The sequence below is a fragment of the Ursus americanus genome, chromosome 18 (genome assembly GCF_024610735.1).
Source record: "Ursus americanus isolate L20-20 chromosome 18, mUrsAme1.1.p, whole genome shotgun sequence".
Taxonomy (NCBI): domain Eukaryota; kingdom Metazoa; phylum Chordata; class Mammalia; order Carnivora; family Ursidae; genus Ursus; species Ursus americanus.
The window spans coordinates 4,482,225-4,770,582 of record NC_142144.1 but is presented as its reverse complement, the minus strand read 5'-3'; the positions used below and the strand labels follow the sequence as shown (position 1 = coordinate 4,770,582).

The 288,358-nt window shown below is 48.1% G+C and overlaps 1 protein-coding gene across 4 annotated transcripts; it reads right to left on the bottom strand.

Moving 5' to 3' along the window:
* Nucleotides 1–49,179: 49,179 nt before the first annotated feature.
* Nucleotides 49,180–277,444, bottom strand: MED27 (mediator complex subunit 27). 4 transcript variants are annotated; one of them, XM_045771168.2, is made up of 8 exons: nucleotides 277,214–277,444; nucleotides 275,044–275,188; nucleotides 212,320–212,450; nucleotides 144,866–144,959; nucleotides 110,571–110,678; nucleotides 100,449–100,490; nucleotides 83,261–83,338; nucleotides 49,180–49,363 (listed from the first exon to the last, which is right to left on the bottom strand). In XM_045771168.2, the coding sequence occupies exons 1-8, from the start codon at nucleotides 277,414–277,416 to the stop codon at nucleotides 49,316–49,318; spliced, it is 849 nt and encodes a 282-aa protein (XP_045627124.1). In that variant the 5' UTR covers nucleotides 277,417–277,444; the 3' UTR covers nucleotides 49,180–49,315. The 4 variants fall into 4 exon arrangements, with proteins under 4 accessions (XP_045627124.1, XP_045627125.1, XP_045627123.1 ...); XM_045771169.2 differs by lacking the exon at nucleotides 49,180–49,363 and adding an exon at nucleotides 68,619–73,969; XM_045771167.2 differs by lacking the exon at nucleotides 49,180–49,363 and adding an exon at nucleotides 80,494–81,071.
* Between the last annotated feature and the right edge of the window lie 10,914 nt (nucleotides 277,445–288,358).

Genomic DNA, 288,358 nt, shown 5'->3' with positions numbered 1-288,358 from the left:
TAGTTTTGATATGACATTTCCTTTCATCTTTACCGGAGAAGCTTTCTTGAAATCCTTTCTATCCTCAGTTTTGCTTCTCTGAAAAATAAACTATGTAATCTCTCATTTCCTAGAGGGGAAAGAGTTAATTTCCTCACTGTCTACCACACCCGGAACAGCATGCTGAACAAGGGAACCCCTACAGTTAGCACTAGAGGGAGCCTCAGCTCGGAGGCAGAGAACTCTGTTTTGGCCACTGACTCCCTATGTTGTCACGTGCAGGTTGGATGGTCTGGGTCAAGTTATTTAAATGCTCTTGAATGTAAAACCAGTATAATAATAGTGACTGCTCGCATAAGACAGAGAGAAAATATTTATACTCCAGTTCAATGCCTTCGCAGAAAGGCCAGACAAAGGGAAACCGAAGCCAGGGAGGTGATTCGCAGAGTACCGCCTGGTCAAGGGAAAGGCCAGGACCGGAAGACAGAGCTCCCGGATTCCCACCTGTGGCTGTCTAAGCCACTGTCCCGAAGCCGCTCTGAGCCTTCTAACTTGGTATAAAGCCGAGGGAGGGGAAGTCACTTGGCTGAGTAAGCCCCCGAGGCATGACATAGCAGGTGAGTCATGAAGTCCTGCGCTATGGTTTTGCATTTGTATCAATGAAAAGGGCGCTGCCTTTTAGACAGACGACAGACAAAGCAGGCAGGGGCCCCTCTGGACGAAAGGCTCCAAGTCTCCACCGTTTCCCCCACGACTGTAATGCTCTCCGAGTCTGGCTTTGCTACCAAATGTGCCTTTCTGCAAAATCCACAGACTAGGATCTGCACTCACAGCTTTTTTCCTTTAATTAAAATAGCTTTTATGGCTCTTTTTCATATTACAAAATCTATAACACTTTCATTGTAGAAAGAAATGTAAAAGTACAGATAAGCAAAAAAAAGGGGGGAGGCAGGCAAAGAAGCCACGATCCTATCCTACAGCTCTGAACTAGGAAACCAGCTCAGCACATGTTGAGAAAAGAAGACATCTCACTCAGAATTTTCTTGGGGTTTTGAAAACAACAAATAAAAGCCAGCATGCTTGGGACCTTCTCTGCGCCTGCGCAGCACGCAAATCATCTCAGGGACGTCCCCCGGTGATGCCCGGGTCCCCCCCTCCTGGGCGTCCCGGTCCCTGCCACTCTACGCTGCTGCTCCAGGGACCAGCAAGGCTGCGGCTCCTCTTGTCCCTCAGTCTATCTTGGCTTTATTTTATTTTTAGATTGTTTTAAAGGTTTAACAGACATACAATAAAGCACGATAATCTTAAGTATAACAGCTTGATGAAATTTTCCACGTGTGCACGCCTACATGGCCACCGTCCAAAACAAAATCTAGAACATTTTCAGCGAACACCGCCCATGAGTCCCCCCATGTCTCTTCTAATCAGAACCTCCTCCCCGCCCCTCGCCCCGAGGTAACCACTATTTTGACCACCATCAAAGAATTGCTTAGCCTGGCTTTGAACTTGATAGAAATGGAAAGTTTGGGTCTTTCCATTGCTCCACGTGATGTCTGCGAGATTCGCTTACGCTCTGCACGTAGCTCTTCCCTGCTGGGTAGGACCCCACCGTATGAAAGGTGTATGACCACAACTCGCTCATCTATTCTGCTGTTGACAGATACGTGGGGTGCTTCCAGGTTTGGGCTGTTACCACGAAAGCAGTCGTGAACATCCTTGTGCCCGTCTTTCAGGGGACAGAAGAGTGTGTGTGTCTCCAGCCTCCCAGGTGCATACGGAGGAGAGGAGCAGCTGGGGCTTAGGGTAGGTGCATGGCAGCGACAGTAGCTACTTTCAACATTTCCCCCAAATAGTTGTATCAATCAACACTGCTGCCTATCTCTTGGCTTTTGGAATATGTGATGGCGATGCAGGCAGCTGCAAAACATACACCTGGAAGGAGTTCCAGTATTTCCCTAAACTCCACTGCAGGGCTGCTTCGGATTTGCAGGTGACGAGGGACACGGTATGTGCTGGATTTCTGTCTTTCTGTTTTCCTTCCCACCTGTTTATGCTGCCACTACATGCCCCGCCCCGCCACATGCACACACATGTCTGCAACCGCTGAGCTCAGGCACCAAAACAAGGATTCTGTGCTGCTCCTTGACCCAGCCGGGTTCTAGTCACACCCTCTCCCCAGCATCTAGTGAGCTCTTGTAGGCTGCGCTGGCAGTGGCTGACATCGGTCCCGAGCGGGGGTCTTTGTGTGGTCCTTCCCCCACAGCACTGGGTGACAAGCCCACGCTCCAGGATGAGAAGGGCAGGGACGAGCACCCCTCTGGACCGCCTGTCTGGGGCCAGTCATACACGCGGAGCCACTAGAGGGCAGCACAGTCCCGCAGAAGGACAGCGCCACCGCCCCCGCCGTGCACAGGGACAGGAGCGGACAGGAGCCGGCCCATCTCCATTCTCACTGTCCGGAGCCCACTCTTCCTCCCCACCTCAGACCCTGGTGCGGCGGGCTGAGCCCTGGGGAGGAAGTCCAAGGACCACTTGGCTTCTTTTACTCACTACCTTTGAGACTTGGGGAAAATCACTCAACCCGCTGTGCCTCAGTTTCCACACCTGTAAAATGGCAATAGCGCCTCACCCAGTTTGTGGGTCACCAGGGAGGCTTAACTGTAGTAATGATATTAGTGGTGTTAACACTAATGATACTAATGTGATACACTGTGCTGGACACAGGGCAGGTGCTTCCAAAGCATTCTCTCCCACAGCATCCTCATGGCTGGCCCTGGGAAGCCGAAGAGGGAAAGGATGGACAACCTCATGGCTGGCCCTGGGAAGCCGAAGAGGGAAAGGATGGGCAAAGTGACAACCGCGGCAAGGTGGACCGGCCCTCGAGCACGTGCTGGGTGTTCTGCTCTTTGCTGCACATGTGCTGAGCCCTTCCTTCATACCTTCATCCACCGCGATAGGTACTGTCATTATTCCCACTGGACAGACGAGGAAGCCGAGGGGCAAGCCAAGCCACCCAAGGTGCAGGAGCCAGGTTGGGGTTCCCCTACCCCAGCCTAGGCAGTCTGGCCACAGAGCTCCTGCTCAGAGTCGCAGGGCAATGCTCAGCAGCCACTTGGAAGGCCTGAGGCACTTCCTACACACGTAGCTGTCACCCCCCAGGGGCCATCTGTACCTGCCATCACCATGCTGGAGTGCACTGTCCACTGCATCACGGGGGGCTCCCTTCACTCCCCTCAACCTCTGCTTCTTCCCCTGTTGTGTGAGAGAGTAGACGAACATCAGCGCTTTTCTGTCTTGGGGGTCAGGGTCAGCGGGTGTGGGGTCCCGTGGCATCAAGCCCTCCTCCCCACACCTGCCAAAGCAGTTCTAAGAGGCTTTGTGTATTTTATTCTGAAAAAAGAGGTTTGATTCTAAAATTAACCAAACAAATGTTTAAAACCATTAGACTACATAATTCCTGAGGTCCCTTTTAGTTTTGAATATTTTATGAAAACCTTTCTTGGGCCTATTTATATTTTTAGCTGCTAAGTTCAATTTACCTCTTCCCTATTGGGTGCAAATTTCTCGTTGTTGTTGGTGGTGGTGTTTTTAATCTTAAGGCTTCCTTTCTCCACTCTCAGGCATTCCCCGCCCCCACATTCAGTTCTGGGGTTCCCAGGTTCTCTACGAAGTCTCTGCTCGCTCTGGAGTGGCAGCTTACCTTTCCCTCTGGGGTTGCCGACACGATCACCCTGTGACATTACCGATCCCTTCCCTAGCCCAGGGCTGTGGTATTTCTCAAAGAACACAGCAACGAGGCGACCATGTAGTGTTTCGGGGACGGGGCACCGGGGTCTGCAGGGAGATAATGTGTTATTAACAAGCGAGACAGGAAGGAGCCACTCCCAGCATCATAGAGATGTGAGTTGTTTTCATTATCCTTTTCTGGTTTGTGCATCCAACCCTGTCCTTCGAATGCAGAGATAAACTCACGTTATTGGAATAAATTCCACTTTTAAGCCGTTCACAAGGTCTGTGAGACAGAGGGTGAATTTGGACGCTAGCACACCGGGAACATTTGGAATAGTCCCTATTCCACTGGGAAGAGTGTGGGGTGGCAAGAAACACCACTTGGCCTGTGAGTAAACTCTGCTAGCCAAGCTCCGAAGAGAGTCTCATTCTCTCTGTAGGAACTTCTTCGGACACCACTGTCTCTGAAGGACTCAGTGCCCTTCCTGAAGAAGCCTCCCTTTCCCCTGCATGAGAATGAGATGATCAATCCGCATCAGTAACCCATCAATCCAGAAGTGTCCATTATCTGCCTCCCGGGGACCGTGTCGTGGTCGGTGCACTGGGGGCGCAGGACGTGTAAGGAAATCAAGGGTCCCTTGATTGTCTCTGTCCTGGCTGGAGAGAGACACTGGGCATCACCTCTGGGCACGGCTGAGAAACACAGCATACACCAGGAGAGAAGCCGGATTAGAACAAAATCCCCATCTTTACCCTGGCCCTCCCTGGTGGCCCCTCGCTGTGCTCACTGTTCCCAGCCCACACAGACCCTCCTGCAGCCACGGCAGTGGGCCACCCTCTTGTCCCCTCTACCCCCACCCTGCACATGAGCCTAGACCTCTCCCCCAGCTCTGTCCCAACAGCGCCTGGTCTCTCCTCAACCCTTAGGTCACCCCTAAGACAGCCCCCAAAGGAAACTAAGTTCCTCCACCCTTATCTGCTCCCCCCAGCACCCCTGCCCTTCACGGCGCAGGATAGCAGATCTAAGTGGTGGACCGAGATAGTATCTGTTTAATTTTGGCTTCCCCACCTGACTGTGAGTTCTGTGTCTGCCTGCCCCCCAGCCCCCAGCGCAGTGCCCACAACAGGTGCCCAGTGAATGTTGTTGAATAAATAAGAACATCGGCGCGTGGGCTGACAGAGCCGCCGGACCACAGGGCTAGAGCATGAGCGAAGGGGAAATCCCCCCGGGGCAGGAACTGCCAGGAAAGCTTCCCAGAGGGGTAAATCCTGCGTCTGACCCAGGAATAGGTCCTCCCAGGGTGGGGGGATGACGGTGGGCAGGGGGGATGTGAGACAAGGAGCCTGCCATCTGGCGAATGAGGTGACGGAAGACAGAACAGTGGCTCAAGCCCAGCATACCGATGAACGCTGTGTTCCGGGGAGAGGGGTCCGCCTGGCTGCAGGGGGTCCCAGGCCACGTCCCCTCCATGGCAATGAGCCTTTAAATCATTAATACAATCACTATTTATTGAGGGCCCACTCTGCACCAGGCGTGGGTTCCTGGATGCCGTGGGCATAGCCATAAACAAAGTTCCTGCTCTCACGGAGTGTCCACTCCAAGTGGGAGAAAGAAATTAATCAGAAGGAAATGTCCATTCATGTGCTGGTGGACATCTGGACTTTTCCCCAGGTTTTGGCTATCGCGAATTTAAAAGCTATGGCCTGTTAATCCACTGGATCAGCTCTTGGCAAAGAAAGGGAATGAGCTACTGACACACACAACATAATGGCATCGAGGGAAAGAAGTCCAGGACAGAAAGCAGGGCAGTGGTTCTCTGGGGATGTTGGGGGCTGGGAGGGACCACAAGGGGGCACGAGGGGTTTTGGGGGCGAGGGGTATTGTATTTGTTTGTTGGGCCGTTGTAATTCAGCACCACAGACTGGGTGGCTTGAACAACGGAAGTGGTTCCTCCCGAGGCCCCTCTCCTGGGCTTGCAGGTGGCGTCTTCTCCCTGCGTCTTCCCACGGTCTTCCCTCGGTGCCTGTCTACGTCCTGAGCTCCTCTCCTTACGAAGACGCCTGTCATGTTGGGTTAGGACCCACCCTAGTGACCTCATTTTAGCATCATCACCTCTGTAAAGACCCTATCTCCAAACATGGTCACATTCTCAGGTCCTGGGGGTTCGGACTCCAACATAGGAATTTTTGGAAGAACACAGTTCAGCCCATAACAGGTGTGTTCACTAACTTGATGGTGGCGACGGTTTCACAGGCACAGAAAGTATCAAATGGAACACTTTAAATATGTGTATGTCAATTATTCCTCAACAAAGCTGTTAGAGAAACAAGTAAACAAACATATCACACTTAGATATCTGTGCCGTGAATGGGGAGGGGACCCACTGCGTGGAGCTGGAATGAAGCCAAAATGTGTCATGTTTTGAACGGGGAGACGCACTTTAAAAGAGGGACAGGGGTCAGCTGCGGGGCAGCCTGGGCAGGGGAGTGAACTTTTCCCAAAACTCCAGGGGACCTGGGTAGTTTGTTCAGATGGAGTAAGAGTCCTTACACTCATTCCCATTTTGGCTAGAAAATAAGAATAAGAACTGGGTTTAAAAAAAATTCAGACTTCATTTTTTTTGGTAGAGTGGTTTTAGGTTCACAGCCAAACTGAGCAGAAAGTACAGAGATTTCCCATACACCCCGCCTCCCTCCCCCCCCCCCCCACACGCACGCACACGCCTCCCCCGCTGTGGACATCCCCCTCCGGAGTGGTAGGTACATTTGTTACCATTGACGAACCTACAGTGACACGTCATTATCACCCAGAGTCCATCCTGTCCATCAGGGGTCACTCTCCCTGTTGTGCAGTCTAGGACCCTGGACAAATGTGTCCTGACATGAATCCACCCTGATAACATCATCGAGAGTAGTCTCACTGCCCTAATTCATGCCTCCCGCCTCCCTCACCCCTGGCAACCACGAGTCTTTTCACTGTCTGGACTGCTATCTTTCCAGAATGTCGTACGGTTGGAGTCAGATCATACGTATCTTCCCAGATCGACCTCTTTCCCTTAGCAACGTGCACACAACTTTCATGGGCCCTGTAGCTCAGAGTCACGCTTGCCTGGCTGGACGGACCACAGCCTGTTTAGCCCTGCGTCCACGCGTCCACGCATCCACGCAAGGACGTCTTGGCTGCTTTGAGTTGTTGGTTTTTTTAAACCTCAATTTTCATAAACACGTTTGAAGGTACATGTAGGAAAACCCCAAAGAGATGAAATACTGCATGTATTAGAGCTAATGATGACTTCATTTTTTTCAGATTTAGTTATTTTAGAGAGAAAGCAAGAGATCGAGAGAAGGGGCAGAGGGAGAGAAGCAGACTCTGTGCTCAGCACAGAGCCCCCGATGTGGGGTTCAATCCCATGACCCTGAGATCACGACCTGAGCTGAAACCAAGATTCGGACGCTCAACCCTCTGAGCCAGTCGGGCGCCCCAGAAGTGATGACGACTTTAAAACAAAACTCGCTGTTTTCGGCAGGCTTGGCAAAAGGCTTCACCTTGCAAGTCAACTTTGATTCGTTCATTTATTCAACACACATTCGTTGAGCATGACCACGGGCCAGGCACCGTTCTAGGCCACGTTCTGGGGATATGCTTTGAACAACACGGGCAGAACTGCAGACCGCGTGGACCATCCCGTCTGGTGGGTCTGGAAGATGAATCGAGACAGGTTGCCTGGGGTGAGACAGGGTTCTGAGGCCGGTGGGGCTGGACTCTTCAGTGATGACAGCCATCAGGAGGGGGACCAGAGCTCCCCATTTGCCCACGACCGTCCTGGCTCATGGCTGTCATCCCAGAGTAATTGCTAATTGCACGTTTCCTTGCCAAGCACTGCGGCCACGGGCGGGGGGAGGGGCAGCTTTCCTGTCCTCCTTGGCCCAGGAGATTCATATAAAATGCAGTGCCTCATGCAGAAACTAGAAGGTCTAAAAATCTTGCTGTCAATTCAAATCCCCGAGATCAGCCACCAAAGTTGGAGTTTTCTGGATTTAAATATTAATTTTGTTGATTGTATTCTTTAGATCAAAACTTGAAGATGTCTGTCTCGGGGAAAAAGACTCCCAATAAATTATAAATCGAACACATTATTTTGAAGATAATGTCATGGGGAAGGAATTATGAACTGCATATTGGGGGTCAGCTAAAAATCGTCGAAGGAGAAGATGTACAACATGGTTTCGATTTACAGGGTCTTTTAAAAATTAACATTTGTTGCTTTTAAAAAATTGATCACCTGGGGCGCCTGGGTGGCACAGCAGTTAAGCGTCTGCCTTCGGCTCAGGGCGTGATCCCCGCGTTATGGGATCGAGCCCCACATCAGGCTCTTCTGCTATGAGCCTGCTTCTTCCTCTCCCACTCCCCCTGCTTGTGTTCCCTCTCTCGCTGGCTGTCTCTATCTCTGTCAAATAAATAAATAAAATCTTTAAAAAATTGATCCCCTGCTCCACGCCAGACGCCGTGCTAGGTACTGGAGGGTCAGAGTAATTCCCCAGAAGTCCTCCGTGGCAAGTACTATTTATCAAAGGGGAGCCCATCCGCCTGGAGGGAGGAGGTGGGGGAGGTGGGGCTTGACTCCCGATTTGCTGGGCTCAGAGCTCTCACCTTCTCCGGGGGCAATGCAGCCTCTTGAACCTCACGGGAAGCCCCCTCTCCCAGGAAATATCTTAGCATCCCCTGAAAACTCCAAGCAAATAAGCTGTCATTGCCAACCCCTCCCCGAGGCACCAGGGACTTTCGTCAGCCCCTACTCGGTCATAATCAGCCCTGACACCTGGGATGGAGTTCCACACTTAGCCAAGCGTATCCATTTGTGATCCGCAATGTCATTCATTTGGGCACCTGGTGCCAGAGATACAGGGGCGCGCAAGACAGATGCTCCCACCCGTGGGGAGCTCACAGCCCTGTGGGAGAGACAGACGATCAACCACAACCGATCAAGCCGCCGTGAGCAGTGCTGGGACGCAGGAGTCACAGGCGCCGCGGGGCACATGGCGGGGCAGAAAGCAAGAGCGCCTAACCCAGGAGAGCTTCCTGGAGCAGGTGACATTGAGACCTAGAGGCTGGGTAAGAGGAGCCGGAAGAGTATGCCTCAGCGTGGGCATGAGCCTGGAAGAGTGAGAGGGCATGGAAGCTTCCAGGAGCAGAGGGAAGTTCAGGGCCAGAGTGTGGCGTGTGCGGGAAGGAGCAGCAGAGTTGGAGATGTTGTTATTGTCGCGGTAACAACTGACAGTGGATCTCACAGTGAGCCGAGTACCTTATCATTTGATTCCTTCCTCCTGCAGCTGATGAGGAAGAACTGTTATTAGCCCCATTCTACAGACATGGTGACTGAGACCAGGGGTGGAGTCACAGCTTGCTCCAGAATGTCACACTGGCCTGCCTGACTCCAGAGCTCATCGCCTCCACTGGGCCCCATAAGCTGCTTGGCGTAGCAGGGGCCTGGCTTCAGCCCGAGGACACTGGGCAGCGAGTACAGAGCCCTTCGAGGCCAGCACGCGCAGCCTCCAGACCCCGGCTTGTGATGGTTGTGGCCCTCCCACCTGGGCAGCCCTGAAGCTTCCAGGGCGCTCTGCCCGAGCTCACCACACTGGCTCTGCAGCTCTTTCCCCCTTGGCCTGCAGAGCCCCAGCTGCACAGTCGTGTTGGAGACCCTCCGCACTGCTGCCTGGGAGCCAGGGCTGCTGCTGGGCTGCCGCTGGGCCGGAAGAAAGACCCCTATCGATTGGGGTCTCCCCAGGGTCCTGCCTTTCTTCCCTGCCTTTCTCTGTGGCCAGGAGACCCTCTGGCGGGGCCGGCGGGATGTGAAGGTGACCCAGGCTGCCTCAGGGAGGGCTCGTCCGAACAAAAGCCCGAGTAACAAATAGGAAAGCCAGCAGGGAATACAGTCAATATTCCAAAGTGAAGTCACAAAAATGGGGTTCAGAAACCAGCAGCTGCTGGAGGCCAATGTGGTGGGGGAAGGCTCTGCTCACCCGTTTTCTGTTGCCCATGCGGGGGTGGGGGGGTCACAGACTGGGCCTGTGTTGCCTCTGGTCGACAAAATTGTGAGGTTGGAGCAGCTGACATGGGGCTCTGGCCCCGGAAACCTGCTCTCTGGCACCGCGGACACAAATGAGCTTGTCGTCTTGGGCCTGTCTCTGTGCCTCAAAAGAAGAGGAGAAGGAGGGGGTAGAAGCAAACGCTCTTTCCAGCTTTATGAGGCTGTGATTCTTGACCCATCCAACCTGGCCGAAGGGAAAGCCTTTGCCTCCCCTCCCCCAGCCCCAATGCGGCCTCAACCCTGCCCTGCAACAGGTGCGCCGTGAGCACCGAGCGCCCAGCAGCCCCCAGCACCGGCACCAGCCGGCAGTGAAAGGACACTGTGGTCGGCTGAAACAATGGCTGGGCCTGGGCAAAGACACACGGGTTTCTTCTGCTCTTGGAAAGTAGGGTGCTCCTCCGAAACCCTTTGTAGGCCTCAATGGTGTAAGGTAAAGAAACAACTGCCATCAATTTATATGGAACATTTTGTAAGCATTCCCAGATCCCAAAAACAATCTCTTAGGCTCTTCTGATACCTTAAGATCTATTTTGCTAATGGATGCGTGTGATAAATGGAGATACAGCCCAGATGCTCACAGACACAGTTCAAAGCATGGCCGCTTGCTGCTGGGCCGCTAAGTGTCGGTCCCGGGGAAGGAGCTTGGTGGGGACCCTCTCCTGCTGGCTGTGCGCTGCCTCTAAATGGCTCACTGTAAAACCTACACTGAGCGCTATTTTGCTTTTTGCCTTTTTTTTTTTTATAAAAACAAAAATCCTTTTTGGATTTCTTTCAGTTAATGAAACCAGGTATGAATATAGGCTTTTTTTTTTTTTTTTTTTTTTTTGTAGAAGCGAAGGGGCGTAATGTGAACTTTTGAAAAGTGAGAGATAACCTGTATCCACTTCATGATCCCAGGACCTGTGAATATTACCTTATATGGCAAATGACTGAATGACATCTTATTTGGAAAGAGGGTCTTCAGAGAGGTGATTGAGTTAAGGGTCTTACAATGAGGAGCTCATCCTGGGTCATCCGGGTGGGTGCTAGGTGTCCTTGTGAGTGTCTTTATAAGAGATGCAGGGGGAGATGGGGCACTCTCAGAGAGGAGGACGGGAAGCCAGAGGCAAAGACTGGACTGATGCTGGCCAGGAGCTGGCCACCAGAAACTTAAAAAACAGGGAGCAGACTCTTCCCCAGAGGGAGGAGGGAGTACAGCTGACACCTTGATTTTGGCCCAGTGAGACTGACCTTGAACTTCTGGGCTTCAGAACCGTGAAAGCATTTGTTTTCTGTTGGGTTTAGGTGCCCAGTCTGGAGAAACTTGTTACATCCGCCACAGGAAACTAATACAAAGGCAGGAACTCTCAGTCTAGTTGGCTCTTGGGGAAAGCAGGCAGTTCTAATCCAGTGTGGTCAGTGCCCTGTCGCAGGTGGGGACAGGGTGTGCTGGGTACCTGTGAGGTGGACACTTCCCCAGGTGAGTGGTAGGGGGGAGGAGAAGACATCCTGATGGGGAGAACATCTGAGCTAGAGTGGGCGTTAGCCAGGGAAGGAGCCCGGGAGAGCAGAGCAGGGAAGAACGTCCTGGGCAAAGGGAATAGCAGGTACAAAGGTCTGGGGGCAAAAGCCAGTGTAGGGCATGAAGAAGCCATGGAAGGTCCAGGGTGGAGGGCGGGGTGAGCAGGCAGATCATAAAGACCTTTAAAATAATCCTATTATTAGCCCCCTTTTACTGAGCACAGCCTCTGTGCCAAGTCCTGTGCCAAGAGTCTTGCAAGTACCATCTCATTTCACCCACAGCACACCCCCAGAAGATGGTGCTCTCAGTTGTCCTGTTTTGCAGGTGGGGAAACTGAGGTCTAAAGAGATTCGGTAATTCATGTCAGGTGCCTGAGCTATGAAGCTTAGTCTCAGGACCGGGTCTGACTCCTGAGCCCATGCTGTCACTGGTGGGTTACACAAAGCATGTCCGACAGCTGCCCTCGCCAGCTTCCGACCCCCACTGGCCTGGGTACTGCCAGACCAGGCCACTCTGGTGGGGGAGACCGAGGCCAGGGCTGTGCAGAGCTGAATGAGAGCCCGTGAGGCACGTGGAGTGGGCTTTGGGGATGGACACTGGGCTGACTTAGCCCATGCCAGCATCCTCCCTCAGGGCACCTCAGTCCTTCCTCAGCGGGGCAGGCAGATGGGACCCTCTGAGGGGTCAGTTGCTGCCCAGGAGCTTGGGCCCTGCGGCTTCTCTGCCCAGACTTCCATCCTTCTGTATTAACCATGCCTTTTAATTTTCTGTATTGTCGATGCTGTCATCTCGGGGTCTTGCTGACCCTGCAGGGGGCTGCCCCTCCCAGGGTTAGCCAAGTCTTAGAACAGTAAAGGATGTGATCGTGCCCTTCCTGTGCAAACCTGGTCCCGAGCCCCACCCTCAGCCTCCCGTATCTGGCTCTCGTGCTCTGGGCCACTCTCCACCTGTCCCCATCACCCCAGGGCCAGGTTCCAGATAACTAGGGGCAGCCGCACAGCCCCCTGTGCCCTGTAGCATGCTGAAATGATTCCAACTAGTCAGTCCTAAGCCTGCTTACCCTGCCTTGCCTTGCCTTTCCCACAGAAACCACCATGAAGGCTCCTACCCATGCTTTGCCCTCGCTCTTTCTGCCTCCTGCTCCATCCTGGCGCTTCCCAGGGCCGTGCGGCCCTGCGTGGCGTGGCGCGCTCCCTCCTCTTGGGATCTGGGAGTATAACAAACTAGCATTTCCTCGCAGTGGTCTCCTGACCTGTTGGCCTCACCATGCCTGAGTACAGAGAACCTGCGTGTTAGAGCACCTTCATGTGTGGATGCCTGCTTCCATCCCTGCCTGGGGTAGACAGCTGATAGCCTGCTCTTGGCAAGGAGTCCAAGGATGTGAGTCCCACTTCTGGCCATTTGGTGTCCCCTCGCTGGGAGGAAGGCAAGGCAGCAGGGCAGATGGTATTATGAGGCCCTTTTGCCAAATCAGAAACCGGGTGTCTTGTCCAAGGTGCTGAACTGGGCTAGACCCCCCCCCCCCCAACCGCCCAGTTCTTCCAGACTCTGACCACAGACCACAGGCAGAGGCCACTTGTCAGAGACTCCTTGGGAATGACTTCCTGCTCGAGGAAAGCCTCTGGGAACCCCACTCCCCTCATCTCAAGGGCACGTTCCCAGCCAAGAGTTCATCCTGTGTCCTGGGCTGATTGGACAAGGCAGGCATAAGAAGAGGAGTTGGTTCACCCTACCAGGAGATTGGAAGCAGGACCAGAAAGGGCACTGGGTCCATTTGGGGTTAGCGAGCTGCCATTTTTCTCAGGGAAGGAAGGAGCCAGGGACCTGTGGCCTGGTTTCCAGATCTTAGATTCTGCCCTGTCCGGAGTCTGGATTTCCCAGAAACACCCTCATCTTCCAATGGCCCCCTGTGTCTGAGGGTTGCCGCTTTTAACCTGCAGAGTTTGCCCTGGTACCCCCGGTACCCCCGCTGCCTCTCCCTATGACTTCACGAAAGCCCCCATTTTACAGATGACTTCATCTCCTGAGACACAGAGAGGTCAAATGGGTTTGGGGGTCCCCAGGGCAGCCCGGGTGGCATTGATGGAAGGATTGTTGAGGGAGGAGTGAGGCAGGGGGCTGGGAGTAGCGGCCTCGCACCACAACACAATAACTCTGGGGTGCAGTGGTGTGTGGGAGCCCAGCCCTGCTGGGCCAACACTCCCACCATGCTGAGGTCCGCTGGGCCATCTGTGATGTCTCAGGAGACTCCCAGCAGCAGGCAGAGCTCACCGTCCCGGGCTCCTCGCCCAGGGCCCAGACTGTCCACTCTGTCACTGTGGCCACCCCAGCTTTTCCTGGGGAGAGACGACAGACAGAATGACAGCCAGGAGAAGGCAGGCTGGCCAGCTGGGCCCCGGGGACTGACCAGGGAGGCTTCCAGTCCTCTCTGAATTCAGTCATCTTTCCAGGAGGCAAACCCCTCCCAAGTGGCAGGGCTTGGTCACCAGACAGCAGACCTAGGCAGCTGGACCTCTTGCCCAAGCACGTCCTTTTATGGCCCTTTTGTGAGTCCCCTTCCTCCCTCTCAGCCTGAATATCTATTGGAGCAAACATCTTTCAAAGCAGGATCAATGCAGGCAGAGGGATTTTATTTTTCAAAAGTAACAGTGAGGTTCTTTAATTAAACCCTTCATAAGCTCTTAAATCCAGGGAGCTTTTTGGGCTTATCTGAACGTTGGGCCCAGACGTTCAGAGGAATGACCCCTGGCCTGGGGGCAAGAATGACCTCTGTTCTGGGGCCTCCCCTCATCGTGGTGGCACCGGCCGCCTCTCCTGTCCCAGCCAAGCCTTGCTCACCTCCCCACCTGCAGTTCCACCTGCTTCTGCCTGCCCGTCCGTACAGGGGCGGACTGTTGGCTGGGCAGCGGGGGCAGGGCGGTCCTGCCTTCCAGAAGGCCACAATCTAGAGCCCAAAAGAGAAGGGACAGGAGAGTATCCGCTGGCACAGGCCATAGAATGTGAGCTTCAGAGGAACTCAAGGGACCCTTGGGACCACCGCCCCTCCCACTTCTTAAGGGGGAGGGCCTTCCCCAAGGCCTCCAGTGACTTCCTAGCACTGACCTTGAAACCAGGGGACTGGTCAATTTAATCATTCCATTAGGCACCATTTATTTACTGAGCACTTACAACACGCCAAACACACTAGGGGACGTGATGATCTCATCTAGCCCCACAGTGACCCTCGGTGGTGGGCGCCCCCTTCATGCAGATCAGAAAACGGAGTCTACAGCTTATGCCACTTGCCCAAGGTCTCTGGCTAGCAAGCCAGAAAGTAGGACTTGAACCCAGAGCTGTTAGGTTCCCCAGTGAACGCCTTGAAGGCTGCCCCACTCAGCTTGTTCTCCAGGGGGATGAGAACCCCATAGGAGCTCAGCGAGCACACCCTGGGAGGCCCCCCGCCGGCCTCAGCTCTTGCTCAGCCCGGACAAGGACAGAGTGTCCGCGCTCCCCCCACGGAGTGGCAGGATGGCACATCCCCGCGGGGTGCCTGCAGCCTTGGGCCACGGCCACGGGGCCGGTGCCAGCCCTACCGTGAGCATCATTTGAGAACGTCAGTGAGGCCTGCGCTCCCTGCAGCAGCGCGCAGGCTGTTCATGCCAGTGTTCCTGTGGGGCATCCGCTCTGCGCCCAGAGTGCCAGCAATCTGGTCCAGGAAGACAGCGTGAGAACCACAAGACTCCTTTTAGAAATCAAGGAAAGGCCCTACAAGGCAAAGCGGCGAGGGGCCTCAGACACGGTCTGATCCATTCTGCCCCTTTCCAGGTGGAGAGCCCGGGGCTCCGACATGGGGTGGGACTTGCCCAGGGCCACTGTCTTCCATTAGGTATGGGACATGGGTCTTAGATTTCAAGGCGTGCAGCCCGGGATAGTTTCCAGGACCCTGGGCTCCCCCGCTCTCCCCTAGCCTGGAAAGACTCGCAATGGGGTCCCCACCCCGCCTCCCGGGCACCAGCCCCAGATGTAGAGCAGAGCAGGGGGGTGGGTGCCGCTCCAAGAGCCAGGCCCCTTCCCTGGGGGGAAGAGGTACCCATGATCAGGTGCAGGGGAAAGTGATGTGGAACCCAAAAACCGAAGAGAACCTGAAAGAGAGAAGGGATTCAGCACCAGCCAAGAGGCATCAGAGGTCAAAGGTCAGACCACACTGTGGACAGGTGCACTTAGGGGGGAAAGAAAGTGGTGCAGTTCAGAGAGACGTCGTTTCTCCTTCTCCCCTTCCTCCTCCACTACCTTAGAGTATCCCTTCAAGGAGGAACCTGCAGTTTTCCAGAAAATGCACCCTACGAGGCCTCTCATTTCTCAAATAGTCCATGTCCTCAAAGCACTTTTTCATATCTGCAATTAAATGATTATGTGCTTAATCCCCATCTCTCCTGCCAAACCACCAGTAGTCCCTGGGCGTGGGCCCCATCTGCCAGGCTTACAGTCGTGTCCCCGGGCCTGGCCTAGAGCGGGGCTTGATCAATATGCCTTGAAGGAAGCAGGGAATGGTGCCCCATGGATTGACGCAAGGGCTGACAGCTGTTGCATACCCCCTGCTCCCCCCCCCCCGGAGTCCTTGGTGCTGTCTGGGGCCATGGAGCCAGACTCGGATGAGGCCTCCAGCCCGGGAGGGGTGTAGGAACAGGGAGTGCTGGGTTCCAGGTCCCAGTCCCTCTCCCAGGAAGTGACCCCTCAGGGTTGGCAGGGGGTAAGCAGTCAATAAAGGCCTGGCCCTGACACTGGGGGACTCTCATTCCAGCCTCGGGGGTGGGGTCAGCAGGACTGGGGGTGCCAGCTCCCCAACCAGCTTTTCCTGAGCTGCTCCTCGAGGTCTTCAGACATTGGCTTCCTTCACAGGCTTCTCTAGCTTCTCAGTGGGACCTGCCTGCCCTCAACCTGGGGTTAGTGCTTTCTACAGAACCCTCCACTGCGGGTCTCCTCGCCAACCCCTTCACTCACTGACGACAAGCAGCCTTTGCAGGGCAGATCGCTGTGGGGGATAGAACAGTGCTCCCCAAAGACGCCCATGTCCAGATCCCTGCGACCTAGGAGTACGTTCCTTGATATGGCAAAGGGACACTGCAGATGCGACGAATTTACGGATTGCCCTGGGTTCCTTGGGTGGGCCCAGTGTCATCACAAAGGTCCTTATAAGAGGGAGGCAGAGGGTCAGAGGAGGAGAGGTCAGAGCCCCAGCAGAGGTCAGAGACAGGAGAAATGGCTCTGAACACAGAGGGAGGGGCCGGGAGCCAAGGCGTGCAGATGGCCTCCGGGAGCTGGAGGAGGCCGGGGACAGATTCTCTCCCGGAGCCTCTGGAAGGAGCCAGCCCTGCTGACACCGGATTTTAGGACTTCTGGTCTCCAGAACTGTGAGAATGTGGCTGTTCTAAGCCACCAGGCTTGTGGTAAAGTGTTAGGGCAGCCTCAGGAAACGGGCATGATAACTCTCCCGCTTTGTACTTGCCCCCCACCCTTAAGTTCCCTTTTATGGTCCAGTCCTAGGATGGATCTCCCTACCCTCCCATCGGGGCCCTGGGTCCACTCGGCCGCTCATGGGCCTGTGTGACCCTTTGCAGCTGCTTGACCTCTCTGAGCCCGTATGTCATCTCATCACGGATAAAAGCCGATAATCACAGGGCTCTCCTGGAGGTCTCACACAGAGCGTGTGCAGCACTTAGCACAAGCAGGAGGGTACTATGACCACCTGCCCCAGACCCAGCTCCTCTTCCTGGAGTTAGAAAAGGCACCAAGGTGATTCAAGGCCACTAAGCAGGGCAGTGGCCACGCGGTCAGCGAACCTCTGAGGGCCTGCCTTTCCTCAGCAGGGGGCAGAGGCTCTGCACGGTGGCTCTCAGGCTGGGCTCTGCCCACGGACAGGCTTTGTCTGGCCTGCATACTGTTTTAGAAAACAAGAATTAGTTGTCGGTGTTTGAAAATTGGGACAGCTCATCTTAAAATTCTATTTCTGCCTTCCCTTGAGAAGTGGGCCCACTTCCTCCACTGCGAGGGGCCAGAGCACAGGGAGAGCGTCCTTTGCAGACTCAGCCTGTGGTCTCCAGTTTGCCACCGTCACCGCTCCTGATGACCCCACCCCTCCTGCGTCTCTCATTTATGTGGCCCGGCTGCTCCCATGAAGACGTTCAAGTGTATGACCTCTGGCTGCTGCGTTCTCGAATTCTCGATCTTTGCCCACTGTGATCGTCCATGACCACAGCAAGGAGCATGTGATCTCGCATTTGTCAGAAATGCCATTTCCTTGAAGCTTTTTATAACTCCTTTCAATTTTGCAAGTTAGACTCATGTCTAACGCTTTGCCGAACCGGAAGCCCCACGAGGGCACCTGCCCCCACACTGACTGGCCCCAGATGGCTCTGCTTCTTCACTTCTTGTTCTCCTCGTTCCACCCCATCCACCCTCCGTCCTGTCTGGGTGCCTGCTGTCCAGTGGTGCTGTTGGCAAAGCCTTGGCTCCCCTTCACCCTCTCCAAGTACCACCATTTCACATCTGCCGGAGGAAGAGAAGAGAACAGCCCGTGCTGGTGAGAACCCTTCTCGAACAAGAGTGATGGGACCCAAGGACTCCCCTGGGGGTCAAGTGCATGAACTTCGAGGCTTGGGTTTTGCAAGCTTGAAATGGCTCCTTCGGAAAATTTTTTAGTTTCCATTTTTTTTCTTCTCGTCAATATTCTGGATGACTCAAGTTGTTCATCAAGTGATTTCTAGATGACTGAGGTATTTCCAGTATTAAAAATTTAAAATCACCCGCTTTGAACTCACTCTGTTTTGCAGAATGGATCTTAGGGTCCAGGCGTGGTGAGATGTTGGTTCACTGTGGACGGCCCTCTGCCTCAGGCATGCCTCTCCTCCACTGCCCGAGGCAAGAGTCGGAGCTCTCTGGCTTCCTATCATCCTCCCCGCCCTGCCCTGCTGTCCCCAGGCCATGCCACTAATTGCTGGCCTGGAAAGTGCACACAAAGGGAAACTGAGGCACCACCCGGGGGAAGTTGGTGAGAGGCCCCAGCCCCTCCCATCCTCTAGCTCTCCAGGTCTCTATCCTCCTTTCCCTGCACAGCTAGGATAGGGGGGCAGATGGAGGGGCTGCGGTTTGCAGGTGTTTCTCTGGCTGCAGCCCCGGGGAGGGGGAAACCAGAATCTATCCCTTTAAACACAGATTAGCAGCTCTCTCCCCGGCTCGCCTTCCTTAAAAAGAGAACTTGTCAAGGTTCACATCAATAATAGATAACGGTGCATCGCGGTGGCAGGTTCCAGCCGGAGGCTGTTTTGATATTTTCTGGAGAATTTGTCAGCAATCGCGAAGTCAAGGAAGAGTGGGGGCTAGGGGGACAGGAGCAGAGGGAGCCCCTTCATTAATTTTTCCTCATCTGCATTCTTGCTGTTAAATAATGTATTGATCCCACTCCGAGTCTGCCGCTCTCCCTCCTCCCTGAGCTGCCGGGGTCCTCCCCTCCACGAGAGATGAGCTCGTCATGGGCCTTTGATAGCCAGGGGTGGGGGGCAGGGCTGGGGTGTCTTGGCAAGGCCCCACAGCCCCGCTGAGCTTGCCCTCCGGAATCCTCACCGACAGGGACTCCCCGCCATGGACAGCGTCAGCATCTAGCATTTACCTAGTCCTTACCGGGCACTGGCCCCGAATGAAGTGGTTTATACGGACAGCCCCTGGAAATCCTCGAGGGGGCCTGCAGTCAGTACTGGTACTAAACTCATTTCACAGAAAAGGAAAGTGAAGCTCAGACAGGTCAGGGACCTTCCCCGGGTCCCATGGCCAGGAAGTGGTGGAGTGGGGATCTGAACCCAGGTCTGTCTGGCTCTAAAGCCAGGGCTCTTGACCTCTAAACCTGCAGACCTCACACCTACTTGGGGGGGCTTCCCAAGGCAAGTGGGGAAGGTGGCCTTTCCTCAAACGGGTGAGGGTGCAGTAGGCTGGGAAAATGCTGGTGGGCTTTGGGGTGGACAAAATGGATAACCCCGAGTAGAGAACCGGCACCACGGGGAGAGGTTCTTGGGAGACAGATCTGGGCTCCCCCTCAGGAAGGACCCCCTACCCTGGAGCCAGATGGAGATGGAAGGAGATGCCTCGGGAGTAGCAAGCACCTGTTGCCCGGGGTGTTTCCAGGAAGGGTGTCACCTGCCACCTGTGTTTCTTTCTGGAAAAACACCGATCGATCTCTACCCCGCCTACTGGGACTGACTGATGGACTCGGGAGCTGTCCGCACGACGGAGTATCACACAGCTGGGAAAAACGATGGTGGGGATGAGTTTTTGTTTTTTTTTTTTTTAAAGATTTTATTTATTTATTTGACAGAGATAGAGACAGCCAGCGAGAGAGGGAACACAAGCAGGGGGAGTGGGAGAAGAAGAAGCAGGCTCATAGCAGAAGAGCCTGATGTGGGGCTCGATCCCATAACGCCGGGATCACGCCCTGAGCCGAAGGCAGACGCTTAACCGCTGTGCCACCCAGGCGCCCCTGGGGATGAGTTTTTATTGATGGATAAAGGTGTGCACAATTTTTGTTGGGTGAACAGCGCTGGGTCTGAAGCTAGCGTGGTACGCGATCCCATTCGTGCAAAATCGTACCCACAAGGGCACATGTGAACGCGTGCACAGAAGCACCCCGAGAGGGACACTGTCGTCTCAGCCCATGTTGGTGCGGGGTGTTGGGATTTGGGGTGATTTTTCTCCCTCCTTTGTATTTTCCTAATTTCTTTTGAACATGTATTTCTTGTGCGATTATTATTTTTATTATTTCTTGTGCAAGTAAACCGACTTGCATGTGAAGAAGCTTTGAAGGGTCCACAGGAGAGCGAGGACAAATGCCCACAGGGGCCCTGCCTGGAGCATGTGGGGTGAAATCTGGCATTGTGTCTCCGTGCCCCTCTTATGACCGGAGTCACGTCGGCAACTCCATGCCTCAGTTTCCCCACTCTGTCAGCATAGAACACTGTCCAGCTGGGACTGTCCTTTGTTCTATATCAAGTCTGCATCAAGCATCGCTTTTGTGCTGGGCCCTCGAGAGGGTCCTGGGATCTAAACAAACACTTCAGAGATGTTTAGTGACTTACTCAAGGTCACACGGCTTTGAGGAAAGGGCGGAGCCTGGCCAACAGCCCAGGTCCCAGGCTTTGCGGGCCCATCACACCCATCTTGCCCCTGTCCCTCCTCGGTCTGAGGTGACTGACTGGGGGTGCCCGGGGCCAGGCCATGGGGAGAGGGCCTGGTAAAGAAATGGTGGCCTTCAGGCTGTGGTCCCCACCGGGAAAGAGAGAAGAGCTTCCCCACGTTCCTGTCGGGCTGCCGGCCTCTGTCCACGGTGATCTTCGCTCTCGGCATCTGGCCATCTGCTTTTGCAAAGTTCTCATTTCTGCCTTTTTCCTGCAGTCAGGGCGGTTTCTGCAATCCCTAATCTGTTTTCTTTTTTTTTGAAATGTAAATTGCTTTTTAAAAATTTAAATAATTGCCTTTCATTAAAAATCATGTCCTTCTAATTCTTTGTACTAAAATGTTTTTTTTTTCCCCTCAGCTTTATTGAGACATAATTAACATGTAACGTTGGGTAAGTTTAGGGTCTACAACCTGTTGGCCTCAGAAACTTCTGTGTTGCAAAATGCTCGCCACCACAGAGTTCCCAACACCTCAATCACATCACAGCTACCGTTCCTTTTCCTTGGTGAGGAGGTTTAAGGCTTACTCTCTCAGCAACTTGCAGGTACGTAACACAGACATCACCAGCTATAGTCACCACGATGTACGTTGGATTCCCCGGAATATATTCATCTCCTAACCGGAAATGTGTGCCCTTGACTACGACCTCCCCACGCACCCCTCTCCTCTGTGGCTGATACCTGCCCTGCCCCGCCGCCCCTCCCTGGTATTTGGGATTCCACCAGGAGTCTCATTTTCAAATAAGCCTAGGGCTCTTTGGTCTGAGCTGAAAATGCCATTTAAAAAATTATGTATATATGTATGTATGTATTTATTGTAAGTCATCTCCACACCTAACGTGGGGCTCAAACTCACAACCCTGAGATCAAGAGTCGCACGCTCTTCTGACTGAGCCAGCCAGGCACCTCTGAACTGAAAATGCCCTCTGAGCTGAGGAGGCCACTGGAGGCTGCCTGGGTGCAGGGGTGGTGGGACTGGAATCACTCGGTCTTTGGCTGGGAGATCCACTCAACTCACAGAATCCTGGGGGATGCCAGGGGCTGCCTGGCTGCCCAGTTCCCCTCAGCTAAGTGCTTTACACACAAAACCTCACCGGGTCCCCCTGACATTCCTATGAAACAGGCGCTAATATTATCCCATTTCACAGACGAGTAAACCAAGGCTGGAGAGAAGTAGTGACTGGCTCTAGGTCGCAGAGCGGTGCCAGAAACCGAACCCAGCTCTGCCCAGATCAGGGCCTGACCTTGGAATCCCCGAGCTCTCTGTAGTCTCAGAACAGGAGCAGAGCACACAATGGGAGGGGAAAGCTAGACCAGGAAGAGGTGGCGGCAGAGGGTCTCTGGGAGTGGGCAGCTTGCCGGGAGGCACTGGCAGCGGCTGCCGATCTGTCAGCCTGCGGGGACCCGTGCCTCCACCTTCCCAGGAGCTCGGGAGGTTCAGAGAGAGTCAGTGATACAGACGCACTAGAAACTGAGTTTATGGATCTATATGGGTTTAGTGGAGATCGATGTCAGGAGGAGGTAGAAGTGGGGTTTGCGGATATACACCCGGGTCTCAACTGTAGCTACAACCATAAACGAAGACCCAGGGATAGTTTCCTCATTTGTTCAGCACACATCTGTAGGTCCCCCAGAGGCATCAGGAGCGATGCTCCTGGGGCTCAGGGGGACACACAGGTGTAAAGGGTCCACAGGGGCGCCCTGAGGGTCTGGGGTGCCAAGCAGCTGGACAGGTGGTTGCCCGGCAGCACATGCGGGACAGAGATGCTGCCTGGAGCAGGAGGAAGTGCTCCTGGCTCCGCTGGGCCGAGTGTGGGCAGACCCGGGGAAGGGGTTCTGGTGGGGAAAGGCCGGAGGGGGTGTCTCTACACATATTGAGGTATATATGCTATTGAGGTATATTCAAGGTACAATTAAGTGCCCAGATCTTATATATTCACTTCAATATGTTTTACACACCCATGGAACTGCCACCCAGAACCCAACACCCCTTCTAGCCAATTGCCCTGCTCCGCTGTTCTGAGTTTTAAACACATAGATCATTTTTGCCTCTTCTAGGATTTCATTTAAACGCATCACGGATACACACTAAGCCCATCTCTAGAGTCCCCCAAGTTGCAACGCACCGTGGATACACACTGAGCCCATCTCTAGAGTCTCCCAAGTTGCAACCCACCATGGATACACACTGAGCCCATCTCTAGAGTCTCCCAAGTTGCAACGCACCGTGGATACACACTGAGTCCATCTCTAGAGTCCCCCAAGTTGCAACGCACCACGGATACACACTGAGTCCATCTCTAGAGTCCCCCAAGTTGCAACGCACCACGGATACACACTGAGCCCATCTCTAGAGTCCCCCAAGTTGCAACGCACCACGGATACACACTGAGCCCATCTCTAGAGTCCTCCAAGCTGCTGTGTGAGGCAGCGGGTCATTCCATGGCTGGGCAGCAGCCCACCGCAAGGAAGGACCGCAATTTGCTTAAAATATTCAGCTACACTCTTGGGGTTGCTTCCTGTTTCTGTCCACTGTCACTAAGGCTGCTGTGGACATTCCTCAGCAAGTCTTTCTGTGAACATGTGTTTTCATTTCTCTTGGGTAAAGACCCAGGAGCAGAATTACGGGCTGCAGGGCGGGTGGATGCCAACCTGACAGAAAAAGGCCAGTCAGTCCTGCAGGTGCTTTTCCGTCTTACACCCCCTCGAGAACATACGCCAAGGTCCTGTTGCTCCACCTCCTGCCAACATTTGGTGTTGTCAGCCTTTGGGATTTGAGCCACCCTGGTGGGTGCTGAACAGTCATAAAGCACGACTTGGAGTTATCCAGGAGATAGACAGGGGCTGGGAAGAGGGCTTTCCAGGCATGGGGGCGAGAAACGCGGGATGGGTGCAGGATGCGGGGAGTGGTGGCTGGTCGGGAGGTGGGGTCAGCACCCAGGAGGGCCTTGTGTCCAGCCAGGCCATGGGCTGTGATCTGGGTGGGTGGGGTCCTTGGGGAGCACCTTACATATCTCCCTCCCACATGGAGGACCCCAATGCAGCCCGGTGGTTTGGGCTCATTTGGCTTTGCCAGGAGAGGCAGGCAGGGCAGAGATGGGAGCCCCATCTACAGAAGAGGCGGTGACGGGGGGCTCTGCAGCCCGCTCTCCGGGGTCTCCTGCTCTGTGCTGCTCTCCTGCTAATGTGCTCGGGCTCTTTGGACCCTGTGTGGTCCTGGGCTCCCTGGGAGACCGCAGAGGTCAGAATCAGGGCCCTGCTCTCAAGGCACTCACAATCCAGGCAGTCCCATGAAATCACTGTAGGGAATAGTGGATGTTTCTGAGGGCCCAGAATGTTTAAGAATGCAATAAGGGGACTCGGGGAAGAACAATTCACATCCCTGCCCTCATGGTGCCCAGAAGCTAAAATACGTATAGATAAAACGGAGAACCAGAGCTGATAATAGCTTTCCCGCACCGCCGGCCTCCTGTGCACCAGGACCGGGAGGGGGGCAGGGTGGCACTGGCAGGAATCTGCCCCAGTGGGTTCATTCCATACAGCTGTGTGACCCGCAGTGTGGTGTTGCCGCTCGATGCCTTGGCTACCTTTTCTGCAGAATGGGGGTAACCCTTATCCCTAACTTGGGGCGAGTGAGAGGATTTGGTGAAATAATGCACACAGTGGGCTGGGGCTCTCTTGGCCCCTTCCTCGCAGCGCTGCCGGGGGCCACCAAGCCCAGGTGACAGTGGTGGCTGTTTCTTCCACCTTGCTGAAACGTGCCCTGGGACCCTCCTGGAACCAAGGCTGCACCTGACTGAGGGGTCCCACAGGGTACGGGGTTAGGGGGAGGGAGGTCAGGGTCCCCTGAATTCTATAGGTCCAGGAACAGGGCTACTGTATAAATGGGGGCACCCACGCCCTGCCTCTCCCTGATTGAGTCCACGTGGGCAGCGTCGCACAGGGCCTGGCCCAGAGAGAGGGTGCTGGGGGACAGGGACTTCCTTATCCTCATCATTATCCTCATCATTGCCTTATGGCCGGAAGGGTGATCTGCTTGCCCAAGGCCAGTCTCAGGCTGAAGCCACGTGCAAGAAACCAAAGTGCTGTGGGTTAACTGTCACCCTTCCGCCCCAAATGTATGTTCAGGTTGTAACTCCCGAGAATCTGTGGATGTGATCTTATTTGGAAATAGGGTGTTTGCAGATGTAATCAGCTCAAGAGAGGTCACACTGGATCCGGGTGGGCCCTAAATCCAGTGACCGGCGTCCTTAAACGAAGAAGCAAAGACACAGAAACACACAGAAGGCCATGTGGCATGGAGGCAGCATTTGGAGTGATGTGTCCATAGACCACAGCATCTGGAGCTGCCAGAAACCAGGAAGGAGGCCCGGATCAGATTGTTTTCCAGGTCCTCCTGGACGAACCGACCCTGCCCACACCTTGAATTTGGGCTCTGGCCCCCTGGACTGAGAATCATTTTCTGTTGTATCAAACTACCACATTTGTGGGTCCCAGCAACCCACTCCCTTGCTTCCTTCGAGACTTTGCTGGAACCTCAACACCACAACACCCCACACTCCTGACGCCTCTCCAGCCCTGTTTCTAGTCTTCTCCCTGGGGGGAATCACCTTCTGTGGTTCTCTGACTTATGGATGCCTTCCTTCCCAGTTAGAAGTGAGTCCCGTGAGGCGGGGCTGTGTCCCCCACGCCTGGCACAGAAGAGTCCCCGTCTGTATTTGTGGGCTGGCCGGCTGGATGCTTGCTTGCACCCTGCAGTGGTACTGTGACCCCCGTGAGGCTCAGCTACTTGTGTTTCTGCACAGCAAACCTATGCTAGAAGGCACGAGCATGTGAGCTGGATTTGGGGTGACAGCTCCCCTCTCCACAATGGAGTATAGCGGTATTTTTGCTTCAATCGACCCTGGTTCTGTTCTCCCCTGTGTAGGTGATTAGCACGTGGTTTAATTGGCCTCACAGAGCCCTGAGCTAAGTGAGGGGAGGGCACGCTTGCTCGTTACTTCCTGATCCATGGGGACACAACCAAAATACAGGAAGAACAACCATCTCTGCAGGGAGAGGCAAGGAGGCCGCAGGGATGCCGGAGGGGGCCCCACTCCGGGGAAACGGGCGTCGGGGAACCTGTGAATCCCGGCTGAGTCCTGGCTCAGTCCCCGTCCCGGCCCTCCTACCTCCTTCCTGCATACAGCCTCAGCTCTCCGTGAGTCAGGGGCTGGTCTGCTCTGCGCCTAGCCAGCACAGCCCAGGCAGGGATGCTGTTACACAACCCCAGGGGGCGCCCTTGCCCTTGGCTTGTTTGCCCCTTGGAAGCTCTGGTCTCCGGACCCAGCAGGAACTGGACAAATGCACAACAGAGGAGGGAACAGTCAGGCCGCCACGCTCAGACCTGCCAACCCTCTCCCAACTGATCTGTGAGCCTGGGCCATAAATGCTTCTCACCTGATGGAAGCTTCCAGGTCCTCAGAAGCTCAGCTCAAATGGCAGTCAGAAAGCTACCCCTCCTTCATGTCCACACAACTACCTCTACTTCCCACGTATACCATTGTGATGGCGGGTACTAATAGCACCCACCCACTGCACTGTTGTAAGAATGGAATGAAAGGACTCATTCAAGACCCCCATTTGACAGATGACAAAACTGAGGTCCCAAGTGTGGAGTGATTTGCCTGAGGTCACAAGTCTGTAAGCGGCAGAAACAGGCTGCAAACCCGGACCTGTTTGACCCAGAGCCACTGTTCCATCACGCTAAACTTCACAGTGATGTCACGCGCAGGTGGCCTTTGGTGCAGGCTGCACTCCAGCCACGCTGCTGTGGGGTCAGGGGACACGAAGAGCATCTGTACCCTGAGGGACGGGGGATCTGGAAGCCCCCAGGAGCGCCCCCCCCCCCGGCAGGAGCCCTGCCGTTCTTCCAGGGGAGGCTGCAAGACTGAGGGGTTTCCAGGCAGGTGCGTGGGCAGGGGAAGCAGACGAGCATGGGCAGGAGCGGAGGGGGAGCGGCGCAAGACGCCCTGTGGTGGCCACAGCTGACAGACGGGTGTAGAGCACACGTGATGCCCACTTCAGCAACTCCCAGGGACGCGGGGTGCCAGGTGGGCTGGGCTGGCATCCTGACACTGTGCAGAGGAAGGGGTGGAGAGACACGAGGCACCTCTGGCTAATGAGTGGAGAGGCAGAGAATCACAGGTGAAGGGGCAGAGGGGGAAGAAAGGCAGAGATGGAACATATTAGAAGCACCAAGTTAATGGAACTACTAAGTGGTTCATATTTCCCAGCTAATGAGGACCCCACTGCAGGAGGGAGGGGCTCAGGACGAGAAAGCACCATGGCTCGAATGACTCAAGGCGCTGGGGCTAATGAAGTCACCGGAGACTCGGAATTCCTTGGGCACATCTGACATGGCTCCGTGGCAATGCTATTTTAATTCAGTCTGAGGATGACCAAAGGAGCGAAAGTGCCCTGTTAACATGATGAGCGTGCTGGACAGGAATTTGGGGGGGAGGTGACAGGAACTTGGGGGGTTGTCGAACACGGACAAAGGACCCAGGAGGCAGGCAGGGATGGGGAGGGGGCTTCCAGACAATGTGTCTGGAAGGGTGAAATGAAGCGGCAGCCTGCAGGGAGAAGCAAGGGCTTGGGAGTAGGTGCGACACGCTGTCCTGGGAGGCGGCATGCACATTACAGACACCCTCATGGCCAACTGTACTCCCCAAACACACCCCAAGAACCCATGAGCTAATATAACAGCAGCTCCTGTGTTGCAGGGCAGAAACCAGCATGGCTCGGGTCCCACAGGGCTGAGGTCTGTCGGGCTCCCAGCTTGAAGCAGCATCCTCCTCTCTCAGCAAGAAGTCCACACTCCACTGGGGATTCCTCTGCCCACTTCTCCAGACACATCTGGCATCACCTCCTCTGCCCTCTCGGTCCTTTCTCAGGTCCTCCTTCCTGGCTCAGGGCTTTGTAAATGCTGGTCCTTCTGCCTGGAACGCACGCTGCCACCAACTCCTATACACCTTTCAGGTCTCTGTTCAAATGTTGCTTGCTCAAGGGACTGTCCTTGACTCCCTAGATCAGGACAGAGTCTTGGACATTGTCTTCATTTCCTTAGGCTGCCATGACACACTGCCGTGAACTGGGTGGTTTAAAACAACAGGAATTTATTCTCTCCCGGTTCTGGAGGCCAGCAGTCTGAAATCAAGGTGTTGGCAGGGTTGGTTCTGCGGCTGACTCAGAGCTAAGCCATCCTGTGCCCCTCTCCCAGCTTCTGATGGCTGCTGGCAGTGCCTTCCCTCCAGCCTCTGCCTCCGTCCTCCATCACCTTCTCCTCTGTGTGTTGGTCTCTCTCCTTCTCAGTCCCTTCTAGACACATCATTGGAAACAGGGCCCAACCTGGTTCGGGACGCTCACATCTCAAGATGCTTACCCTAATTATATATGCAAAGATCCTGATGCCAAATAAGTTTGCATTCTGACGTTCCAGGTAGACATGAACTTTGGGGGATCCTATTCAACCCACAGCCTGTCTGCAAAGAATCCATCATAATTGGAAATGAACAGTTATTTGTTGTCATTATCTGTCAGATGTCTGTGTTTTTGGTGAGACTTTCAGGTCTGTGAGAGCAAGGACTGGATCAGGCTATTCCTGCTGCCTCCATGGTGTTCAGCCAGGGCAGGCATTCCCACGTCCTTAGCCATCAGAGGCTTCCTCTCAGTGTCTTCAAAGACCTTCAGTTTTCCTTTAAATCTTTTCACTTTGCTTAATTATCCTCCAGCCTCACAGCAAGTGAGAGGACACGAAAGATTAAGGAGGGCCAAGAGAACCTTGCATCAAGGCTGTGAGCTTGGAGAGGTGAGGATGGGGGGATGTGGAAGCCGAGGGAATTGGAGTCTAGGCAAAGCATTGAAAAGTTTTGTTCCCTTAGAGAAACAGAAGTGGCTAAGAGAGTGAGCTCTGAACACAGACGGGCCTGGATTTGAAACCCAGATCACCACCTGCTGACTCAGGGACCTTGGGTGAGATCCCCTCTGAGCCTCATTCCCCTAGCTGTAATATCAGAAGAATAGTGTCCACTTCCACAATGTACCATCAGGATTTATTGAGAGCATAGCACTGTGCCTGGCGTGTGGCAAAGGCTCGATAAGTATTAATGATCTTACACGGTAGAGGTCAGGGGAGATGGGGGGAACTCAGGAAGCTGGGAATAGGTCCGGAACCCCTAATTCTGAATGTGTCTGCAAGTCCGTCAAGGCAGCGCCACACCTGTCCTGTCACTATTGTACCAGTCCCAGCCCACAGCACAGGTGCCAGCACATGGAGGACCTCCGTGAATACAGACTGATTGAACAGAAGGTTGAATGACTGACTGACTGAATGAATGCCACCTTCTTTTCTCTGGCTGCAAAGGCCGATAGGTGATTTCTCATTCATGCATTTCTCTCTTGGCCTGGCCTTTCCTGCTTTCTGGTGTCCTCACCCAGCCTCCAGACTGTATTTGCACCATTGATATTCACAGAACTCTTTCCAGCGTTGATTGCTGACATGGAATATCCTACCTACCCCCAAACTCTACCACCTTCCTCACCCCTTCCCACCTCTGGCGGTGCCACTGAGCTTCATGATTAATTCCCCTCCAGAAACGTCCTGATGAAGCTGCATGCTCACGCCAGGCAGCCTCCCAGATCAAGGATTATTTCACAAAGCTGCTTTTTCTCTTTGTGACCTGTGTTCATTAGCTGCTGCAAGGGTCATGCAGTCTGGCTGGTTCAGCAGGGCCACCCCTGAGCAGACCGTTGCCCTGGAGGAAAAGCTCTACTCAGCCTGCCTACAGAGCGGACGTTTGCTGCTGGCCAAACCTAGTGGCCTGGAATCTTTGGGAAGGAGCAGACACCTGGCAGGGGGAGCGATGTTCTCAATGGGAAAAAATTAAGGTGGCATTTCTGATATTCAGCCATTTGTTGACCTATAAGAATGGCATTTTAACCCAATAGGACCATCTGAAGTTGCTCCTATAGAGAGGGAAGAGAGGAAAGAGGAGAACATTGGAGCCGGAAACTGGTGTCCCATCCTGCTCTGTTACTTGTTAGCTGTGTGGCATGGGGAGAGTGGCCCAACTTTCTGGGTACACTTGTCAAGTGCAGGTAATCAGGGTGCCACCTTGCAGGGAGGGCATACAGTTTCTATGCAGCTGTGCCTACCTTAGTGGCCAGTGCAGTAACACTGCACTCTCAACAGCAGTTGTTTCCACATTGACTAATAACTTGCGGGGCACTGGGAGGGTGCAACTGTTCTCTCACTGGTGCCCAGCATTCATTTCTTTGGAGTTGTGCCTCTGGCGAAGGTACCCAGGGGCCTCAGGAGATCTTAGGGAAGTGCACATTAGTTGATACCAGAAAGGCCCTCACTGGGCCCCACTCCCATTGGCAGATAAGCCTAGACGTTATGTCAGTACAGAGCCTGGCACAGACGGGACACCAGGAAATGCTTACGGGATGAATGAGGCACATGTATCAGCCGACCTCTTGGAAGAGAGAACTAGGCTTTAAGAAGTATGGGGTACAAAAAAAAAATAGGCAGGAGTGGAGATCTGAGAATGGGCACAGCAGAAGAGCAGTACCCAGTACCCAGAGGAGAGGACGGTTTTTATGGGAACATGGAAATCATTGGCCTTTTGAGTCCAAAGTTGTGGCACGGCAGCCCAAGGCGCTCTCCGTGGTGCTGAACCAACCATTGCTGGCTGCTGCCCTAGCTGTCTCCCCTCTGTGGACGCTCAGTGAATCCTGGCTACCTTCTTTTAGGAATTCTGAGCCAGGGGAGGAAAGAAGCAGTGGAGATGGGGCACAGAGTGTGAAGTGACACCAAACAAAGGCTTCTGGTCAGACACAACCATTGCCAGTGGAAGGAGAGACTTTTGTTTTCACATTATTGTAGTCACCAGGCAATAACTCCCCCAGTGGGAAGCATGGGCACCTCTCCCACACCCACTGTGCTTCTGATGCCACCTTTATGGTGAAAGCCAAACCCACCACATGTCTCCAGACCTATGATCTGTGCTCACACCCCTTCCTCTTGTCCAGCAGCTCTTTGCAGGCGTTGCACACGTTCCCTTCCTTTTAGCCCCAGGCCTTTTGCCCCCCTCCCCATCACCTCATCATCTGACCCACCCCTCACATGCTTCAGGGCCCATCCCCATATCTTCTTCTCCAGGAAGTCTCTCTTGACCACTTCAGCCCACTCTTCCCTCTCACTCCTCTGACCTCCCACCAAATTTAGAGCCAAGTTTAGCAAGCAATGCTTCTCTAGTTCTCCACGAGCTTTGTCTGTCTTCCCACCCAACTGTGGGCTCACAGGGGACCTGGCTCTTGCTTTTTCTCATCTCTGTTCAGCAGAGCCAAGTCTGGACTATGCATGAACATCGACATCAGCAGCAGCACCAGCACCAGCACCATGAAGAAGCACTAATGCTGTGCCAGGGCTGTGTTGATCCTTTTCATGCTTTATCTCACCAAGTACACAATAAATCTTTGAAGCAGGTCCTATTATTATTATTACCATTTATAATAGGAGGCTCAGCGGGACTGAGTAACCTGCCTGAAGCCATACATACGCCAGAGCCAGGGTTCAAGCAAAGGTCTGTCTGGCCTCAGAGTCCAGCTCTTAACTGCCAGTCTAACTGATTCATAGCAATGACCCATAACTGAAACACACACTGAAACTAGCCCAGCGCTGCTGCTTGCTATGGTGAAACTGTACCTCCAATCAGAAATGGCAAGGTTTTTTTTTACTGGAATGGAGCAGAGAGCACTGCAATCTTCTCCCTGCTTCTAAGAACATTCTCATCACTTAGAAATTACATTCATTTCTACAAACATTAATTGAGCACCCACTGCATCCCATGCATCATGCATTAAAATGAGGACTGGGATAGACAGTCATAAATATAATGCAAGCTGACACAGTCAGCCTGTGATTAAAACTTTTAGGGAAAGAATTAGAAAAGGACTCAGTGGCCCAGCCCTGTCTCTCTCCTGGGGGCCTAATCAATAGGTGACACCAGTCTATGCTTTCAGAAAGACCCTGGCATATTCTGAAAATTGCATGGGTTCCAAGGGAGAAAAGAAGGACATTTGAGGCTTGATCTCTAGAGTTTTTAAGAGACAGTGAACCATAGACATGCCTTATCTGGTGGCTGCTTTGCTTTGTCAGGCTATTGGATAACATCAGACTATCCAGACAGCCACGCTGGTCCACGAGGATGGATTTCTGTGGGTGCATGTATGTGTCTGTGTGCTGATGGGTGCACATTCATGCCTATGCACTCCTGCATTTTTATTTTCAATTAGAGACATATCAATGCTGACAAGGAACAGGAGCAGGAACATGATGAACTCATAAGGTTATTGGAGCGTGGGTGAGCGATGGGGGAAATAAGATAAGTGAAAATCGATTTTCCTCTGTGTGTCTGTGTGTGTGTGTGTGTGTGTTAAACCCCAGCCAATGAGAAAATGCTTCTTCCTCTGCTCTCAGAGCTGATGGTGAGCAGAGTAGGGGCTCTCTGGGGAGCTCCTGGAGTTGCAAGGTTGGTGTGAACAGTGTCGAGTAGGATGCTTGTGAGGGGGCCTGATCAAGACTCTCTTCACCACGATCCCCCAAGATGTTCCTCTGGGCACTGCCTTGGCCCAGCTTGTTGCATCCTGGCTTGTACCAAGCAGCAATCTCCTTGCCCCGAGCCTACCCCTTGAGCTACACCCTGCACCCTCTTCCCTACATCTCTCCCAAAGATCACCATGTCAAAAGCCCAGTGCCTTTTAAAGAACCTTTCTCTCCTTACCCTTTGATTCTGTCCTTGTTCCCCTGGGCCTTCTAGAGAACAAAGTGCATGATTGAGTGGTAATGTATCCCTAGTGTTGGCCTTGATTTCAGGCTCCCGTTGATGGCGGGATTTTGATTGCTGATTCAGCGGCTTCCTCCTCTCCCTGCTATAGAAGAGTCAATGCCCTCATGTGTTTCCTGAGAACAAGGGACTCTCAGTTGCTACCACTCAAAAGAAGAATTTGTTCATTCACTGGACAAATCTTGGCACCTACTATGTGCCAGAAACCATTATAGTTGAGAGGATCAAGCAGCTGTTAAATCTTTAGACAAAAGCCTTGGCTTTCATGGAGCTTGTGCTCTAGCAGCAAGGGCAATGATTAGATAGACACAGGGGCACATCCAGGCTCTACCACCTACCAACTGTCAAACCTTGAGAAAAGTACCTAACATCTCCTAGCCTCAGTTTTCCATCTTCAAAATGGAGAGAACGAGAGTGTATCAGTTATCTACAGCTGCAGTGATGCTGCATAACAAATCTCAGGGGCATGCAACAATAAGCACTTATTTCTCACACGCCTGGAGTCAGCTGGTGGGCCACAGGGCTTGCCGCTTTGCAGGCTTCAGCTGGGCTCACTCTCCTGTCTGGGGCTCAGGGGGCTGTCAGCTGGGGTGGCTTGGGAGACTTGGCTCTGCCTTATGTGGTTTTCATTCTCCATCAGGCTAGCCCATGCATGTTCAGAGTGCAACGGCAGTGTGCCAGAGTGAGTGCAGACCCCATTACATGAGAGATTTTGGAGCTCTGCTTGCATCAGTTGCAAAAATCCCTTTGGGCAAAAGGCAGCCTCTTGGAGATTCCAAGGTGAGAGCGGAGAACTGCAAAGTCATATGGCAAAAGATGTGGATGCAGGGAGAGGGTGAAGCCTTAGCTCTGTTTTTATGATCTATCACAGACTTCCTCCCAGGAGATGATCTAAGAAGGATGTGAAGCCCTTAGCCCAGCTCCTAGTTCACGTGAGGGGCAATAAAGGAGCTTAAAAAACAAACAAAAAAACCACAGGTTTTGGGTGAATGAGGGCAGGGTTCAAGCAGGTCTTGCTTATGGTAACACCCCCAATACCCCAAAATAACTGATGAATGAATGAACTGACCATGATGTAAGCTTCGAAACACAAGGGTAGCAGATCGCAGTAATCATTTTATTCTACCTGACAGAGGCTGATGGCTTCCACTGGGGTTGGGGGGGAGCTCAGATGGACCCCTCTCTCCAGCCCTCCACGGTCAAACTAGAAGGACAGTCTCAGGGGCATGCTGGAAAAGCGTTCTTGTAATTAAAGCCTCCAAGGACTGATGAGGAAGGCCTCCTGTCTGGGGGCGATTGTAGCATGGACCAGAGGCGGGTGTGGGGAACGGGTGACCACTGAAAGCTTCTAGAAGAAGCTTATGTTTCTCCTGGACACACAGGAGACCTACATTTTCTAGTCCCACCTTGCAGTGAGATGGGGCTATGCCACTGAGTTCTGGCCAATAGTGGGAGCAGTGCCTGCCACTTCCTGGCCTCATCTAAAGCCTCCTGCATGATCCCCCATAGCTTTCTTTTTCCTGGTCTGTTCATCAGACGCAGAGGGTCGAGTGAGGGTCTCCAAGGCTTTAGGACAAGGGTGGGAAGGCTAGGGCCCAGGGGCCAAATCTAGCCCCCATCTGTTTTTATAAATAAAGTTTTATTGGAATACGATCATGCCCATTCCTTTCTATGTTGTCCATGTTTGCATTCACACCACAACAGCAGAATGGAGTAGGCACTAGTTGGAGGGAGCCTGGGTCCCTGGATGACTCCATGGAGCATAGTCTCCCCCTTTGCAATAAGCTCCATTGGACTGTGACATGAGCGAGAAAGACACCTTTGTTGTGTTGAGTCACTCAGATTTGGGGACTATTCGCAATCGCAGTCTATCTGACCTCAGTATACACTGCCCAAGGAGCTAAGATTCTGGGACCAGAAGAAACACGGCTGCCAGTCCGTTTTCTTGCTCTGTGCCCTGAACACCCCAGGAAGCAGGCCTGTCTCCCGGCCAGGGTCCATGCAGGACCACAGTCACTCAGACCCAGTGACCTCCAGCAGTGATCTGGAGTTACTTTCACAGAGTGGTAGGAGCCCTTCTCTCCTGAGGGGGTGATGAAGGGATAGTGGGAGCTGGAAGTAGGAAGAGGGAAGCCCGTGGATGGCCCGCATGGGTGCCAGCCTGCTGGTCTTGGAGAGACAGCCTTGCTCTCAGGATAATCATCTTAGGAAACCCGACCCTGAGGGTTTGTCAATCACTGGCTGCACAATCCTAGATAAGTTACTTGACTCCCCTTCTCCAAGCTTCAGTACTCTTATCTATAAAATGTGATCACAGTACCTCCAGCCCAGGGTTGCTGGCGACAGGAAGTCTCTAGCAGAGAGGCACATCCCCACCCTGGAGTGGCATTTACATGGTGTCACTTCTCTCTGCCTCTCACTGTCCATCCTCTGGCCCCTGGAAACATGTCCCCTCCGAGGAAACCCCCTGCCCACAGCCCCGATGCCCTGGGCACAGGGACCTACCCGCACAAGGGACCCAGGGCTCACCTGCAGACTGGGCTGAGCCACCTGCGGCTGCTCTCCCGGGATTCTGACCTACGAGGACGGACATGCTGCTGGCGGCTGTGCTGGGTCGTGCACCGGAGGCGCAAACGGGAGGATCCAACCCATGGAAAGGAAAACCAATGTCTCCAGAAGACACGCGTCCAGCAGAACCTTCTGAGGTTCTGTGTCTGTACCTGACTGCTGGGCGGACGGCAGGTCTCTGGGCCGCAGCCTCGGTTTCTAACACGTGGCTACTGAGCCCTTTGAGTGCGACAGAGGAACTGGATTTTACACTTCAGTTACTTGAAGTGAGTTTAAATTTGACTCACATCTATTTCATCACTTTTAATTCAAATATGGCGAGTGGCCGCCGTCTGGGCAGTTCTAGTGCTTTGCCTCCAACCACTCCAGACCTGGGGGTTTGCTGGCCTCAGCTGCCAGGGGCTCTCTCACCTTTCCTAGCCCACGCCCTCTGATGGAAGCCACCCTGAGTGGGGTTTCTCCAGGGCCCAGGTCCCGCCCAGCTCGGTGCCCGGGGCTGCACCTGCAGTGGGCCGAAGTGCCAAGCCGGAACGCAGGTGTGCCTGAGAAGCAGGCGAGGCTCGTGTTTTCTCCTCCGTGGGTGTGGCCTTGAACCTGTTTCCACCCACAGTTCGCACAGCACAGAGCTCTTAACAGCAGAACTTCCGAAACGAGCTGTTCTGGGAATATGCTTCCCAGGCCATGAATTCCTTAACCAGCAACATTTACCCTGTTCCTCCTCAGACCAGCTTTCACTCTGCTTCTCCATCGGGCATCTCTGGAGGTGGCAAAGGGAGCCAGGGGAACGGTGGGGGCTGTAGGGTTTGCAGGGCACGGGGCATGCTGGGGCAGAGCCAGGTGCTCAAGTGACCAACCATATTTGCTGGGTGACCTGGGCAAGTGAGTTAACCCCTCTGGGCCTCAGTTGACTCATTTGTCGAGAAGGGCACGTGAGCCACAGGAAAGGCCTTACAGGGGGCGAGGGGATAGTAGCTGGGTCATGCCACACGTAGCCTGCCGAGCCCAGAGCCAGCCGACAATTTCCTTAGGATTACACAGGCAGTAAGGAACAAACGGGCTAAACCCCAACTGCCATAACCTGGCGCCTTCACACTCTGAGAACAGGGTCTGAAGCCAAAGCTGACCTGGAACTGGGAAAAAGCTGCAGCAGGTGATGGGGGCTGGGGCGTTGCAGAGATAGGGCAGCATCAGGACACCCCAGAGCGGGAGCAGGGTGGGAGGGGTGAGGAGAGGGTGGGGCTGGTCCTAACGAGAACCTGGAATCAGGAACCACCGTGTAGCTTCCCAGAAGACAGTCTGGAGGCCAAGAGGCTGTGTCTCCCTGCTCCCAACTTCGCTGAAACACTGGCAGATTCCATGACCCTGACCGAGCCTTAGTTTTCTCGTCTATAAAATGGGCATAAGCACAGCAAGTAGGGTGTTGCGGGAACTCCATGTGCTACTGTGTCCAAAGCTGGCACGTAGGAGGTGCGCTGTCAGGTAAAGAACGGTGGTTCCAGTGGGGGCCCAGGAGGGCTGTTCAGATAAAGGACCAGGAAACAGGCCGTGGGCATCCCTTACAAGAACAGCTCCCCCCTAAACCAAGGCTGAGAGGGAGCCCACTCAGGAGCTCTAGTGGGCGCCAGGGCTGGTGACAAAGCCTCTGCCCAGGCTGTGACCTTGGCCGGCCCTTCCATCTCTAAAGGGTGGCAGGACTGGAGACCTAAGGTCCTCTGGGGGGGAAGGTGTAAAAGCCCTCCCTCCCAGCTTGCCCTCGCCTCTGTGGAGGGGGAGCTGCGCGGCGGGAGCGCAGGGGAGGAAGGAAGTCTTTTGGCTTCTCTCCACCCGGATTTGCCCTGAGGTTCCCGAGAACCTTGAATTCATCAGTGGCTGTAGCTCTGAGCCTTGATTAAAAAGGTGCTTTTTCCCCCCTTTTTTCTTTCCCTCTTGGTTCTTTCCTGAGCAGCGATTTCAATTTGCAGCTAGCTCTCTCCAGGGTGGGGAGGAGGGCAGGGCCCGAGCTCAGGGCCCCCCCCTGGTGGGGTCAGGGGTGGGGGCCTGGGCGCTGGCCCTCCCTCCCATTCCCTCCCCTCTTCTCCTTTCCCTCCACTGGCACTCCACCCCCACCCCCTACCCCTCAGTTGCAGGCCAGGATCGGACACACCTGCAGAGCACATTGATTGCCTGATTAAGGGGGAGATTGATTGGTCCCTGCTGTCATTAGCATATAGTTAGCAGTGACCCCTCTGCTTGGCCTCTGCTCCCACCTGAATGGATCAGTGAGCAAGATGGGAAATGGGAACCCAGTGAGAGGAGGGGCTAGGCGAGGGGCAGGGCCATGGAGGCTTCCCAATGTTAGGTGGGGGAGGGATGCGGGGAGGGCGACAGGGGCCCAGAGGCCCCTTCGCCTCACTTGGCCCAGAACCTTCCACCGAGACCAGTGGACCTCAGTTTTTCCCCTCTTCTAAGCGGGGAGACTGAATGCAATGTTTTCTAAGAAAGCTTTGCTGGAGTCAGAAGAGGGGGGGCCCTTGCCTCCCCAAAGCCTTCGTCATCTCCCTGCCCTCCCAGCCCCTCTGCCTGCCTGGACTGGAAGCCCCCTTGAGCTGAGCTCACTCCTTCCTGAGGACTCTTACTTTCAAAGTACTTATATCCTTGTTGTCCTGTAGAGGCAAGCAGCCAGCTGCTCACCGCAGGACCTGGGACTGACGGCTGTGTCCTAGCTACATCTGTGGCTCGGCAGGAATGTGGAGTAGAGGCGTCGCAGCAGGGAAAGGGCTACATATCCACCCCCCAACCCTCAGAGGAACGCGAATTGGAAACTGTCAAGAGTACCTAAAACTAGCCCCATACACGTAAAATGAAGCCACAGTTCTGTACAGTCGGGGGCTAAAAGTCGCAACTTTTTCATAAATCAAAACCCAGAAGAAATGTGTGCTCTGGGAGAGGTTGGGGGGGCACCCCCAGAGCTTCAGGCCCCCCCCGGGGGGGCGGGGAATGACCCAGCCTGGGCAGGTTCCCTCCTGGCCCTCAGAACCACCCTGTGTGGGGCGTGTGGGCTGGGCCTGGAGACAGCGCGTGCGTGGTGGTCTCAGCACCCTGCTTGGTCACTTAGCAGCTCTGTCACCCTCTGCAAGCTCATACCCCCTCATCCCCGAAACGGGATGATACGATCTACCCTAAAAGGATCCTTCAAAGGCTCCCCTGAGATCATGGGCCCATGTGGCCTGGAGCGGGCACTTGACAGAGGGAGCGCGGACCACTGGCACGCAGTTACACATGCCTCGTCCTGTGGTTTCTTTACTGATTGGAAAGCACACCCTTTGAAAACAAATATAAAGGGTTATTGAAAGCTCTGTAACCACAGGGAGCACATCACATGTATCCTGGGATCACCGATGGTGCGCACGGAGCCCAGGACATAGCAGGTGTGCAGATGCTGGGCGAGGGGACACATGCACACTTGAGGTGCTCCTGGGCTCAGTCCAGGACGCTGACACCCCGTGGCCAGGGCTCTCAGGAGATAACGATTCTGAACAAAATCAAGCCTCAACCACCCCTCCAGCCCCTCGGAAGGGAGATGCGTGGAGCAGTGGGTGGCCATGGGGGCCAGGGAGGGGGCCAGGGAGGACAGCAGGCCTGGTGAGCATCGGGCTGGGCTGGGTAGATGTCCGCGCCCACCCGGGCGGTGGAACCCATGGCATCGGCAGCCTCCGGGGTGAGGTAGCGTAGAGTTTACTGGGGCTGCTGGGGCAAAGTGTGACGAAACCAGTGGCCTAACCGATAGACATTTGTTTCTCAGTTCTGGATGCCGAGAGCTTGAGATCCAGGTGCTGGCAGGGCTGGCTCCTTCGGAGGGCGGTGAGGACCCGCTGCAGCCTCTCTCCCGAGCTTGTAGACCGGCCCCTTCTCCTTTGTCTCTTCACTTTGTCTTCTCGTTGTGCGTATCTCTGTGTGAGAGTCTCCTCTTTTTGGAAGGACATCACGTTGAGTTAGGGCCCACCCCAATGACCCCACTGTAATTCAGTTACCTCCGTCGAGACCCTGTCTCCAAATATGGTGACATTCTGAGGTGCTTGGGGTTAGGATGACAACATGGGAATTGGGGGGGGGGGCACACTTCAACCCAGGGCAGGTCACTCTGAGCTCAGAGTGGGGATGCGGCCGGTGCCCCTTGGACAAGCAGCAGCAGCTCTGGGGACGAGAACGGGCTGGCTTGGGGGGGGGGGTGTGCCTTCAGCGGGGCCAGGCAAAGCCGACGTGCCAGCCAGGGAGGCCGCTGCAGCTGGCTGGGCCGGAGAAGCTTCCTGTGAAGCCACAGCCCTTTGAAACATTGACTAATAAGGTTTTCTTCTCTTTCGAAGTTGAATGAGTCAGTAGCTTCATATAGGATCCCATCTGTCCGCTCCATCCCTGCCAGTCGGATTCTAGGCCCCTGGCCAATTGAAAACACCAAAGTAGCTTAGTATGGATCTGCTCAATGCCGAGTTTTGGTGAATGTTCTGTTTTCCCTCGGTGGAAGAGAGGCCTCTTGACTGCCCTTCTGGGCTGGGTCCTGCCTCCAGGATGAATCTAGAATCCTGCAGCCAAGGAGCTTGGATGGCATCTGAATTAGTCATAGGAGGCGGCAAGTGACAAGGAGATAGAGGAGATGAGCTCGACGTACGGGAGGCGAGTCTCACCAAGGTGCTCAGGACGGGAGGGGGGCCCGCAGCAGTCTGAGTCCTTGGCGCGTTGTGGGGTGAGCCTTTCTTTGCCTGGACGTCTCCCTCTGGGGACTCCACCCCTCAAGAACAGTGCCAGACCCATGTCATTAATAACTGGAATGACCCACAAGTGCCCAGTGGGCCGGGGGTGTGTGGGGAAGCCAGGGCATTGGCAGAACTGGTCCCCCATGGGGTTTCAGCCTCTCGGCGGGGCTCTGGGAGGGCACCCGCACCTCAGCTGCTGGGTGGCACTGGGCAGCGCCCCAGGGTTCATGCAGGCTGGATGGCAGCCTGAGGGGGTGTGGAGGGGCCTTCCTGCTGCTGGGCTGGAACCTCCTTCTCCCTGGGACGGGGTGTGTGTGAAGATGCGAAGTTCATGGGGGCAGGCACCCAGAGGCCAGACGTCAGCAAAGAGCAAGCAAAACCCCTCAGGGGGTCAGCAGAACAGCCCCAAAGTCTGGGCGCTTTGCTCGGATGGAGCTTCTACAGTGATCAGGAGACGGGGAGGGGTCTGCGTCCTGCCCACAGTGGAGCCGAGCAACTACTGAGAAGGCACCAGTTCCTATAAGATGCGGCCCCCTGGGCACAAGGAGACAACAGGTGTCCACAAAGGAAGTGGGCAGAGGACCCTTTTTGCAGGGGAACCCCCTAGCAGACCGTTCAGTTGTCAACCAATGCCCTCATCACGTTGTGCACCCCCGCCCCCAACTTGCTCTGACAAACACCCACCACTGTTCCCAGGACCCTCACCATTCTTGCTGGATCAGGGACGACTCTGCCCATCTCCATCACTCCCGGCCCCTGGCCACCCCGGCCTGTGGCTTCCCGATTCCTCTGTGCCCTGCCCCCATCACTACCAGAGGTTCCTTCTGCCCCAGGGCTTTCCCCTCCCTCCCCCAGCTGCTGAGGCCCCACGTCCTGGGTTATCATTGACTCCCAGCTTGAAATGCCACATGAGTTCCTGGGACTGCCTGCCCCGCCTGACTGCAGGAGGCCGCAAAGCAGAGCCGGCATCTCGCTTGGTCACGGTTTCATCCCCGGAGGCGGGGTGAGGCTTGGCTCACAGAGGCGCTCATGAACCCTTGCTCAAAAGAAAGAATGAGTCCAGATAGTTCAGGATGCTTATCAGAGCAAGAACCAAGGCTATGTGGAGTGGCCAGGATTCCTGATAAGGGGATTCAAACATCTAGAGTGTTTCTAGACCCAGCCCTGGGTTCAAGTTTCCATTCCATCATCGACGGACTTAGTGGTGGCCTGGAGGAAGTGGACACACCCTCTCTGGCAGGTGTTGTCACCTGTTCCTTGTATAGGGCAGTGGGAGAAGTCAATACACGGGACAGGGAGCCCCAGGCATACAGACAGGCATACAGACGGGCTCGGTAGGCAGGGAACCAGCCGTACTGCCAGTCTCTTGTTCTGCTGCTCATTTTTGCGCCAGGACAGCGGAAGGGGGGAATCTTCTCTGGCTGCCCCTGAGCCATTCAAAGCAGCAGCTGCCCTGAGCTGGCAGGGCAGACGGGGCCCTGCCCAGATCTGGAAGCATTGGGCTGCAGACCCAGCTGGCCGCAGCGGCTCCACTCTGGCCCCATGACTCCGTGAGGAGCTGCCATAACCCCACCGGCCACTCCGCATCCATGGCCAGCAAAGCCTTCAGGAGAAACCAAGGGGACTGGGCTTCTTGTGGGACACCAAGCTCTCCCCATGTGCTGGCCGCCTACCTTGCCGGGAGCTCTTCCCGGGGACAGCAGGGCTTCCCCAAAGTTGCTCTTCTCCCCTCATCCGACCCCAGGAGACGCCCGGCTGGCTCATCCACCAGTGGCACAAACTTAAGAGGCTCACTTACTTGCTGGAGACTCAGTTCCCTCAACTGTAAATTGGGGGTCATAATCCCTACGGTGCACAAGGGGATGTTCGTGAAACTGCCCGGCATGAAATAGACCCCCACAGCCTCCGCTCCCTTCTCTCCGCCCACAGCTTCCCCACACTGCGCTACTTTCCCCCTGGGGGGTTCCGACCCCATCACCTACATCCTAGAAGCAGAAGCCTTCTCTCCAGGCTTAGGAAAGGATTCCAACCCCCTCGCAAGGGCAGAGCTAAGGCACAGAGGGGGCTCTCCCCAGCAGGAGGCAGTATTGGTAAGAGAGAAGCCATCCGCCCAGGGAACTAGGGGAGAACGGTGACATTTCAGGACTGGTATTTGTGGCAGGAGATTTTCAGGCTGAGTCTGCTCTGCCCGTGAGTCAATGGCTTTGGTGAAGAACGAGTTGGTGGGAGGCAGGAGACGAAGAGCCACTGTCCCCTCAAGATGAGGTGCGAAATCCCAGCCTCTCCATGTCCGGCTGTGTGACCTTGGACCAGTCTCTTGACCTCTCTGAGTTTGGTCTTCTGTAGAATGTGGGGGAGAACTGGAGCTGATTCCCACCCCACAGGGGGGCTCCTCTTAGTCACCACTGCTGCTGTTCTTATTTTCATTACCAGGAGCCGGCAGTGTGTTCGACAAACTCATCAGCCTCAGCCTCAAGCCCTTGTCTCCCGAACGGCGAGGCTGAGGGAATACAGCTTGTGGCTTGGGGAGGGGAGGGCATTTCCAACTCCTACCAACCTGATTCCATTGAAAACATACATAATTTTTTGCCCTTGGACTGGCTAACCGTGTTCACAGACGGACTGGCTTCCAGATGGAGTGGAGGCCCGCGAGGCCGAGGGACTTGGGCAAGGTCACTGTGTCCCACAACCTCTGGTTCCCCCATAAGCCAAGCTGTCTCCTCTCAGGGCCGCCCTGGCGTTCCTGAGGGCCTGGCCAGTGAGGACAACGTGAGCTGAGACCGCATCAGGGAACAGGCCAGCCGGGGTGGAGAGTGGGGTGGGGGACCTCTCAGGATAGCCAGCACTTGAGGCCATGGGAGGGCTGGAATTTTCCAGGACTTTCCTGCAGGAGCGGCGACCCTGGCCAACCTGCCAGTCTGTCAGGAAGCTTCTGGCACTGACCCAGAGGCAGCTTCCAAACGCTTATCGGCAGAGGGCACTGGGAAGCTGGCCCAGGCTCCTCTGGCTCCTAGTCTGGGGGCAGCAGGGTAGAGGGCACTGGGCTGATACCCAGTGGGAGGGAGCCAGCCACTGCCCACAGGTGGAGGGGGGACCATGGGGACAAAGCGGGGCGAGAAAGCATCTCTGCACCCTGTCTCCCATGCCCACAGGCAAGCAGAACAAGACGAGGAGGGAATGCCGTAGGGATGGAGAGGGGAAAGAAGGAAGGAGAGACAAGTGAGGGGGAATTCTACTGTAGCCATTAAGTATGAGTGAGGGTGGGGGCCTGGCTGTGTCCCCATGGATGGCATCATATGCTACCACGGCCAGGGAGCAATCTTCTCCCATGAAATGGCCAGCGTCTCCTCTCCCCTCCCTCGACACCATTTCCTTCTGGGGTTCACCATCATCCTGGTGGGAGAAGTAATGAGGTGAGCAACTGGCCACCATCATACTCCTCTGACCATGTTCCCCCATCCCCTGGCCATGCCCCTCCCTCCTCCGGCAGGAAGCCTTCCTGGATTTCTCTCCGCCTCACCTAGTGTGGGGGTGGGTCATTTTACACCTACAGCCCTGCACAGTGAGCCAGGTCTGAGGGGCTGACTGTATCAGAGCGGTTTCCCAAGCTCCCGGTCAGCATGTGCTGACGGACCAGCCTTTCCTCTGCACACATCTGACATACAGGGGGCAGGGAGGGGGCGGGAATGGAAGGCAGGGCCTAGGGTCTTTGTTGTAGACTGAGTGGCATGAATGACGCAAGATTGCTCTTCAGTAGACTGAGTAAGAAAACAGCGATACTGTGCAACGAGCTACAGTGCAGACCAGCACCCACTGGGTGAGAGGGCAGAGCACCTGAAGCCAGGTGAGTGACCTGTGCTCTCCTGCTTTTCTCTCCACCTCACAGGCCAGAGAATGGAGCCCAGTGAACTCAATGACCACCTCAAGGTATCATGGTGACTGGGCAGAACTGGGGCTAGAGCCGGGGTTCCTTCCCACCAACTGGGGATGGCAGACATTCCACTGGCTGGCTCCCATGAGTCTGTCTGGCTGCGGGAAGCCCTGCACGAAGAATTCAGAAGCCATGCTTGGGCTCAGTGGGAAAGAGCACTGGGATCGATTAGGAATGTCTGCCATGGGTGTCGGTTGGGGAGCAGCAGCCTGCCTGCCACCTGTTGCCTCACTGAACTATGCCCTGCTGGCCCTGAGCTGGTAGGTGCCTTCCTGCCCTAGAAGTTGAGAAGTCCATTTGATTTCCCTGAGGCCTTACAGGCCCATTGGTCCTAGAGCTGCAGTCTGGGGGCTTCACAGAGGGGCCCAGACCACCCTGTGAACCTAGCTGGTGTGTCCACTGGGCATTTGCAGTGATGCCCCAGTGCTCAAGGCTTTATGCACTTTGGATTTTGGGTGGAGCCCACAACAGGGAGAAAGCTGCAGTTTTTAATAAACCTTTCCAGAGAACACCTTTTGGAGCTGGTCTATATTATCATAGAGCTCCCCAGGGATGTGGATAGGAGGCGGGCTGTCGGAATCTAGCACACCACTTTCATTAAAGCCAAATGAAACGCAAGCTCCCGCGGCCTTTGGCTCCCACGACCTCGGGCTGCTTCTGCAACTCAAAGCTGCAGAAATAAATTTTTCTCCGCGGAGCCTGCAGAGGTGCTTCTCACTGACCTGCTGTGGGTGCTGGGAACAGCCCAGGCCCTGGTAATAGTGAGTGTGGACTGGGTGTGTGCTGGAGAAAGGAAGCAGTGGGTGAGGAAACAGCGTGTTGTACCCGGTTAGCTGTGTGCACCAGGTTGGTTAAAAATTAGTTCATCTGAGAAATTGGTTTTCTACCCTTGTTTGGTGAAACTTAATAAAGGAAAAGCTCAGGAAAATTAAGCTCAGGAAAATGAAGTTAGGAGGCCAGAAAGGAGAGTTCTCAGGCCGTATCACTAGATGTCAATTCCAGGAAGAACCATCACTTACAGACCCCAGCAGAGGCAGCTGCCACAGGAGGGAATCATGACTACAGAACCAACAGGGAAGGCCGGACGCTGCTTCTCCTACGAGAAATCCACTACCCAGCAACTCAGCTGGTGAGAAACCGCCCTCGCCCCGAACTCCTGCTTTTCTCCAGTGGACTTCGGTTCAGGACAGCCCTTCCCAACGTCCTCTTCCTTCTCCATAGAGTCACGCTCCTCTCCTTTCTTTGTTGGACTTGCCTGTGGTTTTGCCGTAGTTTGCATGTCCCACATTGCAATTCTCTGCTATTCATGAATAAACCCATTTTATCGGTAAAGTAACGTGGTTTTATTTTGTAGGTTAACAGTTTGTATTACCTTCTGGGTCCGAGGGAGGGAAGGCGAGTCCACAGTCCTCATACAGAATGGTGAAATCTAAAGTGGAAATGAACAAAAGAGTAAGAATGACAACAGTGATGGTCATGACAGTAACAATGCCAGGTGCCACCTGCCAGGGGCTGGCCTTGTGCCAGGCTCTGTGCTAAGTGATTCCAGTTAATTTCTGCAACAATCCCATCAAAGAGTGCTATTGGTCCCGCACTGCAGATAAGGCAATGGAGGTCCGGAGAAGCTCATGCAGTCAGTAAGAGTCAGAGCTGGGATTAGTGCCGCTCTGCTTCTGACCCACCTCTGATGGGATCGGGCTGCCCTGACTTTGGTGTGTGGAGGCTACAGTGCCAGCCCCTGGTCAGGAGGGGAGCTGGGGCATCTACCCCAGGGGAGGCATGGGCATGGGCTTCCCAGTCCCTTCCCTTGGTATCTCTTGGACTCCTGGTCTTGGACCTGGACCCTGAGCGAGGGCTGCGTCTCACCCAGGAGATTTTAGACTTTCTGAATTGCTAGAACCTTTATAATTTAGCAAATCACAACGGCACTTGGATCCACTGACAACATGGTATTGACTGGCTTATTGGCATGATTCTGGGTTGCTGTGGAGAACAAATACACGCTATTGGAGGCCTCATGAGGCAGGGTGGAGGCACCTTAGAGGTCACCCAGGTTAGAGGTCACAGTGCCAAATGAGGAAGAAGTCCCCCAGTGAGGTATATGGCAAACCAGGGCCATGCCCCATCTTTTCTTTCCCCCAATTTTTGTGTACTCTTAAGTAGATCACACATAAAAAAGGGCGCACGAGCATACATGAGTATATGAGTTAGTGCCCATGAGCGTATGACTTTTTCACAAACTGAACGCCCATGTAACCAGCACCTTACGTCAATGCAAACTGAACACACGTTTTAGAACCTTTAGCATCTTCAAAAGAAAGAGAGAGTTTCATTCGAGCCCAAGTTGGGACAGCTGCCTGGGATATACAATCTTCACACAGGATGCTCTAGAGAAGGGACATTTGGTGCAAGGTTATATACATTTTTTACATAAAAAAGTTACAAATCATTAGGACATTTCAGAAAGTTGCAGACCTTAAGTTTCTAGTACATGTAGGGCTGTGTGACTTTAACCTTATGGGGACCAGGGAGGTTTCTTTCCTTTTTCTTATCTTTATGTTTGGAATGCTCCTTTTTGGTTATTTTTTAAATGAAGCAGATGTACAATGTGTGCTCAGGGCAGAAATAGAGCCCATGCATTGAGGTTTTGCCAAGTTATTTTGACCTTGGTAAATGTTCAAGTATAGCTTCCCTGGGAGTCCAGGAGCTGTGCCCACAGACATTAAAAGTTGAACATTTCCTTGACTGTGTCACTCAGAAGGCCCCTCACATCTCTGGCTGCACTTTGTGTAAGTGGAATTACACAGTGCGTGCTCATTGCTCCTGGTTTCCAACCGGCGCTCACCCACGTTGCTGCCCATGGTGGCACATGGGTACTCCGCATTGCTGTATAATATTCCTTCGGCTGGGAATCCCACACTTCACCCCTTCTCCTGTGGTTGGGTTTCTGGGTAGGTATACCCGGTGATGGGACGGACATGCCGGTGCGTATCTTTTCCTGAGCGTGCTTGTGCATTTCTGGTTGGAGCAGAGTTGCTGGGCCATTGGGTATGAATATGTTTAGTGTTATTAGAGATTGGCACACGGTCTTCCAAAGTGGTGTTGGGATCCCCATCCCACCGCAGTGAATGAGGGCTCGAGTTGCTCCACATCCTTGTCAACTCTCAGTATTCTCCATCTTTTTCATTTGGCTGTTCTGGTGGGGGCGTAGTGGCATCAACTGTGGCTTGCCCTTGCATTTCCCCAATGGCCAATGTTGAGCCTCTTGTTATATGCTTCTTGGCCATTTGGGAAGCTGTTAGCCTCTCTGCGAGAGGCTAGTTTTTCCCGCGGCATGTCGGTCCGTCTTACTGGTTTGTAGGAGTGTTTTGAACACAAGCCCTTACAGTGCTACTACTACTCTGTGGATTACCTTTTCCTTCTCTCAGTAGGCACCTCTGCTGAGTGGGCATCCTTATAATAGTCCAATCTATTAATGTTTTTCCATGTATGGATAGTACATTTTGCACCCTGTTTAAGACATCTTTGTCTCTTTGGAGGTCACAAAGATGTCTCCTCTAAATGTTTTATGGCTTTGCCTTTCACATGTAGATATGCAGCCCATCTGGAATGTGGTGGGTTTTGTTTTTGTTTTTTTATAATTTGTGAGGCATGTGTTTGAGAGGACCCTTCTATCCTTACTGTCCAGGGCTGGCCTTCTTGACTGTGTTATGGGGAGGGGCTTCTGCTTCTGGAAACTCTCTGCTCTATGGGTCAGTTTGTCTATCTTTGTGCCGGTCCTGTGGTGTCCTAATCACTGTGGCTTTATCATGGGTCTGATATCTGGTAGCACAAGTCTGCCAAACTTGCTCTTTGTTTTCATGATCTTCTTGGCTATTCCTTGTCCCTTTGCCTTTTCATATAAATTTTGTATCAGCTTGTCAATTTCCGCCAACAATAAACCTACTGTGATTTTGACTGAGATTGCATTGAGTTCAGATATTAGTCAGGGGGAAAGAACATGTTTACAGTATTGTAGTTTCCCAATCCATGAACATGGTCTGTTCCTCTATTTGTTTAGACCCTTGTTAATTGCTCTAACGTTTTGTAGTTTTCGGTGTGGAGGTCTTGCATGTTTTCATCATCATGAGACTTCTTCCTACTCTGAAACCTATGCTATTTTACAAGATTAAGACGATGACCAACCGCAGCCCCTACCTACCTGCCTTAAAGACGCAGCTCTTCTGCCCCAGCTGAGCAGGCCTGTGAAGGAGAGGCTCATGGTGGCCAGATGTTCTGCATTTTTGTTTTAAATCTTGGACTTTTACAATCCTGGACTTTGGGGCGCCGGGGTGGCTCAGTCAGTTAAGCATCTGCCTTCAGTTCAGGTCATGATCCTGGGGTCCTGGGATCGAGCCCTGCATTGGGCTCCCTGCTCAGTGGGGAACCTGCTTCTCCCTCTGCCTTTGCCGCTCCCCCTGCTTGTGCTCTCTTGCTGTCAAATAAATAAATAAAATCTTTAAAAAAAATCCTGGACTTTGGTGGTGAAAAAAGTTAACACAGGAGGTTTGAGACAGCTTTCCTTTGAAAGGCCTGCCCGCAAGGTGGGCTTTGGACTGGCATCTGGGAACCTGGATTTCGGGAGAGCTCCCACCGATCCCTAACTGATAAGAACGGCTCACTGTTGCTGGTGCAAACCATGTGGTTTACATTGATCTCCTGCCTTCCTTCGAGGAGTGTGGATGTTGGGCATGTGTCAGACAGAGGGTGCCTACGTGACCAGCCTGTGATGAGGAGCGTCCCTGGCAGACAGCACTTCACACGTGTTGTCACAATTCGCTGCAGAGAAGGCTGAGCATGTCCTGGGTGACTCCACTGGGAAGCTTGTGCCTGGCTTCCTTGGGTTCGTCGCATCTCCTCTTCCCTTTGCTGCCTTTGCTTCATATCCTTCTGCAGAGGTACAACTATCTGTTGAGTCCTGTCGGCCTTTCTAGCGAATCAGCGATCCTGGGGGCGGTACTGGCGACCCCTCCCCGCCCCCCACAGGGGCCCCGGGCTTCCTGCTCCCAACCCAAGACTGCTTCCTGGAGGGTGTAACTGGAGGGAGAAGTGGTGGAAGAAGCTATGTATCAGTTTCTGATGGGAGAATGTTTTCACTCCAATGTATGAAAAAGAAGTGGGTGCAGAGCAGTCCGTACCACGCGGTGTAATTTTAGTTCATACGCAGGATCTCTCTCTCAGTCTGGAAAAGGAAGGAGATGCTGACACCTGCGACACCACGGATGAACCTGGAGGGCATTATGCTACGTGAGGACGGATTCCGTCTGATCCCCCACAAGGGAGGTACCTGGAGTAATCAGAGTCGTAGAGACAGAGTGGCATGGTGGTTGTCAGGGACCGGGGGTGGGGGCGGGGAGAGAAATGGGGATCAGTGCTTAATGGGGACAGAGTTTCAGTTTGGGGAACATGAGGAAGTTCTGGAGACGGATGGTGGTGATGGAATGTACTTCATGCCACTGCACTGGGCACTTAAAAATGGTTAGAATGGTAAACTTCCTGTTATGTATGTTTTACCACAATAAAAAAAACTTACAATAAAATAGGATGTCTGTATTCACACCGGCACGGTCCTGGGAAGGCGCGGACCAGCACGCTCGTTCGTGACCCTCATCTCCGAGGGGGGGGGGTCGTGGGAGATTTTGATCTCTTTCTGCTTCTCTATTTTCCACGTCTTTTGGCATGAGATATATATTGCCCTTTTTCACGCTAAAAAATGTCAAATACAGAAAAGCATGAAAAAAAGAGAACAAACATTTATATAAGTATTACTTTTGCAATTTGACAAAAAAATCTTACCAACAATAAATACTATGAGGGGGAAAAAAATCAATGTCCTCAACCAAACAGAAATATTGGGAAAACAAGGACAACCTAATTGTTCTGTAAAAGCACCGCAAGCCATGCTCTAACTGGAAAATAGTCTGTAGCGGTCCCGGCCTCTTCTGGGTCAGGATCCGGAGGACTACTGGACTCCTGGCCACCTGCACCCCTGAGCTGGAGTCCCCGGGGAGGCCCAGGCGCTGCCCTGTTAAAGCCCTATGTGGTTCTGACGGTTTGCTGGCCTTGGGAGCCCATATCCCCAGGTTTTGAGAAATTGCGTTTGAAAAGCCTTTCTCCACCTGCTGCTGGCTTTCTTCCTGCTTTGTTGGGATCCTGGTCTCTATTTCCAGTCCAAGTGTGAACCAGGTCCTGCGGCCCTGCCTGAGGCCACACTCCGGGAAGTGGGGCCATCACCCCCAGGGAGGCCAGTGAAAGACTGGCATGATGGGCTAGAAGGTTCGCCTCTAACAGTGACTGATGCGGGGGGGACAGCGCCTTTTGCCTACAGCATGTCATCACCGTGCCTCCACCGGGACAGGGCTTGGCTCTGGCAGGCTGAGTGACCCGCCCAAGGTCACCCGGCTAGTCGTGTCTGCAGGACTGCAGCCTGAGGGCCCCTCAGGGGCTGCAGCCCCTACCCTGTAGGCCACTGGAAGGGCGTGCTCAGACCAACATGGAGGGGAGGAGGGGGCACCCGCCCGGCAGCCCTGGCTCCTGAGACGGCAGACCACGGGCAGGTGGCTGTCACGTCTGAGGGGACTGCTTTCCCAGCCCCAGAGCGTCCCTTTAGCTCTTCACCTCCTGATGAAGCCCTTCCTGTGATGACAGCCATGGGGGGACCGGCCGAAGAACAGATGACGGGGCAGGCCCCACCGTCCGCGCCCCACTCCCAAAGCCCGCTCTCTGGCCCAGCTCCGTCTGCGCCGTGGAAAAGGCCTGCTCAGAATTCGCAGCTGCTCAGGGGCTCATGAATTATGTACGGGCACCAGATCAATCCGTCAGCGCCCTGTCAGGGAGGAATCAAAGGCCCCGGCGGCCGGCAGACAGCTCTTTCTGCAAGGAGACACGAGCTTTCAAGGCCCGCCGTGGGGCCGCCGCTGAGAGCCCTTTGCTGGCGAGCTGGCGGGGCCCCGTGGGCGCTGTGCTCCCCGCCCCTCCCCAATGCCCCGTCTCTCTGTTTCTCTGCCAGGCGCGGATTTGACAAATGTCTTTAAAGGCAGAGGAGTGGGTAACAACAAAAAGCCGGGGCCCATGTGTTTTGAGCACATTCCAAGATGCTCCACGTGAATAATTGATGCCAGCGCCGGGTTTGTCATGAGAAGGTCACCTTGGGTGGGGGCGGTTTCAGCCACAGCATCACAGGCTTCCCGTGGCGCGGATGAGCTGGTCCCCCCTTGCCTGGGGCCACCATCCCAGTGCCAGGCAAGCTGGCCATGAGGGGCTGGTGGTTAGGCTCCTTGACCAGGACGCTCTGCTTTGCTCGGTCCAGGCCCCAACACTGATGGGGGGCGGGTGACAGCAGGGGTGGAGGAGGGGAGAGGGACCAGGGAGGGTGGTGTAGTGTGGGAGTGCCCCAGGGCTGCCGTAACAATGACCACACACTGCACGGCTGAGGACAACAGAAACGTCTTCTCTCACCGTCCAAAGGGAGGAGGGGCTCCTTCTGCAGGCTCTGAGGGAGAATCCATCCCGTGCCTCGCTCCTAGCTTCTGGAGGCCGCTGGCAATCTCAGGCATCGCTTGGTTTGTAGACACGTTACTCTGGTCTCTGCCTCTGTCCTCGCACGGCCTTCTGTCCTTTGTGTTTCTGTATCTGTGGCTCTTCTCTTTTTATAAGGACATCTGTCCTCAGATTTAGGGCCCACCCTCATCAAGGTGACCTCGAGAGCCTTATCTTAATGACATCTGCAAAGACCCTTCTTCCAAATAAGGTTGGTTCTGAGGTTCTGGGTGGTCACATCTTTTGGGGGCCACCATTCAACTTATTTCAGCGGGAGACACAGCAGCATGAGGGACAATAGGGACAGGGCTGCCCAGCCTAATGGCTGCTGTGACCTCCTCCTTTTAGGGCACAGCTGGGCCCCAAGCCCCACTGGGGACAGAGTCCCAGAACCCTGAAAGGGAACCTCCAGGAACCACTGCCTGCGTGGCTCCCTGATGCAGCCCACCGTCCCCAGGTTCCGGGGTTGGATGGGATGTTGTGGTCTCCAATTCGCAGACCAGGAATGTGAAATTCAGACAGAGGAAGTCACCTTCCCTGGGTCCCAAGCCAGGGAGTGGCCGGCTGGGTGAAGATCAGCAAGTGTCGTTGTGACTGCGAGACCACCTTCTCTCATGCCAGGCTCCCGAGCTGCACTCTGGCCCCTTAGGGATCCATCCGTGGTAGAGCATGGTCTGCGATGCTTTTAGCTGTCCCCACCGCCAGCCTCCTCCATCCCTCCCTCCTGCACACCCTGCAGGCCAGCCATCCCTGCCCCTTGGCCCACGGTTCTCAAGCCTGCTGCACATTTGGAGTCCCAATCCTGGAAGTTCAGGTTTAATTGGAATGCGGGCTGTGTTGTAAATGTTAAAAGCTCCCTAAGTGACTCCGATGCACACCTGGGGACTTCCCATGCTCCCTCTGCACAGGCTGCTCCCTTTGCATAAGATCTACTGGTTTTCATCTGGACCTCTGTTCAGTGGTCATTTCCTTGGGAGGCTATCTTGACCTCTCTGACTGGGTCTTCACTCCCTATTAAATGCACCAAGTACAGCTCCTTCACTGGATGCAGCTCAGCTGGAATTTTCCATTTGTATATGTGACTTGTTGTTTTAGTCAGCCTCTTTGTATCAGATAGAATGCCCTGGGCCACAAGTAATAGAATATTCAGTGAAAAGTGGCTTTACTGATAGGGACTTATTATTCTCACATAATTAGAGACTTGACTCAGGAGCTCAGTGATAGCAGCAAGGACCTAGCATCTTCCTATTTTTCCACTTCCCCAGCATGATTACAGGACTTCACCTCATGGTGACAAGAGAGCTGCCATAGCTCCAAACATCACATCTTCCCACAATAAGGTCCATAGGGAAGGAGAGAAAAATGCTACTCCCTACTATTCCTGTTAGGGATTCAAAACCTTCCCAGAGGCCCCCAACAGACCCCAGGTCCCAATGACAGAACTGCACCACCTGCCCATGCCTACATGTAAGGAAGTCTGGGCAGGCAGATGTTTCGGCATTTTTAGCCTCTAATTTGGGAGATGGGCTCTGATAACAAGGAAGTGCATGGGTGCTAGGGTGGCTCAGTCGGTTAAGCATCTGCCTTCAGCTCAGGTCATGATCCCGGGGTCCTGGGATGAAGCCCTGTGTTGGGCTCCCTGCTCGGTGGGGAGCCTGCTTCTCCCTCTCCCTCTGCCCCTCCCCCTGCTTGTGCTGTCTCTCTCTTAAATAAATAAAATCTTAAACAACAACAACAACAACAAGGAGGTACAGGCAGGACCGTGTCTCATGGGTGGGTGACCCGAAGCGTCTCACCTCCTGTACCACAGACCAGTTCTAAATTACCACCCTTATAACCCAGCGCCCCGCAAGAACCTGGTGTTCACCAAATACGGGCTGAGTTATTTTCCTGGCGCACAGCTAATCCTCCAAACAGTCCTGTGTTACTTTGCAGTGGGGGCATCCTCTGTGCAAGCACATCGCCCTTCCCCCACCCCCCCGCCCTGGGCCCTGCACACAGCCGGGGCAACCCATGCCAGGACAGTGCTCGCTCCCGCGGACTCCCCACGGCCCTGCGGCTCTGACACACGTGCAGTCTCCCCTCCTGGATCGGTCAGGTTACAGAATGCAACCCTGGTTCATATCGGGAAGAATACAGAAGGGTTTGTGAAGGGAAATCGTGCTCACAGAATCAAAGGCAACAGTAGGCACCTGACACCCACTAGGAGGGTTATTATCCCAAAACCAGACAGTAACCAGTGTCGGTGAGGATGTGGAGACGTTGGAGCCCTTGTGCTTTGCTGCTGAGCACGGGAGACGGTGCAGCCGCTGCGGAACACAGCACGACAGCTCCGCAAAAACGAGACACAGAATTGCCACTGGATCCAGCAAGTCTCCTTCTGGGTATTCACCGAACAGCGTCGAAAGCAGGGATTTGGACAGCTGGGCATCTGTGCACCATGCTCACAGTGGCACTGTTCACAGCAGCCAAGAGCGGAAACAACCCGAGCGTCCACCAGTGAGTGGACAATGGATGAATAAAATGTGGCGTATCCATACAACAGATTCAGTCTTAAAAAGGAAGGCGATTCTGAGAGTCTGACATGGGCTGCAACAGGCATGAGGCTGGAAGACGTTATGGTGAGCAAGCTGAGCCAAACACCAAAGGGCGGGTGCTGTATGATTCCTCTGATCCAATTATTAGATAGTTGCTTTGGGCAAAGGATCCTTCCCATTCCTAGACCATCCCCTTCCCCCTCCGCTCCTTCCCAACATGGCGGCTTGTGTGCAGGTGATGCGGTGGCGGCCGAGGGGAGGGGTGTCTGCAGGCACAGGGTGGCCTCAGCCTGGCTGCTCTCTGCCGGCTGCGGCTGCCCAGGAGCCTCCAGGATTGAGCATTCTACTGTTGGTACAGCTGCAGGTTACGTCCCAGTGGTCACCCTTGCCTGGGCCCCGGGATGCTCTTTGGCTGGCTCAGCCCTCCTTCCCCTCTGTGCCCCCCCGCCATGTCCTCCATGCGACCCCTGGTCTCCACCAACCAGCACAGCCTCTGCTGCTGGGTCCTCATCCCCTTTGCCGGAGTGTCCCACAGACTCTCCACCACCTCCAAGCACGTGGGGGCCTCTGCAGCCCATCTAGGTCTTGGGGGAGCTGTAGGTGTCTGGGAAAGCTCACTGGACCCTTTGCTATGCTGCTGAGTTCCCCCGACTGGGTTTCTGGGTTGGCGGCGTTCTGCCTGGGAGGTGATCTCCTTCCAGAGTCCCAAATGTGAACCTTCCTGCTTCCAACCTTCCTTTCAACCTATCCAAAGCAGCGTCCCTCTGGGCCAAAGTCTGGAGAGGAGGCATGGGGACACACGTGCTCACCTCCTACCTCTCCTCTGTCTCATTCCACCTTCTGCCTCTCCCTGTCCAGTTTGGAACTAGAACTTTGTCTACTTCGCACGGGCAGGGAAGGCTGGGCTTTGGGCTTCCTACTTCCGAGCAACAAGAGAACATGCAGGGATAGATTAGCAATGTCTGCCATGGGCCCAGCGGTGCAGAGAGAGGTCTGTGTGTTATTCATTTGTCACCTGGGGCGTATCCATGTCTGGCTCTGAGACATATCTGGCCACCTCCAGCAAACTTGATGGGTGGGATTGAGGATCCCCTGAGTGAGAAGTTGTCCTCTGGGAGGGGACTAGCCTGACTCAGCAACAAGTCTTGGTGGCCCAGGGCAAAGATACCATTCTGAGTGGACAGTTGAATTTACCCTAGGCCTAACTCCTCAAAGATTTACACCATGTCCAGAGGACAGGGAGGCTATGAATGAAAACGGTCAGAGCAGGTCCATCAGCTCAGAAAGATCCCAAGCGTTCGCATGAGATTTGGTTGGGATCTGTCTAACAGAATATAACAAAAGGAGGGAGATCCTGCTGAGAGCCGGGGGGGGGCGGGGGGGGGAACAGAAAACGCGGAGGGTCCCACCAAGAGGCGAGCCCTGATCCTGATTCTCCACCAGGTCCCCAGACTGTCTCCTGTTCGTCGGGAAGACAATGATCATTAATTTCTGCTTGCTTCTTCCGACGGCCGCTCTGGGGATGTGAGTTTCGGCATTCCGGCTCCTCTGAGAGAGGCCTGAGCAGTGCTGGTTTGCAGACATGGCCTACACTGCCGGCAGCAGAACTATCCATCATCCTGTGCAAACGGCCTGCCTCCTAAAGGCCATATTATGAGGAGATGCCAATAAGTGTATTTCCATTTGTTGTGCTCCATCAGGACGGCCGAGCGGAAGCATCTGCTGAATCTGGACTTTCCTGCCACATCCCCATCTGCTCCTCAATCCCTCTTCATCGATTGTAGATTGAGTCCATCTTGGATAACCAATCGCCGGAGGGTTGGTGGGCACTTTTTTTTTCCTTTTAATTTTCTGTATCAGGTTTAATTAAACCAAGGTGTGCCTGACCCTGTCAAATCACATCAAAATGGGTCTCCCTGCTGCATGAGGAAAAACATCAGCATAAATTATTGATTAATCTTCATTCAAACTAATCTATCAATGACTTTCTCTGGCTGGGTGGACCTGGGGAACCCTTAGACATTTCAACGCATACAGCATCTGGAAGCTTCATTTCAAAGAGGTCTGAGATACTGGGTAGCAGTTGGTCACTTTGGTCGCTTCGGGATCTCAGGGGGCAGACGCTCACTGTGGCCCCGGCTCAGCAGTGCCTGTGATGTGTCTCTCTAGACAGTGAGCTCCATCTGGTGACCCCTCGGGGACGGCAGGTGGGGGGGTGCACACAACATGCAGATATAAGTCGTTGAGTGCTGTGACGGAGGTGTTATGGAGTAATACGGTAATCACAGAGAAACATACCATAATAGTACAGAGGTTTAACATTTACACTGCCTTGGAGAAGATATTAGGAACAGCTTTACACTGATATATTTGAAAATTAAATGTAGTAGAAATAATACTTTAAAAACAAAGCTTATCAAAGCTGCTGCAAGAAAAAAAATCATATCTATTAAAGAAATTGAATCCAAAATTAAAACTATCTGACAAAGAAATTCTCAGATGGCTTCACTGGTGAATTCTACTAAGCATTTAAAAAAGAAATAACCCCCAATCTTACACAAGATATCCTGGAGAATACAGAAAGAAGAGTTACTTCCCAAGTCCTTTTACTAGGCTATCATAACCTTCATGGTAAATCCCGATAAGGACATCACAGCAAAGGAACATTATGGATCAACTGTCCTCATGAAAACAGACATAAAAATACTTGACAAAATGTTAGCAAGTCAAATAAAACAATGTTACAACCAAGTGGGATTTATTTCAGGAATGCAAGGTTGGCTTAACATTCAAAAATCAATCTTAATAAAAACCAGAAGAAAAATGATAGGGTCCTCTTCATTGGTGCAGAAAAATTATTTGATGGATCTCAGTACCATCCATTAGAAAGGAAGCTCTGAGAAACTGGAGCAGGGGGAACATGCTTCACTTGATGAAATATAGATACTGGAAATCTACAGCAGACATTGCACTGGAGAGCCTCCCCTCCCCCAGCTGAGACTGGAAGTGAATGCGGTTTCCCACCACCATCGTTTTCATTCCACGTCACCCTGGTGTTCCTCACCAATGCGATAAGCAAGGGAGGAAGTATGAGGATCGAAGGGAAAGCGACTGCCATTAGTTACAGATGATATCATTCCATATGTTAAGATTCCAGTAGAATCTACAACGAACTACCAGGATTAGTAAGCGAATTTAGCAAGATGGCAGGAACAAGACCGATCATTTAGCTTCCTTCTTCCAGGAACAAACGAAAAGGAAACAAAACAGAAAATAACATTTGCAATAGCACGCAGAAATGAAAGACTGAGGCATCAATCTATGGAAAGGTGTACAGGACCCACCACGAGACTGAATGGTGCTTGTAGACCATGCAACAGCTTCGCACCAACGCCAGTTCCCTGGTTTGGACCCTGTACTCTGGTTTTGTAGGATGTCCCCACAGGCTCTGTACTCTCTGTGACTTCCCGTGAGTCTATCGTGATTTCAAAATACAAAGTCTTTAAAATGTGTATACCCTTTGATTTAGCAATCCCCATTCTGTGATTCTAGCCTCAGGAAAAATTTTCCATGTACTCAAAGGTGGAGTTAAAAGGACAGTCTATTGGTTTCCTAGGGTTGCCATCACGAAGCACCACCATCTGTGTGGCTTTCATGACAGACATTTATTTTCTCATAGTCTCTGAGATCAAGGTGGAGGCAGGGTTGGTATCTTCTGAGGCCTCTCTCCTTGGCTCACAGATGGCCACTTTCTTGCCATGGCCTTTCATGGTCCCCCATCACTCTTGTGTCATGTGTGTCCTCATCTCCTCCTTATAAGGACACCAGTCATATTGGATGAGTGCCCACCCATGTGACTTCATTTTACCTTAATTACCTCTTTAAAGGCCCATCTCCAAATCGGCACATTCTGAGGTCCAGGGGGTTAGGACGTCACCATCTGAGTTGGGGGGAGGGGCGCACAGCAGTCCACGTCATTCTCCTATCCAAGCATTAACTCTAGCAATGAAACCCGGAAACAGCCCTCATGCCCACTAGTGGGGGACTGGTGGACATATCAGGTACACGAATCTGTTGGCACATTAGGCAGTTATTTATAAAGGGATGGAAACACATCCTTATTAGCGATTCACGACGCTTCCAAGATGCCGGCGAGTGAAAAGGAAAATCTGGATCTCTACCTGCAAGGGTTTGCATCAAAGACTAACTGCACATCTTTCCACGTGTTGCGATTATGAGGAATTTTTATTTCTCTTCTGTGGCATTTTTTTATTTCTTGCCTTCTAAAATAATGAACATGCAATGTTTTTGTGATACCTTCTAAAAAAACTCGTTAGAAAAGAACTTTACAGCACATTTTGCCATCCTGGGACTTCACCAGAGAAAACCATGATGAGAAATTCCCACAACCACTGGGGTTCCTATTCGTCAGCAAAGGGAGTAGCCGCTAACTGATTTAAGTCGACCTGGATTCATCACAAGGGCGCTGGGGCTCACACCCTCGCCAAACAGGGCCTGTGGATCTGACTGGGAGCCGCAGAAAGCTGAAGCCAGCAGGACCAATTCAGTGACAATTCAGGACCAATTCAGTGCTGCTGGGGTGAGATGCTATGGGTGACCCTCGACGCCACTGCCATGGGCACCATCATGCCTGCTTGGAATATCACTGCCCATCACTGGGATCCATCCTGCAAGGTCTCTGCTTCTCACCACTCACCTCTGTGTGTTCAGCTCTGACAGGTGAAGGTGGGCTCTGCCTCATCAGGGGAAGCTGTCTGCTGATCCAGAAAGGGGGTTCTGTCTGGTGACCAAACAAAATAGCTCCCTCTGCTCTTATGAACTAAGAATTTGGCCCATGGGCTAAATTTCGCCCAATGCCTGTTTTTGTACAGCCCATGAGCTAAGAACACGTTTACATTTTTAAATACAGTAGTAAAAAAAAAAAAAGAATCAGAAGATAAAGACTATTTCTGGACATGTGAACATTTTATGAAATGAAAATTTGTGTCCATAAAGTTTTATTGGTACACGGCCATGTTCATTTTTTACATATTGTCTATGGTTGCTTTTGCACGATGATGGCAGAGTTGAGCAATTTCGACAGAGACGTGCAGAGCTGTAAATACCGACAATCCAGCTCTTCACAGAAAGTTCACTGACCCCTGACCAAGACCTCTTGTGGGGCTCATGCCCAGGGCAGGATGTAAGACAGCTTCTCAGAGACAGAGCCATGACTTCACCTTTTCTGAGCTGCCACGAGAATGCCTCAGCTGTCTTTCGGTCTCTGCTTCTCATTCCCCATCTTGTCAGAACTACTGCTACCAACCCACCTCTTTACTTTCTTCTCTAGAGTGCTCCTCTGTAGTACTTAGTCTTTGCTTCCTCACAGTTTCTGGTTCCACATCGCTCCAGCCGCTCCTGGCCCTGCCCACCCCACAGTCCACCTCATGACCTTCTCTCTGCGTCTTTTCGGCTCATCTCTGCCTGGTTGGTCCAGGCTATCTAGGCAAAGCTGCTTATACCAGGGCCCTCTGTGGGCCAGTGACCAGCGAGGGCCTGGCCACTCTCGGTCCCCTCAGCTGTGGTCAAGGCGGGAGCCATGAGGTACACAGGATGGACACCCGTGGCTGTCCACGCACAGGGAGATGCTTCCCCTTGAAGATGCTGGGGGAGTTGGCAGGTCCACCACGTCCAAGCAAACCATGAAGTGATGCAGATGTGTGGTACCTGCCTGAATGCATCCAGATGCATTCGGAGGAGTGGAGGAGGGCTGCGCAGGCTGATGATGGCATGCTGGCCACCCTTTCCATGCACCTTGACAGAGAAACGGGTGGATTGGCTGAACCCGTCTCCCTTTCCTCCCGGCTCTTGGCCAGACACATTTCCCAGCCTGCCTTGCAGTCTGGTGAGACCGTGTGCTGAATTCCGGCCACGGAACGTGTGTGGAAGTGATACATGCCACGTCCAGGGCTGGCTCACAGACCACCCTGTGGGAACGCTTGCTTCCTCTCTCCCAGCATCTGCCAGCTGGACGCCGACACCAGGACAAGCTTGGAAGCGACACGCAGAAAATGGCAGAGTGCCTTTTAGCCTGGGTCTCTGAGTCACCGTGTGGAGCAGAGCCCCTCTGGGAGGCTGACTGCACTTTTCCTGCATGTGGCAGATTAAAGATGGGTCACAAATTCTGTGAACTTCTCCCTCTGAAAGGAGGGGTCTAAATTCCCTCCCCTTTAATGGCCTTGTTACTGCTTTGACCAATAGAACACGGTGGAAATGCCACTCATTTCTGGGCCCACGAAGCTTTCCATCTCTTGGGACTCTGAGCTGTCTGGGGCAGAGCGTCCACCCTGCTGGACAGACCACAGAGACAGGCCATATGACTACAGGGAGAGACCCTGAGAGCACATGGAGAGGCCCAGAGACCTCTGAGAGGGAGAGGGTGAGCAGAGGCAAGCCCTCCAGGTAGCTGTGCCAAGGCAGCAGGCTGGTGAGTAAGGCCGTCTTGAATCCCCCAGACAAGTTCGGCCACCAGCCGAATACCATGAATGGTCTCAGTCAAAGCCACATGGAACACAAGATCATCCAGCCAAGCTCTGCCTGAATCCCTCACCCACAAAACTGTGAGATTTAATAGAATGGTTGCTGTTTTAAGTTGGTTTTCAAAGTAGTTAAAAAAAAAAAACAGATCAGTAGATAACCAGAATGTGAATGAGGAATACATTTCTATTGTGTTATGGCATGGATATTTTGGGGTTTGGTTATCTTAAGTAATTTGGGAGATGCTGATTAGGCCCGTATTACAGGTGAGTGTCCCAGTAGCCCCCCCAGGCTGATGGACAGGTGGCAAGTGGCAGAGTAAGGAATCTATTCTGGGAGGTCTGACGGGGCTGGCTCAGCGGCCGACTCTGCTCCTGGTCCATGCGGCTGGGCCTGACTGCTGGGTAGATCTGGGTCTGGTCTACCTGCGTTCGTTCTGGGGGCAGCTCTTTCCAAGGTGGATCACGTGAGTGCAAAAGGCAAGCCCCGTGGTGCAAACACGCTTCCAGCCAGTGCTCAGGGTCTGCTAACAAGCCCCGGCCCGAGCCAGTCCCGCGGCCGTGCCCAAGTCAAAGCATGGAGGGAGTAGACTGTGCCCACTGTGAGGCCAGGAGAGGGTGAGGACACAGCACCGCCGAGGGGAGGGGAGGAACCAGGACCTGTTTTGTTTTTTTTTTTTTAAAGATGTATTAATTTATTGGAGAGAGAGAGAGTGAGGGGAAGGGTAGAGGGAGAGAACCTTTCAAGCACACTTCTTGCTGAGTGTGGAGCCAGATGTGGGAATCAATCCCATGACCGAGGAGATCATGACCTGAGCCGAAACCAAGAGTCAGACGTTTAACCTACTGAACCATCCAGGCGCCCCAGGACCTGCTCTTAACACCCTAGTCCTTGTGTCACGGGCACATCCCATCTTGGGTATTTTGTCTGTTGTCCATTCTTCAACGTCGTGAGTTCTCATCCCACTGGGGAGGTGGCTGTGGGTCCTCTGCCTGGGCCCCGAGCGCAGCTCCCAGCTCCCCAGACCCCTGGCCAGGCAGCCCACCTCTCTCCCTGGGCTCCTGCTGGCCGCCACCTCAGCGTCCCCCTCACAGGCCTGAGCAGCCTTTGGCCGCCTAAAGATGTGCAGGGGGCCTGGGGGCAGACGGAAGGTGTCACCGCCCTCCCAGCACAGAGCAGGGTCAACAGAAAGGTCGGCGCAGCTGCGGGCCTGTTGGAGGAAGCTCTGGAGAGCAACTCCGGCTCTAGGGGGAGAGGCAGTGCATAAAACCGAAGGTATTTTTAGCTGCAAACTTTATCAGAAGAAAGGCTGTGTCAGGCCTGAGAGGCCCATCATCGATCACGGCCGAGGCTCCTCTGGAAAGAGGGGAAGGAACCCCAGAAAGGCTGGAAGAGCCACCGTCTGGCTAGGGGCAGCTCCCCTCCCAGAGCTTCTGAAGAATCGAGACAGTGCGGTGGTGACTCAGGGATTCGAGATGCCTGACCTTCAGCTGCTTGAAGTATGGAAGTGAACCTTTCCCCCTTAGTCACAGCCCATCCAGTGTCCGGACCCTTCTCTCACCCCAGGGCTGTGGAAACTTCTGGGCCCTGGACCCCTTCCATGCAGGCTGCAGACCCTCCCCCACATCTCACAGATTTGCCAACGATACCAGGTTGCCTGCCACGGAGACCTGGAGCTGGGAGAGACCCTGGGGGCCCAGGGACCCAGTTTGGATGGCCTCCCTCCTCTGAGGGCCGCCAGACACAGGGCTTCCTTGCTACCCTGCCTCCTCTCCATCCTGGACACCCTGGCCTCTGCTGGGAGGTGGGGCGTGTGCTAGGCACATGGGGCAGGGCACTCAGCCATGGCCGCTCTTTTCACAGTTTCCTGGACCAGCCTGCGGGTTTCCTATGGATGCTCATGCCCCCCAGCTCTCTCGCTCAAACTCTGTCTGTCCTTCTAGGCTCATTTCAAATGCCATCACCTCCAGGAAGCCCTCCTTGATACCCTTGATACCCAGGGCCCTCTTCTGAATTCCCTGGAGCCTGCTGTCTGTTCCTCTCTGAGGGCCTTGTGATCCCACTGGGCCAGGCATCCTGAGGGAAGGCCCCCACGCCAGAAGCAGCACAGCTTTGGGGCACACAGCCCTGTGGCGGAACCCTACTTTCTCTACTTTGTAGCTTGTGACCTGAGGCAAGTTCCTTATCTGTTGGTGGGCAGTGAGACTGTGGGCAAGGGGAAGGTTCCCCTAGAGACACAGAGGGGAAGCTGGCCAACCCTACCGGGCTGCAGGCCACAAGGACCTGGATTCAGGGAGAGCTGTGGGCACCTGGGTGGGGTGGAGGACATGCCAGGACTGGGTGGGAGGGAGGAAGGAGTCCGAGGCTCTGGCCTGAAGCTTGCAGGCCCGAGGGGCCAGGCAGGCCTTAAGCTGGTCGGCTGAGCCCCATGTCCTGCGCCGACCCAGGCCAGAGCTTGGGGAGGAAGGCCTGGCACAGCTTTGGGGCGCCTGCCGCCTGCTTCTGGTTCCCCGTGAATGCTGCTTCCCAGTGATGAAAGCTCCCTGGGAGCGGTCAGGCCCTCTTTCACAGCCCTTGACCTGCGGCCTCAGGGAGCCCCCAACCCCGCACAGCTGACACCCAGGAGGCACTTTTGTTACGAACACCGGCCTCAAAGGGGGAAAAACATTCACAATAGCTTCACGAAAAATTCTGGCTCTGATGACAACTGATTATCTGGTGGACAAAACGGATCTGATATTTCATTTCCTATTTTTCCCCACTTTCTCTTCTTAAAAAAACCAAAACATCCACACATTTTGAGAGCTGGGCTCCTCTGGAGGAGGTTCGGGACAGAGCCAGCCCCGTGAGCGCCACCCCACGTCCCTGGGTGAACTGATGCTGATCTTGCCAGGGACAAACATGCCCTTTTCCTTCCCCGTGAAGGACATTCCATCCCAGCCTGGAAACCAAACATGGGGCTGGGCTCATAAGGCGAGCGCTTTGTTGTAAACTGACACCAAAGTATTGTCACAAGCTACGGCCAGTAGTGATAACAACACAAGGACAGTTGGCAATCCGCTAACTTTTAGCTAACGTGTTTGTTGAATCTGCACAAAATCTAGGTATCGCTCTTCCAGCCTGTGCTTGTTTGCCTCCCCAGACAGGGAACTTACTACCTCGAGCAGCTGATGAGTATAAGACACTGCAGGTATCTGCGTCCAGTGTCTTCTCGGGGGTGCTGGCCACGGTCACACCTCTCTAGCTTTCAGATAGCTAGCGCTCCCGGTGGCAACAGCCTAAACAGACTCCTGCATCTTCTACAGGAAAGGGGGGAGCTGGAGGGACACCCGAAGCTCCCAGAATCGACGGGAGAAGCAGAGGAGCCAAGCACCTCAGGCTTCACTGCAGAATGAAGATGTGACATGGGAAGGAAGGTGGTATCACCGGCTGGCCTGACCTGCTTTGCAGAACGGGAAACTCAGAATTACAAAACTCTCTCAGGAGGGAGCCAGGAAGTCAGCAGAGCAGGGTGTCTGCTCCTTGGGATGAGGGAGGACCATTCACCTCAACTTCATCTTTGAAATCCCACTCTCCAGCCTGAGAGGCAGCGCGGCGGTAGCTGTGAACTTGCACTTGCAGCAGGAAGATGTGCGACGGCACCTGAGCAGTGTGACCTTGGGCGAGTGACTTAACCTCTCTGACCTACTCTTCTATTTGCAAAAGCACCTCAGGGCACTGTTGTGAGGGCCAAGCCGGATCACGAAGACGAAAGCCTTGCCGTGGACATGGAGAGGCTCTGTCCCCATCATCTTCAGGAAGGACCCGCCACCCGGCCGCAGCAGTGCGGTCAGCAGAAGGGCCCCAGCTCTCAGCTCCTCCAGGGTGGGCCTGCGCTGGGGACACCCACTTCAGCCGGTCCGTGTCCTTCGAGGATAGTTGGCATCCAGAGGCTGAGAGAGGTGGGCGATAAAGGTGCGACCATTTTGGAGCAATGTGGGACACTTGGACAGATCGTACTCATCCCAGGCTCCCATGTGGGGCTGGCCTGCGTTGCCCTCCCCTGTTCACGGGTGTCGATGGATAAAAAACATCTCGCATCCCATCTCAGCACCTGCTTCCAGAGAACCCAACCAGCAGGGGGCTTCTCACGAAGCCAGGTGCTCGGCGGGCCCTCTGGGAGTGTCCTATTCCTTGTTGTTATTACTATTACGAAGCCTATCCGAACTCAAATGTCAGGTTGGAAGACAAGCAGATGAATTCGAAATTGGGTGGAAATGAAAAACCAGAGCCCCAAACAAGGTGAGATGTCCAAAGACCAGGTGAAAAGCCCTGTCTGGGCCGGGGGTGCTTAGGGGCATCGGCCCTCAAAGAAGGCGCAGGAGACTCAGCCTGGGAGCCAGCCGGGCACTTAGAAACGTACATACATTGAGGTAAGGAAAAGATCAGAGAAAGAAATGGTTTAAATGGGAGGTGACGTCACTGGTCACATGCGTGGCTTCTGAGGGTTTTAAGTCAGGGCACTGGCGATGTTTGCAGAGCCAAGTTGTTCTGAGCTCAAATGCCAGCTTCTTTCCTGGTGCTCCTGTCGGTGTCACCCGCCCATCCGAGTTCACGGGTGGCAGGGTGACAAGTCTCATACTCCCCAGCACATGCAACTGCGTGAATCAGGGCTTGGAGGAGTGGGAACTCGGACCAGAATATCTCTTGGTATTTAGTAATGGTGGGAAAGGACACGGGGTTGGGGGGGGGGCGGGAAATCAAAGAACTTTGCTGCAAAATGCCTGGTGAAAGCATTTGGTGGAGTCAGTGTTGTAAGTACATTCCACTCCGTCCTCCCACTAACCCCTTGAAATTAGCCATGAAAGATCTTGCTTGCTCAGGTTCCCCAGGGGGCTGGAGGGCAGGGCTGGCTCAGGGCTGCACTTGGGGGACAGTGAGCTCCAGACAGAAATGCAATGGGGAGCCATCAAGGTGGGTTTGGGGGAACCGCCTCGGGGGAGGAGGGCATGAGAACCTGGGAAATAGCTACGGATTATGGGCGAATGGATGGCTAGGCTCTTCTGTTTCTGTGTTCCCCTTTAGGACAATGTCGGTGATCCAGAATATGCTGGGCTGCCCAGTGAGGCACAGAAAGCGAGCCTAAGTGCAGTCCCAGCCCTCTCTGCGCCTCTGCTTCCAGAAAAGGAGCTGCCTTCCTTAGTACAGACTTGCAGAAGGGGCTCAGAGAGGGAAGCGGGGCGCTGTGCTGGGCCGTCCACCTTCCAGGGTGCGGAGCCACAGGAACCCACCAAGACCAACCCCGCCGGCAGCAGAGGTTCCTCCCTGTTCCATCCTGAATCCAGGCAGACACTGTGTCCCCTTCGGGCCCCTCTAGGGAGTTAGGGAGCCCACTGAGGAACACGCTCCTTGTCCTGGTGTCCAAATCCCTGCACACCCAGCCCCAGGTTCCCTCTCCTGCTCCTCTCCCTAGGAGCACAGGAACACACAGGTGGATTTTACAGGGTGGCAGAGGAGGTGCTGGGGACGCCCGGGTGACGGTCCCTGCCTTTCAGTCTCCGGGGAACACCGGACTGTGCTACCACACACTGTAGCGGGCTGGGGAAGGGAGAGGGCAGGATTCACCTGCAGCTCGAGGCGGGGAGGGAGCAGCCAGGCCAGGAGAGGAGGGGCCCAGAAGGGTCAGGCAGGGACCATAGGTGACATCAGGTCACTGAGGGGTCCTGCTTGTTCTCTCGGAGCCCTCGCCCTGTGGGGAGGCCCGCTGCCATGCCAGCAGAGCATTCCAGAAGCCCAGAGGAGGTGCCCGCTGGGGAGGAACTGGGGCCTCCTGCTGACAGCCTCATGGGTGAGCGTGGAGACCTATCTCCCAGCCCCAGTCAAGCCTTCTGGTGACTGCCTCTGCCATTTTGACAGAAACTTCCAGGGAGTCGGACGCAGAACCACTTAGCAAAGATGCTCCTGAATTGCTGACCCACAGAAAATGTGATGTATTCAAGGTTTGCTCACTAAGCCACTACATTTTGGGGCAATTTGTTACACAGCAGTAGACAAGTAATCCTGAATTCCGTTTTACAGAGGCCTTCGTAAGGGGGGGCTTCAGAGGCTTGGCCTAAAACAAAACCTCGAAGTGTTCTGTTAGATGACGGATGCAGAGGAGCTGGTTCTGGTAAGTTCATCTGCGGATTATCCCAACACCACAAAACAAGGGCGGGGGATGCAGCAGTCGGTGGTGGCCGGGCTGCAGAAGCATCTGCCTGCTGTAACGTGCGAGACAGGCACACAGGGCAGGGGAGTAAGGAGTGGGGCCCTGTGTTTGCTGTGACTTGATGGCTTAATCAGCCGATCAATACTGTTCGCAGGGCAGAGGGAGTGGGGAGCCGAGATGAAAAATGCATGAGGGGCCGGGGTGGGGGGTGCTTGGGAGGAGCACAGGAAAAAGCCAGCTTGCTCTATTTGCCCAACGCCAGCCGAGAAATTAAATCGGCGAGGAGGAGATGGGCAGCCACGGGGCTGACTGCAGCTTAGCGCACACACGTGCAGCCACTTTCTCTTCATGAGGCAGAAACATGCTCATTAAATCGCTTTTCTTGACTAAAGATGGATTCAATAACCTTTAGCAGTGTTAAACACCAGCAGACACCGAAACCGTGCGGGTCTCAAAAGAGGCTGACGGAATCGGTGCGTTAATGATCTTGGGGACGGCAGCCAACAACACACAGGAGGAGGAGAGCCCTCAGCACGGGCTGGGCCGTCCATGTGCCTGCGACAAACCTGACATACAAGAACAAAAAAACGGCAATTAACTGGAACTCTCAATTAGCTCCACGGGAAGGTGAGAAAGAGACACAGGAAAACAAGCTCATATACGGGACTGTTGAAAAAAGCCAACTTCCATCGGATAACCTTATATCAATTAGGATCAAATTCAGCTGCGACACAAGAGCCAGGACAATGGTGGCTTCAACAAGGTAGCCTAGCTGTCTCCCACATAAAAGATGACCAGGGATGGCTGTCAGAGTCGCCGACAGCCAGGCTCCTTCTGTCTTGCTGCTCCGCCTTCCTCAGCATGTGGCTGCTACCTCATGGTCTGTGATGGCTGCGTGAGTGCCAGCCATCATGCCCACACTTCAGCCGGCAGGAAGGAGGAAGGGGTAGAAATGACATCCCTCCTCTCACCACCTCCACAGAATACCTCTCAGCAATTATCTGTAACTAGAGTCACATCTCAATGGCCACTCCTAGTTGTAAAGGAGCTAGGACAGGAAGTCTTTATCCCAGGTTCCAATGGGGAGCTCTGTTAGAAGGAAAAATGGAAATACGGCTGTTGGGAAGGCAGACAGGGGACTCTGGCACGTCCTGAAGTCAGAATACAGTCAGCTCGAATCAAAACGAGGTCTCAGGTCAGAACATGACACTGCCCTGACTGCCGCGCTGGGGGGGTGGGGGGAGGCTGACAATGAGGGAGCGCGAACCACCCTGGAAGGGGCAAAACGTAACATGACAGAGTGTTAAAAGTACATGGAATGAGTCATGTAAATTGTGACATTTCAGTCATGGTGCTATTCACGCTGCACAGTGTAAAAACGCTAACCTTTATCTAGACAGAAAACCGAAACTTACCCTAACTGACCCAAGTAACCCGCAGTCCCGTGCGCCCTCAGCACCCTAGTGTTGCAGTCTTACTGCCCGCAAGGCTCCGAGAGGCCCTTAGTCTGCACCCTGGGCTCCACAGCGTGGGAAAGATTTTCTATTACTCCTCTTAACCCCCAGTTAACCATGAAACAAGTCATAAAAAAGCTTAGGTTCGTAACATATACCTACTATGTGCTTAAAAACTCCTGGGGTAGGTAAGAGAGTCAGACTCTGATCAAATACTCACAGGACTAAATACAACATGTCCAGTGTGGTTAAGGGCCAAGAAAGCCAGGAAGACGGGCATGTTAGTTAGGACGGGGTTGGGCCGGGAGGGACAGAGACAAGGAATAGCAGCTTACACAACACACTCTCCTCCTCTTGTCCGTCTGAGCCTGGAGGTGGCAGACAGGGCTGCCATGGAGCTCCGTGGGGCCATCAGACACCGAGCCTGTTCTATCTTGTTCTGCACGTGTGGCCTGCATTCCCAAGGCCACTTCATGGTTCAAGATGGCAGTTCATATCCCATAGCATGAGGAGGAAAAGAGAAGGGTGGGCCCCTGTCATGGTTTTCAAACAAGGTCAAACATTCTTGACACCCCTCTTAATCAGACTGGGGGTCTGGGTCCCCTCCCTTGACTCTGGGCCATTAGTGACTGGCTGGCTAACAGTGATGCTGTATCATTTCCGAGGCTGGGGTGTAGAAGATGATACGTGTCTACCTGGTTTTCTTGGAATGCCAAAGCTCGGGACCCAGCTCCACATGGCAGAGGGGCCCACGCAGAAAAGCTAAGGCCCAAAGCCCCCAGCCAATAGCTGGCATCTCTCTGTAGCCACGCAGGTGAGGCTGCCGTGGAGGGGCAGGCCTCGCGGGTCGCTGTGGCGTAGAGGTGAGCCGAGTCCTCCCAGCCAAGCCCTGCCCGCACTGGAAATCAGTGAGCGAAATATGTGGAGTTTGTGATTTTGAGCCACTATATTCACATACACACACACATACATTTTTATTGATTTATTTTTAAAAATCTTTATTTATCTGCGAGAGCGAGCAAGTGAGCACGAGTGGGGGAGGGGCAGAGGGCGAGGGAGAGGGACAACCTGAAGCTGACTTTGTGCTAAGCGTGGAGCCACCACCATGAAATCATGACCTGAGTTGACACCAACAGCTGGACGCCTGACCGACTGAGCCACCCAGGTGCCCCCCACACCTTCTTATTTAGAAATAGTTTTAGATTTACAGAAGAGTTGCAAAGACCGTAGACAGAGTTCCCATGTACCCTCCACCCGGCTCCCCGATACACATCTTGCAATGACCGCGTTTATCAAAAGTAAGAAATTAACATTGATGTGTTGTTACTAACCCTCAGACGTTATTAGGATTTCTCCTCTTTTCCTGCCAAAGTTGGTTTTCTGCTCCAGGACCCCAACCAGGATACAGCCTTGTGTCCTTGGTCACCTTCCATCTGTGATGCCTTCTCCGTCCTTCCTTGTCTTTCATGACCTTGACACTTTCTGAAGAGTAGCGGTCAAGTAGTTTGTAGAATGCCCTTCAATTTGGGTCTGTTGAGTGTTTTCCCAAGATCAGACGGGGGTATAGATTTTGGGGAAGAACCCCACAGAGGCGAAGTGTCCTTTCCATCCCGTCAGAGGCCAGGTACACCACGGCTGGCTCTGGTGACCCTGCTGACAGGTTAAGGTGGTGCCGGCCAGGTGTCTCCACCTTTCCGTGTCTTCCTTAACAGCAGGTCACTAAGTTCAGCCCACACTCAAAACGGGCGGATGAACCACTAAATTGGGGGGTGGTGGTGGCTGTTGAGTGGCAGTAGGGGACAACTGAGATCGTGGCGCCCAAGAGCGGTCTGCTCTGGGAGACAGTGGGCTGGGGGCCGGTGGCAGAAGTCAGAAGGGGCTCGAGGGGGCCCCTGGAGAGGGCTTAGAGGGGAGCAAGGGGAAGGCTACTGGGAGGAGGAGGAAGGGGAGCCCTGTTACATATGTGGCTCTGGGAAGCTCGAGCGCTGGGCCTGGGACAACGCGCAAATCAGCAAATCGGCCCCGGGGACTCAGATGTCCTCCTAAGGAGACTCGTAGGCACAGGGCTGAAGAAGTGGCTTTGTTTCTTCTGCTGCTGACAGTAAAATGCACGAGGGAAGGATGGGTTAAAAAGGAAACTTTTCAGTTTTTAAGTAAATTGAAAGGAAAATGTAAAAGAGCCATAACTTGCCGGGTTTGAAAATAAAACTGTTTCTCATTCCCAGCCTCTCCAGATGGCAAAAAAGTCTCAAATTAAAAAATGGCCTCTGGGCAAAGATCGAATCCAGGAAGGGAATATAAGATCCTTCGTAATAGCTCAGAGGTATCCAACACAGTGCCTCTTTTTGCCAATTACCAACTGACGGCCTTTCGGTTCCAAATTCCTCCATCACTTCCTGATCTAGAAGATGGATCGGGGCCCTTTAAATGTTTTTTTTCTTTGCTCACTGCTGTAATGTGAAGCTCTGACGACAGACATTGCAAGAAAAGGCATGCTCCCCTTCTCCACCCTGGCTGGAGCCGTGCAGGGGTGAGCTAGGTTCCCGCAGAGGGAGGCTGCTTCAGCTCCGGCACCTAGGTCCATCTCAACTCCCTCCGCTCGAGTTCAGTGGAAATTAGTGGCCACTTTCCTCTTAGCTTCCTAGTAAGATATAACTGTGTGTCTTTGGCTAGGTTAGATAGCAAGCTATCCTTGAACCAGTCACAGCAAGTGTGTGTGTGTGTGTGTGTGTGTGTGTGTGTGTAAGGGGGGGTCTGGGCGGAGACCAGCCAGGATTTCCTTACTCTGGAGTGGGGGGTGGAATGGGGATGACTGATGGAGCCAATCTAATGGAAGCATGTGGATTGATGAGGGGGCAGGGGGGAGTTCCCCAAAGGCAAGGTGAGGTTTTATTTTATTCCAAGAAGGGGTGACACCACATGGGGTCCGGATTATTGTAATGTGCTCCCACGGGGCAGGCGCCAGTCACAACCATGGCTTGTGGTAGGACGGCATCGCTGCTGTGTGCCTGGTGGCCTCGGGGCATGGAGTCATCTCGGGCTGAGGTTCCTGAGGACCCACAACCTTTATGCAGTGAAGTGCGGTTCACTTCGGACAAGTGCAAACTACGTTAACCTTACCCCACTTGCTTCAGATCATTGGTATTTATATTCTGAGAAAGGAGGCAGCTGGTAGGACTGCCTTCAGCCCGTTCCCCTGTAGACTGAGCCAGGCAGACAGTCCGGGCTGTGATCCCTCGCCGGGGACAAGTGACACGGTGTCACACGCTCACCCACGTGAAGGCTGTCCAGGCCTCTGTGTGTCAGACCCACGGCTAGGACCTAGCCACGCGGTAGAACTGGCTTTCTCCTGCTAGTACAGTCTCACAGCCCTCCCTTGGCTATGGCCCCTAAGTTGTTGAAAAAGTTTAGAACTACCTGCTGCTTCCTAATTAGATCCCCACTCTTTTATGCTCAGAAGTTTTCTTGAACTTTGCTGGTTTGCAAACTAATGGAAAGAAACAGGAAGGACAGCAAATTAACTATGGCCTTTTGACGATCATTAATTTGACCAACTACCCTTTGGAAATGAAAGGCCAGCGCCTATTAGCTTTAGGGGCATCGAGTGCAAAGTCAAATATCAAAAGGCCACGGCAAAAAAGGGACCCCGTTCTAATCAAGGCAGGGAGAGGCGGCACAGTCACAGAAATGCAGATAGGCTTGGGAAGCAGGACGGTGGCCTGGGATTCTGACATTCTCTTCCGAATACCTGTACTTTCTAAATGGTGTCTTAAATCTCTTGTGCTTAAGAGACAGTCTCCGTGCTGAGGCTGCTCTGTCCTGCCTGCAGGGGGCACGCCATCCCCTGGCACTGCTGTCAAACTTCTGGATTCTTCTTTGAGGCTTTTCTTTAGTGGTAAGGAGAGACGGGCGGGAGTCACAAAGGCATGGCAGGAGACAGGACAGGCCCCACAAGAACAACTTCCCCAGAGCATCTGCGGTCATGCCTGCAACGGAGTCACTAACCAGGCCGCCTGTGCCATCTGGCCCTCTCCCATTTGACATGTAAACCGTATCCCTGGAACCCAATAGGTACGCCCAGTAGGTGCACAATACCTATCTGGTGTGGTCACTTGCAAGACTTCTGCACCTGCACGGCCAAACTCACTGGCCCAATTCCCAGATGAAGAATCCAGGCTCAGAGGGATCAAGTGACTGGCCTGGGGTGACCTGTTTAGGAGCAGAGAGGACTCCTGAGCCTGGCTTTCTTCCTCTGGTCAGTGTCTGGCAGAGATTACTGAGCGCCTACGCTGTGCCAGGGGACAGAGCCGTGCCCGAGACAGACCCAGTCCTTGCCTCCCGACACTCTCGTGGGGGGTGCGAATGACAAGATACACAGCTCACATCCAAGGCTGGGGGTGCTCTGAGGAACCAAGGGAGCACACAGAAAGGGACAGGGACGCGCACACTTTCACAGCGAGAGGTCAGGGAAGGCCTGTCTGATAGGGTGGCTCTTCCCAGAGGAGCGAGACAGCAAGGCTGAGGTGACATTTTACGCGGTCCTCTTCTATGAGAAGTGACGATGACTTGGACTCAAGCTAATAAATACAGTAGCAGCAGAAACAGTAACCTCTGCCATTGATCCAATATTTACTATCTGTGGCCTGTTTCCAGCGTATTTAGATGATGTTTGGGGTAAATAAAACTAGCAGGTATTAAAACAACAACGGCTACTACCTTAAATCTCAGTGATTTAACCCATGAGAGGTTTGAAAGTGTCCTTCGCTCACAGAAAATCCACTGCAGAAGTTCCTGGCTGGGAGGCTCACCTGGCCAGCCCTTCTCCAGGTAGGGACTCGGGGATTCAGGATCTTTCCATCCTGTCCCGATGCGGGGTGCCGCTCCCAATACCACCTCAGAAAAGGAAGAGAGCACAGGCAAGGCGGGCCTTCCTGCGGCTCTGAAAGTGACACAGAGCAGCTGCTCATACTCTGCAGCCCCACTTAGACGCAAGGGAGCTGGGAAATGCAGTTCTGTTGGGTGCTTTGGAGCGGGAGATGGTTTGGATGGGCATATGCACGCTTAGTGACCGGGAAAGGAGAGGGAGTGCGCGTGCGCAGTGCCACGTGGCTTTCTGGAGGAGGAACGGGCTGAGAACCACCCAGAGGCCGGTGGGGGAGGGTGGGGTGGGAACACGCTGGCGCTCCCTGAAGGGAAAGGATTCTATACTGGCGGCTCTTTCCACTCCTGGCCCAAGGCCCCCCTGTCCCTTCCATGGTTTAGGATGGTGTCCTCACAAAGGGAGGTGACAGTAAGCTTGAGGCCCAGGTGACAGGTGAGAATGGTCCTTGTCTTGAGTGTGGGCTCCCAGCAGCCTGTGGGCTGGCACTCCACCCTTCCCTGGAGTCCTTGAGCAGGCCGAGTGTTGCCTGGACGGCCAGGCACTAGGGGCAGAGGGGTGGAGGGTGGTCTGCCGGTGCAAACGGCTCCCGCATCCAGCATACACCCATGCCCCCTTTACGCTTCCCAAGGCACAGCCGTCAGCGTGGGGTTTCTGGGTGGCTTGACAGTCCATGAGGCCGGGACCTGCATGTGTGTGAGGTGGGGGGATGGGGGCGTCTCCCCAAGGAGAGATTCCCCTGCCGTATTCCCTCCAGCAACCTCACACATGCTTGCGGAAGTGTCAGGACTTGGCAGGCAGCTGCCCATCCGACCACAGGCAGATGCCAGCCTTCCAGGACAGGGAAGGCATGAGCCCCCCTGGTGTCAGGCCATGCCCAGGAGAGGCGCCTCACCAGAGCTACCTGGGCCCCGGCTGAGCTACAGACACACGCCCGCCACCGCCAATGATGTCCCGTGTAATCTGTGCCCTAGTGTGATCTATTTCATCTTGACACGGTAAGTCAAGTGCCATCCCACGAGGTTTTGGGGAAGGGGAAAACATGTAGACAGAGGGGAGCCTGGCTCTGGTCCTCATGCGGTCGTTCACCTGCTGAGTGAGCGAGGGCAGGTCTCCAGGCCTTGGACAATCCGACCGTCCATCCAGTGCACAGGCTGAAACAGAGGGCAGCTAGGGTCCCTGCCAAGAGATGGAGATGGAGGCTCAGAGTGAGCTACCGATTAAGCTGGGGTGGGGGGAGAGAGAGAAGAAGGAAGGGGTGGGAGGGGGAGGCGGCGGCAACACTCCTAACATTCTCTGGTCACCTGAAACCCAACAGGTTGGACTTGACCCGGGAGGCAACTGGACCTCATAAAAGCTGCACACATTCTGTGAGAGACCCCCGCAAGAGGACGAAACGGCAGCGACAGACCAGGAGACCACAGGGCCCATCACATGACTGACAAGGGATCTGTGCCTAGACTACGAACTCTCAACACGCAACATGGCAAGAACATCCAAATGGACAATGGGCGAAGGACACGCACAGGCCTTTTACCCAAGCACAAGAGATGTTCAACAGCATCGGCTGTTAGGGAAAAACAGACACAGGCCACCTGAGATAGCGCCTCACACCTTACAAATGGCTCAAATCAGAAGCAGTGACACCACCAAGTGCTGGTGAAGACGTGGAGAGACTGGGTGCCGTGCAGACTGCTGGCAGGAAAGTAAAGGGACATGGCCACTCTGGAAAACAGCTTGGCAGCTCCTTTAAAACTAAAAACAGACTTCCTGTACAGCCCAGCACTGTCCTCCTGGGCACCCACGACAACGGAAACCGACTTTTATGCAGGAATGTGCACGTAGGTGCTCACGGCAGCTTCATTCCGGAGACCCGCGAGCTGGAAACGACCAAACGTCCTCCTGCGGATAAACGGCTCAAGGGTGGCGATACACAGCATGGAATACTACTCAGCAGCTAAGAGGATGGTTTGCTGACACACACGACAACTTGGAAACTGTGCAGTGAGAAAAGCCAACCTCCCGAGGATACGCAGTACGTGATTCCAGGGAGATAATGTTAGTGAGAAAGACAGTCACAGAGACGGGGAGCAGATGGGGGGAGGAGGTATATGTGGGTGATAGGGGGTAGAATGACGGGGTCTCGTGGGGAGGGTACAGTTAGCTATCTTGACTGGGGGGGGTGGCTGGCAAAGGGCAGGACCTCCCTATACAGGTCTTTTTTTTTTTTTTTTTTAAGATTTTATTTATTTATTCGACAGAAATAGAGACAGCCAGCGAGAGAGGGAACACAAGCAGGGGGAGTGGGAGAGGAAGAAGCAGGCTCATAGCGGAGGAGCCTGATGTGGGGCTCGATCCCATAACGCCGGGATCACGCCCTGAGCCGAAGGCAGACGCTTAACCGCTGTGCCACCCAGGCGCCCCCTCCCTATACAGGTCTTTGCAATCTCCTGGGAATGTACAATTACTGCAACATGAAACGCTTAAGAAAAGAAGCCCAGTAGGACATTCGCTGTCTACACTATGGTCGCCAAACTGGAAGGAGACGGTAACACGAACCGAAGGACAAAGCAAAGACACCAAGCCCCTAGGACGGGTCACCGCTGCCCACTCCTGAGGCGGGGGAGGTTCGGGACAGTTTGCAGAGGCTGCAGGCCGTCCGTCAGAACAGGCTGTCTTCTCTGTCAGAGTTCCCGCTGGACCCGCAGCCGCCCCACACTTAGAGAATGCATTTCCCAGTGGCCCCGGCAGCAAGGTCAGCCGCGTGACTACGTTCTTGCTAATGAAGTTCAAGTGGAGCGGACATGCGCTGGTGCTGGGTCTTAAAACACTGAGCACGTGTTCTCGCGTGTCCTTCCCTTTTAGTAAATTTGGAAGGTGCCTGTGGCCCAGCCTCCCCGACGCGGACCATGTCCTCGGTCAGGCGGCGTAGCAGGAACAAGGTCCTCACCACCTCTGCATGGCAGAGCAGCTGTCAGATCCGAACCAGCCCCTCTGGAGCTCTGCACTGAGAGAAGTGTCTGCATTCTTTAAGCCACTGTATTTTGGGGCCTCTGTGCTATCACAACTTAGCCTTTGCTAAATGGGAAAAAGTTGGTTTCAAACAGTATACAGTACGCTCGTATTTTTGGCAAAAATTGGACACGCACAAACATAGCCATAGGAGGGTCTGGGAAGATAAGATGGTGAAGTTCTCTGGCAATTATCTCTTGCTAGTGGGAATGATGGCTATTTTTTCCTTTGCTCATCCACATTATCTAATTTTCTACAAACAGAACACACGTACTCCTCTAGTAATTAAGAAAGCAAGCTGACGAGAATTGGAGAAATGGAGCCGCACAGTTAAGTAACAAGTCGCCCCACGGCGCCGGGGCTGACAAGGCTTGCTGGCGTCCCAGGTCGGCTCCCAAGCTCACGGCGGCTGTCCTCCTCGCCTCTCTCATTGTCACCCCCCCTCCCTCCAGTCGAGGGACATGTGACTGTTTTGCCTCTGTTGGGCTTGGGCAGGCATGATGCCGATGAAGCCTGCTGCCGGCAGGACCCGCCTGTCCTGAGCTCATGTGGTCCCAGAGGATAGCCAATCTCCAGGGGAAATTTCAAACTCAATTAGCACAGAGACAGGCTGGAGCTGCTCTTGAGTAACTAATCATCGTAAAGCTGCCGAGATGGTGCTTTCCCTGGATGTGCTCGTGAACTTTAAGGTTTATCTCTTCAAGCACTAATGACAGGGAGCAGCCAACCTGCAATTTGAAATTCAACTTGAAAGTGATTTTTGAGGTTCCTTGCCACTAACTGAAGGAGCTGGGGTGGGGATGAGAGCGGGGGAAGGATGGCAGAAACGGAGGAAAGAAACCTGCCTGTCCTAGAAAGCGAAGCCTAATTATTCCCCGAGCAGACGCAGACGGACTGGAAGGACTGACGGCAGGCAGGCTGGTCCACAGCACTCTGCGCGGGCTCATCTCCCGGGCGCGTTCTCGTGCAGGCTCGAATGAGCTCTGAGCAGGTGCGATGGAATCGGCCCACCCTTTCCTGTCAAAAGCAGGACAATTAAAGTTCGCCGAGATCATCCTCACCAGAGATCCTGCCAGCAAAAACGGAGGAGCTGGGAGGCGCAGACAAGCAAGGTGAGTCGTCCTACGCTGTCCTCTCTCCCACAGACCTGATGGCCCCACGATGCCTCCCGTCAAGTTGGCCAAGGTTCCGGATCTTGTGAGAGTCCTGGTGGTGAGGTGGTGATGTCCCTTCTCCTCCCAACTAGGGTGACCTTACGAGGCTCTCGATTTAGCATCAGGCCCGCACTCTGACAGTCTGAACGCAATGGCAAGTTTGCACATTAACACTGAAAGTTCATCGTTTCGTGCCTGCAGCTCTCCGTCAGTGGTGTGAAGTAGAAAAATATCACTCGATACCAAAAGGCCAATTCCCAATTTAGTTCAGGAAAAAAATCTGGACAACCCTGCATAGACGTCCTCATTCCACTCTGTTCCTCACGGCTGCCCCGCTCATCAGCAGTAGGCTGGCCGGCACCAAGTACAGGTAAACGCGTCACTGCTTATCACGGCAGGAAAGCACCTGCCGGACAGAGATGTCCAAGCTCGGGCAAGAGCACTTGCCAGATAACACACCCCCGCAGAGCAGGGACTGGTCCCTTTGCCTCTGTGGAGGAGCTCTGCCGCTCAGTGGCCACAGGACCCGGTGATGTGGTCAGATAGCCCCCTGGGTGTACTGCTGTGTGAGACCCTCTACTGGTCTATATGACGAGGGGAAACACCACGTACCCACTTGGGATGGAGCACCTGGCACAGAGCAGACGCTGAGCTGTCGTGCAATGATTAAGTCACGTACTCTACCTCGTAGGTCTGGTCTAGAGGTCACGGTGGACAGCCTAAGTAGTATCTGGGTGGCATACCCAGTGATGGCCATGTTCCTTTCCGTGAGAGGCACCAAAGGACCGTTCTGGGACCTGATGCCTCGCTCCCAGCGGCAGCAGGCCTCCCAGCTCCCCACACGATCTGCCACCCTGGCACTGGTCCCGATCTACCTCCGGTCTCTACTTTTGCTGACTTTGGGTCAATACGTTCTCTGGATTTTGATGGTTGACACAAAGCCAGTCTCCTCGTGTCCGTCTCTCTCTTTTTTTAAGAGTTTATTCACCTATTTGTCAGAGAGAGAGCATGTGCGAGCACAGGCAGGCGAAACAGCAGGCAGGAGAAGCAGGCTCCCTGCTGAGCAGAGAGCCTGACTCGGGGCTCGATCCCAGGACCCAGGGATCATGACCTGAGATGAAGGCAGACGCTTAACCGACTGATCCACCCAGGCACCCCTCGTGTCCATCTCTCGAAGCACCAAGCATACACCCTTCCAGCCCTCCTCACCTTTCTAGACCTCAGTACATTTCTTTTTAGCTCTCCCCTCTCAAGACTAAAGATACGAGTGCCAGAGACGGGAAGGCCTTAATGGTTGATTGCCCCAACCCTTGTATTTTCCCTCCCACTTTTAATTAGGGAAAGATTAAAAAAAATACATAAAATATAGACAAAAATCAAGCATCACCCACACACGCAATGCCCGGCTCCAGTGAACGATCAACTCATGGCCGATCCTGTCTCATCCATGAAACCCCACCCCCAGCTTCCCTCTCTCACCGTCACTATCAGCCTTCATCTTACAGAAGTGGGAACAGGGTTATACCAAGGAACAGTGACTTGTCTGGGCCCCCCCCTGCTGGGAGCAGGGGGCCAGAATTCAGGCCCTGGCCGTGCCTGCTCCCCCCCTCCCCCCCGCTGCTATAGCCACACTCCACCTGTGCTAGCATTAATTTAAATTTTTCTCTAACGGTCCCACTTTTCTGCCTAAATACATTTGTTTAAAATGGAAACTGTATACCTTCCTGTAAATGGGAAATAAATATCATTTGTCACGAATGGAAAGTATCACTAAACGTGACACAGAGAAAACAATGTCATTAAGTAGAAACTCCTGCCAGCCTGAGGCTCTGAACTCAAGGCCGGCTCGCTTTCTCTCCTGAACACGGAGGCTGGCAGGCGTTAGACCCCCCGGTACCAACTCGGACCTTCTCTGATCTGGTGCAATCAGGAGGATTCAGAGTTAAAAATCCACGTAGCCTTCTCACAAGGTGATTTACCGTTTCATCAGTGCCCCCCCCCCACCCCATTTCAACATCTCTGACGGGTACTATCAGCCGGCTGGCAGTCATGACGTACTTGTCACATCCACGTGCTCCGACCTGCTCATAGCTGGTCCTACTGTCCTCACTGCACACAACAATGCACACTGGGGTCCCGCGGGGGTCAGTCTACATGCCATTTAAATGTCTTAGAAAAGATGGGCAGCAACAGGACAAGATGTTGCTATAGACCCTAGGTCCTCAATTCTGGATATTCTCACAAAGCAACAAACAAGTGTCTTATGAGACTAAAGAAGGGAAGAGACCCACAAGCCAGTAAAGCCGTGTTCTGGTCTGTTCCCAGGGACCGTCTGTCCCCCGCTCGACAAGGAGACTCCAGGCAGGAGAAGTTGCCAGCCCCCTTGGAATAGAGGAAAGATGTTTCAGAGCAATGAAAGGCCAGTGGGACCGACTCCTGTGTCACACAGGAGTCTCACGAAGGCCTGTGCCGTGGTTTAACTGGCAGCATGTTTTTCGTAGTGGTTCATGGTGCCTCTCATGAGGGTAATAGCTTGAATGTGACGACCATGGTATTTAGTCTGCAATCACTGGTTGTAGGGAAATGTTCTTGCTGCCTCTCATCACACCTCCCCAGATTGGGCACGGGAAGCATGCCCATCTCTTGGAACGGGGGTTCTCAGACTGGGGTCCATAGCGGGGGGGGGGGCTTTTAACAATCAGAATCCTGGACCCCACCCCCGGAGCATCTTCTTCGTTTGGTCTGGGGCAGGGCCTGAGGCTCCGTGTTTTTAATTAGCCCCCATGATGCTGTGGCTGCTGGACCACACCTTGAGCATAATGGTCCTATCCTTTTCCCCCTCACTAAATCCCCTTTGTCCTCAGTTCCTTTAAGCCTGGTGGGGGTAGGTGGGGAGGGTCCGAGTGGTGCCAGAACCCAGGTAGGAACCACCCATTCTTTTGGACATCTCAAGAAGGCAGTGCCTCTCTGGCATCTTCACTGCAGAGAGAACATCTGAAGCATCGGCTGGGCCAGGAAAGCTCTAGGAAACTCTCCCTTCCTTCAAGACCTTCACCAGGTCAACGCTTCTTCATATAAACAGGTTACAGCTTTCAGTGTTGGGGTCAAGGCTCTGCGTGAACTCAGCAGACTGGGCTGGCATCTGTCCACGGTAATACTTAGGACAAAACATGGGGCAAACAAGCCAGGCGTCCCTCTCATGCCTGCTTACACGTGTTCTAGCTGGTAACACGGGCAGATTCCTTTCCCTTTGGTACGTATGCGTGTTACTGCTTTAGCAGAAAGAAACATCGGTGTGCTTTTTTCCTCAAAAAGAACAATCCATTTTTCAAACTGCAAAGACGTCTTTGAAATGGAGTATTTGCCAACACTGTCCTCTCTCCTAAAAGCAAGAAGCAAGGAAATGTGTCCTCAGAAAGAACGATTTTTAAACACAGACATTACTAAGTGGATTTCTCTTCAAAAGGCCCAGATCCACTCACACGTTCACTCAACTGAGTGTGGAAGGTGCTTTAAGAAACAGGAGACAAAGCCGTGTCCGGGGTACAAAAACTTTACTGCTTATAAAAGAAAAAAATAAGTTACAAAACAAAACAAAACACCCAGCATGACAATATGTATGAACATGGGCTCATTCAAATGATAATGGCTCGTGAAAATGACTTAGAACCCAGACCCAGGAGGATGACTTCGCCAGCGTTGCTACCATACAAGGAAGAGCATGCGTGCTGCATAACTTTCTTATTCTGAGTTCGAAGGTCTTCTCTGCCTTCCATAAGCCAGTTACAGTGTACAGTCAGTGCCATCACCGTGAGATGGAGTCCGCTCTGCAGTTAGGGACGACACGTGCTTTATGAACGGGGCAGAGTGGCGGTATCGTGTCTGGGTGCTGAGGACAGGTCTGAGCTATCCACCCGACTGAGGGCTTGTCTGGGAAAGTGCTGGGCGGGGCCCACAGGCCGGGCTGGGCCTGGGGTGGGTCACTGCCGGCAGGTGTCGTGGAAGGCTTCGAGCGTTCGGAAATCCCTCCACGTCGGGGGAAGGCCATCTTGTAGAAACTTCCCGCAGCGCTGGCACGGGGCCTGGAACAGCTTTATGTAACTTCTTAACCAGGTCTAAAAAGAGAAGTGAGGAGAGAAACAAAAGGAATGGGACCCAGGTGCTTCCAATGTCATCCTTCCTGTCAAGCCTAATGATCTCGAGGCCAGAGAACTCAAGTTGGCCGGGGCCCAAAAGATGGCCTGCGATTTCACAGAGCACTGCATGCAGAATCCACAAGGTCACAATGCTGCTGATTTTCAATTCTGTCACTCCCCCAGTCCCCCAACCCCCCAACTGAGGGAGTTTTTAAAACAGAAAGTCCTGCTTTCCGGGGCAGGAAGTGCTCCCGGAGGAGTGGCCGCGTACCAGCGCACAGCCTGGGGCTCGGGGCCGCACAGAACCACGTTTCACTCCTATGTCCCACATCTCCTGAATAGGCGCATCGATCCTCGCCTTGTTCCCTACCGAGGAGCGGGCACGGACCCGTGCGGAGGAAGACTTCGCATCGATGACAAAGCTCGAACTCTCACTGAGGTCAACATGCCTTCTTTCTAATTTGATTTCAGAGGTCATCACTCACTGTCACAACGTGGCCCAACGCACCTGGAGGAGGGCGGGGACAACCTGGTGCCTCCAAATAACATAATAAGTGGCAAATACACACTTGAGTGGTTCAGAGTGCAGAGTTCTCTCGGGCATCATACATAAGGATGAGACTCCCATAACTCAATTCTCAAACTCAAGGAGATTCGCGACCAAAAACAACAACAACAAAAAATCCCAACCCAAACCCCACAACAACAGGCAAGCAAGTTAAGCAAGTTCTGTGACAGGGGCACATGAATCTCATCATTTAATGTCCTCCTGAATTACGTCGATAAAAGAAAATTGTTCTTTGAAGAGGTAGGTCGAGTTTATTGATACAAATCCTTCCATCTCCATCACAGCTGCCTTTGTGGTGGCAGACTGGCCCATCGATACCATCCCCCTTCCAAAGGCCAGGTGTTTGAGGTTTTGGCAATAAACGTGAGGAAGTCGATGGACCATTCAGCTAAACTATTTATCCTTCAGTGCTGATCAAATTCAAATCCTCCCCAAATCCCAGAGTCGGTTACCAAAGGGAAACTGGGCACGACAACATGTTAGGTTAAAAAGCAAGACTCTGTATCTGCCCAAAAACGAACAGCTTGCCGAAGACTGTCAGCTGACTCGTCCTCTTGACACACGAAAGAGCCCCTCACGTGCGGCTCTGCCGAGTGCCCGGGTTCGCTCGCTCGCTCGCCCTCCCAGGACCACGAAGCCGATCAATAAGTCGGGTTTGTGTCTTCCAAGAAATGAACTGCAGGTTCTCGAAGAAGCTCACTTGCTGAGGCCAACCGTGATGGGGTGAAGCGGATAAGCGCTACTCCACCTGGCTGTCAACGCTGATTTGGGCTTGCTAACAGGTAGGTCTTCCGAGTAGGTCTCTAACTGGCAGCCTTCCTAGCGTGAACTGGAAGGGGAGTTTTAGTCGCCGTGCAAGATGGAGCCGACCGAGGGGAGAGCGTGAACCATGGCCACACGATGCTGAAACCCACAGCTGCCAGTTCTGCCAGGCAGGATCCAGCCGAGCTGGCCGGTGGCCCTGCGCAGGCCAAATGCTGGTCACGTGACAGATTTGGGCAGAGGTGTGCCGAGGAACCAGCCCCTGGGGTGGCGGCGGGTCCTGACTTGCAGCGCTTGCTGATTTCTGTGGCGCAAACATGCTGATTCAATTTCAAGCTATTTGAATAACCAGGATGCAAAATTCCCAACATTTCACAAGAGCTGGCAGGGGCTGACTCCAACACGCCAGTGCAATGGCTGGCTGGCTGTTTTGGGGTCACTCCCCATCCTGAGCTCCAACTCTGAAAACATACGTATCTTGGGGGGCACTGCAAGATTTGTCTTAGTCATTGCTACCTGCCCAGCGCCAAGCACAGGGCCTGGCATAGATTAGGAGCTCAATAAATATCTATTGACTAAATCAATGTGGGAAACTGTTGGGAGATCACTTCTGCAACTACCATTTGTTCAGCATGACAGAAAACACCAGTTAATGAAGTGGGAAACGGTTTCTCATAAATCCCTTCCCGGTTGAAAGAAAGCATCAGCTGTGTGCTGGCCCATCTCCTGCTGGGGGGCCCCCACGGTCCCAAACTGCAGCAGCGACCTTCTGAGCTGCCTGCTCTTACCTGGAGGGGCCAAGCTTTCCAAAGCAGACTTGGCTCCTAAGGCCACTTACCATGAAGGACCTGACCACGACGTCGGGCATCTGGGGCAGCTGATAGTGGAGCAGGGCAGTGGTGGCGTGGTCTGTCACCTGGAACCAAGGACAACGACTGGAGTTAGAGGCCACTCCAAACCAGCACAGAGAAAACAAAACCAATGCATCTCCTTCTCTGATAAGCCAATCTGCTTCTGAACGTCTCTGGGAGGAAAGGGCATCTAAAATAAAATCTCAAGTATGAAAATTAGCAAGGTTGGGGGCAGGGTCAGGGGAGGAGGAGTGTTGTGCGCAGAGAGGACGCCAAGTATTCAGGCCTGGAGTTAGGAGGAGTGAGTTCCAGCAACTGGAAACGCAGGCCGGGGGCAGCACCTGGGAGGAGGGACATGGCCCGAGGCCAGCAGAGAGGGAAAGACGGGCAGACCACAGAGGTTTCTTAGCCAAGCCTCCACAGGGTAACACTGCATGGATGCAAAGAAGTTTGCACCTGTCCACGCTGGACTTCATTGTCACATTGGAACACTGTCCCTGGCAGGGGAACTGGTCTTTCTGCTTCCTGTAATTCTCACTCTGTCGCAGTTTGCAGTCATAGAGATTTTATGATTCTGACACCCAGAATCTGATAATTTCTGATGATCTTTCCCTTGGGTCTCACAGTTCCTATTACCCTTTTGAGGAGCCTTGCCACTCAAAGTGTGGTCTTCTCTCTGAAAGTTGAGGCCTATCTTCAGCATCCTGGTGGGCCACACCCACTGTCCCCAAACTCCAAGGAGAGGCGTTACCAGCAGAGCCGAGGGCAAGACCACTTTAGGCCTACTAGAGGCAACCGGTGACCAGACAGAACGCGCACTGGGCTTAAGCCCCCAACTACTTAATCTCTCTGGGTCTCAATGTCCCTTCTGAAAAACAAAGGAGTAATATAAGATCCCTTGTAGTTCTGAAATCTGACACCACAAATTGCTAATGCCTGCCATCAATCAGCAAATTAACAGATGATACCTAATCTGACAGTTGTGCTCAAACTCATGGTTTAGCTGGCTGTCTTCACGGGGATTCTTGTCATTATAAATGTTGTAGTTAAAAAACAAAACGAAACACACACCCAGGTAAAATGTTCAACTCTGGGCCGGAGTAAACACGGGTCTACCTGATACAGACGTCCCCAGCTTCTAGCTGTCCCCGGACACCATGTGATGCGGCAATGGACCTAAGCATTGGGGGGCAAAGCAATCAGGTGGAAGGAACCTGGAGGGGCTGCTCGGGCTCCACACGGTGAGTTGCAAATGACCCAGAAGTCAGTCGAGCTGTGTCCACACCCCAGATCAGAGAGGTCATACCCCGAAGAGTGAGGACACAGGCTCCCTAGCTTATAGAACCCGAGCCTCACTTTCCCTAAATAAATGGCCATGCATGGGAAGCACCAGCCTGTCTCCCCTCCTTCTGCTCCTCCCGCTTCTGGAGTGCACTCCTTCCCTGCTGGACTTCTGTGGCCTGCCTGGTGGCTGGTGAATCCATAAGACGAGTAGCTCTGTGGGGACAGGAATCATGCCCATCTCATTCATGCTACATCCCCAAGGCCGAGAACATCACCTGGCATCTAGCAGGTGCTCAATATGTATTTGTCAAATCAAGAAATAAACTTAAAAATGCCCACTCACCAAAGGCCACATACCAGGAACATGTGTACTGGCTTTCTTGAAAACACAGCTATAGGTCGCATATCCAACATTGCTGAGAAATTGTTACCCAAGTGACTTTCAAGATAAGTGGTACTTATCCTTTGAAGTGCAGACTGTTTTTATTTTAAGCATTTCTGACAGACAGCTTTCTAAAATGAGCAATGCTTTTTTTTTTTTTTTTAAACAGTAGTAATGATAACTTGGCAAGATGGTGGGTGGTGATCGGTGGGGTGAAATTATGGCTATAAAACACAGCAAAGCAAACTGAGCCCCGCGGCCCCTGAGCTTGGAGGCCGCTTCCTCCCCACCCAGACCCATTGCTAAATAAAACCACCCATGCAAGTGCCATTTTGTGGGAAATTTATGAAAGAAAGAGTTTCTGGAGAATTCTTTCACCAGCCCCTGCTATTTATTTTACAGTGCTTCTAACAAGCCCTGCCCCCCACGTCAGTGCTGTCATAGCGGGGAAGCCAGGCTAGCTGCTTGCCGGTGGCCCGCTGTCCCCTAGTTATGGGTGTGCTCCTTTCCCCAGACGTGGAGAGCTTATCTCTAGTCCTAGGAGTCCCCTGGGACGAGCCTAGATCCGTTCACTTCAGTAGCCTGAGCCCGTGTCCTGGGGCCGGATTCCCCAGTCACACTGGCTGCCCAGAGGCCACCGCCCAGGCTGGACTGCTTTGTTTGGCTGCATGTTTTCTTTGCTTTTCTTTGTAGAATTTTTAGGAAACATTTTATATGACCAACATATACAATTCAGCGGCAAACTGAAAGTTAACTGAGATGGAGACTTCCAGAGGTTGGGAAGGTGGCTAGGTCACACAGCTGGGGAGGGGCAGTGGGTGTTTGAGGCCAGAGACTGCAAGGCCCACTCCTAGACCACCCCTCCCAATAGGAACCCCCAGCCCGCAACACGGGTTCTGAAAAAGGCACAGGCCCCAGAGGCCCGGGCATTGCCGGCTGCGTGTCCCAGCCCAGTGAAGTCCTGGGCGCGCCAGAGGCCTGACAAGAAGCCCAGGTCAGGAGATGTGCAAATGGGGCTGCCGGACAGCTGGCCACTCGAGAACAGGACAACTGAACAAACCGGAAAATGGCCTTCGGGTCCTGCTCCAAATCCACCACAGTGCTGTTTTGGCCTCTGGCTCTGGAGAGGGCACCTAATTAGTTTCTCTATTAGTACGTTGGCAATCCGGTCAAATTTGGCCACTTTTTCACAAGGTCCAGCATAAACTACTCCCTTAAATTGCCAAACGGTGGCAGTTTTTTCTCGTGCTGCTATGATCATTTAATTTCCCCACTTTCCCATCACTAATGACATCTTAATAGAAGGAAGCCAAGCTGACAGATTGGTTACATTTTCTCTCCCTTCCTCACAAACTCCTCCACTACTGGTTTTGGGGTTCCTGTGGCCAAACTCCAAAGCACCAGGCTTAGGCATGGCTACAGAGTGTGGGAAAAATTCACCTACGATGATCTTCCTTTCTGGCAAAGCACTCCACCTTCACTGTTTTCCTGTTTGACACTTTTCAATAACAAAGTCGTTTTTTTGTTTTGTTTTGGTTTTTGCTCAGCATCCAAGATGTTGAAAAAAAAAAAAAACAGGCCTGGGGCAACAAAAACATTTTTGCTATTAACTAATTTAATTTAAATCTACTCTGTGCCAGCCCAGCCGAGGCTCGGGCCCCATCATAATGGCCCCACTGTAAGGTACAGCTCCTAAGATTCCACTGGGAGATCAAAGCCACCCTGCAGCTGAGAAGGGCACTAATGCTTCCCGGGAGGGGAGGCCATTCATCCCTCCAGTGAGTGCAGGTTAGGAAAGCGCCTGAGAACAGATCAAAGCAGACTCTGAGCCTGTGGCAAGGGAGGGAGGAGCAGAGAAAGTAACAATAGACCAAGGAGACAGGGGACTCTGCAAAGAAGAGCAGAGGGGAAGTGACACCAGGTAAGCAGCGAGGGAGGGCCGGGAGAAGTTTGTGCACAGAGGGGACAGGGCCACTCAGAAAGCAGTGGGGAGGGGGCCAGGCAGACTCAGTTGGTAGAGCATGCAACTCTTGATCTTGGGGTCCTGAGTTTGAGCCCCACGTTGGGGGCAGAGCTTACTTAAAAACAAAAAACACCCCAAAAGCAGTGAGCAGACAGTCACACAGGGGCTTTGCCGAGAGCTGTCTCTTTTCACCTCCAGGCAAGGAACGTTGCAGAGGCTCTGGTTCAGTCTGGGGTGCACTCCCCCCTCTAGCTCATGGCCATGCCGCTGGTGAGTTCCTCTGAGTAGGGTGACACTCCCATGGCCCATCACAGATCCGAGGGGCTTCATCAGTCTCACCTGCAGCTTCCTCCTCCCCCTCTACCAACCAGGTCTTCCAAATTCTGTCCCAGCTCACACCGTGGAGAAGGTCTTCGTGCACCCAAATTGGCAGGGAACTAAGCTCCGGGGGAGAAAGGAATCTTTCAAGAGCCCTTGAAACAGCTGCCAGTCAACACACTGGTGACGGAGATGCCAGTCCCAACAAGTCTCCCAAAGCTCCCCCACCATATTGTGTGCAAGGAGCTCCCGACGTCTTCAGCCCAAGTGAGAAGGTACTTGGGAGATCACGAGTTACGTTAGCCAAAGCCAGAGCAGAGCTGCCTGCATTAAGAGCCGCAGCCCCTCGCGAGGTGGTCCACGCCGCACAGCGTGGGAGGAGTCGGGGCTTGCGAGCCAGACGCACGGGCCTCAGTGCTGTTACTTACAAGCCGCATGACCTTGGACAAGGATTCAATGTGCCAACGCAGGGAAAGCACTTGAACAGCAGCACCCACCCCCCTGAGGGGTCTTCCTCTCTTTCTCTAGCCTAATCCTCACGACCGCCGCGGGAGGGCGCTGTGACGAGCCCGTCTGTTACCCAGAGAGGAAGGGTAACGGGGAGGTTAAGTGACTGCCCACTCAAGCAGCTCCAGAGCAGCGCAGCAGGAGCCTGAGCCCGGACAGAGGCCGCAGGGGTGCGGAGAGACGGCGCACCCAGGCCACCTCCACCCTAGAAGGGAATGGCCCCCAGGACTCTTAGGGAGGCAGGACTCGGCTCTTGCACTCACACGGCTCTCCCTCTGCCTCTTGCCCGCTGCCACACACCAGGCAGCCATCCCAACGGGGCCTGACACAGGTGGGCCCTCAAGAAGGTCTCTGGATGGAGTCTCCCTGCTATGCAGAATGAAGGGGGACACCAGGCAAACAAGAGCTGGCAGCGGTCAGGGTGCACACATGTTAATTAAGGGAAATCCAAAGTTTGCTGCTAAAGAATAAAGGGGGGGTGCTAAAGAGAAGGGGAATCCTCTGTTACATTTTGGCATGTCAAGTCCAAATTCTTCTTCCCACTGGTGGCCTCTGGCCAGTGGCGGGGTGGAGAGAACGGGGTAGGGCCGGCAAGGCTACTTTCTGCTGAAGGTCAGCCCCACAGAGCCCGGGTTTCATGGTGACCACAAAGACTCTGCTCTTTATCTGTCGGGGAAGAGCAAAGGACAAACGGAAAGGGCCAGCGAGACCCAGGGAGGGGCAAAAACTCTCAATATGCTATCATTCCTCAGCAGCTTACTCTTCGAAAAAGATAGTCTGTGGTACCAATCTTCCTCGACTTACGATGGGATGACATCCCGATATACCCACCGTTAAGTTGAAAATACATTTAATACATGTTTTCACCTGGCCTACCTTACACGGGTTCTGAGCACTCACACTCGCCTACAACTGGGCAAAATCATCCTACACAAAGCCTATCTTGTAATAAAATGTAGAGTATCTTATGTAACGTACTGAATACTGTACCGAACAGCACAGAGCGGTCGTCAGTGGAGGGGTCGGTTGCCCTCAGGAGTGCGGGGCGGACTGAGGGCTGCAGGGCTGTCCAGCATTCAGAGAGGATCACACCACTCGCTCATTGCTAGCTTAAGATCCAAACTCAAGCTCTGAAGTACTGTTTCTACTGAATGTGTGTTGCTTTCGTACCATTCTGAGATCGAAAAATCCTAAGTTGAACCACTGTAAGTCAGGGACCAGCTGTACTGAGTTACTTGGTGGCCCTGGGCCCGTCCTCAGGGATTCCGGGGCTCGCCAAGGGTGTAGGTGTGCCCCTACCTATGCGCGGGCCTCCAGGCCAGCGTGGAGCGCTCGCAGAGCAGCAGACGTGAGGTGGTGCCGAGGGCTCCATCCCTCAGCTTTTAAAAGGGAGTCTAGGCTGGGGGCCAGGATGTATGTGGTTAGAAAGCTCCCCAAGGTGACCGTGACGTCAGCAGCATTAGGGACTACAGATGAACAGGCCGCTGTGGGCTACTGCCTGCTTCCTACCGGCAGGGCGAGGGCTGTGGCCAGTGGGTGCTGGGCCGGCCCTGGGCTCTGGCAGTGACGCGCCGCTCTTCCTACTGCGATGGGCTGATGGCACGGAGCCAAGCGTTTGCCAGCACACAGCTCATGAGGCCCAAGGCTCATAAGCCAGCAGAGCTGAGGCTTCTATTAAAAGTGTGTCCCACAAGATTAATAGGGAAAGTGAAGTACCCAAGTGTTTAGGAGTTGCTTATTTAAAAGAGAAGCCTGGTAGAGACCCAGATTCTGGCTTCCCTCCAGCCAATACCTGCTTCTACAGACTCCAAAGAGAACATTCTCTCTGGCCTTCATTAACATAACCAAAGGCAGCGTGCTGGGAAAGGTGATGTGGAGCTGTCAGGAGACAGGGTACAGTCCTGGATTCATCACTAATTATCTGGGTGACCTTGGCCGCATCACTCTCCCCGCTGGCCCTGGTAAAGGAGCATGAGGCAGGGATCACTGGCACCCCTGGGTCTAGGTTTTCAGTGGACGCTGCTGCAGGGCCTGGCTGCACACCCTGGGGGTATATCTGTGCGGAGCTCCACCCTCAGGCCAACCAGCAATGACATTAAAGCCCTTTGTTCTAATAAAAAGGACCAGCCGATCTGTCCCACTCCAGGAACCCACCAGCTGCCCTGATGTGACCGTCTATCCCCCCACCTAATCCTCTGCGTCTGGGCCAGTAACAAAGAGCTTGGAGAAGAACCCAGCTCAGAACCAGGGACACTGTCCGTGCAGCATGGCTCTTGGTGCTAGAAGCCTCCTCCCATCTTGACAGGCTTCAAAGAGACTGGAGCACAAACCAAACATTTGCCACTTGGTTGTACACGTGCTGCAAGTCAGAGAACAAAGATGACCTTTCGTTCACTGGAGGCACTCGAATGCTCCATAAGGAGATCGGCCCAAGAGTTTGGGGTGGCTACTCAGGTTTCTGCCAAGGACAGACCCACCCTTAAGGGGAGGGGCACTGGGAACGTCTCGGAATGAGAACATTGTGTGTGGGTCCAGGAATCAAAGATGTGAACTTCGTGTGTTAAATGTTTAAAGAGACCGTAATCCCTGCCAGCAACACTGCTCCGAGGAGGAGCACTGGCTTTATGAAGAATATTTAAAATAGTCCCAGAAGTACTCATTCCATGAAAAGAGAAGCCATCATTATTTCAAAATGGGAATGCTGTTAAGTCATTCCTGAAAGTGCTGGGGGGAGCGGCTGGGGGCAATGGGGAACAGAGCAGGGAAGCGCTTCTCAAACCGGGATAAAAGTACAGTAGAGTGGAAGCAGGCGGTTTCGTTTTTATTATGCGGCCCAAGTCTCTAATCTGCACCCCAGATTTGTATGCCGTGGGCTCACCAGCCTGGAGGCCTGAGGAGGAAGCATCGCAGTCCGGGGGGACCAGGGATTACTTAGACAGGATCAATACCTCCCTCTCTGCTCGATGAAGGGGCCATCAGCATGGGCTTTGAAGGGCTTCTAACCATCCCCTGGCACCAGGCAGTGCTGCTGGGGGTGAGAGCAGAGGCAGGGCTGTCCGGGTGGGAACTGGACAGGAGATGATGGACCCTGCTGCTCCCTCTTGCTGGAAAAGTGGCCAGTTTCGAGATCAAGCTCTGTCTGAGAACGGTGACAGCTTGTCTGTAAAGTACTGAATAGAGCCTGTGACATATGCCAGGAACTCCTTAAAGGAGTTTTTTGTTTGGTTTGGGGGTTTCACTCCAATCTCTTTAAAGTTGCAGCCAAGATGCCACGGACTCCCTACAGCGAAGCCTGGATCTGAGTGCGCGCCGGTTCCAGACCGGCCTCCAGGGGCAAAGCGAAGACAACCACTGCCCCTGCTCCCACACCCAGCACCTGCAGGGAACTGGGAAACACCACGAAAGGCGTGTGAGGGCCTGGGTGAGCCGGGTCCCAGCTTGGTCTCCCTCAGCCGCATGACACGCTCCCACACCGCCAGCGGCTCCAAGGATTCCTCCTCCCAAACCTGCTCTCCCGCCTGCTCTGTGCTCAGCGTGGGATGCTCCTCCCTGAAGCCCTTCTGCCCCTTGGCCTGCACCCCCAGCAGCACCTGTGGAAACTCTAGCCTGGCGCTTGCCTGACCATGACAGGAGCCCCGTCTCACCCCTGGCCGTGCTCTCGGCAAGGATGTGGCCACGCAGGGCTCGTGTATCCTCCATGGGCCTAGCTCAGGGCATCCACGGAGAGGAGAGTGCTCAGAAAGGTGGCTCTGCACGGGGGCCACTCACCGACGTGACCCCGAATGAATGAGAGATAAGGTGGGATTCTACTGATTTACTTTTGGCCAGTGGTGTTAGGGGAGCACCGTGAAAGGGGGTATGGGAGTGGGAAAAGCTGAGGTCACGGGGCACGGTGGGGAGAAGGGCCTCGGTGAACAGGGAAACCCCAGGGTGGCCACAACGGATCTCTCCAGAGTCCTGACCAGCCTCATTCTGCCAAAGCCCTTGTGCGGGGCTCAGAGGAGCTGCACACAAAAGGTCCTTGACATTTCCCAGGATTAAGGGATTAAAGCTCTTCATTTAGATGAACAAAAAAAGTTCAACGCTTTCCAGATGGTAAAATGCCAGATTCTGTTGCTGGCTGCCAGCAAAGTCCAAGCCCAAAGATACCTGAACTGTTCTGTACCCATTTGGTGTGATGTTATTTTCTGCAGGAACAGCCTTGTAGTTAGAGAAACACATCCAGAGACATCTGGGCTCCCAAGAAAATCCAGACAATCCCACCTACTTCCCTACCAAAGCCAAGGCAACTGCAGGGGAAAGAACCCGGTGTGCAGAGCAGGGAGGGAGCCCTGCCCGTGAGGCGGCCCTGCCACCACCATGCCCGCTGCCTTCTGCCCAGGCGCTGCCGGGCGGGGCAAACAGGGTGTCAGGGCGGAACACATCGCTCTCGGGCGCCTTCTGGGGATCACCAGAGGTGCCACGAGCCCTCTCACGACGCGAGGGAACGTTCCAGGTCCTGGGACTGTGATTCCGTATCAGCAGGTCAGGGCACTGCTGGGTGGTTGTAATTCTAGGTGCCTTATTCCCCGTGTGGCTCACTTTCTGACCAGAGAGGAGGTCCTCTGCCTGGAGAAAAAGAAAGACGGACGTTGCTTCGGTGCGAGGGTGTGAGGCTGTTGTGGCAGAACACCTAACGTAAAGCAGGCCACACATGCATACCTGGCCACGGATTCTGAGTTCATGCCCCTTCCCCTGTCACGCACTGAGTGCTTCCTGTAGGCAACCCCAGCGCCCGGCACTTCACACGGAACCCTCACGGTACGCACCCCACGAGGCAGGTTCTACTATCTCCCCTTTTTGTGGCCAGGGGACCTGAAGCACGGAGAGAGTCCACATCCCCAGCTGGCCAGTCCACACACGGCCGGGCTGGACGCACATCCAGGCCCATCTGACTCCAGAACCTGAGTCTCCACATCTGTGTCCGCTGTGAAGAGGAGATAGTGAAGACAAGAGGAGATGTGAGGAGTGGTCATCTAGGCGAGAGACTGGTGGGAGGAGGAGAGCTTCCTCAAGAGAGGAGAGTGGTCACTGCCGACAAGCACTTGCAAGAAGTCGGGTGAGCCACTGACTGGAAGTTCACCTCACACTTTAGGCCTGTGGACTCAACCTCACCCCATTTCTGTGAGGTGGGTGCTTGTACGATGTCCACTTTACAGATGGGGAGACCGAGGCAAGTTAGACCACACAGGGGCCTGAACACACGGCAGAACCTCTACCTCTCCCAGGAAAGGTCACAGCGGGGAATGGGGAACAGGGCCCAAGAGAGGGGGGCAGGCTTGGGGCTGGAAAGCCTCCTTGCAGTGCAAGGTGACCTGCTGGGCTGTGGGAACGGGGACTGGGCAATGGTGGGCGGCCAGGCTTCCCAGAAGCAGTCGTTGGATTCTGACCTGGGGTATCCCGAGGCTCGTGCAAGCCCTCAGGAAGAAATGAGCTCCAGAGTAGAGACCGACTCCTCTGGGACTCCTCTAATGGCAGAGAGCCATGAACCAGCAGGATGGACCCAGGCTTTCCTGCTCCATTCTAACTGTGAAACCGGGTACGTGTGAGGACCTGAAAAAGGCTCTCGGTCATTACCATGCTCAGTGGTGGCAGAGGGAGCCTTGCGGAGGGAAAGTATTGGGGTGTCATAAGGGGAAAAAGCAATGATCCATTCTCTTCTGGGTTTAGAAGCTTGTGAATATTCAAGCCTACCCCTGAAGAGAAAAGGTAGTGATAAAAGGCACTCCAGCGGTACTGGGGAGTGGAATGACCCCCCCCCCATCATTCCAGGGCCCACGGCCCCGGGAGCTCAGACTCTACCACATCCACTCCGATTTTCCTTCTGCTTATCCAAACTGGTCGATACAGCCCAGCTGTCAGCTTAGGAAAGGCCACCTTTTGGGATGACCCTGGGCTTGTCTGCCACCTCTGCTTCCCTGAAGTGCGTCGACAGCCTGATGACACTGGGCTCCAGCAGGCCTTCCTCCCGCACTGTCCCTTGTCTGGAGTCTGCCCACTTGCCCTCACAGTGGTGCTCGGTTTTCTCTGTCTGGGAGAACCAAGACACACTTATGAGGCAGCCACGGAATGCGTGGAAACACAGCGCCAACTGCCACCATATCTGGTCTACAAAATGCTAAGTTCTCCTCCTTGAGAAAAGCTGATCAGCATTTAAGAGAAAAGGGCACTTGTCAGAGTGACGGGACCTGGAAAAAGCAGAGATCCCTTCTACGACACGGGAGAGACCCCTTTTCGGAGGCTGCAGAATCCTCGTAGGCGTGGGGGCCTCCGCCGAGTGAGGGCCGGGACGCAGGTGTGGCACCAAGGCTTCGAGCTCTGGCCACCGCTGTAGGTGCTTCCCGGGCTTTGTGGCATTTCAGGGGGGCTTTCGGAAAAGTACATAAATGAGCTGGTAGGGAGAAATTTTAGATCTTGCAGAGGAGACGGAAATGACTGCTTATTGAGCCTCTCCAGCGACGGCGATGCTGCGGCAGGTACGCACGCCACAGCCTCCTTCAGAAGAGCCAGTCCTGCCCTCTGGAACCAGCCTTCGTTGGGACAGCTCCCTCTGCCGGCGACCTGGGGTTAGCGATGAGTGAGGTTTATCACGTACTACTTGGGCGGGCGCTCAACTTGCGGTAGGGATTCAATGGATCCCAAATTTCAGAGCAGGGACTCTTTTACGGACGACTCTGTCTCTTGTGTGGAAAAGCCCCGGGGGCCACTCAGTAGACACCCCCTGACAAAGTCTGTGCGAGGCCGAGGCTGGTCTTTATCTCCAAGTATGAACGAGTGAGGGAATGTATGAGGAAGCGGATACAGGAGCAAGGACGCAGTGGCAGCCGGCCCAGAATGTTCTCCACCGCTGGACAACCCACCTGCCCACAGCAAAGTTCCATAATGGCACAGCCCCGAGAGGGCCGCTCTTCCCTCTGATGCCTCTGGAATGACGACTGTGGACTCCGAGCCGCACATGCACGGGCGCCGACTTTGTGCTTCCCTCCGGGTGAAAATGCTCCGGAGGACGTGCCGCTCCCTCTGGTACCGCGTCCGCCGTCTCCACCTGCCCGTCTGTGGCCGCACACACGCCCCACCTCTTTCCTCAGCCTCCCCGCCAGGACTTACGCAGTAAGCAGCTGCAGACTCGCTCTCACTCTCCCTAAGTTCCTGGATGAAAATGCACAGTGTTGTGAAATGAGGAGGTTAAAGATCAAAACAGCGACTGCCCCTGCAGAGTTTAAATGTCAGAAAATACGAACACGCCTGAAACCCTTCCTGGCTCTTTGTGCTTCTGCCCTTTCAGATGGCCCCCCTATTTCTAAGTCCCATTCTCTGAGTCTGCTCTGCTGGAGACGCGCTGGCTATAAAAAGCCTCTTCGCCCCAGGACGAAGTGCACAGAGCCTCCGGGGCATCACAGTAAATGACGGGAACCTGTCGGCAGCCACGGCCCCACAGCAAGCTGTCCCCGGCCCTCCACCGCTTCCCTGCGCCTGGGTAAGGGGTCTAATGAGGAAGAGGGAAAGGGCTTGCTGACAGTCCCTGCTGCAGACAAAAGGCAGGCCACATTTCGTTTCATGTGGTGGGATTTGCGACAGGACCTCGTGAGCTTGTCTCTAACCCAGGGAGTCCCGCGTGCACGGCCTGAGGAGAATGTGACAGGTGTGCGCTTCCATTCTCTTAGCTCCTGACATTCTTCTCCAGGAATGAAAAGGCAAGTGGAAGCTCGGGTGGGCTCTGTGAGGCAGCCCCCTCCCACCACCTTGCTTTGTCACATTGAGGGGAAAGACCTGGGAGGGGTCCTACCTTCCCAGCAGGCCTCTCTCTGCGGCCGCCACTGCTGCTGCTTGTGGGCCGGGAAACACACACAGTCCGCAGTAATTGTGACCACATAATGAACGCCAAAGAAAGGAAGTCCTGGGGCTCACACCAGAGCAATGCCTGGAGATCGTTCCTCCCACCATACGGGGAAGGCCAGTGCCGGTGGCCCAGGACTCCCATCTCCGGCACTGATTGCTATGGTGAGCACATACGGGAACTGTGTTCTGCTGGAGAGATCCTGTCTTACTCATGACCAAGGATCCTCCCTGACCGTGTCACTGTGATCTGAAAATGCACTTCCCTTTTGTTTCGGGTTGAGCCTTTTGGACAATGCGGACAACCAGGCCTCCCCTGCCCGGTCTCCGCGCACGGGTGTGAGCAGACAGATGACAAGCGGGAGGGAACGTGTACCACACTGCTCTCGGTGTCTTTGAGGGAAACACTACCAGTAACATCCATCAGGACACCCAAAATTTAAGTGGGTGGACAAGAAGCAAATAGGATTCCGAGAAAAAGCTGAGACTAAACAGCAGAGTTTAGAAATGCTGCCACCTAATCCTTCTCTTTTGGCATTTTGAGTTGGAAATGCTAACCACTGTCCCATAAATCGCAGCAGGCCTTCGGAGTCTGCAACAGAAAAGTGGTCCCAGCTTTATTTTGGTCGCGTGGTCTGTCCTCTGTCCACCAACGTGGCCTAAGACTAGCAGAAGACTAAGCACCGGGCCGTCCTGCCTCTTCGTGAGGCCACACTACGTGTCCTCCATCCTCCCCACCAGCATCTTCAGCAAGTGCATGACTTTCTTTAAACAAAATCCCAAACCCCTTCCGTGTGATGATGATTAGTTGAAAGCTTTACTGATAAAGGATAAAGCTTAATTCTGTACTACACTATTTTCCAATATATTCCTTACTTTGACAGCAAAAGACGATGTTTTAGCAGGGAAAACAGACAACTCCTTAATCCACTGACTCTTACCTGCCCCTGGAACAGGAAACGGACGTCATTACATGCGGTCAGTTGTGATCAGAGAGCACATCTCCTGTCCCCAAACTGTGGTTCTTTAACCAAGTACAGGTCAGTATCCGGTCAAGTCCATTTAGTCAAAAATAGGTGAAGGCAGGGATGATGAAGGTTCTCAGAAAAGGCTCTGCCCACGCACAGACAACATGCCATTCACCAGGTGAGGTAAAATCCCCGTCCCTACAAATGCATCCACTCAGACCCGCCACACGGACTGCGCGGGAGAACTGGCCGGTGCACCCACGTCTCTCCGACTAGACTAAGGTCAGATTTTAAACGCTGTTTCAGCGTGTGTTCGTAGTCTTAAACAAATACAAGGAGTGCCTGGCAGGTTATTTTTAGGGGAGGTAGAATAAAAATACAGCACCGTCCCTCCACGTCTATGCTTCACCAAATCCGTGTTTCACACATTCTACGACTTCCTAATAAACTTTCTGCTTGCATTCAAAAATACTTAATACTACACAGAACATTAAAAAAAATGTATTTATGCAAAGGTGAGCATGTGCAAGCCCCTCCCCCACAAGGGGTATTCAGATGGAAATCAGATCATTGTTAAAAGACCAGTTAGGGTCTGCAATGCTCATGGGTCCTCAAAGCCGCGGCCTGCCTTCGTGGGGCCCAAAGGAGGTAACTCACTGAAATACCACAGAGGACGCCGAGATAAACCAGGCAAAAAAACCCGAACTGCTTTAATGTCTCTCACTATTAAAGTGAAACACGACGCAGATAATGACCAGTGTTCTTTCTCTTTAGAATGCTCTTCCACCAGCTGCTGGCGAAAAACACGACAGAAGCAGCCAGCATGGACAAAATTAGCATTTAAGGCTGAGACTTCAGGCATTACCGAGCAAGTAAATGCCTCAGGTATGGTCACTTAGAGAAGAAGGCTAAGACTCAAATGTAGCTGCCCGTCCTAAAGTCAACCGATGACCACAGACACCTTCCCTTCTGGCTCTGGACCGATTTTCTCCACTATGCTTCTAGAGAGCTCAGCTGGGTAGAGGAGTGTTAGAAGAGTCAAGATGATGATTTTCTTTTTAAGGTAAACTTAATTTTGGACTAGAAAGGTTGCAAAGATGGTACGCACAGCTCCCATGTACCCCTCGCCCAGTTTTCCCCACTGCTGACACCTGTCGTGATCCGGGACCTACAGCACAGCTAAGAAACCAACACTGGTTACTTACTAGTGACTAAGCTCATTTTCTCATTAATCTCTTTCTGTTTCATGATCCAAGCCAGGATAGCATGTTATATTTAACTGTGATCACACTGTGAAATTTTAATGCTTTCACGGGCTCCCTAAATGTGTGGCGCTGGGCGTCAGACTCTTCCCCTAGCTGTAGGCATCTGTCCTTGGCCTAGCCTTTCACGGAGAGGGTCGGGGAACAATGTGAAGTGATGTATTAAACACCATTAGAGAGCTGGTCCATTATGCTGCTTTGATACAAAAGCCCTACGCTCGCTGTTTTAATGGGGATGGGGTTTCCGTTTGGGGTGATGAAAATGTTTTAGAACCAGATGGGGCGGATGTTCCACGACACCATGAAAGCCACGGAATTGTGTTAATTCTGTGTTATGTGAATTTCCCCTCAATTAAAAACAAAGTTCTGTGCTTTCTCTCTAAGCTACCCTGGCGTCCCCTGGACACAACTATTATTCACGTAGAAACGATTTGGGCTCAGCTTTCAAAATCATGTCCCTCCTCCTCCACACCCGACCCTTCGGTGGACTTGAGAATAAAATCCAAATTCTGTCCCAGGACCCAGAGGCCCCTGCCCACCCTCCGCTCTGCCTCCATCCCCCACGGCATTCCCTCTGACTGCTGCACGCTCCGATCGCACAGACTTCCAACAGCTCTTAGGACGTGCTCCTCAACGCAAGCCTGGTGCGCTGCTGCCGCTGCCCGGGAATCTGCTCCCGCGGCTTTTCAAATGACTGGTTCCTTCTCAGGAGCGGCCTGTCTCAGTTCAGGTCTGGCCCCACGTAGGCCTGCTGGGACTGCCCCAACGTGAGAGGCCCCTCATGTTGTTCTTGAGTGCAGCCCTCTAGTTAACGTGCTGGAGTGACCTTCCTTCCTTCTTGTGCCTCCTTGTCTGTCTGGTTTTCCCTCGCATTCCTAGCACCCAGCAGAGTGCCTGGCTCACGGCAAAGGGGCTCAGTAAGTCATTGCTGTTGAGCTGGACGGGGTAGTGAATGAAATCACAAGCAACCCCACCATGTGCGCCTCTGGACGGAAGCAGAGACGGGGAGGGATGCGAGCAGAGAAAGCAGCTGGTGTCCTGCAAGGGAGCTGGCCTGGGTGCTACGGGGTGGTGGGAGCCCTCGTAAGCCCCAGGTGCTGAGCTGCTCCGGGGAAGGGCTCCTTCTACCATCAGAAGCTGGGAAAGGATTTTCTCTAGTCACATTTCTTCTGACCTCTCCCAAATAGCATTTCACGGGGAGCCCTGACATCAGAAAAAGAGGTGACCAGAGTGTCAAGTGGTGGGGCAGGGGAAGGGTGAGGATGGGGCCAGCCGGCCTCCCTCAGCCCACACTAGGCACCTGCGTAGACCACGGGGCTCTGACAAACTAAGCTTAAAAACTGGGTGAGCTTGGAACACCTCAAAAGCCTCTGCTTTCTGTTTTTGTTTAAGGTATGATTTCCACACAGCAAAATTCACCCTTTGTAGGTGTAAGATAAGAGAAAAAAATATACATATATTGTTTGATCTTTGCCCCTGGTTCCTGGCATAGAGCTCCTGAAACCCTTATAATTTCCTAAGTGGTAAGAGCACTAGGGGCCGCTCCTATTCTAATGAGGCGACTCTGGGTGGGCACCTGGATGGGGGCCGGTCACCAGAAAGACCAAGCCATGATTAGGGTAACTGGAGACTTAGAATTTTCTGTCTCACCCCTCATCCTCCCGAGAAGGGGAGTGGGGCTAGAAACCGAGTTAATGACCGATTATGTCTACATGAGGAAGCTACCATAAAATTCCAGCAGTATGGGGTTTGGAGAGTTTCCAGATGAGAAAATACAACACCAGAGACGTGATGTACCCCAACTCCATGGGGACCCAAACTCCTGCGCTTGAAGTCCTCCCAGATCTTGCTCTGTGTAGCTCTCCAGCTGCCTGTCCATCTGTGTCCTTTATCATGTCCTTTAATGAACCGGTAAACCGAAGGAGGCGTTCCCCTGGGTTCTGTGAGCTGCTCTGGTGAACTGACAGAGTCTGGGGAGGGGGCATGGGAACCTCTGATCGACTGCCGGTAGGGCAGAAGCAAAGATAACCAAACTTGTCACTGGGGTCTGTAGCTCCGGGGAGATCGTGTCAGGCTGACTTAAACTGCAGGACACCCAGCTCGTGTCCTGTTACTGCAAACCCCCACATGTTCAGTGACCAGGAGGGGCAGAAGTGAAGTGTTTTATGTGCAAAGTAATGGAGATTCACTGGAGACAAACACAGGAGGGAAGAGCTGGGGTCTTCCCTACACGGGTAGGAAAGCACAGTTTTTCTTCTATAGTAGGTGTATTAGTTCCATGAGTTTGGGAACATAATACAATGTGTAATCACCACCACAATGAAGATACAGAATATTTCTATCACCCTGACACATTTCCTCTTGTCCCTCTGGGGACAATCTCCTGCCCTTACTCCTGGCCCCTGGAGACCACTGATCTGATTTCTGTCCCTAAGGCTTAATCTTTTCCAGAATGTCATAGAGATGGAGTCATACCATGAGCATCATACTATTGTGTCTGGCTTTTTTCACTTTCTAAAAAAACCTCTAACTTAAGACCAATGTTTATACCTTCAAGCATCCATATTTCCCTTCCCCTTCCTGCCTCTTGAGTAAGAATGAAAAAGTAAAGCTTACCTTCTGGAATACTTGATAGTTGGATTTGGACCATATATCAAGCTGGGGGGAAAGAGATAAAGCATCATCAACATCAATTTTAACTGTGGACTTTGAGAGATGACATTGTAACAACCGTTACACCCATCAGCTTGAAATAATAAACATAATTACGGAATAACAGAATCGTGGCACTGCATATGCATCTCAAATGTCCTGCTTGAATTTCTTCTCTCTCAACCTGTCAGTGATTTAAGGAAACCAACAGAAAAGATACAGGGAAGTGAGGTGAGGCACCTGTTGCATCCAAGGCCGCATGGGCGGAGCCCCTGGCTCCCTTTCCTAACCTGGACTCCTACCACGGTTCTCTTGCATGCCAATGTCAATCCTGCCTCGGGACCTTTGCATAGATTCCTTTTCCCCCCAACACTCACATGGCTTCTCCTAATTTTCTTCAGTTCAAATGTCACCTTATCAGAGAGTCATCTCCCACTTACCCTGTCTAAAATATTATTTCCATATCTGTTGTCTTGATTCTCTTTATCTTTTCAAAAATTTGAGATTTTCATTGCACTTAAGACCACCTAAAACTTTATTTCTTTTGCTTATGTTGTTCTGGTGTGGGACCTAGCATGTCACAGGCACCAGTAGGTCCCTGCTGAGTGGAGAAAAACTAGCAGCTCCCAGCTGCTGAGCCCCTGCTCCACGCCAGGCACCACACTGGGCCCTCCACACACACTCGCTCATTTAACCCTAGAACAAGTCAATGTGGCTGGTCCCACTAGCAACCTTACTTTCCAGATGATGAGACAATGGTTCAGAGCCATTCAATCGTCCACGGCAATCTGGAGACACTTCTGATGGATGGTCTCCCCTGATGGTGCTCAAACTTGGCTGGCATCAGAAGCTGCTGGGGGTATTTCTTTGTTTTTTGATATAAAGATTCCTTGGTTCCTCCCCTGCAGTGTCTGAATTAGTAGGTTTACAGTGGGCCTGAGAATCTGTTCATCTGTCTGTCTGTTTCAGCTTTGCTCCCCAAGCAGTGGCGTGACTGTGATGGCTGGTCAGGCCAGGGACCCTTGATCGAGGGCACCCCTCCTTCACAAATGAGGAAACTGGAGGTCATGGCTAGGGCTTGGAGTCAACCTGCCCCATCCTCCTCGGACTACACTGGGTCTTACACAGAGCACGTCAGTGGCTTATTCTAACCAAAAGGATTGTTTTACAGTTTTGCATGGTAAGTCAACGTGTTCTCATCGTTTCGTGAGTTTATACTTATAAATTAAGTAGAGCAAAACCAGAATTACCCCCAGTGCAGTGCTGGGAGACAGCTCAAGGATAGCGCAGATTAGAAGAGTCAGTATGTCCCACGGGTGCTAAAATCCCAACTGCAATATATGAGTTCCAGAGCTGCACACATGGAAACACCTGCTCAACGGGCCTCTTGGAACCTGCCTTTGGGGTTGGCCAGTGGTCAAGGAAGGAACCTGAGATACGACGGTATGGGCTATAGGTTGTGTTATTGACTTTGGAGCACGTGGGAACACGAGTAGCAATCACCCAGGGAGATTCCTCGAAGACGACAGGAAGTGAAGTGTTGCACTTGACATGGGGCAGTTCAGAGTTCTGTTTCTGTTCTGAGGAAAACACCAAAACCTGGTTTTCTGAAAACGGGCCTTGGACTTGAGAGGTGGTCAGCGCACAGGCACGTGTTCAGTTCTCCCCAGCTTCTTCCCGTTCCCCATGAGTTCCACGCACGCTGCGCCGTGTTTGAGAACTTTCAGGCCGCAGAGGAGCTTTAGAGGATTCTGAGAGGGTCCAGATGGACCCCAGCGGGGCTCCTGCTGGAGAGGGCCAAGGTTAGCGGATCCCAGCCCAGGGAAAGTACTGGAAGAACTCTGCCTGAACATTCATTCGAATGGCCCGCCTCTCCCCATCCCCTCTGGTGTTACCACCTTCTTCCTGGATTTCCAGAGCACGCCTAACCGACCTTTCCCCTTCTACTCTGGCTGAACTGCTCTTCAGAAAGGTGGTATCAATTTTCAGTCACTGCACTCTGCCCCCGCCCCTTCAGCCACTCGATTAAAAACAAATCTTTAGGCATTAGAATTTTAATTTGGAGGCTAGCAATTTGTAGGGGGAAAAGTGACATGTTACCTCCAGAAAACTCTGAAGGAAACCTCAAAAGAAACACACGGAGTGAACTCCCCCACTGTCAATTCTGTTGGAAGAAAACTGCTGGCCAGCCGGTCATCCTGGGGAGGAGAAGGCAGGTTCCCACGGTTTCTCAGCGCCGCAGTGGAGCTCAGGGCTTAAAAAAATGCAGCACTTAAAGATTATTCAGAGAGTGCAGAATGAATAAGAGCGATTTTCTGTATCTCTCAGTTCTGCCAAGATGACAGGGAGATGCCAGAGAGTCTAAATCTAAATTTTAGGGAGAGTAACATCAGTGTCTAGCTTGGAACTAACATAGTTCCCCTTCCATTTGAAGCCGACAGCTGTTTCTTCTGAGGTTCTCCACTGTTTATCCTTCCTGCCTGTTCCCATCATACGTAGGCAGACCAAGACATAAACACAGGGCCATGGAAAAAGAGAAAAGGAAGAAGCGGCATACAAAACCGAAAAGTTACAGTTTTAAAAGAGAAAATTATTAAAAAAAAAAAAACCCAACTCTTCAGTATCTGCAGAATGTTTTAATAGAGAAATCATCTAGGGAGAAATACGCACAAGTTTAATTAAGAGACGGGCTCTCCAGCCTAATTGTGGCTTCTGAAAACACACCATGCTCATTCAAAGTGAGCGTGCTGCTCTTTCTGAAAGGAGCTTTAAATATATAATTCAGGACCCTAGGGAATGGCTGCAGCCATCTGGGACAGAAGGATGTCAGACAATACGCCCTATGTAGCAGGTGCACACGGGTAAGAAAAGGAGCCGGTAACAATGGGTTCCCCTATTGCTGCAAAGGCACAGCAGGCAGTTTGTACTTGATTTTCTGCTAGATTTATGCCAAAGAAAGCCATTTAAGTGAGCGTTCTGGAGCCAGTGCCCTGCCTCTTCTCAGGGCCAAGAAGATTTCAGAAATTCATTTCAGGGAGCCCGCACTGATCCAAGTGAATATTTATTAGCTTTAGCTTCTTTACTGCAAAGGCGGGCATGGCTACCAATTGTTTTGCTGGCTGTGATATTCAAAAAGGAGCGTTCTGGAAGCTGTAAACTTTCAGCCTGATGAACGGGAAATTACTCTGAACTACAACGGCAGGGAAAGAAAGTAAAGCACCTCTCAGTATTCTGGGCAAGCATCAGAAAGACCTTAAAATGGAAAAGCCAACCTTATGGCACCTGGTGGCTGAATCTGCAGTCTTAGGAGTAGCCTCTGGGACTCTGGAGATTGGAGTGAGTATTTTAGGGGTAGGAATGTGCTCTATTCTTAGGTAAAATGGAAACCAACCCCACAGATGACCAACCGTTCTAGCACAGACACATCTGCTCTCAGGTTAAACATCAAGACGTCAAAGGTCGTCTCGACTAATGAGAATGGTGATGATCAAACTCACTTACCGAAAAGAAAAATCAGAATGGCCCAATATCAGAAGGCAAGGGCACACCAGCTATGACAATGACCACTGCCATCAGCATGGCCGCACACCCAGCGAGGGCAGACACTATTCACCAAGGACCATGCATGCGGCCTGCACTACACCTGCGTTTCCTTTCTCCTTCCCTTTCTTTTAAATATTTTATTTATTTGAGAGAGAGAGAGAATGAGCGGGGGGGGGGGGGCGCGGGAGGGCAGAGGGAGAAGGACAAGCAGACTCCCCTCTGAGTGCGGAGGCCAAGGACACAGGGCTGCGTTAGCTTTCGAAATCCTCCCAGAGATCTGGACAAGGATGATGAAACCATCCCCACCTCCCAGAAGAGGACACTGAGGCTCAGATTATGTAACCTGTTCAACATCACATGAGTATGTAGTAGAAAATTCAAAACCAGCCCTGTCTCCAGAGGCCCAGCTCTTAACCCGCGAGGAAGACCGCATTTCAGCTAGAATTCAGGAGGGCTGACTGTGAGCCACTCCCCTCCCCTAGCGGTGGCAGCTGCTGCGGGGGGGGGGGGGGGCGGCACTCCTGTGGAAGTTCAACATGACAAATCTGCTTCGAGGCTCGCTCATGTGACAATCATCGCCACTGAAATTCGCTTAGCAGCCAGTGAAAATTCTGGCAGCTTCTCAGAAAGTTACCAATTCTTCATTTCAAAAAATAGTGCAAGGTACCATAAATTATCTAAAAGTGACAATTCCAAATAAAACTCATAAACCTCACAAGGGCCTTCAACTTTTAAAGCTTTTACTTATTAGCATCTTCACCTTGCAAGGTCAACAGGTGATGCGTCGGCAGGGGCAGCAATGGTCAGATACTTCTCCATAATTACCCAAGTTTTCAAAACCATCAACTTCTACCTGGTCCCCTTCTTAATGTGCCCAGTCCTCCCTGGAGAATAAGGAACTGAACAAGTCTCACCATAGAACTAGTGTTACGGGTCTGCTGTTCTTCCACTTTTCACTTTCGATCAGGACAGACATTTGTTACCAGAAACTGCTGAAAGCACAACTCCGGGCACCGTCCGCATGTGAATTAAACTGCAGGCCCCTTCCCCAGCTTTTCCCCTTCCCCCGTAAGTAGCAAGAGGCCGTTTTTCTGAAGGTCGTCTGAACAATTTCAAAGGCTATAACAAATCAAAATGTTCCCTGCATCTGATATCAAACGGGGCTGATGCCAACACTTATTAGAGAAATCAGATTCAAGCTTCCCCAACCCCCTCGACCCCTCCCCCCCACCACATCCAACTTTGAAGTGGGAAGAATGCGGGGATCAGAAATTACCCAGGAGACAGCTCTGGCTGTCTTTGAAGGTTCCCTTTGATACCACTATTTCTTTTCCTCCCTTTCACTAGGAGGCTAAAAGCTGCCTTTTTTATTGATACGGGGTAATTAATGAAGCTATAGCATTAACATAACCGAAATCCCCTAATAAGATAAATTCAACCGAGACACTTACATTTTTTCAGTTAAGTCTGGCGGGTATAAAATCAGGACAATGCCCAGGTATTCAACTTAAATCTGCCTTTTAAGATGCTGAGTCATGGCTCTCTGCACCTCCCTGGTTACAGTGAATAGCGGGTTGGTAAGTTTTAAAAGCATTTTTATATTTTATTAGAAGAATTAGTGTACTGGAGCTTTGTCTCAAAAATATGCATCCCAAAGCATGAGAGACTATGGACTCTGAGAAACAAGCTGCAGGCTTCAGGGGGAGGGGAGTGGGAGAATGGGATAGGCTGGTGATGGGTAGTAAGGAGGGCACGTATTGCATGGTGCACTGGGTGTTATACGCAACTAATGAATCATCGAACTTTACACTTTACATCAAAAACCAGGAATGTACTGTATGGTGACTAACATAATAAAAAATATTAAAAAAAAATACGCATCCCAGGTGAAGAGGCAGACGATCAGGGTGGCGGTGGTTACTGCAAAGCAACAGCCTTGCTGGGATTCTGATGGGGAGAAAACCTGTCAGGTCCAGGAAATCAGGGGGTGGAGGGGGTGCCGGCCCACTATTGTAGCAACAGGGATAATTAAACCTTTCAGGAGGTGCTGGCTGCTTTGGGTTTGGGGGACACCGACTTCTGCAGTCGCAGAAGTTCAGAACCCACCAAGTCCACTGCTTTCTAAGCCACGCCCATGGCATCCGTGGCTGAGCTCTCAGACTGCAGCAAATCACCCCCAGGCTAGCGCTCAGACACCAGCTGGGCAAATGCCGAGCTGCATGTCTGGAACAGCACCACTGCAAGCAGCAATTGGTTCTTGAGAACCACACCGCAAGCTCCAGTGGCTCCTTCCAAAGGTTACATTTTGTTTGGGATATGCTGGACATTTCAGCACATTAATTACACTAAGGCTTACATGTATATAACTATATATAAATTCACATATACCAGCACCAGTACTCAAAATAGAACACTAATAATGTCTGCATGGTTTTGTAAAGTGCTCTGAGAAAAGAAGGGGCTAATCAAATTGGCTAGGATTCGGGGCGCCTGGGTGGCACAGCGGTTGGGCGTCTGCCTTCGGCTCAGGGCGTGATCCCAGCGTTGTGGGATTGAGCCCCACATCAGGCTCTTCCGCTATGAGCCTGCTTCTTCCTCTCCCACTCCCCCTGCTTGTGTTCCCTCTCTTGCTGGCTGTCTCTATCTCTGTCGAATAGGTAAAATCTTAAAAAAAAAAAAAAAAATTCAAATTGGCTAGGATTCGATTCTGGGCAGAGCGGTCGTTTCGAGAGCTCCTCTGCCAAACGCGGTTAATGCGCCTTTAAAACATCAAATGGCTTGGTCCTCTCAATCTTGCTATTCCTCATTTCAGGGTCCCTACTGACCACTTGGGCCAATATGTGCAGCTGTAAAACGCAGCAAGAGGCCTCCTGTATCACATTTGTGATATGAATCATAGCAGAATTCAGGTTTCCAGACACATATTCACTTTCTTTCTGATGAACAGAGAACCCACGCTAATCTTTCATTAGGAAGACGTGCGCTGTGTGTGCGTGTGTGTCTCCTTCATTTTCTGCACTTATGACTCCACTCCCTGCTGCTTCTTTTGGTCCTCGTCTCTGATGTTTGGTTCTCCACTTTTCCATTCCAGCTAAAGCACTGGCACATCCCAAGTAGGCTTCTCCACTGTCTCCTCCCACACATCACTGGGCTTCTCCAGCACTCCAGGCACTGCAACATCTTGGAACAGCGTCATGGGACAGGGCCTGGGCCCTTGAGGTGCTCCTGGCAGATGGCGGTCCAAGGCCTGGCGGGGTGTGACTGCAGGCAAGTCACTATACATTCTAGGTCTCAGCTGCCTTCATTGGAGAACGAGTCTAATTTAGGCAGAACCTAGGACTCGATGACCACTGTGGGCAAAGTTTGCTTATTAGCATGAACCCTAGCAGGACAACATACGGAATACTCTTCGTGTTTTTATTAACTGCAAGACAGACACGTCAACAAATAACCATGATGTACTAATTGCAGTCCTAGACAAAGACTGTTCAAAACGCTATGGGTGTATTCAGGAGGAGGCTAATTTGTGGCGCAAGCAGACGCAAACCTGGGCCTGCCAGCTCGAGTCCATGCTCCTGTAAGGGACCCTGGGGAAACAGGGACAGGAGGAGAAAGGGGATGGCAGTAAGCCAGGGTGAAGGGAAGAGTGAGTGTGTCGGGTGGATGAGGAGGACAAAGCATCACAGGCCCAGGGCACCGAGGGCGCACATGAGTGTGAGCTGCGGGAGCCGCAAACAGCACAAAAGGCTGGAGAGTGAGACGAAACGTGCGCACAGAATGACGGCAGCTGAGGTCAGAAAGGAAGGCAGGGGCCAGATCACTTGGCATTTCTATGTGTTGCTAAGGAGTTTGGATTTTAGTCTAGAAGCCAGGGTTTTCAGAAGCGTGTTCTGTGAAACGCCAGTGTCACGATATGCTGAGAAGAAAGGAAGAAACAATGAATTTGGGGTTCAAATAAGTTAGGAAAATACTGCACACTATATGCTCCTCTTAGCAGATTCACAGGACACTAAGCAAACTAAAGTTTCTAAGAATTTCTATAGTAAAGAAACCTACTGAACCTTCTCTAACCCCGTGTTTCTCACAGACACTTTGACCATGGACAGCTTTGTGTCTAATACCTATTAATATTCTACTTTTCTGCCTGCTTTGGGCAACAGGGGATGGTGAAAGCAAGAAATCATACGCTTGGATGTGTATTTTGGGAAGACTGCTCTGGAAGCCAAGTGAAGGACAGACTGTGGCAGGGAAATAAGACTGGAGACGAGGCATGAGGCGGCCAGTGCACCTGCTCCATTGAGAAATAAGGAGAACCTGGAAGAAGGGGAGACGGACAGGAGGAGCCCAATTTGGGAGAGATTTAAGTGGGAGAATCATCAGAAACTGCTGACAGACTAGATTTGGGGAAGGGGAGGGACGGTTTGGGTGATTAGGCAGTGGTACAGTTACCCCAGATGAGGAACAGCAGAGGGAAACTGAGTTTTGGGAAGGAAGCAGTGAGCGGAGTTCTGGGCGGGCTGAATGTGAGGTGCACCTGGGGAGGAGAGGTCCCACCTAGACATAGGCTGGCAGTGACCTCTGTGGGCTGACACATGAAACGACAGTACAGGGCGGGGTGGGGGGGATGGTTACTCAGGGAGAGAAATCCTAGAAGCATACATATGTGACAACTTTCTAAATCCCTTGTTCTAAGCGCAGAATAAAAATGGTATTAGTTATCGACTGAGTGGTGACTAGGTGGCACAGTGCTAAGTGCTTTGCTTTACAGGTTTTCGGACACTGCCAGTGTGGGGCAAACAAATACAATGTTAAAGAGAGCAGGCAAAGTAGGTAAACCCTCACTCCTTAGAATCCAACTTTAGACGGGGCGCCTGGGTGGCGCAGTCGTTAGGCATCTGCCTTCGGCTCAGGGCGTGACCTCAGTGTTCTGGGATTGAGCCCCGCATCGGGCTTCTCTGCTGGGAGCCTGCTTCTTCCTCTCCCACTCCCCCTGCTTGTGTTCCCTCTCTCGCTGGCTCTCTCTCTCTCTGTCAAATAAATAAATAAATAAAATCTTAAAAAAAAAAAAAATCTAACTTTAGTGAATGTTTTCTCCCTCTCCCAAGTTTGTACCTTTTGTCACAAGGTCAGTCGCTACTGTTGCTTAGCTTTCTGTTTCCAGCCTTCTCTCCCCAGCGCATCTGTAAGACTCTGGAGGGCAAGGACCATGATTCATACCAGGTGTGACTAAGGAGCTGTGAACCTCGAACCAAGGCAACAAGAACCACCTCTCTAAACGGCCAGGACCAGGAATGTGGGGGTTCCTGGCCAGGGTCACTTCTGCTGCTGCTCCCTAGTTTGGAGCGTCTAGGGAGAGCTGCCGCCAGGGTTTATGAATCACACACACACACCACAACTGCCCGCGTGATGCACTTTAGTCTCCATACCTGCTCTAAAGACACTTCGGTTTTTCCAAAAAGGAAAAGGAAATCTCCCCCTGAGGGACGCTTTGCTTTCAAAGGGGAGACAGACGAGAACTTGGCAGAGTCCTTGAAGAAAGAGTAGTTTCCCTCGTGGACAACATTTGTGTGGGACGTGGAGATGCTGGGTTACTTGTTCAAAACACAAATCTCATCACCTTGTGGGTCACAGCTCTTACGTAACACACTGTTATGTGCTAAGCTACATCTGTCACATTTTTTTGAAGAATGTTCTATCCTCATTGTAATGTGGCCATTGGGTGGTGAGTGCTAGTACTATAGCAAACTTTAAAAATTGTAATGGGCTTCATGAAGAGAAGGGACAGCTCGGGAGAGCAGGGCAGACAGAGGCTTAGTGCACCAAATGGCCAGGGTGCGTCCAGGTAGGTGTCTCAGGCGGAGTGCTCATTACACTCTGGAAGCCAACACAAATGAAGGCTGTCAGCTCCCATTAGCATCCTCTGCTGCTCTCCCTAGAGCCATATGGACAGTGTGCAGTCAACAGAAATCAGGGGTTCACATGGGTGAACTTTCTATGAGACAAACCACCCATGGAAAAAACTTCTCTTTTTTCAACCGCAGTGTTCAGTATGGACTGCTGAGGATAAGCCACTTCCTCAGGGCTCCTTGTTAGTTTCATGGGAAAGATCCTGAGCCGGTTGTGTGTCAAAGTAACTCGAATTTTCCTCATGGTTCTAGGAAAAGCAAAATGCCAAAAATGCCAAACCCTGGGCTATTGATGTGCTGTACTACTGGGCGGGAAAAAAAAGAAAGAAAGAAAAAGAAATCCATTTCCTCAGAAGACACATTTAATGAGGCAACTGGGGTCTAAGGTGATAAATTAGAAATTCAACTAAGGGCATCAGGCTTAAAGGAAAAAGCAGAAGCTTGATGAAAAATGCAAGGGGAGAGAGAGAGAAATGTTTTTCTGTAAAACGTTCATCTTCATACTGATAAACCATGCTTGTTGATCATTTCAGCAATGACTGCTAGTGTTTAATGTCACTCATCTGGGACTCTGCTGCGTTTGTTCTGGGACACAGAAAATAAAGGCAAACGAAACAAAAGACTCCAGAATGCTTACCTTGCCGTCTTCTGTGTAGACATTCTCACTATATCCCCTCACTATTGTCCGATCAATGAACAGGCTCCGCATGACGACAATCACCTTCAACACCTTTCCCAAGGTCACCTGTCAAAACACATGCATGCACACATGAAAGCTTACGCTTGAACATGCAAATGCATGAGGCTGGGCAAGACTCTGTGAAGAAGAAAGGCTCACCTCGCCCTCTTGTTGCTGAGAGACGCACGGGAGGGCCCTCCGAGGGAAGGCATCCTAAGCGTTCCGGAACAAGCTCTAAACGACGAGGCCCTCCCGCAATCTAACTACACGGAACTTATTGATATTTTTGGCTTACAAATCTCAGGATAAGTTCCATATGTTTAATATCTGGATACAGTAAAATTTCCTTTTATTTTTTTCTGTCTTAAGATGACCTTTTTCAAAGGCTATCCTGGGATTCTGGCATGCTAGGATTTGGTAAGCACATTTGTTTTCCTATTAGTTCACGGCCCTATGTACACCCATGGAATATGTAGAAGAAAATAGCAGAGAGATGAAAGGCAGGCACCAAATGCCCATGCGGCTGAACTATCTATTTATAATAGCTGGGAGTAAGTGGAGAAGCAATACCAAGTAAGTTCTGAAGGTAAATGGAAAGTAGCAGAATTTTATCTCCAAAAAGGAACATGATCCTGGAAATACATTAAGTGCTTTTACTCTCTTAGAACCTAAGCACATATAACGGATAAAAAAAAGAAAACAAAAAACCCACACACCTAAAAAAAAAGCGCAGTTTCATGTAATGCCAGGGAAAACGTAACCTGCTGTGTTTGCTGGAACGGGCTCAGCACTAAGAATAGAAACAGCACCTTCCTTTCTTTTAGGGGCTCATGTAACTCTTCCGGTACTTGGCTACGCCTCTTCTGTTCATTTCCCAGATGAGACCCTGGGGGCAGACTCAGAACAGGGCCCAACCAGGGCCCAGGTCTGGTTTGTTCACTGAGGCTCCAATATCACAGAATGAGCTGAAAAGAGCCCCCGCCCCAATCCTAATCCTGAGACCCAATATACACTCCGTTGCTGCTGATGTCACCTTCAAACACCCTCTCCTCACTTCCCCGTTCTCTGCTGGCCGACTGTCCCCAGCAACAACCCTCGTCTTTCTGTGATTAGTCCTGGGTATCACCGAACATTCCTAGTATCTGGTTCCTTCAATAACTTCTAAGTGATGAGAGGATCTCTCTATTTTTGTATGCCTAAAATGGTCGAGAATTATCAACAGGGTAGGAAAAAGAGATGAGACCCTTATTTACATTTAAGAGAATGTTAATAAAAACATCTCATTTCTGTATAGTACTTCCATTTTATTTATTTATTTATTTATTTGAACTTTCAAATACTGCTACACCATGTAACATTTAATGGGCCATCTCTTGGATAACTGGAAATCACTAGATAAGGATGTCAATAAACCACCAAGGTAGGAGCCGTGACTCTCTAGTCCACATGCAGTCTATGGGGAGGAAGGGAGAGGGAGGAAAAGAATCAAGTTCACAGTTTTGTAATTATATGCACTGAAACCAACAGCCTCTCGCTGGGCTGCAGTTGGAGGTCCGACACACCGTCTCCAACGGGGCCGCCATTTCAACTGCCCATTTTAACTCTGCTAATACACAGAGATAACTAAGCTATTATTTCCGTAAAAAACCAAAATCTAGCTGACTTTAACCAATAAATTGCCTCTGTCATTTCTCAAGTATTTTAAGATGGAATTCAGAAAAAAAACCACACTAAAGATACTAGAAATTTTATATTTAATTTTTGTTTTTAAAGGTGAATTTTGGTATTTTAAAAGCTAATGAACACTAAAAACTTAATAAATAGGCCCGTTATAGAAAAACCTACAATTAGAGTAAAAAGGAAGGAAATAATCATTCATAATCTGCCCTTCTAAACCATTAACGTTTCAGGGAGATTTCCTTTCAATCATTTTAATCAAAGATTTATGGATTTCATAGAAAAGGAGGTCAGACTTGGGGTTACCAGAGGTGGAGGGTTGGGCAGGGGGAACTGGAAGAAGGGGGCCAAAAGGCCCAAAAGTCCAGTTACAAGATAAATATGTCCTGGGGATGCGATGCCCACATGCTGACCACAGCTGGCCCTGCTGCGGGGTGTGAGGAAAGCTGTGTACAGAGTCAATCCTACCAGTTCCCATGACAAGGAGAAAATTTTTTTTCCTTTTCTCTTTTCTTCTTTCCATGGCATCTATACGAGAAGATGGATGTTGGCTGAACCTACTGTGGTCATCATTTCACATCAGACCACTGTGCTGCACACCTTAAACTTACAAAGTGGTGTAAATCAATTACTTTGTAATAAAACTGGGGGAAAAAAGATCTACCGTTTCTGAATTTGTAACATGGCTGTAACTGAAACTATATACCTAATTTCAAATCAAAGTTTTACTTAAAATTAGGACATAAGCATTGTTCTTTATTGCTGTGCAGTCTTCAAAAATGGCAGTACGTGCTGCCTGGCACTTCACTGAGTATGGGTATTTTTATAATTTCTTTAACCATTCTCCTACTGCCGGACATGAGCTGCTTTCAAGTTTTCCTAATATAAATATGCCTACCGTGTGCACTTTTGTTCACCAAGCTTTTGCTGCATTTGGGATTATTTCCTGAAGATAGACTTGGACAACTGTAATTACTAGGGCCAATAGTACAAATATTTAAAGTCTTCTGATGCAGTCGCTAACTGCGAGTTGTAAGCGTTACGCCAGCTACAAAGGTACAAGCGTACCTACTTCTCTCCTCTCCTGTCAGTAACAGGTATCATTAAATCAAAACAAAACAAAGTAAAATCCATCCCCTCTAGAAGGAGCAACTTAATTTCTTTAACCCATTTATTTATTGGTCTGAAAACATTTTTAAAAGATTTATTTATTTATTTTAGAGAGAGACAGTTTGTGTGTGCGAGTGGTGGGGCGGCAGAGGGAGAGAACCTTCAAGCAGACTCTCCGCTGAGCGTGGAGCCCGATGCCGGGCTCGATCCCACATCCCTGAGATCGTGACTTGAGCAGAAATCAAGAGTCGGATGCTTAACCAACTGAGCCACCCAGGCGCCCCTAGCCCATTTTTTATGAAATATTTAAACAAATATACAAAAGTAAGTGAAACAGAACAAAGAACGTCCATAGACCTCCACCCCAAAACTTCAATAACTGTAGCTCTTGGCAAACCCTGTTTCACCTCCACCCCCACCTACTTTTCCCTTCCTATGTTACACTGAAACAATTAACAGCCATAGTATCATCATTTCATCTGTAAACATATCCTTCTGTGTCTCTAAAAGGACTCACAAAACAAAAAAATGCAAGACTATGATGCCATCCCATACCTCAATCAACAAGAATTCTTCAATATTATCAAAGCTGTCATCGGGGTTCAAATTTCCAACAGTTCCGTAAGTGCCACTTTTAAAACAGTTTGCTTGTGTCAGGATCCGAATATAGTCCACACAATGTGATTGGCTGACATGTCCCATGAGGCTCTCCTAAACTAAAGGTTCCCGGTCTCAACTCCCACCCCTCATTTTATTTGTTGAAGAAACTGGGTCACTTTTTTTCTACAGAGTTTTCCGCAGTCTGGATTTTGCTGATGGCATCCCCATGGTGTACTTTGCATGTTCCTCCTTACTCCGTACTTCTTGTAAATTGGCATGAGAGGAGATTCAGGCTTGATTTCTTTTGGCACGACAAGTTCACGGGCAGTGTTATGGTTTACTAACGGGAGGCAAAAGAGCTTGGGTGTCTTGGCAGGTAATGCTGGCAGCTGCTGACCCATGAATTCACCAGGGGCTTCAGCTGGCCACATACCAGTGTGATCGTTCTGTCTTTATTAGCTGGGACACTTTTATAAAGAAAAACTTCCCCTCATCTACTATTTGGCTACTCAGTGATTGAGTTTATTGCATAGGAAAGGCAGAATAAATGCTCCATGCTTTCCCTTTATCAGTCCTCAAAACAATGCATCGGTTCACTAGTTTCCTTCCAACGCAGACACCTTAGTTTTCCACCCAACATTATTATAAACTCATGGATTTCAACATATTTGATGTATTTGTACCTGGTACAATTACTAGTCCTACATTCTTACTGATGCTCACATTGTTCTGTGGCCCGTGGGCATTTCCTTGGTTGGGTCCTTCTGACTCACTCCAGTCTCTGTGACAGCTCCCTTGCTATCTGGTACGGGACAGCCCAGGTTGGTCTGGCACAATTCCTGCCCGAGGTCACGAGTTGGCCGTCTCCTCCACAGCCCTGGCTCTTTTCAGTGGGAAACGGCATTTCAGGACCATGGCCAGGGCAAGAGGGGCAAAGAATTCTGAAGGGTTAAAATGTTTGTTTTTTATTTTATGAATATGAATTAGGTCTGTATTCTCCTCTCCACCTTCCCCCTCAGGGAGCGTCCCCACGGCTTATGCTTGTACTGGCCTGCAGCATTTTGTGGACAACCCCATTATCTTTCAAATTGGTAAAGCTCCATGAAGTTTGTTCATTTTTTTTTTAAGATCTTATTTATTTATTTGACAGACTGAGAGAGAGAGAGCACAGTAGGGGGAGCAGAAGGCAGAGGCAGAGGGAGAAGGAGGCTCCCCGCTGAACGGGGAACCCGATGCAGGACTCGATCCCAGGACCCTGGGATCATGACCTGAGCCAAAGACAGACGCTTACCCAACTGAGCCACCCAGCGCACCAAGTTTGTCCATTCTTATTTTTTAGAAACCCAGAAAGGACCCTGGTGATCATATATGTAGAATATGCATAGGCCTATGGCTTTCTGAATTTTTAACATGGTCATAACGAAACTATGTACACAACTTTGAAGCCTGACACGGTGAGGCTCTGGAATCAGAGGCACTTGGAGTCAGGTCTCAGCTCTGCTGCTGGAAAGCCTGACCGGGCATCTACCGTCTCTGAACATTGGCCTCCTCTCACCCAGCGGAGGTCACGATAGCTCCACCACAGACTGACTGTGAGGGGTCAGCAAGACAATGCACCGAGCAAGGGTGAGGAACAGGCCCGGCGCAGGATACGTTCCCAGTGGTAACTGCTGCCCAGCCCAGTCTGGATTTGGCGGAAGTGAAATCATTTGAAGCCAGTTAACATTAAAGCTGGAACCAGTTCAGTGAACTTGCCACTGACGTCAATTTACCCTTCTACTCTGGTACCTGGGGCTAGAGGGAAGCTGTAGAGAGTGGGTGACAGTGGTGTCGGGCCCTGAGCTATGAACAGAAATGTGCCTTCTGATGAATGACTGCTGAGTGGAAAGGCTGCAAGCCTGGGGGCTAGGCAGTTTAGGGGAAGACATGAATGAAGCTGTCCTGTGGGCTGATCTGGACTCACCCTGCTGACACCCAAAAGAGGCCATTTAGTGTGCAGGTCAAGTGCAATGGGCTTCAGTCCCACACCTACCACCGGACTGTGTGACTGACGGCAAGTCAGTTTACTCAGCTGCGAAATGCAGAGGGGCCCGTGAGGAAATCAGTCGAGTTGATGCACAGGAGACGTGGCTAGGGGTGTGGCGCATGACAAAACGCAAGAGCTACTAGCCGAGTTTCTCTTGAGCGTGGTGTGGTGGAAAGGGCCATGGGAGCCTTTCAAGTTCCATCGAGATGGAGCTTCATGCACATTCTCTAACGTTCTTTCCAGCCCCCATGTCACTCTACAAGGATTCAGATTCTCACATATCCAGACTGCACTAGTTTCGAACATAACTGGATGCATCAGGTTGTAATGACCTTGGAGTTCCGGTGGCCTAACACGGCAATGCATCCAAACAGGCCAACTGACATCGTTCCACAGAGTAGCCCGTGCCGGCCATGGTCCCAGGCAAAACACCCAGTTGACAGGGGCTACAGGCTGGTTCTTGGCAACTGCTTGGGATACCACAAATAAAGCTAATGCCATCTGGTAATGAAGCAGGCTTCCTGTTACCAAGGTAACACTTCTATTACTGAGCAGCACATTTCCGAGGAGCTCACTCACTACTCCTCCTGTGCCTGTCCCCATGAGTGTTCAAATGTCAAGTTGTGAAGAGTCAGAGGAAGCCAGTGGGCTTCCCAGCCGGTCATTGCCCTTCCAGGGAGGTGCCCATGCCGTCACTGCCTGGTCGCTTGTCAGGCTAGCTGTGCTCTGGGCAGCTGGGGCTGCATCGGTGGTCTTCTCTATCGGGTCTCATGACAGTCACCTGCCAAGCTGTATCCCAGTAAGAGAATTTCCAGTTCACAATGACAAGGCAAGTCACAAGCTAAGAAGGGAAAGTGGGAGGAAAGTTGAGGATGAGAGCAAAAATATTTAGTTTCGCTCTGCTACCAGCTGTTGTCTAACACAAACTTTACAAATCTGGTCGTTGAGGTGTTATCTATACTGGCAGACCCTGTGAGCTTACAAGGTGAGAGAAACTGATCACTTAAAAGCTTATTCCCTCAGGGCTGGTGCAGGGAGAAAGGCACTTCGAAACTGAGCAGTATCTGTGCCCTAGAGACAGGGGAGGAGGGTGGACCAAAAGCTCTTTTGCATGTGGAACCCGGTACCAGATAAGGAATCCCTGACCAGGCATAAAGCGTGTATGTGGGAGGTGAAGGGGGTAGCATGATATTTGCCATTCAGACAAAGGCTGCATGGCTGAACTCTGCTTCTGGGGAGGGGGCATGTTAAAAAAGGAGGAGGAAAAGAAGCCAATCATTTGGTCATCCACGAGTGTTACTTTCCAAGTATGAACACAGTAAAGTGTAACATGTAGGCATCCTTAAGGGATCTGCTGTATTTTAAGCGATGTTTGTCAAAGCATACTTAGAAGGGTGGGGGACAGGGAGGAGGGAGAGGCAGACAGACATCTCTACAGAGGCTCAGAAATAAGTTTTCTTCAGTACAGTGTATTAAGAGGCTTCTTCATACTAATTCCAAACAAAGAGGAGGATAAAGTGAATGGTTTCAGTAAGCATTTACTGATAACTGTGTCTGGACTACGTGAAGTCCTGGGCGAGGATGTGGAATCAGAGAATCATATCACCCTAGAGCTGGAAAGGACTTTAAAAATCATTTTTCCCAACTCCCCTCTTTTTAAAGAGGCAAACTGAAGCCTAAGGAGGTTAAGAAGTGTCAAATATGGCTCCTGCCTTGAAGGAGGTGATTAAGCTGGCAAGTGCCTGAATTAACTGCGGGGCTTGTAAGTGTTATACCAACGCGGGCTCACGGTGTACAAAGAATTTTGGGGAGGGTGGTGTGCTCCATCACTGAGCTGTCTGGCATCATCAGAAAATGCTTGGTTTGGCACCTGTCCAATTTAGCACATGTTCGGCAAGGTAGAGCTGGTTATACAGACGAGCACTCCACAAACGGATCTCATGGAACATTCCTCCAAGAGATGTTCTTAGATGTGGCCTAGAAAAAAACATCCAATGCTACCCAGGCTTTTCCCTGACTCCTGGGGGTCTTCTCCTGCATACTGCCGCATTACCTCTTGACTTAGGACAAGGCCAGGGGCATGCCCAGAAAGCTGCAGCTTCCCCCTCTAAGAACCCTGGGACGCAGCCCAGCTGGGTGTTTTATTGTCATTCCCCATAGAAGGCAGCTGGGGTTTCAAAAGATTTGAGTCCAAGCTCACTGCTTTTCTGTGCAGGGCCGGAAGCATGCCTCTCGCTGTTCCCCCTTCTGATGCCGAGTCCATGACCCCATACCAGTATCTCTGAATCACAAGCAATGGCAACCACAGAGCCTTGCTTCATCTAAGCCTCCAGCCACCCCACTGTCTTCTCTGGGACTCTGGTAAGTGGCTCGAAACCTTGCTTCACGAGACTCCTGGTTTCCCTCACAAATGGCTTTAAACTCACACTCGGGATCCCATCTATACGACCCTATTAAAGCACTTGTTTCATCTGATTTTAGCGTTTTTCTAAACAAACTTAGTGCTCTGACTTCTGCACAGCTGCTGGGTATGTGTAGTCCTGACGCTCATGCTGGGCGAACTGTTCTCCCGACAGCAGGCTTCCAGACCGCAGCAGTGAGGGGGACTGGAAACTAAGAGGCACAGAGGGAAACGGGCTGTTGCTTCCTTCTAGGAAAATGCTAAAACTGGATATAGGTAGGAGGAGATGGAGACAGATCCACCCCGAGAGGCTGAAACTCTGGCCAGGCTGAGAGCAGAAGATCCACTGTCAGTCGCCTGCGAGAGGAGGCTGCTAGCCATGCACAGAGCTGGCCGGCGACCGAACAGTAAAAGGTAAATGGGCGATGTGACTTGGAAACCAAGGGGTCAAAGCAAGGGACTGTCAGAGGTAAGACGGATGTTCCTGCATTCTACAGGCCACTTGTTTTGCTCAATGGGACAGATTAGTTGTACCTCCGATAAATGCAATGCAATGAAATGCCATATAAAGAGAAATGAAACCAGAAAGCAACCCCAACGTATGGACTAGACTTGCGATAGAGTCCTCACAGCCCCAAGAGGAGAATTCTATCTTTCCTTTTGACAAAGGCCCAGGAAAAATGAGGCAGATAAGCCGACTTTAGATTCTGTCTACCAACAAGTCAGAAAATCAACTTGCCAGCAAGGCAAAAAGGCATGGGAATTCTGTTTATGAACTCTGGGAGAAAAAGAGACCTGAGCTTAGATCTCCGTTCTGCCCCCTCCTGGCCGTGGGACCTGGGACAAGTTACCTGGCCTGTTAAGCCCGTTTTCTCACCTGTACACCCAGGATAAGGCTGTTGTGAGAGGAAATGATACCAGACACGTGACGTGCTCAGCACTGTGATTAAAACACAGCAGGTACTCCAGCACTGGTCACGCTGGGTTCCTCCCACTGGTCTCCTTGTCATGGGGGAAAAGCAGCATGGCACAGGGGCAAGAGCCAGGGCTTGGAGCCCAGAGGCCCAAGTTCAAATTCTGCCCCTGCCACACACAGAGAGCAGTGTGGCCCTGGGAAAAGCAACCCAGGGGGAGTTCTGGCTTTCTCATCTCTGAAATGGAACCCTTATGTGAACTGGACAGCTGGTGCTGTTAGATGCCTGGGGTGGGGGGTGGTCACTACTGGCCCTTGCTACATGGTAGCAATTGTTTTTAATAATTATTAAACACTCTGCCTAATAAGATGAGGATGACTTTACATTCAGTGGCTTATTCTGTTGATGAACGAATTGGACTCATTCGCGAAGGAGTGCCCACGTTAACCATCTGGGCACCTGCCCCTCCTGCACCCATCCATCCCTCTCTTCTAAAGTCAAACCTAACCTGGCTGGAGGGGAACATCAGAGAGGACCGACTCATTGCCAACTCTCGTCAAAAGGTTTCATGAGAAGGATAGCCTGAGAAGCAACTTCTATTTCACATGCTAAACATAAATTTCCTCATAATCTTCTTACCCCAGCTCCCTTCAGGTCCCCCTCAGGATAATAACAAAAATTCACACACGAGGTAAAAAAACCAGAGTGAATGGAGAAGGGCTGTCCGTCCTGATCTGGGTCTCCAGCTACGTCTGGGCTTCCCTTGCAGGGTTAGGAAAAATCCCCCAAATCGTCAAAATAAAACTTAGCTGACTTTAATTTATAAAACGTATCTTCAACTATGTAAAAACAGCTCTTCTAGGAAAGAGGAGAGTGCGGAAGTGACGCACAGCTTGCAGGAAAACAGGGTGTCCCAGTTCCGGAAAGATTTATGTGACTGCAGGGGGATTCAGGTCAGCTGATGAAAGGAGCAGCTGACTACTGTGTTCTTGAACATACTGAAAATGGCGAGTTTCTCTTAACAGATCTGAAGAAGGATCCTTGACGACAGGCACACTTTTCTTGTCCCCTGAACACACGCGTAAGCAACGGTCCTGCCTCACCGAGGCTAACTGCACCGTGGAAGCAGCTGCCTCCTGCACTGGGGGCCGGCTGGGGGCGGTCCCTGTCCAAGGGCGACCCTATACGGTGGCCTGGAACAGAAGGCTCTGCCCACGCTGGCTAGGCCAATTACACTGCCTCCTTTCAGAATTTGGGCTGCAGAGCATGGAGAATGGTGGGAACAAGCCACAGAACCCTATGAGAAGGAGGCTGTGGAGGAAGAGGGGGAAGGAATGAATGGGGGGGGGAAGAAGAGGGCAGAAGGACAGACAGACGCACCCCGCACCCCAGAGCTGCCCTGGACCATGAGTGGCTTGCACTTTCCTTCCTCCTCTGCCTCCTTCTACCGAACAATATTTGCTCAACGGGCAGGCTAGGCATCACGTACACAGAGATGGAGAAACACACATTCACAGAGCTAAGAGGCAACACATTTGTATATAAAGAAACATGATTTGCTAGAAACTCTGAAGGAAACGAAGGAAAGGGGGATAGCTTAAAGACAGACTGTTGAGGTAATACCTACGTGTGAAAAAGGTGACATTTAGATCAGATCGTTCAGTTCACTCAAATATTTATTCAGCAGACACCCACCCACTCTGTGTCAGGATTAGAGAGGGAGTGAATGACACGACGTCTCATGAGTGGACATTCTTTGGGGGGGCGGGTCTGGGCAGACAGCAAACAAATGTAGGACCATTCCACTGCATGGGGCTGTGAAGACAATAAAGCTAGACAAGGGGGTGGTTCGAGTTGGGCTGAAACCAAGCTAGTCCACGTACAGTGCTGGGGCACAGCAGCCCGGGCTGGGGAGAAGCCTGTGTGAAGGCCTGAGTGGGAGAAGACCCGGTGTCCCAGGAGCGGAAGGCCAGCGGGGCGGGTGAGACTGTGCCATGTGCTGGCTTGGTTGGTGGCAGGCCAGGTTGGCCATCAAGAGCGTCTGAGGCTCTGATAAGGAGTTTACTTTGAGTCTGGGAAAAATGGGAAGCCACTGCAGGGTTTTTCACAGAGGAATGACATGTTTACTGCGTGCTTTTACAAAACATGCCCCTGGCTGCTTCATGGAAGGAGCCAGAGAAGAAATGGGGGACCCCAAGCAGGGGCGACACCAGTACAGACGGTGAGAAGCTAATGGATTTAGGACGCAACTGACACGAACTGTTAGAGACTGGATGTGAGGTGAGAGAGAGGGAGCTAGAAGCTAAGGAAGCTTCTAGGTTTCTGGCGGGAGCACCAGGTCGACAGTTTTGCTCTTTATCGAGATGAGATGAGGAAGAAGAGGGGGATACCAGGGAGCGGGGAAAACCACTTCCTTTTTATCAAGCTGAAGGCACTTCTGAAATATCTAAATGGGGAGATGTTAGACGGGCAGTCTGGAGATTAGGATTCACACTTCAAGTTTATGAGTGAAGATAACAGTCGCTAGTTTTCGAGGAGGTCTGCATAAATGCGAAGGAGCCGAAACCTCATCTTAACCCACACCCCCACACTGCATGATCTGGGCTCTGAAGTGCTCAGAGACACTCTTCCCCCGGAGAGGCAGGTCTGAGAAACGAAACAGGAACCATCCCTTTGATGAGGCAGATTCCAGTCCATGTGAAGGTGGTCCTGGAGCAGATGTGCCACTTGCCATGAGCATTAGAATGGTACCCACCGAGCCCTTGGTGGCACACGGGGCCCTGCTACATCGCCACTTCTTCCATCGATACCCTGTTAGGCAGCACTTGGCTTTTTAATATTTTGACTGTAGGATGTGTGCCAACTTGACCTTGATGTAGAAAATTTTAATTCAAATCAATACAGGGACAAGGTCACTTTAAAATCCAATTAATATGAATGGGAAAATATGCCCCACAGTTCTGAGAGCCGAAAATGGAACAGTTGCAAGTTAACAACAACAAAAGAGACATTCACACAAGACCGGCTGGTCCTGTGTTTGATAACGCAGCTAGCTGTGTCCTTAAATACATGCAGGAGTTAAAAGATTGACAAACTTTTTTTTGGGGGGGGCCTCTATTTAGGGTAGCTTAAAATTAAACTGTAGTTTGTTTGAAGAAAATCATAGAATGTACTGAAAACTGTGAATTCCTATAACCCAGTTTTAAATAAAGCAAGCCCTGGACTTCTCCTCACCCAGAATCCCTGGAGAAATCTAAGGCATTAATATAGTTTGAATAGTAGCAATTTGCATTTATATAGAATACATTCACAAAACTGTTCGCAACGATAACCACGACATAAAGGGAAACTGAGGCACTGGTATGTAGAAGTGTTATTCTCCTGCAGGCATTAGACAACCAGGACACTATGCCACACCTCTTCCTCAGACTTACACCTCAATGTCTATACTTTGTTTCTTAGTAATGAGAAACATTTATTTTATGCCCTGAATCAGAGTCTTGCAAGAAACAACAAAACGATTGTTATTACTGGATTCCTTCTGCCGCACTGCTGTCCCGTCTAGAATCTCAGGTTTTCCACCCTTAAGCCAGGCTGGGAGAGAATATAAATGATCACACGTCCACCTAATGAAGGGAAGATTGCTCTATGACTTCAAGGAACGACTGCAAATTACTTAAAACTGGAATGAGATATTGGGGTGTGCCAGTGAAGGAGAAACCGATTTCTCAACTGATTTTACATTTGGACATTAGGAAAAAAAAAAAAGGCTCCTGAAGGGACTGGCGCTGAGCTCCATGCGGAACGTCAGACACTTGGGACGGCTTTGTCGGCATCCTAGGGAGCCCTTGCGGAGGTGAGGTGCAGGTGTCCTGCACAGTGGGGCGCAGAAGGAAGCTTCCAGCCGCCAGCCGAGGTCACAAGACGACTGTGTGAGTCTGTGCTCACCCGTACAGATGACACTGCAGCAACAAATCAAAAGCGGCCCAACTCTGCAGCCAGAGGACAAGCTGCCGTCCTGCACAATGTCTGCTCTGTCCTCCGCATGAGGACTGCTTCACAGGGTCATTCTGCACCCCCTTCATTCGAAATAATGCAAAGCGGCAGACTTCCCATCTGTCCCCCCTCTCCCCACCATCCCCCAGTTACCTCATCTGCTGCCGGTATTAATGCTCTTCACACGCTCATTATTCTTTAATGATGCCTGTTTGTAAATAGCAAGATGGGATGCAATTAAACCATGAGAGGCTAAATAAACACACATACTAATTAGGATCTTTACAAGAGATTTTTTTTTCATGTATAGACTGGAATTTACCTTTCATTAATCTAACTTAATTGCAATAGTGCACCAATAAAGAGTCAACACAAATTAAGTGCTCTAAATGATTTCCCCATATTAAGGGTGAGCAAGTGATCCTTCCTTTGGGTAACAAGCCCTATTCGGCAGCCGGCGGGGACTGAATGGGAAAACATCACAGCTAAGCATCAGGAGAAGGATGTGGGTAGTAAGACAGGTACTGCACCGTGATGCCTGACGTTAATGAGGTCTAGGCCATGGGTTCAAACTGCAGCCTCACCCCTCTTGTGGGTCAACTAGCTTTGCTCGGTTCCATGGTAGCAGATGACAGCTCTTACATTTGTCAGCTTTCTGTCACTGGTTCCAAGAGAGATGAAGTAAAGGTTTTGGATCAGTCGGTTAAAACCCATTCCCGCTCCTAGAATAATAATGCCCGCGAACATTCGCTCTGTGGCAAGGCAGTACACATAGATCGTTCTGTATGAAAAGGACATCTGTTATTTGTGGAAATAAAAGTTACTGTGTTTTAACCTCTGATTTCAGAAGCTTTGTACACATTTGGCAACTAACCAGAAAGAGAATATGATGGTATATCAACATTAGATCTTTTCTGCAAAGGCCTCAAGGCACCTAACAATTTACTCATACAACAAATACTGGCTTGGGCCCCTCTAGGTAACAGGCACTGGATCAGGATCAGAAAACCACTTTAGGAAAAATGTTACTCGCTCTAGAACTCTTTTTATCTTTTACCTGTTTTACTTGTCCTTCCCCAATCACTGACGCTAAACCATCTATCACCGTCTTCTCCTTGTCAGATGCGACATGCATGGGTACACAGAGGCCCCAACTCCCTCCTGCCTCCCAACCGGGCCAGTGGCACCACTGGCTTGGGACCTGCAACTCTAAGGAAGCCAGGCTCTGAAAGGTCCAGGGTGGCAACATGGCTGCAGCAATCTCCCTGAGGAACTGAGACTGGACATCGTGCTGTACGACTAAGACTGCATCAATGGGATTCTTCAGTCCCTAAATTAAAAAGAAGTCCTAAGGGAGTTCACCAAGACAACGTTTCCCAATGTGTATTAAATGAAAAGGAGGCTGTGGTCAACCATGTTGGGAAAATTCTGTATAGCCTGTCCTCTCGAAGATTCACGGCATGTGCAGGCACATTAAATGTTCTGAAGAGGACCGCAAGAACGTGAAATGAGTCAAGGGAAACCCCGCTAAAGTAGAGGTGGGAGGCCAGAAGGGGGAGCCACACCACTTGAGAGCAGTCGCAGAAGAACCCTCAGAGACCCCAGCAAAGGCACCCGCAACAGGAGGGAATCATGACTACAGACCCAACAGGGAAGAATGGACACTGCATCTCCAAGGAGAAATCCACTACCCAGCAACTCAGCCGGTGAGAAACCGCCCTCGCCCTGAACTCCTGCTTTTCTCCAGTGGACTTTGGTTCAGGACAGCCCTTCCCAACGTCCTCTGCCTTCTCCATAAAGTCATGCTCCTCTCCTTTCTTTGTTGGACTTGCCTGTGGTTTTGCCATAGTTTGCGTGGTCTGAATTGCAATTCTCTGCTATTCCCAAGGAAGCCCATTTATACCGGTAAAATAACTTTTATTTTTAAGTAAAACTTTTAACAAAAGAAACTTTATTTCTACCTTTATTTAACCAATTAGGACTTCCTAAACCTATGGCACATATCTATTTCCTTAAGAGTTACTGTTCCAAGAAATCCACTGTTATATTATTATATAATAAATAACTTGTTATTTGTAACAGGTAACAAATAACTTGCCTAATTCAACCAGCCACCAGCAGCCTGAATCCTGTTCTCCCAATTAGACAAACACCTTTCCTCATTCGCTCCCTGCAGACAGACACAAGACAGCAATTCTCCTCCTCTCTCCCTTACCCCAGAGCCTGGAACCCACTGGAGTCAGGCTCCCGTGCACAAGACCCACAGAGGCTCCGAGGATCGAAAACGGCTTCAGATAGACTGTGGATAAAAATCTATCAACTCTAACACATTTAATTACTCCCAGTTCAAGAACTTTCAAAGATTCACTCTTAAATTTATTTTTATGGTTACACTGTAAGTCTCTGAAAATCCTAGTCTTGAAACAGCATCACCGACAGCCCTCACTTAATCGCTCTGGAAGATCATATATAAAAACAAAATAGAGCTAAAAAAATCATTCCATGTTAGTGAGCAGATGTCTAGCCCATTTGCAATTAATACGACCCACTTCCATACAATCAGACTGCTTAAAATTCCTGGAACAAGATGTAAAAGTTAAGATGCAAATGTTCTGATTTTAATGAGAATGAATGGAAACTGTAAAATCCTCTCTCCCTTTGAGGGTAGGTACAATCTACATATAAGTCCCAACTGCACACTAAATTTATCAACAAAACAATCATTTGATAGAGCCTGTGTGAAAGAAGAAAATAGAATCGGGAAAAGTCAGGAGTATATTCAGAAAGCACTGCCTACCAAAATTAAATGTTATCAAAACCATCATTCTTTTGAGAAGCTTTAAAGAAAACTGGACGCATTTCAATGCATTTCCCCCAGTTAGTTACCTGCATGTACTGGGAGCTTCCTGTATTTCTTTGAATCCATGGGACCTCTTCATGGACAGCAGGAGAGTGACAGAAAGACCAGGACTTTGGCACTTCTCAGATCTTGGTTCAAACCCCAGCTCCGTCACTTAATGTGACCTTGAACACATTACCTAACCTTTTGCGTCTCAGTGTTCTTGTCTATAAAATGGCAGTAACATCGTGCACTGAGGGCTGGTTGGGAAAATCAAATCCCTAAGCATTCAGAGATGCAGGACCAAATAGAGGAGCACACGGCAGGCACTCACATGGCAGCAGTGATTAGAATTATATTCATGGCAGGGGCACACTGTTCTATGGTCACGAGACCAGTCTCACGTGTGAGTTTTCTCTCTCCCTGAATGGAAAGCTTTTCTGTTGGCTCACCGAAATCTCACCCCTTCCTTGATGGTCCAGTTGTGATGTCTCTTCTGCAGTCTGTATTTCCACTGGGCAGCACGAAGTGGGTTTCTCAAGGTGTGAGTCCCACCCAACTCCTTCTGAATTTAGATGCCCAACTAATGCCAACATTTCCAACAAGCACCGGGGACTCCAGCGATTCTCTGAACACTGGTGAGGTGCCTAATGAAGGCAGTACTCAAGTCAGTCTTTGCTGGATTCCAACAAACAAGCAAGAACTTGAACTCTCCCAGCAGTTGTTTGTGCTCCTTGCTTTCACTGGTTAGTTCAACAGCTAGTAACAGGTGCCTCCTCTGTGCTAAGCACAGTTCTGAGCCTGGGAAATATGAGTGAGAACAAGAAAGAATTTGGTAACATTATGTTTTTCTGGAAGACCTCCCGGTCTCGTGGGGCATTTGCTCAAGGCTGAGAGTGGAAAGGCAGGCATGAGGCACTGACCCCCACCTTTTATCTTCTGTGACTGGAGCAAGCTCTGCGGCGCTCGAGAAGTATTCAATAACAATGGTGAACAAAATCAAGACGAGGAGGCTTCAAAAAGCATGATAACATTCTAGAGATTTGGTGGGAGCTCAGAAGCACCCAGAAATGAGAAGCTATGTAGGAGAGCAGAAAGAACATGCACTTTGGAGTCAAAGTGACAGAAGTTAAACCTCAGCTTTGCCACTTATTTGCTACATGCCTCTGGCAATTTACGTTGCCTTTCGATACAGTACCGACCTCGGAGGGCTGGTGTGGGTTACAGCAGAACAGCACATTCATGCACTTTGAAAATGCTTAGTGGGCACTCAGCATGTGCTAGGCACTGTTCTAGGCACTGGGGATACAGCAGTGGCCAAAACAAGGTCTCTGCCATCACAGAGCTTATATTCCAGCAGGTGGAGACTGACAAGAAGTTAATACCATGCCATACGGTGAAAATGCTATGAAGAATAACAGAGCAGAGGCAGAGACAAAGTGGCTGCGAGTGGGTATTTTAAAAGTGTGTTCACGGAAGACCTAGGAACCTTCAGGAAGTGAAGGAGAGAGCCGGGGCAGAGGGCACGGTTGGTGCAAAGGCCCTGAGGCAGGGGCAGGCCTGATGTACTCTAGGAGCCATGAGAAGCCATGAGAAGGCCAGTGTGTCTGTCGTGGAGTGAGCCAGGGGGCAGGTGGTAGGAGATGGGGCCCGACGTAACATGGGAGAAGGGGGCAGTACATGGTGGGTCTCAGAGATCATGGCAAAGAGGTCTCTAAGTGTGAAGCAAAGTCTCCTGGGCAGTCTCCAGCTGCAGGGTGTAGAGATGACAGAGGTGCCAGGGCAGAAGCAGAGAGGCCAGGTGGGAGGGTGTTGTTAATAACCCAGGTGAGAAAGAAGAGGCAGGGGAACTCTGAGAGTTCCGGTTTGGGCAACAGGAAGAAGGGAGATAGCACTGACTGACGCATGGGCCACTGCTCACATATCCAGCGTGGAAATCAAGTGTAGATGTTGGCAGAAACCCAAGGAAAGACCTGGACTAAGGGTGTCAACTTGGGTATCATCAGCTAACAGAACATATTTAAACCATGGGGTATATGAGATCATCTAGGGAACACAAGTAGACAGAGCAGGGACCAGGTCCAAGAACTGAGCTCCAGGACACACTGACGCTTTGAGAAGAGGAAGAGGAATCTGCAAAGACTGAGAACCGATAAGCAGGGAAAGGAGGGGATATCCTGAAGGAACAGCAGCGGCTATGATGAAAGGCGAAACCTAACCAAGCCCCCACTTGGGCAAACCTCCCACTTAAAGAACCAGAGAGATGATAGGATATTTTACGTCCTGTAAAATAAACACGATCAACAAGCAGCCCCCTTAAAAGCGGACACAGAGACCATCCCGTGTAATTTTAGCTAGAATTACATGGCCAGAACGAGGGACAAAAACAGAAGGTAAGCATTTTCATGTTTAAAAAAGGTCCCATACGATCACAAAGGATTTCTGAACAAAAACGAAGGAATTTTCTTATTCACAGTGTTTGTGATCGACAGCCATCATGGTACCTATGTCATGAACAACACCTATGAAATCCCATGATCTTCACCAAAGGTCCAGCAGAAACCGCTGCGGCCACCCCCACCGCGCTCCAGCATGCTGCCGGGATCAGCAGTACTAGTGGAGGTGCTGGTGGAGGTAGTCCTCACAACAACCCCACGAGCGAGGACTCTGAGCAGTTCCGTGTTGCAGGGGGTAAGTGACGGCAGAGTCCAGGTGACCAGGCAACGTCACAAGGCCGCAGCGGCCCAGCCAGGAAGCGGACCCCAGCGCGCTGGCTCCGGAGACTGCGTCCTCCCCGCGGTGTGCTTAGGGGCTGCGATAATGATGGTGATGACCACCGCTGCTCCGATAACTGCACACAGCACAGTGCGTTCAATTAATTGTAATTAAAACAAAACAATATAATTTATATGATTAGTAATACGTAGACCACATTAGTGTAGACTCATACTCATCTTTTAATCCAATTGCCAATGGAAATGGATTGTGTATGTCACCTTTATTAGAATCGAGCAACTGTTTTATCTCAACACCCAGACAAAAGGAAAAGATTAACTGGAGGAAAAATCAACTGTGTAGATTGGGATTAGGGAATAAAGTAAAATGCCAAGATAAACTGCTTTTAAAATCAGTTGAAGATTTAATATAGCTCTGGAAGGTTTCAATTATTTGCATGCCTGGTCTATGCAGTGTATATCTGGGCTAATGAGATTCAATTGCTGTGTATAAATCTGAAACAGGACAAGCCGATTGTCTAAAGGAAACAGCAGCCTGGGCTCCTGTGTTAATAACTCTTCAAAACAAAGATTATGATTCGGGAACAGTAACATCATTTTTGCTTCGCATTATTGATTGCAGTGGGCACTGAAAGAAATGGCTCCATTTGGTCAAATACAAACTCTGAGACAATGTGCAAGGGATTCAGAGAATCTATTGATCGGTATCGTTGTTCTTTTAGTAACAAGACCAACAATAATAATTTACATTGTCTCTTTGTCCTATGGTGATTATGAAGCGCCAAGGGAACCCTCCTTCTCTGTAAAGTTCCCCACGTCTAGTACCGGGAGCCACATAATGCCACACAGTGACGTGGACACACAGATGCTCACGCGTAACTGGCCGGATCACAGCGCTTCCCCTTTAGGGTTTTCAGGAGGGCTTTGTGCACGCACCAGATGATACTGTAGGTACTGTCGAGTGCATTTTAAAGCAAAGCGACCCACTTCAGATCAATCCATGGCATTCTGTACACAGCATATTCCTTTAATACAGGCATACACAGGGCTTAGGAGCACAAAGGAAGAAACCATCTCAGCCTGAAGTAGGGTGGACTTCTTGAAAGGTAACATTAGATCCCAATCTTAAAGAACGCACAGCAGTTTTGCCAGAAAGGGCAGGAGGTGGACAAGAACACCACAGGCAGAAGGAAGGACAGGCACACAACACAGAAGCAAACGGGCATGGAGGATTTGGAGACTCTGTGGTTCCCAAGGAGTCTCTGGAAATGAGAAGGTATTTGCACTTGTCACAATAAGTGGAGAGCTACTGGCATTTAGCAGCCTGGGGCCAGGGACACTAAAACTTCTGCAATACACGGGCCATGAGGAACCATTCCATCCAAAATGCCAGCGGTGCCTCCACTGGGAGCATTAGAGAGCACTGAGAACCCCCAGGCAGAGGGGAGAGAGGTGGGAGGCGGAGGGGCGGAAAGGTAAACTAAGGCCAGGTTATAGAGACCACAGAGGCTTCCCTATGGAGGAGGGCTTTATATCCTGCAAGCATGGTGAGACCTGCCCTGTGGGATGATCTCTCAGATGTGGAGGATCGAAAGGAGGCAGAATGCCCAGAAACAAGGAGACCGGGGGACCAACTGGATGGCTATAGCAAGAGTTCCAGCGACAGAGTGGAGAGCAGGGGAGATGGGTGGAGGGGCTGGCTGGAAGATGCCAGCCAGGACTGACAGCACATCAGGAATGTGCATGCGGCATTCCGCGTGTATGGCGATGGCTCGCTGCTAGAGATGACAGTTCGGGATTATCTCTCACATGGTATTTGATCAGTAAGTATTTGCTACAAGGGTAAAGTAAGTATTGGAACAGAGAGCTGTCACATCGGGGGCAGGGTGTAAGACGAGCAGTCTGGAACTCGGGTACTCTGAACTAAGACCCAGCACTTAGCAGTGAATACGACTGAATCAGACAATTAAAAAAAATAGTTATTGTAGCTGTGGTATGGTGCATTCCCTCAACCCACCACTCACCCTGCCTCACAAAGTAGGTGCTACCTATTTCTACCAGACATTAATTTCGTATACTCCATTCTCAAAAAGATTTTATAAGTAAAATCCAACTCCTTTGGAGTTGGAATAGCTTTCTCCAACATTTATATTCACTATTGTAAATGCCAGCCTAATGAAATATACCTGTTAAGGTTGATGGAATATGCTTCCCAATATTTTGGGGGGGGGGCAAACGCAATTGACACGTGTCGAGGGAAGCTATAGATCTGAGTTCTGGGCTTTAAAGGGTATCATTAGAAATGGCAGAACCTGATGACTACTGGCATACTGGTGTTTTGGGGTATGGTTCTGGGGTGCCTCTCTGGGCTTTCATTAATTTAGACTAAGGATTTTTAGGGAAACATAGGGCAACTACCAAACTAAACACACATTCAAATGATGGATGTAAGTGCACCACTGCCTCTGGGAATGACTATGTTGAACTAATAGCTACAGAAACTAAAGACGCAACATACACCTAGGATGTGGTATTTGAAAACAAGAAGGAAGGAAGGAAACAGTATAAACTGCTCTTTGAAATTAGTTCAAAAAAAAAAATGCTTGTGTTAGAAAATTATATAACTCAAAAAAAAATGTTTTTAAAGACTTAGTTGTCAGAAAACTGAAAATCAGATTTAATGCCCAAGCATTTTTTAAGCAGCTCCACCCTGGTGTCTGAAAGTATCAAACCCATCTGCTTCCTATACGCGGACCGCATGGCAAACAGCAGTACTCCTAGTGCTGCATTATAACCTGGAAGCCACCAGAAACTCACCTGGAAGCCAAGTACAAATGTGAAGATGTACTGAATATAAAATGAGAGGACACAGAGTAGAAGCTGCGTCAGCAGGTGACCGACCAGGTAGCCTAAAGAGACAGGACTCGGAGCTCTAGCTGGGGTTTAAGACCAGTGTAATTAGCCTTCTCTGGGCACCAGGAGCCCTTTCTAATGGAAACCACAGCCCCTGTCCCTCAGGAAGGGGCACGGAAGTAAGTGCATCTACACACAAAAACTGCAGAGATTTCTGGAAGTGTATCCATCACCTCCCAGGGGGTCACAGACCAAGGCTAAGATCCCTGCCATTACAGCAACAGCTAATTTTAGATTAAGTAGGAACAGGAGAGGGAGCTCCCACAAAACGACATCTGTATGTTTTAACAGAATACCGTATCTACTCAGGACTTAAAATCACATGCTTTCAAAGCTGAAGCCAAGCATATTTAGCAGAAGCACTACACATACTTTGCCTAAGAAACCTCAAATCCAGTGGGTCCAGAAAAATTACCGAGGCCACAACCCCCTCCCTATGTCCCTAGCATAGTTTCCCATTCCTGGGGTGCTGACTCCAGTTCACGCCTGGCAACAGGAAGGCTGGACGCTCCATAGGTAAGTGGCGCCCCAATCAGGCGGGAGATTCAGGTGATTTCTCACGAATGAAAGTCTGAACTCTCGAATCAGACTAGGGTCCGAACTGTCACACTGTCACTATCGATTTGGGGTTATCTTTCAGCTGTGTGCCTTGGGCCACCCAGCACCTGGGGTCCCGACTGGGGGTGAGGTGGCGCGTGTAAAGAACAGAGCTTGGGCCTGGCACAGAGAACATGCTTAGTACACAAGGAAACTTATGGAAGAAATATCTAGTATCAGAACGGCCTCTCTGTGGCCAGTAAATTCTATACCGGAAATGACAGTGTTTCTTTTACAAGTTTTAATCCTAGAATCATGCATGATTACATAAATGCTTATTTATTATATGAAACATTAACATGGTTCTGACTATACAAAAGGTACATTCAGAGCCCTGTCACCCCTCCCCACACACATCCGATCTACTCTCTGCCCACTCACCTCCCTCTCCCCAATTTCTCTGCTGCAGGTTTATCTTTCCTGTGTGCTTCCCCTTAGAGATGAGCAGATGTTGGTTATCTGATATCCTTTCTTTCTTACCAAGAAGGGAGCATATTAAAGAACATCTTTGCACTTCGCTTTTTTCCTCCCAACACTATATCCTGGAAATCACTTCGTGAGAGTCATAGAGGTCCTTTGCATTCTTTTTAAAAGATGAAACAGGAATGGCGCGGCCCCATGGTGCGGCTGTGTCATAACTTATGCGGCCCCTCTCCTCTGCTGGGGCATGGAGGTCATTTCCAGGAGGGTCTTGCAATGACAGACAAGCTGCAACTCACAAGCCTGTGGACGTGCATGTTCGTCGTGTAGGACGTATGTGCGCGGCGTGACTTTCCGGAGTAGCACCGCTGGGTGAAGAGGTACAGCACACACAGTTGTGTTAGCCACTGCCGAACTTCCTCCGCATGGCTGCACCGCTCTGCGTTCCCACCAGCAACGTGCGGCCGTGTGTGTTTGCCTGAGGGCCCACCAGCAGAATGTGCCGTGATACTTTTTAAATTTCTGCCAGTCTGGTAGTGAGAAATGGTACCTAAGAGCAGTTCTAATTTGCATTTCTCTACTGATGGGTAAGGGTGAACATCTTTTCCTGTGTAAATACCATTTTGATGTCTTTCTGGGGGGGGCGTGAATTGTCTGCCCCCTCCCCATTTTCTACCCTATTTTTGGTCTTTTCCCCTTTAAGATCTAAAAAATGATCTTAGGGATGTTAGCTCTGTATCTGTGATATAGGTTGCAAATATGTCCTCCCAGACTGCCAGCTGTCTTGACTTTACTATGATGTTTTTCGCCACCTAAAAGCTTTTTCCTTTCTATGATTGAGGCTCTACTGATTCGAGATGCTGCCCTTATCTTATGCTCAAGTGTCATATGTACTTGAGTCTACCTCCTGCCTATTTTATTCTACCAGCCTGAGTGTCTACGGGTAAGCCAATACCACACAGTTTTAATTAGAGAAGCTTTAGAGTATGTTCAATGCCCCAAAGACAAGTTCTTTTTTGGTGTCGTCCTATCCTCTCCTCCATATGAACTTCAATATCAACTGAAAAAAAATCTTTTAATGATCGCATTGAATTCATTCACATTTACTGATACATACGGTCTCAACTTGGTTACATAATTATATACTTATCACGTGCACTCTCTTTGCAATGCTTCCTTCTCTGAGCGATGCTATTTTTTTGCTGGCTCGCTCAGTGATTGATTGATGGACGATATTCAGGAAGGCGTGTATTTTTGTTCTCATGCTTACCCTTGTACCTACACGTCTGAATGCCCGTAGACGCCCATTTTTCTTAGATAGCATCTCGTTTATCTATTTTTAATGGTGTCCTTCCACACTTATCTATCACACACACAAAGAGTCTTGCACCAACAACCGAACACATCGCATGCTCACTGTCGGTCCCCAGGCTCAGGCTCTGCACTCGCCCCTGGGCGGATGTAGCCCATCCTCTGGTAGATTCCACAGGACGGGCTGACAGGCAGAGAATTCTTGTACGTTTAAAATGGTTTTTCTGGGCCTTGCTACTTGAAAGACACACATATCCTTGGTTCGCACTTTCTTTGAAAATGCTGCTGCATCACTGCTTTGCCTTATGTATTGTTTTTGAGACGTCTGGTGCCAGTCTAATTCTTCTGCCTTGTAAGTTATTGCATTTTTTTTTTCTCTCTTAGAAGCTTTGAGGATTTTTTTCTCTATCTTTGAAGTCTGCTAGCATTATTAGAACGTATCTTAGATTTGATTGTTGCTGGTCAATTTTCCCAAGCATCTGGCGAGCCTTTACAATGTGCAGATTCAGCCCTTCTTTAACTTAGAAATTTTTCTTACAGTCTTACATGTTGAGACCATTTGTTCCATTCTTTCGTTTTTCTTCTCCACAGACTCTGATTATACACATGTTGTTTCTTCTCTGCCTGTGTCTCACTTCAACCACTTACCCTCTGACCCGTTCTGCTTCTTTGTTCTTAGTGTCATTCTCCGGGTTGTTTCCCGTCTTTCCTCAATGTTCTCTATTAAACTTCATGTGAACATGTTCCTCCTCAAACATCTTGAAACTCAGTCTTCATTTCTGCGACAGTTTTATCATTTTCTTCCAAGTTTTCCAGAGTATACGGCATCCTTTTCATTTCATTTCTGTTCTCAATTTCTGATTCAGGACTTTTTAAAAAGTCTTTTTCCCCAAATGCTTGAGGATATTAAAACCAGTTCGGAGTGCCATATTAGACTATTTTCTTCTGCTTTGGGGGTGCAGCCTGCCTTCAGTGGAGGTATTTATTTGTTCAACATTTCATTATGAAATATCTCAGAAGCTGGAAGAATTGTACAGTGAACGTCCATATTCCCATGAGCTAGATTCTGTAACCATCATTTCTCTCTACTTGCTTTATCACAGATTCATCCATATATCCATCTATCTATTCATTTATCTATCAACCCATTTTATTTTTTTGATGCATTTGAAAGTTGCAGTCATTAGTACACTTCATCCCTAAACACTTAGGCAAGCACATCCTTAAGTAGAGTTTAACATTTATTTAAAATTTGAGGTAAAATTTGTCTATAATGAAGTGTATCTATCTTTAGCGTACCATTCTCTGAATTCTGAAAAGTGCATACAGCCATATAAATCACATCTCTATGAAGATACAGAACATTTGCCCCACCGTAGAGTGTTCCTTCATGCCCTTCCCAGTCGATGTCTGACCCATCCCTCCCAGGGGAATGCTGTTCTGCTCCTATCCACCTTAGTTTTGGCCTGTTCTAGAACTTCATGCAATGCAACTACACAGTATGTCCTCTTCTGTGAGGCATTTTCCCCTCAGCAAAGCTTAACAGTGAGTATGCAAGTGATACAGCCCACTAGGATTTGTTTGCATTTTTTTTTTTTAAATCACGGATAGTTTGGAGCGTGGGCACTCCTGGTCATCTAGTTGAGCATACTGTGTGGTTTCTGTAGTTGTATTTGTTTTGTTTTTCTGCATTGTTTGGAGAATTTGTGGACAGACTTGCATCTAGACGGCCACAAACGGTGTTCCTGATCGAGAATATGTTCAGACACAAAGGAAGAGAAATTGCTTAATAACTACCCAGATTAAAAAACGATGACGATTTGCCACACCTGCTTCATCTATCCCTCCCCTTCTTCTGCTGCAGTATTTTAAAGCACACCTCGTATATCATGTCTTGTCAGCTATACAAACTCCGGTATCCACCTCCGGCACACAGACCTTTTGTTTCCTGACTATGAGGTCATTACCACACCTAACAAAATCACCCCAAATTCCTTGGTGTCAGCTGAAATGCACACCATGGGCAGACCACTTGGACTGCTGAAGAAAATCTCCTCTTACCGTTGGTTTGTTGAGTCGGGATCCACACAAGGGCCACACTTCGCACACTGCTGTTGAGCCTTTGCAGCACTCCATCCTCCCTGTTTTTCCCCCGTCACTGACTGTTGAAGAAACAGGGCTAACTGTCCTGTAGAATGTCCCCCATCCCTTTGCCTTGTACTTTTTGAATTGTTTTTCTAAACCTCAAAGTTTTCTATCACTAACAAATTTCCAATCACATCACTGCCACTGCAACAAACATTTCTGGAACCACCTTTCTGAAATTTAGTTTGATATACTGCTTTGAATATGCTTAATAGTTGAATATACTTCTCCCTGAAGTACCAGTTCTCAAATATTTTGGTCTTGGGACCTCTCTATGCTCTTGAAAATTACTGAGGACCCCAAGGAGCTTCTGTTTCTGTGGGATCCAGCCACCAACATTTACCATATTAAAAATAAAACAGAAATGTTTGAAGACTATTGGAGCCAATCAATAGGTGTGTCAGTGTGATGACATCATCTTACGTGATAACGGTTCTGAAAAACTCTACCGTTAATGTATGAGTAAACAAGAGCAAGAAAGGAGAGCTATGTCTTGGTATTGCCATAACAATAGTTGTGACTTTGTAGACTTCCTGAAAGGGTCTCTATGACCCCTTGTTGCCAAACCATAATTGAGAGCTGTTGCCACTAAGAATGGATCTGATCTTTGGAAACAAATGTCTTTTGGAACCAGGTTTGGTAAAGCAATTTTGATGTGTCCAAAATGCAGAACTATAAAAACGGATTTTTAAAAAAATTTTTAATTTAAATTTAATTTAGTTAACATATAGTGTATTATTAGTTTCAGAAGTAGAACTTAGTGATTCATCAGTCTTATACAACATCCAGGACTCATAACATCAAGTGCCCTCCTTAATGCCCATCACCCAATTACCCCTTCCCCCCACCCACTTCTCCTCCAGCAACCCTCGGCTTCTTTCCTAGAGTTAAGAGTCTCTTACGGTTTGCCTTCCGCTCTGTTTTTATCTTATTTTATTTTTCCCTCCCTTCCCCTATGTTCATCTGTTTTGTTTCTTAAGTTCCACATATGAGTGAAATCATATGGTATCTGTCTTTCTCTGACTGGCTTATTTCGCTTAGCATAATACCCTCTAGTTCTGTCTATGACGTTGCAAATGGTAAGATTTCATTCTTTCTGATGGCTGAGTAATATTCCATTGTATATATATACCACATCTTCTTTATCCATTCATCTGTCGATGGACATCTGGGCTCTTTCCAGAGTTCGGCTACTGTGGACACTGCTGCTATGAACGTTGGGGTGTATGTGTGCCTTCGAATCACTATGTTTACATCCTTTGGATAAATACCTAGTAGTGCAATTGCTGGGTTGTAGGGTAGCTCTATCTGTAACTTTTTGAGGAACCTCCATACTGTTTTCCACAGTGGCTGCACCAGCTTGCATTCCCACCAGCAGTGTAAGAGGGTTCCCCTTTCTCCAGATCCTCGCTAACACCTGTTGTTTCCTGACTTGTTCGTTTTAGCCATTTTGATCGGTGTGAGGTGGTATCTCACCGTGGTTTTGATTTGTATTTCCCTGATGCCGAACATTTTTTCATGTGTCTCTTAGCCATTTGTATGTCTTCTTTGGGAAAATGTCTGTTCATGTCTTCTGCTCATTTCTTGACTGGATTTTTTAATAAATCTCACAAAACAGCATTAAAAAAAAAAAAGCATTTAACAAAGAATTCCAATAATGTTCTGTGCTGTGACAAAAATGCTAACACATGGGTGGAGTTTCCTAAAGTGACTGCTGTGGCGTCACAGAACGTCAGCAGCGGACGGCCTTCAGAAATCTCTGAAGGTCAACCAAAGTCACCATCTGAATCTTTCTATGTTTGGGAAAGACAAGTTTTGCTGCTTTGGAATTGCTGGTGGGTGTAAATGAGTGCAGCCATCTAGGAAAACCCTCTGGCGTTTTCATGGGCAGTCACATGTCCGCATGCCCTAACACAGGCTTTCTCTATTTTGGCACTTCGATTTTGGGCTGGACGGCCCTCTCAGGTGGGGGACTGTCCTATTCACTGTAAGATGGTTAGTAGCGGGTCTGGGCTCTACCCCCTGCACACCAGGAGCACCCCTTCCCCCGAGCTGTGACAAGTAAAAATGTTTCTAGACTTTGTCAAATGTCCCTGGGGAGGCAAAAATCACCCCAGCTGAGAACCACTGCCCTAAACCGAGCACTCTGCTCCTAGGAGTAGCTCCGGGAAAAACCTGAGCCCAGGGTCCCAAGGATATGAACAAGAATGTTCAGAGCAGACTGTTCATAATAAAAACCAAAACCAGAAACAAATCAACAACCACTGATAGAAAGAAGGGTAACTAAATTAGCATATATTCATATAATGGAATATTTCATACTAGCAAAATAAGCTATAGCTAAGCCAACTATTTGAATGATATCAAGGAAAAGTGTTGAGTGAAATAATTAAGTCCCTGAAGACAACATTTGATATCTTTTAAAAATAATTAAGTACAACAGGCAAAATTAAAGAATACATTATTTAAGAATGCATATATACGTGTTAAAGCTTCCCTTGTAACAGGGCAGGGAAGAGAACAACACGAGAAGGGAGGGCTGACAGCTCCCTACAGGGCAGAGGCAGGGGACGGGAGGGGCTGCTCATGGAGTACACAGGTTACAGATAAATTATAGCTCTGGGGCTGGGTGGTAGGTTCACAAATGCTCACTGTATTATTAAAGAAATTCGAAAGGGCCATGCCTGGATCAATGATGACAAGTGTGTCATGAATCAAGGATCATGATCAATTCAATTCTACACGTAAGGTTAAAATAAAATTTAAAAAACCCCAGCCCTCCATACCGTCTGTGAGTCTAGTCCACCGCGGTGTGGCTCCGCAGTCTCATTCCTCCCCTGGCTCCTGGCACTCTGGCCATCCTCGCCTCGATTTTATCTGAACACATCCACTGTCATCCCCTAAGGTCTTTTGCACCTGTGCCGCCCCTCCTGGACCCAGCTCAGCCCCTCGGCCCACTTCCTGCAGGTGTCTACTCACAGGGGGCTTCCCTGATCCCCCAGCCCACTCCCATGGCACCTCTGTCTCTCTCCAGCCCCTGTCCTGCTTCCTTCCCCCTTGGCCTTATCACCAGCTGCTGGTATCCCGTCCATTTCCCATTGCACAACACAGGCTCCACGAGTGCAGGACCTCAGCCAATGCTGAGCGGCACCCACGACCATGCTCTTCTCTCCTGGTGCTCAGAATATTTACTAAGGAAGTGAACGAATGCTTTAGGAACCTAGCTCATAAAACAGTCTGATGCCAGAGCTGGGACTTATCAAGCAGGCACGCCTTCACTGGAACTCCAAGGGTACAATGGGTTGAATACTGGTTCTCAAAACGTGCCACACAGATGACCCGAGGCTTCGGTAGGGCACCTGTGAGATGCGGCTCTTGGGCTCCACCGTGGAGCCACAGAATCAGAATTTCTGTGCGGTCTGCCAGCGGTGTGCATTTTCCACAAACTAGACTGGCGACTCTTGGGTCTACTAAAGTTCGAGAACTATGGAACCCACTGGAGAAATCGAAGCCCAGAATAGCTAAGCGGTTTAGCTGTTCAACAGTCTTCCCTACTGCGAGAGCTTCTGATAGAGCAAAATGAGATAATGTGTCTGAACAGTTTAAAAAAGATGTGTCATTCAAAAGCAAGGCATGAATATGTTAAAGAGATTAAAGGTTAGTTAAAATGTATATTTAGAAAGATTGATAAATGAGTTTTCTCTCTTACAAATCATATAACATAAAGATTAATTTATAAAATATCAAGGTATATTTCAAATATTATGGTTGAGGCTTCATCTTTTTCTTCTTTTCTACGTTCGTATACCTAGTGGATCAGTAAAAAATTGTAGACTAATGTTTTAAATGCCAAAAGAAGCCAGCTGCTTGTTCTAGTCTCGACTCAGTTAAGCTCTTACAATATTTTGACTGTTTGAAGAAAATTAATAATGGGATGTTAGGTGGTAGATTAACTGAAACTAAATATCAACATAGCTAGATTTATTTTTGGATGGCTGAGCTCATCCCTTCAAAGAACGGAAACAGGATTTATCATATCATGAGTTATTAACTTACACAACACCAAACAGCCCCCTCCACCCCGCAACAGAGCAGAGAGCCAGCCACAGTGTATTTAAAGATTATGTAAGAGGCTGAAAGTTTATACTTCCCATCAGCTAGGACTTGGTGTTTACAGGATACAGCCGATTACCTAAGGCTCACAAAGACGCCAGAAGAAGTTAAGGCGGTAACTGTTCTGACAGTTCTGGAATCAAACTAGTACCAATGCTGACTGCCTCTCCCCTGAGCAGCAGGTCCCCACTGCAGCCAAGATGGACAAACTGATACCTATGGAAGAGAAAGATGCTTTTATCTGTCATCCATGTATCTATGCAGCAAACACTTCCTGGGCACTTACGGGTCCTCCCTTCCCTCCTCTAGCCTCCACCGCCCACACATGCACTATCTGGGGGTCCACACATGTGAAAGGGATACATGTATGTGCTTCAAGTCAAATGCAGTGTCCAGGCCGGAAGCTGGCCGCTCCTGATGGTTCTGATGGGCTCTGAAGGCCTGATGATTCCAGCCACCAAAGAAAGGCTGGTTTTGCTTTCGATGAGTCAAACTGACCCTAGTCCCCTAGAGAAGGACCAAATCTACACCCTCCCTTCTCCCCTTCTACACTGTGAAGAAACCTGATGTTAGACCATGGCTCCCGACTATAGATCTTAGTACATTGAGGCACTCTGCTGCTTCTTGGCAGTAACTGCTTGGTGAAGGGGAAATCAGAACAGATCACCACACCTGCCTTTTGTTCACAGAATGCTCTGGAGTTCAATGACTTTACGTCGTTTTACTACGCATGTGCACAAAGAACCCCCCTGCTGGGGGGGGGGGCAGTACTCATACGCCAAACTGGAAGAGGTCTATAACAAGTCAGCGGAACGTGCTGATCGGAGAAGACAGGTCACTTTAATGGAGCCATTTCTGGGGCCCCTCGTAGGCCAGTGTGGGCACCATGCCATTGCATTTCATACTCAAGTGGCCCTGAGGAAAAAGCGGTCTGCGCCACTCCGCTCCCAGCACTCCTCCTCCTCCTCCCGACGGGGGCCTGCACTGGCTCCAGAGCTTGGGCTAAACACCTACCTGCCCTCTGGTGCAAGGGCAAGAATGCTCAGGTCCCCATTATTCAGGAAGCACAACTGGAAACAACGCAAACACATACAGAGGAAGAATAAAGTGCACACAGTCACAGAACGGACTATTACCTAACAGGGAAGATGGTCCAACGACCAGATTCAACCCAGCATGCACACACCTCAGGAACCACACACACCAGAGAGAGAGAACGAAAGAGAAAGCAAGAGAAGAAAGAATACACACAATATGACACTACTTTTATAAAGTTCAGAATTCAACAGAACTAGTTTGTATACTAGTTAGGAAGGCACGCCCAGCTGGTGAAATGCATTTAAGAAAGGAAGAGAGGAGGAGCGTTGTCAGGAGGGTGGCGACTCTGGGCGGAGAGGCACACATTGGTTATGTTTTGCTTCTTAAATTGAGTGGGGAGCTCCTGGGGTTATTGTTATGCTTTATAATTGACACATACGTTACACCTGTTCGTTTGTATGTATCAAATTACATAATAAAACTTGAAGAAGAAATTACCAGCTCCGTGCCCGGCAGTCCAAATCTTACTTGTTGCCACCATGAGCTATAACCGATGGGAGGAGGAAAGCACCCCGAAGACTTGCAGCAGGTCGACAAGCCGACGTCTACTTTCCCATGCAGACTGCTGCTTTCCCAGCCCTGCCCCTCTTTTGCAGGGGATCGCCTCCTCCACTCCATGGAGTGCTTTTTCCATGGGGACACCAAGGCATGACTTCCTTCCCATCACAGAGGAACAAGTTTAGGTGAGCCTGGTGGGAGTGTTTCGCCCAGGTTGTAGGAACACGGGCATGGGATAGAAGGCAGTGGATGCCGAGTTATTTGGACACCAAGGGACTGTCATCCTGCTCTGGACACCCCTGGAGCTGCCCTGGTTTTTGTCGCTCCCGGCAGATCAACTCTACCTTCCGGTCTGTGAGCATCCGGCATCATTAGAAAGCAAAACAAAGACAAAAACCGTCCTGCTTAAGTTAATCAGAGCAGGTTTCTGTTGACTGCATTCAAGGAAGCCTGGCTGACGCAGGAGGAAATGTCATTTTATTAGAAAGCACAGGTGTAGTCTGCACCCTGGCCAAGGCAGGTGAAAGGAGACGTCAGCAGAGACTGCTCATGTGTGTCCCGCTTCAGCCTTAACGGTATGTCCTGGTCAGTCTCGCTCACCTCCCAAAGCTTTCCAGAACACACTCTACTCCAGATGTCGACAATCCATTCCAGACTCAACTCCAGAAGACAACACCTCCAACTCTAGCTTGCACCTCCTGCAGGGGTGCCCTCACTGCCTACGGTGCAGACCCCGAACATTCTCCACCGAAGTCACGGGCAGCAGCTGCCGGGCAAGGACAGGAGGGGGGCTGCTGGTCCTGCTCCTCTGCCAGGTGAGAAGCCCCTTCAGCCTCAGAGAAGGTGTCTGTGTGGCAGCAGCAAATGGGCCAGAGGTCTACAACTTCATAAAATGCCACCTTGTGAAAGTAAAAGCCAAATCAAGCAGTTCCGTTAGAAGTATGATTATCCTCCCAGCAGTCGGACTCTGAATCCGATCTCCCACTGCTACTCCCATAAACACGCTTCACCTCACGTGAATTCCTGTGTCACCGAAGGAAGCTAACAACTAGCTGGCCAGATGCACACAGTGCTCTGAATTAGCCATGCACGGGGGTAAAAATGCACACAGAAAACGGGGTTTTCCCCTGAATCGAGCCACTAAACTCCCTCATCGGTTTGTTAAAACAGCAGCCCCACGGGAAAGCAGACGGGGCCGACAGGTCACTGTGAAATAAAAGCCCGCTTTCTCAGGTGGAAGTAACTCTAATATCTTAGACCTGTTTCCCTATGATCCTGTTCCCTCTGCTCGTTCCCTTCAACACCAAATCCCTACCTCCATCACGAAATGGAAGCTCAATGACCCAGAAATAATTTGAACAAACCTATTGCACTGAGGATGCTCTCATTTTTATCTTCATTAACTCCTTTGGTCCCTGTCAAGTACGCTGAAAGCAGGATTTATGTTTTAGCTGCTGGGTCTGGAGGATCTTAAAATTTAGACAATTTGTACATTTAACTGAGGCAGAAGATATTGCATGTTTTATAGACAGATACAAATTGTTTTCTTTTTCTATTAAAAGAACACTGTATTACCTCATTCACTGTATTTTTTAACTGAAAGAATTTCAAGTAGCGTGATACCCAAATGTTCACTAATTTTTTTCTCCCAAAAGAAATAACACCCATTTAATAAGCCCACATCTCTTCCTTTCTTAAGAGAAATCCACACGCACATACACAGTAAGGCTGGTCTCCTCAGGTGAACGGCTGGAGTGAATCGGGGCTTATCCTGGGTGACTAGCTTTTTATAAGACTCTGCAAAAGTAAAACGCTAAAGTACGGGCAGTTCACAAGACGCCCCAAAGTAGTAGCAACTGATGAGACACAAAAAAACACTCAGTCCTGAGGCTCACCTCCCTGACGCCCATGAAAAACCACCACTCTTGATTCGACTAATTCTGCTTTTTGTAAAATGTGGCGGCTCCTGAAAATCTGTGTTCAGAGCAGAGTTCTGCAAGCGCACGTCGCCACGCCGAACGCTACAGCAGCCTCACATCCCTGAGGCCTCCGTGCCTTTCTAGTGACTGATAAAATGGAGCATTTCTATGCCACTGGATTTCCCAATCACACCTGTCTTTGGTGAATTCTTGCCAATGCAAACATCAGTGGTACGGTCGTGAGGCCAACCTGCTCAGAGCAACTCAAAATCAGAAACAACAAAATTGAAAATCATCCGTGATAAGGTCTTAAGAACACTTTCTTCAAATACATAATGGATTTCCCAAAGAAACTGGTTTGGTTTTATTTTTTATTTTTTGGATTTTATTTATTTATTTGAGAGAGAGAGAGAGAGAGAGAGAGGGCACTTGAGTGAGCAGGGGAGGGGCAGAGGGAGAGAGAGAATCTCAAGCAGACTCTGCACTGATCATGGAGCCTGACACGGGGCTCGATCTCACGACCCATGAGATCATGACCTGAGCCAAAAATCAAGAGTCTGAAGCTCAACCAACTGAACCACCCAGGCGCCCTGAACCTGATTCTAAGATGGTGCCTTTCTTAGCAGGATCCAAGAGTTGGGCATTTCTTTGAGACAATCTAAAAGAGTCACCAACACATCCTGAACTAACAGGTGGAATGCTCTGACGGTGTATTTCCTCGCTGGGTCATTCTTACATGGGCTCTGCAATTTCATTCAAAAGCCAAGTTGCAATGTGCAGAATTTTGAAACTACAGGAAACCAGTGAAGAGAAATATGCTATTCACCATTAAACTGGGATTTAGTCTCCATTCTCTAGACCTTACGACACAGAGCCAGAGACTTAATCTTGAGGCTAGTCTTCCCTCACATGGCCCTACAGACCCGTCAAGCAGAACTTACCAGAAGCATTGCTGATGTGCCATTGGGCCTGGATAAGTGGATGGACATTTCAGGAAACATCCTGTCAATGCGGCTGATCACATCATCAACATATCTAAGTGGAAAAAGAAACGCACATGTATGAACTGGAACCTTGGTCAAGGAAACACAAATCTACAGTATGTGAAAGACGTCTCTCTTCAGCTGTTTATCAGTGCAAAACAGCCAAGAAGGCAAACGGGATTTGTAAGTCTTTTTACAAAAAATACGACTCCCTTGTTCCTCCTTTTGCCTTTCAGGGCCAACCAGTGTTTAGTGCGTTCTACTGGTATTTACTTCCATATTTCTACATGGTATGTTTTTAATGCCAGTTCTTGCTTTTCATCTCATTTTAAGTTTTTATTTAAATTCTAGTTAGTTAACGTACAGTGTAATAGCGCTTTCAGGTGTACAATATAGCGATTCAACAAATCTGTACAACATCCACTGCTCCTCACAAGAGCATTCCTGAATCCCCACCCCCCCACCCCCTCCCCGGTGACCAGGAGTGTGTTCTCTATAGTAAACAGTCTGTTTTTGGGTTTGTTCCCCCTTCTCTTTTTCCCCCCTTTGCTCATTTGTTTTATTTCTTAAATTCCACGTGTAAGTGAAATCGTATGGTATTTGTCTTTCCCTGGCCTATTTCACTTGGTATAATACTCTATATCTCCATCATGCAGTTGCAAATGGCAAGATTTCATTCTTGTTTAAGCTGAATAATATTCCATTGTGTGTGTGTGTGTGTGTATGTGTGTGTGGTGTGTGTGTGTTTTCCTTTATCCATTCTTTATCTGTTCATCAACTGATGGACACTTGGGCTGCTTCCATAATTTGGCTATTGTAAATAACGCTGCTATAAACACTGGGGTGCATATATCCCTTTGAATAAGTATCTTTGTATTTTGGGTAAATATCTAGTAGTGAGATTGCTGGATTATAGGATAGTTCTATTTTTAACTTTCTGAGGAACCTCCATACTGTTCTCCAAAGTGGCTGCACCAGTTTACATTCCCAACAGTGCAAGAGGGTTCCCCTTTCTCTGCATCCTTGTCAAAACCTGTTGTTTTTTGTGTTACTGATTTTGGCCATTCTGACAGGTGTGAGGTGATATCTCATTGTAGTTTTTACTTCTATTTCCCTGATGATCAGTGATGTTGAGCACCTTTTTATATGTCTGTTGGCCATCTGTACGTCTTCTTTGGAAAAGTGTCTATTCGTGTCTTCTGCCCATTTTTAAATTGGATTATTCCTTTTCTGGGTGTTAAGTTCTATAAGTTCTTTATATATTTTGGTTACTCAGCCTTTATTGGATATGTCATTTGCAAATATCTTCTCCCATTCCATAGGTTGCCTTTTAGTTTTGTTGACTGTTTCTTTTGACTGTGCGGAAACTTTTTATTTTGATGTAGACCCAGGAGTTTATTTTCGTTTTGGTCTGCCTTGCTTCAGGAGACGGATCTAGTAAAAATCTGCTATGGCTGATGTCAGAGAAATTATTGCTTATGCTTTCTTCGAGGACTTTTATGGTTTCAGGTCTCCCATTTAGGTCTTTAATACATTCTGAACTTTGTGTATGGTGAAGGAGAATGGTCCAGTTTCATTCTTTTGCATGTTGCTGTCCAGTTTTCCCAACACCATTTGTTGAAGGGACAGTCTTTTCTCCTCATTGGATATTCTTTCCTGCTTTGTTAGATTAATTGACCATAATTGTGGGTTCATTTCTGAATTTTCTCTTCTGTTTCATTGATCTTCATGTTTTATTTTTGTGTCAGTACCATACTGTTCCGATTACTGTGGCTTTGGAATAGAACTTGAAGTCTGGAACTGTGATGCTTCCAGCTGTGCTCTTCTTTTTCAAGAATGCTTTGGCTCTTTGGGGTCTTTTGTGGTTCCATACACATTTTAGAATTTTTTGTTCTAGTTCCATGAAAAATGCTGTTGGTATTTTGATAGGGATTGCACTAAATGTGGAGATTGCCTTGGGTAGTAAAGACATTTTAACAATATTTGTTATTCTAATCCATGAACATGGAATGTCTTTCCATTTCTCGGTGTCATCTTCAGGTTCTTTCATCAGTATTTTATAGTTTTCAGAGTACAGGCTTTCACCTCTTTGGCTAGGTTTATTCCTAGGTATCTTACTGTTTATGGTGCAATTGTAAATGGGACTGATTCCTTCATCTCTCCTCCGTTACTGGTATATTGAAATGCAACAGGTTTCTGTACGTTGATTTTTGGATCCTGCGACTTTACTGAATTCGTGTATCGGTTCTAGCAGTTTTTTTGGTGGAGTCTTTCAGGTTTTCTATATATAGTATCGTGTCATCTGCAAATAGTGAAAGTTGTACTTCTTCCTTGCTCATTTGGGTGCCTTTTCTTTTTGTTGTCTTACTGCTGTGGCTAGGATGCTTTCACTGTAAGCATGACCTAGTGACCTTCTTCTATAGGAGATCAGAATTTAGCTGTCACCATCCTGGCACTGGACTCTAATCCAGAGGCTCCTCCCCCTGCCCTTCTGGTCTAGGGACGGTAGCAGCTTCCTGCTGCTCCTCTCTGGCAGCCTCACTGTCTCCCGTTTGGCTTCTCACCTCAATCATCTACATAACCAATGCCCTGGATTAAATTCTCTCAGTTTTAAATACTCGAATTCCTGTTTTCCTGGTTAGACTCTAATGCAAGTTATATCATAATTTTTGCTTAAATCAGTATTTGGTGTGTACATTCTAAAATCTCTGCATACATATTAAAAAAAATTTTTTTTTTTTTTTGAGAGAGAAGGAGAGAGAGAGAACGAATCCTGAGCAGGCTCCATGCCCAGCATGAAGCTGAATCCATGGCTTGATTGCATGACCCTGAGATCATGACCCGAGCCAAAATCAAGAGTTGGACACTCAAGTGACTAAGCACCCAAGCGCCCCAAATCTCTGCATCTATTTTAAGTAGCTGAGCCACAAAGGGGTTCATGAGTACATACATTTATTTGTCTAGCTCTCTGTTTTGCCTTTTCCCTTGGTTAGTGTTCTGTGTGCCTACTGCAGTGCTATCCCTGAACTCTACACCCGAGAGTTCTGAAACTCTCCCGCACTAGTCAGACATACCAGGCAATCTGTCAGGTCCGTTTTTTCCTGGACACATTCCTCCGAAAGAGAGTCTTCTCTTTTTCTGGCCCAAATGGAACTTAACTTTCTTAAGGTTTAATAAGCACTGACATTAAGTACTTAGCATGGTGTCTGGCACATAGTAAGGACTGGAAAATTACAAATACTCTCACTGGGACATCGTGGGTCTGCTCTGCAGAAATGCGCTCTCTTAGCGCGATGAACTCTCCCACCAGTGGAGGCTCGCTATGACGATGCCAACCCACAGCACCAACGGAGCTGGGTCTGGCTCACATCCTTCGAGAATAAAATCATACCAGCACTTGTGCTCACCACCAATCACACTGGGGATGTATAATACAATAGCTAAGATGCAAAACTATCTATTAAGGGTTTTGTATTGGATTTCGTATCCATTGGATATGATAAATTAAATTACATATCCATTAAATCAGGGACATATAAAAGCTATGCTCTCTTGGGAGGAGAGGGAGATTAACGCTCCACTCACAACATGAAGATTTTAGTTCAAAACCTGGGACTCACAAGAGATAGCAGACAACATAATGCCATTTGTTAAAAAGTGAACACCAATGTGTCAGTTATGAAGGTCAGGGAGTAATCACACTGATGAACCTATCAGGTTTTCCTCAGAGAATGTCCTGGACAGTTTCAGACTTGGAGCTGAAGGGAGGGAAAACCACAGGAGGCCCAGTGGTAAGGAAACAAGGACAGTAAGCAGACTGAAGCAGTGGTGTCTGAGAAGAGGGGTTGTGGAAGGCCACTTGCTCCTGGGAAAGGGGGCTGACAGGAGACCGACATCTTTCAAGTGTGTGTGCGGTTTTTAGGAACTCAGTACCAAACAGTTCTCTCCCACCTCTAGAAAGGACCGTAAGATAAAGACAAGGCCTTAAAAAGTGAACTAGCTCGGAAAGAATGAGAGGTATTTCTTAAAAGCAAAGCCCCATGCTTTTGATTTATTTTTAAGGTTTTATTTTTTTAAGTAATCTCTACACCCAACGTGGGGCTCAAACCCATAACCGCAAGATCAAGAGTCGCACGCTGCACCGAGCCAGCCAAGTGCCCCCCCATTCTGTTGATTTTTTAAGATTTTATTTATTTATTTATGAGAGAGAGAGTGCATGTGCATGAACTGGGGGGGGGGGAAGCAGAGGGAGAGGGACAAGTAGGCTCCGCAGTCAGCACAGACCCCAACTCGGGGCTCAGTCCCACGACGCCAAGATCACGACCTGAGCCAAAATCAAGAGTCAGACGCTTAACTGACTGAGCCAGCCAGGCACCCCCTCCCATTCTGCTGATTTTTAAAATGGCTGAGGAAACAACCTTTCCTCGATGATAAGGAACAGACCAAGACATGGCGTGTCATCTCGCACAGTCCCCTTCTAGATTCACAGCTTCATGATACAACCTTGGCTTTAGGCGTAAATGCTACAAACTGGTAAAAAGATGAAGGAAGGAGGAAGCGAAATCATGTTGCATCACTGCCTGATGTTTTTTGAAATGCTGGAAGACACATGGCAAACTTCACGTCAAAAGTTTACACCAAGTCACTGGAAACATTTCGGCATTTACATACTTCTTTTCTAAATCTCTGTGTATGGTTGAAACCCAATTACTTCAGACTCAGCAGGAAGCAAAAATCCACTGTCCTGTGTGATTGGAGGTCACTGCTAAGTATATGCTAATGAAGAGGGGGCGGGCAATGTCTTCGGAACCAATCCTCAATCAATAACCATCATAGCTCTGGACAGGAGAATGCAAATGAATATGCAGGACTTCAGTACAGAGGTAACATCATAATTTGCTCTCTCTCGTACCTTTCACCTTGAAGGTTTCAAAACGCTTTCTGGAAAATCTGTCTCTTTAGTGGGCTAGGGAAACACGGGAATAATGAGTAGGTTACGCGATAATTCCAGAAACCAAGCTCAGGCCGTGGATTTCTAGGATTCCATGCCAAATACCCGACTTTGCTTGCTTTTTAGTGAGGGCCAAAGTTCTAAACGGGAAGACAATAAATGTCCCCTGCCATTTGTGGATTCCTTTATGAGATCTGTCAGCACAGGACAGTGGAGAGGTCTAGGGTGGCACTTTGGTTTCCTCCCCCATCAGTGATCTCAGATGAAGCTCAGCAAACTCAATCCAAAGATTTCATGAAGCAAAAATAAATCTCAAGGAGACTGTTTTTCATTCATACGCTTACCATAAAGGAGATGCAACTTTTCTTTTTACAGGTGACATTACGTATTTGCCAAAAAGAGAAAGAGAGAAAGTCAGCTGCGTTTTTAACTGAGGAAAACAATGTCTAAATCCTAGAAGCAAAAATCAAAACATTTCATTTTCAGATACACCCAACCTTTAAAACGCAAATCCACCACTAGTAACTTGACAGAAGTAAGGAAAGCTAGGAACGTCAAATTAAGAAGCAGGAGACAGAAATGACACTTTCTTTTTGCCGTGGGGGTGGGGGCAGGGGAGGTGGTCTTCGCTGTACTACCGCCCTGGCAGCACTTAGAGGGATGCTTCTTCCCGAGCCCGCGAGCTCGCCAGCGTCTGCACAGAGCTCGGCAACGTGTCGCGTCCCACTTTGAGTGCAGGGCTGAGGACAGGTAGAACAGCGTGCTCTCCGCCTACACGTCCACCATATGCTCCACTCCGTTCTGTGGCAGGATCGAATTCCTTTAAATTTTACCTTTGGAATATAGGCAAACAAGCAGTAACACAGCAGTGGTGACTAGTTTACACTTGAGCAGACGCGGCGCGGAAAGACATTAATTTAGTGCCAAATTGAGCAGTGAGTCACAATTTGCACATATCTGTCAACCTGTTAACAGGGTAATAACTTGGAAAGATTGCTGTTCCTATTTACATTACAGAGGACTTTCGAAACGGAGAGCTGCTTGAAGCTCTCCTCCCGAAGCACCCGGCCGATGAGCTGGCTTATGGTCCAAGAATCGGACAAGAAACACAAACTCCTAGAAATCACAGGTTCAGATCAAGGTGTGATTCAGAACTTCAATATTTTCAGGCAGAAAGTTAACTCTAAGCAATTAGAGAATCCAATCTCCCTGTTCTGCTCCCCAGTTCCAGTCAGACTCTTGATGGTTTCCCCTCCAATTTTTCCTAGTGCGATCCAACCAATTCTTCTCGAGGTTTGCAAAGGCTTCCTTCAGACTAAGCTTCCATCTCAACGACTTCAACATCTTGGCAGCATCAGAAATGATGACGCCATTCTCAGATTTCTAACATTACTTTTGAAGCCCAATAAGCCTTGTTCTTCCTGACTGTCTTCAAGTAGCTTGGCCTGTTCCTTTCAACATCCTTAATCAGAGAATTAAAAAACACCAAGCACTCAGAGGTCCTCTTATCAGAGGACCGTCAATCTAGGAACGAGCAGCATCTCCAAAAGGTGGCTCCCCCTACCACATCTCACCAGGCAGCCCCTGGACTGCCGGACCGCCACCCCAGCATCTCTACCCAATTACCCCACTGCAGCCTCGTGGAATACACACAAAAACACTGCCTACAAAACCTAAAGGCTTTCTACAAACATAAAAGACCATCAGGTTTTCCAATTTCTTTTATCAGCGTCTTTTAATCTTCCTGGGTCACAACCCTCTAAGAAGGTACTGAAAACTAAAATGCACGTCTGCATATCATTTCACATACAGCTGTCTGCAGTTCACAGGCCCCTTAAAGTCCATTCCTGAACCCCAATTCAGAGCAACTGCTCTAGACCTGTTTTGGAATGGAGGTATCTGGTTTTCTTCTTTGTTCTTTTCCTAATGGTAAGTTTTATTTTTCAACAAAGCTGCCTTCATGCGAGAATGCGTTCGTACTTGCTGCAGCCTGGAAGTGAACACACAGGGGTACGATGACTCGAACAGTCCTTGTAATCCTAAAATCATGCTTCCGTGATGGGAGTCCATGGTTAGTTTCTCTTTGTTTGCTTGTGATGAAACACCTGCCTCTCACTGTTACTTAGTCTTTCCAACAAAGTCAAGGACCTGCTTCTGTGACCTTAGAGGTCACCTGAGAGTGAGTAACCGTTTCTACCCTCCAAAGCCGCATCACCCATGCTTTCTAGAAGCTCCTTGCTTGTATCAAGAAAGAGGCCCCTGGGGCGCCTGGGTGGCACAGTGGTTAAGCGTCTGCCTTTGGCTCAGGGCGTGATACTGGCGTTATGGGATTGAGCCCCACATCAGGCTCCTCCGCTATGAGCCTGCTTCTTCCTCTCCCACTCCCCCTGCTGTGTTCCCTCTCTCGCTGGCTGTCTCTATCTCTGTTAAATAAATAAATAAAATCTTTAAATAAAAAAGAAAGAAAGAAAGAAAAGAAAGAAAGAAGCCCCTGCTTTCTACATCACTGCTTAAGACACAGCTCGGTGGCAAGCTTAAGTCTCGGGTCCTGAGGGGGCCGAGGAGGCGCCTACTGCCCAGCCTCAGCTGGCCTCCTTCTTCCACGACCCCGAGCAGGCTTGCGCTACCCTTGCACGCTGTGCACACTCTGCATTCTCTGCCTGGAAGGGTCTTCCCACAACTCCTTCCACTCCCATGCCCAGGTCAGTCCAGCTCATGCTTCAAAGTCTTTGGTTTCCAGCTTAAATGACACTTTCTCTGGGAGCCTTCCTGGACCCCCGCCCTCAGCCCCCATCAGTCGGTGTACCCTACCTCACTTCCTGTGGCACTTTTAATTTCTCTTTGTAGCTCCCAACCCAGTTTAATTAAGCAATTTTTCTAGTAATTATTTGCTTAGTGTCTGTCTCCCTGAAAGGCTCCTCTGCGGGCCGGCACAGCTGCTTTGTTCAATGCTGAATCCCAGCACCTTGCCGTGGTGCCTGGTACCCACCGATGCTCCTTAAATATCTGCTGAATGAGTACACAGGACATTAAAAGTAAGCTATGGAGACTGGGCAGGTAGGAAACAACTCAAATGCAAAGTTCTCTGCCACGGACGAAGGTCGGAGGTGCCGGAGAGGGCATTACATTGGCCACCAAAAGGCACAAACAACAGCAACCGGACAGCTGCACGGACAGACCTAAAAGAAAGCAGGGGAGATTCTTCAACGTCTTACAGCTTTACATGCAGCTACAAATCCCTGCATCTGTTTTAATAGAAGCTCAATGCCTCTTAGAACCAAGAGCCTTCTAAAGAAGTGCGCTGTTACTGACGTGCCGGTTTTAAAACGTTGCTTTTAATGAACTTAATTCTGCAAAAACATTAGTCCAGAGATGTGTGCTACCAAATTAGGATTACAATACCAAAACGATAACAAAACAGAATGTGGAAGACATTTCTAAAGATATCAGTTTTGCAAAACGTTAATTTTCTACTCTACACAGTAAAATATATTGCAAACTATTTGTTATCAAAAGCCTTAAAATAATTTGCTGGACAGATGGCTTGGTTCTCTAAAGTCTGACCCCTCCTCAAAAGAAAAAAAAAAAAAAAAAAAAACCAACCTAACCAACAAACCTGGACTCCAGCCAGTGATCCCGTGTTAGTGAGATGTTTAGCAGCTCAAACCAGATTTAAACAGCATCTACCCCACACAGTGTGTAGCACACATGCTGTTCATTTTCTCCACCCGTACAAAATCTGCAAGTTAGGAGTGTGTATATTAATAAACCACCTTTTCGGGGAGCGGGTAATGCCCAGCAGCTATCAAAAAGAGAATCATTTGTAAGCTCTGAAAATGATTCAAGATTTTCCTCCCCACCTGTCCAGAATGATGAGTCCAACAGGACTTCCAGTGGGTGCGAACAGAAGGGGGTTTGTTTAATTACTCCACGGGAACGAGACTGCCTGAGACTCAGCAATCGGTCTCAATGTCTGCTCAAGAAAGAAGACGGGAAACCTAGGTCCAGCTTCTCAGATTTGTAAGATATTTGTATCAAGTGTGTGAGAGCCTTCCGGTCATTCTCTCAACTGTACGTGAAAAGGCAAGACTAGATGTGCCACAGACGGGCACAGAGCATTTGCTTCTGTTTCTGCTCCATCGTTTACCACACTCCTTCGCTCTCCCTGCCCACGATACTAGTTGTGCTATTATTCTCCTCTAAGGAAAGACACTCAGAACTTCACAATCTCTTTATGGAAACTCAACACCTAAGCAGAGAGGGCTGTCAAGGTTAGGAAGCGCTGCTTCCCCGGAGTGAAACGGTGGCCAGGTCAGAGAAGTGGAAGGGAGCTTCTCCTGTTCTCTCCTTCGTAGTTTATGAACTTTCAACTACGTGAATACGTTACAGGAACAAATGGAGGGGAACCACCAAACAAAAGCTACGCTACATTTCCTCAAGCTGAAATCAATGCACAAAGACCCGTCACATACAGAAACAGAGAAACGAACCTGCCTGCCTTCCTTCTTCCCAGGTGGGGGCCATGCAGCCTAGTAAATTCATAGGTGTGTATGAACTAGAACACAAGGCAAATACCATCTAAACCAGAATTCTTCCATATGATTGAGCAGGATTTAGAGAGGTCATGCATTGTAAACTACCCCTAATAGATCTATTAATACATATTTACTGAGTGCCCATAGTGCTTGACAATGACTGTGTTCAGGGAATGCTAGCAAATACTCAGGACAGAAAACAGTGGAATGAACTGCCCACAGAAGGCTTTCTGTGAGCGCTGGATGGCTGGAGGGATGGCTCTAGCCTGTGCTTTCTGCTGGAGAGTCAGGATGAGCGGGAAAGCAGGTACTGCTTTCCAGTTTTCAAAGCACTTCTGCATTCCTTATCTCATTTGATCACTCACCAACTCTGAGAAGTAAGAAGGGCAAGTCCAAAACTCCCATTTTATAAATGACAGAAAAAAGAAGGTTAAGTGACTTGCCCAAGGGAGCAGCACAGCCGAGCGGCAGAGCTGAGCCCGGAACCTACGTCTGACTCCCCACTTCAGGGCTTTCTTGCACACCACAGTGCTTTCGTTAGGTCTCTTAGGATTCTGTAGAAAAAGCAGATTTCATTTTTGTCATTCCCCAGACTTTTACATAACAATGGGGAAATTTTAGGAGCATATTAACGAAATGAAATCAATTTATGATTTCCTTTCTTTCCAGTCATTCAGGAAATACTCATTCAGTGCCTAAGTGAGCCAGGGACACAGTACTGAGTCGGGTGGACTCCGTCCTCGTGGGGCTTACACTTCACTTGCCGACAAGCCATTTTCCTTCAAGGCCACAGGCTGATCTCCAGAAAAACAGGACAACGAAGTCAAACTTCCTTCCATTCTCCTGTTGGGTCTTTGACACGGAAACTCTCCATTAATGTGTGAAATTGTCAGGTAACAGAAAGGGGCAAAATACTTGGGCATTTTATATTAATAACTAAGTATTTATTCAGATATCTGTGGGCCCCAGTGTTTCTCCTAAAACATTTAAACAATGGATTAAGTTTAGGAAAGAATTATGATTTCACTCAACACCCACCTCCGCTACAAGCCCTTACATGTTACAGAGAGAGGGGAAAAAAAAAACCCAAACAAGGAAAAACTCGTATTGAGCTTTCCAGCAACACCAATGAGCAGTAGTTACTACGTCATCATCTCCGGTCAGATCTGGTGACATGACACTCGGAGCTCAGACGGGCAGTGAGGCATGTGTGAACAACTCACACCGTGAGAAAGCACCCCCGGGCCTCTGACTTTCAACCAGGGAGCGGGTCAGGACAGACGATGCACGCTGGAAAGCTCTACCCCTTCCCAAATTCCCATAGCATTCCTGCCCAGCCCCGGTTACAGCTGACGCTGGGTTTACTAAGTGCAGACTGGCCTGTTCAGATCTGGCACTTCTTGGTAATGCTTTCACGTGGTGACCGTGTTCCACTAATTCAGAATTTGCTGCACATGAGCGGAACAAGAGTTTGTTCCTACCTGACTTTTAGTGTCCCTGAAAACAGACATGGTAGATTTCATGACGAGAAATGCCAAAGATAATGCAAACCATCCCTGAACACATAACTTGTTCCAACCATAACAATACATTAAGAAATGCAGGAAAACACAAAACTCCCCCCCCCCCGGCCTCCACCGTTCCTGGGACAAATATGTTTGTATGACACAGTTTTATTTTCACTCATCAGGCCATCACTCCTTGAGGAGAGAGTCTGAGGCCCACTCGTCTCCAGTCCCTGCAATGCTTTTGCACTGAATACACATTTCATAAGCATTCCGTGGACGGGACTGGGTTGAGCAGACTGGATCAAGGCTAAATAAAAAATTAAGAGTCAGGGGCGCCTGGGTGGCACAGCGGTTAAGCATCTGCCTTCAGCTCAGAGCGTGATCCCGGCGTTATGGGATCGAGCCCCACATCAGGCTCCTCCGCTAGGAGCCTGCTTCTTCCTCTCCCACTCCCCCTGCTTGTGTTCCCTCTCTCGCTGGCTGTCTCTATCTCTGTCGAATAAATAAATAAAATCTTTAAAAAAAAAAAATTAAGAGCCAGCAGAACCGTGTTTTGTAATTGTTCCTTTTATAAAAAGTAAAAAATTCTAAACCAGAAAATACCACCCACCAGTCTGTAGACACAGTGAGGTTGTTTCTGCTCCTCGTTCTGCCGGCAGCTGGGTTAGAAGGCAGACTTGATGACGACAAATGGAAAGTAATGGAACCCGAGGCAGATCTTCCTGGGTAGGGTCTCTCGATGGGCACTCAGGGGGCTTTCCCACACATGGTTGCCTGGAGCACTCGCTGCCTGACATCCCTAATCTGACCCCCCCGTTTCTCTGCTGGCCCAAACCTTCAGCAGAAGACCCCCAATGAATGACGACTCAGCACTGTCACTCATGGTGGCCTTCATAGTACATTCCACAGTCTCTTCCACACGCGTGGGACACTGACTATTTAACATTTACCTTTCGCAGCTGACGGAAAACTCCATGGAGGGGAGGCACAATCCGTCTCCTTCCTTGCCGCCAGCCCCTGGCACACTGTCCGGTGCCAGCGAGGTCTCCACGGATACCTGCTTGCGCGGAGACTCCTCGCAAGTGTCTGCAGCAGAGCAGAGCCTGAGGCCGGGGCTTAGGAATCCCACGGACCCCAATGCTCTCCATCTCACTCTGCCCTCATCTCAAGTTACTTTAGCCTCTCCAAGGTTCGGTTTCCTCCTCTGTAACATAAAGATAAAAGGGCTACCTTCTCCATGTGGTCACTGTGGGAATTAAGAGAACGGAGCACATACAGCACTTGGCAGAAAATAAGCAGTTAGCAACATCAGCTGCTCCTTTTGTATGTACAAATACTGCCTTTTTCTTAAGAAACTTTTGCTTGAGTCTGAAGGAATAAAAGCCCCAGCAAGTCAACTACAGATACAGACTGAAAACTGCTTGAAGAATAAGCATTAAAGGTAGGGAATGTTCTTTCTGGTGTCCTGCTCATTTTTAAACACATGACTGCATTGTAGTTAGTAAGGAGAATTCTTTTCGTTATTTTCGAAGGAAGACATACAGGAGAAAGGGAAAACTGTTGCTGATCCAGGAACAGGGCTTAGTATGGAAGTGGGATGGAGTGCCTAGATCCGGCTTCGAGAATGGGATTGAGACTGGATACCTTTCCTGCCCCTCCATGTCACCTCTCCCCCTTCCTCCACTCTGCGCTGTGCGCCAGGAGGCTGACTTACACACCGGCTCCATCAACAAGCTTTCTAACCTCTGGCTTCCAGTTGGGTTCTGGGTAATGGGAGGCACTAGCTGGAGATTCAGAGGACAGACGCCTGAAGGCTCGGGTCGTGGAGGGCGCCTGTGACAACTCAGGACCGACGAATACCAAAGACCCCAACCTATGGCAATGAAGATCTGGTTTACCCCCCATCTAGCACAGGTATGAGCAGCAGAGGGTACTGAGGACTTGGACTGGGGGTGGCACAAGTCGGCTAGGACTACTCACTTCGATTTTGCTTCCAGCTGCAGGCAGGCGGTGATAGCTATGTTTTGTGTTCCCTGTTTCTCCAACCCCCCCGCCCTCCTACCTTACATAAAGAGCATGGGGTGGGAGTAAGACCAAAGAAACACGCTCCCTACCAGACCAGCCCTCTCTTCCACAGTGTTCCCTGCTCCGGCCGGCTGAGCCATGTGGACCTCCACGACGGCTCCTTTCCCGCTGGCTTCTGGATGGGTTTGGTGGAACAGAGGCACTGGCAGGTGATGTGGAAGGTAGAAGGTGGGGGCGGTGAGGGTAGACACTCTGCCAGCTCCGTCACCAGGAACAGGTAGCATCCCTCATTACAGCTCTAACTCAGGCTTCCCGGGGGATGGCACTACTCCCTGCGTCCCCCTGACACGGCCTGTACCTTCAGTACCTGCCCCTTCGGTGACAGTCTTCTGTAAAGTCTCCTCAAACTGCAAATAGTCCCCTCGCTAGAGTCTCCTCCCAGGACAGAAGACTCTTCTCAAGGAAAACGTATGACATTAACACCAGCCCTGCAATTTACCCACTACAATAAGAAATACAGTAAACTGAAAAATAGTCAAATTAATTGAGGGTAATGGTGATATGAAAAGTCTAAACTGGTAACAAAATAAAACTTGACAGAGCCTCTGCTTCCTACTTAATTCAACATCATTCATTTAACAAGTATTTCCTGGAGTGTTTTAACTGCGGCTATGGGTAAATTTGAAATGCAAGGCATTCAGACAAAATAAAGGAATCACGATGAGAGGATTTCCCCCATGAGAAACGGCAATCCCAGTCTCATCTTCTGCTCCTCCCCTTGTTCCCTCTTTCTTCATAAAGGGACCAGTGCCTCTGAGCCGCAGGCAGAGAGTATCCCTTCTTGGACCAGGGTAAGTTTCCTTGGGATAGGGTGCCACGGTGACAACTCGTCAGTGGAGCTCAGAGGAGCAGTGGTGGTGTGGGTGAGCAGGAGGTCAGACTGATTCACCTTATTTCTCCTCTGATTTGCAGCGTAGAAGAGTTTGTGTGGGATTTGAAGACAGCCACGAGATTTCTCTGTTCAGGGAAGTAGAAGTGTTGTGCTTGTACTTTGGGGATGCCCCCATGCACCTGTAGAGGGCGCCTCCGAGAGCTTATTCAGGGCCTGCAAGCATCACCTCCTGCTCACCCACACCACCACTGCTCCTCTGAGCTCCACTGACGAGTTGTCACCGTGGCACCCTATCCCAAGGAAACTTTCCTCTGCCCAGGGAGGGGGATAAACTTTACGGGAATAAAGCCCATCATATATAAACAAGGAAGGTCATAAGAATGATTTAAAAAATAAAGAAAAGAACAAAAGCCCAGAAGGGTGACTTCATCCAGAAGATACAACAAATCCTAAATGTGTGTGCTCCTAAAAAGAGTCAGCGACAGGCCTTTCTTAGTGTTACTAGAACAAGCAGATAAAAAATCGGTAAGACAGAACACTTGAACAATGCTCTCAACTAACTTGACCTGAATGACATATATATCCTACATCCCCAAACAGTAGTATATACACACTTTTCAACTGCAAAGAGAACATTCACTCAGACCATAAGCTGGGTCTTAAAACAAATCTAAAAATCATGCAGAATGTGTTGTTCTCTGACCACAGCTGAAGTTAAAAATCAGTAACAAAAATATATCAGGAATCAGGGCCCCTGGGTGGCTCAGTTGGTTAAGCATCTGCCTTCGGCTCAGGTCATGATCCCGGGGTCCTAGGATTGAGGCCCGCACCGGGCTCCCTGCTCAGCGGGGAGCCTGCTTCTCCCTCTCCCTCTGCCTGCTGTTCTCCCTGCTTGTGCTCTTTGTCTCTCTGTGAAATAAATAAAATCTTAAAAAAAAAGAAATATATATACACACACACACACACACATACACATACATAGAAAGCCCCCCAGATATTTAGAAATTGAACATAATTCCTAATAATTCATGAGACAAAGAATGAATCACAAAGAAAATTAGAAAGTATATTGAACTGAATTATAAAAATATATAAAAGTGTATAGAATGCAGCCAAAACCATGCTTAGAGGGAAGTTTATAGTTCAAAAACGCTTACATAAAAAATAAAAAAAGAGTGAGAGATCGAAGATCTACGCTTCCATTTTAAGAAGTTAGAAAAAGAAAAGCAAAGTAAACCCAAAGTAAGGAGTCGAAGGCAATAATGTATGTAAATAAATGAAATAGAAAACAGACAAAAAGTAGAGAAAAATCACTGAGGTCAAAAGCAGTTAATTCTATCAAACATTTAGGGAAGCAATAACATGAATTATACAGAAACTTTCAGAAAAAAGAAGAGGGAATGTTTCTCAACTCATTTAATGGGGCCAGTATCATCCCTGATACTGAAACAAGACAAAGCCACTACGATAATATATTCCTCATAAACAAAGACACAGAATTCCTTAACAAAATATTAACAAATAGAATCTAGCAATACATAGAAAAGATAATATATCATGACCAAATGTATTCCAGAAAAGTAACCCTGGATTAACATTCCATGCTGTAGTGTATACATAAAATGGAATATTATGCAGCACAAAAAGGTGCACTTTATGTAAATTATACCTCAATAAACTCAATAAAATTGATTTTTAAGAATTTTTTTTCAGATTTTATTTATTTATTTGACAGAGAGAGAGACAGAGAGGGAAAATAAGCAGGGGGAGCAGGAGAGGGAGAAGCAGGCTCCCCACTGAATAGGGAGCCGGATGCAAGGCTCGATCCCAGGACCCCAGGATCATGACCTGAGCCAAATGCAGACGCTTAACCAACTCAGCCAGCCAGGCACCCCAATAAAGTTGATTTTAAACTATTTTTATTTTGAGAGAGAGAGAGAGAGCGCACGCACACACGAGCCCCGGGGGGCAGGCAGAGGAAAAGGGAGAGAGAAACCCAAGCAGACGTCCCGCTGAGTATGGATCCCAACATGGGGCTTGATCTTACAACTCTGAGATCAGACCTAAGCCAAAACATAAGTCTGATGCTTAACCGACTGTGCCACCCAGGCACCCCTCAATAAAGTTGATTTTTTAAAAAATATTTAGAATATGTGTTGAATTCTCTACACTAATCTCAAATGTTAAATATGGGATGAGAGTCAAAATGAAATGGTTTTCAGTAAGTCTTGGAGAGACAGGCAAGAGAGTGGATCCCTTGGGGGACTCAGTCTGCTTGGTCCTGTGGCTGCATCCGTGTCGGGGAGACCGTGAGCTGCCCTGTAGCTCTAACGCACGTGAGAGCCAGCACCTTGGCAATCACAGTCCCAAGGCTCAGGCACAGAAGCTGGGTTTCATCCTCACTTCTGCCTTTGCATCAGAGCCTGGGGCCGATCTGCATGGTTGGTGAAAATGGACACGAATCCATCCCGAGGACCCCATAGGCCGAGCATACCCCACAGCGGTCGACTTTCAGCAGGGCGACCTCATACAGCAAAGCCCTTCTGGCCTCCATATTTGCCCATCTGGACTATTAAGCATTTCACATGCTTTTGAATATAGAAAATATTTTGGGTATATTTCAATCTGTATATCACCACCAGAAATAAGATATTTCCCTCAAAATAATTTTTGGATAGAAAATATTTTCTCTTCCTGTTGAGAGGGAGCAATGAATAAGCCAGGAAGGCAGTAGCGTAGTTCAGATCACGCGATCTGGAGTCCCAGTGGTTGGGTTCAAGTCCCAGCTCCACTAAGTGAGGCAAATTACTAGGCTTCATCCCTCCTCCCCTTGAGATGAGGATAATAAGAGTATCTTTCAGGGGGTAGTTGTGGCGACTACAGGAAATAGTGCCTGGGGAAGAATCAGCACATTTCCTAGTATCTCTCTCACACACGCAGTCATCAGGCTCTATACAGATGATGGTGAGTGAGTACATCAAACTCCCACCCAGAACCTAAGTAACTGGGTCCTTTTGCCAACGTGTCCTCCATCACTTCTCCTTTACCCATGGTGTGTGGGGCAGCGGGTTGTGGAAAGCCCCGGGGTCTTCCCCGCTCTCCTACTCACTTGTGGGCTGCAGCGGGCAGCTCTTCTAGCCTGCCTGGCTTTAGTTTCCTCTTCTTTGGAAGAGGAAGGTCTCTGATGGTCCTTCTAGTTCTAGTCAGTTCAGTATGCATTTCCTCAGAGTGAACTATGTGCACAAAGAAACAACTACACAGGTCTAAAGACTCTCCATCTTTGAATGCTACATATGGTAATTATTCTAGAAAACTCAATCGATCAGAACACCCTATTCCTTAGCCTTTGTGAAAAACTGGAATCTACTGTACTGGCCGGATTTTAGTAAGATCCATCACCTCCCCCCCACCCCCCAGGGATGGAGCATGTGGCAAGTGGGTGTGGGAAGAGGGGGCGTGGCAGAGGAAGTGAGAGAGAGAGAGAGCATCCCAAGCAGGCCCCATGCCCAGTGCAGAGCCCAACACTGGGCCCGACCCCACGATCCTGAGATTATGACCTGAGCCGAAATCAAGAGTCAGGTGCTCAACTGACTCGGTCACCCAGGCGCCCCACCCCCATCAGCATTTTAATAGCAAAAACATGTTGCCTTCATCACTGTCTGGGGGGACCCATTAATAGATATTTCTGAAACCTGTAACCAGAAAAGACCACTGCAACTAACTCTTAGGACTAAAGAGGAGTATCGTAATGAAAGCCCCAGGAAACAACAATTTTGTAATCAAGGAAATTTACAGGAAGGACTCTGCCCACTACAGTTCACAAATGAATGTTGACTGTGGCTGAGTAGGCTGCCCTAATGTGGCCGCGTAGGATGCTCAGAGAACATGTGTAATTAAAGGGCATGTATCTCATATGCCTTTCACTTGAGAATCTCAGAATAAAATAGATAAAAACAATTATTTATTCAAATGTTAACAGCTTTAGAAATACAAGGAGTATAAGAAGAAGTATAAGCATCCAGGTCCTTAAGGTCTTATATTTCAGACACCCACTCTTATAAACAGGTCTGCCGCGAGAACAGACGCAGACATAACTCAGATTCAGCTGTGTCGTATCAATTACTCCATTTAATCCTCCAAATATCACCATATGCACCTACCCATGAAGGTGTAACTCGAGCTCTGACCTGTGAAGGGGTGGGTGGGTGTGCGTGTGTGTGTGCGCGCACGCACGTGCACACACACACACACGCAATATTTCAGTAGGCAGAGCAGATTATCCAAGAGTTAGGGACACAGCTCATAACGATAAAACAAGGTCAGTTTCTCTTGCTCAGATCTTGCACAGTTGTCTCTGACAAGGAGGACTGCAGTGAATCACCCTGTGAATGAGTCAACAACACAACGGTGTTAAAGTCAACTGCTTGAAATTGTGTTAATATGGAGGATTACATGTAACAAGGACTCATAATCACTCCATTTGGGTAAAACCAGGTGCAGTACCAATGTGAACAATAATGAACGGATGACAAATCAGAGGGTATGCATGGAAGATGCACACACCAGTAATCCTTTTTGGAAACAAGGTGTATACAGCTGTAACAACAAGGGGAGAGAGTCTGTCTTCAGCCGAGATGAGACAGATGACACAGTTATTCCTAAAACATGCAAATGGAAGTTGCCGAGTAAAGACAGATCAATCATTCTCGGTCGATGAGAATAATGAGAGAGAATTCCAGCAGGGAACACTGAGGTTAAATATTAGGCAAAAGTTTACAACTGGGAGGATTGCTAGCAGAATAGAGAGGCTGCTGGGAGAGGCAAGGAAATGAGGCATTTCGGGTTAAAACTCGACACCTGCCTAATTACGAGTGGAATTATTCCTGCCACAGTTGAGAAGGAGAGAAATGTGCCATTAGAGAGGTCTATTTGGATCTAAATGAGAATGAAAACAAGGAGGTTAAACTCCTGCTTTGCAACATTCTTAACCCTCTGGAATAAGTGAGGGTTCAAAACTCTTGACACTTAAACCCATCACATGCCCATTACAATGGCCTTGCATATGTCGCAACTGGCAAGAAATCAACACAAGGGTGACTCCTTTCAGAAGAAAGAAAGACAAGCTGTCTGGAAGGTGGCTCTCAGTAATGCACATCACAACCACTGAACAGTATTTCTTCCCTGCCTGAAATGCTCTCTGACATTTTTCAGCCTTAATTCAAAGGTTTCTTTGTTTGTTGAGTTCAAAACAGTAGCATATTATTTGTTGTTAAAACAATGTAAAGCATTTAAGCTTGATTAGCATGACTCTAAAACTTTTCATCATTTTCATGAAGGTTCTAAGGGCCTGCTGACAGCTCTGGGAAACAGGACTTTTTCCGATACCGATATCCACGGTAAATAATGATCCACCACTGGTCTCTGCATTCCAAAGCCTAACTAAGGAAGCAGGGTGTGTGACTGAACTTTTGCCTTCATTAACTAGCTAAGGAGTCTTGGGGAAACTCAGCTTTCTACATCCTTTCACGCCCAAAGCGGCAAGGTCCACTCATGACCACTGGACGGTACCTCCCAGAAGGCTACGAGGCCTTCTGCTTGCTCTCTGCAGATGACGTGTAGACTGCCATGTCCAGCACTACTTCCTCCACGAGGACTGAAGGCACTTTAGAGAATCAATTCATGCTTGGAAATATATTCCACAAGTTGACAGATTTGAAAATTATAGTAATAGCCCCCAAAGGAATCACATAATTGTGGAGCTGGGCAGCAACTAAGAGGTATGTAGTCCAAATTCTTTACTCTATGGAGAATGAAACAAGGCACCCAGGGGCTGGCTGACTTGTTTAAAGCCTTCTGGCTGGCTGTAGGCAAGGCTGGGATGAGAACTCAAACCTTCTGAATCTATCCTGGATACAGACCTTTCAAATGTGCCTACTAATAAAGATTATGAATCAGTAAACTCTTCTAAAAGACAGATTTAAGAGCCTCTTCTAGCCACATGTAAAAAAGTTTTCAGTATATTTTCCCATTGCATTTCTTTTTTACAATATTCATATCTACTCTCGCTTTTCAACGGTAAATTCTACTCACAGTTTATGTGTAATTGAAATTATGCCACAAGGTTTTAGGAAATCTCCTTGATCTCTTTTCAAGCACAGATTTGGGCAAAATAATGAGTTTGTGTTTAAATGTACGCTTGGACGTACTCAAGTCAGTCCATGCTGGGAGCTACCCCATGCTCAATTAATAGCTGCTTTGGTATTTTCTGAAAAACTTTTGGAATAAAATAATAATCCAGCCTTTGTAAAGATTCTCAGCATTCTTTCCTTCAGCGAAGAGGAAAAGCTGGATGGCATACACAGGAAAGACAGTTTCATCTCATGTGGATTTCAAGTAACTGGCTAATGATTTTCATTCCGCAGATGTGGATGACATTTCAGCATTGATTCAAGCACACTGGATTCATCTATTTTGGTCTGCGCGAAAGTTTCCAATCCAAAAATAAAACTTTAAAAAACCGAACATATATTTCTAAAACCTGTGCTGCAATGACCAGTAAAATATTGGAGCGTAATGTTCAACTAAACCATTTTCAAGCCATACATCACTTTCTGTTTGGGTCCTACCCAACTGTTTCAAAGTTCATTTTTACGGTGTTCAGGGATAATAGCAACTGTATCATTCACAGAAGCCATGTCCAGTCAATTTCTACAGAGAGTAAATGGAATTTTTCCAAATAGATTAAGCTTTAGTGTAGAGAACAAAGACCCCCTGAGGTTAGTTATTTCTGAAACAAAATGGCCAGAAATTAAGTTTAGATAATTTCAAGGGATATTTTTCAAGTGTGACTGGCTCCAAATGGGAGGCCCACCATCTTAAACATGAACTTGTTTAAAGCCCCCAGAAGCAGCAAGTGGGGAAAAAAAAAAAGATGGGAACAATCAAGATTCCATATCATGGCAAAAGTATTTCTAATACCAATGGCTGTAACGTGCTAGACTCAACCCTTACAGGCTGCCCCCACTGGCCCACCGCTACAGGAGAAAGCGCTTTCTCATGAGCAAAGGTTTCTGATCTCTCACGCCGGTCTCTTTGGATGCCTAAAATTAATGTCATCTGTTTTTATGAATGTCTTTTAAAAATGAAGATCTACTTATTCCTAACAAGAAAACAACTTAATTTTTCATTAGTGTCAGGAGTACCAACTGAAGCCTTGTGCTTTATATTTGTAATTTTTTTTTTCTGTTTCTCTTCCTGTTATATAAGCATTGGCTCCTAGCTGTTGTTACTATGTGTGCTGCCTGTTTCCAAATGCGTTACCCTGACAACCTGAAGACAACGGGCTGTGAGAGGGTCTTCCATGGCAATGCCAGTTAGGCCGCCTCTCATACTTCCTGGTTATAGACTATGTTCCAATCTGTAACGGGGTCAAACACTGAGCAGGGACCACATGAATGTGCCAACTGCCCGCCCAGCATGAGCACCTCTGGTCTGATCATGAGGCTGTGGAGGGGGCAGCACAGGTGCCGAAAGGGCTGCAAACCATGGGCTCCAGTGAGCTTGGGCAAGTAATGGTTACAGTTGCACCTAATTCAGAAGGTGGTTAGGATTCAGTAAGATGTTAAATGTTTAGAATAGACCTGAAGCCAAGTAATCACTCAGTAAATCCCAGCTGTTGGAGGCGCCAGTGGTGGTGGAGGTGGCCATGATGATGGCTGATGGTGGCAGAGGGGGTGGTGACGGTACTAATGGTGGGGGTGAAGGTGGCATGGCGACTGTGAGGCAGCATCTAGACTCGTCTGCACCTTGATTACTTTCTTCAAGGTCAGGACAGTCAAGGAAAATGTCATCCGCTGAGGAAAATCACTCTGGCCACATATCAGGCCCACAAATACAAAACCATGGGAGTTTTTAATGACCTAAGAGCAAGAGGAAGAAGAGGTGGTGGTGGTAGGGATTTTGGCATCGTGATATTGGTACCTAATTCCCACCCCAAACTCTCTTATTTAAACCTTGAACCAAGGACGTGCAATTCTTATAAGATGGTGGTCTGTATTAGAAAGTGGAAAGCAGAATGTTTAAGCACAAGGGATCAAACTGGTCTGCTTTGATGGAGTCCTTTCCGATACAAGGACATATTAACCATATTTCAAGCTTTCCCATGGCACTATGCTAATGCATGTTCAATGTTACATCTGAAATCCTGCAACCCTTCCAGCAATTCTATACCCACTTCTTATTTTAAACTCACTGCACTTTCACGCATGCACCTTTCTCAATAAAGGTTTTTTAAAAGTGAAAGTATATAAACTTACATCATGTATATGATGAGTTATTTATCTGGATCTATATCATTTGCAGGTATTTTCAACTTCAGTAAAAAGGTTTGGGAAGGTGAAAAAGTTGAGATCCCTTAATCTTTTCTTTTGAAAATAAATTATTCATGAAGCTCTCTCCCTCATTCCCAAATGGTTAGGTTTAAACAATTGCTTAAAGTGCTGTTTTTAACTGAAGAACACATTATTCATAAAGCCTACAGCCCAGGAAACACTTACTTGCTAACTGGTCATTTTCATCTGATCAATGACTTCGCAGTGCTGAAACATACCACAGTGGAATGTGCTTCCAGCACAGGGCCAGTGGCATTAAGTGCCTACTCTCATAAACAAAGCAAGTTGGTTAATGGTCATTTTATGGTCCACATATTACCCTGAAAATCTATTACAGTGTGGCTTGGTCAACCCTATCTGAGATGATTTGGGGGAACTAAGCACAGTGGGAACCTTCCTGTAACAGGTTAATGGATCAATTTATTTATTTCGAATTTGTCCTTTTCGAGTTGAAAAACCACTAAAGACTTTCCAAGCAATCAGCTCAATAACCATGAGGCGAGGCAGTCATGCTGGATCTGTTGATCTTGGCCCTTCTCTGTCATTTATCGCTCCTGGGTCAGTGCTGCTGGCTCACTGTTGGCACAGGAACAGAGCCAGCCAAGATGCAGAGCCTGGATCTGTCTCCTGGGAGTCTCCATGTCGATGAGACTCTCAGACGACCTTACGTTCAAAGGCATCACCGGGCTTCACTTGTTCTTTAATACAATCCTGAAGTTAAGAAACAATTCAAATAACAAAAAAATGTAGGATTCCATTCAAACGACAAAGCCTAGGCCGCTCCCGTTTGTTAATAAGTACTATCTCAAATTTCTCATAAAAATATGCCACTAATTTTAGTCCTCCTCCTCCCCACCCCCATCTGAGAATTCTCTTTTTAAATTAATATCTTTCAAATATTAAAGTTCCAGAGACGGTAACCAACCGTCAGCAAAACAGCAGGTGACAATCACAGATTCAGGAAGTCTCGAACGTTTCTCGGTAACCATGGGTATCTAGAGAGGCCATCCACTTTACAATATGGTTCTGACCCCTGAGATGAAGACTGCATTCCTGCCAATAATGGTCCCTAACTTGAGATTTCAACACCAGGCAAGAGGAAGTTTTATTTTTGCTGATTTCAGGTCACACACAATAAGATTAAAAAATCACTGTTGCCCCTAACAGAAGGAAGAACAAATTTAAAATTTCTTAGGATTCTTTTTGATCTAGTAGCACACTTGTAATGACACGGTTGAAAGTAATGAACTTTGGAGTCTTTCCGTCAGTCACCGCGTTGCTGCTGGGCATCATGACAGCGGGGAGGAACCCGGCCTCTGTCTCCGCTCTGACACTATCTAGCTGTGCAGCCTTGGCCAGGTCACTTCCGCTCTGTGCCTCAGCTTCCTCCTTTGTAAAAGATGCACAATACAGCAGCCCCCCACAGTTAACTGTGGTGCGGAGGCAGACCACCCTCCTCCTGATGTGTGGTCAGAAGGTCAATAGCAGCCTAACGGCTACGTCACCACGCCCACGTCACTTCCCTCACACAGGCATTTTACCATCTCACATCCTCACAAGAAAGGTGAACACAGTACAATATTGAGAGAAAACACATTCACATAACTTTATTACAATATACTGTTACACTTATTCTATTTTGTTATTAGTTACTGTTGTTAATTTCTTACGGTGCCTAATTTAGAAATTAAACTCTATCACAGGTGTGTACCTATAGGAAAAAGCACAGTCGATGCAGGGTTCAGTACTAACTGCGGTTTCAGGCATCCATGGGGGGTCTTGGGCCATATCCCCATGGATAAGGGGGAGACTACTGTAGTACCGACCTCACGGGGATACGGAAGGACTAACTGGATTAATAAACGCAGAACACTTAGGACAGAGCACCGCCCCTAGTAAGCACCATCCGCATGCTCACCAGAACCATTCTTCACTAGCTGTGCGGCACTGTTCCACGTTCTCTGATCTCAGTTTCCTCCTCCGTAAAACAGGAAGAATAGTAATATTTTTCTCACAACGCGGCTAAGCAACAACGTATGTGATGTGTTTGGCACAGGGTCCCGTACATACGTGCTCGACATGACATGCGGTAGCCATCGTCGTGATTCTATCAGTAACGGAATGCTTTCTCACACTGTTCTCTACTCTGTGTAAGAATTTTTGTGCTTGAATAAACAATATGCCACAAGCTTATTCAAAATGCAACCCAGGGCCATTCCAATTTGTGAGTGTTAATTCAGAAGTATCAGGAATGCATAGCACTATTTTCAGAACTGTACTTCACCAAGAAATCTCCCTTTAATGTATCCCCCATGACACGACGACTGTGAATCAACAAAAACGCTCAACGGCTACTTGCAAATGGATAGCTGTAAAATTACGCTGAAGCATATGATTGGTTTAAGGTATGCCTTCTGCTTCTGCTATACAGGTTGCATTTACAGCAGAGACTCCAACTCAGAAAACACACTTGTACGTGGGGGTTAGAGTCTGTCTTAAGCTAACAGATACTGACACTTACAAGAATTCTAGTATTCAGAGCTGATGGAAGGAAACCTATGGCATTAAGTGGGAGACCCCGGGCTGAGTAACTGTGAAGGGGCAGAGGTGGGCAAGAACCTTGCTTTGCTTTTGGCTCCAAGTCCATCTTTCCTCCCACCATATGATGGAGCTGCAGCGGAACCGCTCTACTTGTGAATCTAGAGTTTACACTGTCTTGGATGACAGTTACTCTTCTGTCTTCAGCCACAGAAGACGTGTGTGTGTGTGTGTGTATGCATAAACACAGTGTAATGAGAGACTCCGTAGCAGAAAGGCAGAAACCAAGACATCAGTGCTCTTTGCTGGGACAGGGAAACCTGACTTTAAAATTTTTTGATATTTAATTCAGTGCATATTTCATTACTGTTCTAGTATCTTTTTTTTTTTTTTTAAAGTAGGCTCCACTCCCAGCATGGAGCCCAACACAGGGCTTTGAACTCATGACCCCGAGATCAAGACCTGAGCTGAGATCAAGGGGGAGATGCCTAACCGACTGAGCCACCAGCACCCCTCTAATGTCTTAAATGGAATTAATTCTTCTTGCTTTTTTTATTTTTTTAAGAGAGAGGGAAAGTGTGTGCATGGGGGGGGGGGAGGCAGGGAGAGGCAGAGGGAGGGAGAGAATCTTAAGCAAACGCCATGCCCAGTGCAGAGCCCTGGGGCTCAATCCCATGGGGCTCAATCCCATGACCCCAAGATCATGACCTGAGCTGAAATCAAGAGTTGGGTGCTTAACCAGCTGGGCCACCCAGGTGCCTCTTCTTGCATTTTTTTTTAGCTTATGTGCTCTCAAAACATTTTAGAAAAAGATGTTTCTTTTACTTATTTTTCAGGGTAATATAAATCTCAGTTAAAAGGGTTACTTTTCAGGGGCACCTGGGTGGCACAGCGGTTAAGCATCTGCCTTTGGCTCAGGGCGTGATCCCGGCGTTGTGGGATCGAGCCCCACATCAGGCTCCTCCGCTAGGAGCCTGCTTCTTCCTCTCCCACTCCCCTGCTTGTGTTCCCTCTCTCGCTGGCTGTCTCTATCTCTGTCGAATAAATAAATAAAATCTTTAAAAAAAAAAAAAAGGGTTACTTTTCAGGGAAAGTTTCACAATGTCTGGACTGGCTAGAGAGGAACAGGGCCATTTGTGTCCATGACCTCCCATCTACTATTACAGGGCCACCACTATTCTGGAGTGAGTGAGACATCCCTGACAAGAAAACAGAGAATGAAGAGAAGTTTCTGCTCAGGTGGCAATGCCTATCAGGCGCACAGCTCAAGGAAGGGGGGTAGGGGGATGCAAGAAGGCAGCATGTGCGGGTGGCTGCTTCGACGGTGGTCAGGGAGGCCTCTGAGGCAACAATGAATTTGATGAGCCAGCATAATTCTGGAATCTCTCTAAATCTCCTCCTGGAAATGAGACAGAGCAACCAGAAGAGTGAGGGATGCATGAATCTTTAGTAAAACTTGATTTTAAAAATTCTCCATGGGGGCGCCTGGGTGGCACAGCGGTTGAGCGTCTGCCTTCGGCTCAGGGCGTGATCCCGGCATTATGGGATCGAGCCCCACATCGGGCTCCTCCGCTGGGAGCCTGCTTCTTCCTCTCCCACTCCCCCTGCTTGTGTTCCCTCTCTCGCTGGCTGTCTCTATCTCTGTTGAATAAATAAATAAAATCTTTTAAAAAAATAAAAATAAAAAATAAAAAAATAAAAATTCTCCATGAACCACAAAATACAAATGGGTAGGACCGCCGGGGTCAGCAGCTGTAAGGCTGGGTGGAGTGATGGGAAAAGGGACAAGTGGTTGTCCACGGACCACAAAGCCTCCACAAAGACGGGCCCCCCATGAGCAGGAGCCCTGCAGCGGGTGTGGGAACAGCTGGAGCACCGAGTGCATCCTCTCAGGGTCTGAGTATAGATGACATACACGCCCAAGATGGGGCTCACCAAGGGCTGCAGGAGGGTCAGCCAGGGCTGCCTGGGCTGTAGAACCATCCAGCAACACTCCACTCAGAAAGGCAGATCTTCCTCCTGACACACATGCTAGGAGCAGCAATCAAATGGAACAGGGTAGAAAACCCCAAAAGGTAGGAGGACAGACTGTCCAGAGCAAGGGCAGTGTAGCAAACTCGGCACCTAAAGGCTGGACACCAGCGCCCTTCATGCCCAGGAGCCGTGGAGCTCCGAGCAGCAGACCAGTGCCGACGTCTCTGTGAGCTGGGAAGGCCACCAGCCCTCCGTCATACAGGGACACAACAGAAATGATCTTGCCCAACTCAATAGTAGAAGACCAAAAAAGGTGCAGCTGAACAAACAGTACACACCACGAAAAAGTGACTGCAAGCAGATAAAAACTGTAACCAACTATTTCAAACCAAGCTAAAGGAAATCACAAAAACTAACTGGTTTAAAAACCAGCACAAGTCAGAAATAGAAGTTCTCAGAAGTGAGATGGCCAGACAACAGGAACATATGAAACAGAACTAAGAAAACTCAGTAAAGTATGAGGGGGAAAAGAAGACCGAATTACAAGAAACATAAAAGCAAAGAGACACCCCAGAAAGCACAGAGGAGAAATGGAGGAGAGGGGGAGACAAGTGAAGGATAGGAAACTCAGAGACATCGTGTGGAGTCTGTTTGGATCCTGAGAAAAAAATATATATATATACCAACTGTGAAAGGATGTTTTCAAGACAATTGGGGAGCTGTGAATACAGACTGAGTAGGTGATACAAAGAATTACTGTTAATTTTGTTAAGTGTGGTAATGACATTGTGACTGTAAAAGTGGATGCCCTTATGTGGTAGAAACAAGTATTCAGGAATAAAATGACATGATGTCAAAGATTTGCTTTAAAATATTAAAGCAGTGGGGTGCCCAGCTGCCTCAGTCAGTAGAGTGTGCAACTCTTGACCTTGGGGTGGTGAGTTCGAGTTCTACACAGGGTAGAGAGATTACTTAAAAATGAAATTTTAAAAAACTAAAATAAAAATAAAATATTACAGGGACACCTGGGTGGCTCAGTCGGTTAGGCGTCTGTCTGCCTTTGACTCAGTTTATGATCCCAGGGTCTTGGGATCAAGCCCCGTGTTAGGCTCCCTGCTCAGTGGGGTGTCTGCTTCTCCCTCTGCCACCCCCCTGCCACCCAGGCTCATGCTCTCTCTCGCTCTGAAATAAATAAAATAAAGAAATATTACAGCAGCAACAATTTTAAAAAGCAAAAAAACCCCACATAAAACAAAACAAAGAAAAAAGGATACAGAAAACGTCGAAATGACAATGATTTAGAATGCAGGAGACTGTCCCATGGGAGTTAGTAGAATTCTTTTATGCACATTTGAAACTTGAAGGAAGGGAGAGGGGCGCTACATGGGTATCAGGGGAGAGCATGTCAGGCAGAAGGAACAGACAGTGCGGGGGCATGAGGGGGCAACAAGTGGGGAGACTTCCAGAATAGAGGAGAGCCTGTGCCTACAACAGGGGAGGACAGGGGAAGTGGATGGCGAGGTGGCTGTAGGACCGGGCCAGATTATGTAGGCCTTTGTGGACCGCAAGAAGGAGTCTGGAATATCTTCTGAGTGTTCTGGAAAGCCGCTGGAGGGTTTAATCATTACGGATACAACGACTCTGACATTGTGAAAGACTGTTCTGGCTGCTGCGTGTAAGGGCAAGAACTGAAGCAGGGAGACCAGCGTGAGGGCTTTGCAGGACTCCCGGTGTGAGATGAGGCCACATGAGTGATGCCAGAGAGAAGGGCAGGGGTGGAGATAACGCTCCTCAACTAGACCGGCAGGAAGGGAGGCCAGGAGAGAGCTCCTGGATGCTGGTCTTGGCCTCATTGTCTCTGGCATCGTAACTTCTCCCCCAGGAACGAGAAGAAAACTGTGCATCCCCTATGGTCATCTCTAAAAGGTGCTCTATGCAAAGGAGCCTGTATCTCTAAAAGGAAATTTCAAAAGCACTGTCAGATTTAAATCACCACTGGAAGTCTGATTTACACGTACCCTGGCTGAGGCCACTCCTGACACACAGATGATAAAGCCATAAACGCGCAGACTTTGCAGGTAACTCACGTAAGAGATTTTACTGCAAGGCCAACTGAACTCCCTCACCTAAAAAAAACCTGTCCATGTTGGCAACTGCTGTCTCCCTCCCAACCCTCTTAGTTCTAGTACAGACGTCTTCTAATTGGATTTGTTCCATCAAGAACCTAAAGGTTTCAAATATGAGAGGTCTGAACCAATGAATATTTACTTCAGATACTTTTAGAGGAATGAATACTAAAATGATCTGTCCCATCTCCCTACGTGGGAAGTGAGGTCGAATTTCATATTCCAATTTCCAATTGGAGCAAGTCCTCAACACAAAAGAGTGTGTTTAGATTCATTGGAGAATGACAGCTTTAGCTGTCATGTTGCTGTTATTCCCTATCAAACGCTGATTTTCAGAAATGTGGCACTGTAAACAGAGTCAGGAGGTACCTATGTAGTTGAGGGACAAAGCACAGAAATACCTCCAAGGCAGCAAAGAACAAACGTCACCTCCAGGAAGAAATTCCTCAGAAGCCAGATCCTCCTCCTGAGGGCACTAAAGTCCAAGGTGATATGCCCACGTAACCTCTGTGGTGGGTCGGCCGCAGCATGCAGCACTGGGCTTCGCAGACAAGGGGGGCTTATCAGTAAATATCCATGGAACAAATGAATGAACTTTAACTCTAACCGTCCTTCTCCCCTGAACTCTCCAAGTCCCTGGGCTGAATGAGGAGAGCCTCAAGTGGGGGTAATGCTCCTGGGGGAACAAGGTCCAGAAGACCACAGCTGACAGCCACAAAAAGAGCTATTACACCACAAAAGCTACTGTCTGGACGCTGAATCGCCTATAGTCTGCTCCATCAGTCTGTCCAGAAAATCAGGAACAAATCAGGTGCCAACCTACAGGGAGGAGAAGCAGGAAATACCTACGTCACAGAAAGCTTTTTAAGAGGAAGGTGGAGGAAATGGGTCACCTCTCTGCCCCTAAAGAAGAAAAGAGGCCCCGCCCCATAGGCACACAGGTGAAGGCTTGAGAGGGGGAGCCAGGTAACGTTCTTCCTTATCAAGCAGCAAGTGGGCTACAATGTCGACATTTTCCCAGACCTCTATCAGAAGAAGAGTAAGCAGCTACACTATTCTAAATAAAAAAGTGGGAACATCGGGGCCCCTGGGTAGCACAGTCAGTTAAGCATCCAAGTCTTGGTTTCGGCTCAGGTCATGATCTCTCAGTTGGGGAATCAAGCCCCGCATCAGGCTCTGCACTCAGCTCCAAGTCTGCTTGAGATTCTCTCTCCCTCCCCCTCTGCTCCTCCCCCCTCTCTCCCTGCCCCTCTGCTCCTCCCCCTGCTCACTCGAGTGTGCGAGCGTGCTATCTCTCCCTCTAAAATAAATAGTAAAATCTTAAAAAAAAAAAAAAAGCAGGAACATTGAGAACATCTACTTCCTTTGTTTAAAGCATTTAAAAAAGATAAAAATTAAGCCTAAATATGTATGCAAGGAGAAAGATAGATGTCCAAACACCGTTAATCTAGTATCCCCCTTTAAAGGAATTTTAAGGGCATCATGTCATAATATAATCAATCACTAAACATTTATAAATAAACTTTGTGGCTTAAAAAAGTTGATAATTTTTCCAAAACTGATTAGGTACTTTGCCACTGAAATGTAAAGAAAGTAATTACCATAGCAGAATTCATAAACAATTTAATATAGCAATAAAATTTCAAACACTCATCTCGGAACAAGAAGATCACTGACATTAATCACAAACCATCTTCCTGTCGCCGATTTCTGTCTGGAGAAATTCTAAATTCTTATCTGGATACTTGCTCCAATAGTTACCTATCCTTCCCTCTTTCCTCCTTGTGAATCAAACCCTATGACAGATATCACCCTTGGAAGGTGACCAAGTCCCCACCTGGAGGGTAAATCCTGAGTAGGATTAACCACAACCAGTGTAACTCTGGGTCCCTTGGCAATGACTAGGATGCCAATGGGCATGCGGGGAAATCAATTGTGGGGCTCCTGGGAAAGGTTTCCTTTGTCTTAACGGGGGCACCAAAAGAGGCAGAACCACCTAAGTCTTCTACCCCATCATGACTGGATGGGTTGCAGCCATCTTGCAACTGCTGAGGGAGGAGCTAGCCTGACAAGGCCAACGTGGGGAGGATGGCAGTCTGGAAAGATCATATCCATGAGCTACCGAATTACTGGATTTCCCTGGAATCTAAGATACATTTTCCCCCCACATTTAATCATCTATGAAATCAAATCGGATGTATTTTGTAATCAACAATACATCACAGTTCAACCGACAGATTTTTCTTTCTTAGTGGAATGAAAAATAAGGACCCATCTTACAGTTGGAGACATCTTAGATATGACTAAATATGGCGCCACAGAAGCACACCACCCCCAGGGCTTCCCCACCTTGGAACTTACTACATAGCAAACTGTCTTAACGATAAATAAATTGTCCTACTGTTTAAATTACACTAGGGGCTCTGATACCTGTGAAGGAAGGTACCAGGCTTAACTGACATACAGATTCAGAAATAACCTGGGGATCCATGTCATACTGAGCCCACATCCTGATTTCCATTCTTTACCACCTGTACTACTACTAGGCTGAGATTTTAACGACCCTGGACACTCAGGATGTGTGATTATACCTAACTACATAGATAGGTTTTTATAGTGAGAGGGGCCCTTGGAGATTGCCGAGCTTAATTCTCTCAATAAATGAGAAAACTCAGGCCCAGAGCAAGGTGACCAGCTGGGAAGTGACAGAGCCCAGCACAGAATCCAGGAGTCCTGACTGTGTGGTCTGGGCTATCCAGCACCTCCCCTTCCCTGCCCGTCTGCCCAGAAGTGTAGCACCGGAGAGAAGAATGGGTAACAGAAGAATGGGTAACAGAAGGTTATGCTCAACCAACATCTTTACTGTCTCCTCTGACTGTGGCTGCCAGACAGTCTTTCCACCCTGGGGGCTCTCCCATCATCTCCTCTGTGTTCCAGTGGGCATCCTCCACTTGTCCCTACACTAGCGGCTACATTTATGACCACTTCCTCCATGCTGGTTTTCTAGATCTCTCCTCCATTTCTCATCAGTTCAGAAGGGCATCCACATTTTTAAAGACCAGCAAAGCCCAGAAGTGCCAGGGAGAATTGTGTGATTCAGGTGTGAAAAGCTTGGGTGGGAGTGGGTGGTCGATGGAGCCTAAGTGACGCTGTCTGTGTGCTCAGTTCCAAGTTTAACTCTCCTATACTTTCATGCTGACCTTTAAGCCAATGTAAAACACCAGAAAAAGAAACTTAATTACTTTGCAGTCACTTTTAAAACTTGTTTTGGTTACTGTTATTTATTTTTTATCCTTTAAATATGTGATTTAGAGAAGGTCTGCTGAATACTTAAGTATGTTTTATAATATCCTGGAGCCAATATTTTTTAAAAGGAATCTACCTCCAATTTTATCACCAAATAAATGACAGCTTAGCATTACATCTCTATTATGAGAAGTTCACCTAATTTGTCATATTGTAAACAGTCATCCCTCCGTGTTACAAAGAACGGATGTGGCTGGTGGGCCACCCAGACCGTGGTACTCTTCCTTCAACCTTGCTGGCCAACCCCACTGCTTATTAACATCTCCAATGCAGAGCGGGCAGGAACAAAGTGGTTTTACTCCATGTTAGAACACCAAGGAATGAAATGACAGAGAAGAAAGGGGTCTAAAACCAACAGCTATAGAGAAGCACAGTTTTTGATAAAAGTCCCAAATTCTGATCTAGTTTCTGCTTCTAAATAAATAAGCCTCATAAAGTTTAAGCAAATATCCTCTCTCTGGGTTTCAGTTGTCCAGTTACAAAAAAAAGTACTGTGGTCTAGAGCCATTCATTCTTTTTTTTTTTTTACATGATTCTAATCAATTTATTTATAAAAAATATAAAATAGCTAGAGCCATTCATTCCTTTAACCAACACTTACCACATCCTATACTGTCGTCAGTGCTGAAGAACAAGGATGAACAAGGTATAATCCCTGCCCTCCTCGAAGAGACCACAGCCTAGAGAGGCAAAAAGGAATGCAAACGCCTCACCTCCAACGAAGTAAGGAATGACACAGAGAGAAATGTAAGGTCATGAGGAGGATACAGATGTCGCTGGGATCAACTGACTGCAAGGAACAGCAATCCAATAAAACCAAATGCAGGAAAAAGGGGAAGTCCAATGGCAGGACACCCAAACGTCTCTCACAGACCCAAGTAAAAGGAAAGCTGCCAGCTCCAAGGAACACAGACTAAGAACTGAGAGTGTGGGGCGGGGGGGGGGGGGTCTAGGCAGCATCTGTCTGTCTCCCTCAGGGCTAGTTTTATCTGATTCTCTGGGGACTTGGTGGCCAAGAGCCATTCCACTCAGCAGGGTCTGTGAGGGAAGCCTGGGGTGTGGGGCAGGCAAGTTCTCCGAGAAGGCAGAGGTGAGGACAGAGTAAGAACTGGTAGAGGCAATGACTGTCTAACCCAGGAGAGAGAAGTTCTATAAGGACCAGAGTGATATTATAGAGAGGAGTTAAAAGAGACATGAGAATCCTAGTGGTCCAACTCCCCACGGTTAGGAGCGAAGTAACTGAGGTGAACTAAAGGCAGGTGAGCTCGAGGTCACTCGGCCAAACTGAGAAAACCCAGGAAGGGGCCAGCCTCTTGTCTCTCCCTCGGCCCCGGAATCTAACCACACTCGAGCTCTAAAATGCTTTCATGCTAGAGATTCAATTATCCTCCCCATTATCCTGTTCAGTTGATGATAAGTTATGCTCTTAAAATCAAAGGCCAAGAAAAAAAGAGGAAAATGAGAACAGATACTGGGCAGTGGGTGCATTAGGTTATTTTGTTACTGAGATGAGTGATGGGGTTATTCCCAGGTCCCTGAGGACCAGTCCTACAACCACACGGGAATGGATGCTGTCACGGATCCCATCGTCCAGTACGGTTAGGCCTTGCCAATGACTTAAAACCAATCCTGTTGGGTGGGGGGGCACCTGGGTGGCTCAGTCAGTGAAGCATCTTCCTTTGGCTCTGGTCATGATCTTGGGGTCCTGGGATCAAGCCCTGCATTGGGCTCTCTGCTCAGCGGGGAGTCTGCTTCTCCCTCTCCCTCTGCCTGTCTCCCTATCCTGCTTGTGTGCTTGCTCTCTCTGTCTCAAATAAATAAAATCTTAAAAAAAAAAAAAAAAAAACACACACACAACCCAACTCAAAAAAACCCAATCCTGCTGGGAAAAACAAGGCAATCTAGGAAAGTGAGCAAAGAAATATCTTCAAAGTCCCTTTGTTTCTTCTTTGACACACTAAACTTCTGACCAATTTGCTTTCTCGCTTGCTTTTAAAAAAAACGCTGTAAATATAAACTATTTACAGTGATTATGGAAATAACTACCCAAAGACATGCCAACCACATAACGAATGAGCACAGCAATAAACTGAGCAGATTCTGTGTGGAAGCCACAGTGCTATTATCTAATCAGGAAAGACTGAAAAACAGATCATTATGCCTTCAGAACACTGTAATTATAAGAGGCCTTCCCCGTATCTGTTCTCCCAAACCCTGATCACAACACAGTTATTTCAAGATTCGACTTGCAGGAGCCCCATTTAAACAGGAAAAGCACTAATTGGGACTCTAGTAGCAGCTGTACTACTTTGATGTCAGTTACAAGGCTGAATTTGAGCAGAATTCTTGACGGCCTCACCAAGCCTGTGAGTCAGGAAGGTTAACCCTTAGGCCACTCGTTATTCCAGCCCTGGTTTCTGGGACTTCAGTCAGAGATGCTTCTGCAGGAACATGCCACACGTGACACATCCTCTGACGGGGGTCTCTGCTCTGTGACTGCCACAGAGTAGCCAAGTGGCAACTGAGTAAGCCAAATAGGGAAGCGGCAGCTCTAGAACCCAGGGCGTTAGGTCGAAGCCTGTTTGCTGGAAACAGTACTACTACACTGTCGAAAATTCAAAAATTTGGCTTTTAGTGACCATTTTGTCACTACGGCTGTGGCCTCAGTCTTTCTGAGCCTCGTTTTCCTCATCTGTAAAAGTCAGTTGGTCTAGATGATTGCTAAGGAGTGTTCCAACTCCCTGAAAACCAAGGTTAGGGCAACCTGACTTATCCAACGCAGTCCCTGACCCCACAGGCTCTCTGAGTGGTGTGGCCCAACGTGCTCTGCTGCCTGGCCCCTGAAGAAGGCTTCCCTCCCTGTGAAAGCTGTGTACTCTTGGGAAGGTTCTGGAACCCAGATCCAATCAGCTCTCCAAGCAGTTCTCCAATAGCCTGGGGATGCTCTGAGTCTATGGAAAAGACCATCCAAGCCATCTCAAAATTGAGCGCTCCTAACCAAAAAAATTTATTAAAACTTCAATTTTAAGATACTTAGAAAAAAAGTGAATTGGTTATTATTGAAGGATGCTAGAGAGCCAAATCTATTTTGAAAACTGGTAAATAAAGTGACAAAATCAAGCATTTATTCTGCCTGTCCTGTTGGGTAATCAATCAGTTGATAAGGGGAAGTTTCTCTTTCTAGAAGCAACAGATGAACGACGAATGAGAGCATTAATACATCATCACTCTGTATCCTAATGAATCTAGACACTGAGCATAAATGACTGCTAATATCATCAGGAAGAGGGGCACGGAGACATTCTGTGCTTCCTGATAGAAGACATTACCATCGATGAAGCAGCCCTGCCAACACAAACACGACTCTGAGCAACCTTCTTGGTCCACCTAGCAATTCAGAGCACCTAAAGAGGGCAGAGAAGCACGCTCATCAAACCCACGGGCATGCAGTCAGCAAAATCCAGGCCATGGAGAACTCTAAAGGGCAAACAACCTGGTGTCTTCAGAGCAGGAACAAAAGTGTGTGTGTGTGCGCGCGCGCGCGCGTGTGTGTGTGACAGAGAGACAGAGACAGAGAGACAAAGAGATACAGAAAAAAAAGTGGAAGAGAGAAATGTTGTGGGGGAGAACTACAGAATAAAAGACACAAAAGGCATATCAACCAAGATGTGGGCTTTATTAGGATCCCAATTCAAACAAATTGTTTTTAAAAATAATAAAAAACTGAGATCAGTGGGGCTCTAAGAACTGAATGGACACCCGATATTGTGGAACTCTTGTTAGTTTTATTTTAAGTGAGATACCAGTCTCAGGATTATGTATTTTAAAGTCCTTATATTTCGTGTATATACACACTGAAATACTTATGGATAAAATGATAGGTCTTAGGTTTGCTTCAAAATAATGTGACAGGCTGGTGGCTGCCGGGGTACACAATGCGTTCGTCACAACAGTCTATCTACTTCTGTGTATATTTAAAGCTCTCCATCAAAAACTTTTAAAAACTAAAACATTTAAAAGAATTACTGGGGAAGAACAGGCAGAGCACGGGGGATTTGAGGGCAGTGAAACTATTCTGAATAATAATGGTGCACTGATGTTATGACACATTTGTCAAAACACAGAGAACATACACCATGAAGAGTGAACCCATAAGTAGAGACTTTGGGAGATGACGATGTGTCGATGGAGATTCTTCAACTGTAACAGGTGTACCAGTCTGGTGGGCGACGCTGTGCACGTGGGGAGACAGGCGGGTATAGGGGAACTCCCTGCACCTTTCCATTTTGTTGTGAACCTAAAAGTGCTCTAAAGTGTATGAAGTTAAAATAATAACAGACCGCGCCATGTCCTCTACCACAACATAGAACCTTGTGCCGCATGGCACCGGAGTTCAAACTGGCAGAGACACACCGCTGCTCATCGAAACAGCTACAGACCTGGATGATCCATCTCAAAGGGGATCTTTCATTCAGTTTTACTGTTACATATATAAAGAACTTCCAGCAAAGAAAATCTCATTGCTGTTTTTAACATGGCTAGGTCATCTCCACTCCTTCTCCCACAACCCCTGCCCTTTGTTTAGTAACACAAAACCCTAAAAGTTACGCCAAAAAAAAGAGCCCTGCGTACACAGAAATGAGTTCCCGGTGCTAAACTTCATGCACATTGGCTGGTCTGGCTACAACCATCTGGTGCCAACCTGATCCACACGCTGGAACAGGCAAGTGAAGCACCACAGACGTGACGGCTGTCACTTGCGTCACCTGCCCATTCCTGTTCCCCTCCGACCTAGGCCGTGGGCCTCCGGAGCTCCCCTGGGAATTGTCTGGCTCTCTGGAGGCAGAGGGTTGGAGGCTGCAGACACCCACTGTAGGTCACACATGGGACCTACCACCTCCCTTCTGGCCTATCATTTTAAAGAACAACATCTGGCCAACCAATGAACTAAAACAGAGAAGATCCAGGGTATCTGTGCCATCTCTTGTTTTATTCAGATTCAGAAATCTAACCTGTATGTGTTTATCTTTCTCTCTGTATTAGAAGCATATGATATATATGAGCAAATACTTGGTTTTTCCAACTAAGTTACGTTATTTACCTGCTACTGAGTATTTTTTAAAATCCCTGAACTTTATGACTGAAAGAAGATCACTCAGGGAGTCCCGGGCTTAGTGCTCTTTACTGTGCCCCTGGCACAGTGTCTGGCACCGAGCAGCTGCTCAGTGAAATATCTGCTGAATGAAGAAATGAATGGAGCTCTCGATTCAACCCAACTCCCCATTTTGGAGAGAGAGAGAGAGGTCATGTGACACCTCCATGGAAATACATCTGCTCAGTGGCAAAGCCACTTACCCTGGAATATTCCCTCTCTTGGAAGAGGGTTGTTTCCTCTAGAAAATGCAACCTCCTTATAGAGTAGCACCTGGCACTAGGAAGAAAGATGGAAGGATGGATAGATACTTAATATAATCCACTCCCCACAAGATTCAATAGGGTCTCCTTTTCTCCTCAAAACCTTGAGCTACACAGTCTGCCCAAACTGACATTTCCACTTTTCATTTAAAACATCGTAAAAGTATATGAATCTCCAATTCAGAATCTCAGCTCAAACTGTAACTGGTTCTTTAAATGTTTATTGGCCTGCAAACTGACGAAAGTACAAATATATCACTAACAAGAAAATCGCTGTGTCTTGGGGGGTATGGAGACATACACACTCCCAGACATGTATATCTATAAGCTACAATGTGCAAACGGCCTTTAAAAAGGGAGGTGGGTGGAGAGGAGAGTGAGCGAGCCGTCATTCACGAGAGCAGCAGCTCTAAGCACTGAACTGCTTTAGAAAGGAACCGACCACCCAGTTCATTAGTATCAAATGCCGGACCAGGCAAAAATTTCCTCGCATTCATGGCACACCTGATTCTGACCCCAAACCGTGGACGACTGCAATCAGCAGAAGGCTGCAATGATTAAGAGATTCCAGTACTCAGGAAACCCGAAAACAGACTGGCAGGTACCAGCTCATGTCCACAGTTAGCTATTTCATGTGTCTGCACTTTGTCTTTCCGTAAAACAAATGGGACCTTAGGGCAAAAGGTAAGGGGTACAAAACAATACATCACTCTTTACTTATCAGGAAGAATCTGACAGTAGACAGTTAGGCTTCCCAATTAGTTCCTAAAAACCAGTGCACAATATTCCATCATTTTGTGAATTCTGCTCTTCTTGGAAGCGATCTCTTTAAAATGGGTTTTGACTGTTTTGCGGAAAAGCTGTATAGAAACATTAGCCTGCCTAGTCCCATTTAAGAAAAAAAAAAGGCACCAGAAATGTCGAGCTTTTTAACTATTTCACTGCTATAGCCTCTTTAGTTCAATGAATTCTGACACCTCTCAAAGTAGACAGCAGTCAGCAAGGACACGATTTAATTCCTTGTTAGTGGAAGAAACAGTTTAATGGTGCAGATTAGGAACTGAAACCCTGGAGGAAGAGTTTCAGTCACCCCAAATTTTTGACAGAATTTTTACATTTTAAAAACAAGGATTAAACTGCAGATTTTTCACCAGAAATCAACCCAGCTTTCTTTATCAGGAGCTAAATGTGGAGGACGGTATCATTTCTTGAAGCAGCAGGGCTCCTAATTGCAACAAAGAACAGCAATGACATTGTTTCTAAATATACAAATGTAATTTCAGAGATGCTGGCTAGGACTCACATTTTGCAACTATATGAGACTTAATTTCACACCTTGTATAAACATTTGCTCATTCACAGCAATTGTTGCAAGTTTTAAGGAAGCCACTATTTGTTTTGGATCAATTACAACAAATCACATGCTTCTGATTTTTGCACAGGGTGATGGCTGAGGACTTTTTCCCTCAAAACTGGCACATGACATGCCGAAAGCTCCATGGGGTCTGGGCTCCCGTGCTGAAATGTAACTAAAATGTCATCTCTGGTAATGAAGAAGTCAAATACGTAAGAAACAGCACAGCTGATCCAAAATTCCTTTCTCCCTCAGTCTGTTTATTTTAAACCGTGGCCATTGTGAGAAACAGTCGTAACCGATGCAAGTTCTTCTTCACCAGCTATTCTAAGGAGAAGGAACTACTAGATCAGAGGGGGCTCACGGAATTTACAACCACCTGGGTGGCTGAAGCTGGTCCGCACCCACAGGAGCAGGAAGGCGATTTCTCACACTGACACCACCACAGAGCAATGCTGCAAAGCGAGGAGGGAGGGCTCTGGGCAGCTGTGCAGGCCCAGAATCATCTTCCTACCAGCCAAAGGGGGCAAGAAGGCCTCAGGGAGAGGGGCACATTGCCAGGCGAAGAATTACCACGCTTTCTAACAAAAACGGTGCTCAGATTTCCAACCAAATTTGACCACTGACTTGTTCGCTTCCCACTTTATTATGAAGCAACAGGGAACGTGAGAAACGGGATTCCAATCAGGAGAAAAAGCATCTGGGGAAAGGACCCTTCCACACTTAGACCAACCCCCTCAGCCCACATATATACGGGTGTAGCAGCAGCAGCAGCAGAACGGTGGCCGCAGACCCATTCATTAGGCACTTCACACGCCCTGGCATGCAGTCGCCCCTCCACCGATGGCCCCCAGCGGAACACTTCCTGCTATTTATGCCCTTGTGTAGTGCCGCCTCGCTCCCCTTGAGTCTGCGATGATCTTGTGACTTGCTTTAGCTAATAAAATGTGACTGTACTTTCACTGAACTCACCCTGAGTTTCCTCTTAATGCCTCAAGAACGGCACACTGAAGAAGGCAGATTTTAAGGCATGGACGCAACAATGGAAGAGTCAGAGCCACGCTGCCAAGCAAACTTTCTCATTTCCCAGTCATTTTGCAAACTTCCGCCTCACTAAATAGGTACTGCTAATTGCCTGGGAAGACTGTTCTTTCATTTCAGCAGTAGTTCTTATTTCAAAGGCTGCCTGGAACACTTTCCAAAATTGGCTTTGACTTTTGTGTGAGACAAATACATGGAAGTTTATTACTACATTAAACCTAGACTTGCCTTCCAGTCATTAACAATGAATATTTTTAGCATCTAAAAATGTGCATCTCAGACAGATATGTAAATATTTAGCACCATCCTTTTGAGACTGTTAAGCTTTCCTTTTCGATCACGCAGAGGTATGCAAGTGTTTTCATTAATAGTCTAATTATATCATATATTTTCATTCCACAAAATATTTTGCTTCTATATTTGAAATAATTGAATTCATTTGTGCTAATAAATGTTCTAAATGGACAATTTAATAATTGAAATGAGCACATGTTGTACCCCTCAAAACAATTTATAAAACAAAAGCGAATGTTTCTATTACAGCAAGGCAAAACTGCCCATCATCAGCAGCTTGGCTCAAGGTCACCTATCAGTTTAAATTCCTCATGTTGCACCAGTGGATTCATGATGAGGGCTAGTCTTTGACCTCTAGCATCAAGAACAAGTCCAGGCACACTCACCTGGTGTTCAAGGCCTCAGCCTGTCTTCACAACCTTAGGGCAATGCTCCCCCTTCTTTCCTGTTCCTCTGCTTGGAACACACTTCCCCCAAAGACCTCCATGGCTAACCTTTGCCCTGTCACATTTCTCAAATGTCCCCATCTCAAACTAAGTTTCCCTTCACCATTCTTTTTAAAATGGGAAGCCACCTCCCCTCGATCTTCCTATCCTACTCCACTCCCCATCTGCAGCACCCATCCCCCTCTAACGTTCTCTTGGCTTCTCATTTGTTATGCCTGTCTTCCACAGGCTTGCTCGCTGCCAGAATGTAAGCACCACAAGGGCAGGGGGCTTTGTCTTGTTCACTGAAATATTCTGAGCACCGAGAACAATGGATATTTGTTAAATTAAGAATGACTCATCTGCCAGGCACTCTCCTAGGCACTGGGGCTATAGCAGTAAACAAGACAAACAGGGTCTCTCCTTCTTGCAGACATTTTGGCCAAATAATTAAAACAACAACAACAATAACAACAACAAACCAAGGTAATACACCAATAAAGAGTGAAGAGCACTACAAAGATAATAAGGAGGTATGACAGAGCATGACTAGCAAGCTACTTTAGACTGGGTGGTCAGGGAAGGCCTCTCAGAGGTGGTGACAGTTCAGCTACAAACTAGAATAAGGAGATATCCAACCCGTGCATGTGCCTGTTTGACTTTCTGTCTCCCTAATCTGTTGAGGGTTCCTAGGAGGAGTCACAGTCCCCACCTACTTCTCCATCTCTGTTTCTCCAAGCACTTCCTGCCCTTCCCAGGGTCAGCCATTTACCCCACGTGCCTTGAACTTAACTTCTCCAGTATTTATTGCAAACCCAGTTTTCTCTTAGTTAGAAATGCAGGATCTGTCTTTGTCCAATAACCCTTGAATGGGGTACATAGTAGGGTTTTGTTTTCTGGGACAATCTGGATCTTTTTACTTCAATAGGTTATTTATTCCATTGGTGTTCATTGAAAATACAATACGTAGTCTAAATCTGGTCATCTTATTTTAGCTTTTCAGTTATTGCTGCACTGTGTTTTCATCTCCTGCTATATGGATTGTCTTTCTTGTTGCCTTGGGGGGATTGTGCTGTATCCTTTTTTTTTTTGTTTTGTTTTGTTTTTAAGTCTTTCTAGGGCTTTTCTTTCTAATTTTACATCATGCACCTAAACCTCTATTTCTTGATGTTTAGACATATCTCTGGCTCCCAAATAAGATAAGAAAATTTGCCTACCCGAACTCAATTCTATTTTCTCTGTGAATATTTTTATAATTCCATGATTTTTAACATTTACCTTCTTCTGATATATTATTATTTCTGGTGATTACTTGACCTTGACTATATATTTAAAATGACCAATGGCTCTGCCAGTTATTCACCGTAAAGTAAACTGGTATATTCCCTATGCCTAGAACAGAGCTTGGTAAATAACAGGAATATTCGCTGAATGAACGAATGGATCCCTTGAGTCACTGGATTTTTGTCAGAGTAGATTTTCAAAGAAAGGCTTTAAACGACCCTCCCCACCCTCTTTTATTAAGAACTGCTGTCTTTCTGTATAACAAAACCTGGCTGAATATAAGTCTTGGGTCACACTTTCCACCCAAATTTCATGGCGCTGCTCCACCGTCCCCAGGCCCTGAACGAGGGCTACGGCAAAACCGTGAGGGAATGGTCCCCGGAACCTCCTGTGATACCCCCCGGCCGCCCGCTTCCAAAGAATTATGCTCCTTCCTTCGGTGCATCTTTTGCAGGTTTTAACTCCCCACTGCCCATTAGGTATAGGAGTAGAGGCCTGGCACAGAGACCAAACTTTCAGGAAGTTTTGGGAACAGGGAATAAAGGCATGGAGATAAGAATAAGCAGAAAGCTGTGGGAATGAGCAACAGTCAAGTCAGAAGTCTGACATGATGCGATGTGTCCCAAAACTAGCCCAGCAGAACAATTTACTGAGTGGGGGAGGGGGCAGGTGGGAAGGGGGCCAGGCGGGAGCTTGAGCTCTCTCCACAAGCTGTGCAAACTCAGAGAAACTGCATGCCAAACAGGTTCTGTCTTAAAGAAACCACCACCTCCTCCAGATATCACACCGGACAATGCATGAGATCAAACGCTTTCCTGATGCTATTAAAACAGTCTTTTAGGTATTTCAAAGGCATTCTTATTTTCTTGCAAATTTACTCAATTTTCTATCTCCTCTTGCTTTCTGTTTACGTCATCTCAACTGCCAGGAGGACAATATTTTGACACAATAGCAAGCAATTAAAATGCTATGGGCAGTCCTGAGAATTACAAGTGAAATTGGTTCTCTCCCTACTGGAACAAGTTCCAGAACACCTCATTAATCTAGACTCTACTGAGGCAGTGGGGAAGGCAGTCTACTAGGAATCAGGATACTCACGTCCTGGCTGAGAGGCAGTGGCTGTCCTGCCCTTGGCGGCAGAGTGCCCAGCTACACAAGGAGAGGACACGCCCAGTTCCTGTGCAGCAAAAAGCTGCTGTAAAAGGTCAGTTTGTGTCTGTTAAGACTCAGTCTGCAATGGGTGACTTCTGGGTTTACACTTGTTAAAAAATACAAACTAGGAAAGTTACTTTTGTAAATATAACAGTAACAAAGTAAAATGAAATTATGATACTTGAGGGGTCAAATTATAAGCTCTTTTTCCCCTTTTCAAAATTTTCTCCAGCACAGTGATAACTCACATTTTTTAATTTTAAAAAATGACAGGGTAAAAGTTGAGAAAATATTTTTTTTTTTTGAGAAAATATTCTTGGCTAGCCACTCAGATATGCCTGTTTACGCAGGCATCGTTATTAATGCGGCAACTGCTCTTGTCCATTCAAGAAACCATTAACTTGGCCAGCCTGGTTGTGAACGGAGATGTGCAGAAGTGTGGGGATGTGGAATGGTGCTGGGTTTCTTTATAGTCATCACCCTATTTAAACTTCCTAACAACTACAACGTGTAACTACTACTGCCCCTATTTTGTGGGCGAAGAAACCAAGGCCTTGGCAATGATATAAGGAGGTGGCGAAAATTAGAAATGAACACACACTTGCAACACTCTGAAAATACCTCATTATTCAGTCTTCACTAATTCAGACTGAGCTTTCCCTTAGCAACTCCATGAAGCGAGGAAGCTTCTCTGGTTCTGATATTTTGCCTGGAACTCCCGTCTCAGACAACAGCAGGAGCCCAGGATTTCCCTTGACCTTTCATCCCCTCAAACCGTGTCTTTCAGAGGCCTCGGCAGTGGGTCTGTGGCTGCCAATCACTGTCTGATATTACCACTTTGTAGGTAAGATACGTACTATTTTCCACATGTGGTAAAATACGCATGACATCAAATTTACCACCTTAACCATTTCCAAGCATACAGTTCGGTGGCATTAAGTACATTCACAGTCGTGCCACCAGCTATATTATTTTTAATTTAACTTTTTACTATGAAAATATTTGAACAAATCCAAAGGTAGAGAGAACGGTCTCATAAACTCCCACATCAGCCACACCTTGCCATCTTGTTTTCTTTACCCATCCCCCACATAAACATACTTTTTCAAAAATTAAAATAGAATAACACAAACTCATGGGGCGCCTGGGTGGCTCAGTCGATTGAGCATCTGGCTCTTGATTTTGGCACAGGTTGTGATCTCATAGCTGTGAGATCAAGCCCTGAGTCAGGTTCTGTGCTGAGTGTGGGGTCTGCTTGGGATTCTCTCTCCCTTTCCCTCCCCCTCTGCTCTTCCCCGCCCACGTTCTCTCTCTCTCTAAAAAAAAAAGAAGAACACAAATGTGTTATCAATTCACCTATAATCCACTTGGGTTATGATATAGTTGTATCTTAACACCCGCCTTTAGGAAGCAGTCTCTTCACCTGTAAAGTACCTGAACCAGTAGCACCTCGCTCCAAGTACTTTGTCCCTGACTCCCTACTATTTAGACTCTAACTTGAGCCAGAACCCTCCCATGCTCCGTACACACAAAGTGCACAGTGGACTCTCCTACTCCCACAGGACCTGCCCCGCCTCTGGTCTTCCTCACTGTCTTGCCCCAGCCCACCCAACATTTTCTCCCCACACCTTCTCTGTTAAGAAAGGCTCTGCTTCCTTCCAAGTCCAGATCCAATCTTGTCTGCGAAGGGTCAGGGCCCTTAACAGTGCTCTCCCTTCCCATGGTTGAGCCCCTGGATACCTTGTAATAAATACCTACGGCTCATCTCCAACAACTCTGGTTCTCCAAGGGGTCAACTCCTCTGGAACCTTCCTGCTCTGATGGCCACCTTCTGTTTTGTCCAGGGGCCTCCACCTGGATTCCCTCTTTCGGACCAACCCTGAGGTTCTTGACCTGGGCTCCTGAAACTGCACGCACTATTTATATGTTCACACGACTATCATCTCCATGAGACCAGGAATCTTGTCTGGGTAGGCATCCCAGGTCTCTAACAGATGAAACAGTATCTAGTATGCTGATTTCACAAATGTTTAGAGCATCCTACACATTTTCCAAAGGCAAGGAGTGTCTGTGATTCCAAAAATGGACTTAGTCCTTTTGGATCCACTCTTGGTTCACACGGCCTACCTGGCCATTGATTTCAGTGTCGCTCTAAGAGGGTGTGGTCTCTTGGTTCCCCGTGAACTCCATGCTCCGCAGTTCTGCCCCAGGGCCCTTGGTTCTGACCCAATCTAGGATTGCCACTAGAGCAGGAGATCTGGCTAAATCATACTTTCTGGAGGACTTCAGCTCACAAGAGTCTCATGAAGGACTGACCATACAAATCATCAGGAACTCATATTCTCTGATCTGCCTCGGAACAGAATTTCAACCTCCAATTGGACTGCAAGCTCCTCATAGTCAAGGGCACATAACACTGTGCACTAATCAGACGTGGGGTGGGAAATCCATAAACATTTGTGGTCAGTTCATTAATCAATGTCAGTGGCGTTACAGGGGCAGGGAACAATGAGAAATTTGGAGGTGTACTAGAGAGCAGAGCAAAGTAAATCCTGTCTCTTAAATCATAACCCAGAGGCACTAAAAGAAGAGCCTGTTTTTCCTTCCAACACAAATTCTGACAGTTTTTCATAACTGCTACTTGCACCCAAATATCTTTAAGGCAGCCATACAAAACAACAGACGCTTGCTACGTGAAAGTACAGCTGCTTTTCAAAAATTACAGGTGCCATCAGAGCCCTAAGTCTGCACCTGCTGAGAGAGAAATACCCTCAGATACCACCATTCAGAACTTTTTTTTTGTCTTTTTTGTTTTTTTAAGGTAGGCTCCATGCCAGCCTGGAACCCAACGCGGGGCTCAAACTCACTGAGATCAAGATCTGGGCTGAGATCAGAGGTCGGACGCTTAAGCGGCTAAGCCACCCAGGTGCTCCCAGTTACGTTCTAAAGCAGAGCTGCTATTTCCACATTCTCTAACCAGCCAGGAACAAGGTAAGAACATCCCAATTTTATTAGGTGCTGTGGAAATCCAAAGCAGTCTATTCTCTAACTCACTAGGAAAAGCAATAAAAACAGTTTTGATACTTACCCCTGCCCACACCTCTCAAAGATCTGAATTAAATTCAGTAAGAGTAACAGGCAAATGTGAGCCCTGTTAACTCATCCGTCCTCTCACAGAAAGGCAGGGTACTCACAACCTAACTTCCTGTTTTAAGGCACCACACCTAACATATAAATTAATAATTTAAAATTAAAATACAATAAAACACACAACACAAAATACATAAAATGGAATTTAATTTTCCTTGAAGGTTCAGGAAGGAACTCATAGATTTTTCAGTGTCTTGGATTCATTAATTATTACTAACCAAGACGTTTACCAAAAATGCCCGTTAGTAGAGCTTTTAGAAGTTCATTTGGTGACCTCTGTTACGACATTTTATTATTCTTCATTGCCTAATTCCCATGAGATTATCTGGAAAGAAAACAATATCCTCCCATGCATTGTGTGTGTGTGTGTGTGTGTGTGCGCGCGCGCGTGCGCGCACACGCGTGCATATGTACACAGAAAATATACATGCCAATGGCAGACATAATGTTATCTGAGTCTAAAACTGATGAAAAGAAAAGAAAAGGAAGGCCTCATTACTGTTTCCACCATAATTAACAGGAATCTTTCTGCCTCACAGGACACGGCCATGGCAGACAGTGGCATGCAAACAGGGAAAAAATCTGTAACATTCTAATCTATCAATATTGCATCTCTTTGGTGCCCACTCTTAAAAGGAACACACATCAAACAAAGGATAAGTCTGCAGAGCCCGCCTCCACCACACAGCCCCTCACTGCCCCTCCCTGGGAGCCCGGCGGAACTCACTTCGCACAATATTCATTTCACGAGAACCGCTACTATTACTATAAATAACAATCATCATAATAAATGAGCAGCCAGCACTTACCAAGTGGTCACCATATGGTGGATACTGCACTCCTGCCCCATTATTTTCCCTCCTTTACCAATGAGAAAATGAGGGATGAGGGAAGTCAAGTCACACGCCCTGAGGCACACGGAGAGTGAATGGGAGACCCTGGGTTCAAACCCAGTCAACTCTGCTTTTTTAGTCTACTTCCTTGTTTATTTTCGTACACGCTATGTTCTAAATCCCCAGCTGGACTGTAAATCTCTTAAGAACAAGGGCTCTCTGTTTTCCTTACAGAAGTTTGCTGATAATAAATAACCCAGTAGTTTCACATCAGTTAGTATTCATTTAAAAAAAAAAAAAAAAAAAGCAAAGCTTCTTCCTTGCAAACACTTACTTACCATGTTGAAAGGTTATACTCTCCCCCCGCCAAAAGATTCATAGTAAGGGGGAAGAGGTAGGAATGAAGACCAGTGTCCTGGATCTTAGCCACACAGTAATAGTCTCATAACGAGAGGAGGAAGACGTGGCAGACATGGAGACCACCACTCAGATCCCCTTCAGGAAGGCCTGGCTGCCCAGCTGTGGGAAGTACAGTCGGCATGCAACCTCCAGCTGTCAGCTCACACAGGGTCAGTATCAGCTGCAGAAAGCCACTTCTCTGCACTGGCACTAATTCCCATAGCCCTGAAGCGGCATCACATCCCCCCACTGTTGAAAGCGGGGCACATGGGGGCCAGGTAATAGATGGGGAGTCCTGGCCAAGGTCTGGCTTATAGTGGTTCCAACCGCTGGATCTGTAGACCCATCTGGGGTACGTAACTAAGACTGACAACCTGGCAGTTGGCACGATCACCACATTAGGTCCTTGGTCTGTGGGGTAAGACCTACCAGAGTGGGGAAGGCCAAGAAGTGTGATATTACCCTGGCCTGTCCCACTCCTATCCATTAGCCAAGACAGTAAAACAGAAACAGTACTGCAGCCCAGGGCAATGGCAGAGGTTAAGTGCCATCACCAAGGAGCCATGGAATGCAGGGGCATGGTCTCCATGACATCTGCTTAATTTGCCAGTCTGACCCCTGCAGAAACCAGATGGATCCAGAGGAAGACTGCAGTCCATGGAGAGCTCAATCAGAGAGGCAGCCCTGATCCTGGACACTGTCAAATCTGCCATCTTTTCTAGAACAGAATTATACAGCCTCTGGTCAAACAAAGCCACTGATTTAGTGTGTTTTCTCCTAGTCCAATCAAAAAGAGATCAGAAACAGTTCGTGTTCCATGGAACACAGGACAGTACATGTTTACCAGTTCTGGCTGAAAGCAAACTTCTGCCCTCCCGGACATCCCTCAGATCATCACAGTGACCCACGACACCAATGACATAATGTGGATCAGGTTGGAGGTGCAAGAGGAGCCCCCGTCACCACAGGCCTCGGTAAACACATGCTATGTCTTCCACATCCACCGAATGTTGAGAGATCCAGGGGCCAGGCACATGCCAGGACATCTCATTACTGAGAGACAGATTTCTCACACGCCCACACATCTGCTGGGTATGCTGGAGCCCCGACCACTCTTTATCTGGAACATTTTCCAAGGCTGTGTTTGCAGTGAGCAGCCTTGAGGGATGAGGTAATATCTCTGTAAATAAAGAGCAGGCTTGCTTACAGGCTGCTATAACGCAGTGGGTTCCCCAGGCTCAGAGTTCCCTCCTGTGATGTAACCCACTGGGAGCGCATGCATCCCTCTAGGCCCCCCTGCATCAACCCATGGGAATGGGGTTCAAGGAGCCAACGAGACCCTGCTGACACTCTGATGACTCGTTCTGCTGGGACTTCTGTCAGCATCCATGTCACTGTGATAAGCTAACATTTTAGCTTAAAAGAGGGGGTGGTGGGGAGTAAAAAGTCTCAGACCTTCCACAGTTTTTAATACCTATCTAACGTAAAACACGGATTACTGCATTTTGCACCTCTTATCACAAGGAAAGCAGCCCAATGTCTGGTGGGCCTCTCTGGGTGCTGTCCTAAGGTTGAGCAGGCCCAAGAACAATCAACTCTGAGACAGAAGCAGCACATGTGGGGCTTTGGACCCCAGGGCACCCTCCAGGTTTGGCCCAGCATTCCTCCTTGGCTAGGAATGTTGGGTCACACCCCGTATCTATGGCTGTGTAGGAACCCCATCTGATCAATTGAAGGAGGAGAGAAAAGCCCAAGCTTGCTTTACAGACAGGCCACCTTGGTGTGTGGGTACAGGCGACAATGCATGGCAGCTATACTGCAGACTCACGTGGGAGGGTCACGAGAGACAGCGGGCGGGGTGGTGGGAGGGGGGAGGCTCCCAACAGGTAGTGCTTCGAGCAGTGCACTGAATGGAAAAAGTGACAAAGTTAGATGATATACAGAATCACGGGCGGTGGTGAGCGGTCGGACTGTCAAGGGTCTAGAAGACAAGACGGGAAGGCTCTCACAGTAAGGTTCACTCCAGAGACCTCTCGGGTAGACAAGGCTTTGTCAGGCCTGCATCACAGCTGACAGCCGCCCCCTGTCCAAGCCTGCTTCCTCCTCCTTCCTTTTACAGGTGTTGATCCCTATTAAATACACTGCACCCCCAATTCCATCTCAGCATCTGCTCCCGGAAACCCTGACCAGGGACAGGGGTGCACACAGGGCACAACCCTGTCCTGTACAGCTCAGGTGCTGTGGCTCCTGAAGCCCCAGTGCCCACCCAGTGCCACTACTTCCCAGCTGGGACACTGCACAGGTCCTGAGCCTCAGTGTCATCAGGAGAGTACCAGTACCTCTCAGAGGACAAATGAAAATCTAAACGAGTGCCTTTCGTAGCGGCTTTCATTATTAACCAGTCCTACGGTGGTTCTTCTCTCACTGTAGATTCAGCTTTGGTTGGTGATCTCTCATCTCATTTCTTTGAACTCCGAAGTCTATAAATCTGGGCTCATTTGTAGAACAGAAATATCTGTTCCTACTGGCTGATAAAGTATTGCTTTTCTGCCAAAAAGCAGTGCTAACAGGGCAGAGCTCCAGGGCCACGAGGAGCGCTGAAGCAGAAAGCTGGAATTCTTAGCCCGCAAATGCTGAAACCTTCCCCTTCCACCTGCAAAGAACCAGAAACAATGGGCTGTGTGGCTTCTGCCAGGTTCGCAAGCAAAACTCAAGGAGATCTCAGCAAAGTATCCCACTTGGGGGAATCTCAGAATAGCAAAACGGGTATGGCGATTCTATGGTTCCATCAGAAACACCCCCCCCCCCAAAGACACAATTTTTTAATATCCTGGTTGTTTCTCTCTCTCTCTCTCTCTCTCTTCCTTCCCTATGACTCCCACCCACCCAAGAGTGGGACACCACGGCAGAGTACCAGCCGGAGCATTATAGGAACAAAACAGTCACGAGATTCCAGTCCTGGCTCTGCTATTAATAAATCTCTGTGACTTCTCTGAGAAAAATGCTTCACTACCTGAAGTGAAGTTTCCTTCACGCTGAAATGAGGGCAGAAGAGTAGCTGCCTCCTGGCTCTTCCAGGGCTGGGTTTTCATGACACTCTAGGCATGTCCCTCAACAGTATCAGAGGTTCCTCGGCGGGGACGACAACGCCACATACTAAGTGTCTGCTGAATGAACTGCATTGAATTAATTGGTCTTAGGAGACCTTTAAATGATAAGTACCCTTTGTCAAAAATAAAGTACCAAAAACTGGGGAGAGGGAAAGTTATTTGTAACAACTGAGCCTAGTTCCCCATCTGACGTGTAAAGTCAAGTGTGGTGCATGCCATGTCGTGGGGGGAGGGGGGGGTGCAATCTAATGAACAAGAAAAAATGGGATTTCTGGTGAAGAAAAGGAAAAGGATTTTGAAGGCTTTGCTTACTTATTTCAATTATTTTATTTTACATTTCCCAAGGTGCTCAAGCCCACCAAAAAAACAAAACAAAACAAAACAAAACAAAACAAAACAAAACAACCTCAATCAAATTTTTTGTATGTCAGATAGGAAAAGAACACCTTTCTAGAGCTCCTGTGCTTGGGATTTATGTTGGCTTAATGATACGACAAAAATGAAGTGGAACTACTTAAGACCGTGCGGAAGTCACGAGGGTACTGTCTCTGGGGCACTGAGACACAGGTGTAGGAGTAGGTGAGTGGGGCTAGGGTTGGAGAGGGAACCAGTTACTGAATTTGTAGCGTAAGAACCCTTAAGTTTCTCCTCTGGGGACAGTAAGCCCCAGGAGGTCTAACTCTGTGTGGGGAGTCGGGGCAGCTACACAGAGAGAAAGCCCCTGGAGCCAAGAGCTTTTTGGAAGAACCGTGAGAGATCTACGTAGGGATACCTCTGCCTAAGCCCCAGAGACAGCAGAGTAAGAAAGCTGGAAGGGCAAGAGAAGCTTCAGCTCAGGAATGCACAAGGGAGTTCATCTGTGGGCAGGGCACACAGGGCAATCCCAAAAGGCTGTCCTATCCTATTTTCATGTGTCCACCATGATTAGAAATTGGGGTCTTCTACAGTTTGATCTGAGACTCAAGTCTGGTAATGTTTCTCATGGTTACTAAAGAGTTAAAAACAAGGTTTCTAGGGACAAAGATGAGAGGGGTAAGGGAGAACAACTGTGAGGGGTGACCTGCCTTGGAAGGAGCACCAGAGAAGGGGCCTGCATCTCGGGCCCACTTTCACAGCAGTTTTCCAGTCTCCCACTCACATCATGGCACCCATGGATGATGGCATTGACAGGACCCTGTGCGTCTCTTCACCTTTCTGGGAGGTGGGCTCCAAGAGAAGAGCTGGGCAGAAGAGTGAGGGTGCAGGGGTGGTCTTACGCAGCAGGTCCAACTTCTGTCTTCATGGCTTCTTGCCTCTGCCCCTTCCTGTTGTCTCTTTTTTGGGGGTACCAGGTAGCAGGCCTGTCGTAGGCCATTCCACTAGGAGACACCAGCATTGTATTTAAGTCTATTTATGGGAAATTTCATATTTTCCAAGTCCAATCCTCCAGGGAGCCCTTCTTGGTTGCCTAGGGCCAATTTTATGTCCTTCTTTTGGGCCCGAATGGCCTCTTTGTCTGTCCAGGACACTCTAAGTTCCTTAAAGGAAGGTTTATTCAACCTTGACCTTATCCAGTTCCTAGCATTATGGAGATTAGATTTTATCTGTTGAATTTTAAAAGTTAATAAAAGGCAGAGCAGGCTGCAAGTAAATACCAATTAAAGATAAAGAACAGCAAGAGGCTAGACTCTGGCAGATGGAAGACAAGTCCCCCTACCAGAAAAATCAGGACGAACTAAATTAAAAGCCTGTCCCAGCACCAACTCTAGACTCACAGCTGTGACACAGGTGTAAGAAAGAAGATGAACAAGGTGGAGAAACACCATGGAACATTCAGGGAAAATCTGGAAGGTTTGGACTCCCAGGTGCTCCAGTCTTTGACTACTATTTCCTCTGAATTCCCCACAGCAACTGGTGGAATGATGAGCACACAGGAGATGTTTTACAAATACTCACCAATCAATCAATATGCAATAACTTACCTACCACAGAATCTACATTAAGACCTTTTCAAAGCTATCAAAGCACCTTTCTCAAAAGTACCTCCTCAGGTAGCAGGCCTCGCCCTTTTTTCTGCACTTCGCCAAAGATATACAGATGGCAAATAAGCACGTGAAAAGAAGCTCAACATCATTAGTCACTACAGAAATGCATGTTAAAACCACAACGCAATACCACTACATACCTCTTAGAATGTCTAACATTAAAAGACTGACCACACCAAGTGCTGGTGAGGACGTGGAGCAACGAGAACTACTATCCCTTTGAAAAAGTCTGGCAATTTCTTAAAGTGTTAAAAACACACCTACCACATGGCCTAGATACTGTATTCCTAAGTGTTTACCCAAGAGAAAGGAAAGCATATGTCCATACAAAGATTTGTTAGTGAATATTTATTTGTAATAGTTCAAATACTAAAAACCACCCAAATATCCAGCAACAGATGAATGGGTAAACCAAGTGTGGTCATATCCATTCAATGGAACGCAATACGGCAGTCAAAAGAAATGATCTACTGACACATGCAACAACACAGATGAACCTCAAAATCATTATGCCGAGTAAAAAAGTCCCATTAAAAAAAGTGTATCTTATATGACTCCATTTATATAAACTTCTAGAAAAATGTAACCTAATCTACGGTGACAGAAGCAGCCCGGTGGTTACCTGGGGATAGAAGTGCGGAGTGAGCGGAATCAGAGAGAGGCATGAGGAAACTTTTGGGGTGAAGAATATGTTCATTATCTTAATAATGGTAAGTAAGGCAATAATTTCACAGGTACATACATATGCCAAATTTTATACACTCTGAACAGGTACAATAAAGCTGTTGAAAATGTAAGACAAAAAGACTACACATCAGATTTGCAACAAACTGAATTGTGTAGTTCTGATTGATATAAATAAATTTAAAAGTGTCTTTAATGACAATGCAACACGCTTAAAGATACTAATCTAACTAGAGGGACCAAACCACAATATAAAATAAAATATCTATTGAAAAGAGAAAAGTAAAACATTACCAGACTGTCTTTTCCGTGGACCCAAGGGTCACAAGCTAAAACTGGTCACGGAAACATACTGGCAGCACTGGGCACATCTGAGAGCTGATGAGGAACCAACCAAGTTAGGATCCACCTTCTTCTGAGTTTTAAATTCTAGCAGGTTCCCATCTGTGGCATTAAGCCATAAGCGATAAGTTCCACCAAGTCTCCCCACAATAGTCATTCCCCCTTACCTAGAGACGTTCTGATGATGGGTTTCCCAGATCCCCCCAACCCTGGAGTGTTCCTTACACCCTCCTCCCCCCCCACCCAAAGCACCGGTTCTGAATCTCAGACGCAAACAGGAAGCTTCCTGTGAGCTGTTTAACCGTATCAATGACGGGGCCTCGCCCTGTGAAGAGCTTCCCATATGATTCTAAGGTGCGCCAGGGCTGCGAATCACTGCTTGAGAGGCCCCCTCGTCTCCAGAGAATGGTGGGGTCCCCAGATGTGGCTGGCTGGTCCCCCCACTTGGGAGCCCGTCAAGTGCACTAACGCCTACCTCGTTTGACTGCCCTCTACTGCACTTTTTCCAAATTGAAGGTTGGTGGCAACTCTGCATCGAGCAAGCGTATCAGTGCCAGTTTTCCAACAACATTTACTCACTTCATGTCTCTGTATCACATTTTGGTAACTCTTGCAATATTTCAAGCTTTTTCTAACATTATATTCGTTACAGTGATCTGTGATCAGTGATTACAACTCGCTGAAAGCTCAGATACTAGTTAACGTTCTTTAGCAATAAAGTATTTTTTAATTAAGGTATGTGTGCTGTTCTTAGATAATAATGCTATTGCACACTTAACAGAACTACAGTATAGTGTAAACATAATTTTTATATGAACTGGGAAACCGGAATTTTCATTTGATTCACTTTATTACAATATTCACCTTACTGCGGTGGTCGAGAACCAAACCTGCGATATCCCTGAGGTATGCCTGTACTACCCAGCTAGCAGGATGTCCCCAGAGTGAGAATGACCTTGACAGCTCATCTCAAGGACCAGCAGGCCTGAGCTCAGAGCTTAATCTAGGTTGAGAAACTGCTTCCGAAGAGAAAGACAATGACTACACAAATTTGGGGAGATGATCTACCTACCATCCCAGGAAGCTAGAAGGAGGTATAGTCTCAGCTGAAACACGTTTTTTTTTTCATATCTTCTTATTAAAAATTCCTGAATGAGGATTATCAGAGTGACCAGTATCACCTGATCAAAATCCACCCCGCCCTAAAAGCCTCAAGCTAAGAGACAAAGCCACTTCCTACTCACGCCTGTTCTCGTGCCACTGAGGTCACTGTACTTGTGAGAGCTTACAGAACCGTTCCAGCACAGGCGAACAGAGAAAGTGGATCACTGCTTCTCGATCACTTATAACCCCAAAGAGGGACTTTCTGGGCCAAAATCTATGGGTTACTAATAGCCTACATGGCAGAGAGAGAGAGAGAGAGAGAGGTACACATCAAGAGACCACCAAAATTACTTTCCATTAAGAAAGAACAGAAAGACTTAAAAAAAAGAGTTTCAGTTCCCAACAGAGTTACATGGGAATGACATAGTACGAAATATTAACAATCCAGAGACTCTGGCTCTTTGTTATGCAAAAATGGATTTAAGAAATCCAAAGAGGGGAAAAAAAGATCCAGCTTCTATCTGATGAGCCGTACTACACAACCACCCATTTCTTCTCTTCCTTCGCCAGTAATGGCCAGAGTGATGTCATAACCACACTAGACAGCTGTCTTCCTGGATAAAATCACCTTGTAAAGGAGAAATGCAATTAGCGGATACAATGAAATATAATTTTTAAACTGATTCTGCAGGCTGCCACGTTTGACTTGGCGCTTAATGGCCAAGTTCTTTATTATAGTTTTCTATTTTATGCAACTTCTCTTTGATTCAGTATCTGTGGAAGACACTGCGACTTAAATCCTAGTCTATGTCACACCAGATCTGAGATAAACATGGGACAGATGAGCTGAGAGTGAGGCCAGGACCAGAACCAGGCAGTAATGGGCTGAAGTGCCACCAAGATGGGCAGGGAGGCTGGACCAGCAGGGCTCCTCCCCAACTCTTTCTGCCGGCCTCCTCTGGTCTCCCTCCTCAACGCCTGGCAGATTCTATCCACTCCTGAGACTTCCGCTACCCCCACCTAAGGAGCTGATTACCAAAACTATTTCTTCAACAAAATCCAAGTTCCAGACCTATATTTTAAAAACACTCATCGTGAAAATGTTCAAATACACACAAAAGTAGCTCATCAACAGTATTATGCTCTCTTCCCCCAGTTTCAACAGTTAGTAGCTAGTTTTACCATATTCTCCCCACCCCCATCCCTGCCCCAACACACACACTTCTGAGAAAGGGGAGGATGGAGTATCTTAACACAGGTCCATCATATCATTTTACTTAAGACCTATGAGCTCCTCCAACTTAACATGCTTCAAACGAACTCATTTTGTTTCTCCTGTTTATAGACAGCATGTCTTCTGCATTTTTGGAGTTCCAGCCTGACTGAGCAAACACCTAGCCTGTAGAAAGTGCTTGGTCAATGCTTACGAAGTGACAAGTATACACACACACACACACACACACACGCACGCACGCACACACACACACACACACACAGTAGGGGACCAGACAGCAGGAAGCAAAGGTCCAGACGGACGGTCTAGCTAATAAGACAGGATCCAGGACTTCCTACTGGCTTCCTGCCAGGGGCCAGCACTTCTGAGTATGGAAACCCTCTGGCTGAAGCAGGACAGCAAAGTAGTTCTGTCATTGGAAAGTATGACAATCCTGACAAGCTACAGCTTTCAGCGTGTGGCTATTAGCAGAACTAAATATGGTTCTCTAAAGGGGAGAAAAGGATCTTTTACAACATATATGCTAATGAAGCACAACGACATAGAGCATTTAAAACAAAATGTCCCTATATTTATTCTCCATAGACAGATTTTTACATTAATATTTATGAGGGATTCCTCGTTTATTTCTCCCAGAGATTTTTCTCCTGCCCAAAGAGAGGGGATAACTCTCGCCACTATTATTCAACATAGTACTAGAAGTCCTTGCAACAGCAATCAGATGACAAAAAGGGATCAAAGGTATTCAAATTGGCAAAGAAGAAGTCAAAATGTCTCTCTTTGCAGATGACATGATACTCTATATGGAAAACCCAAAAGAAGCCACTCCCAAACTATTAGAAGTTATAGAGCAATTCAGTAACGTGGCAGGATACAAAATAAATGCTCAGAAATCAGTTGCATTTCTATACACGAATAACGAGACCGAAGAAAGAGAAATTAGGGAATCCATCCCATTTACAATAGCACCAAAAACCATACGTTACCTTGGAATTAACTTAACCAGAGACGTAAAGGACCTATATTCTGGAAACTATAAATCACTCTTGAAAGACATTGAGGAAGACATAAAAAGATGGAAAGATATTCCATGCTCATGGATTGGAAGAATTAACATAGTTAAAATGTCCATGCTACCCAGAGCAATCTACACTTTCAATGCTATCCCGATCAAAATACCGAGGACATTTTTCAAAGAACTGGAACAAACAGTCCTTAAATTTGTATGGAAACAGAAAAGGCCCCGAATCTCCAAGGAACTGTTGAAAAGGAAAAACAAAGCTGGGGGCATCACAATGCCGGATTTCGAGCTGTACTACAAAGCTGTGATCACAAAGACAGCATGGTACTGGCACAAAAACAGACACATAGACCAATGGAACAGAATAGAGAGCCCAGAAATGGACCCTCGGCTCTTTGGGCAACTAATATTTGATAAAGCAGGAAAAAACATCCGGTGGGAAAAAGACAGTCTCTTCAATAAATGGTGCTGGGAAAATTGGACAGCTACATGCAAGAGAATGAAACTTGACCACTATCTCACACCATACACAAAAATAAACTCCAAATGGATGAAAGACCTCGATGTGAGACAGGAATCCATCAAAATTCTAGAGGAGAACATAGGCAACAACCTCTACGACATCGGCCAAAGCAACCTTTTTCATGACACATCCCCAAAGGCAAGAGAAACAAAAGATAAAATGAACTTATGGGACTTCATCAAGATTAAAAGTTTCTGCACATCCAAGGAAACAGTCAGAAAAACTAAGAGGCAGCCCACGGAATGGGAGAATATATTTGCAAATGACACTACAGATAAAGGACTGGTATCCAAGATCTACAAAGAACTTCTCAAACTCAATACACGAGAAACAAATAAACAAATCAAAAAATGGGCAGAAGATATGAACAGACACTTTTCCAATGAAGACATACAAATGGCTAACAGACACATGAAAAAATGTTCAAAATCATTAGCCATCAAGGAAATTCCAATCAAAACCACACTGAGATACCACCTTACGCCAGTTAGAATGGCAAAAATAGACAAGGCAAGAAACAACAATTGTTGGAGAGGATGTGGAGAAAGGGGATCCCTCCTACATTGTTGGTGGGAATGCAAGTTGGTACAGCCACTCTGGAAAACAGTGTGGAGGTCCCTTAAAAAGTTAAAAATTGAGCTACCCTATGACCCAGCCATTGCACTACTGGGTATTTACCCCAAAGATACAGACGTAGTGAAGAGAAGGGCCATATGCACCCCAATGTTCATAGCAGCAATGTCCACAATAGCTAAATTGTGGAAGGAGCCGAGATGCCCTTCAACAGATGACTGGATTAAGAAGTTGTGGTCCATATATACGATGGAATATTACTCAGCTATAAGAAAGAACGAGTTCTCAACATTTGCTACAACATGGACAGCACTGGAGGAGATAATGCTAAGTGAAATAAGTCAAGCAGAGAAAGACAACTATCATATGATTTCTCTCATCTATGGAACATAAGAACTAGGATGATCGGTAGGGGAAGAGAGGGATAAAGAAAGGGGGGGTAATCAGAAGGGAGAATGAAACATGAGAGACTATGGACTATGAGAAACAAACTGAGGACTTCAGAGGGGAGGGGGGTGGGGGAATGGGATAGACCGGTGATGGGTAGTAAGGAGGGCACGTATTGCATGGTGCACTGGGTGTTATACACAACTAATGAATCATCGAGCCTTACATCGGAAACCGGGGATGTACTGTATGGTGACTAACATAATATAATAAAAAATCATTAAAAAAAAAAAAAAAAAAAACAAAGAGAGGGGATAAAAGATAAGTAACATGAACCAATTATCTTTTAAACAGCTACAAAGGACTACCTTATGTATCCGCATTCTGCTACTTGATTAATCTTCCTAATATACCACTTTTTCACACATAGGCCCCTGCTCATGAGCCCCCAGGGCCTGCCGCTCCCCAAGGGAACACACTGCAAGGCCTCGGCCTGGCTTGCAGATCTGCTTGCTGCCCAAGCCTCCAGATCCAAGCCTATCCATGCTCACTCAGCAGGGCCAGACTGGCACCGCCAAACCTTCGCCCGGAGGTATTTCTGTCGGTCCAAATGGCACCTGCTTCCCAGCCATCTAAACACCCAAGGCTTACACCTTCAACTTACTGAGAGTCAGGAGCAGTAAACATCCTGCAGAAAGATGTTCTCAGCCAGCAGGCGTGGGGTTGGAGGGGCGCAGAGGGGAACTAGCCTGCAGGACGTGCTCGTTCAGCCTTCAGTGCCTGAGACAAGGCCAGGAAGGAGAGGAGAGGCGGGGGCCCCAGTTCCCAAGGATTTTCCACTCTAACCAAAACACAAGACAGACAGTGAGTGGCAAACGCCACAGAAGAGCCACAAAGTCAAGTGTCACAGCAGTTATGAGTTGAAGGTTTCTTTCTGCCCAGTCACTGGACCACATTTTTCTTTCCCCAGTCAGTGCCAGACTGAGAGACACACTTCCCTTCTCTACCTGCCAATAACACAAGCACATGAACACACGAGAAAGGACACTGCAAGAACCATTACTGAGTGTGCCTCCTCCGAGCCCCCAAACGAGAGACACTCTGAGGAACGAGGAGGGTGAGGCAACAGGGTGGACTGGACATGCAGGAAGACTCTTCTGCACTGTTGGCCTCGAAACACCTTCGGATTCTATTTCAAGGCAAATGGAAAACAAATGCGGGCAGCAACAATAAAGCAGAGGGAGCAAATGAACGGTGCTTGGGCAATTAAACTTTTACAATGCAATCGGACAAGGCCCGGGCTCTTCCCGGCCCACGCTGCACAGAGCTCTGACCGTGGAGGGTTTCTTTCCGTCCCTGTCAAGCTGGCCTGACCACGGTTCTCCCCCCTTTCCTAGTCACAATCATAAACTGTACAAGAGTCCAGCACACTCGTTTCTACCAGCCTTTTAACCTTTGTAAGGGAACTGGCTGAAACTAATAGGCTGAAAATAATTTTGTTGACGAAACAGAGGGAGACAACGAATTACAGGATTGAAGATCCACGTGCAGGTAAGGTAACCCCTGCTATGTGCTCATTCCTATCCAAACTCAGGACCCCAAAGAGACGTGGACACATTTTTCTAAGATGGGGACGGTACCTCTCACCGTTCCTGGAGGCAGCACCAATCTTGTAGGGAAAAGGCAAGAGCAGCACTGAGTCAGACAGCTTAAACACGACTGGTGTGAATAAATGAGCTTCTGCCGTGCCGGTTATTGGAAACTGATCTCTTCCTTATTAATATGGTCCCGCAATGGAGACAAAGATTTCTCCATGTTCTAGAATGCAAACAATGTTTTAATCTTTAATTATATTCTCAATTTCAACTCTTCTGGAGAGTTACAGCCACCAAGGCCTGGGATTATTTCTTTATTACACAGCCTCTCAGTGGTATTTAATGAATATTGTTACTTAATACTTGCCGGTTGGGGAAAGAAGGATTTAGTGAGTTCCTACTCAAGTTTTGATGACTTTTCCGAAGTTCTCTATTTCCTTTTGGGGACACTCCGTACGGGCAGCACACTTGCTCTGCTCAGCAGCCCAAGCTCGGGAAGAGTCAGCCTGTGGAATGAGCATCCCTGAAGAAAGGGACTCAAGGTACAATGCTCTGCGTTTCTAAAGCTCGTGGCAATGAACCCATGTGCTCCTCGTTCATGGTTTACTCTGCTGGTCTGCTCAGAGGCAAACTAAACTCCAACAAATAGAGATGCCAAATATTCTTTTCAGGGCTCCCATCATCATCTCATTGAAGAATTTAATATAAACTTATCAGCATAGAACCAAATTCTGCCCTCAACCAAATACCAAGATCCTCATGAGGCAAAACAAAGCTCAGGTAATCAGGAAGAAAACGAGGTCCCTGCAAGGAAGTACGTCCGCAGTCACTACTCAAACACCTGTAGCAAGGTTTTTGTAATGGCACAGCGACTATAGAAGCCTGGAGTTTCATACCTGTGTGGCCAAGGGGAAAAACACGTTAAAAAAAAAAAAGTCTTGAAAATTAGCAACAGAAAAGATAATGTCGTAATGGCCAGGAAGCTACAGGAAGAGGCTCTGGGTTTACTGCACTTCGTCCTGGCAAACATTCTCCTTGCTCGGTTTGAACATCAACGACCACGAGAAGCTCCCACCCTCATTCATCACTATCACCAAGGACAGATTTATGCCACTGCTTTGCTCTCCGTGATTCCTGTTGGTTTCACATTAAGCAAAAGACAACATGAGCCTCTGCCTTTCAAGAGCACATCTTGGAAAGAATCCAATCATCTGTATAAGCACCGTGTGTAATTTCAAGTCGATGATCTTCCTGGGAATTAGTGTGCAAGGCAGTGGCAGAAAATGAGCCTCTGTCAGTTAAACTCCCATAGCCAAATTAGAGGCCCTACCGAAGGCAATCTGTTGTTCAAACACTGGAACCCCGAGGTGCACGCGCCGTGTCATTATCCCTGCTACCTCCTGAACTGGTGGCATTTCTTTCCAGCAACACTTGTCCTGCATGCTGTTTTTGTGGTGGTGTTTTTGTTACTCAAACCTGAGGTAGGTCGTCCAAGAACAGGAGCATGCAGACTCCGTGCACTCTGAGAGGTGGTAGATAATACTGAAACAGATGCAAAATGTTGAGGAAATGGTACTGGAAGACTCCACAGAACATCGAGGAATACCACTCAGTGATAAAATGGAATGAGCCACTGACACATACAAAATAAACGAATCTCCAAAATTGAGCAAAAGAAACCGGAAAGAAAATATGTTCCGCAGGACTCCATTTACGTGGCGTTCTAGAAGAGGCAAGAACAGGGTATAGGGATAGAAATTAGAACAGTGGTGGCCTGATCGAGCAACTGGAGCGAAGTAGAGTCAACTCTTTTCAGGAGTCCTGCTGTCAAGATGAGAGAGGGGAGCTGGGAGCTGGAAGAAAGGGGAGTATGAGCCAGGTGTTCCCATGGGAGAAGGGTATGGGTAAGCGTGTTTGCGTACTACCAGGAATGAGCCAGGAGAAAGCGGAATCCTGAAGGTGTGGGAGAGAGAAGAGACCAGAGGACGAATGGCTTGGAGTAGCTGACAGTGTGGGCCTAGTGGGGAAGAGGAAGGGCTGTCCCTAGCTGGGATCATGGACAGTGCCCAACTGACTACAGGACAGGTAGCCTATGAAAGGAAAAGTGCCCTTAATTGAGCCGGCAGGACCCTTTCACAAAGGATAACAAGAGACAAAAGAAACCTCCTGTCCCCACAACTTTCAGGGGACGGGGTAATACTTTTAAAAATAAGCTTTCTGTAGAACAATTTTTGCCCTCGAATCTAAATGAGATCTATGTGTGCAAAGTAAGAACATGCAAGTACTCGCTTGCCTCGCTGCCCAGAGCCAGCACTTCATCAGGCCACCGCCAGGTGTCCCAGGCCGTTCGGCTTGCCGATATGGATCAAAACCGTATCCCATGTTAACAGAAAAGCATGCTGAACGATGAGTCGTGAAGCTGAGACTGCTATCTAAGAGAGCACAAGTAAACATGGCCACATCCGACATGTATTAAATACACAGATATCTCAATAGGCAACTTGCAGATCAATCAAGTAAGACAGCCACTCTCAGCTGATCTCATTCCTACAAGGGTCAAAAGCCTGCTGATGTTTAAACAGGAACAGGGGACATGGCTCCTTTCTGAAAACAACAGGGCCCTTTCCGTAACAGACTCGAAATGAACACTGGGGAATCAGAGGAATGAGGCGGCTTCGTCAGTCAGCCCTCTGAATGCTAACACGTGACAAAAGATCGTTCATCACGAACAGCATCTCTGTCTTCTTACAAGCTTCTTTGGAGACGCAGAAAGATATGAATCATTAATCTCATGAATCACTAATCCTATGGGAACTCAGGGGAGAATCAGGGTCTTCAAAGACTACTACTGTTCAAGCCAACTGCATTTAAAAAACAAACACACCGTACCAATCTCCTGCATTCTTGCCATGCCTGCGGTCTCGCACACTTAGGCAGAGCCAGTGGTTTTGTTGTGGCAGACTTACTGCCACCCAAATGCTGACACAAGCCAATGCGGAAGCCCATCTGTCACTGCATCCACAGAGTTCCACAGGAGGCTCCGTATGGAGCCCGGCACTGGTCCTCCACTGGCTTCCTCCACTGAGAAATAAAACCTTTCCTTAGAATCCTGTAAGCCTATGCGAGAAGCATCAAGCTCTCTTAATAAAGTCAAGCTTCCATCCTTCACCTGGCAGTGGAGAAATTCACTGAAGTTTGGCGAGGCCTCCCTAAGTGTGGATCTCTCTCAGCGCCCTGCCTGTGGCCTTCTTGAGCACTTTGGGATCATGTCATTAGGACTTGGCACACATTACTAGGACTCCCTGCTACTTGTTTGTTCCTGTTTCTGCTCAGAGCTTCTTGAAAGCTAAAATTCTACCTTCTGCATCTCCAAATCCCCAGCACAGTGCATAGGACCAAACACTTGTAGGCCCTGAGTAAATATTTGCTGAATAAATAAGTGAATGGGGCTTACAGGCTCAGCCATTCTTCCCTCTGTGCAATGACTCTCCCCATTGGCAACTACAGTGGTTTTAAAAAAAAAATCCACAAATTCTTTGACAATCCTTCCTTCAAAAGGGAGAGCCTCATCCCCTCCCCTTGAACATCAGTCAGACTTAGTGACTCATTTCTAACCAACAGAATGGGGTGGAATGGATGATGTGTCTTTGGAGGCTAGGTCATAAGAAGGATTGGCTCCGCCTGGCTCTTATTTTCTTAGATGGCTTGCTCTGGGAGAAGTTACCCAAAGTCATGAGGGTACTCAAGCCTCCTGGGGAGAGGGACTGAGGTCTCTTGTCAACAGCCAGCACCACCTTGCCTGCTGTGTGAGCGAGCCACCCTGGACAAGACCTTCAAACCTCAGTCCAACCTTAAGATGATTCCATTTCTGGCTGATACCTGATTGCGATCTTCTGAGAGACTGAGCCAGAACCACCCAGCCAAGCCACGCTCAGATTCCTGAGCCACAAAAAATGTGAGAGATCATGTTTACTGTTGTCAAACCGCCACGTTTTGGGACGATCTGTTATGCAGCAATAGATGACTAATGCACCGTCCTGGAGGGTTTGGGTGTTGTTTTATAAGGGATTTCCTTAATGACAATGTTAGCCTATGCTCATGTCATGCTTATAATAAAAATTTTGTAATTAGCAGTGTTCTACAGAATACAATCATAACACGGCAGATGAATATGCAAATTGAAATGTTCCATAGATAAAATTACACTACCTTCAAGTCTAACAACTACGTTCAATAAATGTTGAGATGTGATACAGAACATTACAATACAATCCTTTTTGGAGGTTGTTTCTTGTTTTTAAACATATATGCATAGAAAAAGTCAAGAATAACATCCATCAAAACCTTACCAATAAATAAAATCTTTAAAAAAAAACAAAACCTTACCAATAACTTTCTCAGCGTGACATGGTATTATTATGTTTTCCTTTCGTGTCATCTTTGGTTTGTTCAAGGTCTATAATATGTATATATTACTAGTGGCCTATGTTTTAATTTAAAATTTTTTTATGGTTCAATTAGTCCAGCAGCTACGTCTTGCGGTATTTCTATTCCTGACTCCAACACAATTAAGAAGCACATAGTAGGTGTTCAATAAAAGTGCACTGAATGTCCTTTAGCTATAGATCCTGCCTACTGGACAGGTCTCTGAAGGGATCCAGGATAGCGTGAGCCCCAAAAGCTCAATGATGTGAAAAGGCAGCAGTCAATTTTCACAGGAAACAGGCTACTAAGTATAGGAAATCATTCCGACGTTGTATTCTTAGGACACAGTAACCACTTTTCTCTTTGAAACTAAGTATTTTGAGTGATTTATTATAAATTTATAATGACAGTTGTGAACACCTCCTTTTTTTTTTTGGCATGAGAACAGAGTCTGTTGATTGCCTTGGTGCTTAAAATAGTTTCTAAGTGTCCTCATAATAGCATGTCACCTGTAAACGGGTTTCAAGCCAATGCAAATGAACAAATGGTGAACAGATGGACTAAGAGCTGACTTTTGTCAAGAGAGAGTTAGCAACAAACACTTTTTGGCTCCAGTCTTATGGGACCATTAGAAAGTCTTTTACTTCTCGCCAAACACCTTGCCTCAGTAGACAATCCATGCAGGGAAAATGACAAGTTACAAGGCCCATTAGACTTTGGAGAGCTGAAAGTTGGAGATCTGCAGAATCACCAAATCAACATACAAGAAACAACAGATAATGTTCCTTCAGGAGCCTTCTACCAAACAGTGAAAACTCTCTGCTTTGCATCAAAGTGTCTGAAAAACGTGCACCTGTGCATGTAGCAGGGAGAAAAGAACTTGTTGAAAGCCAGTTGGTTATGCTCATCTTCTGGAAGCAAATGTTAATTGTGAAGAAAACCTGAAAATCATAGAAATGGTGGTGCGAGTGTCCAGCAACAAGGGAAAAGATCCCCAGAGGCATCCTCCGTGACCTCCCAGCTCTCCGCTGGCCTCTCTCCACCTAATGTCACCTCCTTGGAGAGGCCTTCTTTGACCACCCGATCTAAGCAGTTTCCCCAATCCCATCCCTTACTACCCTATGTGTTCCTTTCTAAGCACCTATCATAACCAGAAATTATTATATTAATTTGTTTAAGGGTGCTTTTGGGGGGGGGCCTTTTCCCCCTCCAAACAAAAAGCTTCAGGAAGATGGGACCACATCTGTGTTGCTCATGGTTGTATCCCCACAGCCTAGGACAGTCCCTGGCAGATAGCAGGTACAATATTTGTTAATCAAACAGAAAATAAGTGAGATCTTGCATAAAGGCAAACAACTGAGTTCTCACCTAGAAACACTCCTCTGGACTGGAATTTTTAAAATATACAGCTGATCCCTGAACGACACGAGTTGGAAGTGCACAGGTCCACCTATACGTGATTTTTTTTTCAATACAGTACTATAAATGTATTTTCTCTTCCTTAAAATTTTCCTAATAACATTTTCTTTTTTCTAGCTTATTTTATTATAAGACTAGAATATATAATACATTTAATATGCAAAATACATGTTAGTCGACTGTTTATGTTATCTGTAGGCTTCCAGTCACTCTTAGGCTATTAGTTGTTAACTTTGGGGGGAATCAAAAATTATACACAGATCTTCGACTGTGCCCGTGATCCCCGCATTGTTCAAGGTGTCAACTGTAGTTTGTAACTGAGGATGTAACCAAAAGAGGGTACAATAGGAGGGCAGGACAGGCTAGGGAATGTGTCTAAAGTCCCAGCCAAGCCATCTGGGAGTCCTGCCTCGCTCAGGGAAGTGTGTGCACTCACAGAGAAGCTATCAGCAAAGACTGGTGTGTTTGCATTTCCGATTCCACACAGAGTGAGCCTTGGCCTTCATCTGCTGGAGCTTCTAGCACAAAATAACTCAATAGGTAAAAGGATGAATCCCTTGTGGCATGCTCGAAAGAATATTACACAGCAACAACAACAACAACAAAAACCCAAACAACCTAGATGAATCTAACAGACATTATGCTGAGTGGAAAAGAACTGATAACAAAAGATTACATATTGCGTGACTCCAATGATGTGAAGTTCAAGAACAGGTAAAAATCAATCGTTCAAAGAAAGTGGAACAGTGTTAAACCTGGGTAGGGAGGTAGCACATGTACAGACTGGGAACACGGGGAGGAGCCCTCATGGGATTCTGGAAGCGGTGGCCACGTGGTCTGGTCTGGGTGGAGCTACATGGAAGTGTGCACATGTGAAAACAATCACCGAGCTGTACATTTCTGAACCTCACAGTATCTCTTACCTCTCCTACTAGGAAAAAGAAGAACTCACATTTTATGAGTTTAAAAGAGAACGAGTGAGTCTAGCACGACTCAAATCCCAGCTCCCCCGGATTCTCTAGGTGGCCCACAGCTTATCAAAATGTGCTCCTCAGCTGTCTCATCGGTTAAATAAGGACAACCATACTTAGGCTCTGCCAACTCTGGGAATGTGACAAGGAAATAAAGGAAAGGCTACGAGGTATCTAAATCCTAGGTGGAAAAGTCACACACAAAATACGCCAATTATGAAGCGTATCATCACTGCTTCACTTAAGATCTATGCAAAAGATGTGACCTGCGTGCTGGGTTTCTAATTTTAGCAGGTACCCTGGCAAAAGGAAGAACAGTCTCACAAAAAATACCTTTCCATTCACTGAAAACAAGCACCAAGGAGAGTTCACCCAGGACAAAAGAACTGTTTCAAACCCATTACTCACTGAGGTGGTAAGACAAGAGTCGTGGGCTGAGCCTTCGGTCTCCGTTTAGCAGATACTCCCATCTGGTTAGCAGAGCGTTTCAAGGACTGTTGATTCAAAAGGCCAGACGCCAGACCTGCATGGTACTGCAACTGCACAGACAGAACAAAAGGGGAAGAGAAATACCGTTTGGTAAACGCAGGCCAAGGGGTATGAAACTATCAATACTTGATGTATCTTACCCCTTAGAACATTTTAAATCACGTCAAATGCAGTGGCTAACATTTTGCTTCAAGGAATGTATTTGTAAAGAGCTACTGAGACAAGCGGGAAAAGCAGTGTGGACAAGGTTGTTCATCACAGCATTACGTAATGATGGAGAACCGGGGACGACCTGAACACCCAACAGTAACTGGGAATTTGGTTAAGATACGGAAAGAAATTTGAGACATCACTTTGTTGAATAAAAACCAAAAACAGGTTACACTATAAATGGAGAGACACTTAAAAAGACGGTCTCTTAAACATTAACAGTAATAGGGGCACCTGGGTGGCTCAGTGGGTTAAGTATCCAATTCTTGGTTCTGGCTCAGGTCGTCATCTCAGGGTTGTGAGAATGAGCCGCGTGTCAACTCCACACTCAGTGGGGAGTCTGCTTGGGATTCTTTCTCCCTCTTTCTCTCTCTCTTCCTCTGCCCCTCCCCCCACTTGCGCTGTCTGTCTCTCTCTCAAATAGAATAAGATCTTGAAAAAAATAAAATGTTAATAGTATATTCCTAAGTAGCAGAACTTGAGTAATTTTTCTTTCTTCTTTATTTTTCACTACTATTTCATATATGCTTTATATAAATGGTTTTTTAAAGCCTACGTCATTTTTTATAAGAAGATCCATGGGGCTTCCTTAAAGACAAATTAGTTCTGAGAACTCTTGGTTAGAACAAAAACCACATAACTGGGTGTCTACTGCATTTCCTGGGAGCACAACATGGTCTATCATAAACATAAATGAAACACACAGTGTGGTCAGCCTCAACATTTGGAACCACTGGGCCACTGTCTTCAGTGCTGAAGATACAAGTGTCAGTCATAAGAAGCTCCTGAGTACATCTTACAACAAAGCATACGAATGGATGCAGGCTCACTGAAGAGAACAGGACGGAGAAGTGCATTTCACTCTGTATACATGTAACTGGAACAACACACACTCTCAGTGAGCTCCAGGCCTGCATCCTTTGCTTTGTTCTGGACAAACTGCTGAGCTTCGAAGTTACTCAGGACATGTCATTTTACTTCTCTAGACCTCCATTTCACTATTGGAAAAGAGAAGTAACACTGCCTAACTCTAAACCCAAGAGGATTTAAGAAAAAAAAATCCACCTTATTGAGTTACAATTTACATAAAATAAAATGCACACATTTTAAGTGTACACCTGGATGAGTTATGATAATGTCTATACCTGTGAAACTGCCACCCCAATCGAGGAACAGACAATGTCCATCACTGAAGAAAGTCCCCTTGTGCCCAATGCAGTCTGTCTCCCCCCCATCTCCTACCATCAGGATCTTTTGTTTTAAAATACAACTCATCATTCTCACTCTTTGCCAAGTGAAGCTTATATCCAATCTGACATGTGACGGTGACTGCTCTCTTTCTTTTTTAATCCCATATTTTTGTATTTTAGATCTTAAGAGTTGTCATCAATCTCTCAATAATAAAATTATCCTTGAAAGGTATCCCAATTTTGAACAGATGTAAATAAAACATTCAGACGTGAAAACGCCAAGCTAAGAATTTGGATTGAGACCATTTATAACATCCAATATGTTTCTTCTTCCCTTCTCAAATTAAGCAAGGTCCTTCAAACATTTATTCAGAATTAACTAAACATACAAATAGTAATTCACTCTGAAGCTCTGAATCAATTTCTTTTCAAAATGCTCTTTCAAGACATAGATTTCCTTTGCAGAGTCAGCTACATTACAGTTCATGGTAATGAAACTGGTGACCACCATATCAAAGGGGCTGGGCCCTGCATGCAAAGGGTAATAACATTCTGAAAAATAAATGGTTCACCTAAAGCCAGTGGGCTGTATACAAATAGAGAGAGCAAGAAAACAGAACCAACTGAAATGATCTGCTGCTTGAAAGTGGCCATAAAAATGAAGATATCCAGTGACCCAGTAAGACCGAAATGTCTGTGTTTGAAGCATCCATATTGCTTTTTAACAGGCTCTTGATTTACTTGGTCGATTTGCTGTGGGAGCCTTATGGCTGCACAATACAAGACAAAGATGTATCACATTCATAATAAAAATGGAGCTCTTCTCAGGGTGGAAAGGGGGGGGCATAATTTGGCTCTAACAACTCATCTTAGACCAATGAATTTTGCTCAAATTTGTTTTTCTCCTACAGATTTCTCAAATGGGAAATCAATGGAAGCAAGGGACAGTACAAGTTTGAAAGACAATGTTTCAAAATGTCAGCTACTTGGGTTTCGATCTTCCCCACCAGAATTTGCAATGAGTGCAATATGCACGGGGGTTTATGGAATTAAAGGGAAAGACAGCTTGGCAGGGGTCCCCTCCTGGCTCAAGGAATCGTCTCTCCTTGTGGCTCTCCTTCCTCTTCGTATCTTATTAGGGTCCGTGCAAGCTCAGCCATTCCGGCCCTGCTGACTCTTTGAGGGGAAGAGTCCTGCTAACTACGCAGAGTGGCAGGGTGGCTCTGCCCGCCTGGCATCGTTTTGATCATGTGCCCAAACAAACAAAAACCCCAAACAGCAGAAACGCATGCTAGCTGCTGTCTTTTAAAGGGTTCTTTAAAACTTCGACCATCTTGGGCGCTCTCGATATACACTGTACCTCTAAGAGCACACGGAGAGGGAAGGACTCCTCTTTCCAAAAAAACAAAACCTGCCCTTCAGAGCTGACTCCTAGTGATTAAGCAACATTTGTTAATCATATATACGTATCCCAGTTTCCAGGAACACAGCTCTGACTGTCAAGATCTATAAGCGGCCCATTAAATATTTACTGAACCATCTTTATCATGGGAGAAAAGGTCAAAGTTAATAAAACTGACAGGCAGATCCCGTCCAACTGGATTTATCCATTATTTAAGCACCAAATACTCCATTCCATGAAACACAGTTTAGATCTGAAAAGACTCTTGGAAAACGTTCACTCAGCCAATGGTTCTAAAACAGCAGAAGGGAGTTCAGAGCAAATCCACAAATTAACATTAAGAACATATCACTCCCCAAAATGCTGCCATAAGTTTTCAATTACAGGTTCTGTAATATTTTCTATAAAAATATATTTCAATAAACATACTTCGCTCCAAATGTCTGTGGCATGGAAACAACTCTATTTCCAAAAAGCAACTTATCAAAGTTCTAATGCAATTTTTCTATCCAAGATCATTTCTCCACTAACTAGCAAGAATAAAATGAAAGAGGGTGAGAAAGAAAACAATCTATTCTTTTAACTGCCACCTCACACAGCTGTGGGGAATGGGAATGTTGGTGTGGTGAGCATTTATTTACTGGTAAACTGCCATTCTGTGCTAACAGCTATTTCAATGCTCTTTGGATTTAGAGAGCATTTCTCTCAGCTGCAATTTTGCTATTATTGTCAACTTCCTATTTTCTGCTATTGACCTAGGACTTTTCGGTCAGTTCTCAACCTGTAGCCCTTTCTAATCAATTACATCTACTAATTACCTCTATACCTGGGAAATCTCAACAACTCATAATGAGCTGGAAAACACCTCTGAGAATTAGGAAAACTTCAATTCACTGGGTATTTTCTTTAAAGTAACACTGTTTGGGGGCACCCGGGTGGCTCAGTCAGTTAAGCATCTGCCTTCGGCTCAGGTCACGATCCTGGGGTCCTGGGATCAAGCCCCGCGTCAGGCCCCCTGCTCAGCAGGAGCCTGCTTCTCCCTCTCCCTCTTCCCCTCCCCTGCTCATGCTTGCTCTCCCTTTCTCTCTCAAAAAAATAAACAAAATCTTTAAAAAAATAAAGTAGCACTGTTTTAGCAATATTAAACAAGCAAAAGTGCCAAGGGTTACAAGGTAAGGTCGTTGTTAACTCTCCCGTGCAGACCGACCACCTCTGTAACCGGCATCCTCTTTAAAGATGTGCAACCGGACTCTGCTACTTACAAGAGCTGTGTGATCTTACATGTCTCACTTCCCTCTCCACAAAATATGCATTCTATCTTCTCCTCAGGCTCTGAAGTTTCATTCCTTTGGGTTTCTAAAGGAGTTACATGGGTATCTGGCTTCACCATAAAATGGTGACACAATGTCCCCACAACTTCACACAATAAAGCTCAACAACCCTTTCACCTGGATAGGCTCGTTCTTTATAGAATCCGCTTTAAAAGAAGTCCAGAGGGGCACCTGGGTGGCACAGCGGTTAAGCGTCTGCCTTCGGCTCAGGGCATGATCCCAGCGTTATGGGATCGAGCCCCACATCAGGCTCTTCCGCTATGAGCCTGCTTCTTCCTCTCCCACTCCCCCTGCTTGTGTTCCCTCTCTCTCTGGCTGTCTCTATCTCTGTCGAATAAATAAATAAAATCTTAAATAAAAAAATAAAATAAAAGAAGTCCAAATTTCTGAGGCCTATATTCAGTTACCTTTAGTATGTTTCAAATTACAAATAACAACACATACTGGAAGGAAACAGTATTAAAGTAAATTATAAAAAAAGGATTCAAATGCAAAGTTTCTGCCTTATATCTTGGGTTCAGAGAATCAGATGAGCAACGATGTCCTTTGGTTGGCTCTCCACTTGGCTGTCTTCCACATTGTTCTGAATGTTTCTATCTGCTCCAAGACAGAGAGAGGATATATTTTGCAATGGACAGAAGTTTGAGGAGCAAATAGAAGGAAAGTCACCATACCTATCACATTCAATATTCTAATTAAGCCAGTGGCGTTCAATTAGGTCTAGCATATAAAAGCTGAAATGTTTGCTAAAACCTCCCTGGGGTCCATGGTACAGCATCTATTCATCCCCAACATTATTCTATCCATGCCATATGGCCTGAATCCCACTTTAAGAAAACCTGACATTCAAAATTCTCAAAATTTATAAGCCAGATCAACCAAGCTTTGATTCTCCCCACTGTGAAAATCATGATCTCCTTTTCAAAGATTCACCAAAGGCTTCTTTTGGGGAGGGGGTGTTAAAAAAAGAAAAAAAAAAAGTTGTCCTGACCTTAAAACATAGTTCACTTTATTTTTAAAAATCACTTTATGTATAATTTCTTGTAAGTTTCTCAGAAGACCAGCAAGACAGACTGGTACTTCCGGTAACTAAACCCTTTGGGTGAGGAGTAAGACAGAACTAAGTTAAACAAATTCTGGCTGGCTTAGACAAGGGGCCCATGGGAGGGGAGGAAGAGATCAAGAGGCTACGGAGCCCCACCACCTCCTCTCCCAGTCGCTCCAGGCCAGTTTCCCTTCTCTGAGCACAGAGCTTCTGCCTGTCACTGGGACTTGGCAGCCAGGAAAGGCAGCCGTGTCTTATTTCTTGGTCCAGGAATGAAGCTAAGCTGGCTACCTGGGGAGACATTTCTTGAGGGTGCAGACCTTGTTATTGATTACTCTGCATTCGCAACAGTACCCAGGATAGTGCACTGCATACAGGAGAAGCTAATGAATTTGTCAACTGGTAAGGGAACTGGCAGATTAGTGAAACTGCTACAGCCTGGCCTGGCCTGTCACTGTAGCCAGTACAGAGAACAGAATGGCCCCATCGGACAGTCCTCTTAAGGCTGGGCACTTACAGAAGCAAGCACACTGCTTTGCAGGCTCACTGTCATAGCAGAACCACAAGGAACACCTCTTTCCTTTTATTCTAACTGCCCCAAATAGTGGGTATGTCTAAAAAAACCTCTATTCAGGCTTGAGTTCAGGAAAAGGCATCTGTAGGGACTGCACTCGGATGACTTCAAATCACAGAACTCTAATATTAGAGAAGGGCCTTGGAGACACCAACCTCCACCCCCCCCCCCCCCGCATCTGCATTTTATAGGCGAGGAGACTCAGGCCTTAGAAGTCATTGGCCCAAGGTCACACATACCCAGAGGGGGAGGGAGGCCATTCAGGATTCACCTCCCCTGTCTTTTCCGGGAAGGGAGGGTGGGGGGGAGGCCGCTAAGCATCTTTCTTCCTGGAGGACCTGACATTTGTTACCTCTGCCAGCAGGAGAGCACAGTGACTCTTCCCAGACAAGGGACTGAGACTGTGCTCAGGGACCACGATGTTAGCTAGCATCACCGGCGTCTGCTAGCTTGTTTGCTCCCTTCACTCCGACCTCTTTTAGGTATGAGATGTCACATGTTCTTCCCTTGTACTGACTGCAGTCATGTCTCAAGTGGGGAGTTTGGGAAATTCTAAATTTTAAGGCTTTAATATCATTCATGGTTAAAAACCATGGAGAAAAGAAATCAAGAAATCATAGAAACCTCAATATGTCCAAAAATCTAAATTTTAGACTTGGCAATAACACATTAACCTTCCTGGCATCTCTGCTATTTACTGTTCTCTGATAGGGCAACTGTGCTATTGCCTAATAGGTTTTTATAAATTCTCTTACTGCCCAGGCAAGTCCATACATATAATCTGTTTTTACTTAGGGATTCTCTTTGAGAATGTGTGTAATACATCATGAGAGCAATAAGCAAGGACATTAGCCATGGAGTATTACTTCCCCCGCAGATCCCTGACCAAAACAGACAGTGCTGGTTGGCATGAGTGTGTTGAAAATCCTTCCCAGATGCAACAGAACACACCAAGCTCACAGCCCTGATCTCAGGACAATATGACACCTGGATCAAGTCACATTCCATAGAGCTGGAATATGCGGATGTGGCGGGTGGGTGGGGATGGGGGCCAATCTGAGATTCTCATGTAATCCCTATTTCCCCTAAACCATTAAACTAGAACCAATATTTGTGCAAAACCAGGAACACTTCATCGCCACTTTGAGTTGCAAGACCTTTGCCCCTCGTTATTGAAATATATTTTGTTTCTAGCTAATGAGAAAAAAACATGTATTACGATAAAGCTCTAATTCTTCTTTGGAACATAACTCTAAGGAGAGAAACAAGCAAGCCTGACTGTTATTATCTGTGCCAAGGAAAACAGCTACAGAAAAATACCATAAATCTAATTGTTTTGCTTGGGTTTTTATCTAAATATTAGATAATGGTATTAGCTTCTTTCCTTTTATCTCCTAACGCTTCTTTGAAATAGCCAGTATTAAAAAAAAAAAAAAAAGAAAGAAAGAAAAAAGAAAGAGAAACAACCTTAGAGTTGAGCCTTGATGGGCAAATGATCTTTTTACTTGGTCAAAACAGCATCAATAAACCATAAGAAAGAAGCCTCCAATTTATTTGCCTATTTGTTCTCTACTGGAAAGCTGGGTTTCAGGCCTTTCAATTACTAGGACAGCAGGACCGGAGTCAGGGCTGTGCTGCTGCCCAACTATGGCATCATTTACATGCTAAATGCCATTTGGGTTTCTCTTCTCCTGCACATGAACCCTCAACTGTCCCAACTTCACAAACTGTCAAAGCAGCAAACAGAGAGGATGGGTAGCAACCTTTTACTTTATTACATCTCTGTAACGTTTAGGGTCATTTAGAATGGTGCTTCTGGTACATCCCAGAGCTCGCACCTTTACGAACAGGCCTTTCTCCACAACTGCTCCTATTTACACCACAGCTGTACGCATGTTATCGTACGTCAGAGATGCCAATCAGCTGGAGGGGATATCACTCATCCATCTGAGCAGATTCACTAACGAAGCAAACTGTGAATGTGGCTAAAAATGGAGGAAACTGCCAGCAAGGGGACTACTGGGAGAGGAAAAGAGTACAAAGACAAAAGAAAGCCACGAAGGAGAGAGGACAGACGAGGGTATACTAGAATCCATGCCTCCCTATCTCTGTTACTCACCTCGCACCTCAGACCAGGCTCTCAACCTGTGTGCCCCGCAAGTTTCCCACAATGCACAGGGTCATAAAGGAAGATCATATTGGAAGCTCACCTGACCACGTAAGATACAGGCAGGAAACAGAAATAGGATCCAGACAAACGTGACACTGTGTCAACGAGAGAAGGCTGACATCATAAAAGCATGGTGACAGTGAGTGAGAATGTGCCCTCTGAAGAGGGACGACACGGTGCCATCCTGTTCGCCCATCCTCCTGTTAGAGGAGAAAGCCCACGGCGGATAGGTCATCACGTCCTTGTCTCCCAGCTAAGCATGAACCAGCCCAGAACAATTACCCCTTTACACACTACGTACTCAACAAAAACAGAATGTGTGCTTGACTCTGTTATGACTAAAGACAGAAGTAGCAGGGAAGAATGACACATCCCGGAATTATCTTTATGCTTCCACCAGAAATGCTGAATACTAGTCTCTAAATGCACACATAAGGCCTAGAACCAAAGTCTAAAAAAGGAGGCTAGGATTATATCTAAGGCCCCTTCTAACATTGAAATTCTATGATGTTATAAATATTTCTCTTAAGAAAATGCAGTTCTGAACTTGACTTCCTAATATAAAAATCAACGCTGTTGAAATTTAAATATACTTATGAAGTGCAAACATTTCCCTAGTCACCAAAAGTCTCCAACGGAGGCAGTTACTGAGGGGGTGGGGGAAAGACTCTCTGTGGTATTAGTCGAAACCGAGTGCAGGTAAGGGCCTACTGGGCATGGAATGTTTACGGACATACCAAATACCTTGTTTGTTCTTCTTCCCAAAGCATTCATGGGGAGGCATGGGGGAAGAACTGAATATTCCCATATAACACATACATCCCTGGGTATACCCTCCAAAAAAGGGGGATGATTTCAACTGAGAAATGAATAAAATGAAAGCCACCAGACACTTGTAGATCACAAATCTAGAATGCTGAGTATCTGTCACCTGCCCAGTTATCACTGCATAGATTTCAGTCAAAAAACCAGTAAAGATGATATTTTCAAATGGCCAATTTGATAAATATAAAATTATGATTAGATTATTATCAACCTCTCTTCTGGGCAGTAAAAATGACTCTTATGTGCCTTCCAGTCAGCTCAGGTTTAGCTGGAGCTTAACTCTAACATCTGCCAATGTCACTAAGTGCCCATTTCTGCTCCCAGCACCATTTTCCTTACTGTCACATGCAGCCCCCATCAGCTTCCTCTGCTGTCAGCCAGGGAGGGATCTGGTCAGACTTCCCTCCAACCCTGGCTTACCTGGGATATGAAGGAGGAAGAGGTAGGGAAGAGGGAAAGGTAGTGCAGAGAAAGTGCAGAGAAAACTTGGAAGGAGAAGGGAAATAGGGAGCCATGTGATCATGGACTCTAAGATCTAGAACTATGACGTCAAAGTGAAACAAGCAGGAGTGGAAGAGTTGAAGAACAGGTGTAGGAATGAGACAGGATAGATGCGAAAGCCTTAAGCACAGGGCCCAGCGAAGACAGAGCTGTTCTTATGATGATCAGATGTGACTACACCCGGAAATTCGCCTCCTCCAACAATGCCAGAATGACTGAATGTTCACAAAACGGAGTAGAATCATCATCTTTTCATCAAATACTGTCACCCCAACCGTCAGGTAATAAACTGATAAGTGTAACGGAAAAAAGGGGGGAAACGCACCCTATAGGCTGTTCTGAATGAGCAGCTGTGTTGAGAAGGAAGCCCAACTCAGTTCTTGGACCGTCGAGGAGAACCCATCACACTGATGGTGCCTCTCGGCCAACTCTGAGTAAAACTCAATACCATCCAGGACAACTGTTATGAGGCCTGTGAAAACACAGTAAGCACTCTATTTTTTTTTTTTTTTTTTTTTTTTTTTTTTTTAAGATTTTATTTATTTATGTGACAGAGAGACAGCCAGCGAGAGAGGGAACACAGCAGGCGAGTGAGAGAGGAAGAAGCAGGCTCCTAGCCGAGGAGCCCGATGTGGGACTCGATCCCGGAACGCCGGGATCACGCCCTGAGCCGAAGGCAGACGCTTTAACGACTGCGCTACCCAGGCGCCCCACACAGTAAGCACTCTAAATGCAAAGCAACCCAGAGGGTTTCTGGAAAGCTCCTTCTAATCTGCTGAGGAAATTCTTCTTTTTAATCTACATACAACCCAAATGCCCGGAAAGTTGGCTCAACCTAATGCAGTCAACAATCAAGTTACAGAGTATTTCTTACACAACCCAGAGTACTCAGCACTGGAAGATCAAAGTCTCTTCTCCAGACTCCTGGGACTTGTTTCCTTCTTCATAGGACTGTTGAAGGTTTTTTGTTGGTTTAAATTCTGGCTGCGATTGTCTGTGAGTACTTGAAAGTATGAGAAGTATCAGAAAAGGCAAAGCAGATGTCAGCCTAAGAGGCAGGATTTTCCTGTGATAAATATAGGGCTATGATTTTTTGTGTGTGTTTGGAACTTAGAAAACCCTAAATCATACCTACGAACAGTGGATATGTTTTTGGTTTACAATGAAGAACAGGTCAGAGTGAATTTTCTACTGACCGATGTGAGGCCGAGGCATGATTTCTACTATTGTTAATCTAATGAAGAATGCAGGTATGTAGTCAACTGTCTGGATGTAAATCATAGGCCCTGCACTTAAGTGTGTGGCTGGGGGTGAGTTATTCAACTTTCGGAGCTTCTGTTCTTCCTCTTTATTACCGGGGATAATGATGCTCCTCGATACTACTTGATTACTCTAGAAGCAATCTGGGGTTTCACTGAGCAAAACCACGTTCAGTTAGTGAGGGTTAAATACATGAAAGTGTTGAGCAAAATGACTGGCACAAATACACACTCAATAAACGTTAATTGTGAATATTATTAACAGGCTGAGATTGCTGGGCCATTAACAATTAGACTGAGTATCAAGGGTGATTGAGCCAATGACTGAAAGGCATTACTTCTGACCAAAAAAAAAAAAAAAAAAAAAAACCCAAAAACAAAACAAAACAAAACCTTAGAGGAGCTGGACCAGCGAAAAACAGGCCTATTTCCAGATGGATCTGGGGAAGGGGAGTGTACAGCGATGGCTGGACCATAAGGCTGGAGCCCCTACTCTGATGTGCAAGTTCCTCACTCCCGTAACGTTTGAAGCCGTACTCAAACTTGCGGAATTCTGCTGCGAAGAACAAAGCAAGCAACCAAACTGGGGATCAGCAGCACCGGCTGGGAATGTCCAAGGAGGAATATTAACAACAGTTCTATCACCAACCACATCCACCCAGAAGATCTCAGGTGTGGGAAGGAGCCTTCTGGGGACCGGGGGTGGGAGCCCAAGAACAGGCAGCTGACGCCACAGCCCAGGGCTTTGTTTTCATCCACAACACGCAAGTGAACTGGCCGCCTTTCCCTTAAGGACCTGGCATGCGGGGAGCTGAGAAGAGTTGAAGCTTGGTCGAGCCAGTCCAGAAGCCTTCCCGAAACACCTTTTATAGGGCTGATTGCTAGACAGTACAGTATTTTTGTGCGTGTATCTATCTATCTTTACTCTTTTTCTCCACTGTAAGCCTCAAGAGAGCAGGAACTGTCTCATCAAGAACTAGTAAGACACAGGGTCAGGATCGGGTCCCTGCTCTGTCACTACAACACCATTTGGCCTCTCCAGAATTTCATGTGTTCTCAATAAGTGTTTTTTAAACAAATGAATACATAATTAGCATGTGAAGAGATCTGAACTCAATGTCAAAGTATGGTAGGAATTTGGATTCTGACTCCTGCACAAGGTCTCCACAAAGAGGGGAAGTTGATGGGGTTCTCCTGCCTCCCCTATTCCCCAGCTTGGCCTTTTCAGGCTGCAACAAGCAGACCTACTCAATTCATAAAGGTTGCTGTGTGGCTCCATGAGAAGTGGAGGAGACCAGAGATGTGTCCACAGCCAGGCCTCCTGGACAGCAGGAAGAGCTCCGACAGTCCCTAGCCGTTCTCCCCCTACAGCTCGTGCCTTCTGAGCCCCTGGCCGCTGCCTGCCGCTTCCAACTCTAACTGCAGACCACCACTCCACTTGCCCTTGCCCACGGGCAGGCCTGAGCCTGCTGCTCCATGAGTGTGCAAACCCACGTGCAAACCCGTGTGTGCACAACTTTTCACGCACTCAGCGCCTGCTGGTGTCTCACACAGGAGAAACAGAGGATGAGACAAGAATCTGCCAGTACAGAGCATCATTCTTCTCCACAATGTAAAAACGTACAGGAAGTTCTTCAAGTCAAAAGCTTTCTCACCAACGTAGGCACCAAAACCCCTATGACAGCAAAAAATGATATGAACTGATGTGAATCTATTTAAATCTTAATTTATCTCACTTAGCGTGAATAGTCTAACAATTTGCTACACAATATTTGATTACAGGGTGCTGCCCCAGACCCTGCAGGAGAAATTAATGTAATATGTGGTATATGAACCATACTGCCTTTCAGTAATCCAAAACATTCTAAAATCCAAAATACATTCAGATCCCAAGAGCTCTGGAACAGGAGCTGGGAGCCCATGCCATGCAGCGGAGTGTGGAGTACCGGGCATAGTGCCCATGCCAGCCTGTATTTCATAAACTGCTGGCAGCCTTTGACTTAGGCACCCAACTCTGATCCAAGTGGCCACGGCCAGTCTACAGAGGCACAGGGCGCAGAGCGTGACTGCCCGCCTCACCGGAATTCCACAGCTCCACCCCAGCTCACTGCCCCTACCCCCTGCCCGTCACTCTGGCCAGTTTCCTTTCAGAGAACACCCAAGCTCACTCCTGTCTTAGAGCCCCTTTCGCTAGCTGTCCCCTCTACCTGGGACACTCTTTATACTCTTTTCCCTGATCTTTGCATGCCTGACTTCTCATGCAGGTCTCAACTGGCACTTCACCTTCTCAGAGAGCCTTCTCTGGCCCCCTAAACGACAGGAGCCTCCAGGAACTCTCTCGCACACCATGGCGTTTTACCTTAATCATACTAGTAAACCCGACTAGGTATTTTATACATATTGTTTCTTTGTTTAGTATATATCTCCCCAACCTCACCACGACCCCTACCCCCATCCCACACCAGAATGTCATAAGCTCCATTAGGACAGAGACCGTGGCTATCTTAGTCACTACTAAAGCTCCAACACCTAGAACAGTGCCTGGCACGGAGTTGTAAATAAATGCTTGCTGAATAAATAAGAAAGCACTCAGACAATGCCTGCAGGCATTGCAGGCACTGTGCACAGCCAGACCCATACGCCCTGCCTGAACAAATTAAAAATCCATATTACTCCCAAACGGTATGAATTTTTTACATTTTCTGTGGACTTTATTTGGTGGACTCTTGGGGGAAGGGTGTCGCTGAAGGTTGTAAGCAGGGAGTGGTACAATCAAAGGGCACTACAGCTTCAAGTCATTTTTCAAAGCACAGCCGGGGATCATCTGCATCAGAATCATCTGTAGCGTGCTTGCCAAAGACACAAGCACAGACACAGATCCGCCTCAAATGTGCTGGATCAGAATCTCTGCAGAGGAACCCTGGAATCAGCAGTGTCAGAAGCAAGGCGGGCAGCATGAAGACACACTCTTGTACGTGTCTTACAATCCTAGTACAATCTCAGAAATACTTGGGACTCACGGATTGATTCAAGAAGTCTTCTCTACCTGGGGCCCAGCAAGAATAAGCTAGAGGGAAACCTCAGGCAGGCCACAGCTGGCTGACGTAAGGACGCAGCCCTAGGCAGCCCACCACACGGACTCAGGGTTGCGACATGGAGGCAATATGCTTCCAACATTCGGGAGGCCCCCATCTTTGCAACTCCTATTGGAAATCGGGCTGTTTCATGCATATATCATTGCCGAGCGGTGGGAAGAGTAGCACAGGGACAGAACAGTAGACACTGAGAGAGCTCTAGAATTCTGATGCCCTACTCCAGCGATCAGCTACACCTGATTAAGCAAATACAGACCATGGACCGCAGGAGTCTTCGAATAGTTAAATTTTCAATCTTTATAAGAAAGGAAATCCATCAGGTTTGATTGATAAGTGTACTTTTTAAAACTAAGAGTAAAAAAAAGTGAAGATTGGCAACATTTTTCGCCATATAATTTGCTTTCTTTGCCTTTTTCCACAGCACTGCACATAAATCAAAGAAATGTTAAAGAGGCCCATCTATCACCAACTGGCATTTCAAAACTATTTACCAAGTCTTTAACAGACACAGGCCGGAGTATGGAAAACCATGACCAGGGAGGCAGAAATTAAAGGGAGAAAATTAACTCAAACACTGACAGAGAGTTAATTAAGTTTACAAATAACTCTCCAATGAGCAAATTATGATATTTAATAAGAACAGGGTTACAAAACATGGAGGGTTGTGGGAAGGAAGACAAGCCAACAGAGTTTTCCAAACAAGAATAATGTATATTTGAACAAGCTGCCTTTCTATGATTAAGCACAGAAATCTGGGAACAAGGCAGGGGAAATGATGTTTTAATAAGGTATGAAATAGGCTTGTGAGCTGCATTTTGCATTAGCCTTGCAAAAGACCAGAAAAGAAAAAAGAAAAAAGAAAAGATGGGAGGGTTGGTCCAAAAGTTAGATCAAGGTATACAGGCGACCCTGTGTGAACTGCTGCTGAAGGTGACACAGAGGTCAAGAGAGGTGGATTCCAACAGGCAGCATTTCCCACACAGAAAATGCAAGCATCCCCTCAAGGCAGAATACTTAAATCGTGGCTTAGGTCCTAGTTTTCAAGGACAGGAAGAGATGTGAAAAGGCTTTACCTGTCTGCCTTCCTCAGCCCAGGTTGCTAGAACAAAATACTGCCCAGTCCACGCACCTTAATCAACAAACATTTCTCTCTCACACTTCGGGAAGTCCAAGATCCAGGTGCCAACAGATTCTTGGTAAGGGCTCTCTTGCTCGCTTGCCCATGGCCGCCACCTCGCCGTGTGCCCACACGACCTGTTCTTTGCAGGCCCACGGAGAGAGAGCGCTGGTCTCTCTTCCTCTTCTTACAAGGATACTAATCATTATGGGAGATTTACCCTCAAGACCTCAGCTAACCTAATCGCCTCCCAAAGACCCCCACCTCCTGATACAATCACAGCGGGTTAGGACTTCAACGTAGGAATTTTAAGGGGACACAAACATTCAATCTGTAACACTGTGCATCTGTTCAAGCGACACAAGGCTGGCGAGTGTCTGGCCAGCCACTCACCACTGCTCCCAGAAGTAGGGCGTCTGCACTGGCTCCAGGGCCACCCTCCTTCCTGCCAGGAGGGCACCACTGCACTCCCTCACCAGAGCCCCAGCTGCTGGGCTCTCCCCTGTCCCAGCACAAGGGTAATGGCTCTAATTCTAACGGAGTGGCTGCTTCTTTGAAAAGTTCAGCTTTTAACACTGCCATCTCCCACCAGGTCCTCCTGCCCTCAACCATACACTCCAGAAAAGCTAACTGCTAACAGCCGTAATAATAAGAGAGCTCCATTGAGAAAGAGGTTTCAAAGACAGCTTGTACGTAAAAGAGGGAAAAAAGGTCAGTCTTTTCTTCTCAAGAACTCAGCATTTTATCCTCTCTCCTTTCTGCTACATAATGAAATATTAGCATCAGATGGATCTTCTTAGAAAGCGTACGAGGGACCGAGAGACACATTACTCTATTTCAAACCAGCAACATGCAAATGTCTGCACAAATTTCTTAGAATCATACCGTGAAAAGGAGACCTTCATGGAAAATACAAGCCCATTACATCAAAATGTAGTTTTTAAAATACAAAGTTAAGACGTTATAAAAGTAAAGCAAAAATGTGTCTAAAACAGAAGCTAGGGCACCTGGGTGGTTCAGTCAGTTAAGCGTCTGCCGTCGGCTCAGGTCATGATCCCAGAGTCCTGGGATCGAGTCCCACATCGCGCTCCCTGCTCAGCGGGGAGCCTGCTTCTCCCTCTGCCTGCTGCTTCCCCTGCTTGTGCTCTCTCTCTGACAAATAAATAAAATCTTAAAAAAATAATAAGATAAAACAAAATAAAACAGGAGCCAGAGGTCTTCATGTTGAACATAGTAGAATAAAGTCAAGTTCACCCTCACCCCCTCCCCAAACCACTGAAATGACAGCAAAGGAATAAACATGGCGTGTTGGCCCACAAGGACAAAGCAAGCAGGGAGGCGACAGGAGCAGAAAGAGAGGCCAACCCCGTTTCAGAAGACAAGAAGCAAATGGGCCCGCACTACCTCAGTGGAGAGAAGGGCGCTGAAAACTCACCCTGCACGGGGAGGGGGTGGCAGGAGAGTCGAAGAAGTCAGTAAAGAACAAGCTGAATTGGACTGCAGAAACCCCAAAGGCCGAGCAAGTGGAGGTACCCAGTGCAGTGGAGGGTCCATGGGGGGTGGGAATAAAAGCAGGTGGATTGGTTGAGTCTCTTCCAAACACCCAAATGGCTGCTCCCATCAGAAGGGGTAGAGGTACTCTCTGGAGAGGCTGACTTAGAGAGGCTCAGGGCTCAAGGACAGCTGCAAACCGGGGGACAAATCTACACTCTGAATGGCAAGACAGCACCCCACCCCAAGCCCTCACAAAAAGGAACGACAATCCTAGTACACTACATGGCTCAGCTGGGAGCACTTCAGAGTCACAATAATATAAAACCTGAATATCAGTTAAAGCAAACTGATGGAGAGAAGGTGGGATATGAGAGTTAAATCATTATCTTCCATAGTGGGGTGGATAGATAATGTCAAAAATAGCAGTCTAAGCAACTTATTCAGAACAATGTCGGCAAGCAACCAAAGAGTACAAGAGTTGAAAGGAGTTCCCCGCCAGGATTGGCATGTGGAACAGTCGGGGTAAGGCTTTTGTTATCAATCTTATAGGATTACTTATTCGTCTTTTTGTATTCCTTTGATGAACATAAAAGTTATACTGGAAAAAAAAATAAGAGTCTCCAAGTTAAGCAGGTCCTGAAAATGTGAGCCCCTCCACACTACAAAATGTGTGTCATTGCCTGAGGACTATTAGTTTCCTATAGTAACACTTAATTTTATTACAAGTTTTACTGCGACAGTTAAAGGTTTTTACAATAGCAGATGCCATCCCTCCCACACATCAATTAATTTGCAAATTCACTCAGGTTGTAGAAATAATGAGGTGTGGAAAGCATTTCCCACTGGTGAGCGCTGCCATCAGAACGTGAACGCGGTGGGCGAGGCGCTAAGCTGTGGCTGTGTGCCCAAGTGGCCTGCGCACCGGCCACGAACGACTGCCTGGAGCCTGGACCACCCACCCCTGGTTTCAAATCCAGATCAAGAACAGCAAGCCACCCTGAAAACACAGAAAACAATGACAGATTCTAGAGACGTCCATCTATGCCTCATGAAAGAAAACCATGGTTTTTAGGCTCCTTTTTATATGTTCTCCTTCAGTGTTTACCAAGAAAGTAAACTTTTTGAAAAGATATGATGTGGCACTCTGAATTCAACTTTGGACTGTAAATTTGGCAAAACCACCTATCAAGCCCACACATTTGATTTTTTCCTACTTTCTGAAAGAGCTGAACCGAAGTAACCAATGTTGTTTCAAAACACAGGGGTTGAAAATAGTTACGCCGCTTCTGGCTCTGCCAAGGAACTGTCTCTCTTCTCATTTTCACTTAAATCCTTTTTTTTTAATGACCTAAATGATAAGATGAACAAGAAGATACTTTTTCATTTTCACCTATGCAAATAACATTTGGTACCGCACAAGTCATCCGCTGCAGATCTCAACTACTTGAGGAACTGATCAGTCTCGGGAGGCAGAGCTCACCCAGGAGGGGCACCGCCCCCCATCACTGCAATCGGTTCTCTGGCTTCCTCTCGCTCTAGGAGATGGCCCTCTTCCACCCAGCCTTCCCCTGGCCTCTCTTGCCCCCTGTCCCCCAAGCTCTGTGGAGAGGCCACTTTCCTCCAGGGCACAGACTAGCATTGCACCCCACTGCTGAGCCTTCTTTCTAGTCCATGATAAATTGTCTGAGTGTGAATAAGCATTTCAAAAGGCTTCCTGCTTTGAGAATTCGCCTTTCCAACAAATGGAATAGGCGTTTCCAGCAGCCTGACAGGTAGCAACAAGAACACATTTTCTTCCTCACAACCGGTCTGGACTAGAAGTAGACTATCACTCAAATATTGTTCATTCCCACCAGCCAAAAGCAGTCTCCTGCATGGTGTGTGTCTCTCTAAACATGTCACTCGATTAAGAATGCCCGTCATAGCCTCTGGATTTTGAGGACAATAATTTTCTTCACACGCTTAGGAAAGCAATCCAAAGTTCCCCTGACATTTTCTGACCCAGCATTGTCTGTAAAGGGCACAGGTTAACAATGTTTAAGAAAAGATCACATACAATATATAAATCATGAAGACTCCCGGGACATTGTTTGGTCCAGGGCTTCAGATTCAATATCATATTACCAAGAAAAGAAATCGCTTTCCTTTTCACTTGCGCACCACACAGGGCTCAAAAAGCACCATTAAAATGCCAACAAAGGCATTTTTGGATCTACAATCATTTGACATTTTTTCTAAGAAAATTTAAATTTGAAAAACTTTGGTAAATTTAGAGTCTTATGAAGTACCACCCACCTCCCCTTCCACTCCCCTAAAAAGGGCAAAAAAATTCATCATCAAAGGTTACCCTCCGTCGAATGTCATCAGAGCGTGGTATTTCAGCACATACATTTGTGTATATAAATCCCCAACTGTTCTGAGAGCTCTGCCATCACTGGTATAACCAGATGAGTTAATAATGGAACGGCAGCCTTCCTAAGCTCCTTCCTATTTCCTCTTCATTTTTGTCAGTGGAACTTAGATTCTTAGTGTTCTGCTTAAGTCTCTGGATCCTGTTTGGCAAAAAAGCAAGAGGAAGACACTTCTTCCTTCCCCACCAACCCCCCCTCCCCCCTCAAGAAACCAAGGACATTCATAACTTGGCGATTAAAAATACACTATTTTTATTTCAAAAGTTCAGCCATAACACATTTCATTCTTTAAAAATTTTATAGCATCTACACTTTCAATCTGAGATTTTTCATTCATGCTAGGTGAGGCTCTTATGTTCTATATTAAATGCAAGGCATGTGTGATCAGCACTATTAATAATATAACAGTGCCAATCTCAGAAGCAGCAACACAGCGCCAGTGCACAGCCCTGTATGAACAGATGTGGAACCATGAGTGCCACCGCAATCTTTATTAAATATATGGGAATAAAGAATGTGACTTCCTGCTCGGCCCCTCCCTAGCTCAAGAATCAGGAGGTAGTTTTCCCTTCTTCCCCAAAGGCATAACATATCATTAGCTCTCATAAATATAAACAGATCTGAAACAGAAAACAAGTGATTACCTTTAGCAGATACCAGGGAGAAAGGGAATGCGGGTTTAAAAGTATACATGGACAAATCAAGGTGATAAATTCATCAAAACGTATCAGACTCAAGGACTCAAGGTCACTAAAGTCACCTATTCTGATTAGAACAAAAAAACAAACTCCAGTTCTCACTCCCCCAAGAACTGGTTTCCCGACAAAGCCTGCCCTTAGCTTTGATGCCACCACAGTGCTCTGTCCAAAGGTGCAACTTGAGAAATGTTCTCTAGAGATGTCTGCAGAAGAACCACAAGGTACACCTCGCTTCCAGGTCCAAAACATGGCTAAAAATGAGCACAGGAAGAGCACTGAATCTCCAAATGACAGCGTGGGTTCTGGCCATGTTACTGTAAAGACACTTAGCTGCACCCCCTCCTTGTCTCCTCACTTTCATGTACTAGTTACCTTAGGGATGGCTGGTTCCTCCTTCCGCACGCGGTGGATTCAGGTGGAGTACCTACCGAGGCGTTGACTGTGGCCAGCACCCTTCTCCTGTCTGGCTATGAACACAGGTCAGTGAGAAAGAGGCCCAAGGGAGGAGGATGTTAACATGTATGTGTTTATTATAAACCATCAAATTGTCACTTGTAAAAAGTGGGGACTGCTGGTACTGAGACCTCAGCTCTTAAAACGACCTGTGAAAGCAGCCTAGTTCGTTCACAGCTTAATAAATCCACCAGAGCACACGCACACACGTGCACAGACATACACACCTCAATGAGAATGTGTAAACAGAAAAGACGAATTAAGACTCTGAGCCTAAATAACTTCAAAAAACAGTAAGAACAGCCTTTAAGTGTCCCCCGTATGCCAGGCACTTAATCCTCACAACACAGTAAAGGTGAAATGAACCCCGCATCACCCTTAAGGAGAGAAACTTAGAGAAGTGAAGTCACCTGCCCAGTCACAGAGCTGATCTCAGAGCCAAATGAGCCCAGACTGTAAGTTCATTACTACGTTGCACTGCCTCGCCAAAGAGAATTTCATTTTCTCAATAATGAATGATACTAATAAGTAATAATAAATATATACTGTGAATCTAATATGCCTGGCACTGCTGAGTACAATATTGGAAACAAAGCAATGAACAAAGCAGAAACTCCCACCCTTGTGCAGAGTACATTCCAGAGGGGGATGGGAAAGATAATAAAAGGAATAAGGAACACATGCAGTGATGTAAGTCATAATAATAAGGATGGAGAAAAATGCAGGGGGGAGAGGCTGGGGGTGGGGTAGCCATGAGAGGGTAGCGACATTCTACGGGGTGGTCAAGGGCGGCCTCTCTGAGAAGGTACCACCTGAGCCAAGACCTGAATGGTACAACACATCTTTGAGGCAACCAAGGAATCTACTGGCAGAGGAGACGCCACCACAGCCTGTCCCGCACACCTCTACAGCACAGACCTCAGGGAGGGGGGCCTCTGCTCCTGACAGCTACGTGTCGCACCCACCCTGCCTCACTTCCTTCAGGCACGTGCAGGTGAGTGAGCATGTCTCTGGCTCGTTTCTACACAATGGCTGCCATGGTGGGTCCTAAGCCTGGACCTCTCCAGTTCAGTTTGCCAAAATTCATTCCACATAAGGCGTGCTCCTTTCGACACTTCTCATTCCACACACGTCCTCTGGCACTTGGTTATGTGCTTTTGATCGTCCACAGGATGAGTGAAGACCTAGAAAGTAGCGATAGCACGAGGCACTTGGTCTCCGCTGGTGGGGAAGGTACACTGGTACAACTACTCTGAAGGCAAGGTCACAGTATCTGCCAGAATGGTAAATGCAGCAGCTCCTGGGCCAGCAATCCTTCCTCTAAAAACTTACCATATATCCAGGCCTATACCTATGTACCAAGGTATTTGGTGTAGCACTGTTTGTAATAATAAACCAGAATAAGCCGGTAACCACCTAAATTCCCTCTATGGAGAACTGGTCATGGTACATCCATAAAGTAGACTCCAACCAGCTGTTCAAAAAAAGAATGTGTTAAGGGTAACAAGGATGGAACAGTGACCTTTCAAAAGAGCGTGTCTGAGAACTGTACTATGGGCCGTGGATGAGGCAGCCTTAGTCCTCAAGAATAAAGGGTCAGGATGCAGCCTATTCACCCTCCAATGCTTTGGCAAATTTAGAAAACTGCTAATACGTACAACGCCAACTGTGGAGCACGTGTGGTGCATCTAGGTAAAGAGTACAGAGTTCAATGTACTATTCTTGTCACTTTTCTGAAAGCTGGAAGTAGTTTCAAAATAAAAAGCTTAAGAGAAGTGTTATTAAGATCATGGCCAAACCTCACTAGGGGAAGCTCTGCGACACCCAGACCACTGGAGCCCCTTCAAAGGGGAACAGGTGTCCGTGCTGGTTCCGGAAAAAGGCTGAGTGGGGGCGGGGGCAGAAGCCTTCTCTTCGTGTGTGGGCAATAACCAGGCCAAAGCTTCAGTTTATCCCCGGGCCCAGACAGAGAGGCAATAAAGCAAGCTCCAAGGTGGGCCCTAGGTCGGGGCTGTGCGGCCCACCCTCCCAGTCCAATCCAGTGTGAGCCAAAGTCCTCAGTGATGGCTCTGAAAGACCTGCAGACTCCTCAAAAGGGAGAAAGAAAAGACAAAATTACATTCATGTGCTGGATTGTTTTAAGCAGAAAAAGAGATATTTTGGAAACATCTGAAAAAAGCTGCAGAACAAAAACACTGTCTGGCTAACATTTAATAAGTAAGACCGGTTCATTTTCCTAAGCATTTGGGTGCACTCAGAACACAGGTCTTTCAGTTTCTGCGTTACTGTGTCTTAACTGTACCAGTAATTACTACTACGTCCCCAGTGCCAGCATCCCCTGCTGACTGAGACAGAACACACAGAAACGATGTGAGGTTGAATCCTGGCTCTGCCACTGACCGCCTGGATGCTGCTGGGCCAGCGCTTTTACCCCTTTAGCCCAGTCTGCTCGTCTGTAGAACACGGATAACACGCATCCACTTCACGGGGCTGTCGGCGAGAACTCAAGCACGTCAAGCACTGCAGAAACAGTACCCATTCTATTTGCAGCTCCAGAGCCAGGGGCCAGGGATGACCTCGTGGAGCTTACAGCCTGGCAGCATAGACAGACTTGAAACAGATAACCCTCTAAACTACAAGTGAATGACCTTTGCGAAAAATGCCTCAAAGGAAAGGCACAGGTGCTAAAAGCCTACGCCAGAAGGACATTTCCAGCAGAAGGAAGAGCATGTGAAAAAGCAGAGGCAAGGGAGCCTGGCATGTTAAAGAAAGCAAAAGAAGAAAGCGTGTGTGAAATGTTTCATCCCAGTGCCAGGAACACGTTTAGCACTCAACAAAGGCTGGTAGTAATAACAGACTGCTAGGTAATAAGCACGCCCCTCACCGTCATACTCACATAGTACTCCACTTACCATGGAGAACGGTCAGCTCCAGTTACAATGCACACAAGCAATTCGAAGTAAGCGCAATCCTAATTTATAGGCTCACTATATATAGGGTTACCATAGATCGGTAAACGTCTGAAACGACTTTTTGATTCAGTGTCACCTACTGGAATGACAGCATGAACAGTCCCAGCTGGGTGAGATGCTCTTCCAGTTCACGGTTCAGTTAGGTACCTAGATACCATCTCATTCAGCCCAAGGCGCCTGCACGAAACACGAGTAAGCTAGGCTTTTAAAACAGTGGCTCTAGCAGTTGAAAGACTAGTTATTGGCATACAAAACAAACAGCAAGCAACTGAAATCCACGGAGTAGTTGGTAATTCCTATTTCAAAATCTCAGGCTTGGCTGGCACGGAGAACAGATGGCTGTGTAATATGCAAACACATCGACAGCAACCACGGGCTCGGGCTGGCTTTGGTGGCACCGAGAACAAGCTGGAGCTGCCGCGCCGGTGTGGGGAGGTGAGAACGGCCTGGCAAAGAGTCTCTGGGGAACATCACGAAATGAAAAAAGGCAGAAGAGGCAGGGCGCCACCCCCATCCCCAGCAGTTGCGGTCCAGGCAGAAGCGGCGTGTTTCCTATGAATTGGCTTTGGCTGACACAGAGCATGTTCCCTTACCGGAAATGAGATGAGAATGCAGATTTCTAGAGCCGGCAAAGACCTTCCACCTGCCTCCTCAACACCAGCTAAATCCTGCCGGCCCCACAAACACAGCGCCCTGGGCGGGGTGAGGACCGACCAGGGCCACATCAACACAAGTAAAATGCAAAGAATCAGTAGCAGTTACAGTTGGGAGAATATGCCGGTTCATCCAGCACAAGCTGCTGTTTGATTTAAAAGAAAAAACAAAGGCGCAAAGAGAAAAGTGGCTTCACCAAGGCTACACTTTCATCCTTTCATCCGTTTCTTTCATTCAGTCATTCATTCCTTCATTCAACAACTACTATGGGCCACTCCCTAAAATGTGCCAGGCATTGTCTAAGCACTTGGGAAACATCCATGAAATACACAAAGAACACCTCCTAGCAGAGGAAGCTAGGCAAACAAGCAGCTCTTTTTCTACATACCTAAAATATATGTATGTCAGAAGATGAAACGTGTTCGTGTTTAAAATGTGCCCGGTAGGGGCCTGGGGGAGGTGCTGCAAATGGTACATATGGCGCTTGAGAGGATAACTGTGGAGCAAACATCTGAGAATGAGGATATGGATACCGGGATATCTGGAGGAAGAACGGCCGGCTCTGAGGCCCTGAGGTGAGATGGGAGCATACCTTGCATGGTTTAGAATCAGCAAGGAGGCTGCAGCTGGAGCAGGGAGAACAAAGGGGAAAGGAGCAGCAGTGAGGTGGGGTGGCAGGCCCGATCATGGCTGGTGCTGACAGCGCTGCAAGCACACAGGCTCTTACACTGGGTGAGATGGGAGCAACTGTACGGTGTTAGGCAGAGTAGTAATGTCACCTGACCTTCCTTGCTAAAGGACTCTGACTGCTGGTCGAGAACCAACTGCAGAAGCAGGGAAAGCCAACAAGGCCACAGCAGGCCCAGACCAAGAACATGGAAGTCAACCAGGTTTAACAATGGTTTCAAATCTAACTAAGTGGTATTCTTTTGGTCCCTGTGCTTTCAGCTTGGATTTCTAAATTGCAAGGAATGCCACAGAACAAAGTAACTCCCCATGGAATAAATAGTTAATGATTTCTAGATGGGGAAGAACTTTCCAAGCTTAAAAGCAAAGTAAGAACATGACGAGAATGATTAGGTTTGATGTACAAATGTTTTTTTTTTTTTTAAAGATTTTATTTATTTATTCGACAGAGATAGAGATAGCCAGCGAGAGAGGGAACACAAGCAGGGGGAGTGGGAGAGGAAGAGGCAGGCTCATAGCGGAGGAGCCTGATGTGGGGCTCGATCCCAGAACGCTGGGATCACGCCCTGAGCCGAAGGCAGACGCTTAACCGCTGTGCCACCCAGGCGCCCCTGATGTACAAATGTTTTAACTTTATCATCACACCTGCCGTTTACCGAGTGTGTGCACTGTGTCAGGCGCTTTGCTGAAAGCCGGGAGAGCTCTGGGGCAGGTGAAGGGTATGGCTCTGGGGCCAGTTCCCCACCACCTAGTTGTAGAACGTAAGCTCTTGGCCCCCAGTCCTCTCACCTCTACAAAGAGAACAATAATCATTGTACACACACTGCAGGGCTGCTGGGGGTCAAAGGTGTTAATTCGCACACAGCACCTAGCACAGTGCCTGGCACGTGGCAAGTACTCAATAAATATTGGCCATTGTCGTTATCAGGTGGCACAGAGCAGTCTTCATACTGGCTTCGTGCCACCATACCAATGGAAGAAAATGAGACAGGCTCTCACAGCTGTACAGGGAGCTGAGTTCACGTTCAGGCTGCCTGAAGTCAAAGGCCACACTGCATACACTTTAGGAGGGAGAGCCCTGCTTCAAGGGAGCCCATGTGGGGAGCATCAGATGAGGAAGAGGAGCCAGGAGGTGCGTGTTCCCTTGCACAAGAATCATTCCCCAAGCAGTCACCACATGCCATGCCAGGGTGGGGCCTGGGGAGACAAAGACACACAAGACTGGCTCCTGCCTCCAGGAGCTTTCAGGGGGACACCCTTCACCTCTGTGACTACAGCTCCCTCCCTTTTATTTTATTTTTTTAAGATTTTATTTATTTGAGAGAGAGAGAGAGAAGCAGACTCCCCAGTGAGCAGAGAGCCCGACAGACGTGGGGCTCGATCCCAAGACCCGGAGATCATGACCTGACCCGAAGGCAGACGCTCAACCAAGTGAGCCACCCAGGTGCCCCAATCCCTCCCTTTTAAAAGAGTGACCTCTATGTCCTCTTCAGCCTCTCCAGCTCTGAAATTTCATGATTCCATGTTTTTTCTTGTTCTGTTTCATAAGACCACAGTAGGAGGGAAAGTATCAATAAAAACTAGGACATTGTGCTAAACAGAAAATAGACAACATATATTCCCCCTCACATACACTCTATGATATGATAAATTTCACTCATCCTACCATACCAGTATCAACCACTTACACATCGCTTTTTAAAACGTTGTCAGATACAAACTGATTACTTGTGAGACTTCATCTTGTCATGCTCAGTGCCAGTCCCCACACATGGGCCAATCGACACTAAACAAACCTGGGCCTTTCAAGCCACCAGAGCCTCATTCTCTTCCCTGCGGCGAGGAAATGAATTATTAAAAGATGAAAAAGCAAGTGCCGTCACCTTTTTGCTTTATTTCCCAATGGGAGCGTGGTTTAAACCAAACTAGGTAAGAGGCTGCGTGGCGGCTTACTCAAGAAGAGCCGTTTATCAAGCGCGAGTCTATCACGGAGGACGAGGAGGGGTGGGGCCAACAGACGGGGCTGGCCGAGCCCAGGCGGTCCCACACTCGGAGAAGGTGTCACCTGACGGCAGCCTGCCCACGCAAATGTCACGAGAAAGCTATAAATAGGGTCTGAAATCCATACGTTGGACAAAAGTGGGATGTGGCGAACAAACAGCAAGGCAGCATGTTTACTTTCAGCCCTGCCCTGACTGGAACGGACGGCAGCGCTTCAGGACACCCAGACCTTGGGGCCCGACAAGGCTTAAATCTGGATCCAGGACACGAGGGTCCCAAGAAGTGTTAAAAGGGACAAAGTGTTACACTCACCCAGCAGACTGCTTCTTCCCGCCGCGCGTGCTGCACGTGCACTCCCCAGCACACTCACACCCCCGCTCCAGCTTCGGCACTTCCCCAGCAGCCTGCGCGCCACGTTTACGCTCCCCGGCTGGCTAAGTTCGGAGACGACAGACGCTCACCTGAGCCTTTCCGCTCGTGCTGCATAGGGTGAGGGAAGGGGCCAGCAGCCTTGATCTAAGAGCCAAGGGTCAGGACACCGGGGCTGCAGCTCACCATCTGTCCGCGGAGCAGGGCCATGGGGCTGCCCTGCCTGCATCAGCGGTAAGACCAAACCATGGGCAGCAGAGAATAAAAGGGAGGACCAGAAGCGAGCAAATAAATGTAGAAGAAGAAGGGCAGAGAAGGAGAGAACAAAAGAACAAAGGCAGGTTGAAAGAGGGCAGCCAACAGCTTGCGTGCACCCGTCAGGCCTAACCCAGTGGCGGCAGGGGTGAAAGGGATGAGCTGCCCGCAGGAAGCACAAGGCAGTGGGGAGCCCAAGGCCGGCACAGACGAGGAGCCCAGGCTCAAGAGGGGCCAAGGGGCATGGACAATACTATAGCGTGTGCACGTCTTCATGGCTCTCGCACGCACTGTCTTTCACCATCAGCTCTGTGATCTGGCCGCAAGGAGCCATTCTGTGGACTCCAAGCTTTGGAAAGAATAAGGTTTGGAATGCATGGGGCGGCATCACTGTGCGTTTACCTTGGGGAACTGGGCACTGTGCAGAAGTGACTGTCCTACCCCAGAGCGCAGTGTCCACAGGGTGCACCCCGAGCCTCCTGTCCAGGCCTGCTGCACAGCCCACACCAGTCAGCCGGCCTCCGGGGCTCACATGCGTCGGACAAAGCTGTACTTGAGAGCTAACCCCTGCTACCGAAAAATGTGCTGCCACAGAATTTGCGGACCAAAAAAAAGATTATGTTTTACAATTTTTAAATATTCAGTGTGGCTTCAAAACTTAGGACCGAAGTCCAAATTAGTACTGTGTGGCAAAGAAGAAAGGGGGAAAATTCTGTCTGAAGCCATCATGTGCAAGCACATTCATGGGGTCTGGCCTATGGTGGCAGCTGCCACTGACTTTCTTCTTCTCAAGAATGCAAATGATTAAGATAGATTAAATACCTACTTTGCTTAAATACTCTTGATAATGAGTTTCTTTCCTTCTTTTAAGGGTGTTTGATGTTGGCAGTTGATGGATCTTGAGTTAAATTGTTTTAATTCAAAACAGCACCATCTGTTGTTAGGATCTGCCGGCTCAAGAGAGGAGGCAAGAAACAGCACTGCTGAGAGCCAGAGAAGGTGACAAGTAAATGACGGAGAGATGTGTGGAGGAAGGCAGGTGGTGGGGTGGAAAGAGCCTTGCACATGGGGGGTTCAGAGACCGGGGTTCCTGTCCCAGCTCAGCCTCTGAGTGGCCAGAAGATCAGGGCCTCCATGTCTTCCTCTACAAAATGGTGACGGTGGGGACACTGGCGATCCCATTGGCAGCTCAGTTACTAGTGCATTCTGTGTGCCAGCCTCTGAGATGTGGGCTGCACATAAACCATCTCATTTATGCCCATTCTATACCTTGTTTAAACTCCTGATGCTCCAGAGTATGTGTACTAATGTCGCCGTTTTACAGCAGAGAAACCAGAGCTCAGAGAGGTGAGGTCACTTGTCCAGGCTCACACAGCTAGAAGAGGGAAGGCAAGGTATGTGTGTCTCCAGAGACTCACGAGTAACCAGGGTGCCACACTGCGCAGCAGCCTTCGGGATGGAAGAGCCCTACGATTCCCACGCCTCCAGTACCCAGAAGTCTAGTGGCCACGATCTATATTCACTCTGAGGTGTCGCCAAAGCAAAACCCTGAAGAGGGCGACGCACTTCGGAAGCTGGACTCTCGACTGTGAGCGGACAGCAGCACCTGGCGCTACTGCTAGACAGGTCTGATGTACCAGGCTCCACCTGCAATGCACACCTGCGATCCGAATGTTGATGGGAGTTGTAAAAATTAACAAAAACTGGACTAGGTCCAGTGGAAAATCCCCAGCATTTGATTTTCTGAAAGGCTAGCGAAGTATCTTCCGAGACACGGTGATTTATTTGGAAGCATGACATTGTATAAAAGCAGTGCTCGTGTCCCGTGAATCAGGTGTATGCCACCCCTACCAACTCCAGATATGGAAACAAATTAGGGAGGTCAACACAGACATTCCACAGACCACCAGTGTACTTCTGGAGAGGCAAGGTACGTTTTCTAATAACATCCGAAGTAGGCAAACGTGAAACTCCCAGTAATAAAAGCACTACTTCCAAACAACCTGAATTTACTCTTCAGAAATCTGTGCAGTCAAATTGAGGCGGGTGAGGGGGACAAGGAAAACACACCGGCATCAAAGTGGAGAGGTAGCATCGTGTTTCAGGGAGAAAGAAAAAATAACAATCATAGGCGAAGCCCCAGATTTAGCTGCTAGCATCACAGTGATTTTTACTGCCGGACCCGGGGCAACTCTTTTAACCTTCTGAGGCTCAATTTTCCCATCTACCATGTTAAAAAAAAAAAAAAAAAAAAGGAATAAAAACGTCCACCTTCAGGAAGTAACAAACACGCCACGCAGAGCCTGGGATGGTGGCTATCCTGGTGGAGCTGGGGGACAGGGATTCAGTGGGTAGAGGCTCACGAGTGCCCTGCTCTGCTTCTTACGCTAGGAGTGGGTACACAGGTGTTCACTCTATTACGATTTATATACTTCCTATATTCATCTTTCATATACAAATAGACTCATTTTTTATATATGAAATGTTTTATAATTTTTAAAAAATAGAAGGAAAAAACTCTGGTTCCCTTATAGTGGAGAGCAAATGAAGACATATGCTATCGGAGAAGAGTAAACCAGAAGAAATGATTTTCATTAGAATTTAAGTTAACAGATTTAAAAAGGAATTCCGACAGTCAGGAACCTATTTATAAGTCAGGACAAAGACTCTCCAGGCATGAGATGTGACACTTGGATAGCAGGGCAGCCAGAGCACGTGACCCGGTAAGGCCCATAAATGACCACCCATGCAACTGGAAAGGGGTAAAACATGAAGCAGCAAAAGGCAAATGAAGACCCGCAAACATCATCTCTTGTCCGGGGGCAGGCGAAGATTTCTCAGGCTGATGCCCAGTGTTGACAACATGCGGGGACAGTGGCAGTCACATGCACTGGGGTCAAGGGTGTCAACCGGGAGAGTTATTTTCTCCTCATATTTGCTATATTTCCCAAATTCAATAATTTAATCTGTTACTTTCATAATTAAAAATGCGGTTTTTAAAGTGACTCATGAAAGGAAAAGAAAAAGGGAGAGAAGAGCAAGAGGTGGATGGGACAGACGGAAGGAAAAGAAGGAAGGTGAGCACGACTGGAGGTTTGGAATCAGACGAAACCTAAGCTCCAGCACCTGGCAGCTGTGGCACCTGGGGTGGGTCACGGACTCTCCAGGTTCAGTCTGTCCTCGGTGAAACAGGGACAGCAATGCGTTCGCTACAGAGTTGCTTCTAAGCTCGGGAACAACACAAATCATCCTGCACGGTGTGTGACGTCTGGTGAACGCACTCTGTCAACACTTTCTAAATGGAATTCTTCTTACTTCTCACCACCACCTTTCTCAGTGGTCTTTCCTCAGAAATGCCCAGCGGGGGAGGGGAGAGGGCGCCCAGGCCTGTCCCGAGGAGGAGGGGCGATGGGAGGATGGGGAGGACCACACAGGCTTCTCCTCTCCCCAGCGGGCTCCTGGCAGCCTGACTGCCCACTGCACCACAATGTTCAGTCTGCAAGCTAACTTTGTTTCTAATTATCTGCTTTGCAGTTGGATCTGCTGACCTCACATCTGAAGGACAGTCCTGTATCTGCTTCAATGATCAAAAACAGGGCACATTTATTTTACCCTCAAATCCCATGGTTGGAAAATTACCTGTAGAACAGAATCAAGTGAAGACCCTCACTTCATTTTTTTCGCTTCTGGTCAGTTTTCATTTAATGAGAAGCATGCCATTAACAAGGCAGAAATAAAATTATTTAATTCAGTGGAAAGGCATTAAAAACAGGAAAAAAGCTTGATTCAGAGTGTTACCTCACACCATCCACCAGAAGTCATTTTACATCGATTCAAGTTAAAAGTATGACATAAAGTCACAGACAAGCATGGCAGGGAAAAGATGTGAACATCTCACAGCTACTTTCTTAGTTTAAAGGGACAGAAGACAAAAAGAAAAGGACCAACAGATTTGACTAAACAAACACTTAAAAATGTGGTAGGTTAAAAAATATACAGAACAAAATCTAAGGCAAACAACAAACTGGGATGAGATCTGCAAACCAAAAAAGGCTTAGTATTAATAGTTTTAAAGAGCAACAGTGAAAAATATTTGTACAAAATATGCCAAGACGCGTGTTCAAGAACACTCCGCGCAGCACAGTTAAGTGTGAAACAGGCTGGCAACCTGTCTGCCGATAGGAGGCGCGCACACACGCTCCGCAGCACGTCCCCACGCCGGAACACCGCACTCGGGGACGTGCACGTGATCTCTCTATTACGGAATGAAAGGCAACGGTGAGGTGGCATGTTCAGCAGGACCCCACACAGGCACTCGTCCACACAAAGCTCCTGAAGGAGCATCCATCAAGCTGCTAAGTACTTCTATCTGAGTGACACAGGGAGCGGGAAGAAGGGAATCCCATTTTTTACTTTCTAGACCTCTATGTTTGTTTGCTTGTTTTATGACAGATATTATCTTATAATTCCAAGAAAACCAATACTGTGGCAGCCACTTCTGCTTGCCGATATCCATTCTCCTTGACTTCTTCAGTGACAGAATGCCAAGTTTTTAAACAGGACCCAATGCTATCCAACCAAAAGACTACATTTCTCAGCAACCCTTGCAGCTAAGTACAGTCAAGTATCTCCGTTCTGGCCGGTAATATGTAAGCAAAATGTTCTGGCAGTTTCTGGGAAAACTCCTTAAAAGCTCATGATGAGTGCCCTTTGCCCTTTTCTTCTTCACTCTTTCTTCTAGGTTGCTGCTAGGGATGAAAGTGAGGCAGCTGGAGCTCCAGCAGCCATACTGGGCAACTTGGGAATGGAAGCCATGCACAGCAGAGCAACAAGATAAATGGAACCTTGGTCCCTGGCAATATGGAGCACCCAAATCAGCCCTGGAATTATTCTGAGAGGACCACGTTATTTACGACCAAACCTGATTCTGATAAAAATAAATTTCTATGTCTAAATTTAGCAATTTAAAAGATGATGGATCAGAAGCGACAAATGAAGAGAAGAAAAAAAGTACATCTGGGTAATAAATATAAAATTGGAAGTTCAACCTCAATACCAATTAAGGAAACTAACACAGTAAGCTGCTGTGGTTCACCTATCAACTAAATACAGATGGGAGTATTCTTGTTTTATTTTGACAATTTCTTCCAATGCTCATGAAAGTGCGCTGAAATAGACCAACTAATATTGCTACGGATTGTAAACTGTCATTTTGAAACGGTCATTTTGGAAAGCAAGCTGGTAATACATACCAAGCGTCTTTACAAAAAACCCATCCCCCATTCCAGGTCCAGGTAAGAAAGAGCAAGCTCCTTCCTCCCTGCCTCTCCACTGACTGCAACTATCAAACCTGGCTGGAATGTATGGAGCAGTTATTGGAGGATTTCGAGGAGTAAACAGCAACAGGTGAATTATAGAAGAAGACCAGAATTCGAAGTACCACTAAGCCAGAGATGAGTTTATCCACCAGGATCCTCGCCTAGATTCAATGCTGCCCCAAACTGGAAGTTACATCAGTGCAAATGGAGACACTCCAGGAAAAGTTCTCTAGTTCTGGTTCAAGGAGTGGGAAAGGGTCACCTAGTTCAGAGAAAGTAGGCAAAATCACCTGTTGGTTTTTGTCCTTCTTCCACTCTCTTATGTCCCAGCCCCTCAGCAATCATAGCAGTGGTGGTGACAACAGCACTAGCAGCTTAACAGGGCCTAAAAGCTTGAGATTTTCATTCTCTGTACCCTATTACTTTGTCCCAAATGGAACAGGGAGAAGAACATAGCATAGAAGGGCAAATAAAACCTCAGTTTTTTGGCCAAGAACCAGAAAGGAAAAACCTATAGAATCAGAAATTATAGGAGAGATTGCAGAAAAAGAAGTACTTGGGGAAGCAAACTCATAAAGTTGTTTATGAACTCCTATCTTCATCCCTAAGCTATACAAACGTGGATTTGACCCTAGAGAGCATAAAACAGACTCTAACAACTCAGCTACGGGATAGATGAACACCAAGCCATAGACACTGAGTGGCACACACATGAGACAAATAGGAATAGCCACACAAAATCTTTGAAAACAAAACTAACATCGAAAACACCACCCATAGAAGGTGGATCTGAACTTGCAACCCAAATCCAACAGGGTCAACTGCCTCCTAAAACAAAAATATTCACATTCCCTCCCCTGCCGCCCCCCCACATCTATATTCCCAGAAGAATTTAAACATAATCTTCTAAGACACTATTAAAATGTCTAAAATACAATCCCCAATTACTTGGCATATAAATGATAAAGAAAATCTCAATACACATATGTAAAGATACCACTACAAGGGGCGCCTGGGTGGCTCAGCCCTTAAGTGTCTGCCTTCGGCTCAGGTCATGATCCCAGGATCCTGGGATCAAGCCCTGCATTGGGCTCCCTGCTCGGCAGGAAGCCTGCTTCTCCCTCTCACACTCCCCTTGCTTGTGTTCCCTCTCTCGCGGTCTCTCTCCATCAAATAAATACAAAAAAAAAAAAAAAGATACCACTACGACATGACAGAGATGTCAGAATTTTCTTTAATTTATTTAAATTCATTAAATTAATATATAGTGCATTATTAGTTTCAGAGGTGGAGCTCAGTAATTCATCAGTTGCGTATAACACCCAGTGCTCATTACATGCCTTCCTTAATGCCCATCACCCAGTTACTCCAGCCCCCACTCCCTCCCCTCCAGTAACCCTCAGTTTGTTTCCTATGATTAAGAGCCTCTTACAGTTTGTCTCCCTCTCTGATTTTGTCTTGTTTTATTTTTCCCTCCCTTCCCCTATGCGCCTGTTTTGTTTCTTAAATTCCACATATGAGTGAAATCATATAACTGTCTTTCTCTGATTGACTTATTTCACTTAGCATAATACCCTCTAGTTCTAGCCATGTCATTGCAAATGGCAAGATTTCATTTTTTGATGGCTAAGTAATATTCTACTGTGTATATATAAGAGATGTTGGAATTTTCTGACAAGGACATTAAATGGCTACTATAAAAATGCTCCAACAAGGAAGGGCAAACACTGTTGAAATGAATAAAAAAACAAAGTCTCAGCAAGAAAACAGAAGATACAGAGAACCAAATGGAATTTTTAGACGAATGAACACACACACACACACACACACACACACAAACACACACACCCTCCTTAGTCCACCTGGCACCTCTGTAGTGGTTCAACTGATGATTTATGGTTTTATAATAAAATTTGTCCAAATCCTGAAGAATAAAAAAAGAATCATACCCTTTCACCCAATAATTCTACTTCTGGGACTCCATCCTCCAAAGGCCACCTTATGTCCTCTAAACACTTTCTAAAGTTCCTCTAAACAAAGATGAAACGTTGTGCACAAAAATGTTCATTCCACCAATATTTGTAACAGCGGTAAACTAAATGTCCAACCTAATAGGAAAATGGTATAGATAACTATGGCAGAAGGAAACAGTCAAAAAAACTAAGAGGCAGCCCAAGGAATGGGAGAATATATTTGCAAATGACACTACAGATAAAAGACTGGTATCCAAGATCTACAAAGAACTTCTCAAACTCAATACACAAGAAACAAATAAACAAATCATAAAATGGGCAAAAGATATGAACAGACACTTTTCCAATGAAGACATACAAATGGCTAACAGACACATGAAAAATGTTCAAAATCATTAGCCATCAGGGAAATTCAAATCAAAACCACACTGAGATACCACCTAACGCCAGTTAGAATGGCAAAAATTGACAAGGCAAGAAACAACAATTGTTGGAGAGGATGTGGAGAAAGGGGATCCCTCCTACATTGTTGGTGGGAATGCAAGTTGGTACAGCCACTCTGGAAAACAGTGTGGAGGTCCCTGAAAAAGTTAAAAGTTGAGCTACCCTATGATCCAGCCATTGCACTACTGGGTATTTACTCCAAAGATACAGACGTAGTGAAGAGAAGGGCCATATGCATCCTAATGTTCATAGCAGCATTGTCCACAATAGCTAAATCGTGGAAGGAGCCAAGATGCCCTTCAACAGATGACTGGATTAAGAAGATGTGGTCCATATATACAATGGAATATTACTCAGCCATCAGAAAGAACGAGTTCTCAACATTTGCTGCAACATGGACGGCACTGGAGGAGATAATGCTAAGTGAAATAAGTCAAGCAGAGAAAGACAATTATCATATGGTTTCTCTCATCTATGGAACATAAGAAGTAGGAAGATCGGTAGGAGAAGAAAGGGATAAAGAAAGGGGGGGTAATCAGAATGAAGCATGAGACACTATGGACTCTGAGAAACAAACTGAGGGCTTCGGGGGGGGGGGGGTGCGGGAATGGGATAGACCGGTGATGGGTAGTAAGGAGGGCGTGTATTACATGGTGCACTGGGTATTATACGCAACTAATGAATCATGGAACTTTACATAAAAAACCAGGGATGTACTGTATGGTGACTAACATAAGATAATAAAAAAATATTATTATTAAAAAAAAAGAAAAAAGAAAAAAAAAGGAAACTATGGCAGAACATTATACAATTTTTAAAATTTAAATTTCCTGAACGCTATATAATAATATTACCATATAAAGCATCAAAAAATTCTTAGGATATAATGGGAAAGGGGGTGGGGTAGTTTTCATCATATATGAAGAATAAATACAACAAAGTGAAACACAGAAACATTTACCTAGAAAAAAAGACTAGAAGGAAAGAATATTAAAGCGTCAACAGTGCTAAACTCAAAGTGGAAGGATTATAGATGACTTTTTTCTTCTGTTTCTCTATGTTTTCCAGATTGGGATAATGAGCACATATTACTTTGAAAACAATAATTAACTGCTTCCCACACACATGCACAAATTTCCCTGTCTTGCAAACATTCTCAACATTATCTCTCTAGACACTAAGTCATGTTACAGATTTTCCAACCAAAATTTTCCTCTCAAGAATGAAAAAAATTGTTTCTTGAGTGCAACAATCTCAATCACTCTTGTTTCTAGTCCTCCAGTCAACCACTATGGCAAGGGAAAACATTCCCCCTGCTGACAGTTAATAAATAATGTGAAATTATGCAGAACTATTCAAATCAGACCAGGCCTCCTTATTAGGAAAAAAAAAATTTAATATGACACATTTGCAAGAACACCATTCCAAAGTAGCTTGGTCTCTGTGGACAATTACAAAACGTCAAGCTGTCACACAGAAAGCCACTAATAACTAAACTGTTCTTTTGATTCCCCATAACTTAAAGGTCCCCACCCTCCCACGCTGTCAAGGAGGCCCCTTCCCCTCCATCTGTTCTACTGTACCAGGCTTCACATGAAAGGCCAACAGCAGAAGCCCTCTGGACCCGTCAGCTTGGCTCATCAACCACACGGAGGTGCCAACCCATTCTGTGGCCACAGCCTGTCCTTCATCCGACACCCCGGTAATGGGGCGGAGAGCAGGGTTTTGGAAGCACGCTGGGGTGTCATCCGTGCACGTTAGGATTTCCGTGAACAAAACAGACCATTTCTAAGCCACGGCAGAGTAGCTGTGACTAATTTTCAGGATAAAAAATGCACCCTGGGTTTCTGCCCTTTAAGCACTAGGGTAGCCGCTTAGTAAATGAGAGCTGTGCTGTTAAAAAGCAAACAGTGCCGAAGGAGAGCACAAAGTCAACTATGGCACCAAGGCAATTTGGTATCTTCTTCAATCTTCCCGAAATGTGATTAAGCATGACCTTTAAGAGTAGTGGATCGACCAATCAATTTTGGTGAAACAACCTTGCTGGTGACACAGGAGAGTGTCCTGTAGAGGGAGGAGCCTACCATGGCGGCAGGGCCTAACCATCTCATCGTTCGGGAAAAGTTACCGAGATTTATCTCAATTGATTTTACTTGCAAGAAAAACACATCATAAAACTGCAGCCTCAGCAGGACACCAAAGGTCGGTCTTGGCTTCTTGAGGGATGAACTTGATATCAATAGTTATTAGGACACATTCATACAAGATACACAAGAGAGACGGAGAGAAGATGCTGGTAATCTTACTTAATCCTGATGCGGCCCTAAATCAGGCTCTGCAGGCTGTGGGAAAAATCAAGGAAAAACTTCAATATTCCTGAGATGAGATTCTGTACGCATGTGCCTGCATCTGGAGCCAGAAGCGCAATGGCAAGCTAGTGATTCCAGAGTGCTCTGTGGGGAGGCATCGTGCAAGGAGCTAGAAGGTTACCCGTCCGTGCTTCTCAGCTCCTCCCAGTTCTCGGTGACAGATCGGTACGATCTGGTTGAAGGTCCAGCAGAGTGCTCAGTGGGCCTAAGTGCTTGCGTCCCAGCGCTTGGACTGGGACAGGCCCTTATAGTCAGGAAGGGCTGAGAAAGAAACAAAGCATTTCGGGCACTCTGCAGCCCCACGAGTCCTCTCTGGTCCGCCAACTGTCGGCAACACTGGTTCCCAGAGCCCCACGTTACCCTAACGACACATTCAATCCTCAGTAAAAGTAGCAATTGGAAAACACTGCCAGAAAGAAATGGAGGCAGTCCAAAAAGAACAAAAAAAGGTAAAATTTCTTCAAAAGAATCCAGAATTGGGAGATATATTTGTGCATACACACACATACACACATAAACACACACACACACATATAGATATGTAGATATATAGATTTTGCATGGCCCTAAAATAAAGTCATTCCTTTTTCTTAAACCTAACACCATAAAGAGTCCTTGAGTTCAAGCCCAAGATTGGAGAGACTGTGGAATGGGGCTGATCAAACATACTACCAACTTAACAAACAACAGGGCATTACTTGTAATATAAACGGTACTTAGAAATCAGGAAACAAGAGTTCTAGTCACAACCAGGTGATATGGGAGACATCCCAGAAATGGGAGCAGGTGGGTCTTCAGGGATGGGGAGGACCTGGGAGGGAGAGGGGAGAAAAGGGTGTTTTGGAAGAGGCAGAACATCAGCAAAAGGGAAATCTGGAAAGTATAAAGTATGTTCCAAGGACAGACAGTCGAACTGTCTGACTAAAGGAAGATACATGTGAGGCATCAGATGGGAGATGAGAGGCAGTCAGGGTGGGCTAGGGTCTGAATGCCAGGCTCGGAGGGCGGCTGCCAGTGGGATCACCACTGGAGACGCTGACATATTTGGCTGACAATGTCCAACACAGGAAGTCACCATAAGAGACAGGGTCCAGGCCTGCCTATATTCACAGCGAAAAGAACACTAGGAAATCAATATAAATTACAGATGTAGAGTATCTTTTTTGACAGTGAAAGATACTAACAGCAACAACTGTAGCTGAATGCCTTTGGAAGGCTCTAAGGCTGGATTTCTTGCTGCTTCCTCTGGAGGGAAGGCTCCCCTCCCCCCAGAGAGCAGCAGGCTGGCCCCCACTGCCTGTGAGCCTCTGCTCCTCACACAGGCCTTGCCCCCACCCCATCTGAAGAAGCCCTGCCAGTCTCTCCAGCCTTTCATCCTCCATTATTTTGCCTCTAAAGCACTTATTACTGCCCGATATTATTTATATATTTCTATTTGTCCCCTCTGCCAGAATGTAAGCTCCGTAAGAGCAGTGACCTTGAGACTTTTTTCTATCATGACTGTATTTCCAGCATCTGAGCATATGGTAGGCACTCGATAATACCGGGTGAATGACTGAAAAGACTCAGCAGCGGCCTCAATGTTTCTCAACCAGAACTTGTCCAGGGGACCCCAGGCTCAACACACACATACACATATATAAATACGCCCCCCTACACACACACTGCTGCAAATACTCTAAGCAACGAATCCTTTCTCAAGTATCAAGACAGTAGCTTTTCTAATCAATTGTGAGGTGCATCCCACATAATGTGCTCCCAATATCAGCTGCAGCATGTGAGACTGCCAATTATTTACTGATAAACTGGATCAGATTCAAGGTTATCGCTGCAACATGTCTGCCATTCATCTGCATTTCAGCAAGCTTTCTTGAGCGCGAAAGGAAGGACTAGAACTACAGCCAGCTGGTACATGGATTTCCAGAAGGATTAACCCAAATGCCACACGTACTTTGTTGTAAAATCTGACAATGTTGGGGAGAAAAAGAGGCTTGTCTTGGCCACAGACGGATTCATTTAGCTGAGGGTCTGCTTTCTTTCATCACCCCATCATTACAGCCAATACTTTTCAAAGGCTTATTCTACCTGCTGCCCACATCCCTGAGCAAGACATCAGGACTGTGGAAGTATGTAGAGTTAAATAAATAAGGGGGGTAGTACTGATCTATACAGCCCAAGGTTCTTTACAGCCTCGAGATCTGCATCATCCAATATCGTGGCTGTGGGCCACATGTGGGTATTTAATTTAAATGTATTTATTTTTTTTAAGATTTTATTTATTTGCAAGAGAGAGAGAGCACACAAGCGGGGGGGAGCAGAGGGAGAGGGAGAAGCAGACTCCCCACTGAGCAGAGAGCCCAATGTGGGGCCTGATCCCAGGACCCCGAGATCATGACTTAAGACAAAGGCGGATGCTTAACCAACTGAGCCACCCAGGTGCCCCTATTTAATTTAAATTTAATAAAATTTAAAAGTCAGTTCCTCCGTTACACTAGCCACATTTCAAGTGCTCAATTGTTACACATGACATGGCTACGACATGGAATAACCCAGATATAGGACGCATCCATCACCACAAAAGATGCTGTTGGCGAGTACCGCTGTGGATTCCATGTGCCACACTACGACCAGAAGAGTTCCAATGGAGGAGACTAAGGTGCCAAAGCAGGCCCCTTCTCTTGCCGTCTTCACTATGACAGGGACATTCAGCTTATGGTCAACCATACAAAAGATGAACAAAAGAACAAAACAAACTGTGGTCCAGGAAAACGGGCAACAGGAGAAATAACATGGCTGCCACTCACTTTCTGACTAATCTCACCCAGCCCACGCATTAGCTTTTCCATGATACGGACAAACTGCACTCGGCTCTTACAAGCAGAGACGATGGGCCACACGGAGAGGGAGCCGGAGGGAGACAACAACGTCAGCAAGTACCCAGATCTGTTGGGTCTCGGAAGTGGTCACCTTAAGACAATCTTACTCTTTTACATTTGCTTTACAAGGGGTCAGCTATTTGTCTGTAAACTTCTGCTTCATAAGCAAAAACAAAACATCTTGGAGAGGAGCTGACATTTAATCTGCAAACAGTCCCTATTTCAAGGTTTAATAATAAAAGATTAATTCAGCACAGTGGCTATCTTATAGTGACGCAATATGTATGTTTTTGAAGTATACAATGGCTATCAGGAATAAAGCCTGGTAACTCTTTGTAGAAGAAGCATTTCAAAAACAAGACTTAAATACACAGAGAGGAAAAAAAATCTCCTATAACGAAGCTCAATCAAACTCAGGGCACCACACACCAGGTCAACTGAAATTACTGCTCTGTTCAGGGTTTATAAGCATGTCCCTTAATGATTTCATGAAAAGGTTGCTCAGAAATATGTTAGCTTGGCTATAAAGAAAAACATGGTAAGCGGAAAGAAAATAATGGGGAGGGAAGTACGAATTTCTTTAGGATAAGCACCAAAGACCTGAAGGGCGGGGGAGGGAGGGAGATGGCAGAAGAGGAGGAGGGAGAGCAGGAGAGAGGGAAATGCATAGACTAGAAAATGCTTACCTCTGAAAATACACACATGTACACGTGGACATTATACTGAGTGCCTACTATGTGTCAAACCCTATAGGGAATTATTTATAGATATTATGTCAACCCTCACAATAACCCAGGAACTATTACTGGCCCCATTTACATATCAAAACTGAGGCACAGAGACATTAAGCAACATGCCTGAAACCACACAGCTAGGAAATGACAGAAGCTGTCAATGAACCCAGGCAGAACTTCCAGAAGGCAGGTTTGCAACTCCTATACAATACTCCCTATCACTGCTCTGCCTCTCCTACTGTTCTCTTCACATACCATATGTTCCAAGCAAAAGAGCCATCTCATTAGCCAAATACAGAGTTGACCAAAGTGTGGAAGGTGTATCACTGGCACCTACCAGGTGACTCCTGCATCGTTCCCAGGTGAACGTGGTTTTTCACTTCAGTACCTGTGTACTATAATGTCTATCAGCAAACACATATATAATGAATAATTGACTAAGTCACCAAGTTTCTTTTTTAAAGCAAATGTATGAAGAAAAAAGTTCATCTGTTTAAAAAAATATCAAGTAATCGAAAGCAAAAATGATATGGGAATATGGCCAACAAACACACACACACACACACACACATCAAGATGGTGGCATGGGAATCTAATTTAAGATTGGAAAGGTTAAGAAAGTCTAGGTTTATGATTTTAATTGTTTTACATTTGCTGCAACTGTCCTCTCTACCTAGAAGGGAAGATTTTCATCCTCTTTCCAACCCTCCCTGTGTGCCTGTCAAAAGCACAGCTGTCTTTCTGGGGCAGGTCATCACCCCCTCTGCGAGTCTTCTTTAGGGTATATTCACCACGGTGGTCTCCTCTGTAAGACCTTCAGAGCCCTCTGTGCCTGCCAGGTGATTACGACCTTCTGCTCTGGGCCACATGGATCTGTGTCCCACATCACTTCTCACTGTGCTGGAAGCTTGTGAAGGCAGGGTCCTGTCTTCTCTAGGGTCCCCAGAGAGTCAAGCACACAGCCTTGCACACAGTAGGTCCTCAAGAAACATTTCCCAAATAACCATGGTGGGACTCCCCCTGAGCATTCACAGGAGACAAGATTAGGTATTCCTCACTTCTGTCAAAAAAAATAGCAAACAGTACAAAATCGTTATGCCCTAAATATTTCTTGACAGAAGACTCCAGCAGGAATGGTGTAAGTCAAATCTACAAGGAACTGCAAATTATTTTCTTACTAATGATCATCAAGTCTCATTGCAAGTCTGCAGGCCACAACTGGGAGTGAGCTTTTGTAAGGTCTCCACCATGTGCCTATCCTTCTATGAGTACTTTATAAACAAAATACAGTAATTAACCTTGGAACCATTGAAAACCACATACACAACCAGACGAAATTAATATTTACAAGATCAAACAGGACAGCAAAGACGATTAAATCAAGAAGGATTTAGATGTGGGTCAACTCATCCTCCAAACCACAAATGAAATCTGCTATTAAGATGCCTTACTCTCACTCGTAGCACTGACAAGCTGCTTCCAAGACAGAACATTAGGAAGGGTAAAGCCTTTGGACTAAAGTCAGTGCAGAGAGGACTCCCCATTACCCATCCGTTCACGGGAGTCAAGAGCAGCCAGGACCATTCAATCCCGAGAGAATGCAAACACCTTATTTCAGTCCCACGTCCACCCACCATGGCACAATTGTAAAGATTACTAATGCTAAGAAAAATGGGTATTTATTGAGCCCTTATTATATGCCAGACATCGTTCTAAATGCTTTAAGTATATCGATTCACCGAACCCAACAACAACACGGTGAGGCAGCTTTTGCGCGGAGGCCCATTTTGCAGATGAGGAGGCACAAAGGGGTTTAGCCGTTTGCCCCCAGGACATGGAGGAAGTGCTCGAGGCGGAGTTTGACCTGGCCTCAGACATAGCCCAAGTGCTTAATCATCACGTCACACTGCTGTGGGGCTAACGTTGCAATTTTGCCCTCACACGTGAATAGACAGAACCCTTGCTCCCATTCCCACCACAGTAACTACAGCACGCTGTTTATCTCCTGCCTGCCTCATGGGCATCCCGTTACGCAGGACAAATGCTGGCAGCTTCTGCAGCTCATCGTTAGTCCTACAACATACCCTCCTGTGAGGGATTCAGATTAATCCTTCTACATCTGAACGCACTCCTAGTGGTTCGGTCATGACAGGGAAGAGGAAGAATAAAACTCAAACTCCCGTGGCAGATGTCCTGGCGAACAGTCAGGTGCTGACCATCTCCCATCCCATCAATGACACGAGCACTGCTAGGGGAAAGTATCCCCAACTTCCAAGCAGGTAAGTGCTGCTTCAGAAAAGCAACTTTCCAACTTTCAGAGTCAAACAGAGGAAGGTACAGACACAGGAACTGAGGGCGTGACCTTGCAGAGGCGGCCTCTGGACCAGCTCCACATGACCTCTTGCTCCGAGAGTGGCCCATCTCCATGGACATGGTCATTAGACCAGAAAAAACAGCAGACTCCAGATTCCCTATTGGAGATTGGAACTGAAAGGCTCTTCGACCAGCCCACACTGTTCACCTAAACTGAAGTGATGTAAAGTCAGAGGCCATGAGACTGTCCTACTCCAAGTGCACCTGTCTACACTGGAAAGTCTGATGGAGACACACAAAGAAGCAGGGACAAGGAACCATGGGTCAGTCCTAGAGTGCCAAGGCTGGCAGAGGAGTACCTCTGGTTCCTGATCTCTCTCTGGTTTATGGCACCGGCCCCTTAGGAAGGCCTGGCTCTATTTCCCACCCATTGGTTCCATAAAACACCCAATAAATGCCCCCTTTTTACTTATATGAACTCAAGTGAATCTCTTCCTTGTGGCCAAAGGAGCCTAGACAATGGCAAAATTAAGCCTGCATCGCCTGAGATGATCCTCAGCCAACTCCATCAAGAAGGATTATTTGAAGTGTCGTGGCTTGTTTGGATCTCCTCAAACTCTAAGGGGAGAAAAGGTGGGTCAGGGAAAAAGCCCAGGCCATGGCCATTTCAAAGCTGTCTGGTTTCAGGCAAGGCACCTGCCTTCCATGGGCCTTGGGGTCTTCAGCAAACCAGCAGGGACCTCCCTGTTCAACTGGCCTGATTCACAAGTCACTGGGAGGACCAAGTGAGATCATGGATGGGAGTCTAGGCTATGGCATGCTGTGACAATCATTTCTATGGGGGAACCACACAAGGGCACAACCCCAAAGAAGGTATGAAAGTGTTCAATATGCCCTAAAGAAGGAACATAGAGGGGGCGCCTGGGTGGCACAGCGGTTAAGCGTCTGCCTTCGGCTCAGGGCGTGATCCCGGCGTTGTGGGATCGAGCCCGACATCAGGCTCCTCTGCTGTGAGCCTGCTTCTTCCTCTCCCACTCCCCCTGCTTGTGTTCCCTCTGTCGCTGTCTGTCTCTATCTCTGTCAAATAAATAAAATCTTTAAAAATAATAATAAAATAAAATAAAATAAAAAATAAAAATATTAAAAAAAAAAAAAAAAAGAAGGAACATAGAGCAGGGCTGCACAGACCACAGGTCACACTCGGTAAGGCACTTAAATGTTCTCTTGCATCTGTGGCCAGTTTCCTTCTGCCTAAAATAATCAGGAATAATTTAGGTGAGACCTCAGTACTCTAGGATAAATATGAGCACATATTAAAGCCAATGAGAAGCCAGAACTTAAATTTCCAGATACAAAATTAGCTAGTAACAAGAAAATTCTGCCTACACCTGGGGTTTTCTAGCAGGTGACCCCAAGCATTACTGATCAAAATGAAAAGACTCCCTGAATTTAGTACTGGCAAGCCATCTGAAGGCAGAAAACCAAGTTTCTTTTTCTTCGAGGTGCCAGAATCATCAATGCACCGCCTCGAATTCCTCAGCCCCCCTTGATGTCCCTGACGGAGACGTCATGACTGTGGCTCCCCGTGAGTGAAACAAACAATGGAATGTTCTGTGCTCAAGGGAAAACAAAATATCAAAAGCACCAATCTTTTTTAACATTAAAAATTACATGAGACTTGGCCACTGATTATAAAAGTAAAATCTTTACATTAGGCTGAGTGAAAATATGTTGAACGTGAGCATTTGAAGCCATACATAAAAAGCGTGATATGACACATACTATAGAGGGATTCTAGTCCCCTCTCCCTACGCACAGAGAGGCAAAGTACATACTATTTTTAGCAACTGGAAGGTCATGTGAAGGGCACTGTATGACAAAAATGTCTGGGCCCTCCAAATGCATATCTCTACAACTTTGGTGAAAAACTAAGGATTTTATAACCAGAGCCATTATCAGTATAGCACATTTCACTTATTCTAAAACCTTTTGAAATCACGATGCATCTTATGATCATGGTGTCTGAAAATTTATCTATGGCTGTGCTTTGTCTTTCTTGGTGGTACCCAAAATCATGGTGCGCCTTACAATCGATGGCACGCTACAGTCGGTAAAACAGAAGGGATCTGGCGTGTGTGCCACCCCTCACTGTCCACACCTTCTTCCCATCCCTGAAAAGAACTAATAAACCCACTGTGGCCCCATCCGGAAATCCCGCCGTATCGGGAAGAACGAAGCAGCAGGAGTGGATGGACGACATATCCACACTACCTTGGAGAAAATGAAATTAACTCACATGCAAAGATAAAGGAGAACAGTTCTCCACAAGTGAGATGTGACCTACAGGACCAGAATCCAAACAAGTGCTTTCCCTCTCTTTAAAGCTTCTAACTCAAACTAGAGTATTCGCTTTGGACAGAGTATCTCAGGGAGGGCAAGAGGAGAAAGAATCACCCTCAGAACACTCCAGGGAAGAGCCATAGACCAGCATGGGGCCTAGTTAAAGGGAGACAAGCTTCAAGTTTAAACAGTAATTTGTGCATAATTATCCTCTCAGGTTGATACAAGACAGTTAGATTAAATAAATTAGTTAGATTAAATAAATCAATTACAAGTTGCGCTGGCAAGCTCCAGTGCCTAGCTTCTCCTAAGGCCAACCTGCCAACCGCTCCAAGGCTGCGTGTCACAGCCCCCAAACCGGAGCTGGCAGGTGACGGGGGCAGAGGAGGCGCAGTCACGCGACAAGCCATCTGAGGGGCGGGCAGAGGGAGGGCTCTGCGGAGCCGTGACAATGGAAGCCTTAAACACAAGATCCATTACAGCCTGAACACCCACAGCCATTTACACATCACGGCTGGAAATAAATCCTAGGGAAAGCAGAGACCGGGGGGGGGGGGGGGGGGGGGCGGGGGGGAGGAGCCATGACTATGCCTTGCCCAAAACACAGCTCAAGATCTCTGTCTGCTGAGATGTGTGACTGGGCCTCATGTCCTCTCTTACCAACCTCCTCAGCGGGAACTGTTAGGAGGAGGTCAGGTTAGTATCAGTTTATTAGTATCAACCTTCACTAATATATTTCATTAGCAAGCTCCTGAGACTTCACATTTATTGAGCAGTGAGCTAAATTCTTTACCAAACGCTGATCACCCAAGAAGGTAAGAACTATTATCGTCCCCATTTAAAGATGTGGAAACTGAGCTCAAGAGAGACCCAGGGGCCTGCCCAAGGTCACACGGTGAATAAACTGCAGAGCCTGGATTCAGTCTACATATCTACACTGCCAGGGAGGCAGGGGTGGTTCGAAGGAGAAAAAATATTAACCAATTAACGAAAATTCAGTTTCCATTTCTTCTGTGAAAATGTAACTGAGTAGCAGAAACGTGCTCCCAAGTGTAGAAAGGAGTGGCCGAATTAGCGAGTCCCCACTATGGGGTGAAGAAGGAGTGACACGCAGTCCTGCAGATCTGCAAACACATGGCTACCAGCAGAGAGACATGGCCAGGAGAAGCTGGGCCGAAGGAACAAGTGACAAGACTGGACAAAAGAAGCTGTACAGCAGCACCTTGGGCTTTCTGGCTGCTGGTTCCATCTCCACCCGTGGGACAGGCGCATGCCATAAGGCAGACTCCATGCAGGCCGATTCTTTTCCACCAGTCAGTGCAATGAGCACTCAGGGAACTGTTACTGGGACCACCACACAATCCCATTCAATGGTCATGATTCTCTGGATCCTTCATTGCAGTCACCCTCCCTGAGCGTCTGCAGGAAGCCCTATAGATTCTCCACCAATCACACTATGTGGCTCAGCTTCAAAATTCAACTTTCAAACACAGTTTCAAAACATTTTCCTCCTTTCTTTCAAAGGAAGGTACCATGAGTCTTACCTTTGTCCCCCATCACTCCAAAGCAGCCCCAGATAACAGCCCCCTTCATCAACTAAAGGACTGAAATGAGCCTCCTCCTGTGTCTGCCAGCATTTCTGCAACACTGAAGGACGCTTCAGGAAAGAAAAGAAAGGGTGGAGGGGAGGGACCATTGGAAGGAGGAACAAGCAATGGGTGAAGCCATGAGGGGAGGAGGCTGAGCCACAACTCTGGAAACAAGTTCTCGGATCAGAGACTAAGCAAGAGCTTCGGAGACTGAAGAGACCCCATTCACACACCCGTCTGCAGGCCCTGGCCCTCAAGGCTCTGGGGCCACAGCTTTGGCAGGATTGGTCCAGACCCAGGCAGGGTGAGTTGGAGGTGAAGTCCTATAAAAATAACAATACTCCTAGGCCTTCCGATTTTTGTTGGAAGATTTTGCTTTTTACGCTCATCCTGGTAGGAGATCATTTTGCAAATAAAGGTTGATTTGGCATACTTTAAAACTGTATTGTCTCAGCTTCAGTATTCCATAATAACTTTCACAGAGTGTAACATGCTCAATCACTTGAAAACTTGTACTGTAAGAAAGCTGTTAATATTTTACTAATAAAATGCTTTGTTTACAAGTTAAATAAAAGAACAAATAATACTCTTCCTCCATAATGGCGGCCCTTAAACTTGCTGGGGCCGCAGACCTCTGAACAAACCCCGATGAAAGCTAAGGATTCTTCTCCTGGAAAGCGTGCCTACGAACATTCATGGACCCAACAGAGGCCAGACCACAGACCCCAAATTGAGAACGCCTGCCTTTTGTGAAGGGCCTTTTTTATAATACACATTTCATCAAACAAAAAAAAAAAAGCACCAGGCAGGGTAAGAGAGAGAGTGGAAAACTCACAGGCATGGACTATAATACAGTTCGACCCTCCCCCCAATTCAATGCTTAAAGTCCTTCCCTGCGGTCTTTGCCACGTGCTAGCAGAAGCCACAGGAACGGACGAGTACTGTAATAACCAAGATCAGAGATCATGCCTGTGGTCCTAAAGGTTTGTGGAGCTAGGTTATATTTTAGCCACTCAAATTTAAAGACAACACCATAGAAAAATTTAGAAAAAAAATTTTTAAACCTGTACATATAATGTAATACAGGTAAATTAGGGAGTTATGATTCATGTAAGAGATTCTCCTTTGCCAGCCCATTTATATACTTAAAATAAATTACTGACAATGACCATTGTGATTTATATAAATGCTCAGCCACACAGATTCCATAATAGTTAGTAAACCTTTGGCAAGTTTCTATCCCAAGACCTTATCTTGTTGAGACAGCAAAAGCAGACTACAGAATAAAGGGGTCTGGGAATCAGACGATGTATGAATCTTCTTGGTCACCTACACCTGGTGGCTGGGGGCAGGTCACTAATCTTTTAGGAGTGTGAGTTCCCTCTTTAGTGAAATAAGGCAAAGACGCAGGGTTACTAGAGAATCTTTGGCAATGAGGGAGCTTCTGCGACAGCTAACCAGCCATGCTTCTGACCCTCACATACACTGGGCTTCTGATCTCACAACAACCCTGAGGGAGATACTGTTAGCAACCTAATTTTATAGCTCAGGAAACAGGAATAAGTTGCCCAAGGTCACAAGCAGTAAAGAGAGGAAGCAGGACTTGAAGCCAGGTAATCTGGCCCCAGAGTTCATGCTTTTACGGCCACGCCACGCTGCCCCCCCGGTCTGATGAGAGGAGGGATGCTTCCACACTTTAGAAGTGGCAAGTGTTAAGTTACATATAAGGGACCTCTATAACTTTCACTGTATGCTTTCTTTGCCCTTTTCATATCTGACTCAAAATAATCAAGATAATTTGCCTTCTGTTTGTATCCTCAAACTAGTTTAAAAAGAAAAAAAACCAACTTAATATGCATTATCCTTCAGCAAGTCAAGCTGTGAGTGGAATACACAAACCAAATAAAGACATCTCAGCAGCTGTGGGCCCAGGAAACACAGTAGTTAAAAGTCATCTCTACCCAAACCTAAAGAAAAATGGGACCAAAATCCTACCTAAGCCCCTACCTTCTCCCCTCAAAAACACATTTAATTAAAAATTACAATATTGACTTCAAAGATAATTAAGCGACTGATTTAACTGGAAGTGTCTTGTTGCTCTGTTTTCTTCTGAGGGGCCTTCCTGGCGACTGGAAATACAATGGTGAACAGGCAGACAAGTCCCAGTCCCCAGCCCGAGCAATCAGGACTTACAGCTCAACAGGAGTCATGCCATGACTTGGGCAACAGTGTGGGCTGCAGAAGTACACAGCAGGGGACCCTGACTTGGGGACTTAAAGACTCTCCCGAGTATGTAACTATAAAGATGTGAAAAAATAAAATGAGAAAGTATGAGCCAAACAAAAAAGAGGGGTGGAGCCCACTTAAACAGGCCGAGTGCAGGGAGGAAGGCAGGCAGGGGAAGTACGGCGTTTCAAGGTGGCCAGGTGCCAGGGCACAGGGGTCAGACTCAGACCGTTACAAACTTCACTATGGAGCATGTCTTAATCCTGAACATAGGAATCATCAACTCATTTTAAGCAGGAGACTTAGGTAATCAAACTTGCATCTTTTAAAGGTCATACTGACACAGTGCGGAGAAAGACAGGAGGTGGTGAGACAGGGAAGCCAGTTAGGGGACCACTGCAAACAACCCGGCCGTAGAAGTCAGCCGGAAGTAGGGTGGAGGCACTCCCTCACCCATTTAGCAACAAATGCTCACTAAGCAAGTATGTGGCTCCGTGCGAAGTGCCAGAGACCACGATGTAAGCGCAGGAGCGGACACGTGAGGGCTCAGTGTTGTGGGTGTGTAGACTCAGTGAAATAACCAGAAGGCAGGGGGTTGCATGGTTCAACTTCGGTTTTCCTTACCCCACCCTGGAGTCCGGCATTTCCAGCTGTCCACCGGACATCAGTTCTCCATGTGTCACCCCTGGCCAGGTTGACCTGTTACCCCCAGAGTGGGAGGAGGAGACGGGCTGTGCGGTGGCTGGGGACTGCCCACCAGCCCACGTCAGGAGCAGGGACTGTCAATGTTCCGTCAGGAACAAAAGCAAACTGGAGGCTTTCGAGAGGCCTTTCCCATTTTGTGACTCATCAGAATAAAAGCAGCTCCCCCGAGACACCCTCTGCTAACCAAAAGCTTTGAAAACCTTCCTCGAAAACAATCCGTGTGCATCACTATGGCACAGAGAAGGCAGTCTCAACAGGAAAAGCAACATTCCCCACAAGACATCCTGCTGGGAAATGACCACATCCCGGGTTTATAAGCAGAGGTCCCCAAGTACAGCATTTTGGCCGAGAATTCCAATGGACCACCAGCAGACTCGTGTGGCTGCGCCGTCTGAGCTACTGGGGAAGTGAATTAAAATCTCAGTGTTTGAGCTCAGCCACGCAATTAAAATTAACACGGACTGCTCTGCTGTAGAGCGGGAAGACAGGAATAGGAGAGGGTGGCCTCCATAAGCCTCTGTGGTTTCCTTTAACATTTTAAAGGCATTCAGAGCTAGCATCTTTGCTATCCACACCAAGCTTGGAGCTGACCTAGCCCAGCAGGAATGTCTCCGCTGGTGCGAGCTACATGTTTAGGGGTGGAGGGCACGGTGGATGGGAACACACAGTGACCAGAGAGAGGAAAACTAACACCCACTGAGTGCCTACTACATGCCGGCCCTGTGCCTAAGCGCGTTCACTGCCCACCCCCGGCAGAAAAGGGTCTTCAAACTCATTTTGCGGGTGAAGAAGGAGAAACGTGGAGAGGAGCTATAACATACAGAGACTCCTGCAGTGATTTTAACAGGAAAATGGACTTCTACCAAATCACTGAACAAAACTCTTCAACGGTCACTTAATTGCTTTCTGCTCATTAGGAAGGAGTGGAGAATTTGGTCTACCTTGAAACTCAGTGATTCTAATTCTCATCACAGACACCATGGATGATGCAGGATTTGGAATCAATGCATTCAACTCCAGGAAGCATACTGGATTATAAAGTGTGGCTTTAAATGATGAGATGGAGAAATAATTGGACGGAAAAACCACGTGGGCGGTCACGCAATGACAGAGAGCACAGTGCGTTCAGTGGTCCCAGCCTGACCCTGGGTGAGGTGCCAAAGCCAGTGCATGAGGCCAATGTCACCCATGGACAAAATCGTCCCTCAGGGCTTCCGGTACTTAAATGAAATGTAAACAGACCCGGGTACAAATGCAGGGAGCGAGAGTCACTAATGCACACCACAAAGAACACAAGGAAAGTTCTCTTACAATAGAAACAGACTCACTGGGTCAGGTTTGAGGTCAACAGTTTCAAGGAAGTCGGTGCCCTGAAGTTGACTCAGAGATGGTTCTTCTCCTCTGGACACAAACGTAAGATGCATATCTAGTGTCCTCTTGACATCAGTGAGAATCCCTTAAAGCAAGCGCAGCCTTAGACTGGACCAGGATAAGGACAAACGGGTGACATGCCAAGGGCAAAAAAACCAGAAAACTGTGTATTACTAGCAATAAATTTGCATTTGCATTAAGCATATGACAGAATTAAAATGTACCAAGCTATAAAAACAGGATGATATTTAAGACATCAAGACTCCAAGACACAATTTCCTCTATGTTCAGACACTGTTCTAGATCAGTCACATATGCCAATTAAGCCACCCAGCACACCATGACTTATGTTCCTTTCTGCTGCTAAAGACTGGTAAACTGAGACATATAAGGGCCACCGATTAAGCGACGGGGGGAAGACCACCATTAATACCATTATTATAAAACCAGGTGCTTTGAGCACTTAGCTCCTCTGATCGAGTTAGAGACTTGGATATAAGCTAAGTCCCAGGGAGACGGGAATTCATCAGTTTCATTTGATATGTCCAAAACAGTGCCTAGAACATGGTAGGTACTCGATAAGTAGGCACTGAATGGACGGATTTGATACTTCCTAGCAAAGAGCACACCACCCAAAAGCACAGTTTGGGAATTAGTAAGACTGAGCATTTGATAACCAGTCTAACCATTTTGAATGCATGCACTCACTCAAAATCTGTAGATTCCCACCCTTCAAAATCTACCCTGTACAGAGTCATCAGGAGAGAGCCGAGCCTGGAATGCTTAGTGGTGGCAACTACTAACGAGCGATCAATAATCATCAAGGAAGCCACGGTTATTTTGACTGAAAATAACTAGGGTACACTGTAACTCTCCAACCCTAAAACAGCTAGACACACACTAACGGGGAAAAGATAAGAACTGGCACCTCATAAACCCAGCGGAAGGCAATTCCTGTTGAAAAGGGGGGGAAAAGTGGCAATTGGCACCTGTCTTTATGCAGCCATACTTGCAGCCACCCAGGGCAAGGGCAGTAAAGGGCACGAAGGCAGTCCCGCTGTCTTCATGGCATGCCCAGCAAAGATGTCACTTAGGTACTAAGATCCCAACTTACCAGATCCGAAGCTTAAACCAGATGAAGGTGCCTGCCTCTCAGAATCTCAGGGTCTGGGGCTGCTTTGTACACGGCAGTCAAGACAGTTCCTCTGAGCCACACCCACAGCCGGGCTGGGCCTGTGCAGCCTCACTCTGCACACGGACTGCAGCTGTCTTTGAATCACACCTGTCCCCATGGTTCCCTTCCAGGTGTCATGTGGATTGACCGCCGCTCCTGCTTCACGGACGGGGTCAGTGGCCGCAAAACCACAGATAAAAGGTAGTATTTTAATGGGCCTTAACAGCAGAAGGAACCTCTCTGGTGCTCTGGACATTCAGCTGACATTCCTTTTCTAAGCTGCCAATACTGTGGGTCCCAATTAGAGGGCTGGCAGGATAGCCTTGGAGACGTCTCCCTCTCTAAAATGAGGGGCAAAGACCTACCAGATCACGGAGGTCCCTCTGAGATCGAACACTTAGTCAAAGGAGGCACAGTCCCTACAGTTTGTTTGGAAATACGGAGGGAAGGCTCGATTACTAGGTGCCTACGATATGCCAGATGCCAGGTATTCAAAGATGATGCCACAGCCCCAACCTTGCAAAAAAGGGGACAGACCTGGACAGCAAGCGGCTGTGGCACGGTGTGATCAGTGCAGCTGCTGAGAGGCTAGGGGGCAAAAAGAGACAAGATCAGCTCTGCCTGGTTATTCCAGAGGCTTCTCTGAAGCAACACTTTAATCGGGCTGGGGGACGAAGTGGTAGAAAATGCGCTCAAGAAGGTGCCAGGTGCTTCAGACAGGGGTGATGGCAAGCAGCAGGCTGGCAGGGCGGCCATGAAGAAGCCAGAGGTTTCAGAAAGAGCCTCCAATTCACGGGGTCGTGGTAAGTTTGCCAGCGCAACAAAGGGAGGGGGAAACAAAAATTACTGACATGCCAGAACTGACCGGATGAGTAAACCTTCCCCAGGGGAGGTGAGGGTATTCGGGAGTTCTATTCACTTTGTCAAGTCACCAAGGAAAAGCAGAAGGCGGAGCCCAGGGACAAGCCCAGGAGGCTGCAAAGAACTGGAGCCTCCCAAAACAAGTCAGTGACTGCAGCAAAAGCACGCCAAATAAAGGGGAATGCAGGCAGCAGCTCGAAAGCCACAGGCCAGACAGACCCGCAGCCTCCCCTCCATCAGGCACTCCTGGCCCCAGCCCGGAGACTCCTTGGATGGGGTCTGGCAGCCAGGGAATTCAGGGGAAAGCCTCTGGCATTCACTCCCATCCCTCTCCTACCACAAAAACAATCTGAAAAACTCAAACAGAAGCAAATACAAGGGAGAGCATATACATAAATAATCTAAAAAGGAAAAGAGGAAGAGATTTAGAGGCTTCAATTTACCCATTCAAATATGGTTTTATGACACCTTTAGAAATAAATAGTGGCAATAACTACTATTTATTAAATGCCACAATGTATCCTACCCTGAACTAGAAACTGTATACATATTTTCTAGACTCTCAGATCAGCACCAAGATTGGTATCATGCCCACTTACAGCCCGGCAGATGGAGGCTCAAAGTCTAAATCCTAGTACAGGACAAGGCTTAATCTTCAGGAAGCCATAAAAGGCCAGAGTGGGAGAAAAGCAGTAAGAGGTGTTAATACCAGGACTTCATTTGGGTACAACTCAGAAGACTTCCTAGAGTAGGTTAGAAACTCAGCCAAGGGGCGCCTGGGTGGCGCAGTCGTTAAGCGTCTGCCTCCGGCTCAGGGCGTGATCCCGGCGTTCCGGGATCGAGCCCCACATCAGGCTCCTCCACTAGGAGCCTGCTTCTTCCTCTCCCACTCCCCCTGCATGTGTTCCCTCTCTCGCTGGCTGTCTCTCTCTGTCTAATAAATAAATAAATAAATCTTTAAAAAAAAAGAAAGAAAGAAACTCAGCCGAGACCAAGATGAGTAAGAGCTTTCCAAAGGAAGAAAGAAGGAAGAATAACACAGGCAAAGGCCCTGAGATGAAAATACCTTGGCCCCATGGGGATCTGCGATTAATTTTGTAACCAAGAACTGGCAGAGTGGTAAGAAAGGAAGCTGAACATTGAAGTTTTCGTGATGAAATGACCCATCTGGGAATTGCTTTAAGGTACTCGGCTCCCCACCCGCCACTGAAACAAGACTGTACTTACTTTTGTGTATATTTGAAATGTTCCATAATCAAAAGTTTTGGGTTCTTTTTTTCCCAGAAGGAAGGGAGGGAGGGAGGACGGGAGCTAGGGAAGTAAGCTGATGCCAGATCATGAAGTCCTATACCCGGACTGTTGATGGTAAACGGGTAACATGCCAGGCTCTGAGCTAAACACACGACAGCAGGATTCATGTACTCCTACAGCTGCCCTAGGAGGCAGGACTGTGTGTGCCGTTTACAGATCAGGAAACTGAGGCTAAGGAATCTGCCCAAAGGGCTGTCTGCTTCTGGACTCAGGCCCCTCAGCATGATGACTAGAATGCCTCCAAATGCCAGCTGGGGAGTTGGCACTAATCCTGAGAGAGATGGAAGAAACCGCTGAGAAGCAACCAATCAGATGTCTACATTCTCAAGATCCCCGGGGAGCTGTAGAGAGGAAAATAGATTCAAAGGGGTAGGAATGGGCAGGAAATCAGCGGGGAGGCTGCAGCATCGTCCCAAGCAATCATGGGGGCCTGGGCTCAGGCAAGAGCAGTCAAATGGGGAGGAGAGTAAGAGGTTTTCAAGAGGTAGAATCAACACATCTTGGTCGGCAGGTGTGAGGGTCCGGGCACCTGGCTGGGGCCCAGCACAAGTTGCAGGCTGGGGGGAGGGCAGGATTTTAGTTCTGGACTCCAATCTCACAGGCCCGAGTCTCCGAGTACAGATGCCTGGCAGGCACTTTGCTACGTGGGTCTGATCTCAGGAGAGAGATCTAGGCTGGCGATGGAGTGAGGTGGCATCGGTGTGTGGCTGCCATGTGAAGCCACAAGAAAGAGGAGGCGGCCCAGAGAAGGCTCGTACAACGGAAGAGAAGCCTAATTATCTAGTGGCTTTGGCCCCCCGGCTCACACTACCACGAAGAAGGGCAGACAAGAGAACGGGGAGGCATAACATCAGATTCTTTCTGTACTTGTAATGATACGCTTTCGTCCCACCATCTATGTGCACCTCGCCGTGAAGAAAAATGATATGGGACAATTTCCTTTCTACTAAACATTCCTGGAAGAGAAGAGAAAGTGCCCTTTTCAGGCTCTGGTTACAATCCACAGAAAGCTTTGGACAAACCACACCAACCTAATCAGCCCAGAAAAGGCTCATGTAAGCCAGCCAAGAAGGGAATCAAGATGAGTCCCCCACAGACAGAGTGACTCCTGGGGGCAGGCGTGACACACATCCAGCAGCCTCTGCGGCCTCCCAGAGCAGCTTCTAGAGAGAGTTCCTGTTCCTTTAGAGAAAAAAAAAATGAGAGAATCACAAATCTGATTCCAGGCAACAATAAAGTGGCAATTTTCAGAAACCACAACTAGTAAGCAGAACATAAAGATGTGGAATTAGGCCAAAGCCTCGGGATAGAAACCGTTTAGAATTACAGGGGCATCACTTGATTTTCATTAATATTTACGCTTGGTGTGTTACAAGAGGCCACTGCTGTCTGGAGAACCTCTGGAAGGTAATTTTCCACTCAAGTCCTCCAGGCTGCTGCTCTGTTCTGGCGTAGCCTGAGATGCATACACAATAGCCGGGCTTGAGAACCCGCACTGGACAAGAACTGCTCTTTCCCACTCCCCAGGTTGTGCTTTCATTTCCAAAACCACAGAAATGCACAAGCAATGCCACTGACTCTCCAAGCTAAAGCTGAAAGGGACCTGAGAGATCATCCCACCCAAGTCTTCATTCTACCGGTGAGGAAGCTAGAACCCAGAAGAGAAAAGCCACTGGCATAAAGTCACCCAGCGGGTCACACAGCGAGCGAGCCAGTGGACAGCCAGAACTAAATACTGGCCTCTCAAAACCTCTGTCCCATGCTGCCGCAACTGCATGCTGCCTTTCGAACGCTTTACCAAAACTATGAAAAGGAGTAGGACTAGCCAACCCCAGTGCATGCCCACTACACACTGGGCACTGTTCTAGGTCCTTAGGGGGTGGGAGGGAGAGCATAAATAAATCCATCAATCCTCACGGCAGCCCCAACATAGAAGCTGTTATGAACCACTCTGACTGATGAGGAGGCCAAGACAGAGACAAGTTCTGTAACTTGCCCCAAATCATAAAGCTGAGAGAGGGGGCTGGGGATTCAAACCCAAGAAGAGTCTAACCCCAGAGCCCGGCTAGTAACGAGCACCCAACTGACAAAATAGATAGAATCCAAATGTTTCTTTTTATACCGGCCTTTGCATGCAAGCATTTTCCTAAAGAAACAACACAAGAAATCCCTGACTAGGCCAAAAGAGTTTTCCCACCAGGTAAGAGGACTGCAGACCAATGTGAATGCTGAGCTCTGGGAGCACGGCCTTACTGAGTACCCCCATGAGAAAACTCCTCCCCACTTTGCACAAATGGGTTGCCCTGAGCAATATACCACCCTTCTCAACCCCTTCTCTGCAGTCCCCTCACTCCTCCTTGTGGTTTCTGCCCAGGACCCTCACCCTGCTTTTGCTGCCCCTCAACTCCCACGTGCCAACCTATCCTGTCCAAAACCCCGGGCTCCACACCAAGAGGTTAGCCACCCTCCTCCCAATCCCTCACCCAAGCTCCAGCTTCTGTGACGGAAGACACCCCCTCCCACTAGTTCATATTAATATGTGAACTACTGATACCTACACTCAGGCTTCCACAGGGCAGAAAGGTGCTGACCACCTAAAAGAATCTCTGATTTGTAGAATTCCAGAAGGATATACCAAAATCAAGTCTGGGAAGCTGTGCGATAGAGCAGAAATCCCTGAGAGACAGGCCAGCGCTGCCCTCGTCACTGTGTTAAACTAAGACCAGCCGCTAGAGACCATTCACTCCGTGCCAGGAAGTGCTTCACGTGTATCACGCCTCATTTAGCCTCATGACAGCCTTCTGAGGTGGGTACAATGATCGTCCCCATTTTAGTGAAGAAAAAAACAGGCCCATAGAGGTGAGCCTCCCAGCTGTCAGAGAGCAGAGCTGGGTCCAGCTCCGGAGCCCACGCTCCTAACTGCTGAGCAATACTGTCACTCCGTAAATAGATACACACATACACCATTACCCTGCCTGGGAACTGTAACTACCATTTACCGGCCACTCGCTGTAGGTGAGGTATCGCAAGGCATTTCGCGTGCACTGCTTCATGTTGTCTTCAACACTACGATACAAATACTAGTGTCATCCCCATTTCACAGAAGAGGAAACTGAGGTCTTAAAAGAGTTTCTTTCTCACCTGCTCAAGGCACAAAGTACGTGCAGCACTGAATCAGAATTCAGGCAGCCTAACTCCAGAACTTACATGGAAGCCCAGACATTTCTCACTACCCTCTCCTCTACTTCTGATTCCAACAGAACCTAAAAAGCCAGGAGATTGGTTTTGTTTTGCTATCTCTTTCTGTTTGTGTTACTCTTTGTTCTTTTCATAATGGCTCCCACAGTATCAAGGTCTGGGGGTAGAGAGGGAGGAGAAGGGCATAGGGTTCAAGGCTAACCAGGGCACAAGCCCCTAGAGTCAAAATCACTGCAGAAGAAAGCCCATTCTGAATGACCAGGGGCTGTGAAGGTTAGATGTTGGTGAAAGAACAGTCCTAAAAATGGCACTTTTGCTACCAATAATCCCAAACCAGGCCTGGTCCTAGGTCATGATGACTAAGGTTTGGGGGGCATTTAAGTGATTGTCTCTCCTCGTTATTTGCTTAATGAATCTGTAGTCCCCAAATGTGTATCAGAGAGAGGAACAAGGCAGGGTGGGCCTGGTGGGAAAGAAAACGCTGGGAACAGGAATCAGAGACTGACAATACAGAGAGGGATAACCCCTGAGAGGCTGATGGGGTTGACTCTCCTCTTCCTGGTTTTCTCAGTACGGCCAAAACGACAGCTGCCACACAGCACCTGACACCAGGTGCCGTAGCTCAAATTAGCCTGACTCAGTCGACTCCAGAAGGCTTCTATCAAGTCCCATCCCCTCTAAGCACGGGCTGTCAACCAGGCTCTCTTAGAAAGGGCACATGGGTGATAAGCGTCATAGATAAAACTGCTAACCTCAGCCCTCAAGAAGCTTATCATCAGTTCACCAACTGACCTCACCCCGTCCTTCCAAATTACCCTTCTGGAATGCAGCCCTCGTCTCCATCACAGGATCTCAGAACTGTCTCTCATCTCCAAAGAGCGCAACTGTACTTCTCAGTAATGGCCAAAAATGGAAATGTCCTTATCGTACTTCACTAAAAACAAAGGCAAGCAAACCATAAAAGGGGTTGTAAATTAAAAATTCAACAGAAAAAGCTTTTATTTATTCTTTCATTCATTCAGTGATTTTAACAGAATACCGATGGCGTACCAGGCGCCTTGCTAGGTGCTGGGGACTCCCAGCAGGGAACAAGACAGACATAGCACCTCTCCTCAGGGACGTAAAAGAGGACAGGGTCCCTAAAGGAAAAGGCTCCATTTCAAACAACCTCACCCCTGTTAGCTCCAAGACGCAGAAGCATAAGGAGCACCTTCGAGGATAGATCTGAGCGAGATGAATGTCACGGTAACTTAAGGCCATTAAACTAAATTATGGGAAGAACAGTTAGGGAGGTGGACTGGAGGGAATGCCTTCACACTTGCCAACTGAATGTTCTCGGAATAGAAAGCAGCTCTTTTTCTAATAAAACTGAAAAATTAAACATGTAAAAACAAACCAGAGGCAGAAGCGGCACCTTCCTCTGGGCCCATTTCCCAGCCCCCGAAGAAAGGGACACTTTGGGGTCTTCTCTGATTCAGAGGTCACCTGGGAAAGGCTGCACAAGCAGCCTCTACCACAAACAAGTGAAAAAGTCAGAAATAAAAGTCGAAGTCAGAATAAGAGCCTGGTGACAGGACACTGGAAACCTACAGGAAGGGATCTTCAGAATAAGTTCAGTCTAGCCCTCAGCACACCGGAACATAAGAAGCCATAGAAGGTCCGCACGGACTGTCTCACAGCAAGGACAGCGTTGATGCCAATTGTTTCTGCCCTCGTCAAGAGAGCTTGTCATCCCTCTACAGAACAATTATCTGTAGGTGCGTAGCAGTTAAAAGCTAAATTCTTCCCCCAATTCAGCATGGAGAAAGTGCTGCTCACAGCAATTTGGCATCACTTCATTAGATTAGATTAATTTTTAAATGTGTTATCCTAACAATTATGCCAACTACCATGTAATTAATATTCCGACTGACTTTACAAAAATTACAAAATCCCCTAAAGAAAATAATTAGTCATTAAGCATGAACGAGATTTTTCTATGGCCAATAGCACATAAAACAGAAAGTTCATCACATAATGGGTGGTATCAAAGCCTTTCCCACACTTCCTTCAATTCTTAGCCAACAGTGCGTAAAGCTGACATTGGCAAGTTACCCCAAACTTCACTTAACATATTAATGCACTTACTGGTTTAAACTCTTTGAGGGTAAAATGATGAATGATGAAAGCTTTAGCAATTAAAAAGCTCTTTTCATTTGTAGGAGAGGCAAAATAAACACATATAATTGCTTGTTGCTTCCATATCCCCAGCTGGAAATTAGAATACTGGCTTATTTCTTGGGGCTACTTCTTGAGTTTATTAAAGAAATGTACATAAGGCATCCTCACCATTGTTTCCCTCTTTCCTTTCAAGGTTTTTATGTATTCTTGTAATCGACCTTAAATCCCTTCTAGAGTAAGACAGGGTATAAATAAGTCATAGTCAAATAGGACATTATCTATCATAATGGATATAAAAAACATGTTTTCCCTGCAGCCCATCTTTGAGTAATTGGCAGGGGCCGCCTAAGCCCAGAACAGAGCTGTGAGCCCCTGCCTGACCTCAGCAGGAAGGAATGCAGAGGGTGATTAGTGGTGTCTGTCCTGGACAAGAGCAATAGTTTGGGGACCCACGTACCACACATTTGTCATCTCCATTTTTCAATAAACCATTACAAATTAGCAAAATGCATACAGATTCATGAATAAAAGATAACATAGGAATTGCTTCTAGGATGAATGTGGAAGGGGAAGAATGTTTTCTATAGTCGAAAACCTTAAGCCAAAATGGATCAAAGCATCAAGTTTAGAGGGAAAAACACTGACCTAAGTCAGGAAATGCAAATTCTAGTCTAGCTGTGAAGCCGTGGGCAGCTCAGTTCACTGGGCCTCAGTCTGTGCAGCTATAAAGTAAGGGCTAAACTAAACATCTCTTAATCGTTCTCTTTGTTTCTACTGATGAATGGTACAAGCAGCTCCCAATCCCCCCTCTGCTGGGGCACTAGGGAGCTGATGAACGGGCAGCTACCATGCAGAAGCTCACCAGGCCAGGGACTTGATTTAAATCTTCCCACCCTGGCCCGGAGCTTTCACACTGCTCTTACAGGATTTCCAAACTACTTTAATCTGTAGCATCTCCAGGACAAGAAGTTCCATAGAACATAGTATTTCTTTTCCTTAATGCAACCTCTTTTTCACCTTGGAGCAAGGGTAAGAGTCAGGAGCAGGGACTTTTACTTTAATATGCTAACTATTAAATTCAGTGAACAATTAAAGTACCTTCATTCAACCTGAAACCAGTCACTTCCACTAGGAGTCCCAGTCACTTGCAGTTTCTCAATTGGCCCAAGTCTTCCCTCCACTGAAAAGTCTCCATAGCTCTAGGCTATTCCAAAAACAACATCACCCATGTGATACACCAACACAGTTCTCTGTCCAAACACCAAAAAGCAAGACTTTCTACCAGGAGTCCAACCAGAAGTAAGTCGCACCATGCACCACCTACTGATCAGATCCCACCAATTCCTAGATAAACTCATATAAGGATGACCAACAGTGTCCCTGGGAAAACAAGGAGGCTCAGATAGGACAGCCTGATAGGGCAGTGTTGTCTGCATCGGGCTGGACGAGCCTCATGTCTTGCTGTGGCGATGAAATAATTTTTATCTGCCTGCATCCCCACCTTTTGGGAACTGCCTCTCCAACTCCAAGGAGCCCCACTTCCTGTGCTTCGGGTGACCTGCCCCAGCCAATCAGAGAATCCCAGCCCCGGATTTAATGAACTGTTTAGATAGGGAGCACCTACCACGCAGGGCTAAAATCCTTTTTCAGGGTCTGGCATGATACCAGGAGATCACCTGGTATAAGAACCATGCAAATCTACAACTGCCAAGCCAACTTTTCCACCACTTATAGACATCAGGCCAACAGAGGAAAGCAGACCTCAGAGAACAAGAGAGTGACAGACGCCCACGCCAGCTGGGCACCCTCATCCTCAAGACCAAACTGGGTTTCTGTCAACGGCAGCCCAGAGTCTGGGGGACAATCCTTACAGGCTACATGTTTGTATCAGAGATTCAATCATTTCTCCCTGGATCTCAAACTTACCTTCCAGGGTTCCACTTCAAACCAAAGTATACTAAATTCTGAGAAACTCAAAAAAAAAATCTGTACACCAGAAAAACTCTCAGGGCTCATCTCTCGACCAAAACGGGGGGGGGGGGGGGGGGGGCAGAGAACCACAGCAAAGAGGGAAAAGACGATGGATAACTGGAGGGGCAGAGCAGTTCACAACCAATAACTGTGAGAACAATGGTCTCCAGAGAGGTAGCACAGTCTAATGAAAAAAGCTTCCCAAATCATTCCAAACATATATTGTAGTTCTTTATCAGCAGGGGGAAAAAAATACACAAGAACCCACAGCACCCAAACAAAAGGAGCCTGTCAGTAAACAAACTAACTGTTTTCAGGCTTATGAGCCTAACTGTTACCATTATTTTTAGATTACAGTTTAGTTTTCCTATTACAGCTGTCCCGGGGTCTATGCCACAGGCCTGCTTGCTGAAGGAACCCATGAATAGCAGATTCCATGGAGCACATTTAGAACAAACTGCCCCAGATGTAGTTAGAGAGTAGAGAGTAATCAAACAGTACTCTCCTGATGGTCCTCCAGGGAGGACAGGGGAAGACAGTACAAGCAACATAAACTGTGAGTGGTTGAACATTTAGACCTCCAGGCCTTAACCTTCTGGGGTCATGGACTCCTCCGAATCTGATGAAAGCTAGGAAGTCTTCCCCAGGAAAAAAAAATGCACATAACAGAACATTTTACATATGATTTCAAGGGGTTCATAAAAGCTGCTCCCCATACCCGGTTTCCAGGTTAAATACACCTGATTCAGGACTTTTTTAAGAAAATTAATTACCTGAGCATCATGACTAATCCTCAAAGACTTCAAAGGACTACGAAATAGCTCTTAGAAAAATTACAAAACTTCCAACTCTGTAATCCCATCAAGAACAAAATCTGAATTTTGAATCAAGAACAAAAAAAAGAAATAAAAACCCACCCTCACCTTCCACATTTATGAAATGTTTAGAAAACTTGGCTTTTTCTATATCAGCTCCATTTCTGACATGCCTCCCTTACCTTGTTTGACCATTTATATGCTTGAAGGAGTTGACTATAGAGAGGAGTTTTGTCCTGCACAGGATCCAGGCTTAACAGCCCACTGTTATGGAGAGGATGGTTCTCAGATGGCTTGCCTACCAAATTGCTCAGACGTTCCAGCTCACTGAAAAATAAATAGATAAAGCAAATAAACCTGAGTCCACCAAAACTCCAGGTTTTAGCCAACCACACTTGTCAAAGGTTGTTCTTCAAACTGTCCATCAGAAGTCTCTTAAGAAGAAATACTTTGAAAGGTTAAGATCACGGACAATCAAGAAAACCCTTAAAAGTAGGAGCTTATCTTATTTTAAAACTGAGTTCTCTGGTGCCATTCTTAAGGAGGAAAAAGTTAAGAGCATTGGAACCAGTAAGACTCCTAAAGTCAGGATTTAACCATTCAAATTATTCTTGGGGTAGGAGGGCGACTTTCTGGAATTCTGAAATGTGGTATTAACACTGCTTCTCGCTAAGAGTTTTCAGACCCACATACAGATCATTACATTTGGCAGAACAGCAAGTACCTGAATAGATGATGATTACTTATCATTCACATAGGGATAGACTAGTACATGGTACTTCACAGATGGTAAAACTTAACAAAACAAAGAAGAGATAAAATAAACAAATGGAATGGGAAGACACCACCGAGGGGGCTGTGTCAAACAAACATACTTCAGTCTAGCAGGAAAACTCTAGAGAAGCTTGGGAAAGTGAGCCAACAGCAAAAGCACATTCCAGAAGCATGTTCTGTGAGGCCAGTCTCAAACTGTCATCAAAAGACTCTCTAGGAACAGCTTCTCATGCCACACTCATTTTGGAATCTTCAGCCACTTCTTGGCACTACTGCATAAAGATGTAAAAAGGCGACAGGATAATATAAACTTTCTAGAATGGTGGAGGGTTATAAGATCCTGAATATTACCAAAGGGAGGAAACGGAAGAGAGCAAAGAACAGCCAGTGCATCCCCTCATGCAGGGAAAAGTATTAACTGGCACTGCACCAGAGAACAGCAAGTGGATGTGGGAGTTGAGGAGGGGTGTGTGATTTCCTGGCCTTCCACCAAAAAAGAATGGCAACTACTTAGGGGAAAAAATCAAAAAAGGCACCACCCATCATTTGGTCACCACCTCCTCCTCCATTCTACCTCCTCCTTCCATCTGGTTACTAAGGAGACCAAGTTGGGGGCGGGGGGGGGGGGGAATCCATCCATTCCAGAAATTACAGGATGACTATCTTACCAAATGCCTTTCCCTGCTGAGGTCAGTTCTGAGAGGTAAAAGGCAAAAATCCTGGAATTCCAACCTCCCTGAGAAGGGCTGACTCTCTCAAGGAAGGGAAGACAAGTGCAGAACCTAACCAATTAAAAAGTTTCTACTACCTGCTGGGCATTTCACAAACATTCTCTCACTTATTTCTCACACGCCACTTAGAAAGTAGAAGTAAAGAAGGTGACTTGTAAGAAAGAGAAAGAAATATACAATCCTTAACCCTAAAGGACTGCAAATTAATAATGGGGGGGGGCTGCTAAACGTAAGTGATTAAGCTGGTTAAGCCTGAGATTAGGTCTCCCTAGAGGAAGAAACTGAACAGGAGCAGAGTGGGAGTGAAGTTCTGATCAGGTAAGGTTTTAGAGGGGGCAGGGGAGAGGGAAAGATCAAGTCCTGTTTTATCGTGTTTGGGGTTGGAGTAGTGTGGAACTGCTGCATTCCAGGTTCAGGAGCGAGGAATTGGTGCCAAAGAGACCAAGTGCACGTGGGTTTGGGGCAGCGCTGAGCTGGTCCTGTTTGGTACTATTTGATCAGACACGGTGGGGCACAGAGGGCCTACAGGTGAGAAACCTGCCGAGCAGAGATGAGAAGTGGAAGTTCACGGGAAGAGCACGTCTCCTCGTCAGGAATGGAAAGACCCCATGGGAGGTCCAGGGCGGCGGGAAACAACCAGGACGAGGAGGCCAAGTGAAGGGAGACGAGAAAGCGGGGGTGGGAAACGAGGTGTCCCTGAGGAACAGGCATGGGCTTGGAGGGGAGGGAAAGAGAGCAAGCGAGCAAGGAACTGAGAGCAGCCCCTGGCTAGGAAGACTCGCGCGGGGTCGGGACAGGGTGGGCGCCTGGCGAGTCCCCGACGCCGGCCCCTTCAGCCGGTACCTACTTGAGGTCCCGGTTGACCGAATGCAAGTTGTCCTGGAAGTGCGCAATGAAGGCCTTCTCCCGGCCCTCCAGCGTCTCCTTGTTCCGCATGCCATCCTTCAGGCAGTCGAACACCCTGCTCACGCTGGAGCGCAGCGCCTGGATGGCACTAATGGCCTGAGCAAAGGCCTCCAGGTTCACTCCGACACTTAGCACATCCGCCATGTTGCCGCCACCACAGCAGGCTCTCCAAAGCCGGCTTCGCTCGCTAAAGGCCGCGCTCACTGATGACGCAGGCCCCCGAAGGCCTCTGGGAAATGTAGTTCTCGCGGGGACGGGCTGCCCAGGGGATCAGTGCAGACGCTGTGCGAAAGAGGGTATCCACTCAGCTAAACCAATGAATAAGCGGGCGGAAAAGCGATCGCCTAGATTTGGGGAAGTCAGGCTGCACTCTCGGCTTCCTTAATGGTGACAAGGAACTACAGAAAGTTCCCGCGTTTCCCCAATCTTGAGCTCTTGGAAATCTAGAGAAAAGAATTGTTCAGAGCAGAAAAGTGTCCATGGAGCAAAGGATGATAAGCATTGGATAAAATGAGTCCATATTGTTAAATAAATGAGGGGGAAAGAAAATTTCTTCCCTACAGTAGAATGACAACTGATAGAAGTAGAAGAAATGATAGGGGGAAATTACCAGCTGGCAACATCAGAATAATAATTGATTCAGGTAGGAATCAAGGAATGCTAAAAACTGGTGGGTGAAAGCGTGAGAAGTAACTGGATATTTGCATAGTCTCCAAGTATCATCCCACAACGGGAAAAATAATGATCCAGCAATTTCACCTCTAGTTATATACTCAAAAGAAGGGAAAGCAGGGACTGGAACAGATAATTGTGCCCTCAAGTTCACAGCAGCATTATTCACAATAGCCAAAAGGCTGAAGCAACCCATGTCCATGGTGGGATAAATTCGTAAACAACGTGTGGTATATACATACAAGGGAATATCTATTCAGCATTCAAAAGGAAGGAAATTCTGACACCTGTCATAACATGGTGAACCCTGAGGACATGATGCTAAGAGAAATAGGCAGTTAGAAAAAGACAAATACTGTATGATTCCACTTATGAGATACCTAGAATAGGCAAATCCATACAGACAGAGAGTAGAATGGTGAATGCCAGGGGCTGGGGGAAGGGGAGAATGAGGGCTTAGTGTTCAATCAGCAGAGTTTCAGTTCAGGAAAGTGAAAAAGTCCTGTGGATGGTGGTGATAGTTGCATAACAACGTGAATGCACTTAATGCTGCAGAACTAGACACTTAAAAATGGTTAAATGGTAAATTTTATGTGTGTTTATTTTACCATAATTCTTGTTTTTTAATTAAGTAATGTAAAAGAGGAGGGTCATGTTGACTTCGCAATGGAGGAACCTGGCAGACACCACCCCAACAAGAGACCAAGATTGACATTACCGCTGTAGGACAAACCATCTCCTGACACAATGCACAGAGAAAAGTGTAACATGACTTCTGTGATATTCCTGCCAAAAATGCAAAACCAGAATCTGATCGGGACATTAGACAAACTCAAAGACATTTGACAAAATGACTGGCCTATACTTTTCCACAAAACATCTGTGTCATGGAAGACAAAGAAACATGCGATCTGGAACTCTCTTTGCTGACATCATGGAGACAATTGGTGATATCTGAATAAGGTCTATGGATTAGTTTGTAGTATTTTATTGGTGATGACATTACGATTTTGATCACTCAACTGTGGTTATGAGAGAGGACATCCTTGTTTGGAGGGAATATACCTTGAAGGGATAAAAGAGCGTCATTTATGAAAGAATATCTCTACGAAAAAGAAAATAGTATGAAAATATCTATTTAGAGAGAGACGTATAAAGCAAATGTGGTAAAATAGTAACAGTTATGGAATCTGGGTGAAGGGCACACAGGAATTGTTTGTGCTATTCTTGCGACTACCAAGACTGAAATTACGTCAAGATAAGTCGTTTTAAACAGCCATCAGTAAAGGGCATGGAAAGTGTAAACATGGTCTAAGTGGTAAGAAAAATTTTCAGTTCTGCCAGGCTGTGCTGACCAGCAATGTGAAATTGTGGAGTTCACCTCAAACCCACTTCCTTAATAGCTCCCCCACTCTTCCTTCTCCATGCTCACTCCTCCTTGCCCCCCCCACACCATCTCAGTTCAAATCCTCTAGTTATGGAGCAGTAAAGATAAACTCTGCTCCAAAACTGGACCCCGATGTTGCTCTCCATGAGCGTTCAGACACTATTTAGATGAACGAATAGTCCCGTGAGATAAAAAGGGTTTTCACTGTCTTGGGTTTACGTAATAACTTTCATTTCCTGACATCTACACCACCTTCAAGCATCGCCGTGGCAGCTTTTCCTAGGGCGAAGGGGTAAGAGATAGGAGAAACTTCCAGCTGTGGAACTCTAAACAAGTCCCAGAACTCCCTGATCCTTAATTTTCTCATCTGTAAAATAGAACTAGTAAAAATACCTATCTTTATTACATAGCTGTGAGGTTTAATAACACCTTGAAGGCTTTTGAAATAATGCCTGGTGAATAATGAATACTCAGAAGATCATAGCTGTCAGGAGAATGTGCTGGGTAAGTTTCCCAAGGGTCTGTGACTGTGCTTCTATCCCCACGTGAGGACTCAGCGCAGAATCAAGCAAGGATGAACAATGGGTCTATTAGGTCAAATATCTCTAGCGACATGACCCTGTTGCTAAGAGCTTGTCATTTCACTGTGTCCTATAATTCACTATTTCTTGGTGACCTTTCTATTTTTATCTCCTTTGGAGTATAGGGTTTTGGGTTTTTATTTTTTTAAGATTTTATTTATTTATTTAACAGAGAGAGAGAGAGAGAGAGAGAATGCGCAAGCAGGGGGAGCAGCAGGCAGAGAGAGAGAGAGAAGCAGGCTCCCTGCTGAGCAAGGAGCCCGATGTGGGACTCGATACCAGGACCCTGGGATCATGACCTGAGCTGAAGGCAGACGCTTAACTGACTGAGCCACCCAGGCGCCCTGGAGGTTTTGTTTTTTTTAAGATTTTTTGGAGAAAATCCTTTTTCAACTTCATAAAAATGAAGGAAAATATCTGTGTTTGTTGGTTTATTTTGATTTTGGCTTTCCTTCTAGTTTGTTCATCCCTTCTAGGGGAAGACTAGAGAAGGCAAACTCTATTATTGTGGTTACTCACCTTATTGGGGATCCCTGAAGGCTTAGAGGATGTGGCTCTGGCTGCATACTTTGTACCCAAGAAAAAAATGTACTATTTTTTTCCGATTTCTGCCTGCACCCATATGTACCTACAAACCCGAGATTTTGCATACAATTTCCAGGGGTTCATAGCCCCCCTAAAGCCCAAACATGGACATCTCATTAGAATCATGCTCTAAGGCTAACACCATGGGGGGATGGCCCACAGCGAGCTTGTAACCACCAAGTCTCCAGTGCCCGGGGCACAAGAGATGCTCGGTGTAAGTTCGCGGAAGCAACGAGTTAACAGGATATGTTATGTTTGCTTTCTTGGATCCTCCCTCCAGATTACTTCATCTCTTTGTACACTCAGATATCTCTCCCTCCTGCTCAGCCCACCTCCCTCGCCCACCCTCTCCCTCCCCACCCCCCACACAATATGATTTTCCTTTGTCTTATTCTCTGATTCAGTGGTTTAGATACTGATTGGAGCTATAAAGTACAAATATGCTCTGCTCCCATAGTCATTAGTTTTCAGGATTTCTCTCTGGCTCCCCTCTTCTGGGAAACTCAGAAATTGATCAGTGGAAATGCACATTTCCCCTGAACCTAGTAAGGAGTCTTTCATCACGGCAACAGAAAACTTTTCATTTTGGAAGGGAATGGACAGAGTTTCTCTAAGGTGCTGTAAATTCTTGAGAATGTTGGCACATATATGCTTGCATCTGTGTGTGTTTGTGGGATATAAATTAGTTTAAAAGGAGTTCATTTCGAGCAATATCAGATTTTAATTATTGTGATCTTATGTTTGGGTAAAAGGCAGCACCCTGCTGCTAATATCTTCCAAAATGAACAAGCCATTAGCTTGGTGCTATCAACTCAAGAGTATTAGAATGAGCAATCAGAATTAAAGTTGTCAGTATTTAATTAAAATATGCTGCAACTCCCATCATATTCAGAGAGCATGTGGTTTAAGCATTCAGACTGAGAAAGCACCCTCATCAATTAATAATTATTAAGGATTTACTAGATGCAGAACACCGCATTGGACGGCTGGGCAGAATGTCACCAGATAGATTTAAACCCAAATCTGCCTTGGATAAGCCAAACGTAACTAAGCCACCTGTCGTAATCAGTGTGGCATAATGCTTAAGACCTTGGGGGTTGCTCTGAGGATTAAATTGAGGCAGCATACAGTTCTGGGGACATAGTAGGCATGCGAGTTAGTCATGCAACAAATACAGATATTGGATATGCTCGACATTTTGTTAAACAGCTGGGGAGCCAGAGGTAAAACCAGGCGGGGTCTGGCCCTGATAAATGTCACTGAAAATATCTGAAGTGGATTATGTGTTCCTCCACCTTCACCTGATGGCCCAGTGCATCAGTGAGTTTTAAACTGTTTAGAATCAGGTTTAATAAAATTAATCTAAAGCAAGTATGGTCAAGAAACTTCCTTTGGGGGCAGCTGGGTGGCTCAGTCTTTAAGCGTCTGCCTTCAGCTCAGGGCATGATCCCAGTGTTCTGGGATCGAGCCCTGCATCAGGCTCCTCCACTGGGAGCCTGCTTCTTCCTCTCCCACTCCCCCTGCCTGTGTTCCCTCTCTCGCTGGCTGTCTCTCTGTCAAATAAATAAATAAAATCTTTAAAAAAAAAAAAAAAAGAAACTTCCTTTGATCTCTTCTGAACCTACTCCCCCACACCTGTTCTCCTCATATTTTGCCTGTCGTGATTTTGACATGATGACGATGATGACCAAATGATCCCAAAGACAGAGGATCCTGAAGAGCAGGAAATCAGCCTAGAATGGTGTTTCTCAGGCAAATGAGTTAACCCTTCCAAACCTCAGATCTCGCATCTAGAGAACAAGGAAGTGGGATGACCTCCAGAACTAACAATCCAGGAGCATAAGATTAGGAGGAACTGTTAGTAATTCAAGAAGGAGGGCTGGGAGAGGATCACTCCTTGTTAATGCTGACCTGCATTAACCCCTGCACCAGGATTCCTGCACTCCAATTCATCCATTTACGCAGTGACACTCATAGTATAAAAGGATTAAGTAAGCATCCCTATGGAACCTGTTCCTGTTCTCACGGCACTCACTAAGAACCTAGCCAGGGACACAGACACAAATGAAACATGAAACACAATGAGGTTCAACTGCAGGATGCGAGACCTGCACACAGAATTTTGAAGTTCTTAGAGAAGGTTGTTATGGCATCCTTCTGCACAGGGGAGGCCTGGGTCAAGCCTTCCAAGGAGACTAGGAGCTAACCAGGTGCGGGAGGGTAAGAGGTAAGGGAGTGCAACGGACAGTTTGAAGTGGGGTGTACCGTAATTAGATCTGTGTTTGTGACAGTACACCCTCTAGCTATGGAGAAAGTGGGGAGAAGTGTCCAGGCTTCGAGGCAGAGACACCAGAAAGGCAGGGGGTAAATCCACCTGCAGAGAAGCCAACAATGGACCACACGTGAGCCATATTCTTCCCATCACAGGAAGCCAGGAGGTATTTTAAATATTTTAGTAAATTATCGATTGCCCATTTGGACGCTCACTTAATCAAACACCAAGCATGTTGTTAGGGACCTCCGCTCTCTCCCGTGTTCATACGTAATTAAGTACAAAACATTTCAGGAATGGACCCTTTTACCAACACATTAGGCTAAATCAAAGTGGAACAAAATGCAAGTTGTTTGTCCCGCCTCTACCGCAGCCCATCTAATTCTATTACTGTGTTATGTGGATGGTGTGCTTTAATCAAGACTGACAATGGACCGCTAGCATCAGAAGCTACTAAACGTGTAACCCTCACACAGAACGTGGGAGCAGAGGGCAGATGCCAGGCTTCCAGATTCCCAGGGGCAAGCCAAGGCAATTGGGCAGCCACAGCAACACAGGGATCTTTGTCTCGGGAGCTCTCATTAGCACCCCCGTACTCTTCCCAACACTCCCCTGCAGCTCCTCACCCCCTCCTCCAAGCCTCAGGTCAGACAACAAAAGAAGGCATATCAGATTCCCGACAAAGAGATAATCCATTCACCTTGACGCTGGAGTCTTGTTCTTTTTCATGTGTTGCTTTATTTTACCTAATCACAAGCACACACTTTGAAATGTTGGAAACTATAGAGAAAACCTACATAAGAAAATAAGGTTATGCATAATTTCACCTCTCAACATTTTGGTTATTCACACATATGCATTATTTTACAAAATTGGAATCCTACTGTGTTGTGACCTCTATTGTTCATAATATAGCCTAAATGCCTTTTCTTCTCATCAAATAGTCTTCTAAAACATTTTAATGGCTTCCCAAGATTCCATTCAATGGCTTTACATAATTTCTTGAATTCCCTATTGTTGACCGCCCAGTTTTTCCACCTTAAACTATATAGCTATAGACACTCTAACTGCAAATCTTTGTGTGTAAAGTGAACACATTTCCTGCAGGTGATATCTGTTCCCCATGTGGCTGCAAATCACTTTGCCTGTTCAGGGATAGTAGGTGTGGAGAACAGCCTCACTAGTTCCCAGCTTCCTAGTAACACCAGTCCATTCTTGGAAGGCAGTGGAGGGTAGAGGTGGAAAGAGCACAGGCTTTGAAGGACGGACAGACAGGTGTGTTCAAATCCCAGCTGTTCCACTTCCGAAGGAGCCCATCAGAGAAGGGTTTGGCTGAAACTAACAATCGCAATCAACATAAAGGTAGTTTAAAGAGAGAGGGCTTACAGACCACATGAGAAGTGGTCAGAGGGTACGTAAGATGGGGTGCTGTAATGGCTCATCAGGGACCCACACGTTTTCGTCAGTCTGCCCAAGTGCTCTTAGTTCCAGACTCATTTCTGTCACTTTATGGTTGCACGGTGGCTGGGTCCCGCCAGCAGACTTCTGGCCACACCTCATTGACCAGAACAATGTCACATGGCCACTCCTAACTGCGAAGGAGTCTGGGAACCTGAATTCCACCTCTCTTTCCCAGACCATTTATTAGCAATGCTGTCCAATAGAGAAGTAATATGAATCACAAATGCGAGCCTCGTATTTTCTAATAGTTACATTTCAAAAGGTAAAGAGCCTCACACCTATTAGAAGACTACTATTTTATTTTTTAAAGATTTTATTTATTTATTTGAGAGAGAGAAAGAGCGCAAGCAGAGGGGAGAGGTAGAGGGAGAGGGAGAAGCAGACTCCCCGCTAAGCAGGGAGCCTGTCTCAGGCTCGGTCCCAAGACCCTGAGATCATGACCTGAGCCGCAGTCAGACACTTCACTGACTGAGCCACCCAGGGCCCCCAGAATGGCTACTATTTTAAAAAGAAGGAAAGAAAATACATTTTGGTGGGGATGTGGAGAAACTGGAGCTCTAGTACCCTGATGGTGGAAAGGTAAAATGGCACAACCACTATGGGAAACAGTATGGTGCTGCCTCAAAAATTTTTAAATTGCTACATTACTTAGCAATTCCACTCTGAGTGTACACTCAAAAGAATCAAAAATAGGGTCTTGAAAAGATATTTGTACACCCATGTTCATAGCAACATTATTCCCGATAGCCAAATGGTAGAAGCAACCAAAATACCCATCAAAGGGAAATGGTTAAGCAAGTGTTGTCTATCCATACAATAGAATATCCTTCAGGCTCAAAAAAGGACATTCTGACACACGCTACAATGTAGGTGAAACTTGAAGGCATTATACTCAGTGAAATAAGTAAGCCAGTCACAAAAAATACAAATACCGCATAATTCCACTTACATGGGGGTACCTAGAGTCATCAAATCCACAGAGACAGAGTAGGTGGTGTTTGCCAGAGCCAAAGGAAGGGGAATGAGCAGTCAGTGTTTAATGGACACAGTTTCAGTTTGGGAAGATCATAAAGTTCTGGAGATGGATGAAGGTTGCACAACACTGTGAATGTACTTGATGACGCCGCTGAATTTGTACACTAAAAAATGACCAAGATAGTCAATTTTGTTATGTGTATTTTGCCATAACTGGAAGAAAAAAGGTAAACAGGTAAAATTAATTTGAATAATATTTTTATTTAATACAATATATCCAAACCATGCCATTGCAATATGAAAATTACTGAGATCATTTTCATTCTTTTTTGCCTACTAAACCTTTGGAAATCTTCAAGTATCTTACTCCTACAGTACATTTTTTAGAAGATTTTATTTATTTATTTGACAGAGAGAGACAGCCAGAATGAGAGGGAACACAAGCAGGGGGAGTAGGAGAGGAAGAAGCAGGCTCCCAGCAGAAGAGCCTGATGCGGGGCTCGATCCCATAACGCTGGGATCACGCCCTGAGCCAAAGGCAGACGCTTAACCGCTGTGCCACCCAGGCACCCCACTACGGTACATTTTGAATTGGGCTAGGCACATTAGCTACCTTTCAGCCCAGTAGCCACATGTGGCTAGTGGCTACACTATTGGTCAGCACAACCCTAAAATAAAGGTGGGCAAGGGAGAAGCATGAGTAGGAGCTAGAGGTTGGGTCAGCCAGCTTGACCCTCGGCTGAGTCAGTTAACCTCCCTGAGCTGGGGAACAGGGCATGGACAGGGGTAATGGCGAACTCCTTGTGGTTGATGCAAGAACTGCATTGGATAATACATGGAAAGCCCCCAGTAAACTGTCAGGCACACAATAGCTGCTCCCGTAAATAGTAGTGATTGCTATTCATGTTTCCATGTTTCCATGGAGAATGGAGGTAACAATAAAAAACGACATTATACAAACTGTGTCTTCAAAAGTTTGTAAGACAATAAGAGAAATTTGAATATATTTTGTGGGGTTTTTTTAAAGATTTTTTTTTTTTGGAAAGAGAGTACAGGGGGGAGGGGCAGAGGGAGAAAAAGAGAAGCAGACTCCTGGGGCAGGGCTCGATCTCACAACCCTGAGATCAGGATCTGAGTGGAAATCAACAGTTGGACACCCAACAGACTGAGCCAACCTGGCACCTCTATTTTGTGTGGGTTTTTTTTTAAGAGTCATCTTTTGGAGGTACATATTTATGGGTAAAATAATGTGATATGTGAGGTTTGCTTCAAAATAATCTGGGGGCACAGAGACAGATGGGGAAAGGATAGGAGAAGATTGGAGGTCAGGGGTGCCTGGGTGGCTGGGTCGGGTGAGTGTCCAATTCAATTTCAGCTGGAGTCATGATCTTAGGGTTGTGAGATCCAGCCTCATGTCAGGCTCTGCGCTGGGCACAGAGTCTGCTTGGGATTCTCTCTCTCCCTCTCCCTCTGCCCCTCGCCCCTGCTTCAATCAATCAATCAATCAATCAATCAATAAAATCTATTTTTAAAAAAGATGATTTTTGAAACTGGTGATGAGTTTGTAGGTTTCATTATATAGTTTGATGTTTTCCATAATGAAGCTTGTTTTGTTTTGTTTTTTTAAGGATAGTATGTGGGTATTGAATATGCCTTGAGTTTTTCAGATTCGAGGCTTTTTTCTTTTTTTTTTTTTTTCAGACTGTATTGGCTCTGGTGACGGCCTGGCTGAAATGAACGATCCAAGTGGATTCTTGAGCTCACTGTCCACTGTGAGTTGTTGCCGGAAAGGAGGAAGGTAATGTGCTATTGCCAACAGTCGCTTTATTCTCCCGCGTCGTTTCCCCCAAGAGGGGCTTCTGTTCTATCTCCACCCAAGAGGTGTTGTCTTGAGTTATCTGCACTGGCGGGGGTAGGGGGCTGGCAGAGGACTGAAGGCTGTCAACATGGTAATTGACAGTATTCCACTGCCTGGTTTGCAGGTGGGTTTTTGTTTCATTTCGTTTTGTTTTGTTTTCCACAACGGACTGAATATGTAAAGAGCTAGACGCTAATCACTTTGAGTAAGTGTTAATTACTGAAAGGTGAGGACCTTTTGTTTTGTTTTGTTTTAAAATAACAGCTTCATTGGGATATAATTCACATACCTTAATATTCACCTTTTAAAATACTGCTTTTAATATACCCACAAAGTGGTGCAACCATCACCACTATCTAATTCCAGAATATTTTCCACTCCCCTCACTCCCTGGAGACCCCTAATGACTCTCTGTCTCTACGGATTTGCCCATCCTGCAAATCTCATATAAATGGAATCATACGATAAGTGGTCTTTTGTGTCTGGCTTCTTTCACTGAGCATAATGTTTTCAAGGCTCATCCTTGTTATAGCGTGGATCAGTACTTCATTTCTCTTTATGGCCGAAGAGAATGGATATAGCACATTTTGTTCATCCATTCAACAACTGAGGGACATTTGGGTGACTTTCACTTTTTTGGTTTCTATGAATAACGCTGCTATAAATATATGTGTACAACTTACCGTGTGGACATATGTTTTCAATTCTCTTGGATATTTATCTAGGAGTGGAATTGCTGGGTCATGTGATAACTGTTTAAGTTTTTGAGAAATTGCCAGAGTTTTCCACAATGGCTACACCATTTTATATCCCCACCAGCAATGTATGAGAGCCATGCTTTGTCCGCGTCACCCCCATCGCTTTTTATTGTGTGTCTGTTTTTTTGATGATAGCCGTCTTAGTGAGAACGGGACTCCTGTGGTTTCGACTTGTGTTTCCCTTAAGACTAAAGATGTTGAGCATCTTTCCTTGTGCCTATTGGCCACTTGAGTATCTTCTTTGGAGGAATGTCTATTTGATTCTTTGTTCATTTTTAAGTTGGGTCATTTGTCTTTTTATTGTTGAGTTGTAAGAGGACATTTTAAATAAATTCTAAATGATACCTGACGTTATAGTGAATGTAATTGAGCAAACAGTAAAAGTTCTTTGAGATATTCATCATACTACGCCTCTCCCAAACTGCTAACCACACCCCAAATTTGTTCTGGATATATGACAGGTTTTCATCATGAATAGCTACCATAAGCCAAAATATCTCCAAAACCTTTCTATTAAAGAGAACAGAGGGAGAAGGA

Excerpts from the sequence above, each read along its gene's own strand:
- MED27 (XM_045771166.2), bottom strand. The coding sequence starts at position 277,416 with ATGGCGGATGTGCTAAGTGTCGGAGTGAACCTGGAGGCCTTTGCTCAG. Across the intron at positions 212,451-275,043 it reads CATATAAATGGTCAAACAAG|TTGCAGTACCATGCAGGTCT; the intron begins GTAAGGGAGGCA and ends CTGTCTGTGCAG. Across the intron at positions 110,679-144,865 it reads GCACATCAGCAATGCTTCTG|GTGACCTTGGGAAAGGTGTT; the intron begins GTAAGTTCTGCT and ends GTGTTTTGACAG.